The 225322-nt window shown below is 35.3% G+C and overlaps 6 protein-coding genes and 1 long non-coding RNA gene across 11 annotated transcripts; 1 reads left to right on the top strand and 6 right to left on the bottom strand.

Moving 5' to 3' along the window:
- Positions 1 to 42748: 42748 nt before the first annotated feature.
- LOC118762611 lies at positions 42749 to 46845 on the bottom strand. The gene is made up of 2 exons (XR_004998368.1): positions 45711 to 46845; positions 42749 to 43586 (listed from the first exon to the last, which is right to left on the bottom strand). It is a non-coding gene; the product is annotated as an uncharacterized LOC118762611 (long non-coding RNA).
- A 14155-nt stretch (positions 46846 to 61000) lies between these two features.
- On the bottom strand, positions 61001 to 82196 carry LOC115209550. The gene is made up of 5 exons (XM_036501440.1): positions 81263 to 82196; positions 78370 to 78595; positions 73244 to 73421; positions 71226 to 72279; positions 61001 to 61116 (listed from the first exon to the last, which is right to left on the bottom strand). Exons 1-4 carry the CDS (start codon positions 81756 to 81758, stop codon positions 71257 to 71259), a joined length of 1923 nt encoding a protein of 640 aa, XP_036357333.1. The 5' UTR covers positions 81759 to 82196; the 3' UTR covers positions 61001 to 61116; positions 71226 to 71256.
- A 3445-nt stretch (positions 82197 to 85641) lies between these two features.
- On the bottom strand, positions 85642 to 97365 carry LOC115209617. Of its 3 annotated transcripts, none has more exons than XM_029778067.2 (4): positions 96536 to 97365; positions 91895 to 92105; positions 89348 to 89510; positions 85642 to 87509 (listed from the first exon to the last, which is right to left on the bottom strand). In XM_029778067.2, exons 1-4 carry the CDS (start codon positions 97005 to 97007, stop codon positions 86460 to 86462), a joined length of 1896 nt encoding a protein of 631 aa, XP_029633927.1. In that variant the 5' UTR covers positions 97008 to 97365; the 3' UTR covers positions 85642 to 86459. The 3 variants fall into 3 exon arrangements, with proteins under 3 accessions (XP_029633927.1, XP_029633926.1, XP_029633925.1); XM_029778066.2 differs by lacking the exon at positions 96536 to 97365 and adding an exon at positions 94375 to 95293; XM_029778065.2 differs by lacking the exon at positions 96536 to 97365 and adding an exon at positions 93253 to 94337.
- Positions 97366 to 100885: 3520 nt separating this feature from the next.
- On the bottom strand, positions 100886 to 110583 carry LOC115209332. The gene is made up of 5 exons (XM_036501439.1): positions 110563 to 110583; positions 108125 to 108563; positions 107231 to 107453; positions 104925 to 105102; positions 100886 to 101995 (listed from the first exon to the last, which is right to left on the bottom strand). The coding sequence occupies exons 2-5, from the start codon at positions 108552 to 108554 to the stop codon at positions 100985 to 100987; spliced, it is 1842 nt and encodes a 613-aa protein (XP_036357332.1). The 5' UTR covers positions 108555 to 108563; positions 110563 to 110583; the 3' UTR covers positions 100886 to 100984.
- A 7091-nt stretch (positions 110584 to 117674) lies between these two features.
- On the bottom strand, positions 117675 to 157661 carry LOC115209549. 2 transcript variants are annotated; one of them, XM_029777983.2, is made up of 6 exons: positions 157091 to 157661; positions 135789 to 136531; positions 123798 to 124237; positions 123370 to 123550; positions 121559 to 122629; positions 117675 to 119007 (listed from the first exon to the last, which is right to left on the bottom strand). In XM_029777983.2, exons 1-5 carry the CDS (start codon positions 157308 to 157310, stop codon positions 121592 to 121594), a joined length of 2622 nt encoding a protein of 873 aa, XP_029633843.1. In that variant the 5' UTR covers positions 157311 to 157661; the 3' UTR covers positions 117675 to 119007; positions 121559 to 121591. The 2 variants fall into 2 exon arrangements, with proteins under 2 accessions (XP_029633843.1, XP_036357331.1); XM_036501438.1 differs by lacking the exons at positions 135789 to 136531; positions 157091 to 157661 and adding an exon at positions 124768 to 125369.
- LOC115209548 (GSK3-beta interaction protein-like) lies at positions 157661 to 158053 on the top strand. The gene has a single exon (XM_029777982.1). The coding sequence runs from the start codon at positions 157661 to 157663 to the stop codon at positions 158051 to 158053; it is 393 nt and encodes a 130-aa protein (XP_029633842.1).
- A 16903-nt stretch (positions 158054 to 174956) lies between these two features.
- LOC115209547 lies at positions 174957 to 212269 on the bottom strand. 2 transcript variants are annotated; one of them, XM_036501436.1, is made up of 7 exons: positions 210256 to 212269; positions 200530 to 200599; positions 184791 to 185765; positions 180840 to 180904; positions 179770 to 179960; positions 178109 to 178439; positions 174957 to 176552 (listed from the first exon to the last, which is right to left on the bottom strand). In XM_036501436.1, the coding sequence occupies exons 1-7, from the start codon at positions 210766 to 210768 to the stop codon at positions 175563 to 175565; spliced, it is 3135 nt and encodes a 1044-aa protein (XP_036357329.1). In that variant the 5' UTR covers positions 210769 to 212269; the 3' UTR covers positions 174957 to 175562. The 2 variants fall into 2 exon arrangements, with proteins under 2 accessions (XP_036357329.1, XP_036357330.1); XM_036501437.1 differs by lacking the exon at positions 184791 to 185765 and having other exon boundaries at positions 210256 to 212230.
- Positions 212270 to 225322: the final 13053 nt, after the last annotated feature.

Raw genomic sequence — 225322 nt, 5'->3', positions numbered from 1 at the left:
GGCTTAGTCGCCGACGACACGACTATGCAACAGGTTGTACTGGGTTACATGTTACCAGTAACACTCGAAAGTGACCTGACATAAGACATACATACATACATACATACATACATACATACATACATACATACATACATACATACATACATACATACATACATACATATGTATGAGAGTGTGATTGCGACAGGTGACACATCACATCGAATATGCAGATGCAAGCTGCCAGCTGTAACGATCATAAATTATTCTCTGTCTGTCTGTCTCTCTCTCCCTCTCCCTCTGTCTCTCCCCCTCTCTCTCTCTCTCTCCCTCTCTCTCGCTGGTACTATAATATGCTTTGTAAGTGTGTATATCAAGTGATGCTTTGTCCGTCACTCTGGCATTTCTGCCAATCTGTTGGTTTTAATATTGCTATACAATGGCAATATTGGTGCAGTGGTGACAGTTTTGAAGATGCTAAACGGATTGGGAAATGATGCGGTTATGTGTGTGAGTATGTGTATGTGTGTATTAATACGTTTATTTACGAGTTAATTAGTGTGTGCGCGCGCGCGTTTTGTGTGTGTATATGCGCGTACGAAAGAGAGAGAGTGTGTGTGTCTGTCCTAAATCAGTGAAATTAATTGAAGGCAGTCTTCTCGAGTGTTGAGACCTCTTTGACGAAACACCGAAATATTTCTTGAAATCTTTATTTTCCTTTATTGGTTGCTTTTGAATAAGATATATATATATATAATATATAATATATATATATATATACGAGCCCCACTGTTTTAATGGCGGTGCCCCAGCATGGCCACAGCTCATAAGCTGAAACTAGAATCAATCAATCAATCAATCATATATATATAATATATATATATATATATATATATATTATATATATATATATATATATAATATATAAAGATATATAATTGATACGTAATAGCTTTGTTGCTGGTGTTGTTGTTGTTGTTGTCACTGATAGTGAGTGGTATTGTTATTTTTGCCAAAATCAGTCCTGATGGAACAGCGTAACAATCGAAACCGTTCCGACCGAGACCATCCCATCTTCTGTTGATACGAGAGGATGTATTTTCAAGGAAATTTGGTTAATATTTCTTGCAGATTTCGACGAAGTAGTTTCCTGTTAGTATTAATGGTGTTTAAAGTGATTGTTTTGGTATTGATGATGGTTTTGATGGTGTTTTTGTTGTTTCTTGTAGTATCGTTGGTCGGGCTGTTGCCGGTGGTGGTGGTGGTGGTGGTGGTGGTGGTGGTGGTATTGTTGGTGGGGATGTTAAGGCTGGTAATTGAGAAACTATTGGTAAAGCTCGCTGTTAATGGTCGGCAGTGAAATAGAAGATGCAGTTATTTATATGAAAAGTGAAATAAAACTATTTATCTTGCACCTAGTGAGGAAGGAAGATAGCTATATCGTGTTACTGTTTGTTTTAGGGAGTTATGATAATATATCAGTTTGTTTTGTGTCGTTGTTAATTTTATGCATCATGTGACTCGGTCTTGTGGTGAGAGCCACGAGGTGGTAGTAAATCAGTTGAGAATTACATCTACGTTCTGGTTTCGAATCCCGAAAGAAGTCTATTCCCACGACAACAATTTATGAATATTAAGGCGGCGAACTCGTAGAATCGTTAGCACGCCTGCAAAATGTTTAGCGGCATTTCGTCCGTCTTTATGTCCAGAGTTCAAATGCCGCAGAGGTCGATTTGCCTTTCATCCTTTTCGGTATCGATAACATAAGAACCGGTTGAACACTGGAGTCCATGTAATCGATTTACCAACTTCCCGAAATTACTAACCATGTGCCAAAATTTGAAATCACTAATTTACTAATATTCATTGGAGAACTAAAGATATCATCACATGTTTTGATAAGAACAATTATGGCTGATGAATAAAACCAGGGGAGAGTGTTCTGCGTATTAAGCGCAGAGTAGGGTCTCACATATGTAATGCAGTTAACTGAAATACTTCGATTAAGTGAGATTATATTTGCAATTAGTGAACAAAATCTCCCTCGTATGGTGTATACATTTAAAAGAAACGTAGGAAGGATGGTAATTCTTATAAAATAAAACTTAGAAAATGCAATATAAAACTTGATCTAATCTGCCTTCACCGACTTTGTTTCCTCATAACTATTTGAAAAATGTATATTCTTTAAAGAAAATTTGTAGAGATATATTTCGTATCATTCTCTCTTCTCACTCGTTTCGACTTTGCTACCACTAATTTCTGTATTTTTAGCATCCGCCCTCTCCCACACACACACTTCTTTTCAGATATATTTGTTTGAAACATCAATATTGCATAATCTACACTGAGAAAATGTACCTCTGAAAATGTCATTTAAAAACATGCTTATTATAAGGAAACAAACTCGAGGAGCAGCAGCCTGTAGTTACACCTTGCTTTTACCCCAACTGGTGATAGCAACGAGGTCATTTTTTGTTTTATAAAGAAGAATCCACTCCTGTACTGTATTTTCTATTTTTTCCAAACTTTCAGTTGACTCTATTGGAGTTACATCTCTTGTTTGCTGTTTTATGACGTTTAAATACCTTTAGACTGAGATTTCGTCTACTAATTGCAAAGATATTTCAGTTAATCGAAGTTTTTTCATTCTAGTATGTTACATACGCAAGACTCGCGTATTTACATGTTTCACATTTCCTTTTTTTTTTCTTAATAAAAATCAAAAGAAAAAAAAGAGAGAAAAGAACAAAGTTTTATGCTTTGCTAAGTAAGAATTATTATCATTGTGGTGAGTCCAGAGAAGTCAAGTTTTCGGCTTGATTTCACTTCTTTGTTGAAAGTAATTCATTTTACAAATACTGCCAGATGAACATCCAACAATTTTACAGTCTTCTTTAAATATGAGGTTATGTGCCTTTGTAACTAATGCCTAGTATACAATGTTATAAGATGGTTCATAGAGCTGAGCGTTTTCTTTTTCTTGTCTTTTTTTTTCGAAGTGTTAAACCGTTGAGAGTAATGATATGTCTTGGATGCACCACCAACCCATCACTAAAGATTTTCTTGCATTAAGACTCCCCAGGTTGTACTGGAACTTCAGATTGTAACCTACCAAACGACTAAGATAAACATTATGCGAGTTCGACGTCCTAAATTCAAGCCGAATTTCTTTTGCCAACATTTTATCTATTTTATCGTACCTGTAGATATTAAATTGACATAGGAAGGATATAAGCACCAGACATTTTGATCTATTTGTTGGCAAATATCTGAAGCATTTCAAGCACTATTCTAGCGTAGAAATGAAGTTACTTTGTTCATGGCTCAAGAAGTCAAATCTGCCTCGAAAATCTTGTACTTTTTCACGTCAACACATTTTATTCTACATTAGATCAATTCACCCCACTTTCTATGAAAAGTTTATTTGATACCTGCCTATAATCACAAAATGTCCAAACAATTGACTAATTATCACACGAATGAAAAAGATAAATGCTTGTATATCTTTTTATCATATTCGTTATCTATTTCAGAATTCTGACTTTGGCACCAAAACGACTATGGAGCAGCATTCTTGACGTAGACCCTATTATGAAAGGAATGTAAATTGCTTTCCAAACGTTTTTGCAACATTAAAGCAATCTCAATCACTATTTAAATATCCATAAAACTTCAAGTAGGTTGACACTAAGTTCCTTTTTGTAGAAGAGAGGATTTGGTTCGTTGATTCGATCCTAGTATTTAACTGATTTATATTTTGTTAACTCCGTAACGATGAAATTTGGACCGATGGGTTTCTGCTTAGAATGAACCTTAATGCAGTAAACCATTAACATTTCTGCAAGCACTGCGTTCATAAGCACTTCAAACTTTAGATTTTCTATTTATAAATTATAAACGAGATTTGTGAGTCTTGACCGTAGACAGAACAAAGTATTAGTAATGATATACAGACTATGAACTCTTCGCTTGGATATCGACATTCTATCAGTTCTTGTAGATTTTATATATAAGGGATAAAGAGCTCTGTTAGAAGATATTAAGTTAATCCATCCATGAAGCACAATAGACAATAAGTGCTTGTACTTCGATTTCTTTTAACGTTAAATGAATATCAGAAACATACACGAGAAAGTTATGGACGGTAATTTTATTCGTCCTCCTAAGCTAAAGACAATTACCCTACTCAGTAATGGAAAAGATCCCAACTGAGCTGACCATCAGATACTTTACCATTTGGCCATTTTGTCTCAATATTATCTATCTGCACTGAAACCATCGAATTTAAATAAACATAAATAGATAAAAATGTATGCTTATAGACTAGTTGTTATGAACAGCCAGATAAGGTGGTAGGAGAACGATTGAATAGCTGGAGGCGTCTTAATCTGCTAAATCTCGTCGGACGATACAGAAGATAATTATTGCTTGGATACAAATAATCTGCTTTAACATGTTTGGTAGATAGGACAATCTGAGAAAGTCAGTACTCACTGCTTTTATAGATTTCACACTGGTGAGGTGAATGTAGTTGATCTTTAACTTGAACATCTGCAGGTTGATGAATGTAGGGAAAATATGAGCTGATAGAGAATTCAAGAGAATTCCAGTTCTAATGAATAAAACACGAGTGAAATATTTGGTACAAAGTTTGAAAGTTGGTATAGTGTGGATGAGGAAGATGGGAGTAACAAGATCATAGCGGAAGGTATCTTGCTGGAACAGTTTTAGTAACGGTAAAAGAAGAGAAATAGCACGTGGACAATGTTTGTAGTATGATGAGTGAAAGTTTAGTAATCACATAACTTTTATTTTTAGGTATAATCTAAAATGTAGCAATAACATCTACTTTATTCCAGATTTGTGAACATTACTCTAAGGTAGGTTATGGATGGATGGAAGCACTCCGTCGGTTACGACGACGAGGGTTCCGGTTGATCCAAATCAACGGAACAGCCTGCTCGTGAAATTAACGTGTAAGTGGCTGAGCACTCCACAGACACGTGTACCCTTAACGTAGTTCTCGGGGATATTCAGCGTGACACAGAGAGTGACAAGGCCGGCCCTTTGAAATACAGGTACAACAGAAACAGGAAGTAAGAGTGAGAGAAAGTTGTGGTGAAAGAGTACAGCAGGGATCACCACCATCTCCTGCCGGAGCCTCGTGGAGCTTTAGGTGATTTCGCTCAATAAACACTCACAACGCCCGGTCTGGGAATCGAAACCGCGATCCTATGACCGCGAGTCCGCTGCCCTAACCACTGGGCCATTGCGCCTCCACTACGGTAGGTTATATTTATGCCTTGACGATGGGAAAAACTCTTAAATGCTTTAGCATTTTCTGGTCCTAAAGAAAACCTAGTCTTTGGGGTGTAGTCTTGGCTCTATTGCATGTGTGTTTGCTATGAAAGATTGTCATAGAATGTGAGACTTAGCGTTAGCAAAGTTTTCACAGGTTTCCAGATGTGTGTTATCATAAATACTCGGCTATAAGTCGCACTTTTTTCCCTCAAATTTTCACCTAAAGTTGTGAGTGCGACTTTTAAGCGTATCCTACAATAAGATCTTCAGGTATTTTCTAGGTACAAGCCACGTCTGAAGTTCCGACACTTGAAATAACTGAAAAAAAACCCGAATTGCTAATTCCAAAGCCGAGAAGTACACGGAAAACGACCTTTAGATATTTCTTTATATTTTTTTTTTTACTTCTATTAGTATGATATAAACAATCAATTTTAGAAAAGTGAGTTAAATGCTTGTTTGTTTTTGTGCGGTACCTGTCTTTCTTTAATTAGACGCCATGTTATTCGTTAACATGAAGAGAAAGAGGAATTCGTATGATATCACTTTCAAGCTGAAGTTGTTGAATACGCGAATTTGCATTCGAGTCGAGCTGCGGAAAGAGAATTTGGGGTCTCAGAGAAAATGGTCAGAGATTTGCGTTTGAAAGAGGAGAAAATGAAATCCGTTGACATCAAATCGTTAAAGAAAATTAGGAAAGGAATGAGTCCCAATTAGGAGATGGCGACTATTTTGAGAGACTGGGTAACTGAACTACGCAAGAATGGACTTGTCGTCACGAGAAACCTCATTAAACTGCGGGCTCTCCAAGCGTCTAAAGAAAATGGTATATCCGACTTTAAAGCATCCCTTGGCTTGTGTATGGGGTTTATGAAATCCGACAATCTTACACTGAAACAGAGGACACATATCGCTCAGAAATTATCCGCCAACGTAGAGAGCAAAGTTGATCCCTTTTATCGGTATGTAATAAACCTACGAAAGAGCCACGGGTTTGCCTTGGAAGCAATCGGTAATATCGACGAGATACCCCTTTTTTTTTCGATACGACTGGAACTCGGACAGTCGACGTTAAAGGGAAAAATACAATTTCGGTAAAAATTACGTGGGGTGACAAGGTCCACTCCACCGCAATTTTGGCTTGTTATGGCTGACGGTACGAAACTTATCCCGGCTGTTGTTTTGAAACAAGCTACACCAAATGGTAATTAAACGATGGAAGCACACTAAAAATGTGGACAAAACATTGATTGTTTTTGTACAGTTTAACCCTTAAACGACGGGAAAGGGTTGAATGAATGTGTGTGCCAAACAGGCAAAAGTAAAAAAAATATCTCTTTTTCCTAATTGTAATTTTTATTATTTTCACTTTAAGCAAATGCAAAAACAATAATTGGTAGTCTCTTACACAATAAAATTTACAACTTATTTATCGAAAAGTGCTGTAAAATATTCTCTTTCGTTTGATGATGGCGTATTCATGTAAAAATTTTTAAATATCAATTGATGATGTCCGGTGTTCTTTAATGAAGCATCAATTGGTGATGTCCACCGTTTAAAGGTTAAATGATACAAGAAAAATATAATCAATAGATTGTAAAGGCTTGATTGTAAATTATTTAAAAGTGATCTACTTTTTATTAAAAACAAATACAAAGGGTTACATTTTTTTAAGGTTGGGAAAGAGGAAGCATGACATATATGCTTGCAGATGACAAATTTGGTAGGTTGTGGTGATTTGTTAAGGCTTCTGAGTTCAAATTCCAACAGTTTAATTTGTCTTTCAAGCATCGATGGAATAAGTTTTTTGTCAAGTGGTCAGTTAAATCAACAAAAATACTTCTTGAAAATGTTTGACCCTGTTCCAGTGTGAGGAATCATTGTTATGAATTCATTGCAAGTTAAAGGTATTAGTCGTTTCACCAAACTGAATTAATGGAGAATCGAAATTGTATATATGATCTTGCCATGCCGGCAGCTCTACGGCGCGTACTACAGTGACATTTTAAAACTATATTCCTCAAAGAATAGCTGCTGCTTCCAACTTATTTATTTACACACACACACATACGCACACACATACACACACAGATATATATACACGCTTTAGCTACATACATGTTCTTGTGGGTGACTGTGTGTGTGTGTGTGTGTGTCTGTCTGTCTGTCTGTGTGTGTGTCTTTGTATGTATGAGTGTGTGTGTGTGTGTGTGTGTGTGTGTGTGTGTGTGTGTGTGTGTGTGTGTGTGTGTGTGCACGTTTTCTAATCTGTGTCTAAAAGATTACGTTCATTTTATGTGCTCTAAATTTGCAATCATATTTATGCTCAGATCTTGTATATGTGTGTATTGTTCTCTGTTGGGTTATACCGCTGTGTGTGTATGTTCTCTTGAAAGTATGTAATCTCCTTAGTAACAGAGCGGAGAGCTGATACTGTAGGGTAACGTGCAAATGTAATCTATACTGGTTTAGTGCCGGTACTTGTTTGGTGCTGATATTCAAGCAGAAGGGAATTTGATCTCACCGTGGTAACAGAAGACAACTAGATAGAGCAATGTAGATATATATCAATATTAAAGAGGATGTTTTGTGGATGGAGGAGGAGGTAAAAAGTGGAAGCAAGAGGCGGTAATAAGTGGGAGGAAAAGAAAGTGTAGAGTGGTAGGAAGGGGCGCTAAAAAGTTAAGGGAAAGGGAGGCAAAAAGTAGAGGGAAGAGGAGATAGTGGAAGAAAAAGGAAGTAAAGTATAGAGGGAAGAGAAGATTTTAAAAAATGGAAGCAGGAGGAGGTAATAAAGTGAAGAAGGAAGAGGAGGTAATATAGAGTGATGAGACTAAGGAAGAATAAACCAACAGTCAATCGGGACTAATGAATATTATCATTAAAATAGCAGATGAATCTACACCAAAGTTAAAAAGTATGAGTATTTAGTTACATCACTTTCCGGGATTACTTTACCTTTTGATGTTTGTGAGGCCAATAAAATAAATAGCAGTCAAATACTAAGGTTGATTTTATCGACTGTTCCTCTTCCTCGATATTTGTGGAATGGTATTTATTCATTATTGTCCATAATGATGATAATTTTTATTACGTCTACTCAAGCAGACATAAAATATAGGTTCACAGTCAGCGGAAAGTCGGTGAATTGGCAAAGTTTTTACACCGTTGAGCGATAGTCTTTGTGGTATTTATTCTGGCACCCTGCATTTTGGTTTCAAATCCAGCCGAGTCCTTCTGGGATCGATAAAATACTAGTCCATTTTTTTCTTTTATGAGAAAATGGTGCGATGTGCTCTAAGGAAGCTTATGTTGCTATTTCTGGCAGATCGAGCGACTTTGTAGAGACACCCTCGTTGGCTTCGTCCTATAATATATCTGTCGTGACGTACTCTTGTATGTTATGTAAATTGAAAGTATACAGATGTGTTTAACCCTGTGTGTGTGTGTGTGTGTGTGTGTGTGTGTGTATGTGTGTGGAGAGAGAGAGAGAGAGAGAGAGAGAGAGAGTGGGAACTATCGCGGCACATTTAATTATGTATTGATACATATTTAGTTGATACTGATTAACGCCAGGCTGAACTCAGGATTGTCCATTTAGTGCTTTTCGTACTAAATTTAGTTGAAAATCCGTTAACTTTCAACACAATTTCAGTGTTTTTTTAATTTGTCTTTTTTTTTTATCATAACCAGAATTTTATGTCCATAATTCAAGCAGGAACAATTTGTGGCAAGAAGAATTACGTTTTTTCTGCTCTTTTTAAAGCAAATAATTTCTGATGTTCAAAGAGTTAACAAAAAATTGAAGCAGAAACACAAGATCCCACTAAATTATTTAAGGATCTTCAGCAGTTCATTAATTCAACCTGTTCAATAATTAAAATGTCAGAAAGAAAGTAATTGAAAATGATTCAGTGGGGGGGGTATTTAAATCCGAAGCCATTGCTTGGTTTGAGTACAGATTTACTGAGCTCGAAGAGAATAAGAGGCTGATGCATAAAATTTGTTGAAAACGTTTCGGAGCAAATTAAACAGTATCTTCCAGATATTTTTCGTCCTTTATAATCAATGGGTTATTTTACTGTAGCAGAATATCTCAAACCAATAAAGCCTGGAATTATAGACCTTGAAAAACATTTTAATGAAGATTTAGAGTTTCTGACAAAAATTGATTTTTATTGAAAAACAATTGTTAATGTCCGATGGACACAGGCTTCAAATAGTTTTTATCTGGATTAAGGTATGGATTGTATAGGGATTCGACAGCAGGAAATCTGTTTCAACATTTGTCTGCTTTAACACTTCTCATTTCACAAACATATGCTAACGAGGATAATATTCAGCCAAATGAGCGTAATTGTCTAAGCATAGAAACACTAAGAGAAGTTTTGAGTATCAAATATAGACTTAAAATGAAGCCCTAAGTGTGGTTATGATTATAAAATACCTAGCAAACTGTTAAGGAAAACTGGATCCATGGGTACTTATAAATCATGTGAAACTTCAGCTTCTACATAAAAAGAAATTGATTCGGATATCTTCAAAAATATTATGGAGTTAAAAAATAAAAGTAATTATGTTAATTTCAATTTAATTTAACTAGAATTGACATTTTTAATATAGATACTTTGATGTTTACGTCTATTTCCATGATTTTTTTTGCTTAGTTTTTGGGGTTTTTTTTTTTTTTTGTACTTTTCACTTTTATTTAGTACTTTTTAGTGCTTTTTAACTATCGAAATAATGCTTTTTAAAATTTTCGGTTGGCAGCCCTAGCTGAATTGGAAATTATGCATCTCTACCAGCAGACCTGTATTCAAAAGCGTTTCAACCATAATCATGTCTTACTTAAGAATTAATATATTTAAGACCAAGGCTTGTTTTGAGGGCCATTTGGTTGCTATTTCTCGCTGGTTGAACAAGTATGTAAAACAGTAATGTAGAAGGTTTTTAGCCGGCGTATCGAAATTTTAGTTTCTTTAATAAACTTATTATTGGAGCTTCATATGTATACAAATGTTACAGTCTTTGTATAAATGTTTGTAGTTAAGCATCTTTATAACATGATATTGCAACGAGATTATTTTTTAAAAATCCATCACGTGTCACCTAAAGTCAAGAGGAATCATAAGTTCAGAATTATTTGTACAGAGACTTCTTCATTAGTTGTGGCTGTTTGTAACAGTGAAAAAACTGTGAAGTGAGATTTTTTTAAAAATGAATTTTATGATAAAGAAATTGTCGACAGACAAATGTAATGTAACACTTTTGAGGAGCCGGAAGAAACCCAATATGGTTGGGCAATTAAAAAATTCCAGAAGATATAATGGCGGAAACAAGCTTGCAAAAAGACAAAAAGAAAACATCAAGTATGTCAGATATTTTTTATTGTTTTCATTCATTTTTCCCCTTGCTTATAATACAATAGGTAAGATGGTTTTGGTAAATTTAAAATGGTACGATTGAAATCAAGACATCAATATTTGATCATTATTTGTACACTTTGAATAACAAAATATTTGGACATTTATTAAGCTTGCATTTAACACACACACACACAGACACACACAAATACTTGTATGGTTTATTTTATATCACCTTTAGTAAACAACAGCGACGCTTGTTACCGGTAGGCAACGAAACAATCACTAATTTACTGTATTTCTGACATTGACAATTACAAAGAGTAATTATACACGGTGCAGAACAAATATCACAAGAGACTTCGTCGAAGAGCATAGAGGCGAGAAATCATAACGATATAATAAACAGAGAGACAGAAAAAGAGAAAGAGAGAAAGATAGGGAGAGAAGTGAGAGAGAGAGAGTGAAAGAGAGAGAGAGAGAGAGAGAGAGAGAGAGAGAGAGTCCATCTACCAAATTTACTCGCAAGTCTTTCGTCGACCCGGGTGTATAATTGAAGACACATGACCAAGGGGCAGCACAACAATGGAAACCACGTGATTGCAGAGTAAACTTCTTAATGCAAATATGTCAATGAAAATAAAATGTGACTACGTGTGTACCGTTGGCGATTTTTTTTCCCTCCGTCTTCCCTTCTCTGGATCTATCCTTTTCCTATGTTTCTGACGAAGAGCTCCGCTCGGAACGTAAAACCTTCTTTCTTCCTTTCTTTCCTGAGCGTCCAATAATACTATATTTGTTCACGTCCTCGTGTTGTTGTGTTTTCTCTGTGTGTTTCAGTTTGGATAACTATATATTATATATAGATATATATAATATAATATATATATTATATATATATATTATATATATATATATATATATATATATATATTAAATATCTATTATATATATATTATATATATATAGAATAAATATATATTATATATCTATTATATATATATATATATATATATATATATATTAGATATTATATATTATATATATATATATATATATTATATATATATATATATATATTATATATATAAATATAATATATAATATATATATATATATATATATATATATATATATATATATATATATATATATATATTATATATATATATATATATAATATATATTATATATATATTATATATATATAGAATATAATATATATTATATATATATATATATATATATATATATATATATATATATATATAGATATTATATTATATATATATATATATATATTATATATATATATATATATATTATATATATATATATATATATATATATATATATATACACACATACACACATACTAGCAATGCATTCCGGCGTTGCCCGGGTGTTATAACCTACATCCACATTGTATTATTTGTTTCTTTCTTATGGGTACAATCGGCACGCGAATAGCGTGAAGCAAACAACTCTTTTTTATAAACATGTTTTTCGGTCATTTTGTGATGAAAAATGCTGAAATTAAAGTGATGTTATTTTGCCAACTTAATGTGGTAGTCCCATGAAAGGGAAGAATGTTACTGTTATTTGGCCATAGGAAACACCTTTTCCTAGGGCTAAATAGCAGTAGCATTCTTCCTTTTCATGGGACTACCACATTAAGTTGGCAACATAACATCACTTTATCGTGCTGCTATCTCTGAGAGATTTAGAAACGCAATATTTCAATGCTGAAATCGTTGTCACCAAAAACATGTAGGATAGCAGATATTTACGATAGTTGACTTATGTAAAAGATATTAATTTTAAATTTTTGTAATGCAAATATGTCAATGAAAATAAAGTTTAATTGGTATCCGAAATAGTACAGAATCTTTTGATACCCCATACGTCAAAATCTGCATTTCGGTTTTGGAATGCCAAAGGAACATACGCACGCGCGCGCACACACTCACAAACTCACTTTTATAGTTATAGATATATATATATAAGGTGGCGAGCTGGCAGAAACGTTAGCACGGCGGGCGAAATGCTTAGCGGTATTTCGTCTACCGTCACGTTGTGAGTTCAAATTCCGCCGAGGTCGACTTTGCTTTTCATCTATTTGGGAGGTCGATAAATTAAGTACCAGTTGCGTACTGGGGTCAATCTAATCGACTGGCCCTCTCCCCCAAAATTTAGGGCCTTGTGCCTGGAATAGAAAAGAATATATATATGTATATAACAAAGTAAGGCGACATCTAGAGCAATTATTATTCAAATGTATTCTTAGGATAGAGTAGATGTTTTTCGTAACAGAATTTGCTTAAGTGGATTTCAAACCATAGTTTATATCATTATATCGCCGAACTTGAGGATTGTCCGATCTTCTAGATGATTTATCTAACTAATAATCGACTTTATTCGAATTCAGTCGTATACTTTTTACTGTTTACTGAAAATTATTCAGTTAGAGGAAGGCCAATATAAAATAGAATCCATTAGCCTTAAGTGTGACTCGAGCGAATCAGGAGATCCAGTCATCAACGATTCGATGGTAATGATAATTATTCTACTCAACCATTTACTTCACATGGGTAGAAGATGGATATCTATATGTCTTCTGGCTGTTTAAACTCACGTAACTTAAGCAACAATCTTCCTTGTTGATATAACACAATTGAGAGAATGGAGACGTGACATGCATAACGATTCTGTGCGAGAGAAAAGAATTACAGTAAAAATTCATGTATAGTATGCAATCTTACATCAAAATCAAGATTAAAATTAGGGGTGTATAAAATACATGTTATTAAGCAACAAAGTTTTACCCCACCCAATTTTAATAATAATAAAAGAAATATATTTCTTTATTACCCACAAGGGGCTAAACATAGAGGAGACAAACAAGGACAGACAAAGGGATTAAATCGATTACATCGACCCCAGTGCGTTATTGGTACTTAATTTATCGACCCCGAAAGGATGAAAGGCAAAGTCGACCTCAGCGGAATTTGAACTCACAACGTAACGGCAGACGAAATACCGCTAAGCATTTCGCCCGACGTGCTAACGTTTCTGCCAGCTCGCCGCCTTATAATAATAAAAGAAATAATGTAATAAAGTTTTATATTTTTGGATCATTCTTTTATGTATATGTTTTATATAAAATGAGACATTGGTTTCAAATTTTGGCACAAGCCTAGGAATTTCGGGGGCGTGAGTAAGTCTATTACATCGACCCCAGTTCTCAACTAGTGCTTATTCTATCAACTCCGAAAGGATGGTAGGCAAAGTTGACCTCAGCGGAATTCGAACTCAGAACGTAAAGACGAATGAAATAACGCTACGGATTTTATCCAGCATGTTAACGACTCTACCAGCTCGTATAAAAAGAAATGGTTAAAAGTAAAACTAATATATTGTGCTATTGTCTTAGATGATTTACACTCTTGTAGCAGTAATGCAACACTGCTTGCTATACAGAGCACTGTGGAATTTTAAAGAAAGTTTAGCCCCTGAAATTGAGATGCCTAATATTCATACTGATGTGTTATACATGAACTTTTAAAATATTTAACATTGGTAGCAACTGTGTCATTACTTCATACATTTCCTCAGTTCATACCTCTCATCTGTTCATTATCATCAGCTTCTCACAACTTTTGTCTCATCTGAATTATACATGACTGCAATACTCATGTATGCATTTCTTTCTGCTCAAAGCTTTTCTCCTCATCGCTGTTGTTAAACCAGACAAATATAAATTGTAATTCCAGCAGTCTTTTCACCGTTAAATATTTTGTATCTGAGCGGAAATTTTTGTGTGTGTTTTTTTAATTAAACACTGTTAAAGATAAAGAAATTGTTTATTTTACGATTAAATTTGTGATTGTGAGGTTATGGTTTCTTCGTTTCAGCAGTAGCTTAATCATAGAGTAATTGCTTAATCTGTGATTTCTTGGAAATGGAAATAATTCATAGAAATGACTACAGTAAAAAACATGAGTGGGGAGGGAACTGGGGGTTTGATCCAAATGTTTACCCCTATAGACCATTCGCTTCCAACCATGTGGTTCCGGGTTCGATCCCACAACGTGGACCATTATGCAATTCTTCTACTAAAGCCGTAGAGTGACCAATAACTTAGATGGAAACTTTTCAAAATTGTGTGTGTGTGTGTGTGAGAGAGAGAGAGAGAGGGGAGAGAGGGAGCATCTATGTTTAGCATTACCGGTATTATATCCTTTTTATGTCAAAAACAGTAACTTAACCTTTTGTTAAGTAGAAATCGAAAAAATAAATACGAAACTGAAGAGGCAGTGAGATTGATGTGATCAACTTAAAAGCCCTTGACGGTGCCCCAGCATGGTCGCAGTCCAACGATTGAAACTAGTAAATGAATAAACGAATTGTGTATTTATATATACTGCTACATTATAAAATTTATCCTTCAGTTTTAAGACGAAGGAGGTAGTTACAAGAAGATTTTGTTGCTATTTCTAGCAGATCGATCATTTCGATAATGGGCTTGTAAGATTGAAGTAGCTGATGTTTCACATCAGTGGAATAAAATTGTCGTTAATTCCTATTTTACCATCGTAAAGCATATTAAAATAATAAAGAAGTACACAATGCTTCTTCCAGTTTATTACTTTCAAGATACATCTCATGGATGCTCTGGAAGACACCATCAGTGATGTTTCTGGAGTCTTAAGAGGTTTCCAGTCTTACAACTTCAGATCCCCTCGCTCAGTTGATCCAGTCAGGGTTGATCAAGTCCCATCTTGCATCTTAGCAGCAAACAACCAGTCTGCCCCCAAGAAACCTTCTCTGCTGCTTCAGGAATGGAATCTATAGCCCGCCTTTTTGCTACATCAGAAATTCCTAGCTCAGTCTGAGCTTTGCAGAACTCATTATAAATATTTTTGTTTTTATATCATGTCCTCAAATAACAACATATTTTTCCTTTATAAGTGAGCAGATATTTGAACTGAAGTACACCGCCAGATCTGGCCAAAGGATTGACTGGCGACTGGGACAAGCGGAATTTTGTCGCTTCTTAAAAAAAATTTTCACAAAGAGGAATGACTGCAATTAAATTTATAAACTAAAGAGAACGATTCAAATTCAGCACGAAAGTTTCAAATCTTTTCGTTAATATAGCAAGGAGAGAGACTGGGAGCAGAGAGAGACTGGGGGCAGAGAGAGACGGGGGGGGGCAGAGAGAGACGGAGGGGCAGAGAGAGAGGGGAAGAAAGATGGGGATGGGGAAAAACGAGAAGAGATAAAGGGGGTGAGAAAAGGAATGAGAGAGAGAAAAGGGGAGAAAGAGAGAGGGAAGAGGACTGAGGGATGTGGAGGAGAGTAAAGGCGGAGGAGAGAGAGGAAGAAACAGAGAGAGAGGGAGAGAGGGGGAGGTTGTATTTAGATTAGAGACAATGATCACGACATATTTTATGACAAACTCTGAGCGGAAGATAAGATGGATGAAAGAAAGTTCTAAGACAAGCCGTTGGATATTACACAATTTCTCCAAATTAAAGAATATGAATAAATGAACAGATGTGGCGGGAAAAAACATAAATTATCCTAATATTTGTTTGTCTTCTTTTTTGTCGGCGACTTTAGATCGGCAATGTACTCAGAGCACTTTCTACATCACTCTCTTTTACGTTGTCACTTTCTATTGAGAAAATTACTGAAGAGTTTAATTTATCTAATATCATGGACGACCGTAAATATATCTTTATTATACTTTAGAATAAACTAAAGCTTTTTTCTCCTCAGGCCACAACTATTGATGTCACATGATGCAACTCACAGATTTAATATGACATCCTATGGCTTATTGCTATTGATGAATTTAACAGTAGGAAGCTTTACATCTGGAAATAATTCTTTTGCAATGTTTTGTTCAGCCATGACCTCACATTTGCAACATTTTAAAATAAGTCTCACTCCATTCGAAGATTTTCACATTTTATATTCATTTTTTATTTTTATTTTCGAATTTTCCCTTTGTGTTTGAAAGATCACAAGCATAATGTAACGTCCCTAACACATGGCAGCCCGGGCGAATACTTGAATTGACGGAACCTTCAGCTGGCGCTGTTCATCTCTTCCATATAATGAATATATACAGTAACAAACATCACAAAATAACCTACGATTTAATCTCCTACTTAACGGTTCATAATCTACCAACACTTATTCAACTTATTTCAGTCTAATACTTTAGACACTCTCTTACTGACATAATTAGCAAGTAGCTTGTTGGTGCAGCTGCAAGCAGCACCTGGAGAAAAGTTCACAGTGGTTGAGTAAATTAAAAAAGGCCGGGAATTGGGTCTGAGTTTGAACCTTGTAGAGTCATTACTTTGAATTTTCAAAGAGGCGAACAGTGAGAATCGTTAGAACATCTGACAGAATTTGTGCTATTTATTTCAGCTGTTTCAGTTCAAATCTCGCCGAACTCTTCATCCATCCGGGGACGATAGAAAAATACCAGTCTAGTACAGGCAATATTGTCTCTCTCTCTCTCTCTCTCTCTCTCTCTCTCTCTCTCTTTCTCTCTCTCTTCCTCTCTCTCTGAATCAGCTACACTGAAGGGACTAAGAAAGGAACATTCACAAACACTGTGATCTCACTATTCGTTTTCCCCACCACCCTGCGAACTCGATAAGAATCAAAGATAGATTACATGACGTAAGATATCCAATAAAAGTGGAGATCAATGAATCAATATACATGAATCGAAAATATCAGAGATAAAAGTGACAAAAGAGAGCAATGATTGGTGGTTCAGTTGAACGTGAAACAAGCAATTACTGCCTGATTGGTGTTGTTGGTTGTCGGTACGAACTCTTTGAACGCTTTGTGATATAATGGATTCTACGAGGTTTACATAAAATGATTTCGGATGGTCGGACTTCATATGTTGGATTAGGTACAATACAAAATGCCATCTATGAACATAAAGCGATCAATTATTCACTGAATTTCGTGAATTTATATGATGGACCACATGATTTCACGTTCAGTCCCACCGACCAATGCCTTGCGAGTGAATTTGGTAGATGGAAACTGTGTGGAATCCTGTGGTGTATGCGTGCGTGTGTATGTGGTGTGCGCGTATATTTGTGCGTGTGTGTGTGTGGGGGGGTTATCCCCTTTCTCCGCTTGAGAACCGATGTGGATTTTGTTTACGTCCCCGTAAACAAACATAGCGGTTCAGCAAAAGATGCTCATAGAATAAATACCAGAATTTTTTTTAATGAGTACTGGAGTTGATTTGTTCGACTAAATCCTTCAGGGCGGTGCTGCAGCATGGTCCCTGCTAAATGACTGAAACAAATAAAAATACACAGATGATTGAATAATTGACAACAGTGAAGCTAGCAATGTTCTATACCCCTTCTCCATGGATATATGTAGAAAAATAAGTTTCGCACTTGTGAATACATTTTTGCTGACTCTATTTCTTCTGTTAATAAGTTTTATAATTTTATTTTAAAAAACTTTTACTATCGTTAATATAATGTTTATAATTTTGAACATGAAAATGGAATACTATTTCGTTTGTGTTTATGTTGATCTAAAAGCAATATATATATAAACTCTTTATATGGAGAATAGAAAAAACAGAAAAGAATAAACTGCACATACAGTTCATAATTTATGCTCAACAGCTGTTTCATTGGCATAAAACATCATTAAGCTTTTCTGTGTTTTACTCTAAAATAAGCTGCTCTCGGTGATCGTTTTAGCTGATTATATATATATATATATATATATATGTGTGTGTGTGTGTGTGTGTGTGTATTGTTCCTCCATGATTTACTACATTGTAACAGCGTATTAAAGTCCAACGGTGTGTCATTAATTGAGGTCTTAACTACCGTGGATAAATTTATGCATCAATTCCATATATAGATAAACACTTTATATCCACATTTGCGGGTTGGTTCTATTCCATGTCAACGAATGATTAAATGTAAGGGCCCCGAAATACAGAATGTCCAGGCACTAGCGTAGCTAAAGTGTGTGCCGGCCGGGGCGGTCCTTCTGTTTGCTGCCCTCGGGCCCCACAGAAAACACATATTGCCGACAGCATTAGCCTACAACACGATGAAAAATACCGCCTTCTAGCTGTGTCCAGGGCACCAACAACCCTAAGGTCAGCCCTGCAACCTAATATCGTTCTCTAATGAAAGATTTAGACATACCTTTACATCGAGATAGAAATAAACTTAACTTTCATTTATTATGCTTCCTTCCGCTTAGCCGGCCGATTGGCTGAATTGGCGGGTCGGTTAAATTAAACTATATTTTGATCTAGCGCTTTACGTTTTGAGTTCAAATCTTGTCAAGATAAATTTTGCTTTTCATCACTCTGGAGTGGATAATGTACCAGTCAAGTACTTGGATTGTTGATATCGTCTGACTCCTCGCCTAAATTTCTGATCTTTATGGAAGCAAAAGTCTACTTAAATTTTAGTTTATAATAAAGAGTGAACCAAAAGACATTTTAGACAAAATGTTAAAGAAAGTTTAGATAATTAACTGGTTATCAATCCAATTGTCATTAAAAATACTATCTGATATTTGGTAAGTACTTCTCAATTTTGTCTTTAGTCATCATGAGTTTTAATGAAACAAGCTCCTTGTCGATAAGTAAATAATTTGTTCACACCCTTAGCAACTCAAGAACACACTAGATGCTAGCTTAACTTGATTTAAGTTGGTTAGTGTATTAACTCGCCGCTGTTGCTGGCAAACCTACTTAAAATAAATAAATGCGTGTCTAGACATTTAAACTATAAATCGTTTTGACAGTGAGCTAGCCTTTTCAAGGCTACATACAGTCAAAGGTAATGGTATTAAATACTACATATAACAGTAGTTAATAGTGAATTACGTATTCAGTGAACACATAAATCAGATTATTGGTTCGTTGGAAAGAAGGAAGATTTCACCAATTTTCAAACAATTTTAAATAAATATAGAATAAATAGATTCTATTCTGGAATAAAATTTCAGCTCATGTTACTGTCATTTGTGCGTGTACATAATGTGTATGTGCTCTGTATGCATGTATGTGTGTGTGTATGTGTGAGTGTGTGTGTAGTAATGAGAGTAATTTTCTGTTGTGTTAATTATTTGAGAATGAGAAGGCGGCGAGCAGGTGGAATCGTTAGAGCGTCGGAAAAAATAATCTGCAGTGTTTCTTCCTCCTCCCGACGTTCTGCGTTCAAATTCCCTCGAGGTTATCTCTGCATTTCGCTACTCAGGATCGTAAAGTACCAACCAAGCACTGACATTGATTAACCCCTTCTTCTTAAAACTGTTGACATTCTACCAAATTGAATACCATTGTTTAGATGTGAGAGCAGTAGACTGATAGAAAAGTTAAAGCGTCGGAAAAAAAATTGCTCTTTACGTGTCGAGTCCAAACATGGCGGATATCAACTTTTCCTTTCATCCCTCCGGATCGATAACATAAAGTATCAGTCAAGTAATAGAGTAAATGGCATTGACTAACATATATCCTGAAACTTATTGGCCTTGTACCATTATTATCTGGCAGCGGCTGTTCAAATTTCGTTTCTATAAAACTAATTCTAGGGAAGAATCTGAAACTGAAATTCGCATTTGAAACCAAATATTTAATTTTTTTAATGAATTTTTATTGAATTTCATTTCAAGTTCGGTTTTAATTTCTAGTTTAATTTGAATCTTCTTTTCGATTTTTCTTTCCCACGATTTTAGTTTATGAACGAAACCAACATCTCAGTTTCATTAATTTGAGTTGAAAAAGAGGCCACTTGGCGGGGTCATTAGAGCACCTGAGAGAATATTTTATGGTGCTAGTTCCAGAGCTTTCCACTTTGAATTCATTCTTTAGGGATTGATAAAGTGGTAATCTAGAGCGGTAGACTGGTGGAAATTTTAGAACTTTAGACGAGGTGCATTGGGGTATAGGTTCTGGTCCTTACGAGATGCGTTATGAGTTCAAATTCTTCACCTTAATGGAATTCAATCAATAGTAAGGCTGTTGCGAAATCCTGGGAGCGAATCCAATGTAAGAGAGAGAGAGAGAGAGAGAGAGAGAGAGCACTAATTAACCTACAAAACTAATATTCCACGACTTCGCGAGAGTCCGTTGCATCCAGAGGAAAAAGGACAAAGAGCATTTGATAAAACTTGCATTGAAGTTTTCGTAACTGCACATTGTCTAAATAATTATTAGAAATTGCTTGAAATCACCATTTACAGAAGTATACAAAGGCACAGAAAATTACATTTGACATCAGCATCAGACAGCACTTGCCTTCAAAATAGACATCTGTATGCTTATGACAAACTGGTAGTCTTTTTCAGTCCCACAAAAAAGTTGACTTTCTTCATCCCAAGCTAATTCCAATCATTAGTCTCTATCCGTTACACCATATTTTATCTAATTGTCCTTTCGATTTTATTTGCCTTTTGATGTCCCATTCCCCATTACCCGAAATACATATTTACTACTTAATTGGTTTATATCCACTTCACTGAAGACAGCGATCTATTACGAGTCAGGTGAAAGAAGAGAAAAGACTATGACATGTAAACAGCGTTGAAACGATAGTTTGCGTGTTAGATGGTGAGCAGTCAGGTGAGACGAAGAGCTATTGAGATTCGCTGAAGCTTTACTAAACAATATTTACAGGAGTGTTTCCGGAACGAATTGCTTTATTTTTTATTCAATGCCCATTATCCTTAACAGGTGAGGTATTTAATTTAGTGCTTATCTACCTTGTCATATATAATATGAACAATTTTGACTGGTTTTGTATGTATTGTTGATTTATTTGTTGTCCCAGCTGTTACTGAACTTCATTCTTTTGTATTTCTCCAGGTTTTTTAAATCATTATCGATGAGCATGCAGGATTACGGATGGTTTGTACCCCATGAACTTCTCTTCGTAGTCTAACCATCCAAGTAGAGTAAAAGTGTCATGAGTAAACACAGACTATCGTTTGTAAACAATAATGAATGCCAGATTCAATTCCCGTCTTGAGTTATAATTGAACCATGGAGAACTGGAGAGGGTACCACGAAATTTCACCAGTCAAGCTTGCCTTAAATTACTACACAAAAGCTTGTTAATTAATTTTCCATAAGGATATGTATTTAGTCCTGCTCTAAAGCAACTTGGGGAGTAGGATCCCAGAGAGAATAGCGTGAAGTCGATAAACAAATTATCTTGATAAAGATCTGCTTAGATCTTACTTTATTCAAATAAGTCATAGTCAAAACTGTGTGCACAAAACAGCTCACTGATAACAGTTACATTGAATTTAATCTCAGAAGAGTGTCTACAGATGTTAAGAGATACACTTAACAAAAGCCAAGCCGGTAACATAACCTTTATGTCGTAACATGCGGTGATTTTATACCTTTTCTTTAATTTCCTTCTCAGCTGAAGTCAATTTTATCAAACTACTTAAAGCAATCGAACGAGAATGCAATTGATATAGTATTTGCTAAGTCAACAGTCGACTTGGTACTCTCTACTACCCACCTTTTCCTAATTCATTTAATTTTTAGAGTCACTTTTTGAAAATTGCTTCATTTGGAAATTACTTTATTTTCATCACTTTTACTTCGATGAAATTAAGCTGCTACTGTTCAAAGCTTGCATTGAAGCTATTCTGTTTCAGAGTAGTAAGGTCTAGAAAAAAGTAAATGCTGAACATCTTGCACTTCATTTTGTACAAACAATATAGAATGAACGGTTAATTGCTAGAGTGCAAACGTTCTCCGCTGATATAATTTTTCGTCCTCGCCATACCCACTTTTTTACGAACTAAAATAAGGGATTTGTAGCATATTAGGAGGTCAGGGTACTTGATTCCACGCAAAAACTCCGAGTTTTTTTTTTTCTTAGTGAAAATCGTGCGGGTGTTAATCTAAACATTTACCTTTTGTTTTTCTTTTGCACCATTGTTAGACAGGGGACTTAACTCATGTTAGCAAACTTACGGATTTCACCGTCGTGGAAATTGGTAAAAGTCATGGTTGAAAATCGATTTTTACCGCTATCCGCTGGTGCGTCGGGAAAAATAAGTTGACAAAAACACGGCCATGGTCGTGACCAATGTCCTCCTAACACTGGAGCGACATGCGTGCTAATTTGTGGACGTGCATAAATTACATTCACGTACACACACACACTCACACACACACACATACTCACACACACACACACATCCTGCCTTTTATAGATATAGATATAGATGAAATTCTTATCCCTACAGCCGTTTCCATAGCCAATTAATTCAATTAGAGAAATTAAATTACATTAATCTAAAATGTTCGTATTGAAACTGGTTAATTGGGTATTTCATCAGAGGCTATATGTATGTGTGTATATGTATGCATGTATGTGTATATGCATGTATGTATGCATGTATGTGTGCATGTATGTATGCATGCATGTATGTGTGTATATGTATATATGTATATATACACACACATATACATTTATATGTATATAGATATATGTTACACACACCCACATACACACACACATACATACATACATGTATGTATAGATATGTATGTATGTATTATGTATGCAGGTAGGTAGTTAGGTAGGTAGGTAGGTAGGTAGTTAGTTAGGTAGGTAGGTGGTTAGGTAGGTAGGTAGGAATGTAGGTAGGTAGGTAGGTAGGTAGGTAGGTAGGTAGGTAGGTAATCCGTTGTTCAATAAGTTGACTAAGAAGGAAAAAACAAAGGAAATCCTCATCCGAAGCTAGTAGAAATTATCTAACATCTCTGATAACAATGGATATTGGATAAAGAAATATTTAGCGACAGCAACTTTTGGAAATGACAGCCTCATGATATACATGCGATAGCACGTTTCCATTTACAATAACCATATTGTTCAGTAACCATAAGAAAATTAAAGTAATGGTGAATGCCATGGGAGAGGTGGGGAATTGCTATATTGACATTTTTACTTAATACATCGTTATGAATAATATATAAAGGATGCAGAGCCTTTAGCATACACACACATATATGCACACGTCCATCGAATCATCTATCCAACTATGTTTGTCAGTATGTACTTGAGCATATCGATCACAAGTTTATGGGTTCGATACCTGGACCGTTGCGTCCATGAGCAAGGCATTTCATTTCACGTTACTCCAGTCTACTCATCTTAAAATGAGTCCCATCCTACCGACTGGAGTAGCCTTCTTTCCATTCAGCTGTCAAATCCTGTAAGTTTCGCAAGGTCAGGGATAGGAGAGAGCGTTCATGTAAGCTCGCCACAATATAGGAACCTAAAACACCATTGCGAGTGACGACTGTAGTAAATGCATGCATACAAACATATATATATATATTGATAATGACCGAAATTGCGTTTGTCTCTCTGGCCGATAACTGATGTGGAGTTGGTGACCTTCTGTGTTTTCTGTCCGCCTGTGTATTTAATATATGTTTGCTTGTTTATATACTACACATTTAATTATATATATATATATATATATATATATATATATATATATATATATATATATATATATATATATATATATATATATATATATAAAGGTATGTCCCTGAAAAAACGAACACCACTATAGTGGCATTCAAAATCAGCAACAAATATCTAGAAGGGGTTATTAAACCCCACTAACAAACTTCATTGTAAATTAAAAGCAACAGCAGAAGTCCTGTTACAATCCGGAGAATTTCCTGAAAGTTGTACGTGGAACTAAAGGGAAGGAACCCTAAAGAAATCGCGGAACTTAAAGAACTCCCGAAAGTGTTTAACCCGCCTGTAGAACCAAGCCTGGAATGGAGGAAGTGGGGGGGGGGGGAGAACAGGTCTCAGTAGTACTGAGAACAATCCCCCTCGAAAGATAAAAGAGCAGGTAATCTCGACTTTCCTTCATTTTTAGTTTTTGACATGGCTACACTACGTATAGGTTGCTTGAATGCACGTGGCCTGGCCTGAAGCAGAAGCAGAGTTGTTTCCTCGACGACCCCAGGCCACACAGAATTGATAGTGAACAGGTATGGTCACCGCATGTCAAGCTCCTTTTTCTACAATTGACGGCCCTGTGGGACGTAGGCACATGGATAGAATGGGAGAATGGCGGAAGGAGTGCAGAGAAGCACTCACTCATTTCTCTCGGGTGGGCAATACCGGCAGCGAGGTTACCACTGTGGATTTTTATAGAGGGTTGGCAGAGTATGAGTCCGACGACGTCCTAGGGAAGACTCTAGGCTTCGATGAGGAACAACTCACCAGCCTGTTAGGAAGGACATTCGGGCCGAGGTATCTGGATAACTTCTAGAAATCCCTGGCTTGGTTGTGCTATCGATCAGCCTTGCCGGTTCCAGAGAAGTTGTCGAGACACGAGTTTGACACCTCTCCCACATGCCCGAGGTGCGGGCGCGTCAGTGAAACTGTCGCGCACGCCTTCGTACATTGTGAAGAGCTGAGGGAATTGCTAACCTATGTCGAACAACTGATGTCGGATGCGGAAAGAGTACGACCCTCGACTGAGTCCTTGATTAAGATCGCACCGCCTTTTTCCTTTAACAAGGAAAGGAAGGCATCTTTTGTCTGCGTAGTAGCCATACTGAAAGATACAGTAAGGATGACACGTGCAAAAGGAATTGAGACAGGCTATTTCATCTCCGGACACGGGTTGGTAAGTCATTTCGACTAAGATCTGTTAAGAAAGATCTGTCTGGAGAAAAGGTGCCTGCCTCAAAGTGTGTTCGAAAATTGACGGATAACTATTGTAAGGAAGCTGACAGCGAATGGGGCCGTGCAAGTGTAGCCGGTCAAGGCGAAAAAAAGAACGAAGGATAAAGAAAAAAAGGGAAAAACCGTCGGGTTAAATAAAACCCAAGAACTCTATTTTTAACCATTGTATTTTTATTCGCATTTCCATTTCTCGATTTAATGTTCGATTTATCATCTCGATTTATTCCAGTTTATCATGATTGTAACCCCAGCCCTGTGTAAGACTGTTCTTGTTTTATCCCTACCCTATTCTGTCTTTTCTATGTATGCCCCTATAAGCAAATAAAGAAATTCAGAAGCAAGACAGCTGCGACATAAGCCACGTCTTTCTATTTGAACTTTTCTGCTTCAGTTTATTTTGTTGTGAAACTAAAAATGCAGAATAAAAATATGATAAAATCTATGAAGGAAAAGACAATTTCTTGAAGTGAGCTGAATATTTTATTATTTCTCATGCTTACATAATTTTTTAATTATTATTTCAGCTTCCTATTTCTTTATTTTGTTCTGGCATACCTCAGAGACAACTTTTTTTTTTCAGTAACAGACTTAAGGGTTCGCCTGAAGAAATTCCGCTTGGAAATCTACTCTTCCATACTATTTCTGCATCTTGTAGATTTTTCTAATATACAATAAAGTGATTGAAATGCAAATAGGAAATGTTCGTTGAAGTTCATAATTTCTCCGACGAACAATTTTCACATTGACTTTTTTTTATGATTGCTTTCCCGCTGAAAAGAATAGTAAAAAAAAAGTTGAATGAAATTCTTGGCAAATAATGAGAAAAATAAAATTAGGAAGAGAAAAGAAAAAAAATTATGCAATGAAATGGAGGCAGACGATAAAAAAATACGAAGGCTTCCTTCGTATTTTTTTATCGTCTGCCTCCATTCAATGATAAACATCAGCTTCATCAGGGAGGAGAGAGTCTAGACAGTTTTAATAAAAGTACAGGCTTTTAAAATAAAAACCATATTCTAAGAACTGCAGCTTGTGCTACGAAAAGAAGGGGGGAAACATAACAATAGCAGTTTAATGAAAAACAAAGACAAAATTTCCAACCCATGTTATTCAACTACTTTATTCAGCGCCTAATTCTTTTCTTTGTTCTCTCTCTCTCGTCTTTCCCTCTATTCCTTTGTTTCCTATATTCCCCTCCCCACCTCTCTCCCCATCCTCTCCTCCTCCCTCACTCTCTCTCTTGGCATTTTTCTTCTTCCTTTCCAAATTGCCCCACTTTTTTCTTTTTTTTCTTCCAATGATTTTCTCTGTTCCTTCATCCGCCATATCCCCACCACTTATCTCAAATATTTCGTCACTGTTCTCGTGCATTTTTTTTTCTGGGCTTCAATGATTTCTCTATTCCACTTCGTATCTACTATCATTTTAGAGCATGACTAATTACAAATCTTTATGTAAAATTAATTCATTTGTCCGTATATACTGACTTCTGAGAGAATACCCTCATGAGACTTAGCAGTGCTTTCTCTAGATTTGAATTATATAACAATGGTGGGATTTCGTGGTGTCTGCTCGCCAAAATAAGCTAACAAAACGCTGGTCGTTTATAAAACATATCCAGCAGTTTATGAAAGATTGGACTATATATACATACACATGCATGCATGCATGCATGCATGCATGCATGCATACATACATACATACATACATACATACATAAGTACGTACGTGTGTGTGTGTGTGTTTCTAAATAATACTATTTGATTCTCTGTCTGTAAAATTTCTGAAAGAAGATATTTTATGCTTCTCCTACATGTACAATTTTGTACCTCCTGTGAGCAAATGAAACACGTGTAATAGTGAGTAAATAATACCAAAATTTTTCCAATCTCCTGTTTTGATATGTAATAACTCTGCAAAAAATATTTTCCAGTATTTTTCAAGTCTCATGCATGTTTCACACAATTATAATCTCTACATACAATTGTGGGGTACTGGAATAAGTAAATTTGCTTCAAGAGGACACAGCTTGGATTATAATCTTATGTATTATATATATATATATATATATATATATATATAATATATATATATATATATATTATATATATATATATATGCACACACACACACACACACACACACACGTATACACACACTTATATACATATTTTTTCTTTTATTTGTTTCAGTCATTTGACTGCAGCCATGCTGGAGCACAGATCGACCCCAGGATTTATTCTTTGTAAGTCTAGTACTTATTCTGTCGGTCTCTTTTACCGAACCGCCAAGTTACGGGAACGTAAACACACCGGCATTGGTTGTCAAGTAATGGTAGGAGGACAAACACACACACATATGTGTGTGTATGTGTGTGTGTGTGTGTGTGTGTGTGTGTGTATACGACGTGCTTCATTCAGTTTCCGTCTACCAAATCCACTCACAAGGCTTTGGTCGACCCGAGGTTATAGAAGAAGACACTTGCCCAAGGTGCCACGCAATGGGAGTGAACCCGGAACCATGTGATTGATAAGCAAGCTACTTACCACACAGCCACTCCTCTGTCTGTGTGTGTGTGTGTGTGTGTGTGTGCACAAGCAGATATAGTTATTTAGAGGAGGGTGGGTTATGTCTCCCAGCTTTGTAAGCCCTCCTAAACTGGTGAGAGCTTGAAGTGAGCGCTGGAAAATGATAGGAATAGCCACAGGATGAAAATAGCTAGAGTGCGATAGTGACTGACTCATAGGCAATCAATTAAATGACATTCTTTTGATGCAGTCTAGAATGTTTGTGTGTGTTAGCAGTAACATTGTCCTAGATATATGAGCTATACTTTAATGCTTGTCTTGGTCAAGTTTTTTTTTGTTTTTTTAATCAAGGCCAAGCTGGTCCCAAAACGAAGGTCATTTTCGCAAATTCTAACCCTCCTCACAATCTCATAGAATCTGTGAAATGTTCATAAGCGTTGGTGTTTCTTCCTATGACTAAGTTATACACGAAAAATAATATATTTGCAAATGTGTTTTGTAAGCTCATGGGAGATTGTAAGTCCTAGAATTTGAACGACTTGAAGTTTATCTGTGTGTTGTTAATATGAAACTGACACTCCGTCAATTACGACGACGAGGGTTCCAGTTGATCCGATCAACGGCATAGCCTGCTCGTGAAATTAACGTACAAATGGTCTAGCACTTCACCGACACGAGTACCCTTAACGTAGTTCTCAGAAAGATTCAGCGTGACACAGCGTGATTCAATTACAGGTACTACTCATTTTTGCCAGCTGTGTGGACTGGAGCAACGGGAAATAAAGTGTCTTGCTCATGGGCACAAGGTGCCGTCGGGAATCGAACTCGTGATCGTGAGCTAAATACTCTAACCACTAAAATACGCGCCTTCGCGGTCTAGATATATACTGTTGAAAAAAGAATAGTTTGTTTTGTTCCTATTGAAAGATGTTTTCGGAGTCTACCGAGGCTGCGCAAATTTGTCCATGATACATGATAAAGAGAAATAAACAATATACTTTTCTGCTCTAGGCACAAGGCTCGAAATTTTGGGGGACGGGGCCAGTCAATTAGATCGACCCCAGTAGGCAACTGGAACTTAATTTATCGACCCCGAAAGGATGAGAGGCAAAGTCGACCCCGTCCCCCAGAACGTAACGGCAGACGAAATATCGCTAAGCATTTTGCCTGGCGTGCTAACGTTTCTGCCAGCTCGCCGCCTTTTTGCTAATGTTTCTACCAGCTCGCCGCCATAGAAGTAAGCAATAACAGTATGAAATTGTAATTTTCTATCCCATAAAATCTTATGTTCAGCCTGAGTTATTACCTTGATTTCGTCTAGAGCCAATTGCTCCTGACAAAGGCTCTGTGAGATACCAGTCATGCGAGACATTGAATGATCGTTAATGTATATCTTACTGATTTTAAAAACCTGGACAAATACATAAAACATGAATATAGCAACGACTGGAACAACAAATATATTAAAAAAGTAATTTACTACAATTGTCTATATAATATTTATATATGGTGGTGTAAGTAAGATCTGGTGTATCAGATCTTTCTTGCTTCATTGAATAAACAATAAAGCAATTTGTTCCAGAAAAACCTTCTGTGAACATTGTTTAGTAAAGCTTCAGTGAAGCTCAGTAACTCTTCGTCTCACCTGGCTGCTCGCCGTTTAACACGCAAGCTAATGTTTGAAGTTCTTTTTTTTAGCGCTGTTTGTATGTTATGGTGTTTTCTTTGACCAGACCTGATAGATTACTATCTTCAGCTGAATTGATATTAACTGATTAAGTTGTAAATATAAACTGAAGCTATTATTTTAAAACAAGTGCTTACCGTCATTTCGTCCGTCTTTACGTTATGAGTTCAAATCCTGTCGGGGTCGACTTTGCCTTTCATCCTTCGAGGTCGATAAAATAAATACCAGTTGAGCACTGGGGTCGATGCACTCAACTTAGCCTCTCCTCCAAAATTACTGGTCTTGTGGCAAAATTTGAAACCATCCCTTTAAAACAAGTTTAAGAATAACAACAGAACTTTTACTGAAGAAGGAGACTCAGTACTGAGAATATAAATAAATTTGTGAAATTCGTGTTGATTAGGACATCAAATTTTGCCTGATAACGTATTTAACCCTATCAACATGAATTTTACAATAAATAACGAATGCGTGCTTTAGTCAATTGAGAATAAGAAATTTTAAAAAGCAGAGAAAATCGACAGAACCATAAGTTTAAATATATGTTAGAGAAAGCGTAAATTAATTAGAAATGGGGAACATTTTGTGGGACTGAAAAAGACAATGAGTTTGTCATAAACACAAACATGTTATTTTTATTTATTTATTTATAAGGTAAAGGCTGTCGGATGCGGATTCGAAACGGTAATTTTTTCTTGTTCTGAAACTTCCGTCGATTGATTAATATCTGAGCTTCGGCCACGAGTAATCGTATTCGGAAAATGAACATTGATGAGGCCATATCTATGCAATATTGTAAGTGTAATACAGTTTGTTTATTATAATTAATTTGCTGAAGTTATAAACAAGAGGCCACAATCACTTGTTAGACTCTTTAGTCCAAGATAGCTTTGGGCGAGGAAACACAATGCTGTCGAAACACCGGATGTCACAAAGTCCCTTACGCTAATGAATCAAGTGTGTTATGAAGACATTCATCTGAAAGAAAGTTATTCTTCAATGACGAAATACAATAGCGATTAAGATATTCACGTTCGAATCTGTCTCGAGTATATTGAAAATGAATAAGTCATCATTTTGATTCTCGTTGTTCACTGTGCACATGACGATTTATAAATACAATTTGTACTTTCTCAATTTTTCTACATTTCAGTGGGTTGGCTTTCGTATTGGTAGTTTGGGAAATATAGAAGTGGGTAGACTTCTGGATTACCTCTGAATTCGACGTTACCATCACCACGAACCTCAGGTGACCAAAACAGGATTAAAACTGACTGATGCCATGAGTACAGCTCAGCAAGTTCGTCAATTGTCTAACCTGTCCGTCTATTGTCTAATAGACAAGATATTAAAACATACTAAGAGCTGAATGTGAAATATTAAATTAAAAATTCAAGTTATCTCATAAGTTATCCTCCAGATTAGATAATTTCAGCTATATTAAATATAACCTGTTTTTAATTTGATTTAATTGACACCTAACAGTAATAGGCAATATAAGTAAATTATTTACAGGTAAAATACAAATTTTCAACACACTTTTTTCATTCTTTTTTTCAACAGTGGTTCCCCAGCACGAGCGCAGCTTTCAAGCTGAAATGAGTTAAAAAGTTTTCTACAAAATAGCCATTTGCGTCATGGTAAATAAGCACTGGAAAAAATCTGTGGTGACCCCATTCCCTTTTATGCCCCAAACACATTGTTTAGTAGTTTATCTGGACTTTCAAATACCTGAGATACTCCACAAGCCGTTTGATACACTTACTACTGTGATGTATTTAGAAATCATTGAAATTCTTTTGAAAGGCGTCACTCGTCTTATTCGTTATCAACATGCACTTGCGTGTATTATCTATTTGATAAAAACTCTTCAGTGTTGCCCTTCTATCATAAAATGACACATCAGAGTTAATGCCGCTATTTTCTTCAACGAACAATGTCCACATATTTCGTTTTAAATTGAAATAGCTAATGGGCTAATGAATTTTTAACTCTCTGCAGTGTGAAGATCTTTAAAGATATATAAATGACAAGAACAAGAAATTTCCAGTTTCTGTACCACAAAAATGCCAACGAACGATGTAGTTATAGCAATGTTGGGTATTGTTTCTATCTGAGCTGATCTGAAACTTCCGGGATAGATTCCTCATGAAAGATTGTGTTTGGTTAACAATCTCTCGTCCAATGATGGGATAATAGGCACTAATGGAAATATGTTCAAATTAAATTAATTGAAATATTGTTCTTATTGCTGTTGTTTAGCTTCTTGGTTGAACTGGTCTATAATCAAAGGCATTCCTTTACGTCAAAGACTACATTATCAAATAGACTGCTTCCTTTTTTAATACGGTCAAATGAAATTTAAAGGAATTTAGCTGCTGTTTCTAACAGATTGAATCACTACGTACAGACTTTTGCGTTTTCACGATCATCCCTTTGAGAAGGACCCCCAGTAGTCAACTATTTTTGCTACTTAAAATGACAGTCAAATGATCCTTTTAGTGGAACACTATCACAATTTCCCAGCAAGAGAAGTTGAGCTGTGAACTACGGCAAACTTTCAAAATAACGGAAACCCTAAACTAACAGCACTTTTTAAAAATTGTACAGTAAAAAACAAACTGCAGATAACATCAAACTAAATTACTTAAACTAAAACAGGTTCAATGTTCCCCCACCCCAATATTTAGGCAGCGAATTTGCAGAACTTTTAGCGCACCGGACAAAATGCTTAGCGACATTCCTTCCCACTTTACGTTTAGAGTTCGAATGCCGCCGTGGTCGACTTTGCCTCTCATTCTTTCGGGATCGATAAAATAAGTACCAATTGAGCACTGAGGTCGATGCAATCGACTTACACCTTTCCCTCAAAATTGCTGGCCTTGTGCCAAAATTTGAAACCAATATAATTTTACTCACTTTCATAAGACAACTATACACATATAATTTGATTATTCCCGACGAACATTTTCATCCCATTTAATATTTTTTCACTTATCCGGCTTAAACATTTATTCTGGCAATAAATTTCACATGGTTTGAATCGCTCAAAGTAAACAACTAGTAAACCTTTTTAACCCGACATGTCAGAAGTTAATTTGAAATAATTCCACTATTGGAGTGTCACATTTGTACACATATATTCTAATTTTAGATGGATAGAGATAAGCGGTCAATTATTCTAACAGTTTGATAACATATAACTTGAAATTATAAAATATTAAGCGGTATAGTAAAACGAAATGCATAAAATTATCTCTACCTTAGTGACTTTTAGTTGCCGAGATCGAGAAGACAGTTGTTTTAAGAGAGAGATTAGAGCGTAGGTTTTAATGCTACACAAGCAGCGCTCAAATCATTACCCATTCTACATCCTTTGTTCGATTTTTCCTAGTAAATACGTGAAGACAAAATTATTAAAAGTAGTTTTGTAAGAATTTGGACTACATTTCGATTTGGAATGCATTCAGTCGTGACCGAAACTAATTTTTAGAAATCTATGTCTTTCACAAAACACTGACAACAAATCACGAAGCAAATTCTCTAACTTAATCAACACTTTCCGAATTGAATCTCTGTGAAAATATCGTGCAATAATAACTTATCAAGTTAATTATGTAATATCACTGGTTGCTTCAACACAAATAAAGAAGTTGCCAGAATTTAAGTCTTCTTGAATTTACTTTTCTCGATTAGATTTTATTTTCATAACTGTTTTAAAGAGAATTTCTGCTAAAAACAGACCTAGAGCTAATTATGAAAGTCATAAAATAAAAATTACACATATTTAGCAAAAGTTACTTTAGTAAACTCAGTATCACTTAGCGAATCTTCATAATCAATGATAGTTCGAGAAATACTCAAACTTGTAGCTACTAAATGCGAAGCATTTAAATAAGTTCTCTGTTTGGGAGTATTTCGCTTTAGTTGTTGGGATATATATTCTTTGTAGTCTAATCACGAAATAAAAAGAAGAAATACCAAAAATCATACATCTGTGACAAGTTAGCCTACACTTGGTTGATTAGGTTGCTGATTCGTTGATCATGACTTTAATTTACAGGCTTTAGATAAAGTGCTGTATGCAATTTTTAAATATTGATATGTTAAAGCTTTCAATTTCTTTGGCAGATTTAGCAAGATATTTTTTTATCGCATGATATTGCAGGAAAATATTTTTAACAAAGTCCATCGTGTGTCATTGGTTCAACATCATTGAACTAAGGTCATCCTGGTTAATAAAATAAGTGTAATTGGGTTTCAATGACAGGGAATGGTAGTCGATAAGAATCCAGGTAAAAAAAAAAAGTCACAGGAAATAAAGTCACGGAAAAAAGTCACAGAAAACAAATTAAATAAAATCCCATATTTTATTTAATTTGATTTGCAGGAAGGACTGTTTCAACGAAGTCGCGTATTGTCCTTACCCTCGTAACGCGGATTAGATGAAACAGGGACAACTGATGAAGGGGAATGTTCTTTATGTTGCATGTCTTGTTTCTCTGCTTTTTCGTTGTTCGAAAAAAATGTTCGTTTTCTATGTTTTTGTTTTTATGTTTTCGTTTCTCATGGTGTTCGACGTTGTTTTTATGTCCTGTACCCATATATGCATGTATATATACATATATATGTAGGTATGTACATATATGTATGTATTTATGCATAAATTTATATATTATTTATATTATTATATGATCGAACGCCACGCATCCTTTTCCAACTAAGTTTTATATATATATATATATATATATATATATATATATATATATATATATACACGCATACGCATACATGCACACACATATACACGCATTCAAAATGACTGACGAAAAGCATCACGCTTGAAACTCACGAATACCAACGAATTTGAATCAAAATGTTTTGATCCATACACACACACACACCACACACACACACACACACACACACACACACCGCGTGTGTACCGTTGGCGATTTTTTGCCCTCTGTCTTCCCTTCTCTGGATTTTTCCTTCTATGTTTCCGACGAAGAGCTCCGCTCGAAACGTTAAACCCTCCTTCTTTCCTTTTTTCCTGAGCGTCCAATAATACTATATTTGTTCCACGTCCTCACGTTGTTGTGTTTTTTTTGTGCTTTCATGTTTGGATTAACTATATATATATATATATTATATATATATATATATATATATATATATGTATGTTAACTATATATATGTTAACTATATACATAGTGTCATATAAACATATACATACACACGTAAAAACTTTATTCTACTTCTTTTGGCAATAGTGTATACTTCAGCAAGCTTATTGTGCCACTGTATGTGAGGGATACAAGATGAGAATAAGCCAAAAGAAAATCAAAGTAGTGAAAACAGAAAAGAGCTATGAAGAGAATCTGCAAATCAACACGAACGGAAACCTGCGTTACACTACTGCATTCATATGAAATCAAGTGGTCAGTCTTTCTGTCACATTCCACTAATTTTTATTCATTTATTATTGTGTACAAATTATCGGTGGCGGGGGGGGGGCATTATCAAATTAACTGAAAATGACATTGAACAAAACTTCTTAGGGTATTTAGTTTACATGTTCTGAGCTTCAAATCGCGTCGAGGGAGACATACAAAATTCAAAAGATAGCCGGCTTTTCAGGGACATCATAAAGAAGCAGTTTTAAATGTCAATGCGAATGAAATTTCCTCTTCGGTCAAGGGGTTCTTCAGCCGTAGCGTAGAGGATCCGTTGTTTGTATTTGTATGAAATCAGTAGATTAGGTTCGTTATCTGTGGTATATAAATCATTTGCTTATTTAATTTTCTATTCCCTTGGTTTAAAATATAAAACTAAACGTTTTTTTTTTCTGACATGAATCATACACACACATGCACGTAAATGCATCTCCTCCAACACACTCCGTACACATACAGAAAAATCTCATTTAAAAAAAATAAATACACATAATACACACGTATTCAGACACATTGATGCAAAAATATTGATAAATACACATTACACACAGGCGCGCGTGTGTATGGGTGTATGTGTTTGTGTGTGCATGTGCACATGCACAGAGAAATAATTTCCTAACAAAAGTATAATACACATAAAATTAATACTCATATCATACACACATACATATATAGAAATGTGTTTTTCAAATACATTTACATTGTAACGTCTGTGCAGCTTGCACTATAATTGGGGGGAGGGAGGATATATGTTTCTATTCACTTTTATCTCTAACCCTTATCCTTTTCTCTGTTAACCACTATCTCATTCCCTTCCCCCGTCGCCTATTGTCACACGTCCTCTCACATTGATATACTTCTCTCTCTTTCTTTCTCCCTCTCTCCCCTTCTCTGTCTCTGTGTGGTTTATTTCGCTCGTTCTCTAGCTATCACTCCTCTCACTTCTTATTTCTATTTCCTTCTCTCACATTCACCCACTCTGTGTCTTGTGATTCATTTTCTCACAATCATAGTTATATCTCTCCTCCTTTACATTATCTCTCTCGTCCCTCTCTCATTCTTGCATTCTCCCTGACATTTATTCTCTCAATCATACTCCATATCTCTTTGACTATCACTATCTCTCCGTCGCTATTACTTCTTGCTTATACTTTTTCATTCTCCGTTTCGGTCACTCTCTCATTCTCTTTGTTTCTCTTATATTTCCCTATTATCATCCATCAGTCAATATCTTTTCTACTACTCTCTGTTATTTATTATTTTATCCATCTCTCTCTTCCTCTCTCTGTCTATCTCTCTCATACATTTCTTTATAACGTGTATCTATTTGTTTCTGCCTCTCCCCTTATCTCTCGGTCTAACGTCGACAGTGCTACGTGCAGCCGTTTCTCACTAAGTTTGAAGTCCATCAATAAGAAAATAAAACGATAAAATAAAACACCGAACCGCCTACGTAACCAGCCAAATGACATGCTGGAAACACAAACACATCAGTTGACATGACATTAAAGTAGTAAAAAGAACCTTTAAGATTTCTTAATCTCCCTTTTCTTCCCAGCCTGACCTACTGCCCGTCAAAATATTCCTTCTTCATGAACACTCGGTTGCTATTTATACAAAATAACAGCGTCACACCATAAGCCTTCAACGGCACGAGCGATTCTTTTTTGATACTCATTTCGAATTGTCATGTCACTTTCTGCCGATATTTTTTTTTCTAACGTGACCTTAAACCACATATTTAAGGAGAGATACTCAACCGCTTATGTTAGCTGACTTTATTTTATCTACTACAAAGAATGTCAAAATAAAGAACTCTTAATGTACCTATCCTTCCCACCCATCCATAACCCACACACACGCGCGCATACATAGATACATACATACACACACACATACATACATACATACATACATACACACATACATATATAGATACACACATACATACATACATACGTACGTAGGTACATACATACACACATACATACGTACATTCACACATACATATATACATACACGCATACATACATACATACATATACACATACATACATACACACATACATATATACATACACACACATACATATATACATACACACATACATACATACATACATACATACATGCGCTGCTAAAAAGTGCCGGTGACCAGGTCTTAAATAAATAACTTAAAATGATAAAGTAAAAGGGAATATAACGGTGTGTGTGTGTGTATGTGTGTTTGTATGTGTGTGTGTATGTATGTGTGTATGTGTGTGTGTGTGTGTTTACTACTTTTGTTTTAGTCCCAAACCATCTCGACTCGCATGTCAAACAAATGTTGCTCAGGCAAATGTGTGTGAATACATGTGTACACACCAAATTTGATTTTACATTTTTATTCCAATGTTATATATTTTTCAACGAAGCTGATCATCAAACATCATCATCATCATCATCAACAACCACCTTCCCACCACTACCACCACCGGTTTTATCATTACCATTGTCATCCTTATCCTTATCGTTACAGTAGTAACAACTATGGTTGGAGTTTATTATTAACCCGGCGCACCCAGCCTGCGACTCTTACGATTGTCGGATGAAGCCAGTTTCCTTTTATTTTGGGTCACTTATGCCCTTTGAGAATGACAAGAACATCATAATATCTCAATTTACAACCCGTTAAAACTGTCAGGTTTCGTAACTACGTAAGAAACCGTTATTTACACGAAGGTCACCTTGACAACTCGTGATAGGACGTTGCAGAAATATATATTTCCTTCTTTTCTTAAAACAGTTATTGAGTCAATAAGGTGTCAGACTGAAGTTACAATGACCTTTTAGTCTATATTCCAATACCAGCATTGCGACGTGTCCCATGAACAAAATAATTCTCAAATAGTTGAAGCCACCTATTTATAAGTAACCACTACAATTCCTGTGTTCGTTGAAATATTGATTATTTAGGCACAAGATATAGATGTATGTAGGTGAAGGGTGTAATAATGATGTCTTATTCTTATTTTGGCACAAGATCACAGCTTATCAGTATAGAGGGAGCAGCTAATAACAATCTACTACTGTATTTGACAAAATGTTATTTATCAAATCCAAGAAGAACGAAAAATCGAAATCGAATAACTAAATATTTAAATGCATTTTTCCAATGAATCATCTTCCGCGCTGTCACCCTTTTCAGCAGCAGCAGCGGCAGCGGCGGCGGCGGTGGTGGTAGTAGTAGTAGTAGTAGTAGTTTCAAATTGTGACCCAAAGCCAGGAATTTCGGGGAAGTGGGTGAGTTGAATACTTCGACCCCAGCATTGAACTGGTACTTAGTTTATCGAATTCCGAAAGGATGAAAGGCAAAAATCAATCTCGGAATTTGAACTCAGAACACGAAAACGGACGAAATGCCGCTAAAACATTTTGCCCAGCGTGCTAAAGATTCTGCCAACTCAGTAATTGCTTCGGGTTTAGGTACAAGGCTAAGAATTTTGAGAGGATTGCGTTTGTCGATATCATCAACTCCAGTCTTGACTGGTGTTTTCATTTTAACGACCCTGAAAGGATGAAGAGCATACTTGACCTCGATGGGATATGAACTTAGAATGTACAGAAACAAAATTAATAAATTAATTAATTAATAATAATAATGATGATGATGATGGTTTCAAATTTTGGCAAATGGTCAGCAAGTTTGCGAGAGGGGATAAGTCGATTACATCGACCATAGTGCTCAGCTAGTAATTATTTAATAGACCCCGAAAGGATGGAAGGCAAAGTCGGCCTCGGCGGAATTTGAACTCAGAACATGAAGACGGGCAGAATACCGCTAAGCATGTTGCCCGGTATTACTCTTTTATACTCTTTTACTCTTTTACTTGTTTCAGTCATTTGACTGCGGCCATGCTGGAGCACCACCTTTTAGTACTTATTCTATCGGTCTCTTTTTGCCGAACCGCTAAGTGACGGGGACGTAAACACACCAGCATCGGTTGTCAAGCAATGCTAGGGGGACAAACACAAACACAGACACACATATACATATATATATACATATATACGACAGGCTTCTTTCAGTTTCCGTCTACCAAATCCACTCACAAGGCATTGGTCGGCCCGGGGCTATAGTAGAAGACACTTACCCAAGATGCCACGCAGTGGGACTGAACCCGCAACCGTGTGGTTGGTTAGCAAGCTACTTACCACATAGCCACTCCTGCGCCTATATGCTAACGATTCCGCAAGCTCACCGCCTTAATAATATTAATAACAACAGCAACAACAACAATAATTTTGGCACGAGCCAGTAATTTCGTGGAGTGGGATAAGTCGATGATATCGACCTCAGTACTTGACTAGTAGCTATGTTATCGACCCAGAAAGGATGAAAAGCAAAGTCGAAGTCGGTGGAATTTGAATAATGATGATAATAAGAAGAATGATAATATAAATTGTTTCAGATTTTGGCACAAGGTCAACAATTTTGGCGGGGTTGAAGGTTTTAATGAATTACATTGAACCCTTGTACTTATGAGGTTACTTTATTTTACCAACTCCGGAGAAATGAAAGGCAACACTAACCGTAATAGTTCAGTTAATTTTCTCTAACGATTTACGGAATGAAACACTCTACTAAGTTTTCAGCAACAACAATAATGATTTCTAAATTTTCCACACGAGCACATATTTTGAAGAAACTATAACTGATTATATTGATCTTAGTTGTTTGAGTAATTTAAACCAATAAATAAAATTACAACAATCGGACTAACGAGAACTTGTTTCTCTGAAGCTCATGAACGTTTATAGTACAAGGGAGGCAACGCTATGCAAAAGACATATTTGTTAGAATTTGGTTTAATGATGGATGTAAGGAAGACAACTCTATGTCTAAAAAATATAGTGTGGGAATAAAAGTGTAACAATGCAAGGGAGGTAATTTTAATTGCAACTTTATATTTAGTGCAAGGGAAGTAACTCCCACTAGATACGTTAACACATTTCTGCACAGAGAACAGTCGACTATATTAAACTTTGTACATGACTGCCACTGATTTTATCAATTCTGGAAAAATGTGGGGTAAAAATTCACTTCAGCAACCTCTGAAATCAGAAGTAACAAAATAAGGCCCATTATTCGATGTTCTCACGATTCAGCCAGCTCACTGCGAAAATGTTGGTAATATTTTATAGCCTATGTTGGCTGGGATTAAGAAAATCTGTTGCAAGTAGGTGAGATTAGATCCGAAATTCTAGATGTAGTGTACTTCTTGTTAAGGAAGATAATGCTCACCAAAATACTACTAGCCATAATGGTAACCGTTGTAGAAGTAGCAAAGGTGAAGTAGCTTGTTTAGTAAGGTTGTGTACCTCCCAGTGCCACTTTTGGTTTATCGGTACTTGGCAAAAAAGATAATAGTAAGTATATTCCAGGGCATTGTATATGTGCATTGGTTATTGTTATTCTGTGGTCCTCAGTCAGCTTCAGTCAAACAGAATTAGGAACACAACCAGTCAAGCAGTCATCAACAACAAACCTTTTTACCCTTCGGGCATAATGTATCTAAAATTCTATTATTCAATCTGTCCCCCACTATTTATTAAAAAAAAAGAGCTCTTGTTAGTGTTAGTGTATGTTGGACCATGCTGTAGCAATTAATTGTACTTCTTGCATGTCTAAATGATCCTTTCATTCTAAGTAATTTCAGATTCATTAAGTAAGCATTGTTAATTGATTTAACTTGTTTAAATTGTCAGAGGTATATCCTGTAGAGATAAAAAGTTATATTTTTATATTTCTTGACAAAATTTTTACTGATGAATAAACATTAATGTAAAAACTTTTGCTTTAATCTAAATGTCACTGCCAGAACTCACCTCTCCTCATAGCAGAACTTTATGTGTGTCTGTGTGTACATACACACGTTACTATGTGCATGCGTGCACATGCACACAATTCTTACTCATTGTTCTTTGAAGCTCAGACCATATTGAAGCTTCCTCTTACTAGTTTTATTTCTCTAATAACTGGCTAAAAGTCTGAAGAAATACACCAGGAAGTAAAATATCTTTAGTTTAAATCAGAATTGCTAGCATCATAGTCTCTTATAGATTTCCATTCAAAATATTGGAGTTACATGTCCATTACTTCTACTGTATCTATGATCCAAACACTTAATTTAAGCCACCTAGCTTTAAATGAATACAGACTGCTACGGTAAGGAAGATGGAGTGATGTACTATGTAACTTATAAGCATTTTGTTACCTAGCCATACAAATTTCAAGTATTGTAAAAGAAAATAGGTAACTAACACAAAATAACTACTTCAGGCCAAGAAGTAAAAGTTATGATAAGAACCACATCAAACAGTTGATGCGTAAAGTTCAGTTTATGCTTAATCAAAATTTACTTAGAATTTACATTTTATTAAGGTACTTAAAACTTTATATTAAATAATCATTCTTGAGAATCAAAAAACATAACTCTGTTAAAGGCTCATATAGTGGATTACAGTTTTTAACAACCCTTTATCAACTTGAAATGCTATTCAATGGTGATCAAATCTTGTAATTAAAATTAAATTCGTATCAAAACTTATACATCTTTTTATTGGTATTGTTAAAGGAAACTATATTAGCTGTTAATACAAGAAAGCATAAACAGTTAGACAAATATAGATTAATAATGTATCCAAGAGAAATTAAAATTTAGATAATTTTTAATTAACTGTTAAGTATACCATACAGAAATACAAAATTTTACATGTTGGCAATATGGAGAGCAAAACTTTACAAAATACAATTTATAAACAATTTAATAATTTTATTTTCCAGATGATCACATATGCAGACAGATAAAAATACTTCATTAGACAAGAAGCAATTTTTCTCATCACCAAAATCACAAATTTGTTATTTTCCATAAATATATTATCAAATAGAGGATTTTTACATGGAAATTTGGATAAAACTATCAAAATATTTAATATAGAATTAAATATGAGAATATGATAAAAAAAAAGTTTTGAGATATTAAAATTATTCAATTTGGGCTATCTTAGCTGTAATTATGTACCATGTGGATGTGCAGGAAAGAAAGAGCATTGTTTTATCTAGAAATATATCTTAGTTTGCAGTGCTAAATTCAGATTCTCCTATAGTAAAAAATCTTTTATTCCTATTGCAGAGAAATGCTTTTCAAATGCTTAATACCACAAAAATTTAGGAGGGTAAATTCTAGATATTTGTCAACTCAAGCTGTGTGTTAAATGATCCACAATAAATTAATGAAACTATGTTTATCCATGCCAGCATGGACAATATGACATTAAACAATAATTAATATCTACTAATTAGCTTGCATTTTTATTTTCATTTCTTTAGATGAAATAATGACTTTAGACAAAATAATGTTAAAAGCTTTATTACACATCTAATCTTTCACACATTGGCCCCAAGTAAATAATATTAACCTTGTTTGTTAGGAATATTAAACTGTCTTCTATGAAAGTTAACAATTGACTAGATTAGTTCAGTATATATAAACATTATCATTTTTTTTCAACATCTTTAACAAAAAAAAATGTTGATCTACAAAGCAAGTTTCAAAATAATGAAGCAAATACATCATTTCTAAATTAGAGTCCCTTCATATTGCTCCTGTATCTATTATTGAGGTATTTCCTCAAGATTTATTGCTCCTTTTCACTTAAACATTAAAACAATCTTTATATTATTCTTCCATCTATTTCACATTAATGCCTTCACATGTTTTTCTAATCAAAAGCTATTTATTAAACCATTCACTAAAAACAATTTCTCTTTAACAGAAATACAAATCAAATCTTACTCAAATCATACTCTACTGTTTTAAGACAATGTAGAATATGATGCTAAGTGCAGTATTTCTAGAATGAGGGAGGAATAGCCATGGCTGAATGCCTTTTATTTACTTGATTAGAGCTGATCTGTGAGCAAAACAATAACAGCAATGGTTTCGTCCACACAGTGGTCACTAGTTCTTAATAAAGAAAACTAATATGTTAATATGTTTACAAATAAACATAAAAATTATTGAAACACAAGTATGTTTATTTTTTGTAACAAAAATGAGGAAAATAGCAAAAAGATTAATAGAATCTCATGGAAAAAATATGTAATTCACATAAATGGGGGAAATTCTAACATCCTAAATATATCACTAATTCAGGAAACAAAGTAACTTATTTCATGAAAGGCTTTAAAAATAAAAATATATTACTACCATGATTGTCAATTAAGCAACACTAAAACTTCCTGTCTATCAGTAATATCATCCAACACAATTATTGCTTGATACTGAAACAAGAAAATAAATATTGCTTAATAAAATGAATGCTATATAAATGTCAGCTCTGTGAACATAAGGAACAGATAGGAAGAGAGTAAAAATATATTCATAGCTTTGAATATACACTCTGTCAAAGTGATGTCACTACACTTACACATAAGGTAAAACCTGGAGACCCAATCAACTTAAACTATACAATATGTGAGTGTGTGCATGTGTGAATCACCAACAGTGAAATTCTGGCTTACCCAGATTCCTCATCCTATTTTAATGACTCCTCCACTACATGCCAGATGGGAGGATCTCAAAACATGAACATTTGAAAGGTGGGAGGACATTGTTAATGATCACAACCAGAAGAGACTGGAAATAGACAAAGGTTTAAAAAGAAAAAAAGAAGAGGGTGAGGTTTGCTGATAAAGAAAGGGAAAATCAACAGAAAAACAGCACCAAGACATGACTGGCAGACAACAACTTCAAGCACAGTAATTGTAGTAGCCAGGACTGTCATCCATATGTGTGTTTCTGCAGTCACAGCAGAAACTGTTCTGTCAATAATACTTTCCAGGTGCAGATTTTTGGTCTGACAAGATAAACACTTGTCTAGTGTGTATAATCAACATCATTTAATACCCACCTTCCATACTAATATGAGTTGGACAGTCTGACAGGATCTAAGGACTCGCAGGACTGCATTATGTTCTATTATCTGCTTTAACATGGTTTCAATAATTGGAGGTCCTAACACCAGCCACAAAGAATGTACTAGGTTCTTTACACTTCCAATAAATATTTACAACTAAAAATGGTTGTAGCTATCAGACTAATAGTTATTCTCAATATGATGCTCTGCTTTTATTAAAATCATTCCTTTGAAATCTGAAGTCTTTGCTTCAAACAAAATTGTAAATTGGTCACTTTGTTACCATTTTATCACTCAGAAACCTCCTTCCTTGTTTCCTCTGAATGACAATACACTGTGTATCAGCTTTCACTAGCTCTACATTACATATAACATTATATAACACTATTTTACTTCATCTCTCTTAACCCTTTCCCTGTCCTGTGTGATACATTGGATGTAATACACTGGATGTATTTCTTCGGTGTCTGTGCATCGGATATGATACACATTCTAAATTTTTTCAACTGCCAATAATTCTTTTAACTTAGGACTTATGAAAGGAAAGCATAACATAACTCAGAACATATGAAACAAGAGTTACAAATGGCGGTGCCCCAGCATGGCCACAGCTCGTGAGCTGAAACTAGATAAAATAAAATTTTAAAAACTTCTGGAGACAAGTATGGATAGACATTTAAGACAAACTTATGAAAATAATTTGGACAGGCGAAGGGTTAAAATTGATATTTATGTGTACATCTACTTTATTTAGCCCACTTTAGTGCTTCCATTGAAGAAATCCAACATATATGATCAACTGTTGGCAACAGTAACAGCAGGTATTTTATTTAAGAGAAACAAGGATGTGTGTCATGCAGTTTTTTTTTCTTTTTCTTTTTTTTTTTTTAATTAGAAACATAAATGAAGTGAAATGGTTCGAATACAGAATCAAAACCAGATCACTAATTTATCCTGCCAAAGAATTTACCACTATGGCACTCGTCACATTGGAAGTCAAAAATATAAACTGTCAAAGTAGAATTAATATAAGATTTCACAGATAATGAAGCTTTACTCAATGATTAATTAATTTTCAAAAACACCTCGTTTTTCTTTTTACTTTTTTTTTTCAATAGATAAATAACTGATAGGGACAAAATATAATTGGTTAAAATAAGAATATTTTACAATAAAAGCAAATTCACTTTTTAAGATTTATACAGTTAACAAAAATATCAATAATGATCAACAAACATTCCCAGGATTCTAAATAGGTGTGAAACAAAAAAAAAAAGATATAAAAATAAATTTAAAGTTACTAATTTAAGTCACTGTTCAGAACTAGTCATCACACACAATGTATGAATTTGTGAATGCATATCCACAAATAACAGAACAGTACACTATACATACACACATAAACACACATAGATATTTAGATAAATAAAGAGATAGATATACAAATAAAAGTATATGTGTGTACGTGTATGTATATATATTTGTGTGTGCACATGTATAGTTGTATGTATGTGCAATTGTAGGTATAAGACTATTATTTTAAAGCTTGTTTAAGAATAACAACACGTTTACTAAAGGTGCCTGTATTGAGAGTGGTGTCAAATTTATAAAGATCAAGTTCACTAGTTGAATAAACCAAAATGTAAAACCTGGAGACCCAGTCAACTTGAACTGTACAATATGTAAGTGTGCGCATACGTGAATCACCAACAGTGAAGTTGTGGCTCACCCAGATTCCTCATCCTAGTTTAATGACTCCTCCACTACACATCATATGGGTGGACTTCAAAACATGAACATTTGAAAGGTGGGAGAATGTTGTTAGTGATCACAACCAGAAGAGACTGGAAATAGACAAAGGTTTAAAAAGAAAAGGAGAAAAAAGAAGTAAAGGAAAATCAACTGAAAAACAGCACCAAGACATGACTGGCAGACAACACCTTCAAGCACAGTAATTGTAGCCAGGACTGTCACCTGTATGTGTGTTTCTGCAGTCACAGCAGAAACTGTTCTGTCAACATTTACTTTCCAGGCGCAGATTTTTGGTCTGGCAAGACAAGCACATGTCTAGTGTGTATAATCAACATTATTTAATACCCACCTTCCACACTAATATGGGTTGGACAGTCTGACAGGATCTAAGGACTCGCAGGACTGCATTATGTTCTATTATCTGCTTTAACATGGTTTCAATGATTGGAGGTCCTAACATCAACCATGAAGAATGTACTAGGTTCTTTGCACTTCCAATAAACATTTATGATGGTGTGTTAATGTATTTATACATATATATGTCCGTATACACAAACACACTGCTTAAATAAAAGAAAACAAGAGATTTAATTTTATTACTTCATTCTTTAAATGTTTCAGTAATACCTTAGAGACAGTTAACATTGCTTTTGATGAACTTCTCTAAAGTGAGAACCTACTAGTGATTACAACAGGAGAGGTCAGCAGTGGATCTGGCTCAATAGAAGCCATACTAGTGATCAGTTGTGAGAGAGAGAGACATTTTAGGTGTAAGAACTATTGTTAATGGCTATCACAGTTATCTGAACAATGTTCAGAAAGAGAGTAATGGGACACTGCTTACCCTGGTCAAAGATGTCAGCTTTCTTTCGAATGAAACATACTAAAGAGTATTTCCAAATGTCAGAGTATATCCCTATAAAGAGTGAGAAATTGTAGGAGTATAGGAGTAAGTCCTGGGAGATAATGTTTGAGTGACTTGAATATAGATATAGTGGGCTACAGTTCACATTGTCTTTTTGTTTGTCCCCTTACCACAATTCTTCTAACTACACTAAATACCTTGTGTGGTGAATTATAAAATTATTACCCTGCACACATGAGCAAAAGCAGAGTATTGTAGTTGTTTGTCTTGTCTATGTGTTTGCAAAATTACTGGAAAATGGCTGAAGGGATTTTCACCAAATTTGGCAGAAATACTCATTGGGTGAGTAGCTTGAACTCATTAAATTTTGGTTTGATTATTTTCAAAACTGATGGACGAGTGAATCAAATGTTTTTTTCCCCTCTGTTATATATACATAAACAATAAGCAGGGAAAATAACTCTTCCTGTCATTTTGTTGAAATATGAATTCGCCTGAGAATATATTTATCAAATTAAATTTTATTTTATCCTTGTGTGCGTGCAGGGCATGCATCGCCCCTCCGGCACAACATTGTGTGTAATAGTCATCTCTAAGATATTACTGAAACACAAATAAAGAATGAAGTAATTATATTAATCTGTTTTCTTCATCTTTATTATTTAACTCTATATGCATTTTACTCAATAGTCATTATAGCCTATCATCATCATCATTTAATGTCTGTTTTCCATGCTGGCATGGGTTGGATAGTTCCACAGGAACTGGCAAATATAGCTGGATGCACTTCCTTGCCAAACACTTTACAGAGTGTACCGGGTGCTTTTTTACATAGCACCAGCAGCAGTGAAGTCACTAAGTAACTTGCGAGACAAGACCCATCAACTGAGGAGTCTTGCATTACAGATGAAAAATGGCTGCCCCAGGTGGGAGAAAGTGGAGAGAGTGAGAGAGAACATGGTGGTGATGGTGAGTGGACCAGGGACTGGAGAGGGTGAGTTCTGGAGATTGTGAAAAATGAGTGGTAGATGGAGGTGGGTGTAATGAGTGGGCACAGGTATGGGGAGGGGGTATTGGGAGAATATGTTATGGGGAAGAGATTCAAGGGGACATAGTATGTGCCAGTAGGTATGTGAGGTAGAGTAGGGGAATACAGCACATCGTGAGCATGGGAGGTGGGGGAGGTTTGTTTGGGGATAGATTATGTGCAGGTGAAGGACATGGACATAAAGGATATGCTTTTATAGCCTTGGTTTTATTAAGCTGGGCAGGTCTTCTCAAGCACAGTAAATCACCAATTGTCTCAGTCTTTTGTCACCACCTCTGTGAGGCTGAAATACATGCATACGTATGTATATATGTATAAACACTAATACATTCCTATGAGTGTATGTATGGGGGTGTAATAAATTGAGCTCTAAACTAATACATGTGCTGTAATTGAGGATAACAAGTTCACTTCCAAACCTTGTGATTTCAGGTTCGGTCCTACTGCACTGTACCTTGGGCAAATATCTACTATAACCCTTGACCAATTGAAGCTATGTGAGTCGATCTGACAGACAGAAAAAGAAAAGAAACCCGTCATATATATGTGCATGTTTGTGTGTGTGTTTGCTTATATTTGCAGTCACTTATACAAAAGTTTGAGAGGTACTGCTGGCACTTCTATCGATAAATCATTCACTTACTTTGTACTTTTGAAGCATTGTGAAATAAGAGTTATTTTACTTGAAAAACAAGGGTTAGTGTCAGGAAGGGCATCTAACTGTAAAATAATGCCTCGACAACATATTCATCTAACCCATGCTAGCATGGAAATACAGACATAAAAGCAAATGAATAATATGTTTATATATATATATATATTTGTATATATGAGGAACTTATTTTATTTTCAACATATTATACTGAAAACATCGTATTCTAAGTGTTAATAACTTTTTATTAAACATTTTTCATATTTACATATTAGACACTTATAGTTTGTTTGGAATAATAAAATTTCCTCATCTTTATCAATGCCTCCTGACTATCTAACTCTCACCATCATTCTTCATAACATGGAGTGGTTGGAGCTTCTGTACAGCCTCCTTTATGGTGAACATCTTAAGTTTAGTTATGCTCTCCCCATCAGAATTTGATTGTTAGAGTATTAGAGTTTTACATCTTCAGATCTGTATTTGTGATGTACATTGTAAGTTAATTGTAGCCTTGTGGTGTAATATTAATTTTGCTTCCATAATCAGTTATGTATTACTATGGAGAAATCTAAAAAATTATGGAAGTATTTTCTGTTAATATTTTCCCAACTAGTTTTGTTTTATGATGTGTGATATAATGTGAAACAACTGCTCTCTATTTTAAATCATGGTGAGCATACAAGTGGGTGTTGTACTTGTTTGGTCCACTATAAAGTTGGAATCATCATGTCTGCAAGTTTTTGATTAGAATAAAACAAACATTAACTTACAGCATTCTCTTGTAGGCTCACCATGCTTTTAAAACAAAGAATAGTTGCTAACACACACTATACCAAACAACAAAAAACAAAATGGACAGGAAAATATTAACAAAAAAACTTAGAAATTTTCCCCAGTAATAGATGATTGCTTATGGAAGCAATGCTAAAAGGCAACAACATTTACCTGACATAAATGCAAATCTGATGATGCAATACTCTAACAAATTCTGGAAGGAAAGGCTATATAAAGACAAGCCACCCACTGTTAAAAGGACAATACAAAAGCCAAAACTATTTTCCATCCTAAAGAAAAGGCTGAGATAGTCTGGAAACATTGGTAATGATATATATATAGGAACTTTAATGTTCCAAACAAACTATTAGGGTCTGATAAACAAAAGAACTTTAATCAAAAAAGATTATATTAGAACATAGTCATGTTTTGAAGATACATAATATACATATGCATACAATATACTTATGTATATTGTATACACACACATACATATATATTCATATTATAGATACATACACTTATATATATATAACTTATTTATACATGCACATGAATGCATACACACATGTATATATATATTTACATATGCATTTGTGTGTATATATATATATTTACATATGCATTTGTGTATATATATATATATATATATATATATATACACACACACACATTTATGTGTGCTATATATATTATATCACACACAAATGTGTATGTATATATATATAGACAGACAGACATATAGATATTCACACATTTTGTGTGTATATCATCATCATCCATCTCATCATTTTATATCAGTTTTTCTTTACTGCCATAAAAAGACATAATGACTGTGAGATTAAAATTTTGGGTTACTTGCTATCATTCAGTTTAAATCCTACTACACTCATTGTGTCATGCTCATGCTCACCTCAGTGTACCAGGAGATAAAGCATCCCCATACACATTGAATAGTTGAGTGGGTAGTGCTAGAAAATGCATCCAATTGTAATGCATTTTTATGTCAGTATCATGCAAATGTACAAATTTGTGGAAACCATCTCCCATGTTATCAAGGAAAACGGATGAAAAATATGTAGGGTGAGGTTTGATAAACAACATGGATATGAATGTATATGTTAACAGAGAATGGATCACCAAAGAGGAGACTGTTTTAAGCTTCCTTCCCAGCAAGCTAAGCTGGACTGTTCCAAACGAGTATCAAGGAAATCTAGAGTAGGTTTCAAATTTTGTTGCAGGTCCTGGAATTAAAACAACATACATAGATTAAGTTTATGTACGTATATACAATATATATGCATAAATACACTCAAACATACACACACACACATATACATATATATATATATATATATGGATATATTGTGGCTGTTGACTTTATTTTGAGTATAATCACTTGCTCATTGGAGGCATGACCCTGTAGCCTGTCTACCATTAATCTTCAGATAAATACCAAGTTCTGATTTTTAAAAAATTAATGACAATTTAGCACATAGTTTGGTCAAAAATCATATTAACAGCAGCTCTTCTTTTGTGCTTCTCCCATAATGGATTTTCAACCCAGCAGGTGTACACACCTTTGGACATAAAGAACGGCCTTGTTCTGTGTTTAAAGTCATTTGAGCTACATGCATATAAGCATCCTTCCATTATATGACTTTATATGGATGACTGATCTGGCTTTGAAAGTGTAATGCAACAAGACTATGCAGATGAGATTATCTGTGGATCCTCAACCATGCAGAGCTTCAAACAGTATACGTTTCACTATTTGATGGGTGATTCAATTTTTTTCAGCCTGTAGGCTATTGTTCCTCACTCTCCACTGCCAGTCACTACTGTTCAGTGTAAGATGTTCCCAATGAACAGGGCTGATGCTTGAAGACTTATAGCTAAGATTTTTTATTTCTGACATTACAAAATTTCTTTTTCAGTTTGTGCAAGGGACATTTACCAAGACTTAGTTCTCCATAATTATTTTAGAAGCATGAAATCATCGTGATAGGAGACATGACTAACCCATCAAAAATGGTACCTGATGAAGAGCTTCCATACTGAGATTGCCCACTTTTTCCCAGCACTTTTGTTTCAAGTGTAAAAAGTTTATGACTGAAGTCTATATGCTTTACACATTTCTGGTAAAATTTCTTGATATACTGATGTGTTGTTGACAGGTGGGGGCCTATATTTGTACAAGTATAGTAGGTATGTGATAATGCAAATATAGATGCGAAGCTTGATAGACAGTTTTAAGTCCCAGTCTGATTCATATCTTCAGTGTCCCAAACATAACTGAAACCTTCTCAGTCTTCAAGTTAATATAAGAATCTAGAGATCCATTCCAGAAACAGAACTGCCAAGATACACAAAAGAATACACACTATCAAATCTAGTCCTTCAGACAAATACATTTGGTTCAACATAGGTCTCTTTTGGGACAGGTGTAAACAACACATTAGTCTTTGTCAGGATTCTTGTAAGGCCAAAAGCAAGTACACACATTGGAAAAGAGGTTCATTATTTCCTGCATTATTTACAAGTGAGCCACAAGAACACAATCATTAGCTTACAAAAACCAGGAACAAAAGTTACAAAGATTTTTGATTTACCTTTCAAACAATTTAGATTAAACAATTTGCCTGGTTTACAATAGCAGACAAAGATGCTTAGATCACAGTCCTTGCATGAACAATTGTCATTGCAAAATACATGGCAAACAATATATTATGAAGTTATTAAGATGACTTTGCATTGACTAAGGGTAGATCCAGGTAATTTATGCTTAAGATTTTTTGTGAAACAGTGTATTATCTATCAGTTCAGAACATAGTTGTCACAATTGTAGCTTAATATTATTCATCTGACCTAAATCAAAGCACTCCAAACTAGACCACACACTTCAGGTGTGACCTACTCTGACATTCTGGCATTAAGGTTACCAGAAAGGATAAGTTTGTCACCAGTCAGTGTGGAAAGAATGACATTTCAAAGATTCTCATAGAAAAGAGACAGTTTCTTCCACTGAGTGAAGAGTGAGTGCATATACAGAGAAGAAAGTTACATGTCACCCGCAGGATAACAACAACAGCAGCAGCAAAGAGTTTAATGATTGGATGGTAATACTACTAGCCCTATCAGCTAGGTTCTTCCTGACCACAAAGTCAATACTTCTACTCATTTATCATTCTGTTAGAATACCTGCCCAAAAGAAACTGAAGCCACAACCAATTTCAATTTGCAGACTTTCCCTGGCAATCATGTCTCAGAAAGAGCAGCAATATTGATCATATATCAATCAAGCTCTGCTACAACAAGAGCAGTACAGCACTCAGGTCTGCAGGATTTTCCAACAACCTCCAGACCTCACACACTCCAGCAACTGATCCATAGATGTGTCCTTAATTTTTTTATGCTAATACATTTATTGCTCCTGTTGAAATGAACATCTATCAGTCAGGGAAACTAATCAGCATGTAAAGCAGGCAATATTTAGGAGACCTTTTCCAGTCCTATCCCAGTAACAGAGAAAGCAGTGCCTTCCTCATCAGACACAGGGAATTTCATGCAATTTCTTAACTGCTAAGATTGAAGAAAACAATGTTAAGATAAAACCCCTGCCACTTAATGCACAGGTTCAAGACTGCATGGTTCCAACTCATCAAATTTGCATATGTTGCCATGCACCCATTGCCAAAAAAATTTGAAAGCATAGTATAGATAAAATTGGTTCCATTCATCATAAAATACCTTAATGTTAAATAGTACTAGTTATGAGAGGTGTAATGTACTGCAGTGTTTGAAGGTACCTGTACCTCATAGAGACTATAATGCTAGATACTTGTAGAGCATGAATTCCACTCACTAAGTATCATTTACCATGTGCAGTGACAAGAAAAGGTCAAGGTTTCTATATTAGAGTTTCCTTCTCTTAGTCTTTGCCAACCAAGGTAGCCTACAAGAGCATGAGTATAAGAATTCCAAGACTAGAAGTAGGGATTTATCAATCTCATGTGGTCTTAGAACACACTTGTTCACTATCTGCTTTTTGACAGGTATTGTATTTCTTCTGCACAGTTTCTAGCAAATCTTCCTCTTTTTACAGGTAAAGAAACACATTAAAACATTATACAGTGCTCCTCCCACTTATAATAACAACCTATACCATTCATTCTACCTATTCGCATTTAGATTAACTGTGTAAATGAAATGTATATATTTCTGCTGCAGATACAAAACAGATCCAGTGGCAGCATATGAACCATGAATTATTTTGCTAGTGGCAAGCACCCTTTCAACTTAATCAGTTGTGATCTTCTAACAGATCTATGAAAGGTTTAGTAAAGCAGCTCCTTAAAAGTACTCATCCACAAGTTAAGGATATTGGTAAAAAGAAAAGCAGCCATTAATAAATCACCACATGAATGATACACAACTGTGAGCAAAATATTATTCTTAAAAGAACAACAAAGGCAGAGACAAAAATACTTGCTTTAAATATTCTTTCTTCAATAGTTTTCGGATAATCAGGAATAGCCGCTTGCAATGCTTCTAACTATAATACAAAAATATAAACAAAATAATAGTCTCTTAATAAAAATTCAAAAACACATCAACTAATAGAAACATTTTCTTCAGATTGTTACCCTCAGTTTTCATGTATTTTTGTTTATTTTTTTATAAAATACATTTCAAACTGTTTAGAGTCTGTTCATCTTTAACTGACATATTTGCAAATATATGTACATGTTCATGCAGGTACTGAACAAACATTTACTTTACATGAGTTAACATTCTTGTTTATTATGCCACAGATAACTTGTTCCATGGAGAGAGAGAGAGATTAACTGCAAGAATGTTTCCAGCATATAATCACTCGAAAAATAATTTTGAAATACTAATGATTTAAAATTAAGACTGATAATCTTATCAAATGATTTGTGTAGGATAAAGATGCTGCAAAATATTTTGGAGTTAAGACTCTGCAAGAACGTGTGGGTCTGTGTGTCATCAACTTCAATGTTGAAATTGATGACACAAGCAAGGCTAAATATGTTTAGATGATGATCATCTTACTACAGACAGTATGTTCTGTCCTTGGGCATGGCACACAAATTTGCTTGTTCTAGTTTGCCTAACTGGTAAAACCACTCCACTGGGGAGCAGTTAGTAGTAAGAAGGGCATCTGGCTGTAAAACAATTGCATGGAATAATGGATGTAAACAAATAAAAAAAAACAACAAACTCCTTTACATACCCTATTGTATGTAAAATAATTATTGTTATTGAATTTTATAAATACATGAATACCATTAAATTCGTAATAGTAGTAGTAGTAATGATGATATTTACTTACTCTTCTTGTAAAAGATTTTAACTTTGCATTAACAAATACTGTCAAATAATCTCTATTTACAAAGGATAATGGCTTTGCTGGAAATAGAAGAAAAAATGAATTTAAATAAATAAGAGAATTAAGTTACAGCTACAGCTTGTATATCCACATATAAGTATACATAAAGACAGATATACTATTTATTTAAAGCTGAGTCTGATACTAAGAGTTTTTTGTTTTAATCCTCAGGTAACTGGTAAGTTTGATCTGTTTGGGTCATGCTGTAAGTTGATATATGGACATATAACAAAGTGTAAAAAATGTATAAAAATTTATAAAAATTTCTGTGGAACAAATTCTGTAAATAAGTTATTCACATAGAAAAGTTTACTTTATGAAAAATTTGTATGGAGGGTTGTAAATAGGTTTGTTCACACATATAACTTATTCAAAAATGCATATGTATGTGTACCTATATATGTGTTTATATGTATGGATGTATATGTACAAATACCAATGTGCAGTAATATATTTGAATATATTTGTGTATTTGTATTTATTTGGGTTCGTGCGCGTGTGTGTGTACACTTGCACATGTGAATACATATATATACTTGCGAGTATGTATGTGAATGCATATATATATATATACACATATACACATGTGTATATGTAAGTGTATGTGTGTCTACATAGATTCTTATGTGTTCTGGGTACCACCATACTTAGTTGTATGCATATATGTATACCTCAGTGCACACTAATACAATAATGGCACACATAATATAAGTTCTGACATGACCTTCACCAAAAACAATCCACAAAATACAATACACAAATATAAACCAACCTCCAACAAACTATGTATTAATAACCATTTAGCTAAAGACTCTTGCTGCTCTGTATTCAAATCCTACCAAAGTCAATTCTTTTAGGGTTGATAAAAAAGCACCAACCCAGGACAATGGATTGGCAGCACTGTAATAATGTCAGACCAGAGGCCAGTCTGTGGTATTTGTTCCCACTCTTCACATTCTGAATTCAAGATTTGCTGTGGCCTAGTTGGGTGGTAGACTTAATCCATCACCTTGTTTAAAACCACCAACTGGCCTTAGGTGCCTATAGTAGAGTCCTCTCTGTCACATTTGAGCCAGGTCACTCTCCTCACTCATCTCAGAGGCTCAGTGAAGGATGATAAGTACTGTCTTCCAGTCTGACAAAAAATATTTAAAAGGGAAGAGAGAAGGAGAGAATATATTTATCCTCAATTATAAACTATATCCAGAGATGAAACTAATTTATCAAAAATTCTTAAAACATCTTTCTAATCACTAATTTTCATATATTTGTAAATTCATAGAGGCTTTCAGAAGAATTTTTCATAGAAGCTTTTCTATAGAAAATCATCTGCAGAGTTTGTTCTACAAAAGTTATTAATATTTATACTTTGTAATATATTGTTGCATGGCTATATATAAAACCAGTAATTCTAGCCAAGCTGATTTCAGTTTGACCTAAACAGATCAAACTGATGTATATATATATATATAAAAAAAAAGCTTCAAATAACATTATCAGTTGCCTGAGGATTCAGAATGAGAAGCTCTGAGTATCAACTCACATACACTCAGCTGTAAGCAAATACTATTCCTCTTTGTCTGGAACTACCAAGTACCTTTATTTTTTTGTTTAATTGCATTTCACACCAATGTCTTACTATCAGCCATTGTTTACATATACACAAGATGCTACACTCATACATCAATCTGTATATATGTTGATGTTGTATCACTGAGTTGTTTGAGCATCACAAATAAAATCATTTTCATGCAGTATGTCAAGGAGAAGTCATCATAACACATCTTCAAGCTATACTTCCAGGAGGAATTGATCTCAAGTATGGCAAGTTAATGAACATTAAAGAGTTGTATCAACCAACAGTAATCTTTGGTAGTTAAATGGACTGGACTGTTGGATTGCACACAGTACACTTCATAATTCAACTATCTGCAACTCTACATGTGCACATACATTTATGAAATTGACACCCAACTCACTTTCTCTGAAACCTTCATGCATGCTTAAACATGCATAGATTTTCACATACAGGCAATCTGCTACACACACACATCCAAATATATTCAGAATGAATGTTCATAAATGTTAACACACATAACTAACAACAAAAGATGGGTGTATAATACTATATTATTGTATGTGTACACAGTGTCATATCTTGAAGCAACGGTCATACCAAACTAATTCTTTGGGCTTGCCTTAAATATACTCTCATCATTAACTCTGACTCACTATAAATCATATATCCACTTCCCTCTTGAAGGTGAAAGCAGACACCCATATAGTGCTTCTACTTGCAAACAAAATATTATAAGCTGATATGAATTGAAACTTGGAGACCAACTCCATCTCTAATCTAGACACTATAGTTAGCTAAATTCTAAACTACAGCAAATCATTAGGAACTTGAGAGAGGCCAAATAAAGTATGTATAATGCAGATAAAAAATGGATACAGTGGCAATTCAAATATTCAGCAAAAAGTGACAGTAACAATGAATATGACAGAAAAGGTGAAACTTTCACTTACCATGATAGTAATGTGGAATTACTTCAATGTGGTAAGGACTAGAAGAAGAGGGAAAAAATAGAAATCGTTATCTAATCTATAGATTAATATATATTTTAGACTGCAGTGGTGAACAATATCATCATTGGTTACACGTTTTTAATGAAGTAAGAAATAATGAAGGATTGTCTGTGCAATTCACTACAAAATAAATATCACAAAGATTAGTTAGTTAGTTAGTTAATTTGGCTCAAAAGCAAATAGCAAGGCCATGTAGGGGGACATGGAGTTAAGTACAGGGTGGTGTTCATGTAAAGAGTTCAGGCCACTTGAGGTCCAGGGAGGCTTTGAACAAAGCGGTCGTCGGCATCTTCACCATCTCGTCTGGCAGCTTGTTCCACGGATCCGCAACCCGGACGGAGAAAGCTCCTCTCCTTCGATTGAGATGAAATCGTCGCAGGTAGAGCTTTTCAGAATGACCCCGCAGCCGACGCTCCAGAGCAGGAGTGAAGAACAGCTCTTTCGAGAGGTTACACTTCCCGCTTATGATGTTGTGGGCAAGAATGAGATCACCACGGCGGCGGCGTTTTTCAAGAGAATAAAGGTCGAGCGTCCTCAGCCTTTCTTCGTAGGACAAATTTTTGAGACCATGAACCATGCGGGTAGCCAGCCTCTGGACTCTTTCGAGATGCTGTATGTCTTTGAGGAGATAAGGAGAAGATGCTTGAATCCCATACTCCAATATGGGTCTCACCAGCGTGACATAGAGTGGTAGGAATATGGCTGCTGTGAGCATTCCGAATGACTGTCGAATCAAAAACAGAATTCCGCGCGCTTTGTTGGCAGCATGGACGCACTGGGCCGAAGGCGAAAAGGAGGAATCCACCAAGATACCCAGGTCCTTTACCTGATCGGTCCTCTCCAGCAGCAGACGACCCGGCTCGAAATCAAGTTGAGTTGCAGGAGTAGAGCCGACAGGCAGATGACAGCACTTTGACACGTTCAGACACAGGTCCCAATCGTTAGACGACTTCCAAATTTGGTGGAGGCATCGACGAAGATCCTCTATACTACCGCGAGGAGCGACCAGTTTGATATCGTCGGCAAATAGAAGGGTGTGTTGCGTGAGGTATTTTATTTAAATGCATCAACTATTCAGTTTTCTTGATAAAGTTTACATATTTTTTATGTCTTTTCATTGATGAAAAACATACTCATACATACTTTTATTTATATTATGTACTGTTCCACAATAGAAAATTCAACAAAAATATTTCTTTACACTAAGAAGCAGTGTATGGTACCAGAATTTTAACTTAAGCCAAATATAACAAACTACTCCAAATTGTTGTTAGACTATCCACACAAGTACTAGCATCGATTTATATTAGTTGTAATAATGAAGTCAAACCAAATAGTGATATTTCTGAAATCATTTAATATGTACAATTCAGGTTTGTATAACATGTGACAGGAAATGCACTGGATGCATTTCCTGTTATGTATTATGTAAACACGAAACACATATTAAATGATTTCAAGATATATACAATTATACAGTATGTATGTATGTGTGTCTGTGTGAAGGTATCTGGGGGAAAGGTAGACCCAGGAAGACATGAGATGAGGTGGTCAAGCATGACCATCGAACGTTGGGCCTCACAGAGGCAATGACGAAAGACTGAGATCTCTGGAGATATGCGGTGACTGTAAAAACCCGAAAAATAATGTGAGTTCATGGCTGTTTCCTGCACCAGTTTCGCATATCCCCAGCCCATCCAAAGTATCTTGGATTGCAGAACAACCTGCTGTGCTTACCTTGGATCGTAGGGTGACCTGCTGTGCTTGAGGAGACCTATTGAGTCAAGCACATCAACATCAAAATAAATATCAAATGGAAATTGTAGTTGTGATACCTGTGCTGGTGGCATGTAAAAAGCACTAACAGATCGTGGCTGCTGCCAGCTTCCCCTGGCACCTGTGCTGGTGGCACGTAAAAAGCACCCACTACACTCACAGAGTGGTTGGCGTTAGGAAGGGCATCCAGCTGTAGAAACACTGCCAGATCAGACTGGAGTCTGGTGCAGCCTCCTGGCTTCCCAGACCCCGGTCGAACCGTCCAACCCGTGCTAGCATGGAAAACGGACATTAAACGATGATGATGATATATATATATATATATATATATATATATATATATATATATATATATATATATATCCGAGCTGTATCAACTGTCATCACTCATGCAAATACTGGCTAACAGAATGTATATCAGATTGTTTACCTTAAAGAAGAAAACTATTGATACAAGTGAAATTCTAAGACTAATGAATTAGTCACAGAGTATATAACATCAAGCTAAAAAATGGAAGTTGTGGTGTTGTAATGAGGTTCTTTGGTTGCATGCATTTCAATACTCTAAGTTGTGTGCAGTTTATGAATGTAAATATGAATGTAGATGCGGATGGTTTTTGTAAAACAGCACACAGCAACATGCTGTATGCTGTAGATGTTTTGTTGGGCAAGGGTTGACAGTAGTACAGATTACACTTGGAAGGTTGTGGTATATGATTTATGAGTTCCTACAGGGGTAGGAACCTAGATTTAGGATAGGGACTGTGCAAACTTCTCAACTATATAGCTATGCCTGCATCTACACACATACAATGAGCGACATTTGTAAAAATAAAGTAATTAATCTTAAAAAATAAGTTAAATGAATATCAGAAAAACATCCACTTCAGTGTGGACTACATACTTGTCAGAAGTATTTGAAGGTACTTTTCCGGTTAGAGTAATCACTGAGCCTTTACTGTTACGTGCCTGGAAAAAACAACAACAATATAATGAAGGTAGAATATTACTATACATTATAGTTTTGATTACAGAGTATCCCTGTAATATGTTTGAATGACAGTGATAAAGTGCTGAAGCAGATGAAGAACAAGGAAGGTGTATAGGAAAAGGGAATGACTGATGCAATAAAACAAGAGGTTTACAAAGTTATTGGGCATCACCAACCTACTAAATAGCATTTACATTTTTTTTTAGATGTCAATTTCAATGGATTTTGAATTTTAAATCAAGATGATGCAGGATCATAAAAAAATTGCAATGTGTTAGACTATGGTGCAGCACGTTGGCATAGCAAAATGAATGCTGAAACAATGTTACTGAATGGAAATTTAACCACTGATTATTTGTAGAATAAAACATTTTAGAATATCATACTGTTCATGATTAAATTACTAATGCCCAATAGCCCCAACTTTTAGATTAATTCAATCTATTTCCAAGCGTTACATAATTCATGATGAAGTAACACACACCACCATTAATGTTTTTACATATATTTTTTCATGGAATGAAATAATTTGGTACAGCTGATTGGACATTCAACCTGTTTTGGTGACAGTACTTTTTCATACTGGAGACACACACACACGTGTGCACACAGAGATTACAATTTATTAACTGAACACAACTGGCATAAACTCTTTCCCTCTCCCCATACACATGAAAAGAAATATGCTCACACATGAAGAGAGAGAGAGGAAAAGGAGAGAATGAGAGAAACATTAATATGTCTGATGTCAAATAAGTCAGTTTTGTGGTAATTGGATTGTATTGGATTACCTATGTTCAGTTCACTGCAAGATGAATGCCTCAGCATGTTCTTCCCACCAACCACAGTATGAAATAGAGACTGTGAATTTGAACTTGAGATCATACTGGCTTCATAAAGCTAGAGCATTATACCCTATTGTAGGAACTAATGTAGTAATTAGTGACAAATAATGTCTGATACATTTTAGATACTATTTTATTGCTTCTTTCTATCTCAGTTATTTATCAAAGTTTCCTCAGTCACATAATATCTGGTAATGAGCTTAGCAAATCACTAAATGCAGACTTCCTTACCTTGATGACATGAGATTTCTTATCAATGTCAATTTTATCCAGAATCTTATCCTGAATACTACGAAAAGAGTAGCTGGAGTCAACAATTATACATTGGACTTTCTTGGAATGGCTGACTGAAAGAAAATGGCCAAAAACTAAATGAGACACTTTAATAACAGAAAATATAAAAAAGTTTCACAGGTTTCTTTTTTAATTCTTTCTCATCTTTTAATTTTTTAAGTGAAAATAACTTGAAGATAAAGACTACTAACACTTACACACTGATGAAGATGAAGGATAAAGGTGTTATGAGTGAAAATATGTAAAAAAAAAAAAAAAGATATATCTAAATCTCAGCAAGTATATTCTTCTTTCTAGTTCAAAAGTAGTGAGTGGGCAGATTGGTTTTAGAACACCATGTTTTTTTACATTTAGGACAAGCATTCCCTACTTGTCTTCCCTTAACACCCATCATTCTTCTATCTATAGTACTACTCAATTGCTCTAATCACCTGAGAGCAGAATCAGAATGTATTGCATCATCTACCTTTCTTTGTACTTTCAGTTACTTCCCTCCTCACCATGAGATTACTTCCATTTCTCATTATCATCCCTGCCCACACTACTTCTGTCAACCATCTCCTTTCTGTGTCTTCAGTCATTGCTCTCTCTCCTCAACCATACTCCATTCTTAACACTTCTCACATCTGCTCGATGCCTTCTCATATCTGCCAGCATGTCTCAATTAATACAGCCACCACCTTATATACCTCTACCTCTCTCTCCTTACCACTGCTATTCCTTGCATACCATTCTGCTTCTTTTTGCTCTATTCTCCTTCCTGAGCCATCCCTATATCTCTCACCATACCCTTCCCCATACCCCCATCAACTGCACTGCAACCCTTGTTTATCACTCACTACATTCACCTCTACCCCCATCTCTAACCATTACTTTCGCTTCAAACTCTTAAGAAACTCCCCCCTTTCCCCCTAACTGATTCACTGTCTGTATTCTTTTTTATACCCACCTTCTTGTATCCTGAGATATTCTGGCAACTTGTCACCATCATTTCTACCTTTTCTCCAGATACTCCCATCCACTATATAATGTGAGATATCCTTGTATCTCCTGCCCATCTATCACCTTTGGCCTCTCAACAGCTGACATAGAACCATAGCCCTTCCTTTCCTTCTCAAATACTCCCATCCCACTTTTGTCGAAGAAGTTTCTTCCTTTTGTTTTCTTCCAGTTCTTTTGTCTTGCAAATTGCTTTGCAACCTCACTAGTGCCAGTAGCATGATAAAAGCACCCTGTACACTCTGTAAAGTAGTTAGCATTAGGAAGGACATCCAGCTATAGAAACCATGCCAAAACTGTCACTGGACCTCAACATGACCATGTGGCTGGCCAGATCCTGCCAACTCATCTGAATCCATGCCAGTATGAAAATGGACTGATGATTATGATCCTTCTTTACTCTGGAGTTGTTAAAATAAGTACAAACCAACTAATAACATATTAAATGGATTCAATTGCCTAAATTCTCTCCTAAAAACATTAGTTTTCTGCCTCACTAAAAAAAATTATCTTCAATGAAACATTTCACTCTATCAATAAATTTCTATATGCAGACATGAGTAGGGCATAACTATACCAGTTGCAGCAATTAAATATAATTCATAACAAACATAGCAAGGTCAGTAAAGTAATCTCAAGAATATAATGTTGTATTTATTTTCTCTTCAGTTTTTTTTTAAGAATAAAGAAATAGCAACATGGAACTTGCTTAATAAATAGAAATTGATAAAACAAGTACAGAGGTTAGTATGATCAATTAAAATGTGCCCCAGAATGGCTACAGTCCAATGACTGAAACCAATAAAAGAATAAACCTTGTAACTCTAGTTAAAATCTCAAAGCAATTAAAGTAAAGAGAGAAAGGGGGGACAGGGGGGGGAGAGAAAGTAGGGTGGTAAAATAGAGCATGCATGCATACGAGAGAGGGCAACACTCTGATATTTGAAGTTTTGAACACCTTAATACACATCCACACCAATATAGGGGTGTATAACCAGGTTATGTTTGGTGTGCTGCTAAAGTCATTAAAGTGTCTACTAAAGTCATTGAATGAAGATTTAATTAATTTCATTTATTCTAAATATAACTTACATATTTGCAATTTACTATAAATTCTCATAACATTTTGTATGTTTTAAGTCAAGCTCAGCTATCACCAACCTCTTTAGATCTACCTGCAAGTGGTAAAAACAGTAGCATGTGAAGTGAACAGCAAAAGAACAATGAATGAACTAGGGATAGTAACACACCATTACCACAGGGAGGTAACATGACACTGGTCTTTCAATAAATGACAAGCTGGTGACATGTCAAGAACATCTACCAAGTGAATTTTTCAAGGTTTTCCCCCTAATAGCCATCGTGAAACATGCCAGTCCAGCCCAAACCTCCAATCTCTCTACAACAAATTAAACAAAGTGCAAAGAATATAAAACACCTCAACAGTGAATTATATTGACATTTTTAATGCCCTGTGTTTTTTTTTTATCTTACCTGGATAATATGACTATACTTCACAAACAGTGTACACACCATCTACACAATGAAACAAATATACCCAAAATGAAAGCCCTCCAAAATATACAAGGCATAAAGATTGTTGCTGTAGCTAACTTCACCCTACACTACCACTGCAACAGGTTCAATCACCTCACGTGCAGCTACAAAATGTCTTTGTTCATAGGTTTGCTTCATCGGGTTTGATCTGGATAAAACAACAGCAACAACTACATCTCCTTATATTGAACGTGGTTCTCAGCTAAGTAAAAGTATGGAATATCTGGAGCACTGAATCTGAATTGCATTGGTCATTCAAGTGACTACTTACTGATCAGATCAGGGTGATACAACAATGAGGGACCATAATGAGCCAAGTAGTGAGTCAGAAACACTCAGCCAACTAATATTGATAGGGTTGTTCCTTTAAAATGATTAACCATCTGTTCTAAATCTATTTATGTTTCTGCGCATTCTCTAAACATTCAAGGTATTTCAAAATTATGTATGTATACATTAAAGTGACTATTTATGACTTGTGACTATATTTAATTTTGACACTTTGCTGTACACGGTCATTTAAATACCTGCTTTTCACATATATCTTTATTTATATCTATTTTTTAAAATTATGAGTTACTTAGAGAAGGAAGGGCAGCACCAATGGCCATTTAATTCGCATCTAATTATTGTTTTGCTTACGTTTGAGTGGGAGAAGAAAAGGGTATAATTTGTATCAGGAAGTAGTTTTCGCAAAACTGTCGGATATTGGGACGTATTTCACCCAAACCATATTGTAAAAGATATTGAGCAAGTACCAAAAACCAACTTGTCATATAATTAGTTCATAAAGAATGGATCGACAACATTGTATTCTATCCAATATGTAAAATAGTCCAAAATTATATGTACTTTTAATAGTTTTTCTTTCTACTGTTAAACTGAGAAAACAAAGAAAGAACAGAAATTTAAAAGATTGCAATTACTGTATAAAAATATAGAGAGAATGTCAAATTCACTTAAGTCTTACTAAAATAATAAATGGATTAAATATTCTTGGAAACTGAAATACAGTTGAAAGACTCACTAGCAACAACAGGTGATGATATTTTGACATAAAATATTTTCTTGTCAACAGCCATCTCGCGGAAGTGGACTGCTATAAACGCGGTGCAAAACGAATGTAGTGGCTTCTGAAAATTGTTCCATTATAATAAGTCTTCAAGAGATTAGTGGTCAGCATGAACAAGAAACTACGGTAATCAAAACCGGTGGTTCTTAAACGTTCTTGTTACGTTTTCCTATTTTGCAAGCCTCTACGTGGTCGTTCGACTAGCTAAAAGTAGAAACCAAATATTCTTCAAATAACATCCTTAAATAAGAAGGGAACACAGGTAATATTAGATACACTCCTAACAAAAGACGAGATGGCGACAGTTGGAATGCTTTGATCATAGATCTGCTTGATCAGGGCTGACCTAAGGTTCAATGACACCAAACAGAATACTGAGCCAACGCGTGAGCCTACTAATAATAGCAATCAAGTTCCCAGTTCTAGATATAAAAAAGACGGGATTAACACGTCTTTGGTCATAAGTGTTCTTAATGAAGTCAAAACAATAAAGGAGACATTCAAGACTTATCCACTTCTCTAATGAAATAGAAAATGAAAAACAAAAATGAAAAAGACCTCTTCAAAAAAGAGTTTGGGCAACGTAGTGTCATATTTTCATTTACAAGGTAATCGGTGCTCTATCCAAAGCAGAGTTCTCTTTCTACTGAAAGTTCTTTTAGAATGGTTAATGGAAGGAAAGGGCTATATCCAAGCAACTTCTTACATTCCCATGGTATTCTGGTAACTCTAGAAAGCATGAGCTTACCTTTATTTAATTTCATGTTCTTCTGTGAAAATGATGATAATTGCATATAATACGTTTCTTTACACGTACACACATAACAAGGGAAGGGCACAATATAGAAGGAAATAATTTGGCAGTCGTTTATTTTCACCAAATGAAGGAATTAATCATAAGGAATATTTTAAGATAGATTTTGCTAAAATATTTTCCTTTTTTTGGCTATCTATTTACCAATCTTATAATGTGTGTATGTATGTTCTCTTGTGTTTTTAATTATTTGAAATCTTCCTCTGAAGAAGGAGCTGGTTTCTGATGAACATACAAAGTTCTGTCATTGGAATATAAATAACAAAAACAAATTAACATTTTAAACTTATGAAAAGTCTTGCATATTTTTACTGTTCCACTTATAGATTATATTTGTAATGTGTGAATTAGCTGGTTGATTTATTTCTCTGAAAACTCTAGCTTATCCAAATTGTCACTTAGGCATTTACTTACAAACCTAAGTGCACCAATTATTGGTATAATGTGAATTTATAATCTGGATACAAAAGCTGGAGGTTTCAATGTATGCATGTGTGTGTATATATGTATATATATAACAAGTGTTTATGAAGTTTTGAATGGAAAGTGGTTACTCTTTCACAGGGATGTATTTTATACAAGCGGCACCAGTTTAGCTCAGTATCGATTAATATACTTTGGATTTCATTAATTTATGTTAGTATTAGTGTTATGAAGTTCCAGTTGTCGTTATAGATGTTTTCATCCATTTGATATAGAAGAACAGAATTTTAATAATATAAGGAAAATGGAGAGTTTGAATATAGAAGAAAACAATTTATTTACATAATAATCAATTACATATTGCCTGTGTATGTTTCAATTTCTTACCTTCATCCATATTTTGCAATTAAGATTGCATCGTGCATTTAAAAGGTAAAAATCTCTTCAGGGCAAGAATTGACAAAAATTGTTAAGCAACTCTATAGCCAATAGCATGGGAGTTAATTTTTTGTCAATTTTTGCCCTGAAGATATTTTTACCTTTTCAATGCATAATGCAATCTTCATTGCAAAATATGAATGAAGGTAAGAAATTGAAACATATGTAGGCAATATGAAATTGACTATTAAATAAATAGATTTTTTCTGTGTTTAAACTCTCCATCTTCCTTATATGTATATGTATATGTATATACATATACATGTGTGTGTGTGTATACACACTATGGGTTTCTTTAAGATTCCATCTACTAAATCCACTTACAAGGCTTTGGTCAGTTCGAGGTTACAGTAGAAGACTCTTGCCTAAGTGGCACTGAACTTGGGACCATGTGGTTATTTCTACCTTGTTTGAAATTTATTTTATGCTTCTCTGTTGTTCATGAAGCCACATTTTTCACACATCAACTTTGATTCCATTCCTTCTTTACACCATCAATCAATCACATTCTCCATCTCCTTAGCAGGTGAGGCACACCTTACTAACTGAAAATCTTTCTGCTCAACATGGGATTTTATACACATCTTGGATATATGTCTTAAATTCTTATAATAAATTCATTAAATATGATTTCATTACTTTGCTAATGCAGGTACAGTACACACAACACACACTGAAGTTATATAAGAAATCATGTGTTGCTTTATGATTATTTCTCCAGTCCCTTCTTGTCTAACATTTTGAATAAAGAAGTTTCAGAAACTTTGATGTCATCTGATCATTAAGTATTTCAGTAGTTCAATAATTTTTTCTCTTGGAAAATACATTTTACCAGAGTTTTCTGATAAGCAATCCAAATATACCTTTCAGTTTTAGTAAATAAACAACAAAATACAAAAATATTAAAATAATTTATTTTCTGTAGGGGGAAACATTAACAAATTAAATGAAAAAAATTATGAATATATATATTATATTATATAACACACACACACACTGTGCATATATATAAACTGATGTTAAATAAAAGTAAATAAATAGGACAAATATTTAATAAATAAAAATGAATTGAACATTTCTGTGGAATACAAATTCAGGTAATTTAAAATACTTTGGACTTATATTCAATACTATCCAAATGAACAAAGACATTCCTGATATAAGTTAAACTAGTTTATGTGTCATGAAACAAAAATATTTCTAGAATATTCCTTTTGGTTTAATTGTAAAGTTTTTCTCATCCTTTCTCACATCATTCCAGTTTCCTCCCAGCTCACATTTTTTTTTGTGCAGACAATCAGGCATCAATCACATTAACTTCACTAGTCTGCAAAGGTCTGTAATGGTTATTCATGAGCATAATTCTTCCCCTCCTGATTAACTTATAAAATGAAATCTAAAGCAGTCAAAACTTCATTTCTACAAATCAACACTAATCATTCCCAACATAACCACTTCCGACCTTTTGGAACTGAGGAGTGTGGTTTCCAGTAAAAAGAGAAAAAATGTCATTCTAGAATCATTGGTGAAGTAAGTTCAATAAGGCTAAACAAAAAGATTTAATTAAGATTAAAAAAAAGAAAAACAGAGAAACTAATCCACAAATGAATTAAAATTAGTAAACTCATTATCACTAATCTAAGTTTCATGAAGCAGCATCTACTTATTATATTTAATCTTTGAAAATGAAAAGACATAGTAGATCAAAATGAATATCCATCAAAAACATGTTTAAATATCCCAAAGACATATAATGGCTACAGACGCTGCCTCTTCTCTGGTTAATTTTATAAATGTAAAAAAATCCAATTTGTAAATTTATTGATTTATTTTTCTCTTATTAAGTGACAATCTGAAAAGATGTAATTGATACAGGAATGGATTTTGATCTTCATTTTTTTAAATAATGACTGGTGGTGGCTATGTTACATTTCTTGAAAACATTCGCATGTTAGTAATGTTTGATGTTTCATTGCTTTTGGTGTAACTTTTATCAATGTTTAAACACCTATTTCCATTTTTACCAGAATTAGACTGGTTTATTTGACCATATTTGAGATTACTAAACCATGAGTTCTAGTACACACAAGTACTATACACACTATTTTCATCATCCTCATCATCATCATTATTATTGTTATTATTATTATTATTGTTATTATTATTATACCTTCTCATCAAAAGTATCAGTTTAAAAATCTGTCTTGCTGTGTTGAGTTTCACATTTCTGTTATCTATTTTAGGTGACAAATTAGGTTCCTATATCTTGTATGGATGTTTTCAGTAAGGTTTTATTGAAGACCGAAGGAAAAGAAGAATTAAACTTTGCAATGATAAAGAATTAGGAAATGCTGTTCTGATACCAACTACTACAAGATTTTTTAGCTCTTAAAGTATTCACATTTATGGATACAAACCTATACCCATCACAAAAGCAGGTTTTGATACATTTCTGTTAAGAATTGTTGAGGAAACATAAAGAGTAATAATGAAATGAAACATTGGCTTTGAATATATATATATATATATATATATGTAAAACGATGATGATGATGATGATATATATATATATATATATATACAAGGTGTCCCAAAAGTCACTGATAGGTTTCACTTTTTAATAACTTCCTTAACTTTACAAATAAATGCATGAAATTTTGATACAATATAAAGGATATAATGGAAATTAATATGCACAAGTCAAATTTTGCAACACTACGACATCACATATGAAAACTGACATCCCTTAAATGGCAGCCATTTTTGGTTTTGCATGCCTGTGCTCTTAACACCCTAAGTGGTTTCAGACCCCACTTCTCTGATTTCTCTATTGATGTTCTCCTTCAGTTGCACCAAGGTCTCCGGTTTCTTGACATAAACACTCTCTTTCAGGTATCCCCACAAGAAAAAATCCAGGCTAGTCAAGAATGTGAAAGCCATTCAAACTAGACTTCATACATGGTTCCAGCAAGACGGGGCAACTGTTCATACCGCAAGAGAAACAATGCAGTTGCTACGGCAGTGCTTTGGAGAGAGAATGATCTTCTGCTACGGTAATGTCAACTGGCCTTGATGTTCCCTAGACTTTACTTGCTCTTAAGTAAGGTATTTTATACCACAAGTTGTCACTGAGATGCTGGACATATTTATACAGGACACAATGTCACTACAGCCCAAGCAGTGTCAATGCAAAGACATACAGAGACAAACACACACATATTTGCTTGTTTGTTTAATGTCCCTCTTTCCATACTCACATGAATTGGACGGTGATTTAAGAAAGGATTTTACAACCAGATGCTCTTCTTGTTACCAACTCATACTTGATTTTCAATTAAGGAATCTTTTATTTCACTGGTCTTTGAAACAACATGGTGACCAATTGTATACTCAACGAGGAATGTAGAAATCATATCACCATTTCACTCAGATGGCAATAGGTTAAGCCAAAGAACGTCAACATTTATACACACACACACACAACCTCACACATACATACATCAAACTTTCAAACAATTTCCACCAACCAAATTTAACTCAAAGTTCACAGAAATAACATCCACAACTAATACTTAATTTCTGACCCAAAAGAACACAAAGTATGTTTCAGAAAGAGATCAAGTATGCTTTTTTTATAATTCTAATTCAATAAATGATGCAGTTGTTAAATAGAGATGGTTTTAAAACTATTAACTATCATAAAAAGTGCTTATTGTGGTATGTTTTAGAAGAGTCATCTCTTTTAAATATATCCTGAGAATAGTGCTAACACTATTTTCAATCTTTCAAATTGTTCTCTAGCCTTTCAAACAATAATTCAAGATTCAAAGAAAATTTTTGCCTGGGCAATTTAAGAAATAATTTAAATATTTGATATAGATACTAAATAACAACAACAATGATAATAATACTATAACTGCAAGTCTACAATCAGTAGTTGTTTCTAAAAATTCATTTAATTTTATTTGAACTCAAGAAACTGTTTTGCTATTATATCATTTGTTGCCATGTAAATTAAGAAAGATGGTTTGGAACTTGATATAGAGTTAAACATCTGAGAAACAAGGTAAGCTTTAGATGACAGGAAGGTGAATAAGAGAATTGGTACAAAGGATTGAACAGAGTGAGTAGTAGATAGACAAGTAAATTCACATGAGTGCAAAAGGGGAGTGACAAATGGATAAAGATAGTGATAGAGGTGAATGGTGAACACATGTCGAATGTGACCATCAGTTGGAGGGAGAAAGAAACAGGAGTGAGTCAGTGAGCTAAAGACAACACACACACAGATACATATATATATATATATATATATATACATATGCATACACTCGTGTTTGTCTGTAAAACACTGCATCAAGTTGCATCCCTTTACATCAAAAGCTAACTTAGTCGATCAATAAAATAATTTATCAGACTGAAGTATTCGACTCAATATAAATTATTATAAACCTTGAAAGATATGCTTAGCATGAACGAGAGTTCAGTGACTTAAATAGCCAAAAAAAAATTTTTTTCAAATAATGGGATATTTCGCTGACATTGTATTTCATCTGAAGCATCCTTTAAAAGTTCATTATTTGAATATCTCCATTTTATGGTTGAATGATGAATGGTAGGAAATCTGACCTTCAAATGTAAAACAACCACACAGAGATGACAAAATTTTTTAAAATCTACTCAAATCATGCTATTACTGAGAAACAGATGTAACAGTGCATAAAGTGTAATTTCAAAAATAACATTATACAACATATAAAATAAATATGTCAACAATTCATTTTAATAAATTTGATTTGAATAACAAAAGGAAACTTGTAATTTGCAGTTAAAAATACTTATAAGTCCTTTATACAAACCTGATATTAGGAAAAGGTAAATAAATATTTTTCATACATTTTGAAGATTTATATTTTTACTGTCATGTGCAGAAATAAAACTAATGGGATATGGTCCTGAATTTGATGGCTGAGGTAACTTTGTATTTGAAGATATCATACTGGAGATCTTTATCACATCAGAATTATCACTGAGACTGTCTTCATTTATATTTTCTGTAGCAGATGTAACTGAAATTAATTGCAGTTCTTTTTGATTATCAGAATCTTTATCACAGTCTTCTGAATGCTGTATACAAGTCTCTTCAGATCTACAGGTATCAGATATATTGATGCTATCACTGGAATCAATATTAACAACATTGTCTTTATTGATATTTTCATGAGTGGTACTGGCAGCAGGTTTTAACCGAACATTATTTTTATAACTGGACGTATGAATATCCACAGAAAATTCTTCTTCAATACTGCTTTGATTGTCTTCAGGACTGCAGGGTTCCATTTTTAACTGCAGGGTCTTTGGGTTGATGGCAGACTCTATCTCTGGTTCCACTTCAGTCTTGATATCGACAATCTGGTCAGTAACCATATTTTCTGCAGATCTTACATCAGAAACAGAAGTTGTATTGGATGTAGATGTTGATGCAATGGTAACGGCAACATCAGCTTGCATGTTAATATTGCTGTAATTATTTCTAAATAACTTCATTAGCATAGAATTCTTGTTAGTGTCTCCTTGTGCTTTGGAAGGAAATAATCCTGACAAAGAACAAGGTTCTGCCAACAAAGGTTCCACTACACCTGATAAAATATCTTTTGTCTTAGCTTTGTTCAATTCCTTACAACAAAGATCTTCAAAATCTTTCATTTCTAATTTTTCAGCAATAGTCTTCAGTTGGACTAGAATTTCTTCATTCAGATCTAAAATGCCGCTGTACATGTATTCTGCAAATGCTAAAAGTCCTTCTTTACTGACTGAACTTGGAAAGACCACTTTGGGAAATGAACCTCTTAATGAATGATGGAGAGCTGGCAGTAGTTTTGGACACACAGCTCCTAAAACCATTTTATGGACCTGAAAACATATAAAATACATCTGGAACAAATCTAGCAAAAATTAAAATTGTAATTTATACACATTAAATATCCTTTCACCCATTTAATATTTGCAAAGATCATTCAACTGGAGCCTGTTATTGAATTTAGGATAATCACAAAGTTTTACTGACAAAGTTATCCTAATACATTTCACTGTAGCAATATTAACTAAATTCTCACTGAAGAAAAATTCAGAGTAGTACTGAAGTATTAGAATGAATTTCTGTCCCTGTGTAAAGATCAGTTCAAATAAAGCACGTGTAAAAGTTATGCTGTAAGGCAATAATATACTGACAATGAATGTAGAAGATCTATTGTAACTGACAAGTAACAAGTTAAGAACAAGCTGATTGATATATATATTGCTAATTTGTAAAAAATGCTAAATACATGAGTTGAGACAGTTACAGAGCATCTTAATTATTGATTGATATATGACAAGAAAGATAACTATACAGATTTACATATATAATGGCAATAACCGTTGCTTATTGAGTAAAAATGTGTAGTAAGTTACTGGTGGAAGGTACATATGAGATAATATTAGGTAGAAGAAATTAGGATGTCATTTTAAACAGACAGCCTCGTGGAAGAAATTACACAGATTCAAGACAAAAGGAGAAGGCTGTATGAATAAAATCATAGGGGTGAATTATGAACTATATTAAATATTTTAAAGATTGGTAGAATCATTAGTGTCAGATAAAATTTTTTGCAGCTTTTAGTTGTAATATTTTATGTTCTGAGTTTAAATCCTGCTAAAGTCATTTTTGCATTTCATCTTTCCAAAATTGATAAAATGAAGTTGCTGTGCAGAACTGAAGCTGATTTAATTATATTCATTCCACAAAATTTTAGCCTTGTGGTAATGTCTGAAATTATTATAATTATTATATTACAACTATAATTATAGTTGCGTTAAAATTAAATTTATGACATACCAATATATTTGTAGTACCATTACTGATGTACGAGTCACACAAACGCCCTGCTTTCCACATGGAAAATAGATTGGACATCACTGCTGTTTGATGATTTGGAACCACTAAAATGCGTTTCTCCTGAACAGGAGGTATATCTGATTGTGGATGAAGTAAGATTTCACTGGAGACAGAATGGCTTCAAATACAAAAACATAAAACACATAACTAGTTAGATAACAGTCAACAGTAACATTAAGTATACCCATTAATAAATTCAAACAATACAAAGCGTTTGTTAAAGATCTCTGGACAATGCACACATCACCATTTGCTTCTGTTTGCTTGACTGACAAAAGGGTTCCATTCTTACTTCTTGTATGGGTGTTCAACTATAAGGGCATTCAACTCTAAGAACATTTGTTCCAACCAAATAGTTGGTTGAGGAATAAATTCATGAGCATTTTTCTCAAATTTGTGGGCCCGGTTATTTGCGGAATCATAAATATCATCCGTGATTTTTTATGGCATTTTTTGTGCCAATATATACTTTTCCACACTTTTTAAGGCTAAACTATTAATAATAAGATACCATATTTGTCAGTTTATTGGATGCCCCTTCACAGCTGAAGATACCTTTGATTAGAATAGCCATGCATTATGTCGCTTGATTTTTTTTTAGATACGAGTACACTGTATCTTGTATCTCTTATTCCTGCTTTCCTTCAAAGCTTGCTAATTAGTATAGCAACTATTAGTGTATTTTTTTAAATCATTACTACATTTGATCATACACAATATTTATTTCAACAGAATAATTTTTAAGGTCATGAGCCAATATAGCATCATTGAAATTAGGTCACTTACTGGTCCCTCCCTCCCTCCCCCCTCTCTCACTCACTCACTCTCTCTTATTATTATATTATAGATTACTGTATCTAGTGGTAATACAAACTAAATTTTTCAAAACCATGATTATTTTTAATCTCTGCTCAATCTCCCATTTGTGGTTTGTGCATATTAGATGCAAAGAAGATTTTTCTGTAGGTTTCTTTTTTTGGAAAAACTGCATCAAGTTATCTCCAGTATTTTGCTGAGTACTGCATTTTTTGCAGCATGTTATTAAAGCCCTAAGATGCTGCCCAAAATGCCCTACACCTTCTAAGACTTCTGGCAGTGAATCTAAGCACCAGAAAGCTGTTATGACGCTCCATGAGAAGGTACAACTGCTGGACATGTTCCAGGAAGGTAAAAGTTATGCTGCAGTAGGTCGTTATTATGCTGTCAATGAAAGCATCATACGCTAAATAAAGAAGAACAAGGTGGTGATCAGGACTACCATAGCAGTAAGTTTCAGTGAAAGTGCCAAAAAGATAACGATAGTGAGAAATAAGCGCTTTGTCAGGAAGGAATCTGCCTTAGTATTGTGGATCATTGACTGCAAGAAGAAAAACATCTCCTTGAGTGGTAACATCACCCACAAGAAAGTGCAGAAATTATACCAGCAGTTTCACAGAGGAGACAGAGCAGAGGGCACCAAAAAACCGCAACCAAGATCACTGACAACATTGGAGCCCAAAGATTTTCAAACCAGCAAGGAATGGTTTGACCGTTTCCAGAAATGGTTTAAAATAAAGTGTGTTTCTCTGCATGGAGAGACAGCATCAGCTGACAAAAAAGTCACCGAGAAGTACCTTGAGACTTTCAGGTAGATTATTGAGGACAAGGGATACAAGCTGGAACAGGTTTTTAGTATGGACAAGACTGGCTTGTTCTCGAAGAAGATGCTTTCCAGAACATAGATCATGAAGGATGAAGCCAGAGCCCCAGCGTTTAAGGCACAGAAGGACAAAGTGATGCTAATTACGTGTGGCAATGCTGCTGGCTTCATGATGAAACCAGGACTTATCTACAAATCCATGAACCTGAGGGCCTTCAAAAATAAGAATAAAAATCTGCTGCCTGTCCACTGGATGCGCAACCCCAAGGCCTGGATTACCAAAGGTCTAACTTTGAATTGCTTCCACCAATACTTCATCCCTCAAGCCAAAGTATACTTCCAAAATGTTTGCATGGAACTCAAGGTGTTGCTGGTGGTCACTCTTTGGATTTGAACCACAAGGAAGTTCAAGTTGAGATCTTCCCTGCCAATACCACCTCCTTCATCCAGCCTACAGATCAAGGGATGATCCATGCATTCTACACACTCTCCAACACTGTGGATGCAATGGATTTGGATGAGAAGTTCACGAACACAATGTGCCTGTCAGTCATCCACGCTGCTCTTAAAGAAATGACAAAAGAAACCCTCATCGCATGCTGGAAGAAGGTATGGCCAGAGTGTGTCCAGGACTACGGGGGCTTCTCACCTGCAGATATTCAGCATGAGGCTTTCAACAATGAGAGGAAACTGGCAAAGGTACTTGGTGGTGAAGGTTTTGACATTACACAAGATGAGGTCAAGGACCTCATTGATGCCTACTCTGAAACCCTGATAGATGAAGATTTGTTGGAGTTAATGTCTGCCAGCAAAGAGGAGGAGGAAGCACCAGATCCAGAGGAAGGGGGAGATGGGGTGAGCCTGACAATCAAATGTCTGTCTGATCTTTTAAGGACAGCAAAGGAATTCCAAGGGAAAGCAGGAGCATGGGATCCCTATATGGTTCGGTCTCTCCAATTTAAAAATGCCAGGATTGCAGACATATAAAATTCTCCTCACCACCAAGAAGAAACGACAGCAACTTCCCACCACAATGTTCCTCAAGATCACCAAAAAAGCCTTGCATGAAGATACGACATCCCCTAAAACATCTGAAGAGCTTTAAATCTTCTTTGCTGTGCAGTCATTACCCTCATTATTTTCATCATCGTCTTAAATCAATATCATTCATTATTGGTGAGTAACCGTACATTTTACTTAATTTTTTATAAAATTATTATTAAATATAATATATATGTATGTATATATATATATATGTATGTATGTATCTATGTATATTTATTGTTGTATTTGGGGATGGTCATGTTGCCAGTTTAGCCAATAAAAACACACGCACAATATATTTGGTCTTCACTTGCTTCAGCTTTATTTTATATGAATTGTATTTCGGCCAGAGTTCTTTCATCACACTTCTGTGACCTCACACCTCTGTGACCTATTGGAATACAAAATGGCAGATCATTAGTAAGGAGAGACACACGGAAAAGAAAGAAGAAAGTAAAGGACCACTGATGAGGTCACAGAAGTGTGACGAAAGAACTCTGGCCTAAATAAAATTTATATAAAATAAAGCTGAAGCAAGTGAACACCAAATATATAGTGTGTGTGTTTTTATTGGCTAAATTGGCAACACGACCATCCCTAAATGCAACAATATCTGTTTTAACACAGGAAATCACATCAAGAATCTTGCAAAATGAATATATAAATGTGTGTGTGTGTATATATATATATATATATACTCTTTTACTTGTTTCAGTCATTTGACTGCAGCCATGCTGGAGCACCACCTTTAGTCGAGCAACTCGACCCCGGGACTTATTCTTTGTAAGCCCAGTACTTATTCTATCGGTCTCTTTTGCCGAACTGCTAAGTGATGGGGACATAAACACACCAGCATCGGTTGTCAAGCAATGCTAGGGGGACAAAAACAGACACACAAACACATACACACACACATATATATATATATATACGACAGGCTTCTTTCAGTTTCTGTCTACCAAATTCACTCACAAGGCATTGGTCGGCCCGGGGCTATAGCAGAAGACACTTGCCCAAGATGCCACGCTGTGGGATGAACCTGGAACCATGTGGTTGGTTAGCAAGCTACTTACCACACAGCCACTCCTGATATATATAATATTTTACATTATATTTTGACATTTGTAGGCATTTTATGGACCATGCTCTAGGAATGTAATACCGGGGGACTACTGTATTTTGATTTTTTTTACTTTTGTTGATTTTTGTGTATCTTCAGATCATTAAAATGGAATGTCAAGTGGACAAACATAAGCATTTTCGACACCATTTGCTTTTTGCATTTAATCAAGGTGTTAAGGCTGCCGAAGCTGCTTGTGAGATTTGTGCTGTGTATGGAGAAGTAATGTCTCAATATATTGCCTGCCATTGGTTTTCATGTTTCAAAAATGGGAATTTTGACCTCAAGGATGGATCACACACCAGTCAACCAATTGAGTTCAATGAAGAGCAATTGAATCAACTTCTTCATAAAAATCCACGTCAAACAACCAGAGAATTGGTGGAGCAAATGGAATGTGATGAAAAAAAAGTGGTGAACCACCTTCACTCAATAGTTTAGAAACTCAGCACTTGGGTACCATACACTTTGAGTAAAAACAACAAAAATCAATGCTCCACAATTGCCACCAGTTTGTTTGCTCGACATCGCTCAACATATAGTCACAAACAACGTTTTCTTTACCACATTATCACTAGTAATAGAAAATGGTGCCTTTACATCAAAATGAAGCAGCAAAATAAATGGCTCAGCTCCGACAAACAAGCGACTCTACAAGCAAAACAAGACCTTCATCCTTGAAAGACCATGTGGTGTGTATGGTGGTGACTGGGAAGGCACAATTTGTTATGAACTGGTTGAGCGCAATCAAACATTTAATGCAGAGCTCTACGTTCAACAACTGCAGTGACTCAACAAAGCAATTCAGCAAAAAAACTGAATAGGCGAAATGGAGTTCTTCTGCAACACAATGTGTGTCCTAACATCAAACAGAAAGAGCTGCCTCATCCTCCATACTCTCCAGACTTGGTGCCATCAGATTTTCATCTCTTTTGATTGCTTTGCATGGTGTATTGTTCAATAATGACATGAAATTGAGGGCTTGGTTGGACGAATTCTCTGAGTCAAGACTGGGAGATTTCTATCACCGAGACATTGCAAAACTTATTGAACAATAGGGGGAAGTCGTAAACAACAACAGAGAGTATATTATCGATTAATTTATTGTAGTTATTTTGTTTAAAATAAATTTGAAAAGAAAAAAAAAACGCTCATGAATTATTCCTCAACCCAATAGATAAGAGATGTTGAATTTTTAAAAATTCTCCACTAGTTAGTATAAGAAAAAGTAAACTTTTAAAGGAGATGATCTAAAATACTCACAACATTGCATTGGTTCTGGTTTTGCATAATTTGGAGTTTGCTTTATTAGAAGTGTAGACTGAGATCAATTGGTTCCTCTGTGCTCTGGTTGTTGTTTTGGTTTTCTTTTTCCTATTTGCACCAATTCCAACAGAGACTTTTTGCAATTTTCTTGTTTCAACACAACGAAGTTGAGAAGTGGGAATGGAATTAAGTCCTGACTTTTCAACAAGAGCTTGAAACTTTTCTGTAAAAATAAGAATTACTTTCAAGTAAACCTTTTTCTGAACGGAAACAATTAAAGAGTAATTATTTAAAATATTAAGTCCTATTTTTGCAGAATTCATATTTCTTTTTTCAGTGTTAATTTTGATTTTAAAGTTTCAAAGATATCTAGTTTTTTTAAGCCATCACATCCCTTGTCAATACACCATACCATGTTCTTCTTTCCTCTCTTTAAATTCAATAAATATCAATATTTCAAACTTTGGTTTAGTCTTTCAATGATATATCTAAGACATTTTTAAAAGAACAAGCATTAATATTTTGGAAATAGTAGTTGTGAGTGTTGCAGAAGAAGAGGTACGCTCTTGGAGAGCTGGATCCATGAGCTATCCTTTATTTACAGTAATCTCCTTCAGAAAAACATGAGATAACTTCCATTTACTTTCTCTTTAAAAAATCTAATCCCCATGACTATGAAAATCAATTATTTAGAAATGATGTTTATAGGTTCTTCATAATTACTTACTGTTTAGGGATCAACAACTTAAAAACTCAAAATACAAAATATATGATTAAGACTTTGAAACCAGTGATTGCCTTTGCTGTTCAATCACAACCTAATATGCCACTTCCTGATTTCTTGATAAAAAAATATCAATAAAGAAACCATTAAAATTCCTTTAGCTTAACATTATCACTTTACCCTACCACCTTTGTTCATCACTCACAACACCCACTCCTACATACCTCTGCCCTCCATTTCTGTGCATCCCTTTCTCATACCCACTCCACACATTGAATATCATCTCACTATCTCTCATCTGTCTACAGTTTTATTATACTGTTGCTCTTCATCAATCTCTTTTCGTACTGCCATTTATCACCTCCTGCTCCTTGACCCACTCCTATTTTCTTCCCCTTCTCCTCCAAACTGATAGTCACCATTGACTACATGTCCACCTATGTTCATCATTCACTGCATCCAACTCTGTCCTCATCACAAAACATTTTTCACTCTCCTTTCATATTTTCATGTACTTGGCCATCCACTTTTCCTGATCTTCTATCTCTGTTCTCTTTCATTTCCTCCTTTTATCTTGAGGATATGCCCTGACACAAAATAACCACTGTCTTTTCTTCTTTTTATTGCTGAAGAAGCCATGTATCTCTTCTATAATATAAGACACCTGTTGCTGTCTTTCTATCACATTTTAGCCTCTCAACACCTTACATCCCCAACTCAGTAAAGGGGATTTATCTTCCAAGTTATTTAGTGGTCTCACTAGTGTTGGTACCATGAAAAGCACACAGTACACTTTATAAAGTGGTTGGCATTGGGAAGGGCATCCAGACATAGAAACTATGCCAAAGCAGACATTGGTGCTCAATAGTCCACCAACAAGTCAGATTCTGTTGAACTATCCAACCTATGACAGCACAGAAGACAGACGTTAAATAATGATGCGTTGATGCTGATAGAGTTATCTCCTGAAACAGTACCATAATCGGCTTCATTAAAACGTTTTAAAACAGTGATTAATAGGTGTTAAAGTATATATTATTTCTATTTGGAATATATAATTTCTAGCTATATATTTAATTCCATAAATAAATTTTTAGCCCCTCATACACATAACATCATTTGGCTTAATTTCAATTTAAAGCTAAAATTAGTTTACATTTTTGTATGTTCTAGAGTTTCATTCCTCGTCTTTGCACACCTTCACATATAGATGTCTTACATATAAATACATTAAATGATTACAACACTAGAGTAATTTTTGATTTCTTGTGTTTCGAATAAAACTAATAATAAATAAATAAAACATCAAAAATAAAGGATGCGAAAATGACTGATTTCATTCATACACTCTTGATAAAACAAAATTTCTGATAACCATATATATATTATTTTTTTTTTACATTTATAAGTTATAATCCTAGTATTTCTGGTGTGAAAAAAAAATTTTGACCTACTTAAAAAACTATATTAACATAAATAATCAAATCCTGTGCCTAGATGTTTGTTGTTATTTAGATTTACATAGTCGCGTCACGGAGCAATACTGAAACTGAAAGTGACTTCATAACTGTTTGTCGTGGAAGTCAGTAACAAACTCGAAAAGTGCATCGCTACTCCAAATGTTTGTTTTGGCATAACAACTTCGAGAATATATTAGAATGAAGTATAAAATGACATGAATTGATTATGAGCCCTTGCTACTTTTTATGCGACTCCTGTGGAATTTTTACAACTTTTGCACGAGAAGTTGATGTTGAGGAAGAAAAAGAAAGGACATCGATACGATTATCCTCTCACACATCGTGAGATGAAACAGAAAATTAAAGTAAGTACTCTTCAAAATATCATAGGATATATATATATATATATATATATATGTCCAGCTTATCTAAACCCAAAAGTCAAAAATTAATCTACATTAGAACATCAACACAGATCTTATAATGATATAAAATCTGTTTTCGTAAAAACAGAAAATGAGATTATGTGACATTGATGCCGTTTTCTTGGACGCTAGCCAAATAGTTTACAACTTGGACTAGAAGTTGTCACGGAATTGCCGGCATCATATCCTGCAAGGTTTGTTTACATTAATAGTGTTGAAGAAAATTAGATATGCTAGTTATTATCACCCTCAAATTAATCAAAAGTTCATAGGACAGATACCAGGATCGTGATGCATCTCCTCCAGGTAATGGTTTTCTTGGTCATCGTAACAGTTGGTCAGGGTGATCTTAATGCCATTAGCAGTCTGCTTTCGGCCTCGCGCCATTTTAGCCACTTGTGTATTAGGACAATTTGACTCGGAAGTACGCTTGTTCTTTGCATATTCGGCGAGTTTCTTAAGTCTTCTCTTTCTTTCTTCAGACGTTTCTCTGGCACGCCTCCTCATTTCGCTCTCAGACAGTTTTCGAAGCCGATTTGCTCTCTCTTCTGCCGTTTCCTTAGCCCGTCTCTTCCGTGCATTTAAGGACAGCCTTTTAAGTCTCTCACTTCTCTGTTCAACAGTTTCACTTCGTCGCCGTTTCCATTCATTCAAAGATAATTTCATCAGTCTATGATCTCTCTCTAAAGGTGTTTCATTAGCTCTTTTGATTCGTTCACGCTGTCGCCTGGCTTCTCGTTTTTCTGCTTCAGTCTTGTATTTTCTCGGCCTTGCCATTATCTGTAACTTTAATCGGATTTCCTAAGAAACGAAGTGATGCGACTTTGAGGATAATTGATGTAGCGATATCCGAGGTTAGACAGGTATTGTATTCTTCGTTAATCTAAACTAATGCATGATAAATTAACTAAATTGTAGCATAACTATATTAATAGTAAAGATGAAGAGACATCAAAGATAATCAAATTGCACTTTTCTTTTACCCTTTTAAAGGGATTTGTTTTCGGTAGGTTCCGTCAGTTTCCGAGATCCGTGGTTTAAGACACGAGGGTAAATATGACACTTAAAGCCATATTCCAAAAGAAGCGAAGTAGAGGGAGGTAATTATCCATTTATCCGTTTGTTTTAATTTGAGTTACTGACGTGACGGATAATTTTCCCGTAGATAAATAATAATGATAATAAATATACAAGCTAAAGGTAGTATTCATTTATTGTTGTTCCGTTCAACCTTGTGGTGTGCGACCAATTGAAGCACTTAGTGCTGCATTGATATCTTTTTCTTTGTCTTTCTTTTGTAAAATATATTCCTGTTCATATTTTGAATTTTATGTATGACACCAGTGCAATGCCAGTAACAATGAATTCGGTAAATTGTTAACACATAATTCTAAGGGTTGTCAACTAACTTGAATGAATATGTTGGAAAAAAAATGCTGAAATGTGGGAAAACAGTCGTAAATGCTACAAAAATTAGCATAGAATTTAGTCTCAGGTAGGATAGGTGTTGTTTTGCTTTCAGCTGAGTAGGTTTGTATATACCGAATTATTGCCAGATTTTTAAACTTTAAAAATAGGTGTCCATGACGCGCAAAAACTAGTTTGGTACTTGAGTGTTTACAGGTTTTGGTTTGTAAATATAGCGAAGGGTGTATTTATTTTAGTACAGCTCTATAGTGTATTTTATTTACGAGAGATATTTTCCCAACATTTACAAAACTTTGAAAAGTTCTGCAGTGCGTCAAGACAAACTCTATAAGTTGACATTGGTCAATATACAGTTTGAGATCCATTAATGAAAGCCGAACAAAAAAAAAAAAAAGAACCACAGCCTACTAGGTATAAAAAGATGTGTAGAAAGCGAATATGAAAAAAAAAAAAATTCTGCAAACGAACGCGGGTAGGGTGGGGAGATGACTTTAGGAAAATTCACAAGATCCGATTTTTCCTCATAACTTTCAGGAAAATGTATATTAGTGAAATTTTATAGAAATACCGTTCAAATGGTACAAGTCCAAATCAAATTACGATTATAAAGAAATTTGTGGGGAAAATGTTTTTCGAAGGGGTGGGGAGGGGACTGTCGGAAAGTTCACACGATCCATTTTTATCCCTAGTAACTTTCGGGATCTAGTTTAGCGCCCGGTCACCAAAACGAAAATAAATAATTAAATAAAAACAGTCTAATAGATGTTCAAAAACGAATACGAAAACAAAAAATTTGTGCAAACGAACGGGATGGGTAAGTGGGGAGAATGACTTTCGGAAAATTTACACGATCCGATTTTTTCTCTCATAACTTTTAGGAAAACATTTTCCCCACAAATTTCTTTATAATCGTAATCTATACCGTTTGAAAGGTGTTTCTGTAAAATTTCGTTGAAAGATATCCATTTTCCTAAAAGTTATGAGGGAAAAAATGGGATCGTGCGAATTTTCCGAAATCCTCTCAACACCCACCCACCCCGTTCGTTTGCGCCAATTTTTGTTTTCATATACCTATTAGACTGGTTTTCTTTTTTCGCTTTGGTGACTGGACGCTAAACTAGATCCCGAAAGTTATGAAGGAAAAAAACGGATTGTGTGAATTTTCCAAAATCCTCTCCCCACCCCTTCGGAAAACATTTTCCCCCCACGAATTTCTTTATAATCGTAATTTGTGCTGTTTGAACGGCATTTCTATAAAATTTCAATATATACAGGGGTTGGACAAAATAATGGAAATACCTTAAAATTTCAAACAAATATATTTTAATATGGGGTAGGACTGCCTTTGACAGTAGTTACAGCTTGAATTCTATGAGGTATAGACTCGTACAAAGTTTGAATTGTTTCCAAAGGAAATTTTGTCCATTCTTCAGCTAAAACAGTCTCCAGTTCTTGTAGTGATGATGGTGGAGGATATCGACTCCTGACTTGTTTTTCTAAAATGCACCATAAATGTTCAATAATATTGAGATCTGGGGACTGTGGTGGCCAGATAAGATGTTCGAATGTTCAACTTCACTAGAATGGTCCTCATGCCATTCAGTAACAACTTTAGCTGCAGGAATTGGTGCATTATCATCCTGAAAGATTGTGTTTCCCTCTGGAAACAGTTCCGCAACCATAAGATGAATTTAATCAGATAAACTGCATAAATAGTCTTGACTATTAATTCTGCCACAAAGGGAAACCATTGGGCTGGCAGATTTCCAAGATATAGCCATCCAGATCATCACAGATCCTCCTCCATGTTTAACAGTTGGAAGAAGGCAGTCTAAGTCAAATGCTTCTTTTGGCTGTCTCTACACGTATACTCGGCCAGTGGTCGGAAATAAGGAAAAGGATGACTCGTCCGAGAAAAAAAAAACATTCTTCCACTGCACTTGGGACTAATTCTATTGGTTTTTACTCCACTCTAAAGAGATGATTGTTTGTCAGCCTGCTGCAGAATAAATGCTATGAGTAACAAATTATTTTACATGGTTTTCTTTGAACTTATCAAAAACATTTGATTCTATAAATTATGAAGCATAGTGAAAAGTGCTAGCCAAACTTAGCTTCCCACAGAACTCATCACAATCATACAGCTTTTGCACAACAAAAACCAAAATGTGATGCCAGTTTTCCACAGATCAGTTTGAAGTGGGAGTAAGTCTTGGGTGCCTAACTGCCCCATACAATTTACTATCTTCTCAGCTATGCTTAAGCTCACATTAGGTAATCTCCCACCAAGTATTCAGGTCTCATACTAGATTGCAAGCTAATAAATGACCAGATTGTATCAGAACACACACCATGATGATGCATATAGGAGCATGAGTCTAAATCTTAACTTGCTTTAACAAGTACCAAACAAGCAGAAACCTGGTGAAAATTGACTAAATAAAGATAACACCACATAAAATTGCAGCACAACCTTTGCTTGTCCGAGTAGATATGTATATAAAGACTATGATCTGAGATCAGCACCAAATTTGTTATATGCAATTGTCAGTTCCTGTTATGATGTAAGGGAAACATTCTCAGGATATTTATTCTATACAACATAGCCAATCATATTAAATCATCATTATCATTTAACATCCATTGCCCGTGCTGGCATGGGTTGGACGGTTTGACCAGGGCTGGCAAGCTGCACCAGACTCCAGTTTGATTTGACATGGTTTCTAAGGCTGGATACCATTCCTAATACCAACCACTCAGAGAGTGTAATGAGTGCTTTTACATGCCATTTGCATGGTACTAGTATCTGTCACAACTTCTATTTTACTTGGCTTGATGAGTCTTCTCAAGCATGACATAATGATAAACGTAAGCACTGAATGCAACTAACGCAGTGTCTTTTCTCAAGACAACAAATGCTGAGTTTGCAAACAAATTTGTGGTCCTACCTTGCACAAGTTAAAATATTATAAACAATTATCCTTGATACCAAAGAATGATGTCATTGATGCTTGATCAGGAAAGACCTGCAACTAAAGAACTATTTAGATAAGTCAATATATGTAATTACATTGAATTGGATAGATATGAAAACTTTAGCTTCAATCATATAGATTTGAATATATATAAAATTTATATTTTAAGACAAGAAAGTTATATAGCTTCAAGTCAGCCTTGATTGAGAAAACATATGATTAAAAACATTCTGGTTGTAACCTTAAGCACTTTTTTGTCATACATTGTATGTAAGAATACACTGTGTCCTTTTTTATGACAACTTTTAGTTGTCATTTCTAGCAGGTTGAACAACTATACAGAGGTTCCCTCATTGGTATGGACTAAATTTTATGTAAGAAGGTGAATTTTGATTTAACTGCTTTCAGTTTAGGAAGTCTGTTGTTGTGAAGTGAAAACAAAACATCCATTCTCATCAGAGTAATGTGTTATTGAACCTGTTGTCATTAGCACCGCTGTTCACTGGGTTTAATTGATATTCACTGTGACACGATTTTACAGTTAAACTCATTGAGTGGTGAAAAACAATCAACTGAAGGTAACGAATACTATTTTCCTCCTTTTTACTTATATACCAGAATTTTCTTGCAATTTTTCAGACATTGTAATGAAATTCTCCAACAAAGTCATAATTTTAAATTTCTTCTAAAAATTTAATAATAAAAATTTAGACTGTTTGTCTTCTAAAAATAACAAATTCATTGACAATTACCCAATAATTATGATTGTTAAAAATCAAATGTCTCTTTGTTACAAAAAAAAAATAAAAAACAATGTTGCACAAACCAAGTGTATAAAAGAAAATGTGTTCTCTCTTGTTTGTTTCTTTAAAAAAATGTGATTCAGTAAGGCATAGCAGACACATTTTATTTAAGAAGATTATTGATAGTAGAAGCAATGAAGAAGCTCATATGAAAGAGATGATTTGGTGGAAAACTTACTAGAAAAGATTTTTGGTTTTAAACAATGAAAGGAAACATGAAATTTGCAGTTAAAAATCTTACATGCTGAGAAATTTAATTGAACATTTGTACATCATAGAGCTGTATATTCACTGTTATTCACAGAAAATAAACTAATAGGGTATGGTTTAGAATTTGATGTTTGCAGTTGTGTTGTATTTGTAGGCATTGTACTGGAGATCTCTACCAAATCGGAATTATTGCTGAGATTGTCTTCATTTATATTGCCTGCCACAGACGTTATTGAAATTAACCGTAGTTCTTTCTGATTATCAGTATCTTTATCACAATCTTCTGTATGCTGTGATAAACAAATCTCTTCAGATTGAGGGGTATCAGATATATTGATGCTATCACAGGAAACCATATTTAGATCATTTTTATACTGGTTGTCTGAATAAGTAACTGTTAAGTCATTGTCTGTATTGATGATATTTGCAGAAGTGGCACTGGTAGCAGGTGTTTGATGATGATTATTATTGGAACTAGTGTTACCAATATCCATGCATAATTCTTCTTGAAAACTATGTTGGTTTTCACCAGGACTATAAGGTTCTATTTTTAACTGTAGAGAGTTGTGGTCTGTTGCAGACGCTGTCTCTGGTTCCACTTCTCTCTGGATGTCAATGATCTGATTTGCAGTCATAATTTCTTCAGTCCTTATATCAGAAGATGTACTAGATCCAGTACTAACAAGAACATCATGCTGCATGTTATTACTAGTGCAGTAATTATTTCTAAACAACTTAATTAACATAGAATTTTGTACTTCGTTAGTGTCTCCATGTGTTCTGGAAGGAAATAATCCTGACAAAGAACAAGGTTCTGCCAACAAAGGTTCCACCACAGCTGATAAAATATCTTTTGTCTTAGCTTTGTTCAATTCATTACAGCAAAGTTGTTCAAAATCTTTCATACTTAATCTCTCACCAATAGTCTTTAGTTGGACTAGAATTTCTTCATTCAGATCTAACACACCACTGTACATGTATTCTGCAAATGCTAAAAGTCCCTCTTTACTGACTGAACTTGGAAATGTCACTTTAGGGAATGAACCTTTTGATGAATGATGGAGAATTGGCAGCAATTTTGGACACACAGCTCCTAAAACCATTTTATGGACCTGAAAACATAAAAAATACATCTGAAATAAATCTAGCAAAAATTACAGTGATTCTATTTTTTTTCACAGCATAATTAACTTTACTCTATAACTTTGTACTGTTCACTCACTTAACATCTTATGACAAAATTATCCTAATACATTGACTAAATTCTGACTAAAGAAAATTTCAGAGAAGCACTGAAGTGGGGCATTGATAGCATTCAATTACTATCTTAAACAGTAGTAACTTTCTTCAACTGAATACATATGGTTGGTTGAAATTACCCAAATATGACAACTTTAACACAAAATAACTTCTAAAATACAAAATTTTGTCAAAAACGTTCAGAGTAAACCATGTTCTATGTGAGAAATTCTACCAGTATTCGAAGTTTCAAACTGTTTTGTTTAAAAAAATTATTTTAAAAATCTGTGATTGAGATGGAATAGATCCCAATTTTTTTATAGAAATGATATAACCCTTTCCTCTGTAACCTTCCTCATATACAAACAACCTGAACACCAACTGCCAAACCTGCACTAATTCTATCAACAGAGATCTCAAAAATGCATCTTCTAGTGGGATCATGTAAAACTTGTTTCTTAAACAGCAAAAACCTCATTGTGATGCATCAGTGCATCACAATCCACTTGAACAAGAGTAACACTAAACTAGAGCCCTCACTGTTACTTCACATGTTAGGTCTCTCTATTATTGAGAATCTCTCTTAGTGAAAGCTAGGGCCACATCTCAAAAACTATCCTTTCTTTCAAGGTCAGAAAATACTTCAGGCCCCATTAATTGCTAAGCACCATACCCAGCCCTCCTTCAGAACATCCACCCTATCAGCTCATGTAGGTATTAACTTGCAACATTTTAAGCAGAACATTAGCAGCATCAAATTCACCAAACCCTTTAATCTCTCACTTTCTACAAAGAGTCCTTACGACATTTAGAAGTATACCGCAGGGTGTCCAAGTCCAAAGAAAGGTAACCCTTCTGACCCAGCTAATTAGTCTTATTGTTCTCACCTCAAGTATCTCTAAAGTAATGCAGACAGCCAATAACAATGATACTCTCTAACAACTTGAATCTATCTCTCACCTTGGTGAAGAGCAGTATGGCTTCCAGAGCCATTTTTATTGGTGACCTACTCTCTTACATTACTCATCAGGGGTTCTTGCTTTAAAGAAGTTTGATGAAAGCAATGTTGTTATTCTAGACTGGCTCTTCTCTTCAGAGCTAGAAAGTATTTCAGCCTCCAGTAACTGCTGAAACTACAAGATTCAAGTGAGGATCAAAATGCAGTATTGCTTCCACAACTAAGAGAGTGCAGTTATGCTCACAGGCATCAAAGAGCCACTCAAATATTTGCTCTAGCAGTTTGGCCTACATGCATGCTGTCTCCTCTGTCTTTTTTATCACTACTATAATGGCCTTGGTAACTCTGCAGTGGCTGGACCCATCCTTATTCTTGACATCTCAACATCCACACCTTTCTTCCTCACAAATTCAGCCCTCTAGAATATTTAACCCAATCTTTCTTGCAGGTGTTGAACTACAACAGTTTAAATGGAATGTCAACAACATCAAGCTCTCTGGTCTTGAAGAGCCTGCATAAGTCATGGCAATAGCTCCTCCCACACTAGAGTCAGATCAAGATAAACTAGGCTAAAAAAAAAAAAGGAAGCCATTCAGAACATTGAATTTCATGGAAGAAAAAAACGCAGAACCAAGTTAAATTATTCACTAAATATAGGATGTAATTTAATATATATATAATTTAAATGTATTTAATATTTATCTATTATATTACAATTGTTATAATTACATTAAACTTAATATTATAACTTACCATTATAGTTGTAGTACCATTACTGATGTATGAGTCACACAAACGCCCTGCTTTCCACATGGAAAATAGATTGGACATCACTGCTGTTTGATGATTTGGAACCACTAAAATGCGTTTCTCTTGAACAGGGGGTACAGCTGATTGTGGATGAAGTAAGATTTCACTTCAAATACAAAAACATAAAACAGTCAATAGTAACATCAAATATTTTAGAACATGTAAATAAATTCAAACAACACAGAATCAATATCATCATCATTTAATGTCTATGTTCTACAATGGCATTGGTTGGATGGCCTGCAGGATTCAACACATCCGAAGACTGCATCATGTTCCAATGTCAGACATGGCAAAGTTTGCATAGCAGGATGCCCTTCCTAACACCAGCCCCTTTACTGTGTGTATTTGGTGCATTTTTTCATAGCATCAGCACTAATGAAGTTACTATGCAACTTGTAAAAGTAGGATCCCTTCTGACTGAAAGGGACCAGAGTAGAGAGGGAGGTGGCTTTTGTTGTAGGATGAGGGGTTAAAGTGTGTGAGAAATGGAGATAATAAGCAAAATGGTTCCAGGTAGTGAGAAGGATAAGTGGTATTAGGGAAAAGCTAATAGAAGATACCAGTTCTGCTAAGAACAGTTCAGTTAAGAGAGATGATGGTAAGTGGTGGGGATGTCTTAAGGAAGAAATGGTGATGGAGGGGAGACAGTTGGGCATGTTGTGCTTTCAGAATCTCAGTTTCACTGATATGGGTAAATCTTTTTGAGAACCACATATTGCCAGTCATCCCAGTTCCTTGTTATTTTGTCTGTGTGGTTCAAAGTCCTGAGATCAGCCTTTACCACTTCATTCTATGTCTTCCTGGGTCTCCCTCTTCTGCAAGCTCCATCCACATTCGTCATCATCGTTTAACATTCTCCTTCCATGCTGGCTGTCCTCAGCCATATGCATCACATACCGGTACATTCTTCTTTCTTGCACACACCTGATTTCTCTTATAATAATTTTTTCTCTCAAACCAATTGTACCTTGTTATTCAGCACATCCAACAGAGCATGCAAGCTTCATTTCTTTCTAAGTCTTCTAAAGTCCTCTGCATTTTAGGCCCATATCTCACTACTATGCAGCACCACAATTCTAATAAAAGCATTATACAATCTATCTTTAGGTCTAAGGGAAAAGATCTTTGTTACCAGCCATGATAGAAGCTCTCTGAACTTTTCCAACCTGTTCTTACTATGGCTACTGTACTTTTGAGTGCAACCACCTCCCTTGCTAACCACATCCAAAGTAACAAAAGCTATCAACTATTTCTAGTGAGACATTCAAGCATATACCCTTCCAGTGCATCAATCACATGTGAAGTTTGCTTTCTGTTAGCATGCCTGTGATTCCACATCTCTTGTGTGTCAATAGTTTATATTAGATACAGCATACTGAGCAAGGTCATTTCCCTAAAGGCATTAGGGTCCTATCTTCTTTCCTATTTGCTAAAACTTTAGTCTATGCTCAGTTTACCTTGAAGCCTCTTGATTTTAGATTTAGCTTCTTTACCTTGAATTTTTCATCTAATACTTCTATAGATTCACATATGAGGACTAGATCATCAGCATATAGATGCATGGGCAGCATGTCTTAAAACACCACCATGACAATCTGTAGGACTAAGGACTAAATGTAATGGCTACTTACCTTCACATCAGATTCATCACTGAATCCTCACTTTATTTACTAAATCTTTGTTCATAACTTGTATAGCACCCACAAGTCATTTGCTATACTTCGTTTCTTTGGAGACCATCAAATTACTGAACATGGTGCCATGTCAAATGCCTTCACCAAGTCAATGAATGCCAAGTATAGTGGTTTACTCTTAGCCAAGTATTTCTCTTGCCTCACAAGAAAGATTGCATCCATGTTACCTCTTTTGGGCACAAAGCCAAATTGCATCTAATGTACATCTACCCCGTCATAGATCAATTGTGCTATAGCTGTTTCATGACCTTCATAAACTGATCAAGTTGTTCGATTCTGCTATAGCTGCTTCTCTCTCAGGCATCTCCTTTGCCTTTGCAGCAGTTTACAGTGATACTACTATGCCTATCATGGGGTATGATACCTTCATGTATCTCACTAGATATTTTGAGCATCTCTGCAACTGTTCCTGATGGACCCACAACATTCACTCTCTTCATATCCTTCCTTCATCTATGTCAACTTGATTTTCTGGTTCCTTTGCAGGGTCAGGATGAGGTAGTCCCCTCTTTATCCCATATATTCTCCATATTCAACAGCCTCACAATAGCACTTCCATGCCTTTCTTGTCCTGTGCATCAATGGTGAGCCTGCATTCATCATTCTGAATACAGAATGTTTGTTGACAATCTCTAGACAATGCACACAAAACTATTTGTTTCAGATTGGTTGACTGACAAAAAGTTCCATTCCTACCATCTATTTGGATGTTTTGTTGTAGGAAGGGCATACATCTCTAAGAACATTTGCTCAAATCAAACAGATAACATATGTTAACAAAATTCTATCTCACCTGTTAGTTTTGCATAATTTTGAATTCACTTCATTAGATGTGTTGACTGAGATCAATTGGTTTCTCTGTGCTCTAGTTGTTGCTTTGGTTTGCTGCTTCAAATTTGCATTATTTTCAACAGAGACTTTTTGTAATGTTTTTGTTTCAACAGAATGTTGAGAAGACTGAATGGAATTAAGTTCTGATTTTTCAATGGGAGCTTCAAATTTTCCTGTCAAAACATCAAAGTTACAAGTTACATCCAAATAAACATTATTCTGACTGAAAACAACAAACAAGTATTTTGAAATATTACTCTATTTTCACAAACTTCACATTTCCCATTTTAGTGTAAATTTTGTTTTTAAAGTGTAATATATTGTATCTATAAGCTCAAAATTAATATAGCTCATCTTCACTGCTATTTCCCCAAACCAACAACGTTCATTTTATCATTATCAAAATTAAGAATTTATATGTATATTTGTATCATGAACCAGTTCAAAGAGGTCTTTTATTCAAACTTCATTCTACTCGCCGTCTAATCCGTTAATCACGGCTGTTCAACGTTTTTATATTAGGTAAAGGTAGTAGCCTTCTATCAACGTCATTCGATACTATGCCTCATTTTTGTAATCAATACAAATTAAGATATCTATATTTCAATCTATTATTTACTATTATTGAAAGGAATTAATGATAGGATATTATAATTCATAACAATTGGAAATTTCATTGAATTTTCCAAAGCAAGTGAAGCTGTTGCCAATGAATCGTAATCCAATGTAGAGTTATAGCTATTTATGCCCTGAGGAGTATGCCACATTCAACATGAGACTGTGAGAGTCAAGCCTTCGTTAGTAGTGGACAGAATGCATACCGAGAATGTTGACACAAATAGCACCAGCCGCGAATCAAAGATGAAATTACATCAGAACATAGTAGCAATATTTATATTAGAATGTAACATAAATTGAGCAAAGTTTATGAACATATTGTTACTTCTACGATTCCTATGGTATTTTGACAACTTTTCATTCGGAGTTGATATATTAATATGATATACACCTCGACTTACGACCGAATTTCGTTCCGACTAGCAGGTTGTATGTCGGATTAATAATATTTTTCAGCACTATTTTCATTCAAACGGGTTATAAAAATATAAAACACAAAAATTTAATCCATAATTATTGTTCATAATATGAAAAATACATATGTACTCTATTTTACTATAAACAAAAATTAAAGGGTTTTCCGAATGACAAATTAGAAAAGGCTTCAGCTTAGAACCCGCGGCATTACCACCAAGCAACTAAGCTAACCTATCCTTAAAAGCATTGAATTCTGCATCTTTTTTCCTTGGTGTATGTACGTACGAGTAGGCATTCGTTTCCATAGCAAGTCTGTTTCGTCTACGTTGAATGTTTGTTCTGGTAGATAACCTTCGTCAAATCTATCAACGAATTTTTGGGCTCCTTCATCTGTACTTCCTGCGACACGTACATTATGCAAAGCAAATCTTTTTTTAAAACGCATAAACCACCCTTTACTAGCCTGAAAATCTTGTGCGTAATCGTATCCGGAGCGTGATTTTAAAGTCTGAAACAAACTTCTAGCCTTTGTTTGCACTGTAAGAAGGCTGATGGGTGTTTTTTTCTGTATTAAATCTTTCATCCACATGAATAACAATTTCTCCATTTCATGGATGGGTCCTTGTCGTTGTTTAGTTAAAATTGTAGACTTCATAGGTGCAGAACTTTTCACAGCTTCACGAATTCTTTCTTTGTCTTTAAGTATTGTTGATACCGTGGAATGCGATAACTTCAAGTCATGTGCTATTGTATTCACCTTCTTTCCGTCTTCATACTGCCGAATAATCTTCATTTTACAGTCTAAATCAATAGCCTTCCTTGACTTCTTAGCTGGCGCATCTGTAGATGAAAGCATTTTCCTTTTACCAGTCATTTTAGGGGTATTTCAGATACAATTGTAACAAATCCACACGCAACTGATGCTTGAAAGCGACTGAGTGAGAGACGGTTGCAGGCAGTGGATGCCTGGGTCTGAGGGAGGCATGCGTTGCTAGATGATGCCAGTCATCGTACGCGCAGCTGCCCAACGTCCGAAAATCGATTTTTAAAATTTATTGTGGTCGTAAGTCGAGGTGTGTGTATACACACACACACATACATACACACCTCTCACACACATTAATGAAACAGAAATATAAAAGAAACGAATTTCATGCTTGAATAGTTGTCAAAATGGCATGGGATATGTAAAGTTAAAAACGTGTCAGTAGATTACAGAAATCCAACAAAAAGAAACAAATCCAAAGCAGAAAGAATATAAACATTGATTTCTTGTCAGAGGAAAAAAGACAACCGCAAAAATTAGACATGGTAGTTATTACATTAATGGTGTTAGAGTAAAAGAAAATTAGATACACTAGTTATTATAACCCTCAAATGAATAAAAAAAATCATAGGGACAGATACCAGGATCTTGATGCATCTGCTCCAGGTAATATTTTTCTTGGTCATCATAACAGTTGGTCAGAGCGATCTTAATGCCTTTAGCAGTCGGCTTTCGGCCCCGCTGCCTTTTAGCCACTTGAGTGTTATGGCAATTTGGCTTTGAAGCACACTTGTTTGTATTTTTGTTTCTTTTCTGACTCGATTCTCCGGCACGTCTTTTCATTACGTTCTCAGATAGTTTTCGAAGCCGATTTGCTCTCTCTTCTGCCGTTTCCTTAGCCCGTCTCTTTCGTGCATTTAAGGACAGCCTTTTAAGTCTCTCCTTTCTCTCTTCAAATGTCTCATTTCTTCGCCGATGCCATTCATTCAAAGACAAATTCATTAATCTTTGATCTCTCTCTAAAGGTGTTTCATTAGCTCTTTTGATTCTTGCACGCTGTCGTGTAACCGCTCGTCGCTCTGCTTCAGTCTTGTATTTTTTGAGCCTAGGCATTATCTTAACTAGATTTCCTAAGAAATAAAATGATGTGACTTGGAAGTTAATTGATGCGGCGATATTCGAGATTAAACAGATATTAAAATTTTCAGTGTTTAATAAGTTAACCAAATGATAGCATAAATAAATATATCAATAGTGAAAAAGAAGGGTAGCATAAACAAATATATTAATAGTGAAAAATGAAGGGATATCACAGACAATCAAGAGACATCATCCTTCTCTTTTTGTCTCTCTCCTTAAAAGGGACTAATTTTCGGTAGTTTCCGAGAACTGGTATTAAAATTAATAGAAACTATGGTAAAGGACAATCACAGCATGGAATATCAGTCTTTCAAAAACACACAAAAACTTAAACTTCATTGAACATATATTATTTAGAGTCAAAATTCTTGTCCCGCCAACTGTGACCGTCACTATAACACTCAAATGAAATATTTCAGCAGAGAGGCATTAAAGGGACGTAATTACACAAGTCTTTTTTTTTAGCACGAATATTAATGTTCATAATTACAAAGCAGCTAATTCTGTTGGAGTTTGCCGTGACCTACAAGATGGCAGGAGGCGCAAGAGAGATAGCTAAATATCAGGAGCTAGTTGTAAAAGACTGCCGCAAAATGGGTGGAGAGCGAGGTGTTTGCCAGTCGAGAGTTCGCAAATTGTATACCGGGCATTATAAAAACGAGCTAATGATCAATCAAAAACACCGTAGAGGCTGCTGAGAAAGCATCTAAATCTTTCTGGATTAAAAGAGGTGATCGGTGAGGCCAGTAGAACACCACTTGGAGAAGCTTATGCTTCACCAACCTAGGTCAAGTCACCTGGATGAGGGATATTGTTAGGTCCAAAATACCCAGTGACTCCTACGATGAACTGAAGCATTTCATTTGTAGATGCAGAGCAGTAATATCAGTGAATATTAATTCATCTTGTAATTCTACGTACGATTCCAGTGTTATAAAGTTTCACTGTGAATTTGGTAAACTGTCACTTAATATTTAAAGCTAATGTAATATTAAACATCATATATAAATTGGCATAACTACAGATTTCTGCCCCCACCCCCCGACTTTGGATGATCATAACTTTCAGAAAAATGGATATTTTTTAATGAAATTTTCTACGAATATGAGTTATATCATGTAGATTTCGAATATACAAAACTTTTGGGGAAAGTGTTTTAGGTGGGGAATTTCGGAAAATTCACCGGCGTCCACTTCAATTCGTCTTAACTTTCAAGAAAATATTTATTTTTTAATGAAATTTTTTACAAATATACCTCGGACTATGTAGACCTGTTGGTCCATGACCTAGAGAACAGAAGATGTGATGACAGGCAAGAAATGCACTTTACAAACTAAACTGTTCCGGCAATCAGTACATTAAAGACGGTTTAGTTGAGTCATTATCCATTACCAAAAGAACTTCGAGAGAAGATTGTTGTCCCTAAGGTACTTAGGCACAGTAGGACAAAACACCACAGACAACTACTCAGTGAAAAGATGACTGGTGATTTGTGGTTCGTCCAAACCCCAAGGCGGTTCTTATGATTTTAAGTGCTCTAGGGTCTTCTGAACGGCAATTTATTAAAAAAAAAAAAAAAAAAAAGCCCCATTTCATCATAGTTCAAATTTTGCTGTGAAACGAAGCCACTCATAGCCATAAAGTTTAAAAAGTGGTACTCACGAGCTACTTTATGGTCTGCACTAGCAGACTTATCACACTTAACATCATTATGTAATCCATTTCTTTTCCGGAATCTGGTAAACCAACCCTTTGAAGCAAGAAAATCCAGCACAGTATCATTTCCACTGGGAGAATTCGCTACAAGATCATCAAATAATTGTTTGGCTTTTACACAAATCATCGATTCACTTATATTTTCACGAGCAATTTCTTTTTCTTTAATCCATACCAAAAGTAAATTTTCCATCTCTTCAATAAAATTGTTACGCGATTTACTAAGCTTGGTTATTCCCTTAGCTACCCGAACATTTTTAAATTTACATTTGTTTTTCAGTATGGTGCAGATAGTTGATTTTGCCACTCTGTACTCCAAACTAAGGTTGCTAACACTAGCTCCATTTTCATGTTTATGTATTATTTCTTTCTTAGTTTCTATAGTAATTGATTTTCTAATTCGCCTCTGTCGATCCATGGTTTTATTTTTTTTAGCTAAAAATGAGAAATAATATTTTCTATATGAAATATGAAAATTTGCGTACGTTAACGAACCGTTCGTATATCCTTCCCAGCTACTTATATGTGTGCGTAGTCTATTCGTTCGTTATTCACTACAATTTATTCATTTAGCGTACCGTTCGTAAACGTTCTACCACTCACATATGCGTGCGTAGTCTGTTCGTGCTTCGTTAATCAAATTTTAGCTCGTTAAGCGAGTTTAATTTTCTTCGGAAAAATCGTTCGTTATTCGATGTTTGTTTAAAGAATTGTTCGTACATGAGAACCCTACCGTGTGTGTGAGTGCATATACGAACAGGAGTTTATTCATAATATAAGTTTCGTATTTCTACTGTAACTCTACTAACAAAATGTTTGACGTTATAAACATTACAAGAAAAACAAACAAGTTCCCAGACTGATCATCATTCGCTTGACTGCCTGCCACTTTTTCCTTCTCAAATTACGAACCCGACATTTTCTTATACAGAGTCAGCCAGCTACGATCCTTAGTCAAATCCGTTCTACCTCATTTCACATGAGAATGTTTTGTTTACCTCATCAATCTTTGGTTAGTAAATGATAAAATTTGGTTTCGTAACACAGGGAAAAATTTCTAAGAACTTTTACAAATAACCACCAGAACTGTAACTGATACAGTTTTGCATGCTAATTGCAAAAATCACCTTTTGTTTCCTAGAAATTAGTAATAAAAAAGTAACAAATCGTTAATGTAATTTTAGCCAATCAAAAGTTTCCATTACCGACTTATAGGAAGTAGCATTTAATTGTTTTCATAACAACAGCTTTAACGTTATCCTTTTCCTTCGTAGGACTCAAATTTTAATGAACCTTTTGTGCACTCTACTTGTTTTAGACCATTTTCTGGAAAAAAGGTCCCAACTAGAATTTAGAAAAGTTTGTGGTTTTATTTATTCGCTTACAATTGCTAGATAGTATAGTAACTTCATTTACATCTTTAAATTTTTTTGGATAATTTCATGCCTATGAAAATAAAAAAAAATATTTTTAATGAACATCTCTATTTTTGAATTGTTTTGTACATCACTGATAGCTTAATAATTTTCCTTGCATTCTATTCTAATCTGGGAAGATTCAATCTTGTTTTGAAAACATGTGTACTGCCCAATTAATTTCCAAGTGACTGATCATTCTTTCTAGTGATGACAATGCTGACAACATATCCATTCAGTCAGGTAACAAATATAATTTTACTTCTGAATATATTCCTAGCCTTGAACTAAAACAATTTTGGGTTCATATATTCTTATATAGAATTCATGTTTTGTGACATAGCTTTCTTTGTACAATGATTGCTGAAACTGACATTACAAATAGTTTATTGTGGATAACAATGATAAAAATTTTGATAGATAGAGGATATGGCTTTATTAATCTGTGAATCTGAATGAGACTTAAGTAGATCATCTATTTGTTTGGCTAACATGGTCTTTAATGAAATTATAAGGCCAATACAGTTCTGAGAAAGGCTATTCGTTATACTCGCTGCTGTGTAGTCATATATTTTCATTTACCACGATGGTCTCATAATCTGCATGAAATGGTAATTTGGGATTAATTGAAACTATACAAGTTCTATGAACATTATAAGGCCTTTAAGGGCTCCTAGCTTAGTCATAATCTTATCTGATTTCCAAAGTCAGCATCATTGTTTTAATGCCCAATTTTCCAGGCTTGTAAGGGTCATATTTTCTATGGCCAGGTGCCTTTCTGTTGTCAATCTTTACATGTTTCCAAACAAGGTAATATTTTCTCATTGGAAATGAACCATACCATTTGTAGCTGTGGCCAGTGCCGCCTGACTGGCAACTGTTCCGGTGGCACGTAAAATGCATCATCTGATTGTGGTCAATGCCAGTGTCCCCTGACTGGCTCCCATACCAGTAGCATGTAAAAAAGCACCATCTGAACATGGTTGATGCCAGGTCTGCCTGACAGGCTCCCATGCCGGTGGCATGTAAAAAGCACTATTCAAATGTGATCGATGCCAGGACCGCCTGATTGGTCCTCGTGCCGGTGGCATGTAATAAGCACCATCCGAATGTGGCTGATGCCAGTACCCCCTGACTGGCTACTGTGCCGGTGGCATGTAAAAAGCACTATCCAAACATGATTGATGCCAGGCTCGCCTGACTAGCTCCTGTCCCGGTGCCATGTAAAAAGTACCCACTACACTCTCAGAGTGGTTGGCATTAGGAAGGGCATCCAGCTGTAGAAACATTGCCAGATCAGATTGGAGCCTGGTGCAGCTACTGGTTCTCCAGACCTCAGTCAAACTGTCCAACCCATGCCAGCATGGAAAACGGACATTAAACGATGATGACAATCAATTACACCTATTGCATACTGTAAAACCAAAATCGCAGCTGTGGCCAGTGCCCCTTGACTGGCTGCTTGCTGTTCATCTGAACATGGTCGATGCCTGTGTCCCCTGACTGGCTCCTGTGCCAGTGGCATGTAAAAAACACCATCCGGATGTGGCCGATGTCAGTAACCTAGGCTGGCTCCCGTGATGGTGGCATGTAAAAAACACTATCTGAATGTTATTGATGCCAGGTTGCCTGACAGGCTCCTGTGCCAATGGCATGTAAATGATGCTGATGATGAATTCTAATCTTGAGAAATGAAACAATTGTTAGTTAATATGTTGATTAATTAATAAATTAATTTGTATCTTACAATATTCTATATAATATATTCAGTGAAGAATTATCTCTTCAAAATTTGACATATTAAACCAGTGTATCTTGGATAAATATCCCTATAAGAGGTTTGAATATCCTCATTGTGACTATATATATACACACACACACACACACACAACAGGCTTCTTTCTATTTCCACTTATCAAATCAACTCACAAGATTTAGGTCAGCCTGGAGCTATAGTGGAAGATACTTTCCCAAGGCATCACACAGATCCACATGGTTGGGGAGCGAACTTCTTAGGCACAGGGCCAGACCTGAACCTATTACACCATTCCTAGTTGAATATGTTTAGTGGCAATATGTATTTGTTGTGTAATACGTATAATATTACGAGTTTTGTAATTTGTAAATTTCATGTGTCATGAACGAAAATTGCCAAAATATATGACATTTTATGAATATATTCTTTATCTTTAGAATGGTTGGTGGAAACTGATCTTAAAAACCTATTTAAGAGAGCTGTTTATACCCACAACAGATCTGATTAAATAAACCTATAATTACAGATATTCCAGCCATTTCCATAACAATATTTCTTTCACACACTATTAAAGTGTCCTTTTTTTTCTGAGGAAGATAGATAGAGGCCTCCTTATTGGCTTGAACAAACTTTTATGTTGAGAGATGAATCTTGTGATTACTGCTTATGGTTTAAAGATTCTGTCATAATAAAACATCAACTCATCAATGAGATTTACTGAACTACTGAACCAGTTCTCATTAGCAATACTTTTGTTGACAGGAATTAACTGATATTCAGTGACAACTTTAAAAATTACAGATAAATTCACTGAAAAGTAAAAGAAAAACCAACTGAAAATAACTATCTTTTCTTCCTTTTTACTTATTTACCAGAACTTTCTTGAATTTTTCAAGTATTTCAAAAGATGTAGTAATGAAATTTTCCAATTAGGCCAAAAGTGGTAAGTCTTCCACAAGTTTGTTGATGAAAATTAATCTTGGTATGTTTATCCTCCAAAACTTATATTATCAGACCAGTTAGATGTCAGAGACATATTGGTAAAGAAAATTCATGATAATAGAGATAATGATGGGGATAGTGATGATTAAGTTGTGAAGGTGAAAATCAGTTAGGTAAGAAACCTACTTTAGCAGTATTTTAATCTGGACAATAAAATGAAATCTGAAGTTAAAAATAATTACAAATATAATATACTGGGAAATTTAATTGAACATTTGCGCACTATAGAGTTGAATATCCACTGTCATTCACAGAAAATAAATTAACAGGACATGGTTTAGAATTTGATGTTTGCAGCCACTTTGTATTTGTAGGCAGCGTACTTGAGATCTCTACCAAATCAGAATTATTGCTGAGATTGTCTTCAATTATATTGCCTGTTACAGATGTTACTGAAATTAGCTGTACTTCATCCTGATCATCAGTATCATTATCACAATTTTCTGAATGCTGCGATAAACAAGTGTCTTCAGATATATAGATGACATCACTGGAATCCAGATGTTTGTTTGAATGAGAAACTCCAAAGTCATTGTCCCTATTGATGACCTTTCCAGAAGTGGTACTGGCAGCAGGCTTTAACTGAACATCATTATTAATTGCAGTAATGTTACCAATATCAATACACAGTTCTTCTTGAATACTATTTTGACTTTCTCCAAGACTACAGGGTTCTATTTTTAACTGAAGAGAGTTGTACTTTGTTGCAGCCTGTATTACTGGTTCCACTTCAGTTTTGATGTCAACAATCTGGTCTGTAACCATATTTTCTGCAGACCTTACATCAGAAACTGAAGTTGTGGTGACAGAAACATCAGCTTGCATATTAATATTGCTATAATTATTTCTAAATAACTTCATAAACATAGAATTCTGAACCTCATTAGGATCTCCTTGGGTTCTGGAAGGGAATAATCCTGACAAAGAACAAGGTTCTGCCAACAAAGGTTCCACTACACCAGATAAAATATCTTTTGTCTTAGCTTTGTTCAATTCCTTACAACAAAGATCTTCAAAATCTTTCATTTCTAATTTTTCAGCAATAGTCTTCAGTTGGACTAGAATTTCTTCATTCAGATCTAAAATGCCGCTGTACATGTATTCTGCAAATGCTAAAAGTCCTTCTTTACTGACTGAACTTGGAAAGACCACATTGGGGAATGAACCTTTTGATGAATGATGGAGAACTGGCAGTAGTTTTGGACACACAGCTCCTAAAACCATTTTATGAATCTGAAAAATATATAAAATATACCTGGAATAAATGTGGCAAATATACAGTTTAATAACATGTTACATATCATCAACATTGTTTAACATCCGTTTTCTATGCTGGCATGGGCTGGACAGTTTGACTGAGGTCTGGAAAGCTAGCTGCTGCACCAAGCTCCAATCTGATCTGGCAATGTTTCTACAGCTGGATTCTTTTCCTAACACCAACCACTCCAAGGGTGTAGTGGGTGCTTTTTACATGGCACCGGCACAGGAACCAGTCAGGAGGCCCTGGCATCAATCACATTTGGATAGCGCTTTTTACGTGTCAACAGCACGGGAGCCAGAGGGCACTGGCATCGGCCACATTCAGATGGTGCTTATTACATGCCACTGGTACAGGAGCTAGTAAGGCAGCCCTAGCATTAATCACATTCGGATGGTGTGTTTTATGTGCCACCGACACAGGTGCCAGTCAAGGGGCACTGGCATCGAACACGCTTGGATAAGGCATTTTATGTGCCAGCAGAACAACAGCCAGTCAGGAGGGGGGGCCCTGGCCACAGCTACAATTTTGGTTTTACTTGATTCAACAGGTCTTCTCAAGCATATCATATTGCCTGACACATCAAGGGTACTTTTAAATGGGCCAGATATGCAACACTGGCATTGACTGTGGCTGCAATCTCATTTTAGTTGCCTGGTCTTCTCAATCACAACATATTTCCAAAGGTCTGTCTCCTGTCATTACCTCCGTAAGGCTCAAAATTCGAAGGTTATGCTTCACCAACTCATCTCATGTCTTCCTGGGTCTACCTCTTCCACAGTTAGGGTGTGACACTTCCTCACACAGCTGTCCTCATCCATATGTAACACATGACCATACCAGTGCAGTCATCTCTCTTGTACACCACATTTGATGCTTCTTATGTCCAACTTTTCTCTCAGGGCACTTACACTCGGTTGTGTATGCACACTGACATTACACATCCTGTGGATCATACTAGCTTCATTTCTTTCAAGCCTACACAAGTCCTCAGCAGTGATGGCCCATGTTTCACTGCTGTGTATCATGGCAGTTTGCACACATGCATCATACAGTCTATCTTTCATCCTGAGTGAGAGGCCCTTAGTTGCCAGCAGTAGTAAGAGCTCTCTGAACTTTGCCCAGGCTATTCTTATTCTAGCTGTTACACTCTCCGAGCAACCACCCCCACTACAGACTTGGTCGCCCGGGTAATGGAAGCTATCAACTACTTCTAGTTTTTTCCCCTGGCATGTGATGGAATCTGTTTTCTGTACATCTTCAGTGTTTATTGCCCCTGTGCATCTACCACACACAGAAACTATCTTCCTGATTAACCTTCCTTTGATATTGCAAGCTATGAACACATAAGAGGTGCAGCAATATCAGAGGAAGGTTAACTGAAAAATAGCTTTTGTGTATGGAAGGTGCACAGGTACAATAAACACTAAATATGTACAGAAAATAAACTCCATCAAATGCCAGTGGGATAAGCTAGAGGTAGTGGATAGCTTCCATTATCTAGGTGACTGAGTCAAAAGTGGAGGTGGATGCTCTGAGAGTGTAGCTGTGAGAATAAGAATAGGCTGGGCAAAGTTCAGAGAGCTTCTATTTCTGTTGGCAACAAAGGGCCTCTCCCTCAGAGTGAAAGCCAGACTGTATGATGCTTGTGTGCAATCAGCTATATCACATGGCAGTAAAACACGGGCTGTAACAGCCGAGGACATGTGTAGGCTTGAAAGAAATGAAGCCAGTATGTGTCACTGGATGTGCAATGTCAGTATGCATGTTTGACAGAGTGTAAGCATCTTCAGAGAAAAGTTAGGCACAAGGGGCATCATCTGTAGTGTGCAAGAGAGATGACTGTGCTGGTATGGTCATGTGATGCATATGGATGAGGACAGCTGCGTAAAATGTCGATCTCTAAGTGTGGAAGGAACCTATGGTAGAGGTAGATCCAAGAAGACATGGAATGAGGTAGATCCAGGAAGACATTCAAATGTTGGGCCTCACAGAGGCAATGACTAGTGACTGAGACCTTTGGTGATATGCCATGCTTGAGAAGACCTGTCTAGCCATGTGAAATCATAGTTGTGGCCAAATGTTGTCATGTTACTGCCACTTGTGCTGGTGCCATGTAAGAGCACTTTTTGAATATTGGGCCTCATGGCCATTGCTGGTGTTGTGACATTAGCATCCATGCCGGTGGCATGTGAAAAGCCCCTTCTGAGTGTTGGCCCTCATGGAGGCAATATAGCTGATGCTACTGTCATGTAACTCGCACCCGTGCTGGGTGTTGGGCCTCACAGAGGAAATGACAAATGACCAAGACCTTCAGCAATATGTTGTGCTTGAGAAGAAGACCCATCAAGACAAGTGAAACTGTAGTCATGGTAGTTAATGGTGCCAGGCAACTGGCATGTAAAAGCACCTGTTACACTCTTGGAGTGGTTGGCGTTAGGAAGGGTATCCAGCTATAGAAACAATGCCAAATCAGACTGGAGTCTGGTGCAGCCCCTTGGCTTATCAGCCCTGGTCAAACTGTCCCACCCATGCTAGCATGGACAACAGACGTTGATGATGATGATGATTGTTGAAAACATAGGATTATAAAGAAATATTTGGAAAAAATATAACTAAAGGAAGTGGGGTGTATATCTGATATGCCACTTCTAATTTCTTCCATTATACAACTGTTTATACTTACTAATTCCTAAGCATACCATCACTGATTTGTTTGGATCACAAAACTTTGGTTAAGATAGGACTACAGTAAAAGATTTGCCAAGATGCTCTGTAGTGGGACTGAATCTGAAACTTTGTCTCTGATACTTTTGAATTTGATAAAATAAAATACTAGTTAGGTGTTGGAAGTTGAGATACATAATCCTAGATGTGAATAAAATAGAATTAAAACATACATACCATTACATTTATGGTACCATTACTAATATATGAGTCACAGAGGCGCCGTGCTTTCCATAGAGAAAACAGATTAGACATTACTGCTGTTTGATGATTTGGAACCACTAAAACATGTCTTTCTTGAACTGGAGACACAGCTGATTGTGGGAAAACTATGACTTCATCAGTCATTGAATGACTGTAAATACAAAATATGTAAAACAGCATTGGTTAGATACATAATATGGGAAAAGAAAACATATCAACATGTTAAGGTAACATATTGCATGTGTTAGATTTAGATTAGGATACATAACAGATCTTCCTCCAAATACTAGTGAGTCACTAGTACTAGCTAATTTGTCTTTGCCAAATTCCAAAGCAGTCATCATTCAGGTATCTCCAATCCATTCTTTCCTCCCTCCTTTCTTCACCCTGCATTAACCACTCTGACCAATACTTCCTCCTCAGAACATGAGTCCTTTGGAATTTCCTACCCACTCATTTCTTTCTTGCAGGTGTCAATCTGCAATAGATTAAATGGAATATTAACAGTATTAAGTCTACCAATCTTGGAAGGCCTGCAAAAGTGATGTGGGCTGTTCTTTCACAATATTCTTTTGGATGGGATGCTGGGCCCAAGACCAGTAAGTTTGAGGGAAGGGGCCAAACCAACCACATTGACCCCAGTAGTTGACTTGTATCTTATTTTATTGACCTTGAAAGGATGAAAGACAAAGTTGATCATGGTAGGATTTGGACTCACAATGTAAAGAGCTGGAAGAAATGCCACTTCGCATTCTGTCCATCATGCTGATGGTTCTGTCAGCTTGCCACCTATCCTGTCTTTAACCTAAGTATGGGAAAATGGGGATTAAATTATTGACGATGATGACGGTATTGTACAGATGAGTGGGTGTTCCACAAGCTGTTGCTTTTCATTAAGATTGTACAAGATGGACAGCTGGGATGTAATAAGGGAATTAAGCTACTGAAGCAAACAACAATGGTGGTGGAGAAAAACTTAGTCAAATTGGTGAAAAGTAAAAATAACCCTGTTACACCATGTTCCCACCATAGCAGGCATAGCTTAAACATCATCTCTGCCAGACTGCTAATAAAGTGGTAATGAACAAAATAGGTACAAAAAGAAGATGAAATACTAAAATTAGACAAGTGATCACATTGCAGCTTTGTAGTCTAGTGTGTTTATGACTCATTGTTAATGGTGTCCCCCATAGATGTTTTTAATCAAGAAAAAGAAAACAATTTTGCAATGAAACAAGCATGTGATGAACCCACCACTTCATCTTGTAAACAAGCAAGGCCTAGACTCTCTGCAGTTAAGGAAATTATTGATGATATTCTTTGAATGAAGAGATTACACTTATGCTGGTAATGAGAGTGATTTGGACAATTCAACTAGTGTCAAGGGAACAAATATGATCATTAAGAAGCAAGCCCATGGTTTTGTTGTCTGGTGTTGGAAACATGTTTCCTAGTAATTCTGGGGTGCTGATTTCAAGAAAATAAATATCAATAAAATAATAAAAGCAGCTGATTAGTCCTATTATGGACAAACAATACAATTGTGTTTATTCAGAGAATAAGCAGTAGAAAAAAACTTGACATGATAAAAGAAAACTGACTATAGTTTTGAATCAGGATGCCAATTTTAATCTAAGTCAAGTGAAAAAGCAACCTCAAGAGAAATTATCTTCATAATTGTTCCCCTGTTATTATTACTCTCCTGAATATTTGTGATTCTATCCATCAGTTTGTCTAACAAATATGGTAGTTGAGAGAAAGGCCTATTATTGTTATCCTCCAGAATTTTTTTGTGATTTTGTTCATTAGTTTACCTGTAATCATTACTCTTGAGTTGTATATGCAACTATCTATTTTTTTTTTTTTTTTGGTCAGGAGCCCAGGTCTGAGAGGGCTAAAGGATCTAGTATACACTTTAACTTTATATTAATGCAACACTTTATTTTTGAACAACTGCAGAAGTTCTTGTTCAAGATCAGCCAACACTCTCTTATGTTTACTGCTAAAAAAAAAAAAAGGTGTTTTGGTGAATAATAAAAGCTGTCACAAATGAATGACTGAGAGCTGTTAATGTTTTGTATAGATTTTGTCACGTTTCAGTAAAATTATAGATTCCTACAGCTTCTAAAATTTTATCTTATCCTTGTTTTGCCTCTTAAAGAGGTTACAGAGGAATTTTTTAAAAAATGGTCATCTTCTGATGATCAGATGTCCAATACAGAATCAATCAGAGCTAGAGAAGTCAATAATATGAAAGAAATTAGATGAGTAACACTTACGATGTTGATCTTCTTGTTTTTGAGGCTTTTGAATTTGTTTGTTTGAAGTTTGTGTCTGGGGTTACATCTTCTATCCGAATTGTAGCTGCTTCAGAGGCTTTCCTTTTCCATTGTGATGAACTCATTTCATTAAGATTTTGCACATTGTTAGCATGAGTTTGATGCAATTGAAGAGTTGAGGCACAATCAAGTCTTGATGTTTTTAAGCGAGATATATTATTTCCTGTGAAATAGAATATAAGTAACTCTAGTACTCAATTAGGATCATTTTAAAATATGAAGTGGTTAGGAAAGACAAAATAGCAAATGTGTTAGAATATTGTTGAGATTTCAAAATGACTTAGGTAATAATTGAACAATTATCCAAACAGGAATACAATGCCGAGTTATGGAAATCACTTGAAAACAACACTATCAGAAGACAGCAAGGTATATACATCCTTTGGTGTAAATGACTCAGTAGAATGATGATAAAACCTAACAAACAAAACATTTGCTGTTTAGATCATATGATGTAGTTAAAAATTCTCAAGAAGAAACCTGCATGCGCTGTGACTCATTCAAAACCCAAATACTATTTGAGTGAAGAATGAAGTATATACAAGGTTCTGATAGTTGTTACATGACACACATTGTAAACAGTAACATAAATCAAAATGATAACAATAATAATATAAAAGAATATAAGTATAAAATAATAATATAATATATCACAATATTCAAATTAGTTTAAAATGAACAACAGTTCAAATTATCTAAGCACAATGGACAGCAACTAATTGTACAAAATATTTACATCAGTTATGAGAGTCAAACATATAAATGCTTAAATATGTACAGAAATTAAACTAGATATCACACTTAAATGAAACAAAAGTTCAGAGGGACAAATACCAGGGTTATGTTGCATCTCCTCCTGATGATGGAATTCTTGGACATCATAATACTTTAAAAGATTGACTTTAATGTAGCCATTAGCATTTTGCTTTTCTTCTTGAATTTTTTTACCCTGTCGAGTGTTATGATTCTTTGACCCAGTAGCACGTCTGTTCCTTGCATATTGAGCAAGTTTCCTAAGTCTTTCATATCTTTCCTCTTTCGTTTCTTTGGCTCTTCTTTTCAATTCATTCTGAGACAATCTTCTAAGCCTCTGTTTTCTCTCTTCTGATGTTTCTTCAGCTCGTCTCTTCTGTGCATTGAAAGACAGCTTTCTTAGTCTTTCAAGTCTCTCATCATTTGTTTCATTTGCACGTCTTTCTCTTTCTCGCACTTTTTTTGCTTCTTGCTTTTCAGTTTCATTAAGGTATTTCTTGAACCGCCCCATTGTTTTGCCCTTCAAATAAATAAAAATTTATTGAAAACATACAAAAATAAATTGGATTCAGATTTTTTTCCTGAGTACAATGTTTTGAGTCTACAGACATGATGTAAACTTTTAACATGACTCTGAAAATTAAAAATCTAACTTGCACAATTACTTTAGTAATGAATAACAACTTCCTTTTATACTTTTGTATGAGATTAGTATATCAATTACCAGAGAAAAAATATAATTATTAACTATCTCGGTTTTAAAGAGTTAAAATTCTCTGTTTCCATACATATACTACCTCAACTACTTTACAATGAGATATATTCTAAAGCAAGATTTCATTATCTCTTCAGTTATACATCATTCGGCATTATTTTATTCATAAGGTAACCCCACAAAATTATTACTTCATCCTGATTTGCAGTCACGATCTTACTCACCTTAAATCTTTGCAAGCAGCTTGATAAGAAAAAAATTTTTTTTTATTTTACATTTGAATTTAATTATTTCTATATTTGTTTACCCTCTAGAATAAAAACAATTTCCCAATTGACATTCTTTGGATATAGATATTCTATCTGTCATTCCTTCGAAAGAATGCCGAACAATTTTTAGATAGTTTAGCATTTAACTTATACAAACTAGGATCTTGAAGTCTCTGACAAGTATCGTGTAGTGCCAATGTATTCTTGCCAAGTCAAGACACTAATAAATTAATGTAAATTGTCTCCGTTTAAAGATATATATTGCACAGGCGCCAATTCTGAACTACTGCATAACACTTTGGCCCATGCGAGTTTCTAGATTAAAGCAGTCTTTTGATTATTTGAAAAGAACGCACTTTCTTTTGGTTTGACTAAATTTTGCAGAATTTTGAGAAAAATGTAACATAAAATAAACTCATGAATTGAAACAGTAGTCTATACAGTATGTAGAGGTTTCGGTGAAATTCGGATCAATTACTATTTTTTATCACACGAACTTTAATGCTTTAATTGTCATGCCTCTCATTAATATTTAAAATACAACAATAGCAATAAAAATCACAATACTTCTTTTTAATCATAGTTAACTCGCTACTTTTAAGAAGTAAAAGTTGTTTTCAAATGTCATCGATATATACTGTCACAAATAAAAACAAAATTCATCCAAGCAAAAGTAGTTTCCATAAACAAAATTGCCATCATTATTTGTTTAAAAAATGACTCACCTGATATTTTCAGGAGTAAATTTTAAAACACTTTAGTTGATCGTTGCTTAGGTATGGTAAATAGGAATGCAGTGGATTGTGAAGATCAGCGTAGATGTTATTTTTGCATGTACGTAAGTATTGCTAAAATTGCAACTAGTAATGTAGGGAATGAATTTTCTTTCTCTTTCTAGAAATACCTACTCTATTGTTATTTTAAAACGAATTATATTTTCTGACAACTTTGAAAAATCTGTCGAATGAGATAAAAATTTGATTTGTATATTTTTAATGTTTTATTATCCCAAAGGAATAATTTCATCAATGGGTTGTAACTAAAGTGTGTACACTAAGGGAGTTAACTATGTAGTGACTATCTTATTTACATGACCAAACTCTACAAGTGTATATATATCGATGTGTCATGTTAAGAAAACTAAATAGTGTGCACACAAAATTTATTAAAACTTATTTATTACAAAATACGTTAATTTTAGTTTGTAGAAACTTTGAAATGGTTAAATTAACAAGTGTTTCTACAGAAACAGCATAAAAATACTCAGGTAATTGAGGAACAACGCCATATCCACTTATTACCATTCTATAAAGTTTTATATTATACACCAAAATACATTTCTTTCTCAAAACTGAAATGATATAGACAGTCACCAACCATTGATAAATAAGATCATACATTAATACAGAGCTGAGAATTTTCCATTTGACCTTTCAAGTCCACTTCTACAATCACGATTCACTTAAAGGCTGTGAAATATTAGTATTAGCGCTGTTTAGTTAGACAATAATCCAGTATCAAGCAAAGTTTCCTACCCAGTTTAAGTGCAACTTCAAAGGGCAATCTTTTGATTATATGAAAAGAACGCGCTTTCTTTTGGTTTGACTAGATTTTGTGAAAAATGTAACATAAGAGGAACTCATGAATTGAAACAGTAGACTATACAAATGACAATGATATACAGTATGTAGAAGTTTCGGTGAAATTCGGATCAATTACTTTGGTTGAAGATTATATTATACAAATGTCGACCTATTTAAGCTAAGCCTTTCCCCTGCATGAAATAAATGTTCCATAAGAAAACAATTATTTCAAATTGATTGTATGGCAGTTTATGTCAAGCTCTACGTTCTAAATGATCAAATTTAAATTCTCATTTATGATACATTTTCATTTCTTCAAATTGTTTTCTTTTATTTTGGTTTTTAATTTTTACCACTATAACAAAATAATGTCGAACAAAATAAAAACAGTGAGAAGGAAAAGAAATTAAATAAGTGAATTTGATGATTTCGAGCGGCAAGTTTAAAACGTCAACAGTCTATGCTTCAACTGGTGGTTTGTCGTTAACTCAAATATTATTTGCTAATTCCAACTGGTGAAAAAATTTGTATCATTCCTTAAATAAATTTATAGCAGATCTGAATAAGTGGAAACAAAATATGCATAGGGAGTCATCTCGTCCATCGAAGAAGTTGAAAACTTTTCGGTATTAAATTACAATTTTTTTCGATGTTAACGCATTGGAAATATGAAAACTTTTCATTCATCAAAGAATACTCCTTCTGAGCAACGCCTAGTTAAATTGCAGAGGTAAAGCCAGCATAATTAAAAGTTACGCAATCACGGTCTTGTCTTTTACAGCTTTATTCATAAAATTTACATCAGTCTAAAGGAAGTTTATTTACAAAAATACTTCACGCGTACGTCTCACCAGTTTATAAAATATGAGACTCCAAAATCAGCGTTAGCTCTGTTCTCACTTCATGGTTTAAGTACATCTCAGGAAGTGACCTTTTTCCGGAAGTACCATTCAACGCTGTTCGTCGTGAGTAAACACGTTTCGAAATCGGAATTGATGCATTTCTGAGCTTATTTTTCATGGTAATAAAATAAAATAAATGCTCGTCCAGATTTGTACCTTATCAAACAGAACCAGGGATCTTTTCGGTTTGAACGGCAGTTTTTTCTAGCGGTGTCATATGAAATTGTCACCCATAATTATGACCTTAGTATCGATCTATTGCATTTCAATCTGTTTTAGGGTTAGGGGTGGGGGAAGGGTAATTTTTTTTTTCTTCAGAAATGTAAATAAACCCAATCTGTTTCTTAAACGAGGGACATATTCATACGGCACAGAAAGTTTTCACCTCAATAGACGTCATTGATTTGTTGAAATTGAAGAAAAAACAACAACAAATATCTTACTAGCTATAGAATTTTCTCAATAAAGCCAAGAGAAAAAGATGTTTTATAAACACATTCTACCAGTATACGAAGTTTATAAGTGTTTGGTTACGTGGAAATTATTTTAAAAAACTGCCGGTCAAACTGAAAAGATCCAGATTCAGTTTTCGGTTATTTTTATTTTTTTGTTTTTCTTTTTCTACAGAAACCCACCTTTTCGACTGCTGAGATTCCGTATCTGCCAAAATAATCGGCATTTCAAAATTGTACCCCCCCCCCGCCAATTTTTCACATTAAAAAAATTGGGGGGGGGGAGAAGTACGTTGAAAAATACGGAGATTATGATTCTGAAAAAAAAATTTTGTCAAATTACAATTTTTCAAAAAATAAATACCCCTCCCCTCCTACTAAAATAGCAGACGCAAAAAGTATCAAAACAGAAAACACGACATGCTAGAAACAGCAGCTAAACGACGAAACCCGTTTTCACAATTTTAATTTCCCCCACCCCCTTTTTTCTTTGCCAGAGGGGTATATATATATATATATATATATATATATAGGCTACTATTAGTAGGTTGACTACCACAGATAGTCATCTTGGCTTTCTTTTGCTGTCCTTGTATATTTCATGTTTTTTTTTAAATTTCACTCCCCCCCGAATTTAAAATTTTGATTTTGTTTACTTTAAAGAGATTGTAGTGAATTGACAAATCAAAATTAAATACAGACAAAAACATTAAAGTGAAAAGAATGTGTTTTACTTATGTTTGCCTTAATTGTAACTAATTAAATGTAAATTAAATATACACCATTTTATGAGAAACAAACAATATGTTTAATAATTCATGATATAAAGTTTAATAGGGGGCTCAAATTTTACCCCCTCCCCCAATTTTAAATTTTGTACTTTTCCATCCATTTATTTATTTGTCTATCTATTTATCCCTATCCGTTTATACATAAAATATATTTGCCATCTAAATATGGCGGCCCTATAGGGGATGGTGTTCCTGTTGTTTTTATCCCCAGGAAGACATTCAAAATTTTATTCCATATTCGTAATCTCCGACATCTAAAATGCAGGAATCTTTTTTTTTTTCTTCCAGAAGAGGTGTGATTCTGCATTAGCACCAAAATTTCTATCATTCCATTATAAACTTTCCCGATATCTATCAGTACTTAGCTGCTAATGTTTTGAAGCATTTGTTATTTACCACCACTATGTAATATTTGCTCCTCTGTACCCAAGATTTACAAACTATAATGTTACTATCCAATGTGATTCATTGTCGTACAATTTAAATTTGTTCATTTCACCAACAGATATATACAATTTTTCAATTTTTTATGTTGTATTGGCAGGTAAGGAAAAGTCAATTTTCTAGGTACTAATATACTTTTTTCTATGGTTAATCTCTAGTTTAACACCCAGTCACAAAAATGAAAAAAAATAGTGTAATAGGTGTAAAACAATGTGTAGTAAACGAATATGAAAAAAAAAATGTGTGCTGACGAACAAGGAGTGAGGAGAGGACTTGGAAAATTCTTGATGTGAATTTTCGTTGGTGTAATTTTTTTTTCATATTTGTTTGCTACACATTGTTCAATACCTATTACACTACTTTTTTTTCATTTTTTGTGGTCTTGGAGGACCCGGAAAATTCACACGATCTGGTAACCTGATTTCGACATCCGGCCTCCAAAAAAGAAAAAAACAAGTGTAATAGGTGTAAAATAATGTGTACTAAACGAATATGAAAAAAACAAAAAGCAAATGGGCGCTAATGAAGGGGTGGGTGGGGAGAGAACTCGGAAAATTCACACGATCAAACTCACAGGTTCCAAAAACCCAACTTTAACACCTGGTCACAAAAATGAAAGAAAAAAATAGTGTAATAGATGTAAAACAATGTGTAGTAAACAAATATGAAGGAAGTAAATGCACATGATTGTTTCCCTCATAAATGTCAGGAAAATGGATATCTTTTAAAGAGTGTGTGATAAGAAGCTTGCTTCCCAACCACATGGTTCCAGGTTCAGTGGCACCTTGGGCAAGTGTCTTCAACTATAGCCTAGGGCCGACCAATGAGTCTACGATGAGGCTATAATTGAATACACCTATTATCCTATGTTTTTTATTCATTTTTGTGACCGGGTGTTAAAGTTGGGGTTTTGGATCCTGTGAGTTTGATTGTGCGAATTTTCCGAGTCCTCTCCCCATCCACCACATCGTGAGTGCGCATTTTTTCCATATTCATTTAGTATACATTTTACACCTATTATACTTGTTTTTTGTTTTTTTTTTCTGGTGGCTGGGTGTCAAAGTTAGGTTACCAGATCGTCCACTTCTCAGTCTCAAAAATGAAGAAAAAAAAATAGGGTAACAGGTGTAAAATAATGTGTAGTAAACGAATATGATTTTTAAAAAATTGTGCCAATGAACGGGGTGGGGTAGGGAGAGGACGGAGAATTTACAGAGAAATTTTCCAAGTCTTCTCATTGATCAGCGTGCATTTTTTTCATATTCATTTACTACACATTGTTTTACACTATTTCTTTCATTTTTGTAACTGGTGTGACTAGAGATTAACCCTTTTTTTTTTTTTTTACTTGAACAACATCTCTCTCTCTATATAAACGGCAGTTTGTCTGTGTGTCTGTTAGGTTGTACCCTCACCCTGACCACGGCTTTCAACCGATTCTGATGAAACTTGACACACACATAGCCCAATGTCATAATTCAAAACTAACGCAGCGAAAATTTTGAAAAGTTCCCCCAGTTCTGAAAAAAATCGATAAATTCGACATGGGGTCGAGAATCAGAAACACAAACCACAGACTGTCATGGGGACGCAACTCCACCTTTTTAACTCTCAAAAATAAATTTACCAAAATTTTTTTTCCAATTTTTTGCTATAACTCTCTAAAAATGCTTTATAGTTATTTCCCTTACAAACCCGAGCAACGCCGGGCGATACTGCTAGTATACTATAAACAAATTGAACTAAAACAAAAAATTACTTTTGACACATTAAGTTGAAATGAAAACAAAGATGTTTGTGCTTCTCATTTATGACTTCATCAAAACAGAACTTTCTTGTTGATTGTGACCACAATTCTGACTGGATTTCTTAGATTTGGTCTTAACAAAAGAGAGCTGCTTACAGATTCACACAAGTACATCACTGTGCACATAATGTGAACAGAGTTCTCAGTCATAATCTCCTAAGAGTTTGATCTACATATGTAGGATAATAAAATTCTTGGATGGTGCTTAAAAGAATACAACTATTTTAAGGAATCAAATTATTTTATTCTGAAAAGGGATTTTAATATAGTATAGACTTTTACTGTTCATTCCCTTCCCCTAGAGAATACTTATAAGTAATTTTTTTTCATTTTAAATTTGTTGGAAAAAGCATTTAATATTAAACTGATGTAAAAAAATATACTTTTTAGATTTTTAAAAGAAAATACAGGATGCTCTATACTCGTTTCTACTCTAGGCACAAGGCCCAAAATTTTTGGGGAGGCGGCCAGTCAATTAAATCGACCCCAGTATGCAACTGGTACTTAATTTATCGACTCCAAAAGGATGAAAGGCAAAGTCGACCTCAGCGGAATTTGAACTCAGAGTGTAAAGACAAACGAAATACCACTAAGCAGTTCACCCGGTTTGCTAATGTTTCTGCCAGCTCACTGATTTACAGGATGCTCTATATTGAAATAGAGAAGGTAATTTAAAAATTATTGTTGATCAGATGCTGGTGACACCACAACTGACTAGGCTGTTGCAACATAACTGAAGAATTCATTATGATGAAATCACCTTTGCATAGCCGAATTCTCAATAAGCTATTCTTCCATAAGATTTAAAAATTAATATTGGGTTTACCGCTTCCACTGGTTCCTTCCACAGTTAGAGAGTGGCACTTCCTCACACAGCTGTCATCCATATGTAACACATGACCATACCAGCACGGTTGTCTCTCTGCACACCACATTTGATGCTTCTTATACCCAACTTTTCTCTCAGGGCACTTACACTGTCATGTATGCACACTGACATTACACATCCAGTGGATCATACTAGCTTCATTTCTTTCAAGCCTACGCATGTCCTCAGCAGTCATGGCCCATGTTTCACTGCCATGTAGCATGGCAGTTCACACACATGCATCATATAGGTTACATTTCAACCTGAGCAAGAGGCACTTAGTTGCCAGCAGAGGTAGGAGCCCCTTGAACTTTGCTCAGGCTATCTTATTCTAGCCACTACACTCTCAGAACAACCACCCCCACTACAGACTTGGTTGCCTAGGCAGCGGAAGCTTAATGACTGCATCCTTCAAACAGTAGTCTGTTGGTAAGAAAGGAATTTTTTCAAGAGTGAAAAACATTGTTGGTAAGAAAGGAATTTTTTCAAGAGTGAAAAACAGACTATATGATGCTAATGTGCAGTGCAATATAGTCTGAAAACAATTATATTGATTAACATGTTATTTTATTCTTTTACTGGTTAATGGACTTCATGAGTACGGTCAGTAATTTGAAGATGTTAAATTACTGTTAATTATAACCGCTTTGAATATTCTTGTATTATCATATAGATTTTTCATATATGGAGGACAGTGTAATGGTTACTAGAGAGGAGTTAATTAAATGAAGAGTAGTGATACCCCCAAATTTTCAAACCACTGAATTTATAATGTTGTTGTTTGTTCCTTCTCAAGCCATGCCTGGCTCATAAGGCCGGTTTCCTGGTTTCATTTATGTACAGGTTCCCCACCTGGACAGAACACCAGTCCATCACAGGTGAGCTGCTAGATGCAGGAGCAAAGAGTGAGAGAAAGTTGCGGCGAAAGAGTCAGCAGAAGTTTGCCATTATCTTCTGCCAGAGCTGTGTGGAGCTTAGGTGTTTCACTCATAAAAACACATATTGCCTGAGATTCGAACCCATGATCCCTTGTCCGTGAGTCTGCTGCTCTAACAACTAGGCTATGTGCCTCCACCACAGAATTTATAATAAATGAAGCAAAATAGAGTCAATTGATAGTTTATTCATAATTGTTATATGGTTGGTCCTTACTTTTATTTTAATGAAGATAGTATGAGTAGTTTCAACTCATGCTTATGCCACTTGATTTAGAAAATTTTGCAAAAAATCTTTGTCTAGACTGTAAGACTTTGAACTTAACACCACTTTTAGCTAGTGAAATACTTGTGTAGAGGTTTTTGCAGTGTGCAACGGCTGATATCTATTTACAGCTACATCAACAAGTTCAATAAGAATATTGTTACTTATCACCAATGACAAAACAAACTTAATAATTGTTTGGGCATGACTGCCATGCCATAGAAACCTTCAAGATCAATGAAACATTGAATTTTGTATTACAATCTGTCACATATATATATCTACTATTTTAAATCAATATCGATTCCTTATTTAACACAGCTTCATATTTACAGAAGAGAAGGGGAATGTAATTAGTGGAATTCATATCTTTCTCAAATATTAATTACATAAATAATAATGACAAAGATTATTATGATGAATAGAGCAAAGAAAATTGTAGTAGCTGGAAGATATTGAATTGTTTTGCAGAACGATAAATGAGCACATATAATTAAAAAGGAAAAAAAGTCTAGAAATAAAACGGGAATAATTAAATACACAACTAAAAATAGAGTTTTATCTTCAGAAGTTAAATTCTAATAAATCCATAACAACAAATAAACATTACCCACAATTTTGTTTTAATTTAATTTCTACAGATACAACAAAATCGTAAACTGTTTCACAAATAAAACTTCGCGGTTCTTTAAAAATATGTTAAATAGAATAGATAAAATAGACACAATTTTAGCTGTCATGTAAAATGGAGAAATCTAATTGTAGTCAGTCGTCGTACTGGACAGCGATCTAAAAAGAAAGCTATGTTAGAGTTACATCCCTTGTTTTACGATTTTGACTTTCCTAGTCAATAATTTCCCACCCAAATAAATATGAGCAAAATTTGCAGTTTGAAATTTGAATATTGGCGATGAATGTTGGAAATCTTGTGACACTACAGATCTCGTGATAACTTTTTTTGTAAAATGTAACAAATGAATGCAAGTATCTTAGTTTTAAATACTGCCAATTTCTGAAACATTGAATGAAACGTTTTTAGGAAGTGATTCATGTGTCTAATGATAAGCAAAGACAGTGGTGTCACCGGAGATATAAAATATAAATGTATTTTGAAATGTTGATGCCTTCACACAAATTCAAAGCAAACTATATCATTTTAGAAATATGTTTTATCAACATTGTCTATCACAGTGGAAAATAAATGTTATGAAAAATTGCTTTTCAGGCAATCTGGCATAAGAATTTACACCTTTATTCCATTTTCCTTTCAGTTCATGTTATTGCTTTTTGTGGGGGAAGTGGGGAGAGTTCCCCAGAAATTATGGTAAATCATCATTGGTTTTGTTGATTTATTTTCTCAGTATTTGTTCTTCACTCCTAATGAATAATGCTGTTAAACACATTCTGAAGAGATCTTTTGAAGATGGTACAGAAAGAGATCATTTGAAGATGGTATGGAAAGACAGGTGTCATAGTTTTTAATGATACATAATGAACAATTCTATGCTTTCTCAGCAAAAACTGTAGTGTATTGCTTTATAAAATTTGCACTCAAATGACTGAGTAATAACAACGCACAAAGTTACTCTGAACTGGTACTCAATTTTCTTGGTAGCATAACATATACATACCATCATATACGAGATATTACAGTTAACTCTAGGAAAAACATTCTTCTTGTACAGTTCTCTCAGAACATAAAAAAAAGAAAAGAATTTCCAAACAGAAGTTATCACCAAAAATCTCATTGTACAGGAAATTTATAATCCTGACCGCAACAAAACTACATCTCAGAAACATCTGAAATCAACAAGTCACACAGCAGAAATGCAAGAATGGGAAGTTCAGCTGTTTTTAAATGACTCTGTTCATTACATACACTGGGTTATTATCTTCAAATACTTCTATGTAGCGTTTGCTAGTTTTGGTCACTCTGCAATTAAAACAGAAACCTGTGAGCATAAAATACCTTAAGTAAACAAATGTAAACTTTAACAGACAATACTAAATGGTTATCAAATGTTTTTAGCTTTTTAATGAAATCTGAAATAAGTTAATTAAAAAAATGCTATGATGTTCTGAATTGTTGCAGTAAAAATCATAAAATGCGTGATACTTTATTATACTGAAACATTATAAATAGAAAAGTCATATTGGTTTCAAATTTTGGCTCACGGCCAGTAATTTCAAGGGACAGTGTAAGTCAACCCTCATGTTCAACTGGTAATCATTTTATCAACCCCAAGGATAAAAGGTGGAATTTGAACTCAGAACATAAAGATAGATGAAATGCCACAAAGCATCTTGTTTGGTATGCTAACGATTCTGCCAGCTTGTTGCCTTATATAGAAAAGCCATATTAGATATAATTATTAGTAGGGAAATTAAATGACTAATGTAAACAAATAAATGAGTTTAACATTTCTTTTTTCTGTCTCAATAATATATTACACATATTCCATGAACAATTAAAACATCTTATTCATTTTTTTGGAAAGTACAAGCAAATTAATCTATTTTCTATACTAGCTTTGTATTGTATAAGATTGTAGATATAAAGAATATATCAATACAAATTTTAATATTGATAAGTAATAAAAATTAAGTCAACAAATGATGAGGAATGTTTAGAAAATAAGTTTTAATAATTAGATAACTTTAAAGGGCTGTGAGCTAGCAGAATAGTTACCGCACCAAGCATTTCTTCCAAATTTACATTCAAAAGCACCCAGTACACTATGGAGATGTTGGTGTAAGGAAGGGCATCCATGTGTATGAACCAAACCAAAACAGACTATGGAACCTGGTGCAGCCCCTGGTCTTGCCAGTTCTTGTCAAGCTGTTCAATTCATGCCAGCATGGAAAATGGATGTGAAATGTTGATGATAATGATGTTGCATATTGGGGTTGATGTAACTGACTTACACTCTCCTCTGAAATTTCTGGCCCTGTGCCAAAATTTGAAACCAATAATGAGATAACATAATGAGTCTTAATAATTGAACAATGTAAATTGGAAATGACAGAAGTAAGTTTCTGACAACTTCCTCTAAAAACTATCATCACCAGTGTCACCATCATTGTTTTAATGTCCACTTGTCCATGTGTGCACAGATCAAATGGAGTTTACTGAGGCAGATGCTGTTATCACCAACCCTCACCTGTTTCCAAGCAAAGTAATATTTCCCCATGGTCAAACATTTCACAGAATATTGAAAATTAATGACATGGCTTGATGATAGTGACAATCACTTACAGCTATTACATGATGTCAAAACAAGGACACAGAAATATACACAGACATACAAGGTGGTGCTGAAAAGTTCCTGCCTCTAAGGGTTTTGTGAAAGGCCTAGTTGGAGGCCCAATCTTCCAAGTTCTTTTACAGAGCTTAGAAAAACTGAAGGGCTGCTGCAATAAGTGTGTAAATCTGAGAGGGGAATATGTTGAATAAAATCATAATTAATTGATCTGCCTGTATTTTATTTTACCCAAAGCCAGGAATTTTTCAGCACCCTCTCATATATATGTATAATATATACAAATACATACATATATACACACATACCTATATAGATATACATACATACACATATATGTATATACATATCATCGTCAATCAATCATCAATATTTTAACATCCACTTTTCCATGCTCACACGAGTTGAAAAGAGTTTACTGAGGCAGATTTTCTATGGTTGGATGCCCTTTCAGTCACCAACCCTCACCTGTTACCAAGCAAGGTAATATTTTCCCCATGGTCAGACATGTTTTCACAGAATATTGCTTGTATAACAGTGATATTTATTTACAGCTATCATGTTATGTCCAAAAAAAAGGAGATGCAAACATACACACACACAAAAATTAAGCCATTGAGTGATGAGAGATTTTAGAAAATAAATACACACAAACAAGATAGGCTTCTTTCAAATTCTATCTCCCAAATCAACTCACAATGCTTCAGTTGGCCTGGAGCTATAGTAGAAGACACTTGCCCAAGGTCCCATGCATTGAGACTAAACCTGAAATCATCTGGTTGGAAAGCGTACTTCTTAACTATATATTACATACACATGCATGATGGGCCTTCTTTCAGTTTCTGCCTATGAAAGCCACTCACACGATTTGGTTGGCCCAAGACTTATAGTAGAAGATACTTTCCCAAGGTTCCACACAGTGGGACTGGATTCTAAACTATGTAGGCGGGAACAGACACACCTGCATCAATATTAATAAATTTAAGATAATAACAGAAGTTTAACAGTGTGAAAAGTTACAATTTTACACCAAATCTAATGTACATGCATCAAATCTAACATATATATATCATTTTTAATCATTTCTAATAAACAATTTCCTACTTTGTTAAAGAAAAAATAGACTTTTCTAATTTTTTGAGATGATGAAGTTAGATTTCTTGCTCATTATATAAGAACTCTTAATAAATACAATAGAGTACTGGAAGAAAATGAAACACAAACCTATTAAATCGGGAACAGATCCAACAAATATGTTCAGCTATCTGGTAATGTAGTTGGAATTTTACTGCCATTCACAGAAAATAAACTTACAGGGTATGGTCTAGAATTTGATGTTGGTGGGGGTTCTGTACATATGGTACTGGAGATCTCTATCAAATCAGAATTATTACTGAGACTGTCTTCACTTATATTCCCTGTGGCAGATGTTACTGAAATTAACTGTAGTTCTTTCTGATTATCAGTATCTTTATCACAATCTTCAGTATGCTGGGATAAACAAGTCTCTTCAGATTGAGGGATATCAGATATATTGATGATATCATTGGAATCCATATTTAGATCATTTCTATACTGGTTATTGATGATATTTCCAGAAGTGGCACTGGTACCAGGTGTTAGATGAAGATTATTATTGGAAGTAATGTTGCTAATATCCATGAATAATTCTTCTTGAATACTATATTGATTTTCACCAGGACTACACGGTTCCATTTTTAATTGTAGAGAGTTGTGGTTTGTTGCAGGCTCTATTTCTGATTCCACTTCAGTTTTGATATCAACAATCTGGTCTGTAGCCATATTTTCTGCAGACCTTACATCAGAAACAGAAGAAGAACTGGATGCAGATGTTGATGCAATGGTAACAGGAACATCAGTTTGCATGCTATTATTGCTGTAAATATTTCCAAGTATCTTCATTAACATAGAGTTCTGAACCTCATTAGAGTCTCCATGTGTTCTGGAAGGGAGTAATCCTGATAAAGAACAAGGTTCTGCCAACAAAGGTTCCACCACAGCTGATAAAATATCTTTAGTCTTAGCTTTGTTCAATTCATTACTACAAAGTTGTTCAAAATCTTTCATATCTAATCTCTCACCAATAGTTTTCAGCTGCACTAGAATATCTTCATTCAGATCTAACACACCACTGTACATGTATTCTGCAAATGCTAAAAGTGCTTCTTTACTGACTGAACTTGGAAATGTCACTTTAGGAAACAAACTACTTGAGGTGTTATATAGAATGGGCAATACTTTTGGACACACAGCTCCCAAAACCATTTTATGAACCTGAAAGATAAAATAAATGTGGTAAAAACATGCTTTATATATTGCTAAATGCTATTTGAAATTCTCTACAATGCACACATTTTTTAAAGATTCAGTTCATCTGACCAGTTAAAAGTCAACAACAATATACAAAAGGCTATTCAACCTTTCAACATGAATGATGTGCATCTTTCTAGTTGATCCATCATTGATATTGACAAAACCGAGAGAAGAGCATTTAAGAAATGGAACTTAAATTTAATTTCAGTTAGATCCTACCACATAAATACTTGTGTATATTGTCTGGCTGAGAAACATCCCAAGTAGTAGGTAAAGTATGCAGCAATTTTACTCAGATTTGAAATCACAGATATTTTCCAGTATTGGATAGGAATGTTATTCTTTTGCATGTTTTACCAATAAGAAGATTTAGACTCAGAACAACAAGTTATTTATTACACAGTATACTTACTACTTGTGGCACTTGCATCTTCTAATGACATCTAACTGAAAATTGTCATTGAGACTTAAGAGACACTAGATAGTATTTTGAACTACTGATCTTTCCGTCAACATGTTATTTCAATGACATAGACATCCATAACTTTCTTTTTTGAACTAGATCAGAATTCTGACATATTAAATTATACCAGCTTATTTTACTGTACCAATATTATAAATATATCTTTAATGATTCATTAGTATTGTAAAATGTAAATTTTATACTGAGTAAAAGGGATAAACAATTATAACATACATACCATTACATTTGTGGTACCATTACTAATATACGAGTCACACAAACGCCCAACTTTCCACATAGAGAATAGATTGGACATTACTGCTACTTGGTGATTTGGTACAACTAAAGTACGTTTCTCTTTCTGAACAGCTGGTATAGTTGATTGTGGAAGAACTACGACTTCATCAGACAGGGAATGACTTTAAATAAAATAAATTGTTATCAATGAAATCGAAATGTTTTCGAATATAAAATGCATCAAAACTGAATATTGATACATTATGTAATAAAATATTTGATAGTTTATATATCTAACAGAAAATATCATCTGTATTATATAAAAGTGAAATGTTACACATTAAGATAAAACAATTTGTCATTTTATACACACAAAACGAAAAGTAGATTTCTCTTTGAAAGAAAAAAAAATGTTTTTAAGACACTTACGCTATTGAATTGCTGTTAATTTTTGGTACTTTTGAATTGTATTCTACAGAATTTTTATTTAAAACTACGTCAAAATGCTGCTCTCCAACAGAAGAATTACCAGTAGATTCTTTTATCCATCGCTGATGAGATCTAATTTGGTTGGATGGCCTCTGAGATAAATGAGATCTGTTCACTGATAAATCTTTAGCTCCGGATCCAAATTGGCGTTTCAATTTAGGAAGCCGTTTCATGCGAGGTTTTACTCCGAAAGATCTCCCAGTTTGTTCAATATCAATGATAGATCGACTAGAAAGATGCACATCATTCATGTTGAAAGGTTGAATAGCCTTTTGTATATCGTTGTTAGAATTGACTTTTAACTGGTCAGATGAACTGAATTCCACCGGTTGATTCAAATCAGAAATAGCCAAAGGTGAACGCTGTTGGTGTGCTAGAGGCTGAAAAGAAAAATTGTCGTTGTCACTTTTGATATTAATCTATGAAATTGTTACTTTTAGACATCCCTTTATATTGCCAACTTTTCCAGGATGAGTTATTTCTCTTTATTTTCTAACATCAACTCTGCGAGTGTTGTGTATCGCGAACACAAAAGCATGATGCATGATGCATGAAATGGTGAAATAGAGAGACAGAGAGAGAGATAAACCACTTTGGAAAACTTGTCAAAATACTATGAGATATTAGAAGGTAATATTTACCATAAATAGGTTTAAAATATAATGTCAGTAGTAACAAATCCTTACTGCATTATATATTATTATTAATGCAATACACTTTTATAACGATCAAATTTGGCTTCTATAAAAAGAACAAACAAAGGATTATATATTTATCGGTTTTGGGACAGAGATAAAGCAATAGTCTCGATTTTGTGCAAGAATAAAAAAAGAAAAATTATGTATTGGAAAAAGTGATTTGTGAACGAATGTTTAATTTACATGTCTTAATGAAATACGTGTTACAGTACCTTAGGACGAAATGTCATAGCACGTTCCTCGTGTGTATTAAGAACTTCACCACCACACCTCACATTATAAAAAGTATAACGATTCTTAAAACCAACAAACCAGCCACTACTAGCACTAAAAGCAGGCACGATTGCCGGGTTTTCGGCTTTCTTCTTCAGGTCTTCATAAATTGATAAAGCTTTTTCTTTTATAGTGAGAAAGCTTGTTCCAGATAGTTTTTCTGATTGATCTTCTAACCACAAACATAAAAGCCGCTCCATCTCCTCAAGTTCCCTTGGTCGCGATCTTACAGATTTGCAAGCACTGAGGCTTGTTCCAGCAATATAGCTAGCTTTAATTTTTTCGGCATTGTCTCTAATGGTGCGTAGAGTAGACTCTTTTATTCCCGTTGCACGAACAATATCACATGTTCTTTCATTACGTTCAAAACGCTGTATTACATCTAGCTTCTCTTCAAGCGTTATAGCTTTTCTTTTACATTCACCTCCCGCAACTTTATTACCAGAAGACGTTTTATATGCAGTCGTGTTATTTAGTCTTTGCATATTTATGGGTAGCAAAGTAAAAAAAAAAAAAGGAAAGAAAGGACTGAGAATTTATGGAGTACCTCTCAGGAAGAGGGTATCACAACAAGACATGTCTGTTAACAGTACATGTGAAATACACACGGAAACTCATTTGGCGTAAACATTGTATTCATCCGCATGTGAATCAACTGATGGTGTGTCAGGTTTATTAGTCTTTATTATTCTGTTAGACATCCGGTTGCTGTGTTCCGGAATAATTTGTGTTTAGAACTCTTCTAACAGTTGTCGTTAATAACAACTTGCAGAAGTTTTGTTGTATTTGTTTTGGTGAAATATTTTCTCCCTAAATTGAAAAGTTACCTGGGTCTCTTCAGAGTAAATTCTTTGCCACAACAGTAAGTTTGGCGTATCGCCGTAAGTTTTAAAAATAAATTCGGAAATTTGATTTGCAAATGGATCTGATTATGTCATCCTTTTGTATAAAAACTGGACGGCGCTTGGGAATAGCTTTCACTAACTTCATGACAAAGAAAAAGGCACGGAATTTCCGATAATATTGCTTTCAGAATTGTACTTCCGTTGTGTGAAACACGAAAATACTAAAAGCAATTTTTAAAAGGAAGAAAACACCAATTTCTCGCTCTTTTCCTTCCGCATGATGTAGTGATAGTTATTGCAAAAGCGCTTAAAATTTAAATTTACTTAGCATACAGAAATATAATTTTGATTTGAAAGTTCAGAGAAAACCATTTTTATGCATGTTTCTTATTGAATTGTACATCTTTGACATGGTCACTCTGCTTCATCGCACACCTCTCTCGGCAAACTTGATTTTTCTTCACATCAATCTCAAACATGCATACTTGCATATTCATTCAGCAGTCTGTATGTGATAACTTAGCTCTGCTTAACAGCATCAAAACACGAGAACATGATCACTATATATATATAAAATCAAGGATAAAAACTATATAAGATTTCAAGTAGCCAGCATGTAACATATGCTGGCTACATATATATATAGTTGAAAAGTGCAGCACACCCAGGTCGCTTTTAACTAGTATATAGACATCTAAAACCTTTATATACCAAGTCTGACAATCTTCATAACGTAACTTTTTAAGGAAGCCGCCCAGTTTTGATTACAAAAGCTGTTTTCGGCTAAAGTAAGGAATATGTACACCGGTGTTTAGGGTTAGGGTTTTTGTTACGCCGAAAACGGGTTGTGTATGTATGCTTTACCTCCGCCCTGTTTTCTCTCTTGCACCAGTATCAAGATACTGCAGGCATGAACGCTTAGTAACTCCCTAAAAGATAAGTTTCTTCCTTACGTGATGAGGTCGGTAAACAAATAATGGCTTCTTTGACTTGCGTTATATGCTTATGGAAATTTTGTGGGATTATAGAGGTGTTTTCTTGTTACCTTCTTTTGGATTAAAAAAAAAATTTTTTTTACATGGTACCTCTTGCCACACCTTCCTAGGCACTCAGAACGTAAAGAACTAGAACAAATACTGTAAAACATTTTATCCTAAAATCTAACAATTCTATTAATCCACTGCTTTGAACTCAGAATGCAATGAACCAGAACAAGTGCCACCACTCCTTTTGTCTGATGCTGTAATGATTTTGCTTATTCACTGCCTCGTGTGCATCAATGAGTTACTGTTCTCATAAGTAGAAAATGGAGTATTCACAAAAAAACATCCAACAAGTAGAGAAGCTTTCACCAACCCTTCAATAACTGACCTCCAAGCATCCGAGGTGCATTCAAAATGTATCCAACTATTTTTTCTGCCAAAACTAATGTCACATGGGGAGAATCATTTGGGTGGGAGGTGACATCACTCTTCAAGCATATTCCGAGAGTAGAGACGTGTAGCATGCACTTGTCAGATTTTCATTTTCATGCAAGATGACCGAATGCATTGAGCAGAAACCATAAACCTATGTCTCATCGCCAGTGATAATGGTCTTCATGAAGTCTGGGTCATGGTTTGCACAGTCCAGCATGTTCTATGTGATTTCCATGCAGAGGCAACTCTGCTGCTCTGCCAGCACCTTGGGGATAAACTGTGCAGACACTCTCCATATGCACAAATCTTTCATTAAAATGAAATGCATTGATCTCGTGCTTGTTCCCACTTCATGAACAATTTCCTGGATTGTTACATGACAGTCTTCCATGACTATTCACCAAATATTCTCAATCAGCTCCTTGTTTCAGCTTGTGAATGGCCTGCCTGAGCATGCCTTGCTCTCCATTGATGTGTGGCCATGTTTGAAGCATGCATTACCACTCCTTGATCTGAGTTTTGCCCATAGCATCATTGGCAAAGGCCTGCTGAATTTTCTGAATGGGTTGAACTTGAGTATCATTAAGCTTTTGCCAAAACTTGATGCAATAACGAAAATCCACCGAGTGCCCACTACACATCTGTATTCTAGGTGTAACAGCCGGGAACTAACATGGCCTACCAGTATGAAAACATGTGCTGAAAGAGTGACATCACCTCTCACACAAAGGATTTTGCCCACACTGCATTATTTTCAGTGGGAAAAAATGAAGTCAGATACTTTTTGAATGCACCTCATACTCTCCATTTTTTATAACTATAACTACAATAGTTCCTTATAGCTTGGAAATTTCAACTCTACTCTGTCTCACTTATATTGTTTGATGCACCACATTTTCTGTTACAATTGCAAAGTTCTCTTGTAAAAGCTTAAAAACCATAAGCTTTGATAAAACTTTAATAAAATCAATTGAAGTGTTTGGAAAATGTAGAAATGCAGTGGGGGAGCAGAATTGGTCTTGAAGCAAACTGATGAAAAGCAAGGGACATGTTGTAGCCATATTAGACCTCCACAACAAAGCATATCTACCCAGCTTGTAAGACTAAGAGTGACCTGTAGCCATCTCCCTCTCTCTCTCAAGTACACTCCTTTTCCTTTTTCTTTTTTGTCTTACAAGTTACTAGTGCCGATAACACCCTCTCACAACAATAAGTCTATTCCTCCTATTCTGCTTTACTCTCATCACCTTACTTAAAAATCAATCTCTTTTTCCTATTCCCCTTTTACTCATGGGGTCTCTTTACACTGGCACATTGCAAATCTCGCTAGTGGTGGTACTATGAAAAAATTACTTAGTACACTATTTAAATTGGTTGGTGTTAGGTAGGGCATCCAGCAGTAGAAACTGTGCCAAAATTGAGACACTGGAGCAAAGGGCATAGCCAGGTCCTAATGTTAGTGAGAGTGGGCACATAAAAAAGTCATCAATTTTGAAAACTGTGCTGGGAGGGTTGTTTCCCTATAAGCTACATCATTGCCTGGAGCACAACTCAATCTATTAACTTGTTGGATTGTATTGGACCATCCAATTCAATTCAGCATGGAAAGCTGATGTAAAATGATGATGACTACTAACAATTTAAATTAAAATACTACATTCAAATATAATTTTCCATATGGCTTTAATAATGCTTAGTCAACCTATCTGTGTTTTTATACACTGTCAATCATTTGTTTTTAAATATATTTAGCACATTTAGCTAGCAGTTCTTTATGCAGAAAGAGATGAAAAATGAAATGTTTGCATTTTATTTTTCATAAATATGAAAAGTTTAAACAAGCTAAATGTAAACAGTTAGCTGGATTAGAAAATTACTATTTTTAAATCTCACAACATGAGATATTCAGCAACAGTACTTTGTAGTAAAGATTGTTTGCCAACATAATATGGCAGTCCTGGTTTAGGACGACTGTTGCTGTAATTTAGCCCCAGGAGACATCGTCTCTAGCTGGCTATATGACACAATCTGTGTCCTTATATTTTGAAACAAGGGAATCCAGCATCCCCACTAAGCTCATAACAATATCTGTGTATCGCGATTTCCGGGTTATTTTCCTTCATCAGCACAGAATAATTGTTCGGTTAGAGGTGGCACTGCCAAATTCCCGTTCAAAATATATAGTTTTCGAATGGGAATTTGGCAGCGCCACCTCTAGTCGAACGATTATTCTGTGCTGATGAAGAGAAATAACCCAGGAATTGCGATACACAGATATTATTTTGAGCCGAGTGGGGCTGCTAGATTCCCTTGTTAGAAAATACAAGGACACAGATCGTGTCATGTAGCCAGCTGGAGACTATGTCTCCTGGGGTTAAATTACAGCAACAGTCGTCCAAAACCAAGACGATTGTGGCCGTTGCCAGCCTCCCCTGGCACCTGTGCCGGTGGCATGTAAAAAGCACCCACTTATTCTAAAATTTTTGATGCGTCTTGCAACCTTTTCAATAGTTGTTAACTCTGTCCATTATTGAAGCTGCATTCTTTTTGTTTGTGTGCATGCATAGGGGCCAGTGTAAGAACCACCTTGAAGAACCACATAGTAAAGTTTAACAAGAAACTATATATACAGGTTCAAGGTGCAGCCATTGATGTTGGTGTAGCTGAAGATGTGGCCAGCCTCTTCATGACCTTGTGGGACTGAAAACTTTAGCAATCCTTAGCAGAACAGTCCACAACTCTTCTACTCTACAGTAGGTATGTAAATGACATTAATATCATAGTTAAGACCAACTCTAGTAATGGTAATGTAGAAACTGAGAGGAATGTAAATGAGAGCATCCAGCAAGTAGCTAACTCCATCCACTAAAGTATCAAGGTAACTATAGATTAATCCAATAGGCACCCCAACAATAGACTCCCCATCCTTGATACTGAACTTTGGTAAGACAACTCAATCATTTTCAATATAGAGATTTGAAACATAAAAACAGGTCTACCATTTTGCATATTCTTTTATGTTTTATATATAATCTCAAACTGAAATCTTCATGTTTATTTGTCCCATCAGTACTGGGAAGAAGAGCATGGTTTCTTGTTCTCTGAACTCTTGTCTAATTACTATTATTGTCTGTTTCTTTCCAATTCACAAGATATTAGTTCTATTTACTCTAGGACGACCTTTTCTATGTAAATTTAAAATACTATGTTGATCCTATTTATTTTAATCTCTTAGACTAATTTTGTTCAAATTGCTGGTTGATAGGCTATATTCTAGAATAGTATAAAATATTCCAGTTTTAAATGTATTCAAGGGAGAAATGAGATTACGAAAAAGAACACTAAAGAGTGGTTCATCCTACTTTCAGGCCAAATCTACTATAGGAAAGCAGGATACCTTTTGAGCACCAGTTAATCTTAAAGAAAAGCTATAATCCAGAAAAAAAATTCAAATAAGAAGAGATCAACATATATATGGAAAGATATGAACATCACAATACAGACTGAGGAAAAATTAAAGGTAGAGTTAACAATAATTTCCATACAGCTCTGAATATTTATATTTTGACAAAAGCAGAAGAAAAAAGGACTAACGAGTATATTTTAGAAGTATAAAAATCTCATGGATATATGTGTTACATTTCTATAAAATATAATTGAAAGACTCAATAGTTTACAGCTCTTAGCTCAGAAAAGTTGATAGTTTATATATATATACCTGGAGTGAGTTGTATCTCTGACAAAGACAATAAACTATCAAAAGTTCAATTCATTCAGCTGCAGTCACATACTGAATAGAAGTACAGTTCACCGATTAAGTGATAAAAAGAGATTCAGTGTACAGCTGCTTTCTTTTCTTCTTTTTTATGTTTATTAGCCTACAATGCTGTGAGGATATTATCTTTCATGGTTATAGAGTGATTGGTAAGAGCTCTACAAGCCCTGTACTGGGATGCTGTCAGTGAGGTGAGGGTTGGCAATGAGTACAGTGAAGACTTCTGAATAGAAGTAGGGGTTCACCAAAGATCAGTTTTCAGTCCCCTCTTATTCATTATAGCCCTCCAGGCAATAACAGGAATTCAAGACAGACTGCCCCTGGGAGCTTCTCTATGCTGATGACCTTGCCCTAATAGCTGAGAAACTGCCAAAACTAGAGATGAAGTTTAGGGTGTGGAAGCAAGGTCTAGAATTGAAGGGCCTTAGGATCAACCTAGTAAAATCCAAAGTATTAGTAAGTAGGAAGGTTGTCAAACCACAATCCCCTTCAGGTATATGGCCCTGCTCGATCTCTAGAAAAGGTGTGGGTAGAAACTCCATACAATGTATCCAGTGTAAGCTATGGACACATAAAAGGTGCAGCAATATCAAAGGAAAGTTAACCGGGAAAATAGTTTTTGTGTGTGGCAGATGCACAGGAGCAGTAAACACTGAAGATGTACAGAAAACAGATTCCATCACAGCCAGTGGGAAAAACTAGAAGTAGTTAATAGCTACCACTACCTAGGCAACCAAGTCTGCAGTGGGGGTGGTTGCTCTGAGAGTTTAGTGGCTAGAATAAGAATAGCCTGGGGAAAGTTCAGGGAGCTCCTACCTCTGCTGGCAACTAAGGGCCTCTCGCTCAGGATGAATGGTAGACTGTATGATGCATGTGTGCAAACTACCATGATACACGGCAGTGAAACATGGGCCGTGACTGCTGAGGACATGTGTAGGCTTGAAAGAAATTAAGTTAGTATGATCCACAGGATGTGTAATGTCAATGTGCATACACAACAAAGTGTAAGCACCCTCAGAGAAAAGTTGGGCATAAGAAGCATCAAATGTGGTATGCAGGGAGATGACTGTGCTGGTATGGTCATGTGTTACATATGGATGAGGACAGCTGCATGAGGAAGTGCCACTCCCTAACTGTGGAAGGAACCCTTGCAAGAGGTAGACCCAGGAAGACATGGGATGAGGTGGTAAAGCATGACCTTTGAACATTGGGCCTCACAGAGGCAATGACAGGAGACCAAGACTTTTGGAGACATACAGTGATTGTGTAGACCCGACAACTAAAGTGAGATTGCAGCCATACATGTCCGGCTCAGTTAAGAGTACCCCTGATGCGTCATGCAATATGATATGCTTGAGAAGACCTGTTGGGTCAAGTGAAACCAATATCATAGCTGTGGCCAGTGCCCCCTGTCTGGCTCCCATGCTGGTGGCATGTAAAAAGCACCATCCGAATGTTGCCGATGCCAGTACCCACTGACTGGCCCCAGTGCCGGTGGCACATAAAAAGCACTATCCGAATGTGATTGTTGCCCACTTGACTGGTTCCTGTGCTGGTAGCACGTAAAAAGCACCCACTACACTCTCAGAGTGGTTGGCGTTAGGAAGGGCATCCAGCTGTAGAAGCTTTGCCAGATCAGATTAGTGCCTGGTGCAGCTGCTGGCTCTTCAGATCTCAGTCAAACCGTCCAACCCAGCATGAAAACTGACGTTAAATGATGATGATGATGGTTTAGTAGTGTATCAAGACGAAGATTTTCCATCATTCACTTAATGCATAATGTTTTATGAGTTCCTCTGAGATATTTACATCATTGTTTATTTATGACTGACCCATCTTTGTTATGTATATTATCCATGTATATGTTAGGTGTACTGAGATGTGGCATCTACTCCAGATAACAGGAATTTTTGCAGGGAAGATTTTGCAATCATTATTAAGGTAAATATGTGATAATGATAGTAATGATGATTTATTAATTAGATTGCATCATCATTATCATTTAACGTCCACTTCCATGCTAGCATGGGTTGGACGATTTGACCGAGGTCTGGCGAACCAGATGGCTGCACCAGGCTCCAATCTGATCTGGCAGAATTTCTACAGCTGGATGCCCTTCCTAATGCCAACCACTCCGAGAGTGTAGTGGGTGCTTTAACGTGCCAGTCAGGCAGTACTGGCAACGACCACGCTCAAATGGTGCTTTTTATGTGCCACCTGCATAGGAGCCAGTCCAGCGGCACTGGCAACAGCATCACAAGTGCCAGTAAGGCGATGCAGGTAACGATCATGCTCAAATGGTGCTTTTTACAAGAATTATGAATAGAAATAGGTGCTAGACTGAGGTATTGAACTTTCTACTGGTTGAGAGTTAAGTGTGAAAAGTTGACCATTTGATAGAAAGATTAATATTCTAGTGGCTCAATTATTACTGGTTCTCATGAAGATAAGGACTGACGTCATATTAATAAGTGTTGCTCATGTCTGTAGCAATGATGATAATTGATATTACTGTTGTTGTTGGCTAAGATTTAAAGGTGTTAGCTAATGTATGCAGGAGAAGCAGATGTACTGATATAAACAGGTAATCATCATCATCATCATCATCATTTAACGTCCGCTTTCCATGCTAGCATGGGTTGGACGGTTCAACTGGGGTCTGGGGAGCCCGAAAGCTGCACCAGTCCAGTCAGATCTGGCAGTGTTTCTACAGCTGGATGCACTTCCTAACGCCAACCACTCCGAGAGTGTAGTGGGTGATTTTATGTGCCACCGACACAGGTGCCAGACGAGGCTGACAAACGGCCACGCTCGGATGGTGTTTTTATGTGCCACCGACACAGGTGCCAGACGAGGCTGGCAGACGGCCACGCTCGGATGGTGTTTTTATGTGCCACCGACACAGTGCCAGACGAGGCTGGCAGACGGCCACGCTCGGATGGTGTTTTTTATGTGCCACCGACACAGGTGCCAGACGAGCTGGCAGACGGCCACGCTCGGATGGTGTTTTTTATGTGCCACCGACACAGGTGCCAGATGAGGCTGGCAAACGGCCACGATCGGATGGTGCTTGTTACGTGCCCACAGCACGGAGGCCAGTCGATGCGGTACTGGCTACGGCCACGTTCGGATGGTTTTCTTATGTGCCACGTGCCACCGGCACTGGTACCACAAAGATACAAATTCCATTGATGTTCATCTATTTTGATTTGTTTTGATTTGATTTGATTTTGATTTTCACTTGCCTCAACAGGTCTTCACAAGTGTCACAAGAAGGAAGGTATGCACAGGTGGACTGACTACGTCCCAGGTAGGGGCCATGGGTTATGGCCTGACTAGTCTTGCCGGGTCTTCGGATGGTGTTTTTATGTGCCACCGACACAGGTGCTAGATGAGGCTGGCGAACGGCCACGATCGGATGGTGTTTGTCATGTGCCCACCGCACTGACTACGGCACTGATGGATTCTTGTGTGCCACAGGCACTGGTACCACAAGATACAAATTCCATTGATGTTCATCTATTTTGTCTATTTTGATTTGATTTGATTTGATTTTCACTTGCCTCAACCGGTCTTCACAAGTGTCACAAGAAGGAAGGAAGGTATGCACAGTGGACTGACTAGTCTTGCCGGGTCTTCGGAAGGTGTTTTTATGTGCCACCGACACAGGTGCCAGATGAGGCTGGCGAACGGCCATGATCGGATGGTGTTTGTTACGTGCCCACAGCACGGAGGCCGGTCGATGCGGAACTGGCTACGGCCACGTTCGGATGGTTCTCATGTGTGCCACCGGCACTGGTACCACAAAGTGTGTGCCACCGGCACTGGATGGTTCTCATGTGTGCCACCGGCACTGGTACCACAAAGTGTGTGCCACCGGCACTGGTACCACAAAGATACAGATTCCATTGATGTTCATCTATTTTGATTTGTTTTGATTTGATTTTCACTTGCCTCAACAGGTCTTCACAAGTGTCACAAGAAGGAAGGTATGCACAGGTGGACTGACTACGTCCCAGGTAGGGGCCATGGGTTATGGCCTGACTAGTCTTGCCGGGTCTTCGGATGGTGTTTTTATGTGCCACCGACACAGGTGCCAGATGAGGCTGGCGAACGGCCACGATCGGATGGTGTTTGTCATGTGCCCACAGAACGGAGGCCAGTCGATGCGGTACTGGCTACGGCCACTTTCGGATGGTTTTCTCTTGTGTGCCACCGGCACTGTACCACAAAGATACAAATTCCATTGATGTTCATCTATTTTGATTTGTTTTGATTGATTTTGATTTTGATTTGATTTTCACTTGCCTCAACAGGCCTTCACAAGTATCACAAGGAGGAAGGTATGCACAGTGGACTGACTACGTCCCAGGTAGGGGCCATGGTTTATGGCCTGACTAGTCTTGCCGGGTCTTCGGAAAGTGTTTTTATGTGCCACCGACACAGGTGCTAGATGAGGCTGGCGAACGGCCACGACCGGATGGTGTTTGTTATGTGCCCACAGCACGATGGCCAGTGATGCGGTACTGACTACGGCCACGTTCGGATGGATTCTTGTGTGCCACCGGCACTGGTACCACAAGCGGTACTGACTACGGCAAAGCAACAGATAGTGGAAGATGTGTGATGAGCAGATCGAAGAAAACAGAAAGAAGTAGTGAGGCCAGGTATGAGAAAGTTAATGAACTTCACAGATAAAATGATGCAGGATAAAGACAAAAATGGTGATGAGGAATACTAGAGACTTATTGAATGCATACCAGTATGGAAAAAAAGTAGATATTAGAGTAATAAAATAATGATCTTCAATAAACCTTGGTATAGCAGGCTGAATGTAGAGCTTAACATAAAAATCCAGAATATAAGGTAATATGATCTAATATCGGTAAAAAAAAAAGAAAGAAAAAGTATCATTAACTTACAGATTTCTCCTTGTTGGTGGGGGCCATCTCCCAGAGAGCCTCAGATGATTTCTGACTGTCAACATTACAATCTTCCACTAGCTGGTGGTAATACTGAGTAATTCCTAAATGGGTTTGTGGTACTGATGAAGTTCCAGTGATGTCCATAGAATGTGGATAAGACTTACTGTTACTAAGTCTTTCATCAGTAACATAATGAATGACAACTTTTTGGTTATTATTAAAAGAACGATAAACATGTTTTAGCAGACAAGTTTCAATCTCATTAACTAACATTCGAAAAGTACTTTGACGCAGAGCAGGGCTCTGATTCAAGATTAAATCATTCGATCCTAAACTTAACCAAGAGTAGCCATCTTTAGTCCAGTCACTGGATTCCTGTGAAGGATCTATTTTCATGAGGTAAATTTCTCCCCGAATTGGCTCACAAGGAGGTTGACTTGAAAAAACTTCATCTGGTAGCATTAATAAATCCATAACTTCTTTTGTTTCAAGAAATTTGTGAACTGCTTTTCGGTAAGATTCAGATCCAACATTTGTGAGGGATTGACATCTTTGTTGCAATTCAGAATTGCAAACAGACAGAGCAAACAGTGTATCATCAGAGCTGGAATCCAATTTTCTTTTGCGTTTTGTCTTACCTCGGACTGAACCAGCTTGGAAATCCTTTGCACGATCACGACCAAGTCGAAGAGTTGGAGCCCAATCGGGGTTTGCCGTTTCATATAGAGTAGCAGATTTTCCTGTAAAATAGAATAGAAGGAACTCTAATAAGTAAATAGGCTTCTTTTACCACCAAAATTGGTGCAAAGAGGGATAATAATATAACTACAAACAAAAGTTTGGTAAGGAAATGGTTAAGGTGTTTCAGATGATAGATGTCATTTGTATGACTATCATATTTAAGTTTTGAGTAGGATTTGGCAGAATCTGCTATTAACAGCAAATTTAAAATATCCTTTTTAAATGTCAAGTTTCATCTACTGACTGGGTAACCATGTATCTCCTCTACAGCAAGACACCTGTTTCTGTCTCACTGTCACTCTAACCTCTCATCATCAGGCACAAGGGTCACTTCCAAAGCTACATCTCTTCTCAAAGGATCTTTATCTTGCAAGTTATTTGGTGGCCCTGTCAGTGCTGGTGCCATGTAAAAAGCATCTAGTCCTCACTATAAAGTGGTTGGCATTTGGAAGGGCATCTAGCTGTAAAAAAAACCATGCCAAAACTGATCTCGCCTGTGCTGGTGCCATGTAAAAAGCACTCAGTCCACTCTGCAGAGTGGTTGGTGTTAAGAAGGGCATCCAACTATAAAAACCATGCTAAAAGACAGCAAAGCATGGTGCAGTCTTCTGCCTAGCCAGCTCCTGTCAAACTGTCCAACCCATGCCAGCATGGAAAGTGGATGTTAAATGATGATGATGCCATAAGATGGATCCTTTACTGAACTGCCTTTTTGGTTTCAGTTGAATGAGTCATATAAGTAATATATTATTTACTTACTTTTTTTAGAGACAGTTATAAGGAAATAGTGCTGAAACACCCAAGGTATGGTGTAGGATTATGAGCTCAGTTCACTTCAAACGTTCTATTATGTATCTAATTAGAGTATATCATTCTACATCTTTACTTCACCTAGCAGTTGAAAATAGTCGTCAGAACTTCTGGGACCATTATTTACCATGGAATTCACTGGGAGATTTCTCTCATCTGTTTAATGCTGCTAAATCTAAAGTTAATTACTGACTCAATGTACTCTAAAGATTTAAGTATAGACTAATTATTCATGGAGAGAAGGGAGATAAGACTAAAAGTAAATGCTTTCTCTCTTTCTACTTTTTCCCTTTTTATTTCTTGTTCATCTTTTCAAAGTAAAACATGGATTCTAAAATTCTTGTTCTTATTTCATAATTGTTAACCTTGATTTCTGCTTTTCTATATATTTTCAATGACTAAAGAATTGTGCTGCAACAAATTTTTAATTCCCACACCTACTATTGGAATTCCCTCTAATGTTTAACTTAGTATTGTAATGATTATTTCCCTTGATTTATCTTGCAACTGTATGTTGGCAAAGGAACCCAAAATCTGAAGTTATAGATTCAAATACTACTAGACTTAACTTTCATTACAATAGAATTCATAAATAGCAGATCAAATGAAATGGAGATACAGTGTTTCAGATATCTCAAATGACAAGAGGTGTAATGTAACATTTTTGTGGCTCACAAATTTCTCTTCAAATTGCGTCAAAGCAACCTCTTAAATTTCTCAATAGATAAATATTAAAAAGCCATTTTCATTATTATAATACAGAGATTTATATGATTGTCATTTAATACTCTCTTTTACTTGTTTCAGTCATTTGACTGTGGCCATGCTGGAGCACCGCCTTTAGTCAAGCAAATCGACCCCAGGACTTATTCTTTGTAAGCCTAGTACTTATTCTATCGGTCTCTTTTGCTGAACTGCTAAGTTACAGGACGTAAACACACCAGCATCGGTTGTCAAGTGATGTTGGAGGGACAAACATATACACACACACACACATATATATATATATATATATATATATATATATATATATATATATATATATATATATATATATATATATATAATATATATATATATATATATATATATAATACAAATAAGAAAATGGAGAAACAAATTTGGTTTGTTCATCAACTTACAGATATTATAATGTTAAGTTGATGAACAAACCAAATTTGTTTCTCCATTTTCTTATTTGTATTATAAATTTACGGTAAAAATATTTCTTTACCTTCACGCATTTAATGCAATAAATGACTTAATTGCATTGCAATTAAAAACATTTATGTATTAAGAATTTGGGTACTTTACCAACAGTATATTGGATAAATGATATCCCATAGTGGGTTACACCCATAACCCCTATCTTACTTTATATATATATATAAAGACGGTTTTTTTTCTCTATTTTGTTGCACACACGCATTTTTGCTAATACATACGCGGTGAAGCTACACATTAGCGTCGTATTTTTACGTTCGCTATTTCCAGTAAATATCGGTACTTAGTTGTGCCATTTATTTACTAATTTGTATATCATCATCATCATCATCATCATCATTTAACGTCCGTTCTCCATGCTAGCATGGGTTGGACGGTTCAACTGGGGTCTGTGAAGCTGGAAGGCTTCATCAGGCCCAGTCAGATCTGGCAGTGTTTCTACGGCTGGATGCCCTTCCTAACGCCAACCACTCCGTGAGTGTAGTGGGTGCTTTTTACCTGCCACCTGCACAGGTGCCAGACAGAGCTGGCAAACGGCCACGAACGGATGGTGCTTTTACGTGTCACCGGCACGGGGCCAGGCGAGGCTGGCAACGGACACGAACGGATGGTGCTTTTACGTGCCACCAACACGGGGCCAGACAGAGCTGGCAAACGGCCACGAAACGGATGGTGCTTTTACGTGTCACCGGCACGGGGGCCAGGCGAGGCTGGCAACGGGCACGAACGGATGGTGCTTTTACATGCCACCGACATGGGGGCCAGACAGGGCTGGCAAACGGCCACGAACGGATGGTGCTTTTACGTGTCACCGGCACGGGGGCTAGGCGAGGCTGGCAACGGACACGAACGGATGGTGCTTTTACATGTCACCGACATGGGGGCCAGACAGGGCTGGCAAACGGCCACGAACGGATGGTGCTTTTACGTGTCACCGGCACGGGGGCCAGACAGAGCTGGCAAATGGCCACAAACGGATGGTACATTTACGTGTCACCGGCACGGGGGCCAGGCCAGGCTGGCAACGAACACGAACGGATGGTGCTTTTACGTGCCACCTACACGGGGGCCAGACAGGGCTGGCGAACGGCTACGAACGGATGGTACTTTTACGTGTCACCTGCACGGGGGCCCTGATGTTGATCGACCTCAATTTGGTTTGATCTTGATTTTGACTGTTCTCACTGGTCTTGCCGGGTTTTCTCACGCACAGCATACCTCCAAAGGTCTCGGTCACTGGTCATTTCCTTGGTGAGACCTAAAGTTCGAAGGTCGTGCTTCACCGCCTCGACCCAGGTTTTCCTGGGTCTACCTCTTCCACAGGTCCCCTCAACTGCCAGGGTGTGGCACTTTCGCACACAACTATCTTCAGCCATTCTCATCACATGACCATACCAGCGCATACGTCTCTCTTGCACACAACAACTGATACTTCTTAGGTTCAACTTTTCTCTCAAGGTACTTACACTCTGTCGATTATGAACACTGACGTTACACATCCATCGGAGCATACTAGCTTCATTTCTTGCGAGCTTACGCAAATCCTCAGCAGTCACAGCCCAAGTTTCACTACCATGTAGCATGGCTGTACGTACACATGCATCATACAGTCTGCCTTTTACTTTGAGCGAGAGGCCTTTTGTCACCAGCAGGGGTAAGAGCTCTCTAAACTTTGCCCAGGCTATTCTTACTCTAGCAGTTATACTCTCAGCGCACCCGCCCCCGCTACTGACTTGGTCACCTAGGTAACGGAAACTATCAACTACTTCTAGCTTTTCTCCCTGGAAAGTGACGGAAGTTGGTCTCAGAGCATCTTCAGTGTTAATTGTTCCTGAGCATCTGCCACATACAAAAACCATCTTCCTAGTTAGCCTTCCTTTGACATTGCTGCACCTCTTATGTGTCCATAGCTTACACTTGGTGCATCTTATAGAGTTTCTACCTACACCTTTTCTACAGATCGAGCAGGGCCATCTACCTGAAGGCGTTTGTGATTGGTCTACCTTCCTACTTATTAGGACTTTGGTTTTGGCTAGGTTGATTCTAAGGCCCTTCGATTCTAAACCTTGTTTCCATACCTGAAACTTCTCCTCTAGTTCTGATAGAGACTCAGCAATTAGAGCAAGGTCATCAGCATAGAGGAGCTCCCAGGGGCATCCTGTCTTGAATTCCTCCGTTATTGCCTGGAGGACTATGATAAATAGGAGGGGACTGAGGACTGAGCCTTGGTGGACCCCAACCTCTACCCTGAATTCTTCACTGTACTCGGTGCCAACCCTCACCTTACTAGCAGCGTCTCTGTACATGGCTTGTACAGCTTTCACTAACCATTCATCTATCCCTAGTTTCCTCATTGACCACCAGATGAGGGATCGGGGGACCCTGTCGAAGGCTTTCTCCATATCAACAAAAGCCAGGTATATATATATATATATACACACACATATATACGATGGGCTTCTTTCAGTTTCCGTCTACCAAATCTACTCAAAAGGCTTTGGTCGGCCCTAGTAGAAGACACTTGCCCAAGGTGCCATGCAGTGGGACTGAACCCGGAACTATGTGGTTCGTAAGCAAGCTACTTACTACACAGCCACTATATCGATCACTTTAAACACTTAATATCTGGCAACTTTTACTTTGGTTAACATTTTCAGGGAATATGTGGTGTTCAATTCCAAGCATGTGAGATTTTTCAGTAGCTCCTTGCTGTGCTGTTTATCTTTAATAGTGTTAAGTGAACTGGAATCAGAGGTCTTTAGAGCTTACCATGACAGTTTACTACAATTTTCAGTAGAAGTGAAGTGAGGTGAAGAGATGAAATATGGAAGATACTGGACAGCAGTATGAAGGGCAAATTACTAGGATTGGATGGACTGTCTCATGGATAAAAGATTACAAGAGGAATACAGTGGATAATTTTAGACCAATCACTAGTTCACTTCAATGAAACAGATCACCCATTGGAATTCTATGTGAGCCACAAATATCCGGTGACATTATTGATTACAGATGCACGCAATAAGAAATCATTGTTACTACTGAGAGGTAAACAAACAAGTGGATAAGGAAATTGATCCTAAGTTCCGAGTCATGATTTTATATTCTACTGTAGGCCAGATACTTAATTTTACATGTCTAAGGTTCCACAGCAGTGTAAGAAATTACAACTTTTATTACTACTACAACAGTGAAAATAACATAATAAAGCAACAAAGCTGTCCATAAACTTTGCCTTTCATCTTTCCATAACAATAATATAAAAACTTGTAATACATTAATTTTCAATTTAGCCAAATATAATTCCTCCAATATAAAATTATGCTCCTGCCTAAGCAAAAATGAATTTGTTAATATTGCTTCAGTTTATTGTCTGTCCTCACTATCTTCCAAACTTGAAATTCCACCAGAGTAAATATTACCTTTTCAGTCTCAATTACTGAAGTACCAGTAATATAATGTATTCAGCTGAAATGACTATAATCTTTCCCTATAAATACTGGTAATGTGCTAAGTCATATTTATTTGATCTATGAACTTTCCAGACGTAACCCCCTCTCTTCAGCTGTGTCTCTGATGTCAGTGGGAAAAAACATGAATGGAATATCACAAAATCTCAGTTCATTTTCTCCACAAATCTGAGGCTTTGTGCTACAGTGGAAATAATTGCTATTCCTGTGGCTGGTGCCATGCAAATTGTTTCTGCAACAATTTTTTCTTTTTTAATTTCACATTGAACTGTTTCATTTTACTGTTTACAACTTACTTCCTCTTTCACCTTAAAACTAACAGTTATCTGCATAATATAGAACATTATCATCTTTACTACTGCTGTTGCAACAACTACTACTACTACTACCACCACTACTACTACAACTACTGGTGTTGGCTAATGTTACATTAATGATGGAAACTAGGACGTCTGACTGAAATGAGAAAATGTAAAGTAGAACTAAAACTGGGAAGTAAAAATTTAATTTGAATTACATAAAACGGTAGTGGGCATGATAAAAAGTTTTACTTCTAAAATGAGGAAGGAAAACAAATACAAAAAAAATTCCAAAGTAACTCAGAGCACCTCAGAATTATTCTGTCAGTCCCAGCCTAAAACAATAACAAAGCGACTTTTCACAATAATATAAGAGAGTGACTAGAATCCAAATAAGTTACTGGTAAATTTACTGGTTAATGTCAAGTACTATTTCAGACAGATGACTTACCAAATGTTGCTCCTGTATGAAATACATCACTCAGAGAAGCTCCAAGAAACATTATACACTGGGAGAGACTTCCTTTTGTACCCCTACCATAAAATTTTTTCTAATATTACACATGGTGGAAAATCGATTTTCTACCATGTCTTACAACAATAATGATGAGAAAGTCATAAAAATTCAGAATTTCTATTAAAAAAACTTCATTTCTATATTATGTATATTCATGTCTCTAGGCTAAGTAAATTCCATAGAGTTAGGCAATTTAGGCCATAATGTTAGGCAAAATGAATATACATAATACAGAAATTAAGTTCTTAATTTTTATGACTTTCTCATTATTATTATTATTATAAAACATGGTAGGAAATCAATTTTCCAACATTTAAAAAAATAGATTTTATGGTGGGGTACAAAAGGGAGTTTTTCCACACACTGTATAGTACTTCCTCTTAGTTGTTGCTGTTGTTCATCATCATCATCATCGTCATTTAACATCATCATTTAACATGCATGCATCAAGCAGAATTTGTTGAGGCAAATTTTCTACAGCCAGATGCCCTTCCTATTTCCAACCCTTACATGTTTCCATGGCTACTGAACATAGGGGAAGGATTATGTAGGGACGACAATGTTAAATGATGATGATGAGATATGGCTGGGGTTAGCCAGAGTTTCGCGTCCATAAACTGGCTGTCTCTGTCTGTCTGTCTACCTATCTATATATCAGGTCATCCTATAAGTTCTGTCCGAATTTTGAATAAGAAAACTAGTGATCACATGTTATATCTAATTGAAATTTAATCATCAATGTACTTTCCCTGATTATTTATGAGTTCCTTCCATCTATTAACAAGCTTTTTAATCCCATCAATGTAAAACTCTTTTGGTTTTAAAGTGAAGAACTCTGAAATGTCAGTTTTGACCTCCTCCTAGCATGCGAAAGTTATGCCCCCAAATGATTCTGTAAACTACAAAACAAATGGTAGTCTGAAGGAGCAAGGTCGGGAGAATAAGGTAGATAAGGAATTTTTTCCTAACCAAGCTCTTTGATCTTCTGTGATGTGATCTTTGCAGTGTGGGATCGCGCATTGTCCTGATGAAACATCACTCCTTTTCGATTCACTAAAGCGGGGTTTTTTTTTCTTCAAAGCTTGGTTCAAACATTCTAATTGTTGACAGTAGATTTGAGCATTGATTGTTGCATTAGGTGGTAACAATTCAAAGTGAATTACTCCTTTGCAATACCACCAGACAGAGAGAAGAACCTTTTTTCCATGAAGTCCCCTTCTTGGTTGTGGTTGAGCTTTTTCCCTTTTACCAAGCCACTGTTTACGTTTAACATTTCAATAGAAGATCCATTTTTTGTTACCAGTCAAAAGTCTATCTAAAAAGGGTGAAATGAATTCGCGAGAATGGAGAGAAGAGCAGATGTCAACTTGGGATTTGCGGTTGCTTTCAGACAATTCATGAGGCACCCATTTTCCAAGTTGTTGAAGATGACGATGAACAGTTGTATGGTTTGAACTAAGCTTTATTGCCAATTCTTCGACTGATAATGTAGGATTTTCTTCAAGTAATGCCTCAAGGAGTTATCATCAAACTCAACTGGACATCCTGTTCAATCTTCATCTTCAAGGCTGAAATCTCCACTTCTGAATTTTGCAAACCATCTTCTGCAAGTTCTTTCATTCAAGCATTCTTTCCCATAAACTGAGTGTATGTTCTGTCTCACTTCAGCTGCAGAGTTTCCTTTTTTGTACTCATAAAGCATTATGTGCCTTCGGATACTTCCATGTTAGAAAGGATTTTAATCAAAGAAATTTTAATTCTATTATTCTGTAAAATAATATTTAATTAGTTTAAATGTACACAAATGCATAAAAATACTTTTTAATTCCATTAGACATTCTAAAATACTATTAAATTTCATTCAGTTTTAAAAAAGGTAAAATCGGACAGAACTTATGGGATGACCTCATATATATATAATTTGTTGAAAATGTACCTCAACAAAATCTGAGGCTGTAGTAGAAGAAACTTGTTGAAGCACTCATGCAGTGAGACTGAACCTGAAACCCTGAGGTTAGGAAGCGAACTTCTTGGCCACCCAGCCATGTCTGTTCCATTCACACAGCATGCTGTATACCTCACTGCACACACAAATATAATTTTTTACACCAAACATACTCTTTGCCCTTAAATAATCCAAAAAAGATCAATAACTAATCTTTTTCTATGTATCAATAATTTAGATATTATATGTTCAAATCCTGCTCAAAACATCTTATGAAAACTAAAAAGTTTAAAGTTAGTCTCAGAGTCTAAAGAGTCTTAACCAGTAAAATTAGGGTTAGGGTTCCTTCAAACGTTAACCCTTTTGGTACCATATTTCTGTTGAGATGCTCTGTGTTTCTTTCAATTAATTTTAAATATAACAAATAATTTAGTAAAATAACTTAGTTATCATTGAGCTAGTGTTAGGAACATCAATTGTGGCTAAGGTTTGGTGGAAGATTTTAATTCAGAACTTTTGAAAACAAGACATTTGTACCACAGAGCCAGAGGTGGTTTTGGGTGGGTTGATATCGAAAGGCTTAATCAATATTATTGATGCCTAGCTGCCTTCTAAAACCAGTTTCACTGAACCTGTCACCAATTTAATTTATATGCTTATCTAGATAGACGTTAAGAAACTAAATTCTTTTTCATTTCCAGTAGATCGTCTGCATTTACTGCATATCACCCAATTCATGCCTTTCACATAGTCTCTCTTTGTGCTAAATGAAATTAAATTCAGCCTGTATAAACATAGCTTAGTTGCAATGTGAAAGAGTTTCTGTGCCAGAACTCTAGGGATGTAATTATGTTATGGATGCTAAACCAAAGATTCTTCGTCAATCTTGGGTCACAGAAACTTTCGCAGTAAGAAAAAAAATCATAATTTCATTAAACAGAATCCTTAATCTTTGTACATATATACATATATATATGTGTGTGTGTGTGTATATATATATATATATATATATATATATATATATATATATATGTATAACCACTGCAAGTAGTAAGTTTATTTAAATGACCTAGTTAGTTAGACAATGCTGGTAGTGAGTAGTGAAGTTATGTGACTTGGAGTCTCTCTCTCTCTCTCTGACTTTCTCTCTCCCTCACAAACTGTTGGATGTATCTGAAGTGTCACATAATACTGTACCGCTGTAAAACATAGATCAGTAAAGGTTAGACAAGGAATAAATACTTTGAGTCATTGAATTGGGAGAGCATATCATAATTGCTTATGAATTGATGTTCCGCCCTATCCACCAACATCAGCAATAGATAATCAGGCACTCCTGTTGGTTCACTTGAGAACTTAACATTTCATTAAAAGGTCTCCCAAACAGTATTTTTTAATACTTATTCCTTCTTAGTATAGTAATAGTAGCAACAGCAGCACAAATATAAACATTCAATGCAAGTACACAGGCAAATCAAACTTACTCATGTAAGGCAAAATGCATATGATAAACAATGCAATATAATACATATACATACATGTGCAGTCACTAATTTATTTGTAATTGAAAAGTATAAACATATACATAGAAATATAGGTGCAAGCATGACTGTGGTTAAGAAGTTTGCATCGCACCCACATAGTTTCAGGTTCAGTCCTGTTCTATGGTACCTTGGGCAAGTATCTTCTGCTATAGCCCTGGGCTGACCAAAGCCTTGTGAGTGGATTTAGTAGAAGGAAACTGAAAGAAGATCCTTGGGTGTGGGTGTGAATTCACCTGCGCATGTGGGCATGTGTGCATGTAATTATGTTTCCTCTTTTTACATAGTTATAAATGAATGTCACTGTCATTTCCAATGTCCTGTGAAAATATTTTGGCCATAGAAAAATATTTATTTGAAAACAGGTGAGGTTAGGTAACAGGAAAGGCATGCAGCCATAGAAAATCTACCTCAATAGACTCTGTCTGAGCCATACAAGCAAGGAATAGTGGACATCAAAATGATGATGAAATGATTTATATCTATGATGGACTCCACTGTTGAGAACAAAATATGAGCATCCAGTTGTTTGATCAAATAAACAACCTACTCACTGAATTAGTATGCAAACTATATGGAACATACACCAACCTGCTCAGAAAGATACAGAACACCAGTTGGAGATCACACTCAACACTTAGTAACATCTATGGAAATCTGATACCAATATCCCTCAAGCCAAAGCAGAAATGGCTACAATTTGATGGCCACTGTCATCGAGCAGAGAAAGAGGTTATCTCATCCCTGCTCCTTTGGCATTCCTCTGGAAACTAACATTTCCAGATACTATATTTTGGGACTCAAGGCTAGGTATTAAAGATCTGAACACAGCAATGCAGGATGTAGTATGGAGAGGGATTGTCAATGGAGTTCCGACCAAGCATAGGTTGGTTGAAGGATGATGATGAGTATGCCACAGACATGCAGATTTCATTAGCTTTTGTTCCTTTTGGGACTTGGCAAACAATAGACTGCTCTGGAATATCTTTCCAATGCAACCATAACATTAAAGGAAACAAATTTAGTTTCTTATTGCTAAACCCTAATACCATAGTAGACTGCCCTCTACTCCACAGTGAGTTTGTGTTCACTATTATTTACACACACTGTTCACATTATATGAAGTGTCTTAAAATTCCTGTAGCTAGACTTTTTCCTTCAGTGTAGTTAGGTCAAGGGAGATCATATTTTTGAAATCTTTGACCATTTATGCCTTTGAGCTTGTCAATGAAATCTACATGATAGATTTCATTCTGTTTTCATACCGAGGTGCATCTGTTGAGCTTGATGCTTGAAATCTTTGACAAAGTCATCATGATACTTGAGCCAAAGCTGAAGCAGATTGACTGGTTCATAATGTTCTAACAGGATGGTGAAAGGAACCCTAGGCTGGTTGAAATACAGAAACTTTTATGTTGCATTCCATTGTGACCATTCTCCAGTGATCTAAATATAAACATGTTTCTCTGTGGATGATCTAAATTTTGCCTGGTACTTTTCATCAATCTTGAAATGAACTTGAACCTCACACTTTAAAGAGAAGGGTTTTTGAACAATGCATTCATTGTTTATAGTATACTCCCTTCCAATGGTGCAATAAAAAAATTATGTCAGTTGGCTCTTAACAAGGGCACCTTAATTTTTTTGTCTTCATTGCATGTTGTCGCTGATGGTACAGCAATGTTTTTCAAAGCTATCAAACTTGCAGAGCTTAAATCTATAAGTGTACTGTCCCTTAGACTTAGTGCTTGCTGTACAGCAGTTATTTGAGTGAAGTAAACCTGACCATTTTCCAAGTGGACAGCAAGTTGTTGAATCCTGATACATCTTCAAGTAGGGAAGACAAAAAAGTACCAGAAAGCCTCATTGTTGCTAATCCCATGTCGGAATTCACCATAACTCTTCTTCTTCATCGTTTAACGTCCACCTTCCATGCTAGCATAGGTGGGATGGTTTCACGAGAGCTGGCCAGGCAGAAGCCTGTACCAGACTTCTGTGACTGTTTTGGCAGGATTTTTCCCTCAGCAGAGTGAACTTAGTGCTTTTACATGGCACAAGCACAGGTGAGGTCAGTTTTGGCAAGGTTTTTTATAGCTGGACACCCTCCCAAACACCAACCACTTTAGTGTGGACTGGGTGCTTTTAAGTGGCACATGCACTGACAGAGTCACCAAGTACTTGCAAGAAAAAGTAAAAAAAAAATTTAAGAGGGAAAGAAGCATTGTAGGAGGTGATTTTGTGTTGGATGATGAAAGATTATAGGTGTCTTGCTGTAGAGGAAGTACAAGGTTACCTAGCTGAAGAGAGAGAGAGAGAGAGAGAGAGAGAGAGATCAGGAATGAAGATAGAAACAGGTGCACTACCACGAAGGAAATACATGGTTACCCAACCTGAAGGAAGTGCAGGAGAAGGAGATTATTATTAATACTTCTTTTTAACACAGTTGAGCTAGAAATATACAAACAAACATTTAACTATTACTACTCCTGCTACTTTACCATTAATAACAATAATCTCAATATCAGGTCATCTCATAAGTTCAGTCCGAATTTTGAATAAAGAAAACTAGTGATCACATGTTATATTTAATTGAAATTTAATCATCAATGTACTTTCCCTGATTATCTATGACTTCCTTCCATCTATTTACAAGCTTTTTAATCTGATCAATGTAAAACTCTTTTGTTTCCAAAGTGAAGAACTCTGAAATGTCAGTTTTGACCTCCTCCTGGCTTGCGAAAGTTATATCCCCCAAATGATTCTGTAAACTATGAAACAAACCATGTTTTACAAAAACTGTGATTTTAGCTTCAAATAATGTTGATTTAATCAATATGAAATTAGTTTCGAGGATATAAAACAATATTGTTCAGTTATAATAAATGTTGAGATCATTATGAACTTTTTGAATTTACACAAGAATATTTAAATATTTCTAATTATTGAGCATTTGGATTATTCTGTTATATATAATGCTTATTTATTCACATTATTTTGAATTAATCATGCATTATCTTGTAGCTTTCAGATTTCAGCAAGTTTACTGTTTATGTTTAGAATGACAAATGCTTTGTAGGTGTGAGAGGCTGGATCGAGCCAGTTTGAACATAAAATAGGAAGAATATTTGAGCCAGATACAGCTGGATTAAATGCTAATGGGTTAATGTATCATGCAGCTATTAAAGCTAAAAAATAAGGCTGCAGTCATTGAGCAATACACTACTTGGCCAAGTAAATATGATGTGTAATGGCACTTATTTAGTTATTCAGAAAATTAGAATGAAAGTTATCAAACAAAAAGAAAGTGTTCTTGGCCCAAGAATTATATGTTTATTCCAATAGTTGACCTTTCTTCTGGAGGTGACAAGTTTGCATTTACAGAAATAAGAAAATGGTATCCAATTAAATAACAATGGTAATAACTATAAATAAATTACAAAGACTAACATTTTAAAAAAATTGCACTGATTTAACAAAAGTCAGTGTCCTTACATGGTGAAATATATGTTGCTTATCTAGGGTATCAGAAAGGTTTTTTTTTAGGTTTGGATATATTCATAGTATGAAAAGAAACAAAAAAATTTGTGTACAAAGAAGTTTTAAAATAAAAATATATAGTTTCAGTTTAAAACAGCATTTTCTGTATGCAGGAAATTAGGTCACAAATTTTAAAATAAACTTAATACACACACATACACACATCCATCAGGCAACAGCTGCTACTACTATCAATTTAAACTTCCATTTTTCCATATTTGTATGGGTCAGATGGAATTTATCAAGGCAGATTTTCAATAGGTAGAGACCTACCTGTCACTAACATTCACCTGTTTCTAAACAAGGTAATATTTTACCAATGCTGGACATGTTTTCATAAAAGATTGGAAGCAAATGGCACTGCTTGTATGACAGTGATGCTTGCTTATAACTTTAATCCAATGTCAAGACAAGGATTCACAAATACACACATATATATACATATAAGTACATGACAAGCTTCTTTCAGTTTCCATCAATCAAATTCACTCACAAGGCTTTGGTTAGCCCAAGGTTATATCAGAAGGCACTAGTCCAAAGCCTGCTCATATATATACATAAATATAAGGATGCATATACATTCACAAACATGAATTTATTGACGTCGATGAAACAAATCAGCATTGTTTTGACACTGGACTTCACTTGATGCTTTCATTGACTGGATTGCTGCTTCGTTTCTGGGTTGTAGCCATAGCACCAGCTTTTGTCACCAGTGATGATCTTCATAAAAAGGTCCAGATCAACTTCCAACTGTTCTTTCAGTTCATGACATGCATTCAGTCATGACTGCTTTTGATCTTCCATGAGCAAGTGATGCATAAATTTTGCTTCAACTCTTTTCATTCACAATTCTTCACTCAAAATTCATTGGCAGGTGCTCCAGGACATACCTGTCATATCAACAAGTTCATCAATTGTTTGAGAGGTCAATAGTCGCCCTGAATGAGGTTGGTCTTCAAGCAACAAATGACCATTCCTAAAGTGTGAAAACCACTTGTAAATTTGTGTTTTGCTCATGGCAGTATCTTTGTAAGCTGTTTGAAGCATGACAACTGTTTCAGCTGCCATTTTCCCTGGCAGAAAACAAATTTCATAGAAGCACGTTGTCCCTTCATTTCAGCTATTGCAAAAATCGATGAACAGGGGAGAAGCACTGCAAAACAAAGACATACCGCATGGCAATATGACTCAACATGCTGCTGCTGGTCAGCAGACTGATACCTGAGGGTTCCATCAAGTGTCTTCTAGTGGTGGAAGCATGAACTACAATGGGCTTGTCCCACAGAGAACGTTTCCAGTTACTTTTAGGTAACCCCTTGTATAAACCATTTGTAAGGCAATTGTACACTTGCTGGTCTTTAAATGCCACACTGTTGCTGTATATGTTTCTGATGCAATAGAAGTGTTTGGATTTGAAAGTACCTCCCATTCCTTTTGTATTTTTCTCTTTTATGCCAAAGGTTGAAACAAGAGTTTTGTATATATTCCCCATATCTATCATACTACATTATTCCAGTTTCAAAGAGTAAACATGTAACTTATTCCCAGCAGTTAAGGTCTTTGATTTTACAAAAAGCATTCACCAAAGAAATTTAAAGTAATCTCTACAGCCGATAAGTAAAACCTCAGCTGTTAAGAGACAGAGCTGAGCAGTAGTCCAACCAGTTCAACCAAAATATAGAATTCCCAGAGTGGAAAGAAAAAGGAGGCTGAACTAGAAAGAAGAAATATGAGAGTTAAGAAAAAAAGGTAGAAACAGCAACAGTGGTTGAGACAGTCAATAGAGAGAAATCAAAGAATAGAATTTAAGTAGAAGAGACACAGATAGAATGATAGCTAGATTTAGACATGTTTGAACAACTGATAAATATATAATAAATTGGTTGCTAGGCACCACAAAACATCATATGACAGGTAAAGCTTGCAAGGGACATTAAAACTAAAGGTCAAAGTTCATGTGTACTATGAATAAAGACATCAATTTCAAGGAGTATGAGCAATGATGATGGTATAAGGAACTTTTTGACAAAAGACAAAATAGCTGTGTGGTTTTAAGAAACTTTAAACTAGGAGTCTAGATTTGATCCCATTGCACAGTACCTTGAGCTAAACTTCTGAACAGAATTTGGTAGACAGAAACTGTGCAGAAGTGTGTTATGTATATACACCTTTTTTTTTATCTTCTAATTGTTTCAGTCACCAAACTGTGGCCATGCTGGAGTACTATCTTGATGGATTTAGTCAAACAAATTGACCCCAGTGTTTATTTTTTTTTTTAAAGCCTGGTACTTATTCTATCAGTTTCTTTTGCTGACCTGCTAAGTTACAGAGATGTAAACAAACCATCATTGGCTGTCAAGTGCTGCTGGAGAGACAAACACACAGATATATACATTTATACAGACCACAGTCTTCTTTCAGTTTCCATCTACCAAATCTATTCATAAGACTTTGCTTGGCCTAGGGCTATAGTAGAAGACAGTCGCACAAGGTGCAGTGCAGTGGGGCTGAACACAAGGTCACATGGTTGCAAAGCTAGCTAAAGGAAGCACAGAAACAAAATTTTGTCATATGTGAGAATTGTAAAATATTTTCTTTAGTATGGTGTGTCAGATATTCCACTGTTTTATTTCTTAACAAGACACTAATGTAGTAAGCTAAAATCATTGATAATTACTTATATCTAGCGGGACACATGAATATTTCATGGAATTAATGGTAAAATCATTGGGTTATTTCTGAAAACTTTATCCAAAAAAACCTGAAAGCATAGCCTGTGTTGTGTCTGTATGGAAAGATAGTCGCTCATCTGTTACTCATTGGAAAGTGAAAGAAATTGGAATACAATGATTACTTAATGCACTTTATATACATTATGCCTAGTTTTGTAGACTTAATATACAGCACTCATAAAATAAATATTCACTCTTATTTTTCCATTTTTCCCAAAAGCAAAAAAGAAATCCCATACATATGATACAACCTTTAGTTAGATTGCATATATCTGCCACACAAATAAGCTTGAATATTTCACAGAATTGCACATATGTGCATGCATTAAGTGATAGTTGATATAAAAAACATAATTCAATTTTTACAAAATACCCTTTTCACTATCTAATCACCACCACCACTTCCAACTCCATCTCCACCACAACATCTCTCTCTCTCCCTACTCACATTTCTCTCTCTCTCTCTTCCTCCTCATATCTCTCTGTCTCTCCCTCCTCACCCCTCTCTCTCTGCTAAAATCATTACATTCCCCCTACCTCACCTCATGGATGCTTCTCTCTTTTCTTCTGTCTCACTCTTTGCCTTATCCTTTTTCTCTCTCTCTTAGTGCAAGTTTAAAGGGAAAGTTAAGAAGGAGACAGATGATTATAGTCAACATTATTGATTCTAGTACCTGTACTGGTTAGACAGAAACTAGAGTTATAGAGAAATATGAAATTCTCAGTATGGAATATAAAATACAAAACTATTAGTTTCACATTACATTTCACTAATGAAACTAATTTACTAAAGAAATTAAGTGTAGACAAATGACTCATTAAGAGAACTAGGTGTAGACCAGAGTTGGCCAACCTGAGGCCTGTGGGCCACATGCGACCCGCAGATTTTTATTTTGCAGCCCACTTGATACTTTCTTGAAATAGGTTTATTTAAACATTTTAAAAATTTTATCAAAAATTGAAGAAAGATACTACTGTTTTTGCAACGATATTTCATGTTGAATCAACAATCATTTATTTGTCATTGTAATAATAGCATAAAGTATACACGCAGCCCTAAAAATCTTTCTGTGATTAAAGTGGCCCACAATGTAATTCGAGTTGGCTAGGCCTGGTGTAAACTTTGTGAGTTGTATAAACTATGTACAAAATAGGTAAAGCAAGAGTCAACATAAAATGATAATGGTGAATAAGCTCCTCTTCTGATATAATAGCAAGATATTTTAATGAAACAGTCAATGCTATACAAGTGAGAAGACTAGATGGATTATAGCTTGATTCCTATTGCAGTTACTGTGACAAATTTGTACATGCCACTTTGAACCTTTATTTACATATTGTATGTTACCTGTTAAATAAATACGTTCTTTATCAGACTATTTATTGTTATATCTTACATCATAACAATGGTGTCATTGGCAAGCTCTGCATTGGTACTGACTGATCTTGAACTTGTTGAAACATGGTTAAGATGCATTACAGTAACCTTGAAAGCAAAGAAATCAAATGATAGTAAGGAGTGTGGCGGTATCAAGGAGATAATTATTAATGATCAGTAGGTAGGCTAATGTTACTAATGGTTCATCTGAAGTAGCTGATGGATGAGTTTCAGTGAATAGAGGAAATGATAGTGCATAGTGTGAATCCAAAATAGAAGTTTATCACTGACACTAGGTTTATATCTCTGTCAAAAATCCTTTTAAATTCATTATAAGATTGTGGCATTAACTTTGCAACAGGCTTTGATATTGATAAACCTGGTCGAATTGATTAAGGAACTGAAGATGATTTAATACAAATGAGACTTATTGAGAGCCTACCTGTATCATATATCTCAAAGATCGAGAATGTTGAAATAACTGCATTTGGGAAATATGTCCTTGACACATGAAATTCACTTTACAGGAATTGATATTGCATTCTAAGAATTAATATTTATCATAAAGTAGAGATAGAGTTTCCAATGATTATCACTTGAGCAAAATGAAAAAAGTTTTCTCAATACAAATTTTATGGTTATCAACATGCTAAAAAAATAAAGAGAAAAATCCTGCATTCGGGAAGATAGATAAATTGTGCAACAACAACAAAAAAAAACTACTCTCAAAGTTTTGGAGTGTTAAAAAGGAAAGTATGGAATATATTCAGCAAATTGATGATAAAAGCTCTGACACTAAAACAGATGTAGTGACACTACAAGAAAAGGAAAAATCTTTCCATCCTAGTTGAAGCTAAATTTCAGTTTGGATCTGCAAGTAAATACTTGTAGTTGTTACTTTAACTGTAAGGAACTTTTAAGATAATCAAACTTCTTAAAGGATTTGAACTTGAAATGTAAAAGGCTGTAACCAAATACGGTATTATTGTGTCCCAAGCTCTAACGAGTCTACCTATCCACCGTGTCACTTCTTTTTACAAGTCAGAGCAGTTGACAAATAAATTAACATAAAACACTTGAAGAATGAAGGTGGTCTGAAATAATGGAGTTACGTATTTAATTCAACATTCAACATAGATGCCTGGGTGGTCCTTTGACTTTGATCTGCTAGAAATAGAAACAAAATCACACCTTACAGTCCTAACGTAGTCTCAAGTACCCCAATAAAGTCGGGGTAATTATGGATGAAATTCTTCTGGTAATGGGTCTGTTCGATCATGGTTAATAAAGAACTACTACAGTATGAAAAACTATAAAAAAAAAGTATAGGTGCAACAAAAAGGTGTGTCTTTTTGTCCCCCTGTTCATCAAAGATACCGACAACAATAACTGTAAATCGAGTCGAGTCAACGAAGGAGCCTCTAAGCGATCGTTCAAAGCGGTGGAAATAGTAGCCAAACTCCCCTCAAATCATACACTATTGTCTTACAAAATGACACTTTGGATATGGTCTTAGGTTCCCCGTATATAGGGAAAAGGTGGGATAGTCACGACTGGAATGTCTTTAATCACAGGATTGTTTGATAAGGGCCATCCAGTGGCTAAACGACAACTCCTATATATCGGACCGTCGAGGAAGTATCTATATGGTTGCTTACCCTGCTAGAAATAGCAAATCTCCTCAAATAATACATCACTGTCTTAAAACAAGGATATTTGGATACTTTCGACAATGTAGTCATTTATAACACACCCCTCTAAAAAGACAGAATAGCCATGGATGGAATACTTTGATCTGAGGTCTGTGTAATCAGTGCTGACATAAGATTAAACAAGTATAGATCTTAAAGAATCATGAATGTTTGTTTGTAAACAAATAAATGCTTATCGCATTATACAACAAAGCTAGTGTTGTTATTTATTCACGTACGTTGACTTCTGTGTTTATATTTTATGAATTAATCACGACCTGTTTTTTGTGTATATTTTAAAAACTTTCTGTGTAGTGCTATCTGTTATAAAAAAATTCTTTATCTTTCTCTTTATCTTCTTGTTTTATATACATACACACACACAAATATATATATAATCTTTATATTATATACAGCACCAACTAACTTCAAACGAATTACATGATATCGCATGACAAGAATATCGAGACAAGTGGCAGCGTGTTCTGCTGCTCCCACTATGTTTACCATTGTATCTCAGAGAGGCAAACAATGGAATACGTGAAGTGACCGACCATTTCTGATTACCTTGGCACTCAGTTGGTTCTACAGAATATTTACATCAATTATCAGAGCTAGAAGAACAATCGAAGAAATAAAAGACTATTATATAATATATAAACAACGTGCTAATGTTAACATATTCTGAGTTAAGAACTGACATTTACCTAAGTCGTGGAATTATTTAAATCTAATCAAGGAAAAGATAATGATCATACTGAATATTTAACGAAAATATACACAATTCACACCGAATTAATTACTAAGGTAACAAGCATGTTCATAACAACAATATTTTATCAATGGAATCGCAATTTTTATAGCTCGGCTAGTTAAAACATGTTCATTGAATAGTTAATATTTGTTCAGTTCTATGTATTTTGATATAACAGCTATAATAACAGTTGTTGTTACTACCAACTCGATAAAATAAATATTCTGAGGCAGCATCGAACAAATTCTGTTATGAGGTTAATACATTCCATGAAATAGGTCGACATACACATGCTTACGATGTTGTCAGCGAGGCACTGTCAGAGCTAATAGTATACGGTGGAGGAATGGAGGCATAACTGAAAGAGCCGGTTCTTTTCGTGAGTTGACAACTTTTCTTTACTAATCATTTAGAACCGAATTTTATAAACAATTATAATCCTTATTCCAAGCAGAACGTCACAGTGGATATAAACTGTTTCAAGCTAGAATTTATACAAAACTACCACAATAATATGGGAATCCAACATGTCTGACTCTCGTTGATTTCTCCCTCCACGACTACTGATAAAAACAAAGAATTCGTTTTGGAAGATAACGATTGAAACAATAACAACAACAGAGTATTGAGTATTGCATAATTATGATTCCATCTTACCGGATATGAAATGATCTGAGCACACCCGGACATATGCATAACTGGTCTCTTTTAAATCTGGTCGATTAATATTAGCTATCCATTGTTCGCGACGTTTTCGCGATCTTTCTCTAGTTTCTTCTCCTTGGTTAGTGATAATGGCTGGCAAACGGTAAAATGAGTTAGCTCTATCGCGATCTGCACGACTTGAACAGCCGTTAACAGCACAAAAGTTAACCATCGCGAGGAATTTCCACTGTCCTCCAGAATGGTGGTAGTGATAGATAATACCGCCAGGAAGAGGGTAAGAAATGTAAACATGACGTCACACATTCATTGAGTCAGACAGAAAAAAATTCGTTTGAGTTGAGGCTGTCTCATACTTTTATTAACTTTCTTAGCATATCTAATTTTTTATGTCATATAATTCCTTAAAAAAGTTTTAAATTCTGTGATCTTGGAGATTTTATTGACTCGACAAACACTTTTCCAAAGTTTTTAACCAGTCTGTGATTTTACTAAACTAAACGAAATTAACTCAAAAGAATCTCTATCAATTTCTAAAACGCCAAAACAATCTTATCTGTTACAATGGCAGACACCGATTCCACTCTGTGCGACGACGAGGAATATACTCTAAAAATTGAGGCAGAGTCGGTTGTAAATGAAATCGCTTATGCTGTGAAATGTGTGCAGCTTTCAGATGTCCTTCCCTCGGCCGATAACTTGATCTATCTCAATCTACGCACGAAAGAAAACCAAAAGTATTGCGTACAACTTTCTACAGAAGGTTTTCAAATAGTCGGTCATGATTTCGATAGCCTTGATAATGTCAGTAATGGCAAATATTTTGAGACCATCTACAGCCTCTTGGACAACGTCAGTCCCGAGTACCGAAATTCTTTTGGCGATGTTCTTCTCTCCAAACTACAAAAAGTACAGGAACAACAAGAACAGGTCTCTGAGAAGGACGATCTACAATGACAAAGATGAAAACGAAAGGCAAAACACCAAACTTTTTCGTTTACTAAGTTTGTGATGAAAGATTTCCAAATGTTGACCCGTGTTGGTAATATTATTACGAAATCATTTTAAGAATCGACAAATTTTAAACATGTACACACGAAGTTCATAACATGCACGCACGCTGAAATTCAAATGAGCGCACACATCCAAGCATGTTATGCCTCTACTTACTTACTATACCAAGTTAACGAAAACGATAACAACTTCAAATAACCAAGAACAAAACTAATTTGTTGTGTGATGAAGAAAGGAATATTGCTTCCATTACTGAAATAGCATCTGTGCAAAACTTCTTAATCTGTGATTTAATGGACGCATGGGTCGGAATCGATCTTGGGAAATTTTCAACTATGGCAGGATGTGGAAGAGTAAGAAATAATTTTTACTTTTGAATATATGGGCTTCTATTAGTTAAAAGGAGAAAAAAAATTGATTTGACACACGCACACGTATGTATGTATGTATATATATATATATATATATTATGTGTGTGTGTGTGTGTGTGTATGAACACATACGTTTTTAAATTTGCACCATCTGTGTTTATCAAATAATCAAAAGAAAGTCTGTTTATAGATTTTCTCACATTATTCACATGTGCCTTAGATTTCTTCCAGTTAAGGGGAGGGTCGAGTGAAAGTTTCAACCCCATGACAATGAATGGTGAACTTGTTCTTTCATTTTTGTTTTAAAACAATTGTGGATTTTCCTATTATAAAATCAGACCAGAAGACCACCACAAAAATGCAGCCAAATTATTGCAATAATGTAAAGGCATTTACTAATTAGATATACATGTAATTAAATTCCCATAACTTTATATCGAAATTTGTTTAAATGCAATTCTATGCCTTTATATACATATATCTCCCAATATTTTTTTGAAAATGAATTTTTAATAAAGAAAAGGGAAAATTATTTTAAAATTGTATTCTAAACGTTTTTTAAGCCCTACTGCGTTTTGAGGTTTACAATGTTATTCATTGTATGTTAGCTGTGTGAGCAATGTATAAAAGTTGCAAGGTATGAACTTGTTCTGTACTTAATTTTTATTTCAGTAAAAAATAATATAAAGTGATCATCTCAATATACATCAAACATTCAAATTCTACGTATTTCTTACGCAAAATGGACTACGTTAGTTTAACCAAGTAGGGTTATTGTTTTTATTATTGTTTGAAAAGTACTGGAATCTTTAGGACACATCCCTTTTCTCTAAATATGCTTTGAAATTACAGAAAGAGTTTGAGCATTTACTAAGTCCTTGTGTCACTTAAAAAAAAATTAATATCAATTTATAGAGAGCTTGTAATAATTTTGTGAAATTGTTAATTATTTCAATAGTGCACAAACGAACTGGAATAGTTTCTAATCATTTAGCAGAGAGTAAAATTCATACATAAAATCTTTGCATGGAATGGAATACAAGTTTAGGTTTGTACCTGGAATATGGAAAGAAGTATTTAGAGGAGAATAAATAATCCTAGCATTCATTTAGTCTTGTCATGGTAGGCTTCATGCTTTTTATTCACCCCCAAACTTTTAATGTTTCCATGCTAATTTTGGGCTTTTCTTCAAAGACTAAAATGAACATAGTCCTTCTGGATACAGAAATGGTGTAATGGAATTTCTGACATGTAACCAGAAGAATAGGTAAACCATGAACTAAAAGTTATTATTTGGAAGACTTGTTGAAAATAGAGAAGTTCTGGATGCAGGAAGATGAAATGTCGTGTAAATTGAGGATGGAAAGTCACTTAAGGTCCACAAAATAATTCAATTTTTCTGATTTAAGTTCTGAAATAAGACCAAGAAGAAGTATGTAGAAAAGATACGAAATTCAATATGTGCACAGAAATAAGTATCCAATCCATGTTAGTATAGTGGAAGAATTATGATTGACCATGGATTTCTTAAAATGATCTTACCTTGGCCAATGCAAGCACATGAGAGTAATTGAACTTAGTATTGCAAGTTGATGAAAGATTCAATTGGAGAGTATAAGTTTTGCTTATAGCAAGCAACCAGCTACATCTTTTCATGGTACCTATTTAGAATTGATTTTATGAAGTTTACTAGAATTTTGATTTGTAAGGGAAAGATTGCAGCTGGCAGGTTGGTTCCAGAACTTCCTCAGTGTAGATGAGTAGGGTCACTTAAGTATTTTTTTTATCCATGTTAGCTCTGAAAGTGATATTTTTCTTAATTTGACACAAAGCATAAAATACATGTAGATAAGAGAATATAACAAAACATGCAACAAATATAAAACTTAGAATCAGAAATTCAACAATTTGGTACTTTATTCATTTTCAATTCATAGATGGCAAAATTATCACAGTGTGATTTAATATTTACTTACATTCTAACATAGATTGGGTGGAGCTGTAATACAGCATCTTTTTAGTCATTTCAGACATGCTAATTCAACTAAGAGCCTATTGCAGGAATTAGCCTCATGTTAATATTCAGTGTCAGACATAAAGTAAATTGTCAACAAAATTCCATACCAGCATAAGACAATCTGTAAAAATATTTTAATCTCAATATATATGTGTGTATGTTTGTGTGTGTATATATATATATATAAATGTGTGTATATATGTATATATATATATATATATATATATATATATAATACTAGTTTACTTAAAAGTCAAGTGTGGTAGAAAAATATTAAAATAATAATTGATAAAATACCTTAAACCTAAACCTTTATGATTGTTTAAAAACCTGGTTGAGCACATCCCATTTTAAGCTATTTCAATTCAGTTAAACATTGTAGACATGAGAGAAATTAAATAGTTTGATCAATAATTATGCCTGAAGTATAAATTTCACTTCCTAAAAACTTTCTGCTTGTGCAGAAAATATATCGTAAACATCGTTTCAATACATAGTAAATAAATAATTTAACATTTGTTTATTAACAAACTGTATTTCAGTATTGTTTCACTAATGAACAATCAATTATTATTATTGTAATAATGCTAATACAAATCTAATATCTAGCTTACATACAATGTATTTCAACATAAAAAGCAAATATTGTGGGTGTACTTCTTACAGAGAATTATATATTTTTTAGTCTGAATTAACATTCTATAAATATCATATTCTGTGAGAAACAAATGTTGAGATGACATGAGTGAATATAAATGATTGTTTGCAATTTGAAACTCAAGTAGGTGTCCATCAAAAACTCCTTTCTCATCCTTTTCCTCTGTGTCTTGTATCAATAGAGTTTTAACTTCAGAATATACTCCTGGTTGCAATCTGAATTTCAACCCAGAATCATTTTATGAATGAGAGAAAAAAAATTAAACCATTGAGATTAAAGGTGAACATTTCTAGAATGAAGATATTTATCTAGACCTCTACAGTGTAGATATTATTACCTCATAAATACTTACAACCATTGATCCCTTTAAATTATGCACATGCATGCACACATATTTTGCAACTGGTGTATGAAAGGAATTAATGTGCACAAAAAGGTTAGTTGCCTAAAATGAAGTAGTAATTAATATTTATTTCAAGTTTATATTTGCACAAGTATTCAGTGCACGCCTGTTTTTGTCACAAGAAAAAAACATAGTGACAACTAAAAATTAAAGAAAACCTTGCTTACACCTTGTAATTAGTCACACAGACTAAACTAATTATATTGTATGTTAGGGCTTATTTCAGTCTTACAGAATTCAATGAAAAATTGCAACTGAAACTTTCAACTTAAACTTGAATCAAATGCGTAATGTTGAAGATAACTAAAATTTACATATGCTTGAGTTAATGGTTGGAAACCTTATAAATTAACAGCAAAGAAGTAATTAAATGTATTTTAATAAACAGGCAAGAAATACATCACTGGTCAGACTGATTATAATCTTGAGAAGACCTAAACTGTACTTATTGCTCAATAGTAATAAGTAAGCAACTTGTTATTTAAGAAATTTTGGTAAAGCTACTTTTAGTTTAATTTGAGAAATTTGCATTGACAAGAAACTAAGAGAGCTCAATTTTCTTCATTAAAATAATTATGATTTAATCCAAAAGATATTTGTCTGTATTTTATAACATTAGATAGCATAAATTTTTAACTTATTTCCAACAAGGATAAGTAATATCATATTTTCAAGGATAAAAGACAAGATCTTTAACTTTACCCGAACTAATCCATTTGTTGATAACTTTATATCAGGTATTGCTAATTTTGAATTTGAAAATCATGGAACACTATAACTAAGATGTGGACTCCAAAGACCACATTTCGAGTTATCCATGAACTCTGAATAAGAACTGATCCAAAGTAGAGGAAATTCTAGTTCTTCTGCAGGAGATAGTCCATCTCAATAAATTACATCCAGTCCACACTGTAAGACTACACAAGGCCAAAATTAACCAGTTGTCTATATTCTTGTGTGACAGGTGACTGAAAACACAATAAGTGATATGATTCATTCATCCTATGCCAGATACAAAATTATGAACTATGATAATGATGATATATATCATCATCATCATTTAACATCTGCCTTCTATGCTGGCATGGGTGGGACTTATATATATATATGTGTGTGTGTATATATATATACATATATATATGTGTGTGTGTATATATATATACATATATATATATGTGTATGTATATATTTCTACAGGAGTGGATTGTACACTTTAAGCTATGTAAATAACATAAATACTATTATATATACAATATTATAGATGCATACATTTGTATTTATGATACAATTCTATTTACCACCATCACCAGTGCACTCTGTGCTGTGGCTGGCATTAGGAAGGGCATCCAGCTGGGGAAATCATGCCAAAGCAGACAATGGAACCTGGTGTGGCCCCTGGCCTTGCCAGCTCCTGTCAAGCTGTCCACCCATGCCAGCTCCTGTCAAGCTGTCCACCCATGCCAGCATGGAAAATGGACATTAAATGATGATGATGATTTTCTTGTGTATCTATAGTCATTACTACTGTATACACTTCCATGAAATAAAATATGCTCTATCAACAGCAGTATTGATGTAATAGATTCATAGCACACATAGGGATACTCCTCATTCTATAATGACTGGTATGATGCTGAATAAACAGCAGGAATCATTCTGATGTTATTGGATAACATTTAAAGTATTTTGGAGTTCTACCCTTGGCATGTAATTAATGGACCTGGTCAGCCCTTTGCATGATGATATTTCTGGGATTACCCCAGCCCCACCAAGCTAGAACATGAAGCAAGAAGCAAGAAGGTTGCATGTGACAAGCAATATAAATATGATAGATTGGAAATCGTCATCATCATTTAATAATTATGGTTTGGCCTTGTAGCTATGTTCCTGGTTTCTTGTTTGCTTAATTCAAAGCTAAAATGCTATTCACTTATATCATCATTATCCAGTATTCCATAGCCAAGACATCTTGCATTTGCCAGATTTTGGGTTAATAGTCTGTAAGGTGGCTACATTGCAGCTGACAACTCATTTTCAGCTAAATGGACTGGAGCCACAGGAAATATTATGCTGTGTCCAAGGAAACAACTTGCTTTCTCATTTGGTGATCAAACCCACAACCTTATGATCATCAATCCAACATGCTAAGCACTAAGCCATACAATTTCATTTTTGCTTAACATAGATACAGGCAAAAAGGAGACATTTTACCAAGGGACTGAAAGGGACAGTTAATAAAACAAAAGAGATGTGTCCTCCTGTCAGTCTTTTGCCAGAAATGCATTGTGTTTATATATCTTGTCTGTATGCATGAATCATATAATAGGACATGAATGCCGTACCCAAGGGTATATTCAGTTTCCTTATTTGTATTTTATTTTTAACTCATAATTTACGCTTGTTGGCAATCTGATCTACATTTTCCAATCTTCATTTATTGAATTTCAACCATAGCTTAGGATAGGAGTGGCTACAAGCCAATTGCCTGCCTACAAGTTAATTAACTATGATGACTAAATTTCTTCCTAATTGATGATAACTACTCTCTTATCTGAAATAAAGTGAAAACTGAGAGAGATTACTACTATTGTCAATTTGCTCTCATCAAACTACATTTATATCCTCCATATCTATTTCCATTTGACATATTTGGAACAGTGATTTGTTATTACAACTTAAACATAAACTATACAAATTTTTCTACCTGCTGATGTCTGATAAGAATTGGAAAGCAGTCTTTTTACAATTATAGATCCATTTTTGTATGCTAGCATTGTTTATGAAAATTTAGACATTTGGGTTGATTTTGTTTTTATAGTTGGGTGTTGATCATGGCACTACTAATCACTTGATTATGAAATAGAAATGGAAGATGTTAACTCTGGGCTACCAGACAATATATATGTAGTAATGTTTGTTACCATGACTACAAGGTCAGTAATTCAGGATCTTAAATTTACTGTCACTGCACATTATTCAAAGCCATTATACTTCACAATATCCTGGATACAATTAATCTACTTTACTGGATAAACTGCTCTCCCATACTAGTTATAGCCTTTTACATTCTAAGTTCAATTCCTGCCTGGGTTGATATTACCTTCAATTCTCTCAGAGTAAATGAAATAGTATAGTCAGACCGGGTTTTATAATTGATTATATACTCACAGTTTGTGAACCTGTTACCAATTATTTTTATTATTAACAAGGCGTTGAGCTGGCAGAATCATTAGCATGCTGGGAAAAATACTTTTGTCTGTCTTCACGTTTTGAGTCCACATTCTGCCAAGGTCGACTTTGCCTTTCATCCTTTTGGGATAAATTAAGTACCACTAAAACACTGGGGGTGAGGTAATCGATTAGTCTCCTCCCCCAATATTTCAGGCCTTGTGCCTTTAGTAGAAAAGATTATTATTATTATTATTATTATTATTATTTATTGGCAGAATTGTTAGTGAGATGCATAAACTGCTTAGCAGCATTACTTCTGGCTCTTTATATTCTGAGTTCAAATTCCACTAAGGTCAACTATGCTTTTCATCTTCCGACATTGATGAAATAAAGTATCAGTCAAGTGCTGAGGTTAATGTAATCAACTAACCCTCTACCCTTAAAAATTGCTGGCCTTATGCTAAAATTTCTAAGAATTATTATAATCATCATCATAGTCATTTAATGTCTGTTTTCCATGCTGGCATGGTTGGAAGGTTTGACCAGAGCTGACAAACAAGATGGAAAGCTGCACCAGGTTCCAGTCTGATTTGGCTTGGCTTCTATGGCTGTATGCCCTTCCTAACACAATCACTTTACAAAGTGTATGGGATGCTTTTTATGTGGGCTGGCATGTAAAAATTATTATTATTATTGTTATTATTATTATTATTATTATTATTAAGGCTGTGAACTGGAAGAATTGTCACTGCATTGGAACATTTAAAAAAATATTTGTTCTAACTTATAACATTCTAACTTCAAATCCCACCAACGTCATTTTTGACTTTTTCCCTTTCAGAGTCCATAAAATAAAATACTTGTCAAGTACTGGGGTCAGTGGCATTGACTAACCCCCTCTCCCTCAGAATTTCTGGCCTTGTGCCTAAATTAGAAACCATTATTGTTATTAAGGGAAGAGGACAGGATGAAGTGGCAGAAATGATAGGGTGCTAAGTATAGCACCTACCTTGCAATATTTAAGCCCTTCCATGTTTTTAGTTCAAGTCCTGTGCAGGTCTTCTAAGTGTGGTCAATAAAATAAAACTACTAGTCATTTCCTCCTCTCTAGCATGTTTGTGGCTTTTGTCTATATCAGAAATCCTTATTGTTAGTAGCATTATCATCTCACATATGATAAGATCTTTGGATTCTTGGCTGTGACATGTAGATTTAAATGCTGCTAGGACTTGTATCGTAAAATGAGAGAATTTATTTCACTCTAAGTAATGAAGAAGAGAGTTGCAAGTCAGTGATATCAACCATACATCTCTAAAGCACAGCTGAGAATTTTACTTTGCAATTATGAAGTCTTGGATTCAGTTCCAGTACATGATATCATGTGAAAATGACTTGTGCCATAATCCTTTGGTTGAACTAAGGCTTGTGAGTGAAACTGAGTAGAGAGAAACTGCATGGGGACCCATTGGAAGGATTGTACCTGTGACCCAAAGGACCAGCTTTGCTATACACTGTGTCATATTGATTAAGGGTACATATATTTGTGGAATGCTTAATGTCACTGGTACTAATTTTCAACTAAATGAACTGAAGCAATGTGAAATGAAGTCCTTTGCTCAAGAATATAACACACCACCTGAACTGATAATGAGACCCAGAACCTAAAGATTATGACTTCAACACCAAGTGTAATCAAGGGCCCATTGAATCAGGTTAATCTGTATCACTAGACTTACATATGTCTATTTGTTCATTTTACTTCCATTGTTTTCATGCTAGCATAGGTTGGATGGGTTCATATTGAGAAATTGTTTTGTCACCAGATGCCTGTTGCTAACTCTTACCTGTTTTTCAAGAAAAAAAAAGTTTTTTTTTGTATTCCACTCATCCCTCAAAGTACAGAATGTAAATGCTCATATACACGTGTGTGTCATCATCATCATCATTTAATGTCCATTTTCTATGCTGACATGAGTCGGACTATTTGATAAGAACTGGCAAGACTGCACCAAGCTTCCTCTCTCTAAATAAATATATATATATATATATGTACATACACACACATACATATATATTTACATACACAAATCTATGTATGCATGTACACACTAAAAAGAAATTCCTTTCTATTTTACATGCTCTTTTATGCTTGAATTCTTTTTCTTTGGATATTATTCACAATCTTTTCAATTTTATTACATTTTCACACTGATTATTGACTTTGTACCTTTTCCCTCTGACCTTGCACTTTTTTATGTTGTTTTTTTCTCATCAACTATATTGTTTACTTCAGTTTCTTGTACCTTCTAATTTTTTTCCCACGCCTTCCTCTCTCCTATATCACATTCTCACCTATTCACCCCCACACCTCTTATCTCACACTTGCACACCTCCTTACACCCCTACCAACCACCCACACACCTCCTATGCCCATCTCTCTTCATGGATACTCTCCTATACTTGTACACAACACTCTGCCTCTCTTCCCCCATAGAACTGCATTCTCATCTGGCCCCTAGACATTTTTTCTTTTCTTTTTCTTTCCACCACCTTTCCTCCTTTCTTTTCTTTTTTACTGATGAAGGACTAGCGTCCAAAACATTAAAAACCCTTTCCTTTTCCTGGTGTGGTAGTGAGGAGGAACCAACCTTGGGCACAACAGAATCGATGAAGTGTAGTTCAAATAGAGTGCTCCATAAGCACTAGCTACATTTATAATTGTTTGACAAATCATGATTAAGAAAATATGTGTCAAATTGAAATATGTCCTAGAATTGATATGGTTGACTAAATCTTTGAAGATAGTGCCCAAATATGGTTATAGTCCAGTGACTGAGACCAGTAAAGAGAATAAAAGAATATAAAATGCATGATGATGGTGAGAAGAAAGGTAGTGGTTTCTCTGATGTCCTTTTAATGCTACTGTAAGAGAATTATGATTATGGTTTATCGATCCATGCACTAGTATCATTGATACTCAGCCCTATTGGTTTTATTTGGGAGAAGAAAATAGCCAATTGTATTAGCCCCACTATTCAACTGGTACTTATTTTATTGGTTAACTCCCTCCCCTCAAAGAATAAAAGGTGACCTGGGTGTGATTTGAACTATTGTCTGATGCATTAACTCTACCATCTCTGTGTCTTCTATGAGAGAATTATATCCACTCCACCACTTCATCTTGTTTTTTTCTTTTCCTTTCTCTCCTTTCCTATTTATCTTACAAAAATGAGTTAGTCAACCAATGTCTTAACCTTTTCTGATCAAATGCATTCATCTATAATTGACAAGCACTTTGAGTTCAGAAGAGTGTCTTTTTAGTTGTGTTGCACTCCAGTAATGTCCACTCATATGCAGATAATGCCACTCATATGCAGATAATGCCACTCATCCTTCTTAACTTTCCACAACCAACCTCATCTCTATGCAACCTAGCCACTTCACATCCGACTCCAGATATTGAAAAAATGTTGTACAGCACATCTAAATATGAACAACATGCAACTATAACCATCAAGGTCACTACAGATGTTGTGTCTTACCATAGCTGAAGATCTTTCCTGGCATTTTCACACTGTCAACACAGCAAAACTGGCCTTTCTCTCCAGGGCTAGAAAATTCTACTGACCCAACAACTACTTATCCTTTACAAAGCTCAACTGGGGCCTCACAATAGAGCACTGCTACACATACAGACATCCAAAAAGAGGTAACCCATCTTGTTGGCATAAGTAACTAGCCAACTCATACATGCTCTCTCCTCACTCTGGTCTTTCCAACTGCTACTATAACAGTCCTTGTTTGGTCTTGTCTCACCTCTGCTTAGGTAGTCTCGAGTCACTTGTGTACCTCTTGTCACTAATATTGCTTCCTCCACCAAACTCCATAACCACTTCTCCAAAACTTTGGTTCTTCTGAAATTTCCCTTCCTACACATGTTTATTGTGTAGATGTAATATTACTGTGTTAATCTTACTGGTCTTGAAAAGCTTGTGACAGCCATAGACACATTCCTTCCTGCAGACCAGGAATAAAAACCCACTATAACTGATTTGAAGTTGCACTTCAAGATCAGCAAAACATCTGTTAGTTATAGAATCCTTTGGAATACTACACTTCCTCAGTCATTTACAGATATGCAACTGTTTCAACAAGAGTTAAGTGTCATAGCAATGTATATTGTAAAGCATCATGTCTTATAAGGACAATTGTTCAGTTATGACTCATCAGCATCATTATATTCACATTTACTTATTCATGTCAGCATCTCACTCGTCTCAGTCCATTGTCATTTGATACACACACAACAGCAAAGAAAAAAGCACTAATTTTGTTGATTTTTATGGCTGGATGCTCTTCTTATCACTGACCATTTTATAGCATGAGCAACATCTTTTAACATCATTGATTCTAGAGATGCCTAAAGAGTACTCATTTGCCTTCACTTAAAGTATAAAAATAGAAGTAAGAAATCTCATAAGCTTCGTTGTTAAAATTTGATGCAAATGGAAAATTGTATCTCCAAAATTAGCTATAGACAATGGTATACCATAGAATGTGATAGACAATTATGTTATATAACTGTCATATATTTATACAACACTATAGTTATCATTTAGATTCAGGTCAACTCTGATCAGGCAGACCTATGTTTTAGCCATGATCATTGTGTCATTTTGTATATCATAGACTATATAATCTAATGTGTTCCATTTTTAAGACAGTAGGGGGATTTAGCTGCTATTTCTTGCCAGTCAAGCTAGTCCATAGAGCACCTTCATTTGCTCATCAGTATGCTATGCTTACAAATAATGTAGAGAATATATAATGTTAGATTTGTATTCAAATCTTTCTGCTTTGATTATTCTTTTATGTGTTTCAGTCCATAGGCTGTGGTCATACTGGGGCACTGCCAGTGTAAACACTTTTCAATGGCCATTCTTATGTGAATGGCTTTTGGTGATCAAGAAAATTTTATATCATTCACTTATTGCTGTGGCCAACATTTACTTTTTCACAAACAATTGGCATAATTAGGCTTCTTAACCTAATGAGAGGAATCTAATACTGAAAACTCATGTCCAAATTGGTATTGTAGAAAACAATTTAGTAAAAAGTCAATTTTGAGGATGATCACTGAATAACTAAACTCCATCCATCTCGCTTTTGTATATATGTATAAATAAACACATGTATACATAAAATTTAAAAAAAGATCTGAGCTAAGTGGTGATGGACTGTAGTTGCAATTAATTAGTATAAACAGTTTGAAAAGTGGAAAAAATGAGTTGTGTTGAATATTTACCCCATCACATTTTATGATTTTTTTTATTTAAAAAAAATTTCTTCAGAATCCTGTTTTCACCAGCAGAGATTACGAGTTGGTTTCCAAAACAGCTTTTCAAAATTTTAATACCCTACTCCTCCCAAATTTTTTGTTTTACTTTTTATCAAAAAATTTTGGGGAATTCTACTTGGAAAAGTACAGACTGTGATTCTGAGAAAGAAAAAAATTTTTTCTTCCAAATTTCAGTTTTGTTAACATTGCTTGCTCTCCCTCTCTTGGCTTTTTGGCATAACTACTTCACCCCAATACCGACATTCCAGATGTTTTTAAACTCAGCTACTTATTTTTGCATGCATGCATTCTTATTGAACCAGTAGATGAAATGAGAGATACTTTAGTTGTTTGACATGCTTGAAATGACAACTAAATCTTTGAAAAATAATTTTTCAAAATTTCATTTTTTTAAAAAAATCACCCCCATTCCCAGTTATTAGATAAGAATGTGCATTGTGTATGAATGGATGTCTGTTGGAACCAGATGAAATAAGGGAAGCCTCAATGTGGGCATTCAACATGCTAAAAATAAAAACCAAGGCTCTGAAAAGTGATTTTTTTCCAGTTTCACTTTTTTTTAAAAATCATTCCATTCCTTGGTTTCTGAAATAATGATACCTGCCCCACAGAGATAAGGAATGTATCAGCAAAGATATTCCCACTTCCTACCAAGCAAACAGCACTAAAATATTAGGAAAATTTTTCGGTGTCCCCCTCTCATTAGTGAGAAGACAAGTTTGCATCCTTCTACTTTATCTTTCTTTGCCATAGTGTTGGACAAGTTTTAAATGTTTCAAATTATCTCCAAAATCAACATGAAAATGTAATTTAAACCTGGCTGAAACTGATTTAATGTGAATTTGTAAAATTAAAGATGCATTATTTTTCTAATAGACTTGCAATAGGTTCCTGCTTCCAACTAACATTTGCTATCACTTTGTTTTCAGTTGTAATTCTACACACATCCAGGATATGTTATAGCAGTATTTTTCAGAGAAAATTGATACCCTTGGAGTATGGCAGGGATTGAAAATAGGGCAGATAGATTGCCTTGTTTTCAAGAGAAAAATCGAAATGATTTGAAACATTTAAAATTCATTTATTCAACACTGTGGGACAAAGGGATTTGTAGTGTGCTTTATTTGTCAAGAATCTGAACATGATCAAACACCTTTTGCCTCAAACTGATTGACTCATATCTGCTGTCCTGCTTTCTGAAATCATTTGTTTCTACTTTATTGGCATTCATGTTTGTCTCAGGTTCCTCATTGCAATTTTTATAAACTTTATTTTTACATAAATTTACTTTTTTAGTTTATGCTTTCTGAAAAAAATTCAATTGTTTTTACTGTTTATATCTTTTTGAGTTTTGTCTTTTTTTTTCCTATAAAAAAACAAAAAAAAACATTGCCTCTAAGGAGTGTAAGAGTTATAATATTTATAATTAATTGAACGTGGAAATGTATTTACACCCTAAACAAACATACTGAAATGTGTGAAACTTTCACTGTTGGTTTTATTAGTCGAGTGGAAGGGACTCTGGCCATGACTTTTGTAGGCCAAGATCTTTGTGAATGAAATGGTTGAAGTTGTTTATACATTTGGAAGTTGACATTGTGAGAGTGAAGAAAGATTTGATATAGTGATCAGTGCAGAGTCTGGTTAAGGAGATAGTATGGGTGATGTGATCTGTCAGGAAACATCCAAACCCAGAGACACCTGTAAGTAGGTAGGTTAGCTGATATTTTCATATGAGACAGTCAAATGCATCCCAACATTACTTTTGTTGAACTTTTCGAGAGTGAGGGATCATTGGTGACTGACAAATAAGAACAGGAGACTATACTGATGATTAGTAATGAGGTATATTCAGTGTTATTAACTATAGTAATGTTAGTTACAGAGCTTTCATTGGGCCAATCACTGGTTCACTATATCTCTGATAACAAGAGGTAAGGGAGCATCTGGAATTTTATGCAGAGGGCTTTTTCCCCAAGAGGACTGGGTTTTTGCCAATGTTTATATCCTTCACTGAAAGATATTGACGTATATGGACTTCTGCACAGTTTCTGTCAACATAATTCTACTCACTAGGTTTTGATCAGCTACAATAGAAAGCACTTGCCAAGTAACTGGATTGAGTACAGTAGCTCATGATTGTGAAGTGAATATTTTAACCAGGTACCTAAGTATTGGTGACTGTTAATGACTTTCTATCACCTTTGAGATGTTGGAAGTGAAAACAATAGGTCAATAGATGGCAAATTCATAGAGATTACTCTTCTTGGAGATGACATACTTCATGGTATGATTCCACAAAGTAGGTAGAGACTCTCTTAAAGGACCAAGACTTGCTGCAATTTCAAAGTAAGAGAGTTCAGAGTTTGTGTGATGCACAAAACATCCTTTTCTTTCAGCTGGCTAGTCTGGTAGGAGTTGTAGCTGTGAGTAAAATCCACAGTTATTGAGTTTCTCAAGATATCATAGGCCATATTCTTCACCTGTATTGCTGCATATGAACCTATTTGAAAATCTGTGTTTTAGTTGTGAGAAACTTTTAAGGAACATACTTAAGGGGATGATTTTAAATGATTCAAAGGTGATGTATGTCGTCTAGGTATAGCTGGTGTAAAACAGGTGAAACTAAATTTTAAGCAGCCAGGATGTTGACTAGGCAGTGATAAAATATGATTGTAGTTTGGCAAAGGCTGAATTTAGAAGTTGGAAAGAGAACAAGAGTAGTTTGAGTGGGTATTTGGTCAGAGATATAACTAAGGGATAATACTGTTGCAGATGCTTCAGCTTACATTACTGTAAAAGAGAAAGTCAATGCTGATCCAGCAATATATTTAAGAGCACATTATCTAATACAATAGTTCTCATAGGAGAAAGGAGATGGACAAATTGCTATGTTTAATATAAGATGGTGATTTAAAACTTATCCTACATCATGGTGTGATAAAAAAAATCATAAGGATTCAAACCCTATTTCCTTCTAATTAAATAGGCTGGGGAAGGTGGGGCAAAACATTTCCCCATTGCCTGGTATTTGTCAGTTTGAGAACCATTGATCTAAACTGTTGGTCACTTTTTTCTTTCCTTTTATAAGACTGCAGAGTGTTTTATTTGTTAGGCTGCATGACTGTATTAGAGGGTCCTCACATAGTACTTGTGAAATTAAATGTAAAGAAATAAGGAAAATAGAAACAAAATGCTTATGTTAAGTTAAAGAATAAAGGTTTCAAGAAAATGTTTTTTCACATTATTCCACTATATCTGAACAAATAAATTACTGGGAGAAATTATTATTGAATACCATCAGCATGAAAACTAATAGTCAAGTTAGTTTAATATATTTCTAGCAGCTTATTCATTCATTATGAGTTATGGATTAGATGAATACATTATTGAAGCACTTAACCCTTACTTGTTTTACAGTTAAGGGGATCTCTTAATTCACACCCCTGTGAAGGCACAAGACAATACACAAGAATGCTTATAGCTCATGACCTTGGTACAGTGCAACTGTAAACAAACACACACATGCATGATGGGCTTCTTTCAGTTTCTGTCTACCAAATTCACTCACAAGGCTTTGGTTTGTCTACAGCTAGAGTAGAAGACACCTACCTAAGGTGTTGTACAGTGGAAATGAACTTGAAAACACTTGGTCAAAAAGCAAACTTCTTAACCACACAGCCATGAATGTGTTGATAGGACAATCAACTAGGCGAAAGCATTTTACTAATTTTCCTACATTTTCATTTACATAGTATTTTCACTTGACAACCCAAGTTAAAATCAATGCAACAATCTAGCTTAATATTTTGATACTGTCATTCTCTTCACTCATTTTCTTCCTCATGCCACTAACTTGTAAAGAGACAAAAAAAAAAAAACCCTACGGTATCCAACTTTGAGAGATGGAAGAAGGGCAAGAACTGTGTAAATTCACATTGATAATTTTGCTACTTAGAATACACTATTTCTATTGACTCCTATATAAAAGTGATGTATTTTTCAATTTGTTTTACTCAACATTTGATCACCCTGTTGCAGATCATTGGGGAAAACATCTTGAGGTCAATCCATAAACTTAAATAAGTGGATAATCTGGCAAGTTACTAATGTAGATTTACCAACTGCTTTACATGAGGTAGTTATTACAAAAAAGGGAGAGGGAATCAAGTATTAGGGAAAGTAACTTAATGCCTTTCCATCACTTTTAAAATATAGAAAAGTGAGAGCTGGCAAAGTCAGAGAAGTTGCCCCTCTTGAGAATGAGATGCACTGTACCATGCAATTCTAAAGATCAGCCTCAATACCTGTTAAAAAAAAAGAATGAGGGACAAAGAAGATACAGTGTCTGACAGTGATATAAATGTTGTTAGCACCAATTGTCTTATTGGTTTAAAGTGACAGATGTGTTTGCATCTGGTGTCTGAGTAGTGGTCAAGCTTGTAGAGCAGAGAAGAAACAATGTTGGAGGAGTTCTGCTGAGTTTGAGAAATATGGAGCGGTATACAAATGGGACATTTAAGTGGGAGCTTTTTCCAAGAGTGTAGCAGATCTTGGTATAAATCTTTTGGCGAGAAACTAATAAAGACAAGCTGTAGCACAATGTTATGTTCGGCATTTTTATAGTTGTGGTGGTAGGTGAGTAAATATTAGTTACCAGCTCACTGGTTGGGACTACAAATCCACTTATTAGTGCTTTGTTTTATATTTTTACAGTACATTAAGTCTACATGTTTCAGTTCACTGAACTGTCAAGAATTCATATCTAGTCTTGTGCAAAATTCATTTGATGCCATGAAACTAGAACAAAGAATATGCAGCAGCTCAACATTTTCTCTTCACAAAAAGAAAACCAAAACACAAAAAATTACCTGAAAATGTTTTTATGCATGTATTAATGTTTGCTTTGACATACTCCTGGGATCTAAATAACAAAAAAATTTCCATCTGAAAGAAAATTGCAGTTTTTCATGTCTTATACATGATTTGTCAATTTTATAATTTAATAAATTCAATGTGAATTGCTTTTTTGCTCCCTCATTACAACACCTTCCATTCTAAAATGTTTACAATTATAAAAAAAAGGCTATCTTTTCTCAAATTGAGAATCACCAGAGAAATACTTATGATTTCCTTTTGAATAGGTACAGAATCAGACAAGAACTTTAGTAAAACTGAAAATTAAAACATTCTGCAGACATTCTGCAGCACTTACCACATCAAAAGGAAAGACAACATTGTAAAGAAATAGCCTGCAAACTCTAATGGTAATCTAAAACAAAAGCTACATAGGTTGGATATTTTTTTACACTTAGAATAAATGAGAATAACCACCCATATGACAGACTTTTCTCTTATGCAGTAGAATCATACTTGTGACAAAATAAATACATGATACCTAAAATAAAAAAAGAAAATGAATCTGTTTATGTTGTTCTGTTGAAATGAAACCCAGTATAAGTAATCCTTGGTGTCATCTAGCTATATGCTTCTTTTTAACATTTACTAACTGTAAGTTGGATGAAGATAATGATATTGGTTCATAATTTGCACTGAACAAACTAACAGGATAAGGCTTAGAATTCTCAGAATTTTTCAGATGTTGGAATTTATCACAACTTACTAGTCTACGGATTGATGTAGGAGTTATGTAGCCAACTGGATGAGATTCTGAATGAAGTGAGAAATGAGGAGAGAGGGATGAAGATGATAATAATGATTGTTCAGTTTGCTGTATATCAGAATTTTGTTCAAAGTTATCCAGAGATGTGTTATGAGAAAGTAAGCTTGACTGAGTTAAATCTGCATCAGAAATGTCTGACCCTTGTTGTGCTAACAAAAAGTCCTGGTATCCATATCGATGATCATCTGGACCAATCAATTCTACTTTGATTTGTGGTTTGTTAATCAGGTCATCTTCATGGTTACTGTTAATATCATCTTGTTCATTACTAGTATCAGAAATTTCCTGTTTCACAACTTTTCTTTTTATCTCTGTTGGAAATTTGCTGGAAAGTACATTGGAATTTTCCTCAAGATTACGATTGTAAAGAGTGATAAGTTTGGAAGGAATTACTTGAGAAACAGGAGTGAAATTATCTTGGCATGTAATTTGAGTGTTTGTAGCATTGTCTGAGATAAGTCCTGATGAAGAGCAAGGTTCAGTAAGTATTGACTCCAACATATCTGTTGGTACTGTTACTGAATTTTCTGCTATTTTTAACTGGTTGTTACAAAGCTGATCAAAACCCTGCATGTCAAGACACTGGGCAATAATTTTCAATTGCGACAGGATGTTTTTATCTAGTTCCAGCACACCATCGTACATATACTCACAGAAAGCTAATAGTGCTTCTTCACTCACAGTGGAAGGGAATGTTACAGCAGGTAAGTCAGAATGAAAAGCATTGTAAAATACAGGTAACACTTTGGGACATACAGCTCCAAAGACAATTTGATGAACCTGCAAATGAAAATCAAAGGCAAAAATTAATAGAATGAAAACAAAAGATTAACTTATCCCCAGAGGGAACATATTCCAATCAAATCCCATTTGCCCTAATTTCAAATCCCACAAGTTAGTAGTATTATTAAAAGATAGTAAGGTGGCAACCTAGCAGAATCGTTAGCACATCAGACTAAGTGCTTAGCAGCATTTCTTCAGGCTTTGTGGTCTGAGTTTAAATTCAACTGAGATCAATTTTGCCTTTCATCCTTTTGGAGTTGTTAAAATAAGTACCAGTTGAACACTAGGATTGATATAATCAATTAACCCTCTCCTCTATAATTTCTGGCCCAATGTTTAAGGCCATGAATTGTCTTGTCTAGAGAAGATGGTGGATTAACAGAACCAATAGAACATCACATAAACTGCATCGTGATATTTGGTTCCGTACTTTTATGTTCTGAATTCAAATCCGGAGATTAAATTTGCCGTTCACCTATTTAAATGTCACATAATTATTTATACTCTTTACCAAATAGTATGATGGTGTCTATGTTAGAAATTAACACTATTGTATTACCAAAGGCTTGGTCTTTGGATTAACTTATTTCACATCCCACAATCCTAACAAATTCATGTTAATTCCTTTCAAGTTTACTATTAAGTAAAACTGAGCTTTATAGCAGTAAAATAAATTTTTTATACTAGAATTTTTTACTAAAGTATTAACATAACTCAAGTTAAATCAAAACTAAATGTATTCCCCAAATTTTTAACTGAGTAAAATTGGTCGATGAGGAGGACAAGAACATCAAACCAGTTGAGTTCAAAATGGCATCTATATAGTTTTTTTTTTCTAAAAAGAGCTGCAGTAAGTCAAATTATATTAGTTTCCTAGTAGAAGGATGCTTGTTTTGTAATTAGTGTGATAGTGTGGTGTTCTTTTAATGGTCCAGTGAAAACGGAATTAAATAGAATATGACGCAGTAAAAAGCTGAGACTGTCATATGCCAATATTTAATTTGTCAACATTCCCAACCCATAACTATTGGCTGCTGAACCATCCCAGTGTTCTCCATCTTTGACTCTTACATAACAATGAAATCTGTTGTCAATACTGGAACCAAATATGCATATAGTTGAGAAAAATTAGTGTAGCTGTTTGCTGATGATTTATTCTAAGTGTATTTAGAAAGTTCAAGAATCCTCAACAGTTCCAAATTGTAAATGCAATAGTCTTCACCCACCAATAAAAATACATTCAAAGAAAAGCATTATGTGGTCATCAGAATTGTCATTATCTTCCACTTAATAGTGGTGGTAGTCAACAAACAGTAGAAAGGCAATGACATAATAAATGTCATTCATATTATTTGCTTACTTCCATCTACACTGTTTTCCTTTCTTAGTTCTTTTCACTTCAATACTTTGCTCAGGCATTTATATCTGGAGTCACTTAACTATACTTATAACTTCCAACAAAATAGCAAAATAAAAGTAAACGCTATTTTAATTAACTCTTCTTCTAGAGAAGGGAAGAAGAATCTACAAACATAGTCTGAATGCAAACTTACCATAATACTAACTGTACCATTGCTGATGTAAGCATCACACAACCGACCAGCTTTCCATAATGATGACATGTTTGACATAACAGATGACTGATGGTTTGGAACTACAAGCATGCGTTTCTCTTTTTGGTGAGATACATCTATTGTTGGACTCATTTGCAACTGTTTCTCAGATTTAGGAGCAGTTTGTGGTTTTTGAATATTTTTTGATGAAAAACTTTGATTTTTGGAAGAGCTACTAGAGCAATCTATTGGTTGGGATCTAGTATCAGTAGTTGACGATGAAACAGCAGCTGGTTTGTCAATAACATGAGTTTGACCAGCTGAAATAAAACTAGTAAAAAAAAAAAAAATAAATAAAAAAAGTCAATTATAGGCAGAAAAAAAATCCAACCAAATCATTTTTGATAATTTTCTAAATCTACAGCAAAAGTTACTTTAATAATGAAAAGCAAATAGAATTGTATGAGAATTTTAGATAAACTTTCAAAAAGTAAAACTAATATCAAAAAATTTTATATCATGAAATAGTAAACAATTCATCACACAAAGAGAACTAGAATTAAAGACAGCCTTAAAATAATTTGATTTCATCAATGAAATAAAGGCTAGTGCAGAATTATTACAGGTTTTACTGGGCAAGGTTTATAACAAGGTTCATGGCTTAGCTGACAATAAGTTCCATTTGAATTCACTGATGAGTCTTTAGGAATAAGGGCACTGCTTGCTACATAGGTATTTGTTCTACTGAAATCAACCTTGGGTATAAAACATAGAACATAAATTTTGAGAATGCTATTATAGTTTCTTTCAGCTATATAACATTCAAGCATTTTGTTATTGCATTGCTACTGAAGATCATCAGCATCATTGTTTAACATCCTCCTTCCATGCTGGCATGGAGCTGGCTAGGTGGGAGCCAGCACCATTCTTCTGAGTGTGTTTTGGCATAGTTTTTATGGCTGGATGCCCTTCCTAACAAGATATCATAAATAAAAATGTCTTGAGATGCTAGTTATTCTGAGTAGATGTAATTTTGTACTCAAAACAGAAAGTAAAACTTACACTAGCAAAATAGTTAATACTTTACTCAATACTACTGAGGTCCTGGGTTAAATCCCACTGTGCATTAACTTGGCCAAGTGTCTTCTGCCATAGCCTTCGGTCTTATGGGTGAAACTGGGTAGGTGGAATCTACAGAAGCCTGTCAAATGGACAGTCCTTGTACTTCAAAGAGCCAGTGTTGTGATACACTGTGTCATACTGATCCCGATTCATTAAGGGCATGTGCACCTGTGGAATACTTAGCCCCATACACAATATAATCCAAATGATTAAGGAGCTTGCTGATTGAACAACAGAAATATTCATCATTTTAACCAGTAGAAGATACATTTTCACATCATCGTTTAACATCCGTTTTCCATGCTGGCATGGGTTGGACAGTTTGACTATGAATTGTCTTGTCTAGAAATTCAGCATTTTCCTTTAACAACAGAACAGAATACACATTATTACCCATTTAGCCAGGAAGAAAGCAACTTAACTTTTATCCATCCATGATTCTTTTTTTCCTATAGCTTAATGGCATGAATAATATGAATACATCTAAAAAAATAAATTAATTAAAAATAAAAAAAAGTTATGAATCTGAAATCACTCACGGTTTAGAGAAGTTATGTTTTTTAGGAACTTTTGCAGGTGGTGAAAATGATTGGTTTGCATCTGATAAGCTATTGATGGATTTCGATGCTGAAGAAGAAGGATTTTTCCGCCGGTGTTCCACATCTAACTTATTTAAAGAATATGAAGGAGTAATTTGTTGATGGGCTGATTTAATCACTTGTGATTTTACCTACAAGGAATAATAGAAGTAAATGAAAATCAAAATAGTTGGTTGTGAATATCACTTAACATACCTTTCAGTAATTCTTTTTTTTCTCAATACCTCATGTGTTGCCAGTTTCTAATCTGATTTGGACATGATTTTAATTCCCTAATATCAATATTGGCTGACATGTCACTAAAGACACTGGGGAAGGCATAATTTTCAGATCCCCAATTAAAAATCTCAATCCTTTATTTGTGTAAAAAAGATGTTATTTAAAGAATATGGAAATATTACTTGGCATTCCCAAAAACTTTAAGTTAATATTGAAGAAAAAACAATGTTATTTTGCACAAAAATCATAAGGGAAACAATAAAAGATGTGTTAGTTTCTATTAACACTTGTCATTGCTGGGAAGCATCACAGTGTGAAGCACATTATGCTTTTCCAAAGAATTGACTACCTGAACTCGAGTCTACAAATTTTATTAATAGCACAATTTAAGTGCATGACTCTATACCAGGCATGGGCAACCTGCGGCCTTCAACAAGTTTCTAGATTACTAATTTCATACTAAGATAAATAAAATTAAGAAGAACTGCAAAAAATTCAGTGTAAAGTAGGCAAGTAATATTTCATGCATGTGTTTTATCATGTGGACCTTTTCCACTTGGAAATGGTACGATGTGACCTCCAATTGAGGAAAAGTTGCCCATCCCTGCTCTATACTAATATAGAAAAAGTACATGTAAATGTGGAAGGGTCCATATACTTATATCTATTTATAGCATGATGTATTGGGTCAACAATAGTGTGGGCAGCAGAGTGCTTACATAACTTTTCAAATGGATGAAACCCTTTTAACACAGCCAGCTACTACTAAGAAATTTTAATATTATTTTTACCGGAAGTTGATTAGCTGTATAGAGTTCTGAGGCAGTTTCAAGAATCTTGTCATACTCATTGGAACCTGAAATTTAAATAAAACAGTGTCAAATACATTGATACAGTCTTCATATTATTTACTATTTATACTGATAATGAATATATTATGAATACTTTTTTTTAATTTGCAGGCATACATAAGAGAACCATCTGAACGTGGCCGTAGCCAGCACCGCATCAACTGACCTCCATACAAGTGGCACGTAACAAACACCATCCGATCGTGGTCGTTGCCAGCCTCGCCTGGCCTCCGTGCCGGTGGCACATAAAAAGCACCATCCGAGCGTGGTCGTTCTCCAGCCTCGTCTGACACCTGTGTCAGTGGCACATAAAAAGCACCCACTAACTCACGGAGTGGTTGGCGTTAGGAAGGGCATCCAGCTGTAGAAACACTGCCAGATCTGACTGGCTTGGTGCAGCCTTCTGGCTTCCCAGACCCCAGTTGAACCGTCCAACCCATGCTAGCATGGAAAGTGGACGTTAAACGATGATGATGATGACAGATTGTGGATTACTGTCCATCTTAATTTAATACCCCAATGGTTGTATAACCATATTTACTAAATATGAAATTATGTGCTGGTAAATTAACCCTATTACCATTCAGAATAATTTAGAAATGCTGTGGCTACAAAAGTTCTAAAATCAATAAAGCTTTGTTTTAATTAACTCATTAGTCAACTTTTACTAGTGTAATTAAGGAAGCAAATTAAATTGCTATCATCATTTTAAACTCCACTTTTCAATGGTTATACGAGCCAGACAGAATTTGTCAAAGCAAATCATCTATGGCTTGATGCCTTTGTTGCCAACCCTCCTGTTTCCAAGCACCGTATTATTTCCCCTTGGTCAGACATGGTTTCACAGAGGTTTAGAAACGAAGGACACCACTGGTATGGTGATGCTCATTTACAACTATCATGTGATGCAAACACACATATGATGGCCTTCTTTCGGTTTCTGTCAACCAAATCCAATCATAAAGCTTTGATCAGTTCAGTACTATAGAAGAAGATATTGCCCAAGGTGCCATTCAGAGGGACTGCCCCAAATCATGTCGTTGGTAAGCAAACTTCTCAACCACGTACAAATTCATTTGTGGTTTATAGGTTCAATAATTTTCATGTAATACTACATGGACGATATAAAGATAACACTTCTTGAAATACTCTTTTATTTTCTTTTAGATGCATTTGTGATGAGAGAAAGAAAAGAGCTATTCATGAAAATTAAATAAGCAACGATTTGGTTACAGACTGCTAACAGCTTATACCTACTTAGTCATTATTGAGTTACTTTTTGAAAATGTGTGGATCATGAATCGGAAATAATTTCTCAGTATACCATAATCTCAATAAGCCAAAGTCGTACTATTTCATCTGTCATACTTTGAAGATAATATGTACGTTTTTCCTAAGTCTTTTTTTACGAGTTTTGAACGAATATGACCATCAAAACCGTCGGACTCCACTTGTTCTCTAAGAAACCCATACATACTGACGAGACAAGTGTAATAGTAAAAATTTACCATCGTTGGATCTTCACCTTCCAAATAATTATCAGATACATTAATTATTAACGGTTTATCCCATTACAAAGAGCAACTATTATGAGTTCTCACTGATAACAATATATAATCTACATTTTAAAATTATTAGTAACAGTTTTAAGTAATAATTTTAAAACTTCTATATTTGATACAAAAAGAAAGTAAATGTTCACGCTTTCACGAATTGTTGAAAACTGTGAGCCCTTAACAATAGTGACTCTAGCAGCAAACGAAAAACAGATAAAGCAGAAGTGTAACGTATTCTAAATCATATATTTTTCATAATTCCTCGGTAAGCACAGTTAAGTAACACAATGAATGCTTGTTGTGGAATATCAATTTACACCAATGTGCTAGTTGTCTTAGCCATTTACTTATAAACCTTTGGGACAAAAAAAACAAAAAAAAAACTCTTCATTTTCATCTATTGAAGTACGATGACAGACATACAATCTGATTAAATGGCACCAAATTCTAAAATACTTTTCCAGGAACATACACCAGCCGAGAACATGTTCTGAAGAGAAACATATAATACTTAGCTTGGACCAAGAAAGTTATAAAACATTACTTTTATTCCTATCAGGGAATTTTTAGTAAAGAGTTGAAAAAGTGCAACAAAACTTATGCAAGAAACCCACAATTTCGTAGGAAGAGTGAAAGTAACAAGAAGTGCCGATTCGGAATCTCTGCAGTCAAAAAAGTGGGTTTCTGTAGGAAAAAAACTCCCCAAAAGCCGAAAGTGGGTGCAGTTCATGTTCTTTACTTCCGCCGTATGGGTTTTTAATCCAAACAGTAAACAAGCTATTTTATCTTTTTCGCTTCGAGATTTCGTACCACCTTCGATTTTGAATTATGCGTTGTGCAACTTTTCATATACCAACGCCAACATAAACATTAATGGCGGTGTCAAGAAAAGTTAATCCCGACTATAATAATGCACCGATAGAAAAATGACCGTGTGGGTCGGTCTATAATGCGACAAGGTATATAAGACGACTTCGTAAATTTCCCCTCAAAATGTTTATTTCGTCTTATATTTAACGTATAAGACAAAGTTTCACACGAAATATAGCATGTTAGAGGCCGGAAATTACAAATAAAAAAGACAAAGGGATATAAAGAAAGTAATTACTTTTTTTACGCTGCATTAATTTAGAACGACGGGAATAAGTTATTTCGGTGTCAAGCTCTGTAGGTAATTTCTTCGCTAATTTGGTTCTCTTTCTCAATACTAAGTTATGTCTCTCCATGAATCGACTACACCATGAAGCGGTGGCTTTGAAGTCTTTACAATCCGCTTGATTTTCTTTTGCCCACTCGAGTGCCATATTGCGGATTTTATTTCTTGATATACCGTATCCATTTTTTCGATACTCGCAAACTAGATCTGCTAAATAATTTTCTAAATTTGGCCAATGTGCACTACCTCTTCTCATTGCACATTTGCTCTTAGGGATTTTCTTTAATATATCTTCTTTTAATCTCCAATCTCTCACCACCTTCTCCGTTACACCATATTCTCGTGCAGCAGCGCAATTATTGTGCTTCTTTGCATATGCTATTACGTTCAACTTAAACCCAGCTTGGTATTTCCTTCGTGTAGGTGTTTGCGCCATGACGAGCCTTTATGATATCTTGAAATCGTAGAAACAATAGTCACAACGCATGTGACACCAAGATAACAACTAACAATCTCGCGCAAGCGCTATGAGTCTGGTTCACCCAACCCGATTACTGTAGACGTTAGACCGTCATTTCTAAGTTCTCGGCGTTTAAGACGACGCATTACGATATCGTTTTCCCAGTTTTAAATACAGTGGTTAGTGTGCATTTTCACCACAGAACCAAATCCTTTTCATTGAAAATTAAAATAATATCGAAATAAAATAACAATGAAACATAAAAATAATCTCGAAACAAAATTAATGTTTTGCTTTTCTAATTTAGGTAATGCCACCTACCATATTCCCGGTGCCTTTATCTAACGAGTAATAAATTAGTTTAATTTTAACTGGCAATAATTATAGAACAAGTATCAAAATATCTTTCATGAATTTATGGGCATCATCTATTTTAGAACTACAGTTACAAGCCCAAAGTACCTACACACCTCAAGTTAAAACGATTCAGTCATATAAATAGCCATACCAACAACATTCTCACATGATGAGTTTGTAAAACTGTTTTTACTGACCAACAGGCATATCTTTCATTTGGAGGGCACGTCCAAATAACAACTGGATGTGATTAACGAAATTCAAACACATACTAGGCGTAATGACGGTTACACTTTCGTCAATCAACCTTTCCACAAATCTAAGTTTCCATTCAGATTTTGATAATATATTTTGTGGATCACCTGCTATCAATTCGGAAAGCTGATTGGCTTCCTTCTGTTTGAGTTGAGTCTTAATCACACTCCAGACACCCTCAACTGGATTTAACATGGGTGAATAAGGCGCAAGACGAAGAAGTGTTGCTCCTTGGAACTCACTTAAGACGTTTTCTAAATCCGAGTAGCAAGGGGCATTGTCAGTAACCATCACTATTTGTTCACACGAAGTACCATTGCCAATAACGTTTTGCAACAGGTCTCGCACCCACACATTGCACGAGTCACTCCGATAACTTCCTCTTGTTCTTTGGAAATCGATCGATCCAGCTTGACAAACAGCCCCAATCATATGGATAGTCGGACCTTTGGAAGAAGGCAGATGCGGAACTGAACGTGTTCCTTTCATTAACCCGCCTTTACTTCTTCTAAGGAAAAGGTTGACATTTGACTTGCCGATATATACAAAGAACTTTCCTTCAGCAGATGATTTCATCACTGTCTCGATGTACTCCTTCCTCAAAAGCTTGTTTTTCTGATTGTTGACCGTCTCTGGGCATAAATGTACTTGCTTCAATGAAATCATTCTTCCATCTAGATGATTGGCTATAGTTTGTTCGGACACAATCAATCCATACTTTGAAAGTAAATGTTCGCAAAGATTCTTCAATGTTAATTGTGGACATTCGTTTAACCTCTCAATAAGTGACTCGATATGTTCATGCTCTATCTTCTTCACCTTATCACGGACACCTCCACGGCGCAAATGCGATGCACGATCTCTGCGCACCCAATTATATGCAGTTGTCTTCTTCACGCCATGTGTTGCAGCAATAGATTTCAAATCTTTTCCTCGTTCAGCTGCAGACAGTACACGCTTTCGAGTTTCGAGTGCAGACTTCTTGTATGGCCCTCGCTTGCTTCCTCGTTTGACACCTCGTAAAATAGAAGTACTTATACTTTGAGTCAAGCTTTCGCTGTTTTCGGACTGATTTTCATTATCTGTAAGCAAACGTAGCATTGTAGGGATAAATTAAACGATGCAATGTATTCCAATTTAAAACTATCCAACGTAAATCCAAGCACTTCAAAACACAAACGTCCGTTACGTTTTCATATAAAAAAATATCTATTTAATTTGCTCTGAGATTATTTTAATTTGTTTCGAGGTTATTTTAATCTCGAAGCAAATTAAAATAATTTGCATTATCGCGCTTCGAGAATATTTTAAGTTGCACATGAAAGGATTTACACTTTAACATGTTCGGCAATATAAGTGATCAAAATTCTCAAAAAGGAATCGGTTTATTAATGCAAGTATTTAAATGAAGAAGTCACAATTATACTCTATTATATATATTAGTTTTCACAGATGTAATATTCAACCCTCTCCACCTATGTGTATAGAGTAGATATGAGCTTTGGCTGCTATTTCTACCAACCAAATGACTGCGTAGAGGCTCTCCTTTTCGCTCGTGTTTTCTCGTGATTCCGTTTTACTTAGTAGTAAATCATCGTTTTATGGTATCCATTTAGTTACCGATCGTCTTTGCCAAATTACAAACCAATCAGAGGATGCAAACTTCTGATCATTTAGTGGATATTTTAATGACTCTACTCGCTTTGCTTCCAACGAAAGTATAGAGAAGAGAGAAAAGTAAATTACTTCAGAGAAAGAAACTAAGTTATTTTACACAGTTTGGGCAGTTAATTTTCAGAAAGCAATTTTAAATAAATAACATTAATTTTGAGACATTCTGATTGAATTAGAAAGAAAGTACATTAAAAAAGAAATAGATTTGTAATTTCCTCTTGAAAGGACACTCTCACAGCAGTTATCTTTATTACCTTCTTAGTGATGAGTCCTATTGTATACAAGCATAACTCGTTTTGAATCTCGGCTGTAAGCTATTAAACACACGAATTGTTACTCGTTAGAAAACAATGAACATATTCTCAAATCGGCAACTCAATTATTCTAACGTCGTATGTCAACGTAAGAAATGAATAACTATTAATAAAATAATAATAAACATGGACCTCTGTGCAGGAGAAAAATAAATAGTTTGGTATCCGCGGAAGAATTCTTTTCTTTTGAAACTGCGCTACGGTCTACTTGTTTTGTTGGGGGATTTTGCAGGGAGACGACCGACTTTCAAAATCATTTCATTTAGGCATAAAGGGGCGTAACTCTACCACACACCCGCAAGTTACATATTGAATTTTTTTTTAAAGTACTAAAATAGAAAATGTTCATTATCGAATATATACGTTCATTAAATACAATAGCAAAAGCACTCATGAAAAACAATCTAACACAAGCCAACGAGACAACTTCTATGTGATCAATCGATATGCTCGATACACTACAATTCACAAAAAAGATACATTAAATAACGAAGTTTTAAATGCACTGCTTACAAATTCCCCAACAGCAATTTGCCGATCAACGGTGATCAACAACTTGTTAAAAAGTTAACTCACAAATTTTTGATGCATCGACAATGTGGGTGTGTTCACTTTTGTGTCACCGACTGTACTCATTCGTCTATGGCTTATTTTTGATATTTCACACATTTCCACAGTACTGTCTTTTTTCAGTTGTTTTTCTTTAATAAAATGGCTAATAATATACATTTTTTTGTATCCTCTTTGATTCGAAAAATTCAAACGTTATATTTTAAAAACATTTGAACTATCATTTTATTTATGCATTTGGTTTGCAAGATTCTTGATGTGAATTCGTGTTGAAACAAATCTTGTGTCTTGGGAGGTTCATTGCACCAATAATAATAGTGCGTGTGTTTATTATTACCGACGTAATGACCCTCCCAAAACTACAAAAACTATCATATGTTCGAATGACAAGAGAATTTAAGCTTTTATTAAATATAAACCGAATTGCTTAAAAGTGAATTTGCTAACAGGTAACTTGTTGGTCGGTGAGTTTTCCGTACATGAGATACACTGAAAAGTGAACAGGACAAGTTACTCCAAAGACAATCATTTACATCCCAATCGAGATAAAAACAACAATTACATTTTATGATTAAAATCTGAATTATATTCTAGAAAAATTCCCATAAACCCTCTTGGTTTTTCTGTGATATTAAAGGCAGTGCGTTGCATTTATGCATTTAAAAAGCGATTGTTTTGATTGCTCTAATTCTTATCACCTGAGAATATAATAGGCAAGAGTTCCTTTTGTACCCCACCACTAATTTAGAGTTAAGGTTACGGAAAGAAGTGAAAACGAAGAAATTGGGAGGTAGTAAGGGGGGGGGCAGACATTTAAAAATTCCGAAAACGCGAGTTTTTGGGAAAAAAATTGCGAGAAAATGGGGGGGGGGTCTTTCCATTTAATATCATAAATATTATTAATAAAATGTCTCTCTAATATTTTTGTTTCTAAAACTATAATCTTAATATAATTTCAGAAACATTTTTGATGTAATTGTCCAACACCTAAACAATGCTCCGTAACTCTTAAGCATTCAGATTATTCTCATTATTCACATTGTTTTCAATAACTCATCAATTATATCACAGCTCTGAGATCTTGATGATGTGATTGTTTATTTTTAGAATAACTTTTAAGCGAGTAGCAGAATAGTTACAGCTTCTGTTAAAAACAGGAAAAATTTCGATTAATGTTGACATTATTACCAGAAAACGAGATCAAAAAAAGAATAGTGCAACGGGTGTAAAAAAAAAGGTGTAGGAAACAAATATGAAAACAAAAATTCCAGGAAAGCAACAGGGGGTGGGGAGAGGCCTTCGGAAAATTCACAAGATCTTATGTTTTACCCTCTTTTTGGAAAATAAGGTGTTTTTAAGTGAAATTTTATAAAAATACCTTTCAAACGGTTTAGATTTCGATTATAAAGAAATTTGTGAGGAAAATCTTTTCCGAGGGGGTGGGGAGAGGACTATGGAAAATTCACAAGATCCGATGTTTTTACCTCGTAACATAGAGGAAAATGTACATCTTTCTACTTCACACCCAAGTAGGAAACGAACCTGAAAACAAAAATGCGCGGAGAGCAACGGGGGTGGGAGAGGACTTCGGAAAATTCACAAGAGCTGAGTTTTTCCCTCGTAACTTTGAGGAAAATATAATCCTTTTGAAATCACAAATTAGGCTTTTCCTCAGGAACTTAGATGCTAAACATCCCTCTGAAGAGGGGTTTGGGTCCTACTATATATATATATATATATATATATATATATATATGTGTGTGTGTGTGTGTGTATGTATGTATACACACACATATCTATCTATATAATATATAGAAGGACCTGAACCTTTCAAAGGGACGTTTAGCATTTAAATTCCTGAGGAAAAGCCTAATTTGTGACTTCAAAAGGATTATGTTTTCAGTTACTAGGGAAAAACTAGGATCTTGTGAATTTTCCATAGTCCTCTCCTCAGCCCCCAGGAAAAGATTTTCCCCACAAATTTCTTTATAATAGTAATCTACACCGTTTGAAAGGTATTTATAAAAAATTTCACTAAAAAAAAACATTTTCCTAAAAGTTATGAGGGAAACACATCGGATCTTGTGAATTTTTCGAAGGCCTCTCTCCACCCCCGTTGCTTTCCCGGAATTTTTGTTTTCATATTCGTTTCCTACACCTTTTTTTATTACACCCGTTGCACTATTTTTTTTTTTTTTCGATTTGTCAACATTAACCGAAGTTTCAAATCTTAAATTCGTGAGATACAACAATGGCTTGAATAAAGGCTAGTGGATTCTTCTGCAACATTATAATCTGAATTCAGTCTACATTGGTAACTTTCAAAAGAGTGGGTTCACTCCAAAACATCCCTACATTAAAACCGTAAACATACATGGCTTCAGATGTACACCAGAATTTGATATTCTGCATTCACCTCGTACAAATAGCCCTACCTTTAGGAGAGCGTTTTCATTTTGTCTTACACCTACTTTTTACATAGTTTTATATAAAAGAGATTTGATATGAACGCTAGTTAGTAGTAATAAAAACTATATGTTAGTTACCCGCTCCCCACATGGAAGGTACTTCTAGCGATAAGTAGTGGTGTTGTATAAGTACTTGAAATGAGAAATGGTGACATTGTAAGACCACTTGAAGAGTGATAGAACTCTATAAATCTCAACATAGCATTAAGTATATAATATTTTCTGTATTCCAGTTTGTGCCTATGATCCATTTAGGCACATGTTATGTAGTATTGGACAAAACTTTTCAGCAAGGGGAACTTGCCACATGATACTGGTAAAAAGAGATCAGCAATCATCTGTTTGGGCTTGGCATCTCTGTATTCCATAACATGCTTCTTTTTTTTTTTTCTTTTTGCATAACTTGGCACATCAGGTTACAAAAGGAGTGCATTAGATAAGTTCCATACAAATTTGATTTGAAAGTAAATTTATGCATGTTGTTCAACAACAATGCTTTGTTTCCTCCTGAGTCATGTTTTGTTCTTAACAAGAGAGTCCATTATTATATACATACACTAGCACTATGACCTGGCAATGCCGGGTCATAGTGCTAGTGCATGCATATACAGCTGCATGCGCACATACATGCGAGTACTGTCCAAATCTCCGACCAATCACATACAGCTAGCTGGCATTTAATTGGCGTATCAAGTTTCGGGCATTTTGATTGGATTTTGGATAGAAAATTCACAAAAAAGTCACTTCTATTGATTTTCTTATGGGGAAATGTAAAGATGTGCACGACCACCCTTGAATGGTTTTGAATGACCATAGAAAGTGCAATCCCTCTAACTGAAAAATTGTGAATTTGTATAAAGGACACACACACAGACATTTTGCCGTCGAGACCTTTGGAAATATGCTGTGCGTGAGAAGACCAGGCAGGACAAGTGAGTCCAGCCCACTTATGCATGCCTTTCCTCCCTTGGACACATAAAGACCTGTTGAGGCAAGCAAAGTCGATATCGAATCTCATCCGACGACAGGCACCCATGCCAACCCCACTTTGCTTGCGAAGATCTGTTGGGGCAAGTGAAATCGAAATTGAACCAATCCTATGACTGGCACCTGGCAGATGCCAGGACCCCTGGACTGGTGGTACGTAAAAAGCACTATCCGAATCGCGGCCGATGCCAGCGCCGCCTCGACTGGCTTCCGTGCCGGTGGCACGTAAAAAGCACCATCCGAATCGTGGCCGATGCCAGTGCCACCTCGACTGGCTTCCGTGCCGGTGGCACGTAAAATGCACCAGTCCAACCGTGGCCGTTGCCAGCCTCGCCTGGCACCTGTGCAGGTGGCACATAAAAATCACCCACTACACTTAAGGAGTGGTTGGCATTAGGAATGGCATCCAGTGTAGAAACACTGCCAGACAAGACTGGAGCCTGGTGCAGCCTTCTGGCTTCCCAAATCCCCAGTCGAACCGTCCAACCCATGCTAGCATGGAGAATGGACGTTAAACGATGATGATGATATATAGAGATATATCATCATTTTCCATTCTAGCATGGGTAGGACAGTTTGAGAAGATTTAACTAGTTGAAGGACAATGCTTTGCTCCAATGTCTCACTTTTGGCATGGTTTTTATGGTAGGATGTCCTTCCTAAACCAGATAGTATTGAGAGCTTTATAATTATAGAGGTTGCCTTGTCTTGAGTAAGAAAAGGCAACCTATCAAGTCCTATATCATCAATTTGAGCAGTAATAATGTATCCTAAAGGTATAGAGTGGACAATAAACATAGATGGATGCATGCACAAAACAATAGACAAGGGAGGTGTGTATGCAGAGTTTGTGCACGAAGTCAGATCTTCTGTAGAACCATCAGTTGATATGACCTTCTGTCATCTGCTTTGTCAGGTGAAACACACGTGTGTGTGTGTGTGTGTGTGCGTGTACAGGATGTATGTATGTATATATATATATATATGTCCTGATACACGAAACTTTTGAACTTTGAGTCACTGTTGCTAAATATTAATAAAAATATACATCATCATCATTGTTTAACATCCATTTTCCATGCTGGCATAGATTGGATGGTTTGACTGAGGCCAGGAGAGCTAGTGGCTGCACCAGACTCCAATCTGATCTGGCAATGTTTCTACTGCTAAACTACATGCCCTTCCTAATGCCAATCACTTCGAGAGTTTAGTGGGTGCGTTTTATGTGCCACTGGCACAGAAGCCAGTCAAGCGGGCCTGGCATCGATCACGTTCGGATAGTGCTTTTTATGTTCCACTGGCACACGGGCCAGTCAGGGAGTACTGGCATCGGCCACATTTAGATGGTGCATTTTATGTGCCACGGCAAACGAACTAGTCAGAGGCTACTGGCATCGAACACAGGAGCCAGTCAGATTCGCCTGACTGGCTCCCGTGCCAGTGGCATGTAAAATGCATCTACTACACTCTCAGAGTGGTTGGCGTTAGAAAAGGGCATCTAGCTGTAGAAACCTTGCAAGATCAGATTGGAACCTGGTGCAGCCTCCTGGCTTGCCAGTCTTCAGTCAAACCGTCCAACCCATAGCAGCATGGAAAGCGGACAATGATGATATATATATATATATTATATATATATATATATATATATATATATATACATACATACATACACACAAATGAACAGTGAAATAAAACTGGTGATATTTTAACAATTAAGTGTGATTTACATTAGCATTGTAAAAGTTTATCTAAAGAAATAACACCAGTTTATGCATGGGAAATTCCAAAGGAGTGACAGTTAACAAGCTGACTATACCAAATTCCATTTTTATTTGATTCCAATTCAGGCACATTCATATAATTATAGGATGAAAGAGTAGTTTCAAGTTTGAAACCTAGTATATGATATGGATAGAAATTTTTCTAAATGCTGAAGTATATTTAAACAACTATGTGCAATATGTGTGTCACTGGGAGAAATTCCTGTTTGGGAAAAAGTACAAGCTCAAGGTTCTAGGAAGAACTATTTACATTTTCTTGTTGCCATATAAGCAGTATCAATTAATCTTGGACCACATTACTATACAAGAGTGCTTTTACTGTGTGCTTTCTTTATTTAAAATTAGATCAATTGCATGATTTTGCTGCACCCCACATTAAGCAATATATTCATATTTACCATCCATTATCAAGCCTCTCTTATATCCTATTTTTCTTTCTTGTGTATATTGCCATCTTATTTTGTCAGACCAATAACTATTTATCAAACACATAACCTTCTTAAAGTTGTAGATGTTTTGATAATTTCCATGAGGAATTTCCCACTATATAATGAAATATTGTATTTTATTTTCTTATACCAAAATTCTATTTATGTATACAAGTGACATCTAAGAAATTGCCTTCTGAGCAAGTCATGTCTCTACAGTACAATATGGATCCTATCATTTCATTTCAATCCCCAATACTTTATAATTATTTAATGCTGAAATATGAAGGCAGATATCCACATCCAGGCAAAAAAGGCATTCTCTGAGTAGTGTGTCACTTTCACGTTTGTTGATACCAGTTTGGCAACTGCAGATCTCTTCAACAGCTCTGTACAGTAGCCAAATTGGCCGTCCCCGTCCTTAATTGCCTACAGCAAACAAGTATATTTAATTGGTCACCCTGTGCTATTCGCGCACCCTACGCTACATCACTATTTTACAATTTGCAATGACATGTTTTAGTAACTACTGAAAAGTTTTCCAAATGTACTATTCACCTGCTTCAATTATTTCTTGACATGAGATCATTTTTGAGTCATTAACTGGGGAACATACTTGACGGTTAGCAGTATTGATGAAAGTTCCTACCGTGATCCACAATGCAGTAATTAAATGCATGTCATAATGACATTCTTACATACGAACGCTTATGAGCAATTTTATTTCCTATAATATTCAACAGTGTGTTTTCCGGTTATGTAGTACTTCTAGAAAACATTTCTTCGCAACTCCAATGACACCCTCTCAATTAGACTCTTGCATACTTTGTGGAAATATTTTGTTTCGTTAAATTGAATCCACCGGTAACAGTTGGGTCCTCTGAACCCAGTAGCAAATACAGAAACATACAAGTCTTTAATCATTCTGGTTTTGTCTACTTTATATTATTTAGTTATAGGTATTCATTTAAATCAATAGCAGCAACTCAAAAAACCCACTGCTTTTATAGAAAAAAAATACATTTTTCTTACTGAAACAATAAACGATATCCAACTGCACGCCATCACGGGTATATTTTGCAAATTGCAATATGCCCTTTTCTTACAAACAACACTAAAAGGCTGCGAAATATCGAGTTTCTCTTAACAAGTCATGCAGTGAATACGCGCTTCACCCATTCAATATGTTGAACGTTGTTTACGCAGTTCGGTGCTTAGCTAGTCAAGTAATAACGAGTTTTGTGAAAGTGAAAATGGTACTTTATACTGCAACATCGCTCAAATTTATATGTCATCTTGAACATGAAATAAAATATTCTGAAAACTGATGAAATTACATCAAAACTTTGAAATAGAAAGGTTTTTTGCAATACACTACGAATAATTGGCAGCCGACTGTCAAAACTGAACTTTTAAAAAATGAAATGGGTACGTTATATTCAAAGATCGTCAATCAAAAATATTAGTTAATGAACATTCACGTAATAATTTCTATTTTACATTTCTGTTGGAATAATAAACGCCTTATTTTACCTCAAGGAAAAACAAATTTAATGGTGTTAGAAGAGTTGGGTTACGTCCCATTATGCTCAAAAGACGAAACTTAAGACTCATTTCAATCGGTGCCGCTCCAAAAAAATCCCCTTAGATAAATAAGTTCGTACGGAGACGTCGAAGAAAAAAATTCCTCCGCGCCCACAAAACAAGGAGAATATACAATTTAGTAATAGAAAGTTAACGAAACAAAAATATAGATTAACTCGTTTACGAGCATGAGTTTGTGTTTTAACGAAGCTAGGGAATAAACAATCGTACCTTGGATTGGAAGATTCAGAGTCGGAATGCTGCTGTGCAGTAAGTCATTCTGGTTATCAACAAAATGGAGACTACAAATGCTATGCTCCCTAGTTATGTGCTTCACGTCGTTGGCATCGAGGGGGTCGTAACCGGCCAATCTAACCCAGATTGTTCGGAGCTGTATGTTGTCCCAAGGTAGTAGAAAAAATGTTACTGACTTGTCTATACGACTGCTCGAGTGACAGCCTTTAACAATACAGTTAGACGGCATAATAACAATTCATTCAAACCCTGCCGCATTTTAAAACATTATGAAAGTTGAGAAAATGTCCAAAGTTGGAGACTGGTTGTTTCCAATGAATATAAAAGTGAGATAACAACATTGTTACCTTATAAGTATTAAATAACAGATTTTTTTTTTGTGTAGCGGGGCTAAGCATAAAGTATGGAAGGCAATAAGTGTATCACGTGACTGTCGGTGAGCTAAGTTACGGAATACAAATTATAATCAAATAGGTATCGTGTAGGTAAATGCTTGGTTAGTTAACAAAATATATCGAGGAAGGAAATTTACTACACTGATATTTCTCTTCACAAGTCATGCAGTGAATACGTGCTTCACCCATTCAATATGTTGAACGTTGTTTACGCAGTTCGGTGCTTAGCTAGTCAAGTAATAACGAGTTTTGTGAAAGTGAAAAGGGTACTTTATACTGCAACATCGCTCAAATTTATATTTCATCTTGAACATGAAATGAAATGGGTACGTCATATTCAAAGATCGTCAATCAAAAATATTAGTTAATGAACATTCACGTAATAATTTCTATTTTACATTTCTGTTGGAATAATAAACGCCTTATTTTACCTCAAGGAAAAACAAATTTAATGTTGTTAGAAGAGTTGGGTTACGTCCCATTATGCTCAAAAGACAAAACTTAAGACTCACTTCAATCGGTGCCGCTCCAAAATAATCCCCTTAGTTAAATAAGTTCGTACGGAGACGTCGAAGAAAAAATTCCTCCGCGCCCACAAAACAAGGAGAATATACAATTTAGTAATAGAAAGTTAACGAAACATAAATATAGATTAACTCGTTTACGAGCATGAGTTTGTGTTTTAACGAAGCTAGGGAATAAACAATCGTACCTTGGATAGGAAGATTCAGAGTCGGAATGCTGCTGTGCAGTAAGTTATTCTGGTTATCAACAAAATGGAGACTACAAATGCTATGCTCCCTAGTTATGTGCTTCACGTCGTTGGCATCGAGGGGGTCGTAACCGGCCAATCTAACCCAGATTGTTCGGAGCTGTATGTTGTCCCAAGGTAGTAGAAAAAATGTTATTGACTTGTCTATACGACTGCTCGAGTGACAGCCTTTAACAATACAGTCAGACGGCATAATGGAAATTCATTCAAACCCTGCCGTATTTTAAAACATTATGAAAGTTGAGAAAATGTCCAAAGTTGGAGACTGGTTGTTTCCAATGAATATAAAAGTGAGATAACAACATTGTTACCTTATAAGTATTAAATAACAGATTTTTTTTTTGTGTAGCGGAGCTAAGCATAAAGTATGGAAGGCAATAAGTGTATCACGTGACTGTCGGTGAGCTAAGTTACGGAATACAAATTATAATCAAATAGGTATCGTGTAGGTAAATGCTTGGTTAGTTAACAAAATATATCGAGGAAGGAAATTTACTACACTGATATAGCTTTCCTTAGTTGTCACGGCTGCAACAAATTAAATAACATCAAGCAATTCGGATTTCTTTAGTGAATAAAGAAAAAAGAGCTCTGAAGTTTACAATTGTCATTTTTAATCTTCGAAAATTTACCTGCTAAGATGTATAACGCAAAATGATATGAGATAGAAGAAACAAAATTGAGGCAAAAACCAGGAATTAACCCAACCGCGTTATCGATTGCATTACAGGCATTCTGTTGATGAATAGGTTACACACGGCTGTCTGACAAGTGTTAGATACGGGGTTCGAGTTTCGATATTGAACCTACTTCTCTTTTCTGTACGACTCAACATGAGGGCCTATAATTTCTTATTGAAAAGCTATTCATAGAAGCCAAATCATTTGCACAAACATTTTCGGAATGCCAACTGTTTAAAATTCATTGTAATTCTAAAGTAATAATACATAATTAAAACACCAAGAAGTCTGGTGTTTTGTAAAAGAAAATGTGAATTTTCTTGTGTTGCTTAATAAGTTATGGAAGGTATTCTTTTGCACTCGTACATTTTCCTCACCCTTAATTTGAAAATAATAAATATTTTTATTCTGCCTAAAATGCTCGAACACCTTAGATTTTAATTTCATTAGAAGAAAGAAAAGAAACGAGGTATCCCCAGAACTGGATTAAGACCTATCGAGGCCCTAAGCACTTAAAAGATTTTGGTGCCCTCATAAAAACTTATGTAATTCAAAATATAAACAATAACAAACCATAAAATAATTTTTTATTTTTCGAAACGAAATAAAACAGTAAGAGGGAAAATGTTTATTTTTGTATAGTTTTACTTTATTTATATTTGAAAAGTTTTCTCCTACATCCTCAAAATTAATCTTAGGTAACACATCAGCATCTATACTTAGAGATAAAGGCATTCCGAATATTATTTCAGCAAGTTTAAAGTGATTTCTTTTGTGCCGTAAACCATTTACCATTTCTGTGGTACCCCCTAAGCTTCGTGGTTAATCCAGCGCTGGGTATCCCAACTATGAAATGCTTGTTTTGAAAAGTTTGTCATTTCCAGGCACCCCAAGTTTCAGAGCTTTATCTTGGATTGCCACTTTACTGAGCAGTTATTTTCGAATTGAATTTTTGTATCTACGCCGATAAAAGATATTCCGGATCTTTTCGGTTTGAACGGTATTTTTTTAAAATAATTTCTACGTAACTAAACACTTTTAAACTTCTTATACTGGTAGAATGTGTTTATAAAATATCTTTTTCTCTTGGCTTTCTTGAGAAAATTCTGTAATTTGTAAGATATTTTCTTCAGTTTTGGTAATTTCAACCAATCAATGACGTCTATTGAGGTGAAAACATCTGCCGTAAAATGTTCTGGCGGTGAAATATGAAAATGTCCCTCGTTTAAGAAACAGATTGGGTTTATTTACATTTCTGAAGAAAAAAATAGATATCCTTCCCCCCACCCCTAACCCTAAAACAGATTGAAATGCAATAGATCGATACTAGGGTCATAACTATGGGTGGACACTAAAGAGGGAACGGTTTTGTTATCCAGCTCTGTTTACGAGTGACTCTTCAGTTCATGGCCACAGGGTATCTTTTTTTCTCATAAAAAACAGGGACATTTTCATATGACGCTACCATAAAATGTTACGACAGAAATAGTTTTCACCTCAATAAACGTCATTGATTGGTTGAAATTGCCGAAATGCAAGAAATTAAAGACCAAATATCTTGCAAACTATAGAATTTTCTCAAGAAAGCCAAGAGAAAAAGATGTTTTATAAACACATTCTACCAGTATACGAAGTTTAAAATTTTTTAGTTACATAGAAATTATTTTAAAAAACTGACGTTCAAACCGAAAAGATCTGAAAATGTTTCACCTTGTTGTTAATGATAAATTACTTGGAGTATCCCTGCGACATAAACCGTGCGCATTGAATTTTTATGCGGTATTGCATCATAGACTTGAAGGTAATTTGTTCATATTGTTAATTGCATTTTGCCGTTTGAAAGGTATTTATATAAAATTTCATTTTAAAAAAAACCCATTTTCCTAAAAGTTATGAGGGAAAAATTCAGATCTTGTGAATTTTCTGAAGTTCTCTCCCCACCCCCTTGTTGCTTTCCGTGCATTTTTGTTTCCATATTCGTTTTCTACATCTTTGTTTTTTTACACCCATTGCATTATTTTTTTTTTCGATTTCGTTTCCAGGTAATAATGTCAACATTAACCTCAAAAAGGTATAATATTTGTATGTACAGCAAATGTAGGCAGGGTCTACATTTGCTGTACATACAGCAAATGTAGATACAGGGGTCCAAGATGGACACAGGAGTTTGCTTTTATTATTATAGATGATAAGGTGCAATTTGAGGGAGATATGACAACTATTTTTAGCAGGATGAGTGACTGGATAATGGTTCTCTTGATCAGGGGTAATATGAATGATAGTAGGGTGGTGGTGGTGGCAGTAATGATACAAGTGTTATTGTAGCTGACAATGGTGGTAAATAGTCCCCTGGCCAAAGTTCAGGTTGATTTATGATCTGAACAATGTAATTTATCTGAAGTGCCATAAGTTGATGGTAGAAGGTATCGACCCAAGAAAAATCTAAGCAAGAACTTGAAAAAGTTAAACCTCACGGAGATGACATAAAAAATATGTTAAATAGAAGCTAAAATGATGATTAATGCTTCAGATATCAAATCTGTTTGTTTTTTCTCATATATATTTTCAGCTCATCTATAACCAAGCTAGCTTTTGGATTTTTCTTACACACCCAACATAAAATTAATTAAATCCTCTCAAAGTGATATTTGCATAATTGCTAACTTCATGCATTATAGTTTGTGACCTGTTAAGACTGGAAGACCTATTACAATCTAAATATTCCCCCAAATTTTTTCTACACTTACAAATTTTGGCCACATTAATTTACTTATGCAGTCATGAAAATATCTTGTAGCAATAGTCTGTGAAGTTCTTTGTGTTACCCAATTTTAAAAGATCATAGAAAATAGATTGAATTGAGAAGAGCACTCAATAGATACAAAGAAAAATAAGTTTTTCTTTCACTTTCTATTTAATGATTGGAAGAATCTAGTATATAAGTTATAGCTCATTAGAATAGGATTTCACTGCATTAATTAGATATTAGACAACTTAATACCGATATCAGTGTTTCTGTAAGTCCTTTTCATTTGATATTTTTTCACAGCAAAGTGAAAAAAATCCTGCTCTCAATGAGAACATGGAAGTATAATAGGTATGGATCAGAAGAATGAAACGTGCTTACCCCTCCATTCTGTAACTGGAAGAAATATCTGACTCAATATTACCAAAAGGTTACATAAAAACAAAAAAGTTTTTCATTAAATAGTAGTTTCAAATGTATTCAAATACTATTAAGTATTATAGCTGAAAAAATCATGTTGCTATGAACCATATCTGTACCAATGTGTTTCTATTGTTTTTGTTTGTCCTAAAACAAGTAGTTCATAGCATGCTTAAGACAGATTACCTGCATACTCCAATAAATTGTAAAAGAAAAGCAATTAAAAATAAAATTATTTTTACTCCCTCCCAAAATTTGAATCCCACAGCTTCATTAATTTCGCATACACTGAAGTGGATATTTAAAGCTATGAACCATGTAAACATATGTGACAAAAAGTGTATCCTTTGGTGAGTTGGTTGGATGGATATAATGAGTCTGACAAACAGAGGTAGCAAAACACAATTATTGTAAAAGACTACTTTACAGACCTTTACACTGCTAGCTTGTTATAAAATGTATGTATTAGAAACAAAAAATATTGAATAATACTTATGCAACTATTTCAATGGCTTTCCAACCATTGACCATACAACTATACCATTTAGTTTTCAGCTCAGTAAAGTCTTCTAGTGATATAACTAATCCTGGGACATAATACAATGGATATATAATATTTTAAGCTCATGAATTTGTTGTTAGTAAAATTTTAATCAAAATCACTTATGTCTCTATTTTTTATTACTTTGAATAAAGTGACAAAGATTGCCAAACTATAAAAATGAGCACGTGTAACATGTATAGAATGAAATAAATATTTTATAATACTTACGATGACTATCCAGAAGGTAGTTGCTGTATATAGCTTGGGATGGGACCACTTTTTCCCAGACTTTTTTTATCTAAAATATAAAACGACAAATTACGATGATGATGATAACAACGGCAAATTAGTAGAGTTAATTGTTAATTCTGTTGTGTCTGGGAAGAGTCATTCTCTTTTAGTGCCTTATAATTTAACACACTCACCAGTAAAATTTCCACTCATTTATTTTTCTAAAACTTTTTGTTATGTCTTGCAACCTTCTCTCTCCAGACACAAGAGAATATGCTTTAACACATGAACTCACATAAAGAATCATGCAAACCAAATCCAAATACGAAATATTTAATTATTTTACTTCAAATAATACAGTTTTATATACACTAAAAGGAAAGAATAGTTTCACGTATACCATTAGAGTTGAAGATAAAGTTTTATTTGTAAATTATCAAAGAAATTAATGAAGTATTAAGAAAATTATTTGCTTTGAATCTTGGATAGTATGAAATTTGCTTCTTGCTGCAGAAATTGTTTTAATGTTAATTTAGGATTAACTAAGATTTTTTCATGCTTCATCCCAAGAGCATATCTTCTTATTCCAAAATGCTAGAGTAGCAGAAACAGTAGACTGCTGCATTTAGTTATGTCTCTATTCAAATTCTGCTGAATTTGTCTGAGATTGATAAAATACATACTAGTCATATCCTGGTTGATTCATTTGTAGCTTTTTTTACTAACATAAATAATTAATATTTCTATTAGTGGAGACGGAAGAATCTGAACTAAAATATTTTACAGTAGTTGGTATCCTTCTGGACCCTAATTACAAATTGAACCAGGTAAATTTTGGCTTTCATCTATTCAAAATCAATTGATTAGATGAAGACACAAGGCTATTGTTCCTGTGGTGTTGCGACAAATTTTCAGAAAAGCTGTACACAAAGATGATCATTGTGGAGCCTATAACTACTACAAGTAGACTGTGGCTAGAAGCCTGGTGTTCTGGATATTGTAATGATGTTGAAAATTGTTTGAAACTGCTCTAAATGTCAAATTTAACCCATACCAAAAGTTACTGAGCATACTTGGTCAATTGAAGAAAAGCAATGATCATGTGTACACAAATGGTTATGTACTTATGTTGATTTGTTAATGCATTTTCTGGTTGGCCAGAAGTCATCAGGATTAATGACTGGTCAATGTTTGGAGAACTATTTTCGCTAGGAATGCAGTTCTACATACATTGGGTTCCAATAATGCTGTGACAAGTGACCAAGACAGTTGGTGATATGCAAACCAAGTGAGACCGTAACTGTGGCCTATGCCATTGCAGCATAACAAGCCCTTCTGGCTCGCTAGCCCCCAGTCAAACCGTCCAACCCATGCCAGCATGGAAAGTGGACATTAAACAACAACGACAATCTCCTATCCCACAATACCATAAATAGGTTAGCCACATCGCCAGCAATACTGACACTGATGGCTATACCTTCCTCTTGGTAGTGCTGGGTATCCCAACTATAAAATGCTTGTGATCTTAGTACTCACACCCATCATATGTGCGACCGTCTTTTTAACCTGATCATCGTTTTCGAGGGTCTATATAGCTCTGGTCCACCAGATCCATCTCCCTCTAGGTGTCTTCCTGGCCATAGAAATTATAGTAGGGGGTGGATCTACCTCTTACCGATCTAGTGTATCTAAGTAACCATTGTCACATGTCAATCTCAGTGTCAACACCATGAAACTCCACATCACTCTCACTGATCACCTCCACACATTTCTCCACAACAAAATCAACATCAATGGATGGGTATAAGGATACTACGTCCATACTGCATATTATGCATCCCTTCAGGTTATAGGCATGGTTGCAGTCATTGATTCTGCTGGGGAGGTCCTCTGTGCTGCCACACACATCCGGGGACATTTCGATCAGAAGGCATATGATCACAGAGAGGAAGTAGGAGATCTGGTAGTTGTTGACAACATTGGCTCTGCAGACTGGTCTTGTTGGTGGTCCTGTTACTCGGTCAGTGGTTGCCTTATGGTCCTTGCAGAGCCCATACAGTGTGGGGATGTCATTATTGTGAGCATTGAGGATCTTCTCTCTCTCCTCATACTTCTGTGGTGATGTGGGGTTGCGTTGCTTGGATGTAGTTCAGCAGGATGTCTTTCTTTTACTCTTTCTTTCATTTGTTTCAGTCATCTGACTGCAGCTATGCTGGAGCACCACCTTTAGTTGAACGAATCAACCCCAGGGCTTATTCTTTCTAAGCCTAGTACTTATTCTATCAGTCTCTTTTGCCGAACTGCTAAGTTACGGGGACGTAAACATACCAACATCGATTGTCAAGCGATGCTGGCGGGATGGACACAGAAACATATACATATATATATATATATATATATACGACAGACTTCTTTCAGTTTCCGTCTACCAAATCCACTCACAAGGCTTTGATCAGCTCAAGCTATAGTAGAAGACACTTGCCCAAAGTTCCATGCAGTGGGACTGAACCCAGAACCATATTGTTGGTAGGCAAGTTACTTACCACACAGCCACTCCTACCGGTCTTGTCCGTGGGGAAGCACTCTACTTCCCTAATTTTTGTGCACTGTATGAGCTTATACAGGCTACTTGCGAACTTCTTGTTGAGTTACTGTGCCTCACTACCACTCCGTCTACTAGCATATTGTTCTAAAGTTTGTCTTTAGCTTAGCACTGGCTATGGTAAAGCATCCTTTCTATTTCGTCATTTGTCTGTTGAGGGATGCAAACTCTTTTGTTGAAGGGTAGGGTTGTCGGATAAATACAACACATATTGTATGATTTATCACGTGGATTGATGAATAGGGTATGAAAAGGGTTAGTATCATACCTGTTGTACTACTTTCTATCCTATCATTTCTCTGGTTATTATCTCTTTGGTTGTGTCTGTTGTCGTTGCTACTGGTGATATTTCTATGTGTACTGTTGTCAGTAATGTTTAAAACTTGTATTTAAATTAATCTTCCAAACGAAAACATTTTCACGAAGTTATGGGCAATATTTTACGTGAGTTTAAGGCAGTGAGCTGGCAGAAACGTTAGCACGCCGGGCGAAATGCGTTGTCCTATTTCGTCTGCCGTTACGTTCTGAGTTCAAATTCCGCCGAGGTCAACTTTGCCTTTCATTCTTTCGGGGTCGATAAATTAAGTACCAGTTACTCACTGAGTCGATGTAATCGACTTAATCCGTTTGTCTGTCCTTGTTTATCCCCTCTGTGTTTAGACCCTTGTGGGTAGTAAAGAAATAGGTATTTTGTTTGTCTTTACTTCTGAGTTCAAATTCCACCGAGGTCGACTTTGCCTATCATCTTTCGGGGTCGGTAAATTAAATACTAGTTGCGTGCTGAGGTCGATCTGATCGACTGGCTCCCCCAAAATTTCGGGCCTTGTGCCTAGAGTAGAAAAGAATATTTTACGTGAGTTATTCTCCCTTAAACCACAGGGTTAAGTTGGTAAAATCTAGCTGTTGTTTTTTCCCTTTGGTCGGGGGCGGATTTTAGTGTTTATTTTTAAATAAATGAGGGTCAAACCAACAAGTTTCGTCATTATATAACAAGTAATCAATATCCACCCACCTCTCCCATCCTAGATGTTGCGATAAAGTAGTGGACGGCAAGAAAGAAGGTGACTGGGGCGTTTGAAAGTAAGAAGAACATCGGTTATTTTAAGGCGGGTGAAGTTATTTATTTGACCAGGCTAGCAACCAGGATAAGAAACTTGTCAACAGCATAATTACATACACACCTGTCCGCACATTACATGCTGTCAGTTGGGATCAGTACAAAGTATGGACAAACATATACGTGAGTCACAGATGGGTAATGGAAGCTGTTTTAACAATTTACATAAGTTTCCGCTTGCGAGCAGGACAGAATGCATAGTATTGCAGTGAATAATAATAATAATTGCTTGCTACATGTAAATGTATACGTAATTAAAGAGGGTATATTATTTTACTGTTACACCCGTCTCACAAGTTTGCCGGGAAAAGGCACAGAAATAAAAATGTGAAAAAAAAATTGATTTTTTTTTGGGACGACAAATGCTTTCACAAAAGCCCCCCCCCCCCACATACACACTTCCTTAAACTTTTCCTTCCCCATGAGGGAGAGATAGTTATTCCAAAAGTCCATAAATCAAAGTTTATACTCGTCCCACGAGACGAGTGTAATAGTAAAAATTCACCTTGCCTATTATATTGGGTAAGCATTCTTATCCCCACCCCTTACAAATGCCTATTCTATGCACTCATCTCTTCTACCCATCATACGAGCCTTCCTCTCATTGAAGGCAAATACTCGGTTTGTGCATATAGAATATATCTCTCCCGCCCGACACCTATATCCTGCAACCTCACCTTCCTATGTCTTCCCAAATCATGATGCTTGATAGGAGAGCATGCGGGCAATCTCTCTCCCCTCCCTCAATCTATCACCACATTCTCTTGGACATGTTCCCTTGAGGATATACTGACTTTTCATATCTCTTCTACACACCACCCACCTACATATGTGGGGTAGCACTGCATCACCTCATACTCAACCCACCCAATCACACTTATCACTCTCTCATTAATACCTTGGAACTGCTTTTCCTTCTCTTTTATAACCTCCTTCCATCTTATCTTTCTTTTACACTCCACTTTATTCACTTGAGTATAAGGTGAAGTAGCATTGCATTTTCTCCTACTCAACCCTCCCCATCATCCTATCACTATAAATGTCACTCACTATTCCCCTTGACACTACTTTTTCCCTTTCCATAATAGTCTTTCCCTTACCACCCCCTCTCAACAATAAGCAAATTTTATTCTGTAATACCCTCCTACGCACACCCCATATAAATATACTCAGGTCAACCAATCAGTACAAACCATTGTCCAGCTCTGTTTGGACAGGATTTTGTCCAGCTAACCTCTTGAGTGTCTATGCAAGATCATGAGTGGTGTGATTAGGTTAGGCAAATCCAAGCAAGCTCAAACAGATGATGACAGCATTAAATATTCTTTTCTACTCTAGGCACAAGGCCCAAAATTTTGGGGGAAGGGGCCAGTTGATTAGATCAACCCTAGTAAGCAACTGGTACTTAATTCATCAACCCTGAAAGGATGAAAGGCAAAGTCGACCTTGGCAGAATTTGGACTCAGAATGTAAAGACAGACGAAATACCGCTAAAACAGCATTGAAAAGTTCTGTATGTTAAAAATATTGTGAGAAGTGGAGAATCTAATATTTCTGGTTCTTGCTCTTGCCCTTCATCTGAAAATGAAGAAGTGAGATAAAATGGTGCTGCCACAAGACTAATTCTTCTATTTCTCAATCTCAGGCAGAGAGCAATGGACATAAATGTTAAATTCTTCACTCCTCACAACAATTGAACTTATCAAACTTTTCCATCAGTTTCCATGGAATCCAGATTTTAACTTCTTATAGAAAAAATGGGATTCTCACAGCTAGGATACTTTTGATCATAAACCTGCTTAATTAAGGCTGATTGAAAACTAAACAGCAGCTGAACTACCAAAAAGTGGCATCCACTAACTCTTCTCATTTCCTCTCATTGCCTGTTTGTTTCCCCATTTCTATGCTTCAATCCTATTTTATAGCCATTTAATTTTCATAATTCCTTCACAGATGAAGGAGCCTAGTCCATATAGTTATAATTCATTTCCGCTACACCAACTTATTCTAATTCATAAACTTTATTGAACAAAATCTTACCAATACAGACTACTTCACATATAACAGATAATTGGAGTGAGTTTAGTGGCATGAAATGTTTGGTTTGTAACAAAGTTTCAAACCATGTCTTTTGGACAAATAATCTCAAACCTTGAACCCTGTATAAACTCAATAACAATAAAACAATTCTTTTATGGCAATTACTCATTTCACGCCTCCACTGTAGTTTTACAGCTTAACAAATATGAATTATTTTCTTTAAGTCTGTTTCTGCATTGCTGCAAGGAAAATAATTCTATAAATAAGTTCTATTGCATGAGTCAAATAATAAATGCTGAAAACTGTCAGTTAACTACAAAACAATCTGCAAGTTAACATATCAGAAATTTCAACTGAGACCTAATAATCTAAGTAATGAATAAATCTCACTACCACTTTTTTTTTTTCCGATTGCATCAATTCCATTATATTTATCAATAATCTTGAAACAAATGTCATTGGTGATTTCATCAGTTCTTTAATCCAATGATTTCTGAATGACATATATAGCTTAGGTAAATATATAATAGTATTAAAATCTTCTATAAGTGAAAACACCCCAACAGAAGTGACTAATCAGGTGTGGAAATTATTAATTAAAATTATCTTTCTGCAAAAGACTGCCATCTTTCCAAAATCAATAATGCGTCATCATCGTCATTATCGTTTAACATCCATTTTCCATGCTGGCATGGTCTGGATGGTTTAACTGAGGACTGGCAAGCCAGAAGGCTGCACCAGGCTCCAATCCGATCTGGCAAAGTTTCTACAGCTGGATGTCCTTCCTAATGCTATGTACTAATTAAATACTAACTGGTATTCTGTTAGTTACAATGGTGAGGGGTCCAGTTGGTCTGATCAACAGAACAGCCTTGTCATGAAATTAGTGTGCAAGTGGCTGAGCACTCCACAGACACATGTATCCTTAATATAGTTTTCAGTGAGATTCAGCATGATACAGAATATAAGGCTTGCCCTTTCAAATATAGGAACTATTCATTTTTGCCAGCTGAGTGGACTGGAACAATGTGAAATGAAGGGTTTTATTCAAGGACACAACTCACCACCAAGAATTGGAACTACAGCCTTACGATTGTGAGCAGAATACCCTTAACCACTATCAAAGATGAGATCTTGCAAGAGCTGACAGTATTTTAGTAAGTGAATACACAATTACTACAGAGTGAGACAACAATAAGATGCCTGAGTAAGGAGAATGGTACAGGTGTTACTGAATGGTCTTAAATTAATAGTAACCATGATTATATCAACTATTCCACAGTTCTGCTTTAGGTCCCTTGCTATTCTTGTTATATGTAAATGACATCCTCAGTAAACCCATCCTCTCCATTAAAATGGTTTGCAGATGATGTCTTGATGTACAAACCTAAAATACTAACAATGATTCTCATTCTTTTTAACAAAGTCTCATCTATCATCATTAGAAGCATGGGTCAATACATGGCAAATAAAATCCAATACTTCCAGAGATGAAGTAGCAATTAGCCTCTTGGAATATTGGAATATGCCCTACTCATACTAGCTTAATGATATACACCTAGATAGATTCAGCTAACTGAAAATAGCTCAGTGTCCTCATCACTCAAAAACTGATTTTGGACTAAAGCTTACCTCAATAATAAAAGAATGTAATAAAAGTTTACACATATTTATGAGGTCTCTTTCTTATAAAACACAACTAAGATCTTTAGTGATAGAAAGGACACTGAAAGGTTCATGTGCACAAAATCTTGCAAGACCCACTGAGAGTAGATCATGAAAAAATATTGAAAACAAACATGGTATATACAATTTTTTATGTCTCTTTTTTTCAGGAACAGCTTTATGTATTGGTTAACAATCAACAGCATTGGAAAGCATAAAGATTAAAGTTGTGGTTGAGAAAAAGTTAGCTGACACAAAGGACTGGAAGCAATCTGAATATTGGAAAAGAGTTACCAGTATCATGATGCTTTGCACTGAGTATCAAAATGCTAACATCATGACTACTGCTCAATGCCTGTTGAATACTGTAAGGGTTGTAAGACGAGACATGAACAGCTGCAACAGAGACTATGGAGTCATGGCTAGTAGGAAGAGCCACAGCAGGCTTTCTGACTGTGGTTGCACACTGAAATTCATCCACACATCTTTGAACAGATCTTCAGGCTCAATTCAGACTGCTATGTGAAGCCTGCAACACAAGGCTAAGCTGGTGGCCAAGATTAAGGAGATGTTTGAAGATCTTCACAGGAACACTGAAGAATGCATGAGTCAGGTTCTGGAGCCTTTTTTGAGGCTGAGGTGAAACCTGAGAGCAGCTACTTTAAGTAAACTGTTATCTCCCAGGCATAATCTAGTTGATATGTTTCCTTTTCCTTTTATGCAAACTATCAAATTTAGTCTGAACATCTTGCAGTATCAGTACTAGTATTTTAATTAGCAGAGAAAAATCTGATTATAAAAACAAGCATTCATTCTTAAATCGCATGTTTAACAGTGTACTTGAGAGGAATATACAATTTTCACAACCAATCACTAATGGCATAATATAACTAAAACATATCTTTCCATCGCTAGACTGAGAACACTTGTTCTACGACTAAGTATGACTTCTGATACAGACCTGGTAACTTACGAGTTAAAACGGAGTAGAGAACAGAAGTGTAGAATAAAGCAAGGTAAATGTTAATGGTATTATAATTTTACGCTGCTGATGTGAAATGACTTTTTTTTATGCATCTTGGACAAATTGACACCACTTCAGTTAGGGAACTAAATAACTGACAATTGTTTTCGTAAGTAAAGCATTGAGTCAGATGCCTTGCCATTTGGGCCAACTTAATTCATAAACTCCTGTTTTACAAGCGTACAGTTTACAAAGGGTGGAGATTGATCTGTTGGAAACAACCTAAAGAGATCCAGTCAAGCATACATTTATTTTTTAGCTTACAATTTTTTTTTTATATTTTTCGTGCGATTTCATATAAATAAAAATTAAATACAGCCATTCTTAATGTTTGAAAAATAAAATTAAACTATCTAAAGTTCTAATTGCTTGGTAAGCATTAAAAACCAAGTTGTAATAGTGGGCGTGTCAACTTTGCTAAGAGTTCACTTCCTGTTTCGGAGGGAGGGAACCGGCAAAAAAACTACAATTCAGAACCATGAGTTATTATTAAACACGGAGCATTTATTCTCCCTCTCCCTCAACATGAACTCACCTCACATAGTGATAAAAATGGAATAAAAATATAGGAACGTGTGGTATTGATACATTTCCAAAGTGCATTAACGCTATCAGTACAAAAAAGTCATACCAATTAGGAATATAGGCCAGACACAACATTAGCAGAAAACAGCTCTGCGATGTTTATAATAGTACTTTATATATCTCTCTATGAGCCTGCTTACAATATATAACTGCATTCCTGACTATAATGTATTTCTTAAGTAAAATATCAATTATATTGTGCTCGAGCACAAATTTACATTTAGAAACAATTTAGTCAAGATCGATGATCAGTTGTTTCTCTATTATAAATACGCTTGTTTTCAATACCGAGGACCAGTTATTATCCCAGTTAGGAGGAACACGCTAAACTATACTATATATTAAACCTAACTCCATATATTACATGGTCCTTCGTTTGAAAGATCTTTAAAAAATTTTGAACTGTTACAGAATTATCATATTCCTCTCCCCGGTTCTCCCGAAAAAAATTTAAAAAACATAAAACGCTATTTCTAAAATATATCTGCAATATATTGCACTCGAATAGAAAATCAAATTAACTTATTATCTTTTTATTACACTTTATACATTGATTAGTGTAAGTTTTTGTTACCTATCAGTAATAAAGATGTACGGGTTACTTCTCCATTCCGTTATGTATATTCTTTCAAAATAAGTTTTCAATTCTTACAATTCAAACAAGTAACCCAAGTCTAAGATAAAACTTACCTCAAATATATCTGCTTTCTTCATAACGTGTCCATTATTCCTTTCAAATAAATCTTTCTTTCTAATAAGTTGTTCAGGCAAAGGTAAGATGGATCGAACTGAATGCGAAGAATGTCGGCTTTTTTTTCTGCTGGGAGCAACCGACGTATCCGTACACAGTTTTTCGTCGCCGATATAATGAATAACAACTTTCTGATCACTGTCCAGTAATCTGTAGACATGCTTTTGAAAATTGTTTTTCTGTCCTTCTTTGGTCATTAAATAGAAGAAACTTTTCCGTAAAGCTGGGCGTCTGTTGAGGGACATAGTCGATGTACCTCTGTTCGACCAACGATAGCCATCTGTTCGCCAATTATCCAAATACATACGAAGTCTAGGTTGGAATAAATAGATTTCTCCCCCAGCAGGACGATTTGGAATTTTTGATACAAAGTTCGAACTTGGAAGACATAAAAGCTTCATAGCTTCTATTGTCTCAAGTCTTGTATATCTTCTTCTTGTATAAGGCTCCATTATTATGATCCTGTTTCCTTCGTTAAGTTCGGGTATCAAAACTCCAATACAGTAATTTATATGAAAGTTATATATGAACAAATAAATCTCACGATAAAATTTTTTAAACCCTATAAATTTCGATATTCACAATATCAAATTCTACGCTATCGCACTATTTATAGAGAAAAATAAATTACTTTCTATTTGTAGTATGTTAACATAATCATGAAATGTAATTGTTGCCTAGTTTATGTAAGATACTGTCGAGATTTAATGTCTAATATTACTAACTTGATATTCTGTGGCGTGATTTTTAGTGGAATTATACAAATCAAAAATAATAAAATATAAATAAAAGCAATCAAAGCTGACCTCAGAGAGAGAAAAAGAGGAAGAGAGAGAAAGAGTAATTTCATCTGTGACGGTTCAACTCAGTTGAGGTCCGGATGGTTGGTTGTTGTTGAATAGAAGAAAGATCAGAGTTGGGTCGAATAGTTGCATGACATTTAGTTGGATCTAGATCTACAGACGAAAAAAATCTGCCGATTTACCCTGGAAAATAACTTTCTCATAGTATTATTGTCTTGCAGAGTCATTTTCACGCCACTCAGCAACGACTAAGAGCCTCTAATGTGGTCAGTCAACCTACTAGAAATAGCAGTCGAATCTTTCAAATGACACCCTCAAAGGTTGTTTAATGTTTCCTGCATACGGGAATGCGTTTAATCATAGGCTTATTCGATCAGAGTTGATATGGGGCTAAAAAACAACAACTCCTGAGTCGATATATCTATGCTTGGAAACAATGGCGGGAAGAATGTAACAACTGAAATCCAGTATACAATATCAAAAAATATACTTATCTGCACAAATAATTATATAAATAGGAATGTGGATAAATACACACATGAATAATATTTCGCTTTTCTGTTTGTTATATAAAATATATAATCCAAATTATTCCATGAATGTAATTTCAGCAATATAATTTATGATTTTTCATAAGTATCTCACGTAAGTTTTAACAAGTTGATAATTCAGATTTTGTTCTATTATGTATATCTTTTTCTCCTTTTGTTTCTTAGATATCTAAACGTACAATAAAGTCAATTTAAGACGTGATTTTCTAAGGAAATTATGTACTGGAGTCAAACAATGAAGCAGCTTGCGAAGAATTTTGTCTCACGATCACGGCAGAACGTGTCACGACTTCACGAGATAAAGATAGCAATAATGGCGAATGGAATAACAGAATACACTAAGTAAGGGAATGAACGAATGTAAGAATGAAGGAATAGCTTCACTCACTTCTTTCGTCTAGACGTAAGATTAATCGATTGAGTCAGTTAAATTAATCCAATATATAATACTGGTACCTGTTTTATTGACACAGGAGAAGTGAAGGGGAAAGTCGACAGACGTGGAATTCGAACTCACAACATAGAATAAATGTAGAAAATAATTTTGTTTGACTCACAGCGTTATTGTCTAGGATTTCTTATAAATTTCTTTACATTATTTTCTTATTCAACGTTTTAAAAAGTGAGAAAATGAGATTGCAGGGATGATATATAGACTGCAATCGGGAATCGGAACTAGGTCACATATTCAGCTAACTGGCAGATTAATTCAATAACAACGATAATGTCGGGATTGTACTTATTTATCGTAAATGGTGAACAAAAGCGTCGTTAGTTGGTTACAGGTTTTCAACGGGCCAATCACTGATTTATCTCATTTCTGATAGTAAGAACAACCAAGGAGTGTCTGTAACTCGGTGCAGAACAAATATGGCTAGGAACTTTCGTAGAGTAGCATTTTGTTTTTGGTTTCCTTACATTTATATCCTTCATCGATTTACAACAAATCACATATACCCAGACATATACATGTGTCTGGGTATATACATGCGTTTGTATATAATGCATTAGGTCGTCAAGTATGAAATTTGTAGTAAGGTATATGGTAAACTTTGTCCGCTACTCATTTTGAGCCATTATTATATGGTGACAATCTTTATTTTTTGTTAGAAAGCTGACACATCTATTTCTTTATTCTAACTCATTTTGTGCTTTATAAAGTATTTATAAATCGTTTTTTGCTGTTTTTGTTTAGAGATGGATAAGCTGGAGAGTCGTACAGTTTTGAAATATGAGTTCTTTCTTTGAAATGCAGCATCACAGACATCTTGGAATATTAATGGAGTATTTCATTCTAATGTTATTATTACACAGACAGTATCAAATTGGTTTGCAAAATTTCATTCTGGTAATTTTGATCTCACAAATGAGCAATGCGGTCGGCCAGAAACAAAGGTGAATAATGATGAACTGAAAGCCACTGTCAAGTCAGATCCATCTCAAAGTGCCTGTGAATTATTGTTGTTGTTTGGTGTTAGCAAGCAAACAATACTGACTTACCTAGTTCAAATTGGTAAAGTGAAAAAGTTGGATAAGTGGGTTTCACATGACCTCAATGAAAATCAGAAACAGTAATGTTCGGAAGCTTGCATTATGCTACTTTCATGTCACAAAAATGAATCATCTTTGAATTGAACTGTAACATGATGAGAAATGGATCCAAAACAACAATCATAAATGTTCAGCACAATGGTTAGACAAAGATGAGCCACCAAAATACAGTCCAAAAAGCAAAATTCATGAAAAGAAGCTGATTGTGTGGGTTTGGTGGTCTGGCACAGGTGTGATCCATTATGATTTCATTAAACCTGGCTCATCAATCACAGCTGAAGTAAACTGCAGCCAACTGGACCAAATGATGCAGAAACTTCCCCCAAAAAAAACAGCCTAGATTAGTCAACAGATCCACTTCTATTTTATTGCAAGACAATGCCAGATCACACATCGCAAAAATGGCATAGGCGAAGCTACACGAGTTGGAGTTGGAAGTTCTCCATCATCCACCATACTCACCTGATCTTGCCCCCACTGACTACCACTTCTTCCAGAATTTGGATAACTTTTTGATGGAAAAAAAAATTAAATTCTGATGATGCTGTAAAACAGGCCTTCCAAAATTTTATTGACCCTAGATTGCCAGGCTTTTACAGTTCCAGGCTGGACAAGCTACCACTGAAATGGCAAAAGTGTATTGACAATATGGATGCATACCTTGATGAATAAATCTATTCCTTGTATTTATAAAACATTAGCAAACTTTTTTTTCCTTTTCTACAAATTTCATACTTGACAACCTAATATATATGTGTTTAATTTCTATCTTCCAAATACTGCTTGTAAAGCATTGATCAACTGAAGTTGTGGAAAAAGATATTGTTCAAAGTTTTGAGCAGTGGGATCGAACTTGAAACCACATGGTTATGGGATGAATTTCCGAACCACACAGACTTTCTGTGTTCATACTTGCTTTGTAAATGATTTAATCTGAGACTTGAGTTGAAACTGAAAAGCTGACTCATTTAACCATTTAAAATGCACACACACACACATATATCATTGCAATAACTTTTGTTTTATTTCTTAATGAAGTGTCAACAAGTTTTGGTGCTCATCTGCAACCTTATCATAGCGTGATCTTATGTCTCAGATGTATATCAAAACTTTTTGATACTTTATAGTATACAGTATAATTAAGAAATAAAACAAAAATGAATGTAATGGTATATATGTATGAGTTTAAATGACTGATACGTTTATTCTACTTGAGAATAAATGCAACATCATGCATTTTGGGATGAAAAACCCAGCTTTAAATACGCCCTCAACAACACCAATCTTAAAAAGTCTGTTGGTGAATGTGACCTGGGTATTATTGTTAACAATGATCTGTATTGAACAAACCATGTCTCTAAGATGGTCAAGAAGGCCAAGGATGTCTTAGCATCACTCAATAAGACCATTGTCAGGTGCTCTCCAGCTATCTATTTAAATTGCATATGACTATGGTATGTCCACATCTAGAGTTTGCATCACCCCTCTGGAACCCCTATAAGCATATCAATCTCCTGGAAGCTGTTCAGAAACTTCCAACCAGACGAATACCTGCCATCAGGCACCATATTCCGAATGCCTTGCTTCCCTGGGCATGGACACATTAAAGATCTGACATTTGGCAGCTGACTAGGTACGAGACACCCACAAGATTACCTACCATCTTTCTAACAACAATCTTGGGCACTTTTTTGAATTCCATGCATCTAACACTCATCAAAAAACAACATGGCACCCATGACTTTCAGAAACATTTTTTCATGCTCAGAACTGCTGAAGCATGAAATAAACTACTTGCATCAGTTATTAGCTATCAAGGCACTACATCCTTCAAAACTTTCATGCTTCCTGAAATTCATCAACAGTATACATGATGTCCCCCACCCCATTTCTTCTTGCTTTTTTCTCTTTTTTAAGACTTATTCACAGTTCACTTCCTGTGCATATTCTATGTACTGTTCATGCAGTTTTGGTTACTTTTTCTGATGAGTTGTAGTGCACCTGAGCACTGTATACATTTTATATATATATATATATATGATTTCTAACATAGGCACAAAGTTATGCAAATATATATTAGTGACAGAGGCAGCAGAGGTAATTTGTATCTTCACTTAAATGTGGATGTTCTGTTTGAACAAACTATACTGTAGTAGATACCATGAGAGAAGCTGTCATATTGGCTTTTGGTACAAAATACAAGCTTGTTTATATCAATAGGAGATAAATCCCTACCACCTCCAGTGCTGAAACCACTTGATCATGTGTTTTTGACCTTCCTTAGTCTTATCAACAATGGACGTTTGACCACTAGAGACAGCAGTGACACATTTCTCTGCCAGCAATATATAGAAAAACAGTGCCAGAACAGGTGCTGGTGTCATGATTAGCCAGTGATGGATTGTCTAGTTGATTAGATCAACTCAAATATGTACCTGATACTATTTTATTGACACTGGAAGGATGAAAGTTAACCCTTTCATTACTGTATTCATTTTGAAATGCTCTGTGTTTCTTTCAATTACTTTAAATATAACAAAGAATTTAGTAAAATAACTTAGTCATCATTAAGCTAGTGTTAGGAACATAAATTGTGACTAAGGTTTGTAGGAAGATTTTAATTCAAAACTTATGGAAACAAGACATTTGTACTCAGAGCCAGAGCCAGTTTTAGCCGGGTTGGTAACGAAAGGGTTAAGTGGGCCTTGATAGGATATATCAGAACATGATTCAAAACTGCAAGATATTTTGTCTGAAATTCCACCAATTTTATCATCCTCTATCCTGACAATGGGAACATGATGAGAGAACATGACAGGGGCAAATCATAAATAAGGTGGGGATTTGACGGAATCAAGTATGAGAAAAACAGGCATGAAAAATAACATAAATACAAAAGAAGAACTGGAAAAAAAGGCCACCTTGAGTGGAGGAGACAATCCACTTGAGTCACTTGAGAAATTCCACTGATATCCTCTCTGATAGGGGCAAATATAATTTCCCAGTGGCATTTTGTGGCCTACAGACACATATTGAGAACAGATTCATACTTGGCACTCTCACTCACCTTTCAACAAATAAATTGGAGGGCAGCACTTCTCTTAACCCTTACCTTCCTTACCATAGGGTAATTGAAGAAACTGAAGAGGAAAGAGACTGTCATCAGTCATTTCAATCCCAGCCACTTCATTGCCTCTGTTACCATAGCTACCAGAAAGAGGGAGACTGCATACCTTCTCAGTCCAAAGAAAGGCAGCAGAGCAATATTTAAATGGATCTGACCTCAAGCAAATCTAGTGAAGTAGCACTGCCAAACCAGGAATTTCTGGAAGTTGACTATAAACACTATGCTAAGGGGTTAATGCTCAGCTAGCTGCATTGCCAAACTGGTAGAGGGTTATAGTGCCTGACAACATTCCAGATTCCAGATATATATTACTTACTGGTAACTCTCATCTACCTTTCATTAAAATTTGGAGGGCAAGACTGCCAACAAATTAATTTTCTTTGCAAATTTAAAACCTGAAGAGAATTGTATTGGCAAAATAACCCAACTAAGAAACTTCTATTTTCAATATTGTCCTTGAATCAGTAACTCTATTGATCAACAACTGTGATGTAAAATAAATAAATAAAAAGTAAGTACAAGAACATATGAGTGTCATATATGCAATAAAAGTCATGGAATGACCATTGTTATTTAAATGTTCTTGTGCTAGAACTTCATTGGTTCCATCTGACAACTTCTGTATACTGGGAATGAGCATCCAGAAAACAAGAAGATAAAGAACAATTTATGATTCACTCCTTCATTTTGGATAGGCTTGGATTATTTGATTATCATACTTGTCATAAATAAGTATATTTTGCTGTAAATTGGCATAATTTCTTTAAATTAACTGACAAGTAACCTTGCTCACAATTTCTACAGACACATCATTCCCTCAGTTACAATACATACAAGGATTGGCTGAAAAGTTCATAGGCTGACCAAGACACTCTCATAGATTGTGAGCAAATGAGGTTTATTTTTCAACATAGTCCTCCTGTTGGTCCACACACTTCTTCCATCAGTGTTCCATTGGTGAAGCTTTCAATCCGTTGGTAAAAAAAGTACAGCATATATGATGTCATTTTCACTGCAATTCTGGTTCCCAACCAAGTGTCTTTCCATGTTGGGGAACAGGTGATAGATGGAGTCAAATCAGGAGAATAAGGAGGGTGATCAACTAGTTTAAAGCCATAGATATGCACAATAGCAACTGAAAGTGAGGACTTGTGTGCTGGAGCATTGTCCTGATGAAACAAGAACCCTTTCGTCAGTTTTCCTGGGCTTATGATCTTGATAAACTGCTTCAGCAAGTGACATTGTACTCTCCATTGATGGTGTGGCCCTTTTGAGGATAGTCAATAAACCCAATGCTATTTGCATCCCAAAAAACTGAGGCCATCACCTTCCCTGCAGATGAAATGACCTTGGCCTTTTTTGGAGGTGGTGAGGAAGAGTGTTTCCACTGTATAGATTGTCTGTTTGTCTCTGATTCAATGTGATGAAGCCAACACTCATCCTGGATTAGGAAACATTATTCAAGGAAACTAGCTGGATCTGCCTCAAACAATGCCAGGTTTTCCTGTGATGTGTTTAGCCTGGTGCACTTTTGATCAGGTGTCAGAAGACATGGTAACCACTGAACAGAAACCTTCATGTCAAATTCATTGTACAGAATACTCTCAACTCTCTCATGGGGTATACTAATAGCATTGTCTATTTGATCCATACTCAATTGCATGTCATCCATCACCATATAGTGAATATGATCAAAATTTAGAATTGTCTAAATTTTAGGTGCTGGCCAACCTACTGAAGGGATTGGTGACAGTTTGAATGTTATCACTGATGTTGATGAAGCTGTCCTTCATAAAGCCATTTAAGTCTCAACAGTCCAGCTCTCATTGCTATAAAAATATGCCATAGAAAAGCTAATCACTCTATGTAGTAAAAAATATTGTTCCACTGGGGAGAAAAGAATAATCATTAACATGCTTTGTTCAAGATATGGTATAAAATGGCCATTGACAATTATTCTCAGGAATTTTAATCGGTTAATGCAACTACTAATGGCCTTTTCTCAGAAAACAGAAGATATAATGACTAAATAGTCTTAAGGACTATTTTGAAGAACTCATCATCATCATCGTTTAGCGTCCGCTTTCCATGCTAGCATGGGTTGGATGGTTCAACTGTAGTCTGGGAAGCCAGAAGGCTGCACCAGGCCCAGCCTGATCTGGCAATGTTTCTACAGCTGGATGCCCTTCCTAACGCCAACCACTCCGTGAGTGCTTTTTATGTGCCAGACAAGGCTGGCAAACGCCGCGATCGGATGGTGCTTTTTATGTGCCACCGGCACGATTCCTGACACTTTCAGTGAGCATATTGCTTATTGAAGTTAATATTTAATATCTCAAGGTAAACCAATTTAAATCTCAGACTCTTTGGGAGCAATAAGATAAGTTGTAATGAAAAATCATCTTGTACCTACTGACAAAGAGTTCATCTTCATGAAGAATGTCAGGAACAAATAACTAAAGCACATTCACCCACATGGTGTTAACAAATGGAAATTACATGTGCATGGAAATGAAATGAAAATGCTGAGCTAGGAATTGAACTTGCTTGCAAATTCAGTTATTTAAGAGATTCTCACCATTGTATGCATTTTGCACATGAGTTATCAACTGGAACAACAGTTATTGACTATTTCACTTTACCTTTTAAATAAAAAATCTTGTGTTTAGTCCAACTCAACCATTATACTGTTAACTGTTATTTGAATTTAGCCAGAGGATCTATATCATTTTGCAGTCTCAAATAAGTGCTTATAATGCCCAGTATTACATAATCATGATATATTATGAGAAACTTTTGACTGGATAACATTTTGAGTATACGTATCTACAAAATTGTTAATTCTATATAAAAATATGTATATTTAGCCTCGATCTAAAATAAATTTTAGAGTTTAATTTCATACTCTGTGCACTGCTCTATAATTTTCTACAGCAAAGTTGTATCTGTGTTTCTTTGGTCACTCTTATTTATTAGTGTTTTATTTATTTTCTTTCACTTTATCTACCATTTACTGTCAGTGGTGAACTGTTGGTACTGAAACAATGTGGTATGAATGGCTAACATTATAATGGGGCAAATTTAAATGTGGTTTTCTCAAATAAATGTCAATACAGTAGTGACTCTTGAAGAAGCTGTAATATAATAGACAATTATATTCTCATGTGAAAGAATTCAATCTTTGTACTGCAAACCACTTAACAATTTCCGAGTTAATTTGGCACTGAACCACAATAATTTTCTTTCCTTAGTTGAGTGGTGGTAGTAGTAGTAGTCTGGTGCATAGATTTTTTATGGCTTAGTCAGGAAAATGGGTTGTAACCGAAACCTTGGTAGGAGAGAGTTTCAGAGGCCATTGTATTAATACAACAGGTAGACCAGAGACAGAACATCTGAGGGTAAGAAGTTGTGGTGTGTTGCCCAATCAGTTAGATAATCTTTTTGTTATATCTTGAACTTTTATATGTGTAATAGCAACATTGTACATGTTGTAATCTATTGTAGGTTTTATTTGAGCTTTGTAAAGAGTCAGCAATTGATCAATGCTGAAGAGAAAGGCTAAGCATTCAGAGCAGCTTTATTTATGTTACAAGGTCACTAAGAAAGATCATCAGAGACTGAATAAGAAGTTTAATTAAGATGTAATTCTTTTTCTTGAGCTATACTTCATCTAGGCATTCCTTGAGTATATTGCAGGTGTTATTAGAGATCTGTTTGTCTTGCAAAGAACTGTCAATTTCATTTCACTCTAGGAAAGACTGGCTTCTCCTGACAGGATATTGATTCTTGTTCATAGGTCATGAGTTAGTTCTTCCTCATTGTAAAATGTCTCCTCTTCACAGTTGTATACTTACTTCATCCTTTTTTTATAGCCTCTTAATTTCAAAAACTTTTTTGAAGAATTTTGCTTGGTACTGTTGAAATAGTAATCTCTGGTCATTTAGTTTAGTTATGGCTGACATCCTAGTCTTTACTGGTTGTAACTGAGGAAGGTGGTTCTTGGGTCTCATGATTTGCTCCTGACAATGAGGATGAGGTAATTTTATTTGTCAATTCACAAGTGGTACCTAGTTTCACTTTAAAACCAGCAACCTCTATGATTTATTTTTGTTACTTTTGTTCTTTCAGGTTTTCTATGCAGATTTTGTTTGATGACCAAACTGGTATGGTCATGTGATGCACATGAACAAGGACAGCTGCATAAAGAAATGCTGATCTCTAACTGTGGAAGGAACCTGTGGAAGAGGTAGACCCAAGAAGACATGGGACAAGGTGGAACACCATCTTCAAATGTTGGGTCTCATGGAGGCAATGACAAGTGACCGAGACCTTTGGTGATTTTCTGTGCTTGAGAAGACTTGTCAAGTGAAATTGTAGTTGTGGCCAGTGTCAGTGATGTGCAAAAGCACCCGTTGGTGAACATAAAAGCACCTGTGTCAGTCACATGTTAAAGGCACCCACTACACTCTTGGAGTCATTGGCATTAGGAAGGGCATCCAGCTGTAGAAACATAGCCAAAAATCAGACTAGCACCAGGTACAGCACTTCAGCTTTCCAGTTCCAGTCAAACCATCTAACCCATGCCAGCATAGAAAGTGGACACTAAATGATGATGATGATGATGATCAGTAGTAGCTGTGTTAGACAACATTGGATGTTGAATTTTAAGGTCTTCCTTTCAGCACCTTCTATAGGATCTAGTTCTGGTAGTTTTGCTCAGTCATGTCTATGATCTCACCCAAACACATTTAAGTTGTACCTGTACCTCCCTGTACTGTAGCAAGAAAGTCACCACAAGCTGGGTAACAAGAGCTGGTCAACATTGTCACCTGATGGTAACCTTGGAGTTCTTTCTTTCCAATTAATGTCAAAACCAGCTTATGCACAGATGTATCATATAGTTTAGGCTTGTAGTTTAGCTCCAACCTCGGTTTTAAAGATGACATAAACTGCCATATGCTCCCCTCTCAGTGAAGATTTCACTTAAAATATCCACCAGGGCTTAGATAGCATAAGGAAAGCCTCCATGGCTCCTCTCATATGCCTCAGTGATAGATTGTGCTAGACTTGTATACAAAATGCTGTCAAACTTTCATTCTCTTAGCAAATTGTTCCTTATCAAATTTTTTTCTTGTTTGAAAGATTGCAAAGGACAGTGTTCCATTTTTCATATTTATATATGTTATGATGTGTGCGTGTATATATTATACACACATAAATTGTTCTCTAGCCCTGTACCTTCAAAGATAAGTAGAGCAAATTTATGCCTTACTTGGAGGAAAAAAAAAGTGAGGTTAGCAAGAGGAAGGGTATCTGGCTGTAGAACACCTCAGTAGTATGTAGTTGTTCAACACATGCTAGCATGGACATAAAATGAACTAACAAATGAATCCTAAATCTTTGTGAAAATAATGGCCACCTTTCCTAATAGTGTCAAATCATTACTTAAATTATATTACAAGTAATAAAAGAAAAGTTCTAGAAATTTTGGTGTAACTTATGTCTAATTCTGGTCCAGCAACAACCTTTTCCTTTTTTGGGTTTAATCCAAGGAAATGGGATTTATTTTGTGAACTTTAACATTAGTGTTGGCACTGGCACCACATAAAAAGCACCCAGTACACTCTATAAAGTAAGGACATCCGGCTGTAGAAACCAAGCCAAAACAGACTATGGAACGTAGTGTGGCCCCTGATCTTGCCAGCTTGTCCAGCTTCTACCAACATGGAAAATGGACATTGATGATGATGAGTTAAACTTAACCAACAAAGTGTCAAACCAAACACTATAAAGCCTCATTCATCTCTGCTCTCCAATGTTTAAGCCATCTCTTATCCTTATTGGTCTTAACATTTATAAAACAACTGAGCTAATATATCAGCATGTTTTTCGTGTGAAAATGAAGAGACAATCTCTTAAGGAACATACTTTATAATGCCTGTAGAGTTAAAATTCTGTAAATAAAGAAAAAATATAAATTTCCAACACAAGACAATGTTTTCATTCTTATTTATCTTTGTGGGGGTAGGGATGGCTGATTTAAATCAACACTAATATTGAAATTGTAATTAAACCACAGACAGATGACTGGCAAAGTTGACACTTGACAAGAATTGAGTTCAGAATTTGAAGGGACTAAACATGCCAGGCATTATGTAAAATGTTTTTTAGTGTGCTACCTGCCAACCTTTCAGAATATTAAGTAACCCATTCTTTTTGTATTTTGCAAAAATAGTTCGAAATTCTTTTGGGCAGAATCATTGGTAGGCTTTGCTTCTAAAGTGTTAAACCCACTATTTTACCTTTCCATAACAATTTATTTCTTTTAATGAGCAGAAATATGTTCCATAGGAATGTTTTACATTAATGCTGTCACAAACTTTCCAGAGAACTCATCTTTTAAAAGGCTCAAAGCAACACACTAGAGTACTGTTCAAAAATCCAATATGAGGATGCTGCAATACACACATACAAAAATACCCAAGACCATATTAAAAAAACCAATTTGGCTGACTAACAAAAACTCACTAAAAAATGCTGTTTTGTTTCTACTACAATGGACCATTTTTCATAACTAGCAATCTGTATACCATTCTCAACTCAGGGCCACCATCTTTAACTTTTCATTCCTACTATACTACTACACTTAATCCCCCACTCAGATTTTTTCTTTTTATAAAATTCTGAGCAGTAACTGCATTTTTTATATCAGTCTGAGAGGACTAAAAAAAAAAATCATTGCAACTATTTTTCTTTTGACTACCTTGCAAAAAGTAGTGATGTTGTTTTACTCAGAGAAAGATTGGAAACTTCACACTTTGTGAACACAATTATACAGTGGTTGTGCTTCTTATGGCAGTGCATAATCTGTGTGGTGACTAATTAAATTAAATAGCATAGGGATTGTTGAGCAGCTTTGAGATGCAGTGCAGAACTAGTGTTTTTTGAAATGGACCATCAACTGGATCAGCTACTAATTTTCAGACATCCAATTGTAAATCTTCAAAAATGTCTTTCTTTTTAGTCATTATAGTTACCAAAGGAGGTTCTAATGCAGACTGAGTGCTCAGGAAATCTTGGCAATCTAAATCTTACAGCAATTTTATCAATAAAATTATTCTATGAAAATAAATCTCATGTTAGCATAAAATATTTTGAAAATGGAAAATATAACAAGTGACAAAAATTTTTGTTTCTTTTTTTTTCAAGATACTTTATTACAGTTTATGGGACGTACATTAGAGGGGGGTTATTTTAGAAATTGCCACAGATCAGCAACAACTTTCTTCATTCTTCTGTCAGCAGCAAAATTTGGGAAGCAAGCAGTAGCAGCAGAAACTGAAGGAAGTAGGCTAAGACAAAGTTTACAGGACATTGTGTTCAAATACAAATGAAAGTGTATATAGGCGTACACTAAAACACCCTCACACATTAATATAAAACACGATCTAAAAATAAAGTATTGGTTAAAAATAAACTCCAAACATAAAAAGGGCTCTGGTAAAGGTGGGAATTTTTGACCAACAGAAACTGGAAAGAGCCAAAAACAAAATAAAAAAAAAAAAGAGAAAAAGAAAAAATAAAGAGAGTGGCAGGTGAGAGGGATTAGAATTTATAGAATTTACGAAAAGGAAGAAAGCATAACAATATAATATTTAGTTGAAAAGGAATAAAAGATATCTAAATTTATCATAAAATGAAAAAAAATTTTCAAGCCATTAAATATAATTTTGTTAGTTTCAAAAGTTTCCTAATTGTCCTGCTTTCCATTTGTTTAACCGTGATTTGCAGATCTCCACTCTCTAAGCAGCAAACATTTCAACCACCCACTTCAGCTTTGATTACAATTCTACAGACAAAGATTGAAATAAAAGAAACATTCATCTCAGAGCCCTCTAAAGCTGTCTGGAGTACACGGCCTTCAGAAATTGTTAAGTTTTTGCATACCACCTGAGTATCAATTATATGTGCGTGTATTCATGTGGCACAGCTGCTACAATAGTTTCACAATTACCTAATGACTTTTGTTTTTTTGAAGTATATTTTATATTTCAATTTGAAATTCCATTCATCAAATGAGGACAATCCTATTTCTTCCTAGGAAGTCTCATGGTAGGTTTGTGCCAGCCTTAGTTTGAGGTATCTAAAGCTCAAGTCATTCACTCAAATGAGCGAGTTTTATGGCATCAATATAGTTGTACAACTCCAACAATTTGGGGATGTGGAATGGGGAGGCCAGTGACAAATGATGCTGCCTGTGGATCAAACCACAGCTGTTTAGCTGCCTAATAACACCCTAAAAAACATTAAAAGGTACAGTAGATAGTGATAGAGAGAACAGAAATTCTTCACATAAAATAATTTGTTCAAGTTGAACAAATGCAGCAGAAAATATCAAAGAGAAAAATGTCTCCTCTTTAAAGTAGGTTATTTAAGAGGTTTATAAATCCTTCTTTTCAAATATTTTTTTTTTTTTATTTATTCAGAATTTTTTTATAGCAAAGATGAAAAAAGGGGAAGGGGTTGCTTAGGAAAATAATTTATTAAATGAAAGCTATAAAAAAGCTGAACATGCAAATATATGTGAGAACATCTTAGGAAAGAAAAATACAGAAGTTTTTTTGTTTTTTTTTTCTATTTTGCACAATTTGGCCAGGAACATACGAATTTATAAGGGAGACATGTGCACGTACATAACTGTTTTTACACAGAAATACAACTTACTGATGAAAAAAAAAAAGAAAGAAAGAGTACAACATAGTCACATAAGAGACAGAAGATTCAACACAAGTTGGCCAGCAAGGAATAAATTAGAAATAAAGACAGGAGTAGAAGAAACTACAAACTGAGAGAGCAATAGTAAATGTGCATGTGTGTGTGTGTGTGTGTGTGTGATGTTAGACTGAAACCAAACAAATGCATGTTATATATAATGTCTGTTATATGCATTCTTGTTTACTGCTCTATTTATTGA

The sequence above is a fragment of the Octopus sinensis genome, linkage group LG3 (genome assembly GCF_006345805.1).
Source record: "Octopus sinensis linkage group LG3, ASM634580v1, whole genome shotgun sequence".
Taxonomy (NCBI): Eukaryota; Metazoa; Mollusca; class Cephalopoda; order Octopoda; family Octopodidae; genus Octopus; species Octopus sinensis.
This window is presented reverse-complemented; position numbering and strand designations above follow the sequence as displayed.

Bases quoted from the DNA above. Each gene is read 5' to 3' on its own strand.
- LOC115209550 (XM_036501440.1), bottom strand. From the start codon at position 81,758: ATGGCAAGGCCGAGAAAATACAAGACTGAAGCAGAAAAACGAGAAGCC. The intron at 78,596-81,262 runs GTATCTGTCCTA...TTATTTTTACAG, and splicing joins GGAGATGCATCACGATCCTG to AAAAGTTTCAAGCTCTTGTT. The intron at 73,422-78,369 runs GTGAGTATTTTA...TTGTATTTGAAG, and splicing joins ACCAGAACCAATGCAATGTT to CCATTCTGTCTCCAGTGAAA.
- LOC115209617 (XM_029778065.2), bottom strand. From the start codon at position 93,841: ATGACTGGTAAAAGGAAAATGCTTTCATCTACAGATGCGCCAGCTAAG. The intron at 89,511-91,894 runs GTGAGATAGAAT...TTGTATTTGAAG, and splicing joins AAATTATGCAAAACTAACAG to TGAAATCTTACTTCATCCAC. The intron at 87,510-89,347 runs GTAAGTTATAAT...TTATGTTTTCAG, and splicing joins ATGGTACTACAACTATAATG to GTCCATAAAATGGTTTTAGG.
- LOC115209332 (XM_036501439.1), bottom strand. From the start codon at position 108,554: ATGGGGCGGTTCAAGAAATACCTTAATGAAACTGAAAAGCAAGAAGCA. The intron at 107,454-108,124 runs GTATTTGTCCCT...TCTATTTCACAG, and splicing joins GGAGATGCAACATAACCCTG to GAAATAATATATCTCGCTTA. The intron at 105,103-107,230 runs GTAAGTGTTACT...TTGTATTTACAG, and splicing joins AAAACAAGAAGATCAACATC to TCATTCAATGACTGATGAAG.
- LOC115209549 (XM_029777983.2), bottom strand. From the start codon at position 157,310: ATGGTTAACTTTTGTGCTGTTAACGGCTGTTCAAGTCGTGCAGATCGC. The intron at 136,532-157,090 runs GTAAGATGGAAT...TCTATTTTACAG, and splicing joins CTCAGATCATTTCATATCCG to GAAAATCTGCTACTCTATAT. The intron at 124,238-135,788 runs GTAAGTTAATGA...TTTTCTTTTCAG, and splicing joins CCACCAACAAGGAGAAATCT to CCTCTAGCACACCAACAGCG.
- LOC115209548 (XM_029777982.1), top strand. From the start codon at position 157,661: ATGGCAGACACCGATTCCACTCTGTGCGACGACGAGGAATATACTCTA.
- LOC115209547 (XM_036501436.1), bottom strand. From the start codon at position 210,768: ATGGAGCCTTATACAAGAAGAAGATATACAAGACTTGAGACAATAGAA. The intron at 180,905-184,790 runs GTGATCCACAAA...TTTAAATTTCAG, and splicing joins GCTTTCCGAATTGATAGCAG to GTTCCAATGAGTATGACAAG. The intron at 178,440-179,769 runs GTGAGTGATTTC...TTTTTTTACTAG, and splicing joins AAACATAACTTCTCTAAACC to TTTTATTTCAGCTGGTCAAA.